Source organism: Hakea prostrata, chromosome 8, assembly GCF_041222555.1.
Source record: "Hakea prostrata isolate BN-2017 chromosome 8, UWA_Hpros_2, whole genome shotgun sequence".
NCBI lineage: Eukaryota > Viridiplantae > Streptophyta > Magnoliopsida > Proteales > Proteaceae > Hakea > Hakea prostrata.
In genome coordinates, this window is record NC_142607.1 from 2,492,882 (window position 1) to 2,760,813 (window position 267,932).

At 37.9% G+C, this 267,932-nt stretch overlaps 19 protein-coding genes, 1 long non-coding RNA gene and 1 other non-coding gene across 34 annotated transcripts; 11 read left to right on the top strand and 10 right to left on the bottom strand.

Annotated features, from left to right (window-relative positions):
* Positions 1 to 10,083: 10,083 nt before the first annotated feature.
* On the top strand, positions 10,084 to 45,983 carry LOC149006233 (phytyl ester synthase 2, chloroplastic-like). Of its 2 annotated transcripts, XM_089165835.1 has the most exons (14): positions 10,084 to 10,808; positions 15,366 to 15,417; positions 15,676 to 15,731; positions 17,189 to 17,347; positions 18,836 to 18,940; positions 19,339 to 19,445; positions 20,300 to 20,421; positions 32,407 to 32,515; positions 33,105 to 33,235; positions 33,708 to 34,074; positions 35,411 to 35,524; positions 38,563 to 38,648; positions 41,615 to 41,724; positions 44,912 to 45,983. In XM_089165835.1, the coding sequence occupies exons 1-14, from the start codon at positions 10,295 to 10,297 to the stop codon at positions 45,100 to 45,102; spliced, it is 2,223 nt and encodes a 740-aa protein (XP_089021961.1). In that variant the 5' UTR covers positions 10,084 to 10,294; the 3' UTR covers positions 45,103 to 45,983. The 2 variants fall into 2 exon arrangements, with proteins under 2 accessions (XP_089021961.1, XP_089021962.1); XM_089165836.1 differs by lacking the exon at positions 44,912 to 45,983 and having other exon boundaries at positions 38,563 to 38,634; positions 41,615 to 41,690.
* A 2,068-nt stretch (positions 45,984 to 48,051) lies between these two features.
* Positions 48,052 to 96,144, top strand: LOC149006234 (phytyl ester synthase 2, chloroplastic-like). 3 transcript variants are annotated; one of them, XM_089165837.1, is made up of 14 exons: positions 48,052 to 48,645; positions 52,160 to 52,211; positions 52,445 to 52,500; positions 53,011 to 53,169; positions 54,358 to 54,462; positions 55,745 to 55,851; positions 56,678 to 56,799; positions 75,880 to 75,988; positions 84,573 to 84,703; positions 85,164 to 85,530; positions 89,383 to 89,496; positions 93,095 to 93,180; positions 94,171 to 94,280; positions 94,886 to 96,143. In XM_089165837.1, exons 1-14 carry the CDS (start codon positions 48,282 to 48,284, stop codon positions 95,074 to 95,076), a joined length of 2,073 nt encoding a protein of 690 aa, XP_089021963.1. In that variant the 5' UTR covers positions 48,052 to 48,281; the 3' UTR covers positions 95,077 to 96,143. The 3 variants fall into 3 exon arrangements, with proteins under 3 accessions (XP_089021963.1, XP_089021964.1, XP_089021965.1); XM_089165839.1 differs by lacking the exon at positions 48,052 to 48,645 and adding an exon at positions 50,044 to 50,999 and having other exon boundaries at positions 94,886 to 96,144; XM_089165838.1 differs by lacking the exon at positions 89,383 to 89,496 and having other exon boundaries at positions 94,886 to 96,144.
* On the top strand, positions 70,560 to 70,667 carry LOC149006235 (small nucleolar RNA R71). Its single transcript, XR_016175380.1, has one exon. It is a non-coding gene; the product is annotated as a small nucleolar RNA R71 (small nucleolar RNA).
* Positions 96,145 to 96,295: 151 nt separating the features above from the next.
* On the top strand, positions 96,296 to 98,393 carry LOC149006236 (leucine-rich repeat protein 1-like). The gene is made up of 7 exons (XM_089165840.1): positions 96,296 to 96,673; positions 96,798 to 96,930; positions 97,031 to 97,102; positions 97,182 to 97,325; positions 97,412 to 97,483; positions 97,636 to 97,707; positions 97,796 to 98,393. The coding sequence occupies exons 1-7, from the start codon at positions 96,583 to 96,585 to the stop codon at positions 97,866 to 97,868; spliced, it is 657 nt and encodes a 218-aa protein (XP_089021966.1). The 5' UTR covers positions 96,296 to 96,582; the 3' UTR covers positions 97,869 to 98,393.
* A 15-nt stretch (positions 98,394 to 98,408) lies between these two features.
* LOC149006237 (meiosis chromosome segregation family protein) lies at positions 98,409 to 112,661 on the bottom strand. Of its 3 annotated transcripts, none has more exons than XM_089165832.1 (7): positions 112,349 to 112,661; positions 111,799 to 112,016; positions 109,907 to 111,675; positions 109,533 to 109,784; positions 107,051 to 107,131; positions 102,768 to 103,490; positions 98,409 to 100,475 (listed from the first exon to the last, which is right to left on the bottom strand). In XM_089165832.1, the coding sequence occupies exons 3-7, from the start codon at positions 111,206 to 111,208 to the stop codon at positions 100,419 to 100,421; spliced, it is 2,415 nt and encodes an 804-aa protein (XP_089021958.1). In that variant the 5' UTR covers positions 111,209 to 111,675; positions 111,799 to 112,016; positions 112,349 to 112,661; the 3' UTR covers positions 98,409 to 100,418. The 3 variants fall into 3 exon arrangements, with proteins under 3 accessions (XP_089021958.1, XP_089021959.1, XP_089021957.1); XM_089165833.1 differs by lacking the exon at positions 111,799 to 112,016 and having other exon boundaries at positions 109,907 to 110,271; positions 110,503 to 111,675; positions 112,349 to 112,660; XM_089165831.1 differs by lacking the exon at positions 111,799 to 112,016.
* Positions 112,662 to 117,965: 5,304 nt separating this feature from the next.
* Positions 117,966 to 121,099, top strand: LOC149006238 (ubiquitin-conjugating enzyme E2 27-like). Its single transcript, XM_089165370.1, has 5 exons — positions 117,966 to 118,045; positions 118,161 to 118,352; positions 118,997 to 119,045; positions 120,548 to 120,878; positions 120,995 to 121,099. Exons 2-5 carry the CDS (start codon positions 118,175 to 118,177, stop codon positions 121,097 to 121,099), a joined length of 663 nt encoding a protein of 220 aa, XP_089021496.1. The 5' UTR covers positions 117,966 to 118,045; positions 118,161 to 118,174.
* LOC149006239 (putative inactive shikimate kinase like 1, chloroplastic) lies at positions 120,937 to 123,301 on the bottom strand. Its single transcript, XM_089165371.1, has 7 exons — positions 123,248 to 123,301; positions 123,053 to 123,125; positions 121,970 to 122,063; positions 121,812 to 121,917; positions 121,376 to 121,484; positions 121,261 to 121,325; positions 120,937 to 121,168 (listed from the first exon to the last, which is right to left on the bottom strand). The coding sequence occupies exons 1-7, from the start codon at positions 123,299 to 123,301 to the stop codon at positions 121,100 to 121,102; spliced, it is 570 nt and encodes a 189-aa protein (XP_089021497.1). The 3' UTR covers positions 120,937 to 121,099.
* A 1,625-nt stretch (positions 123,302 to 124,926) lies between these two features.
* LOC149006240 (ubiquitin-conjugating enzyme E2 27-like) lies at positions 124,927 to 127,477 on the top strand. The gene is made up of 5 exons (XM_089165372.1): positions 124,927 to 125,307; positions 126,047 to 126,095; positions 126,926 to 127,085; positions 127,167 to 127,256; positions 127,373 to 127,477. Exons 1-5 carry the CDS (start codon positions 125,130 to 125,132, stop codon positions 127,475 to 127,477), a joined length of 582 nt encoding a protein of 193 aa, XP_089021498.1. The 5' UTR covers positions 124,927 to 125,129.
* On the bottom strand, positions 126,867 to 135,378 carry LOC149006241 (putative inactive shikimate kinase like 1, chloroplastic). The gene is made up of 10 exons (XM_089164906.1): positions 134,962 to 135,378; positions 132,322 to 132,362; positions 132,109 to 132,163; positions 131,939 to 132,011; positions 131,759 to 131,849; positions 128,426 to 128,508; positions 128,223 to 128,328; positions 127,780 to 127,858; positions 127,636 to 127,700; positions 126,867 to 127,546 (listed from the first exon to the last, which is right to left on the bottom strand). Exons 1-10 carry the CDS (start codon positions 135,206 to 135,208, stop codon positions 127,478 to 127,480), a joined length of 909 nt encoding a protein of 302 aa, XP_089021032.1. The 5' UTR covers positions 135,209 to 135,378; the 3' UTR covers positions 126,867 to 127,477.
* Positions 135,379 to 138,728: 3,350 nt separating this feature from the next.
* On the top strand, positions 138,729 to 141,868 carry LOC149006242 (putative serine/threonine-protein kinase At1g54610). The gene is made up of 4 exons (XM_089165373.1): positions 138,729 to 139,100; positions 139,179 to 139,469; positions 139,927 to 140,244; positions 141,584 to 141,868. The coding sequence occupies exons 1-4, from the start codon at positions 138,729 to 138,731 to the stop codon at positions 141,866 to 141,868; spliced, it is 1,266 nt and encodes a 421-aa protein (XP_089021499.1).
* Positions 141,869 to 144,311: 2,443 nt separating this feature from the next.
* On the bottom strand, positions 144,312 to 178,911 carry LOC149006243 (uncharacterized protein At2g33490-like). Of its 3 annotated transcripts, XR_016175101.1 has the most exons (12): positions 178,489 to 178,911; positions 175,617 to 175,689; positions 173,803 to 173,877; positions 173,232 to 173,293; positions 173,024 to 173,092; positions 167,674 to 167,702; positions 167,382 to 167,586; positions 167,050 to 167,283; positions 161,182 to 161,235; positions 159,901 to 160,921; positions 153,918 to 154,135; positions 144,324 to 145,308 (listed from the first exon to the last, which is right to left on the bottom strand). XR_016175101.1 is itself a non-coding variant. In XM_089166036.1 (11 exons), exons 1-11 carry the CDS (start codon positions 178,600 to 178,602, stop codon positions 145,292 to 145,294), a joined length of 1,953 nt encoding a protein of 650 aa, XP_089022162.1. In that variant the 5' UTR covers positions 178,603 to 178,910; the 3' UTR covers positions 144,331 to 145,291. The 3 variants fall into 3 exon arrangements, 1 of the variants encoding a protein (XP_089022162.1); XR_016175102.1 differs by lacking the exons at positions 175,617 to 175,689; positions 178,489 to 178,911 and adding an exon at positions 174,448 to 175,610 and having other exon boundaries at positions 144,312 to 145,308; XM_089166036.1 differs by lacking the exon at positions 153,918 to 154,135 and having other exon boundaries at positions 144,331 to 145,308; positions 178,489 to 178,910.
* A 6,343-nt stretch (positions 178,912 to 185,254) lies between these two features.
* Positions 185,255 to 194,668, bottom strand: LOC149006244 (pyruvate dehydrogenase E1 component subunit beta, mitochondrial-like). Of its 3 annotated transcripts, none has more exons than XM_089165314.1 (15): positions 194,433 to 194,668; positions 194,077 to 194,153; positions 193,860 to 193,934; positions 192,542 to 192,622; positions 192,386 to 192,412; positions 192,217 to 192,279; positions 191,977 to 192,063; positions 191,203 to 191,328; positions 190,114 to 190,247; positions 189,946 to 190,018; positions 187,748 to 187,813; positions 187,022 to 187,060; positions 186,794 to 186,918; positions 186,587 to 186,701; positions 185,255 to 185,626 (listed from the first exon to the last, which is right to left on the bottom strand). In XM_089165314.1, the coding sequence occupies exons 2-15, from the start codon at positions 194,125 to 194,127 to the stop codon at positions 185,558 to 185,560; spliced, it is 1,131 nt and encodes a 376-aa protein (XP_089021440.1). In that variant the 5' UTR covers positions 194,128 to 194,153; positions 194,433 to 194,668; the 3' UTR covers positions 185,255 to 185,557. The 3 variants fall into 3 exon arrangements, with proteins under 3 accessions (XP_089021440.1, XP_089021439.1, XP_089021438.1); XM_089165313.1 differs by having other exon boundaries at positions 194,417 to 194,668; XM_089165312.1 differs by having other exon boundaries at positions 194,077 to 194,668.
* A 4,484-nt stretch (positions 194,669 to 199,152) lies between these two features.
* On the top strand, positions 199,153 to 213,481 carry LOC149006245 (uncharacterized). 3 transcript variants are annotated; one of them, XR_016175115.1, is made up of 4 exons: positions 199,153 to 199,313; positions 203,224 to 203,344; positions 203,448 to 203,552; positions 212,975 to 213,481. It is a non-coding gene; the product is annotated as an uncharacterized LOC149006245 (long non-coding RNA). The 3 variants fall into 3 exon arrangements; XR_016175114.1 differs by lacking the exon at positions 212,975 to 213,481 and adding an exon at positions 203,700 to 205,424; XR_016175113.1 differs by lacking the exon at positions 212,975 to 213,481 and having other exon boundaries at positions 203,448 to 205,424.
* LOC149006246 (NAC domain-containing protein 83-like) lies at positions 205,521 to 206,775 on the bottom strand. The gene is made up of 3 exons (XM_089166166.1): positions 206,595 to 206,775; positions 206,026 to 206,306; positions 205,521 to 205,918 (listed from the first exon to the last, which is right to left on the bottom strand). The coding sequence occupies exons 1-3, from the start codon at positions 206,773 to 206,775 to the stop codon at positions 205,604 to 205,606; spliced, it is 777 nt and encodes a 258-aa protein (XP_089022292.1). The 3' UTR covers positions 205,521 to 205,603.
* A 2,661-nt stretch (positions 213,482 to 216,142) lies between the features above and the next one.
* LOC149006247 (glycerophosphodiester phosphodiesterase GDPD2-like) lies at positions 216,143 to 220,642 on the bottom strand. Its single transcript, XM_089166199.1, has 8 exons — positions 220,462 to 220,642; positions 220,188 to 220,372; positions 218,251 to 218,310; positions 218,060 to 218,140; positions 217,756 to 217,956; positions 217,558 to 217,653; positions 217,270 to 217,466; positions 216,143 to 217,180 (listed from the first exon to the last, which is right to left on the bottom strand). The coding sequence occupies exons 1-8, from the start codon at positions 220,556 to 220,558 to the stop codon at positions 216,967 to 216,969; spliced, it is 1,131 nt and encodes a 376-aa protein (XP_089022325.1). The 5' UTR covers positions 220,559 to 220,642; the 3' UTR covers positions 216,143 to 216,966.
* Positions 220,643 to 223,259: 2,617 nt separating this feature from the next.
* Positions 223,260 to 228,093, top strand: TIM8 (translocase inner membrane subunit 8). Its single transcript, XM_089166889.1, has 2 exons — positions 223,260 to 223,397; positions 227,399 to 228,093. The coding sequence occupies exons 1-2, from the start codon at positions 223,350 to 223,352 to the stop codon at positions 227,585 to 227,587; spliced, it is 237 nt and encodes a 78-aa protein (XP_089023015.1). The 5' UTR covers positions 223,260 to 223,349; the 3' UTR covers positions 227,588 to 228,093.
* A 267-nt stretch (positions 228,094 to 228,360) lies between these two features.
* Positions 228,361 to 231,431, bottom strand: LOC149006249 (uncharacterized). Of its 2 annotated transcripts, XM_089166965.1 has the most exons (4): positions 231,134 to 231,431; positions 230,718 to 230,965; positions 230,349 to 230,568; positions 228,361 to 230,259 (listed from the first exon to the last, which is right to left on the bottom strand). In XM_089166965.1, exons 2-4 carry the CDS (start codon positions 230,961 to 230,963, stop codon positions 229,472 to 229,474), a joined length of 1,254 nt encoding a protein of 417 aa, XP_089023091.1. In that variant the 5' UTR covers positions 230,964 to 230,965; positions 231,134 to 231,431; the 3' UTR covers positions 228,361 to 229,471. The 2 variants fall into 2 exon arrangements, with proteins under 2 accessions (XP_089023091.1, XP_089023090.1); XM_089166964.1 differs by having other exon boundaries at positions 230,718 to 231,431.
* Positions 231,432 to 232,217: 786 nt separating this feature from the next.
* LOC149006250 (DHHC-type zinc finger family protein) lies at positions 232,218 to 238,850 on the bottom strand. Its single transcript, XM_089165668.1, has 6 exons — positions 238,391 to 238,850; positions 238,167 to 238,283; positions 235,523 to 235,705; positions 234,544 to 234,840; positions 233,684 to 233,917; positions 232,218 to 233,574 (listed from the first exon to the last, which is right to left on the bottom strand). The coding sequence occupies exons 2-6, from the start codon at positions 238,266 to 238,268 to the stop codon at positions 233,047 to 233,049; spliced, it is 1,344 nt and encodes a 447-aa protein (XP_089021794.1). The 5' UTR covers positions 238,269 to 238,283; positions 238,391 to 238,850; the 3' UTR covers positions 232,218 to 233,046.
* A 2,012-nt stretch (positions 238,851 to 240,862) lies between these two features.
* Positions 240,863 to 243,316, bottom strand: DCI1 (delta(3,5),delta(2,4)-dienoyl-CoA isomerase 1). 2 transcript variants are annotated; one of them, XR_016175301.1, is made up of 3 exons: positions 242,630 to 243,316; positions 241,837 to 242,187; positions 240,863 to 241,753 (listed from the first exon to the last, which is right to left on the bottom strand). XR_016175301.1 is itself a non-coding variant. In XM_089167327.1 (2 exons), the coding sequence occupies exons 1-2, from the start codon at positions 243,267 to 243,269 to the stop codon at positions 241,997 to 241,999; spliced, it is 831 nt and encodes a 276-aa protein (XP_089023453.1). In that variant the 5' UTR covers positions 243,270 to 243,316; the 3' UTR covers positions 240,864 to 241,996. The 2 variants fall into 2 exon arrangements, 1 of the variants encoding a protein (XP_089023453.1); XM_089167327.1 differs by having other exon boundaries at positions 240,864 to 242,187.
* A 2,898-nt stretch (positions 243,317 to 246,214) lies between these two features.
* On the top strand, positions 246,215 to 248,097 carry LOC149006252 (bidirectional sugar transporter N3-like). The gene is made up of 6 exons (XM_089165374.1): positions 246,215 to 246,266; positions 246,785 to 246,821; positions 246,918 to 247,128; positions 247,218 to 247,382; positions 247,589 to 247,708; positions 247,807 to 248,097. Exons 1-6 carry the CDS (start codon positions 246,215 to 246,217, stop codon positions 248,095 to 248,097), a joined length of 876 nt encoding a protein of 291 aa, XP_089021500.1.
* A 5,519-nt stretch (positions 248,098 to 253,616) lies between these two features.
* LOC149006253 (eukaryotic translation initiation factor 3 subunit I-like) lies at positions 253,617 to 262,776 on the top strand. The gene is made up of 9 exons (XM_089165855.1): positions 253,617 to 253,755; positions 258,891 to 259,116; positions 259,218 to 259,433; positions 260,003 to 260,130; positions 260,409 to 260,528; positions 260,629 to 260,718; positions 261,226 to 261,312; positions 261,416 to 261,495; positions 262,296 to 262,776. The coding sequence occupies exons 2-9, from the start codon at positions 258,933 to 258,935 to the stop codon at positions 262,369 to 262,371; spliced, it is 981 nt and encodes a 326-aa protein (XP_089021981.1). The 5' UTR covers positions 253,617 to 253,755; positions 258,891 to 258,932; the 3' UTR covers positions 262,372 to 262,776.
* Positions 262,777 to 267,932: the final 5,156 nt, after the last annotated feature.

Below are 267,932 nucleotides of genomic sequence, written 5' to 3' on the forward strand. Positions count from 1 at the left end.
CCCTTAGATGACCTTCACTTACCTTGAACAGTATTACAATATTACAATGTTGCATGGTTGATCGAAAAAATGAGGATATAAGGTTTCCTAATGATCTACAAAGAAAGATGTAGCACTCTCACTTCCATTGCTGTAATATTGGTTTGTAAAGAAAGATCATATGAAGTTGGCTACTACCACAACAAATGAACTTGTCATAACTCATAAGTTAAGATGTTTCTTTTATCTTTGGTGTTCAGTTAGGTGTTCAATCATCTATCGTACCTTCTCGATTGACAAAAAAGAGACATTCTCCCTACCAATGGTAATTGAAGTCTTGGAGAGACATGGATTCTCTTTAATGACAATTGGAGTTCTGGAGTGGAGTTGAAGAGATTGGTACAACTATTGAAGTGCGAATACGTTGTCTTTAGGGTTATTAGGATACTTGGTTATTTAGTTTTCAAGCTCAGTGTATATATAATTCTGATTTAATTAAATTAACACAGGGTTGGGTAGGGCCCAGCCAAGTTGGCCGGAGGGCTAAAATTAACCAAATGCTAATTGGCCTAGAAAAGGATGGATCATTTTGTAACCTAAAGCCGCCCCTCAGGTTGAAAATTTGAGTTTGGCTTGGACCTGACTCAGGGCAGGTTTGGGCTGCTTCTTCCTAATTAACAAGGTTTCATTGACTATCCTTTCCCAGCTTCAATAAATGTAGCTCCCTTTTGTGATCAATTTACCTTCTATATCAATTTCCATGGTAGTAGGGATGTGGATCAATGGTTAATCTAATCTAGTTTTGAACAGGTTCTATTGCACCCCACCTAGTCGATATTGGATCCACCCCGAATACCCATGGATGTAGTCTATAGTCACAAGATCCAGTTTACATTACAACCTATAACATTCCACGCAATAACATTGGTTATAAACCCATCTGAAACCAATAAGCTTAAAGCTTTCTATGAATGCAACAATATGAGTTTTATGAATGAAGCATATGTTTTGATCTAACAGGAGAAAATGAGGGCTTTAACTGATTCTGAATCAATAGATTTGTTCAAAACAAGATAGGTAAATGATATCGAGCAATTCTTGTTTGTTGGAAGTGAATGGTGCCACCCAAAAAGAGGGATTATGAGTTTTGTTTCTTCCACTTGTCCATAGGAGGGCATTATGTTTTGTTTTATGAGATAAATCTAGCATAGTTATAAATGGTTTATTGAATGATGACTGCAATACTTGAATGAAAATGTTGATAATATTTATGAGCTGTTAAACTAGAAATGAAAAACAATACTCAATGTGAATACTAGGTAAATTTAGAGTTCACATGCTTCTTATTTAAATGATGGGGTTGTATTGATGATTGCATAAATTGTGTCAAGTCCCTTCAAACAAGGCTATATGATAATTGAAATGATAGAGGTACACTGAAATGGAAGATGTATAGTGCAAGGTTGAAACTGAACATAAAAAGAGAAAAGAAAGGGGAGGAGGAAATGATAAGAATAAAAAAAAGAAATAAAATGATAATGTGCTTACGAGCACGGATTCTGTAAGTCCCGGTATCTAGTGTATCCAAATGGGAAGGCATGAAAAGAGACTGAAAAGTGAAAAGATAGACTAGACCAATCATAGTCGCCTGTGAAGAATACCTGGCTTTATGCTAAGAGACTGAAAAAGGAATCTCCTAGTGAAAACCTCTAAAACTGAAACTGAGATTGATGCCATTGGTGTGGTTTAAACTGAGGGTGTCCTCTCAATAATGTGGGCTCTGATACCACCTCAATATTGAGGAAAAAATTCCTTACCTCTTGTAGTTTCTAATGTCTTAATTATCTTGACCACTCACACTAGGAGTCTGGGACCTAATTATAACATGGGTAAACCTTTATTAAAATAATGGTACCGATGCGGGGCATTATACTCTGCCATCTAAACAATATAGTAATCCGGTTTTAAGGTTATATAATCATTAAATAGGGTGTTTAGAGGCTAAAAACCCAATTTTGCCCTTTCTATCCTAGACCAACTGCCCAAGTGGAGATCAATCTGGTTACCAACCATCTACTTTTACATAGAAAAGTAGTCTTTCGATCCATTTTGTTTGGAACACTTGTTTAACCTTGTAGACCAAGATAGGGGCTTTTACTTGGACTTGAGAACCTACCAACTCCACCTTCCCAGTCCATCCGAGTTCGAATAAGATCTCCTTCTAAAATCCATCATGGTGTCAGATTCACTATCTCCACCATCCATGCCCGTGGATTCAGATCCCAATCCGATGGTCTCAAATCTGGATGGCCCAAAGCTGTCTCAAACTAGAGCTTCGGGTTCTTGGACCTGCAAGTAGGGCTTTCGTATTAGGTTCCTAGGGGATTTCAAATGTTTGGCTAAAGATAACCAATCCATCTCTATACTTAAAGACTGAATGAAGTCGACAACAATAATACTTCAAGTTGATGGAGTATACACTGCACACACTATATACGAGGTGACACACACTGTTGCACCACGAAATGGCTGACCACTAAGGTAAGTTTAAGCAACCGAACTGAAGTGAGAGATTAGGTCAGAAGACGAGATTAGGCACTATAGAACACGCCTTAAGGAAATGACCTCTGTTTGAGATTAGGTTTAGGGTTTAGGGATGCAACGAGGAAAAATGTTTGGTGCACTTGCTATAGTGTTAAAAGCAATGGAAATGGATTAATTCAACTTTCCCTTTGGTTTCATTGGTACCCTCTTGAGTTTCATAAATCTAAAGTGCATGAACTTGAATTCCTTGGCTGTCAACCTTGTAACATAGAACATTCCTCCACAAGTGTGGCAGCCAATTGTCACAAGTCCGCGAGTGAGAGAGGCGTTGACAAATTCTTTTATTCCAAAAGGGCAAAGCGAGTTGACATTAATCTTTAATTGTTATTCCAATCTAGTTGGAATGAAAAATAAAGTCAAAATTTATTCCAAACGTAGTAGCTAGTAGGATATCCATACTACTAGGGTTCATGGAAAGTTGCAGCTGCTTTATCGCTACCCTCAGGACCAAATTTTTTGTAGGATTGTTACTATCATCACTTGGGTTGTTTAAATTTGTACTTCAATCTCTTTCTGGTTGTCTGCATATATGCAGTAACTTTTGTGACGAAGAAGATTGGTATAAACTGTTGGTTTTTTTTGTCAACGAATTATCCGTTTCAAAACGAAAAGCTTCTCATCTCATCAGTAGGAATTCCTGATGTGATTGTGCATATATGGCCATGCATATTGCATTTGAGTCAACGTCTCATGCATATGCATGTCTGGTCCTGAAATTGTAAGATAAGAACTCTTGATTCCCAACTTGTCGATGCACGGTTCCTTGATCTATCAGAATCAGATAAAAAGATCATTCTGTAACTTCACTTTCAAACAGTATGTCAAACTTCTTCCCTTATCTTTTTGATGATCTTCAAAATTTTCACCGTCTTCCACACAGCCTCAACCCTAGATCAAAGAGGTAAAGATCACGAGACAGCTACACAGTTAATTAGTACGGTAGAGCAAATCCAAGTTGCGTGAAAGAAGCTAGGAAACCCTTCCAACAGATTCTACCTTCTTCGACCGAGTTCTTCCCAGATCAAGCTGCGTACGTTGAGCCTACAAGCAGTCAACACGTTTAAGATGAAGATTCTGTCTTAATCTCGAGAATATATTCGTCCCTCATCCAAGAGTGATGGGTCGGGTCCCCATAAAGGTCAGCCCATATACTTGTGATGACTCAACACATCTGTCTCTTGAAGTACATTAATTTGAATTGAGAAATGCTATAAATAGAGGCTCCATGCACTGTAATTGACATTCCCAATCCAAAGAGTATGTAGTGAAGTACAGAGAAGAAAATCCGGCCAGTTTCGTGATCGAGGAGGAATTGAAGAGAGGTCTTTCATGAAGATAAGAGCTGCGTTTGATAGCCAAGGATGACTTGCCTATGTCCTCCCAAGTGGGTTTCATCAATCTATTCCTTCACATCTGCTCACCATGTGTGGTTCATAGGCGGTCATCCGGGGCTACTCTGACACTGCTCTTATTTCTCATGTTGGACCTTCTTTTCTTCATTCAATATCCCTGAAAACCTCAGGAACCTCTGCTCTGCTGCTCCTATACGATTAGCCTTCTGGGGAAGCAATAAAAGATGACTACTTCATGGAAAACACAGGTATGTAGATTGATCGATGTTCTTAGTATTTTCAGTAACTGACAACAGCATTGTCTGTGCGATCATTAACTATAGGTTGTGTACATCTAGATTAACTCCAACTCATTGATGTTTTTCATGCATGGAAGCAACTATCCATCAATTGCTTTATCTATATATGTTACATTCGAATTCCAGTATTCGTATGAATTAATAAGAATGTATCAAATGCTTAAACGAGTAACCATTTCATCAAAATCTCGAAGGATAGACTTTCTTGATTTTCTTTGTTTATAAGGTGTCACTCATTTTTTCTAATCTTTTGGCATTCCAACATTACAGAGGGAGAACAAGCCAAGTGGAATCTGCTGTGTTACCGTCTGATAATGTTAATCAAACACAGCACCAATGGGTTTGACTTAGTTAACAATGACTAACACCACTTACGTAAGAGGTCCAATTACGACTCCCCTTGATGATAAATGTACCAACCACCACCCCAATATATATAAAATTGCCCGTTCAAATGAGAACTAATGTCTGGGATATTGCCACTCTGTGCACGAATCTATTGTTGGATAAAAGTCTTGAGTTTTCATTGCAATAAAAAGGCTCAACCAGGTGCAATATTTGGGCAAATTTTGCCGGTTCGCACCCTGGCAAAACTGGGCTAACTGGCAAAATTTGCCGATTTTTCGCGGACTTATCAGGTCATTTTTTGCCTCTGTGATACACATGACCGCCGCCGGAGAGATAGAAGGTGGAGGAGGAGATGTTTCCACCACCGCTGTGGAAAAAAAGAGAATTAGGCAGCAGCAGATTCGGTGATTCCGGCAAAGATATGGACAACGAATCTCAGACTCCGTGAGGCCAAGGTGGATTTTAGCCTATATTTTGCCAGTTGGCTGGAAAATCGACGATTTCTTGGGGACTTCTGCATTTTTCTGGCGATATTTGAATATATCGGATTTTGATTAAAAAAAATTTTTGCCTACTGCGGAACCAGCGAATTTCATTCAATGTTTGGTGAAATGTTGTACCATGGGCTCAACTGAAGTATTATTGATCGGGAGACTTTTTTACCTGCCCTCGAACCTTTCAGCTTTTAGTCATAATTCATTCCCATAGGGTTTATGGATAAATGTTGAATCTGATTCTCAAAGTCACTTCTATAGCCCCAAAAAGGCGATTCCCTTCTTTGGTCCTTGCAAGTTCAAATCATATGTATGTTTGTTGTAATTTGTATGAATTGGACAATTTAGTCTCTTTGGTTTCTACATTCTTCATCATAAGGTCAATTCTTCCTAACATGATAGAACCGAGTAGTGGGAACTAATATCCATACAAAGAAGAATCGGGTTAAATCGGCATTAAAAGCGCAAAAAGTGCATTCCAAATCGTCCAAAAGTATATCATAAAAGCTATAAGTGAAGCTCCAGACGCCTATAGCTTAAATCCTTTCTCTTATCTTCCATTCATTAGAATCAAACTGCTCAATCTCTAGGTACGTACTTGTTTTCCGAAAAATAAAATGGTGTCTTGATAAAAAAAAAAAATTGATACCAAAGTAATTCATTCATTCAAAAAGAAGGCCGTGATGGAGCCAAGGAAACAAGAAAACACAAGTCATGAATCCAAGGAGAGGAGTGAGGCCAAATCATCATACACAGTATACGTGGCACTCCGAACAAGAGCATCAGCTACAATGTTGATGCCTCTTGGAATATAAGAAAAGGAACAAGTTAACAGCAAGTTCTCCAGCCTTCGAATATTTGAAATCAATACTTTCAGATCAGATAAGTGTCTTGGTAATTAGTAATGAAGGCCCAGGATTTTGTAAATGATAACTTGTGTCCCAATCTGCTTTGACCCAAAAAACTCCTCCAAAAATCTCTTTCCTCATGGTTTTCACCAAAAGAAGAAAATTATTCATTCTTATTATTTGCAAAATAAAAATAACCGCAAGCACACGGTATCGTGTATCTAACGGGTCGATCTCATGGGGATATACCACTTTATAATTTAACCTCTTAATGGCAATATGAGAGTGCAATTATTCAAAATTCTTAATTAATTAATTAAACTAAATGAGCGGTCCTAATACATATATCTAAAGCGATTGAATTAAGACTAAAAAATAAAACAAACATAACATAACCATTTATCATCTAATAAATAAAAACACATAAATAAAATGTAGGAAAAAAATGCGAAAAATAAATAAATAAATAAAAATGAAGTGATCCGAGTGTCAGCTCTAGATCGAGGAAAATGGAGTATATTTGCATTTTGGTAGAAGCAATAAATCAAGTTGGCATCTTTTTGTTGATCGTGAATGGGTCAGAAGCATTTAGGCATCATAACCATTAAGGATAAGAAATGTAATACTTCCATCAAACTGATTTGCAAATATGAGGGGACTAAACTGGGATTGCTAATAACATTATGTTCCTAAACTGATAACAACTAACACATTATGTTTATGCATGGCAATTCAAAAAATTGATTTCATCAAAGGATGGAATTAACAACAATCTGGAGTAATATGGATGCTTTGGCAGACTATTTGCCATCAACTAAGAAAACATGGCCCATGGACATAGCAAAGATTGAACCCTTTAAAACAAGGAAGAAATAACATGTATGTAGAGAAATTCATTGAGAAACTGCATATATGAACGTCCAAAATCGTCAAACAGGGTGTGAAAACCTAAAGTATGGAAATTGTGATATTGTGATTTTGGGTGTAAGGATTTTGCAAATTTGCAAAGAAATCATCAAATATAAAAAAGAAGAAAAAAAAATATTTACAAATACACTCTAAACATTTGATTTAAACAGTTGGATACATATTTTATGTAAGACAACTATGTTACCACACAAGAAAATCCCCGTGCCGCTTACAATGGAGCTTGAAGGGATACGAGATACTCTCCTCCTTGGAAGATCCATACACATTAGAAGGCTGCAGGTCTCTGCTAGAAATCCATAAAATTGGACTTGACTTTGAGTTTCTAAAGTTTCAGTTTGTAGATAGAACTCTACATGTTTCGGTTGATTTCATAGCCAAAAGGAGCCAAACTTTTAGGCTTACGTGGAGTTTCCGACGTACCCCTTTTGTTTTCAACTCAAGCAAAGTTTGCTTGGGACATATCTTTGAATGCACTCCTGATTTGGGAAGAAAGAAAAAAAAAAGGAAAAAACTCCCCGTGCCTCCGGGACCGCATGTCCTTTTCTAGCCCCCCCTCCTGCCCAAGGACGATGTTCACATGTTGTTCAGATGTTGCCATCTCGCAATTTCTTCAATAATTGGAAATGAAATTGGTCCAGACCAGTTTTAATTTGAGTGTAGATCATCTTTCCTGATGGGACCCGATAGTAATACAACAACAAATTATGTAGGGGCTAAAGATAAAAATATAAATTATTTTTAAAAAATAAATCCCATCATTCAATAACTTTATGGGCCCTCCTGCGATGTCGGGGGACGAACTTTTTTAATTTGACCATTTGTGGAAAGTACGATATCTTTTTAGTTTTTTACCAAGAAAAAAGAAAAATTCCATATCTACCTCCTTTCCCCGCATCATCACCTCAATTTTTCCCGGTCCCACCTCTTTTGACAGCCAACCAATAACCTTTTTTTTTTTTTTTTTAACAAAGTCGAAATTATATTAAGTTATCAAGCCGGAGACTTGAGGCAAGCAAAGAAGGATTTACAATGCAAGCTGGTGGGGATGCACACCGGGACCTATTAAGCTGAAAGACCCTAGAGCTGCTGGCAAGATAGTCCGCTTGGGCATTTAAGGATCTACTAATAAAACTGAACCTAATAACCTATTGTACATATAGTTTTTCAACTCATTTAATTATATGATACCCATTACCCAACCAAAAAAAATTCCTTTAATTATCATTAATTTGAAGATCTTCATTTACCACTCATTTAATTATCATTAAGTTGAAAATTACCTTTCACCCTCTCAATTAATTATCAATAATTTGAAGATCACCCATTCACCACTCATTTAATTATCAATAATTTGAAGATCACCATTCACCACTCATCTAATATCATTAATTAGAAGATGTGTTCAAAACTTCAAATCCGGTCTCGGCTGTCTTTAGCTTTTTTTCCCCAGTAAACTGTTTGTCTTTTTCTCTTCTTTCTATTTTATTTTTCATTTTTTATTTTTTTATTTTATTTTTTTATTTTTATATTTTATTATATATATATGCTGAAAACAGGGCCGTCGTCAGCTTTTAAGTATATAAGAATCGATTAGCTTGAAAAACCCTTCATATGAAAAATCGATGAATTTGGTCCAAGTAATTTTTTTTTTAAATGATAATAGCAGGATTATAAGAACCACAATTTAAAAAAAATAGTTTTTTATTTCCAAAATTGTTATCGTGATGAACACATTTTCAGAAGTTTTCTAAAAATATCAATACAAATTTATGTAAAGAAATCACATATTTTAAATTTATATAACAAGAGAATCAATCAATGAGTTTAATATTCGTTATTATCTAATAATACAGATTTTTTACCCAAAAAAAATAATAATAATACAGATTTACTATCTTATTCAATTCAATTTTTATTTAATTTGATTTATTTTAGAATACAATCAAACTCATGCCTTGGCAGATGATTTATGCTCCTATCATGGTTTATTTACACAAATTTTCTTTAGATTTTTAAGATTTTTAGGTTTCTGACTTTAATTCGAATTTGAACCACATTTTCCAACCATGACCAATGTAAATGTAAATGGAGTCCAATTGACCCTCCTTATTGAATTTGATTCTCAACGAATTTGAGCCTCGGCTGACATTTTTGAATTTCTTGTTCAAGAAAATTCAGCACACACTTAGACCATCTCTTTCTAGAAAATAGACAATTTAGGAGGCTATTTGAGTCGGTTACGTAAAGCAACCAAGGAATCCTAATTGAGATACAACTCTTTACCAAAAAAAAGACATAATTGTGACACAACTCAATGCTTGGACTCATTCTCAATGAGCTATCAACATCAACTACCTATGAATTGGCTAACACCAAACGTATTGGACACCACTAATATTGTTCTTCCACAAAGGTTTAAAATTTTAATTTTTAATATTGAATATTGCGTCCGTCATATGATTTTAAAAGACATGTCGCCTTATATTGAGTGTTCTATCATGTGGGTCAACATAGTTAAGGTAACATAATATGTGACTATTTATTTATAAAGCAAAAAAGAAATGTTTTGATACATATCGTGTATCATTCTGCATCATGGGGTACTTTGAATCTTGCCCCCACCACGCCAATCACCTTAAGTTCGTACCAAGATTTAAACTATCCCACAATACATATCCATATTGCATACAATCACACTCGATATGATATACATAGCAAAAAAATAATAAATAAATAAATAAATAAAAAATAAATCTTATTTCTTTTTAATTGGTGAGGTTAAAACACATAAATTTTTATTTTTTGATATATGAGGTTTATCTTGGACACACCTAGATTGCATCTTTATGGGAGAGTAGTAGGATGGTTAGGAACCTGCCTCTCATTGTGGAGAAGTTTTGGGTTCAAAACCTACCCGCGGCATATGTAATATCCTTATCCCTATATATAAAAAGCGCTTTTGTACCCAAAAAAAATCTTTATGGGATGTTTTATCGTCTACAAGGGTCAAACCTATGACCTCTCTCCACTAAAAAGTATGAATTTTACCACATAAATTAAGGTAAGAAAATACTAGTAGAGATCCATGCAGGATAAGGACACATGGACCATGCTAGTTTTGTACATTTAATGCCTAGGATAATCTTGAATCAAATTTTGAATCTGACGGTCCAATATCTTGAATCAAATTTTGAATCTGACGGTCCAAAATTTTGGGTGGCCGCGCGTGTATTTGGTGAAGCAATTTCAAAGCACACACGAGCTAAGCTGGAAAGCCAATAATCTCCAAGACAGATCGAAAATCGAAAAATTGGGAAAAGAGAGGGCGCGAATCTTGTCTCTGTTTCCCATCCTCGCCGAGAGAGAGAGTTGTGCATAAACTTCGAAGGAAAAGGAGAAAATAGAGAAGCTGGTGCTTGGATCTTTAAATCGATTCATTCATGGCGACCGTCGGAGTAAGTTTAATCCAATTGAGTAGTAGTAGTAGCAGTAGTAATAAGGTACATGCACCTTATCCAGTTTCTCTTCTCCGACCGAAATTGTTATCTTCCGTCGCCGGAAAAGGCAAAGGTATAATAAGCATACGAGCTGAGGCGTCGTCAATTGCGGAGTCATCGTCGGTGGAGAGAGATCCGGAGTCGCATCATATCTCTTCCTCTGGTTCAGTTTCAGAGAACGGAAGGAGCGTATCAGGGAGTTTGAATACGAAGAACAAATCTGAAATTGGAAAATCCGAGACGACGGCTTCGTCAAATTCATATCGAAGGAAGTCGGCTTTCGAAGATAAAGTAGAGAAGGAACGGCGGTTGAGCATAAAGGATTATCTGGAAGGGACGAAGGATCTGATAAGCAAAAAATGGGATGCAAACGGAAAAGCTCCACCTCCTCGTTGGTTTTCGCCTCTGGAATGTGCCTCTCGATTGGACAATTCGCCTCTCCTGCTCTTCTTGCCAGGTATGTATGTATGTTTCATTGATTCTTAACTACCAGTATTACCAACTCCTCTTTGGATTCGATTCAGTTACAGGCATGTTACCCTTCTGGATTTGGTCAAATCTCCATTTCCCAGAAAATGAGAAATCCAAAATTGTCAAAGATTTTAAATCGATAACTAAACTAAACTATCACTGCATTTGTTTCGTCAATAAACTATCAGTCTATTTTACCCCAAAAAAATGAAAAAAAAAGAAGAAGGAAGAAAAATGAAACTACTAGTCTATCAGCTGATGATGGTGACATCTGGTAGTCGACAGGAGGGTGTCAATTCATATAAAATACTATACCGTTTAGATCATAACTTATTTCACAAGAGTGATACTGTAGTAGTATAACATAGGTTTGTTTTTTTTTTGTTTTTTTTTTTTTTGTACAAAGGGACTTATTAAGTCATGGATGGGGATATTAATATGCTTCAGCAAGAGTAGAACCCATGACCTCTAAGAGGTGTTGGTTTCACCATTATAATAACTCTGCGGTGGCGTATAACATAGTATTTATCAGAGAGTATAATATCACATAGTATAATCGATTGATAGATTTTATTTTGGTCATCATCAACCAATCATAGCGACTGACAACCCATAGGCCGGGTAGGGGCAAAAGGATTAATGAATGGTATGGATAAAATGACACAAATGAATCATGATATGCAACAATCGACATTTTTCTATATGAAAGCAAAGATGGAAGAAGATGAGTGAACTTAAGTTGAGGTGTATTATGGTAATTTTAAGTCATATTGGACATCTTGTCATCTTGATCATATTACAATAATAACTACAAGAAGCAGTATTTTCCCAACTAAATAGAGTAGGTTATATAGATTCTTACCCTTCAATCAACTTTGTCCAAGGCCATACAAGATATAATGTCTAAGTTATACATATTTTTTCTTACAACATCACTTAAGGTCATCTTAAGCATTTCCTTACGTCTTCTAATTCCTTTAATATGAATTAAATAATTTATCTGCATAAGGGCTTTGACAAGCCTTCGTTAAATGTGTCATGCCACCTCAAATAACTTTTTCAAAGTTTATCACTTATTGAAGCTATTTTTAGACCAGTTCTAATATGATCACTCCGTATCTTATCCTTTATAGTTTTGCTACTCATCCATCTTAGCTTCCTCATTTCAACTACAATGAGTTTATCTATATGATTATTCATAACAATCCAACACTCTCACTACATATCATAGCTAGTCGTTACAACAGTCCTATAAAATTTTTGTTTGAGTTTTAAAGAAATACATCTGATGCGGATCAATTATACTTCTGGATCCGATTGAGCCTCCTTTCGTATCCGGGACGATGAGTCCTGCAAGAAAGGTTAGATGGTTGTCGGCTTATGTGTCGGGCAGCCGTCTCGATGGCAAAGTCAGATAATGAACAGAGTGAGGTCTCGTGCAAAAGCTACAAGATTATACTCAGAGTGTATTGGATCCTTACCCGAGGGGTATGTCTATGCTTTTATATTTTAAGTGTTACCTTTTATGTATTTGGTAAATTAGCCCGACAAGGGCTGTTGTTTCTCCTAGGATTATGCTTCATTGTCGTTGGTCCCATTCAATCAGCTGCTGAGTTGACCTTCTATATCAAGGATGATTGCTATATATGTGGTGTATGTTACGCTTTTGGTCATGGATGATCGGCATCTTTCTCGATTAACTAGCATGTGGAGCCCCATCCGGGTCAAACCGGTCGGGTAGGAATCTTCCGTATCAACATCAATCACACAAGATTCCAAACACACCTCTCTACATTTTTGTCTATATTATTTTTTATAATTGAGCCAAGATATCTAAAACAATCGCTTTAAAGGATCTCATTCTCATCAAGTTTCATCATCTTATCATCAACTTGATCTATATATATATATATATATATATATATATATATATATATATATATAAAATATTATATTATATATATATATATATATATTAAATTATTAATATTATTTTTTGATGATGATATATATTTTAAATTTTCATTATATGTTTTTTTATAAAAAAAAAAAAAAATTTTAATAAAAAAAAAAAAAAATATATATGTTTTTTTCAATCATTATATATGTAAAGGGTCTTAAAAGATGTAAGGGACCTTTTTGTAAAGTATCCAAAGATAAATATTCTAAAATTAATATTTTTTTCTTCGACTCCAAAATACTAAAACAAGCACACGTAGAGAACTTTCTGTGGGGCAAGAATTGAGCAAAACTTTTTAGAACTTGGCCGGGCTGCAGTTTTATAGTATCACAAGCTAGAATCGGGATCACCTTTCCGTATTTGTGCTCCCCGATGGCTTCCAGTGAGGCTCACAGGAAAATTTTTGAGTTACTCTCACAGCAATCCCATATGGTGTGCTAGACCACAATTTACGAGAGGCTGAGAGGCAACCAACCTTCACAATCTCAATCTTGCAAGCGCTATTAACTGTTGCGGTTGCCCAGTGTCTTCTTCCTTCGATGACTTGTAGGGTTCGACATTGACATATTCGACGATGAACTCATGAAAAATTTTATTTTCTCGGGACTTGTTCGAGTTTCAGGATCAATGGAACTTGTTCGAGTTTGAGGATCTGCCCCCATTGCTCCACCTTGGGGATTATCCGTAGTCCTAATTACGATATGAACACATTTTATCATCCGATTTTCACTGCACTTTTTAAATCTCTTATACCCAGAAACTCGCGTCTGCGTGGACCGAGGTTTCTTGATCTTTCTGGTTACAAAGATCCAGCACCATAAACCTGTGCTTCAGTTTTTCCCAACCTACTGTTTAGTCTTCGGAAGATTTTGTTTTTCCTCTGTATTCATTGTTCGGAAACAGAAGAGGCTCAAATGGGTTATCGGCCGCACCAAAGTTACAGAATGTCTGACACTCATCATTGGTAACAGAGAACTGAATAAAAACACTCGCTTCCCCACCCTCCAGAAAAACAAATGCCACGAGATACACTCAAGTGGCCGCGGGGTGGTTAAGACCAGAGTCTTCTCCCACTGGACCTTCTGGTAATAGCTTATCGTTCGAGGAACTTAGGACCTGCGTTTATGCTTCGAGAAACACCAGAAGCAGCAGTTTTGACTCCAAAAACACTTCTTTTGGTTGTTTGATAAAACTTGCATCTGAAAGCAAAAACAGTATCTACAGGCGGTAAGGTTTCATTTTCATTGGAGATAAAAGATGAAGAACCGAACAATCCTTATAGTTTGGGTTGAAGAAGCAATGAATGGAAAAATTCTATCCCGCGCAACTTTAGGTTCGAAAAACAGGCGCAACAAGAAGTCAATTTATGCACAGAATAGTTTTATCAAAGGGCTTTTGGCCAATTTTTTTTGTTTCTCGAAGCAAGAAGCTCCAAAAGCTGATTTTTGGTCACTTATCAAATGGGTCCTTATTAGTAGCTGTGATGGGTGATGTCTTCCGGATGCACCAACGAGTCACTGGATCTCCCTGCAAGGCGATGTCCACTTTCACTTTGACGGAGTTCTTTGATGGGCCAGCAACTACTAGCAGAATAAGTTGCAGGTGCTTCTGGAAGCACTGTTCTCCTAAGCACCCTTATGGCTTCCACGTTTGGATTTCTGAGGATTGTTTACTATTAGGTTTTGTGAAAGGTTCTTTTTCTTGCTAGCTGACTCATGCTGTTTTGGCCAAATAACGATTTACTTACTTGCCTGTCGGAACTCGGTGCTATTCTTCAACTTGTATCGGGGTATGTGTGTTGTGGTAATGTTGTATACAGGGCTGGATAGAAATCAATTTGGTTTTAGGTTCAGGGTCAAAAGTAAATGTTTTCTACAATTTTATTCGGGTTTTTTTGTTTGTTCCTTAGATCAGTCGCATTTGGTATATTAGCCTTCTCTTTGTTATTCCTGTTTGCAGGTTGCATTTCTTTAATTTCTATTTAGCAGTCGCTTTTGAACTTTTAATCCCACTTTTAAAGAACCTTGACTAGTGTCGAAAATCCGGGGATTAATAGAAGCATGTCAAGTTAGGTTTGTGACTCCTTTGGAGTTTAATTATTTGAAAAGGCTCCAATCTGATGTGAGTCCTGCACTCACATGGTTCTGAGGGCAGTTGGCTTGAGTACTCATTCCTAGCATTTGGTATTTCAGCCTAAAGTGGCTTCCCAGTGGCTTCAAACTTGAACTTGATCTTTGCACTGGTAGTCAGAGCTTTTACATTCATTAAAGCTAACAGCCTCCTATTTATGATAATATGGTATGAGAAATCCCACTTGATAAAGTCACACACATTTACTATTCTTGTTCCTTTTTGCCATTGGGTGCCTTAACTTTTATGCCAATCCACACTTTTAATTCCCTAGATAATTTAATCTTGTGTTTCGGCCCAATTTATGATTCCCTCCTTTCACAACAAAGCCTATATCATACAAGATTATTTTATGCTTGAAACATGATTCTTCGTGAGAATTTTCAGCCTGCTGCCTAATAAAGTGTGAAACTTATTTTTAATATCTGTCATTACTCTTTCCTTGTTTTGCAGGGATAGATGGTCTTGGGCTTGGACTCATCTTACACCACCAAAGACTAGGGAAGTAAGTTTTCTGCTGGTAAATAAATTAAATGAAATTATATTCAGACTTCTTTATGTGACATTCCTTTTTTCAAAACTATCATCACTACGGTGGTACATCTATTACTGTTTGTTAGACTGGAAGGTTCCTTGATCTGAATATCTCCAAAGCAGTGGTGGGGATGGAGTTGATGCAATCCCATGAGTTGCAGCATTGTACTTTTATCAATATTGATATTCTGTAATATATGATAACTTTTCTTTTTTCCTTTGGATGAAGGATTTTTGATATATGGTGCTTGCATATACCCGTGATGAATCGGACACCATTTCAAGGTCTCTCTCTCTCTCTCTCTCTCTCTCACACACACACACACGCACACACACACACATGCACATGCACATGCACAGGCATGCACGCACATGTAGTTCTGCAGGAACGATGAATGAGGAGATTGTATCCTTCAATTGCCATTTACCTTAAAATTTAGAACTCCGTCTCATGTTTTTCCAAAGCTCACTTGAAAAAAAGAAGAAGCTCGATGAATTTACCTATAGACACACACACACACACACACAAAAAAAAAAAAAAAAACTACTTAAGACCTGGTGAAGAGGGACACAAAAAAGGGACCATTGTAGTTACCTTTTTTTTGGATAGTTTTTTTGAGGAGTGGGTGAAAGGGAATTGGATTGAAGATTTTTTTCATTAAGAGCTTCTTACTAGTTACTACTTCATAAAAAACTTATGAAGGGGGTGACTGAGTTATTGAATCTTTTCTTACAGAGGTACTGAAGGGGCATTTGATCGTGTCGTAACCAATCAAAATAAAATCCTAACTAATCTAGCAAGCGAAAGTACGGGGTTGAACAGGGGAACTAAAGGCAAGATTGAATTTAACAAAACAAAAAACAAACATTAAAAGCAAAACAAACAGAAAGGAAGACGGGAAACCCCAAGCTCCCAACCGAATAACCACACTCAAAGAATTAGGGATGGTCTTCCTAGATATGCCCTATCTTTGCAAGACTACGCCTGCGGAAGCTTGGCACGCTTAGTTCGCCGAGTTATAGAACATCTTTGGCCAAACCAAACACAAAAACAGAAGAGATAGAACAACAAAAATGAAAAAACAGGCACACACCCAAAGAAAAGGAACTAGCTACTCATACACAAGTTCATAAGAAAAATAAAGATGAAACAGGGGAGAGAGAGAGAGAAAGAGATGGGTCTTCTTCTTCAGCAAGAGAGAGATGAGAGCGCACGCCGCCCCCGGGTGGCTCTTTAGCTCCGCACACAAGAATTCTCCTACCGTAGATTAGACCTTATCACGGATTTTGGAAAACCAAACCAAAGTGTAGATATTCAATATCGTTCCATAGCATCTTGAATCACCGAAACAAGCCAACGGAGAGTTGCCCAAAATACAAGGCGGCTGTTACCCGTTCAGATTTATACCAATTTTGTTCTTTAGCTCCCTGTTCCAATTGGCAAGATCTCACTTTCAGTTTCTTGGGCAGCAAGTTGATGCCATGATTTAACCCAATATTAATATATTTGCCAACTTTACTCCATATTATCTCTATTCCAAATCCTATTCCGAAAATACACAAAATACTCAATTAGCTCTCTTTAATTAAATAAGTATGGGGAATTAAATCAAATAAATAATGGTAAATGCATGCTTATCAGCATTCTATTTTATTTTTCTCCTTTTAAATAAAATGTTTTGATTGGTAATTAATATATTCCTTCTGTATCTGAATTTCTTCCATCGCTTTTGTGGTACCAGACCTGGTGGAACTCATTAGCACAACAGTTAAGTCAGAGCATTCTCGTTCACCAAATAGACCAATATATCTTGTTGGGGAATCTCTTGGAGCTTGCCTTGCACTAGCTGTTGCAGCCCTTAATGCAGATATTGATCTTGTACTGATATTGTCTAATCCAGGTGAGGATTTGGTTCCCACAACCTGTGTTGGTAGCAGGTCTGAGCACATCGATAATAGTTTCATTACTAAGGTATCTAGATTGACATCCATGTTGAGGCTTGGATACTACTCAGCTATGTTCTAAGATTTATTAAAATAGATATTGTAGCCTTGAATTATTGCACTTGTAGGAGGAGAAATGATATTGATCATCATGTTATAACATGCAAGATTACTTATTTCCGTGGCTTGGTGAACAATTATCTTAATAAACCCCAAGGGGTAGTTGGGTTAGCAAGGGATGATTGCCTAAGGAAGCATGAGGTCCTATATTCGACTTCTCATACCCTTGTGATCACTTACATGTGGTATTTAGTGCTCTTCACTGTTTTTGGTGAAAGCTGAATGGTTTTCATTCAACCCTGGTATGATCCAGTCCATGTGGTTATGGTGTCAGTATGGACCCACACGATTAGTAAGGCCAAAGGCTGGACATCCATCTTAACCAAAAAAGAGAGAGGGGGAAAAAGAAGAAGAAGGGAGGAATGACTATCTTAGTGTATATATATATATATATATATATATATATATATATATATATATATATATATATATGTTTCCAAAGGTGGCCACTTCTTTTGTTCTTCTTTCTGCTTTATCGTCCTGCTTATCCTCTTTGTTTTTGGGAAGAGGGTGGGATTTCAACATTGCCATTGTATGAGTGGTATTTGAGCACAACTCTGTAAGGTTTTTCCCCATATCTCTGGAGAAAGAGGAAATGGAGATCTGGATTTGGGTTTCATTTTATAAGAGAGCATTTCTCTCTAGGATGGCTCTGGTATCTTCAAACCTTACTGTTTAGCTTTCTCATTATTATGTGTGGCCTTTGTGGCCAAAGGTTTTCCAGGATCTGACACTAAGATTATTAAAATTTCTACGGTGGTGGTGTGGAAATCTGTTTTGGAAGTTTTTAGAGGTTCTGTTGAGTTAAGATTGAACTCCACCTGTTGCATTTCCTTTCCACATTTGGGAGCCAGATGGGTTGTTGATGTTTAAAACTGGCAATGATGAGGAATTCTTCTGACATGGTGAAGGATGAAGTGGTAGATCCTTACCACTTCTCCCTTCTTATTGGGCTTCCTCAGGATTATTCTTGTAATAATTTCTGAATCTTCTAGAATTAATTTTTGAAGTAAAATGATTATTCTCAAGTTTTGGTGGTATTAATCTCTGGTTTACTCTTAGTGGAAGGCATGACGTATGTACTGGGTTTAAATCTGTGCTATATTGAAAGCATTGAAAGCATTGAAAGCATTGAAAAGCTTGTTGATTTCCCGAGCCTCAGTATATTTGGGAACTGAAAATCAACACTGAAATTCATATCAATATCTATACTTAATCATACTCCTGTACACTATCAGTGTGATTTTGAAATGAAAGATTTGATTGTATAGATGATAACTTATTTGGTACATTATTTATGGTGGTCAGTTTTGTTCTTTTGGCAGCTACATCATTCAGTCGTTCACAACTGCAAACCCTAAGTGCCTTATTGGAAGTCATGCCTGAACAACTCCCCTTTGGCCTTCCTTACAACACAAGATTACTTGAAGGTCTGTTCCTAGTGCACTGATTTTCCTGTTTCCCTTCCAAGTCGTGTCTGGAATAAGTATTTACTTACAGTATAGTCCATGGTTGTTTGTTATTTGTAATTCCTAGGAGGATCATTTTCGATGAATTCTCTGTGTTTTGCTTTCTGGAGGGCATGTTATCTTAGTTTCCATGTTGGTCATTGTTAATAACTTTTATTCATTATACAAGGAAAAATTAGTAGCAAGCTACATGAGTCAAACTAGTTAGCATACCAATGTTTCAACATTTAACATGGAAACATTTGGACTTTAGCCTACAAATGTTTGGATATACAATGATGATGTTTGGACTAACATATTTGTTGGAAATTCAAGTAGTATACTACTGATTAACACCAGCAACTAATGCTACTTTTTAGGCGATCCCTTGAGGATGGTGATGGCTAGTGTGGGAAAAGGACTTCCTTTTCAGCGAACGGTTGGAGAATTGTCGGAGAGCCTTGGTACATTATTGCATTGGCTTTCTGTAAGTTAACTCTTGGACTTACTAAATACAACAGCAAAGGGCAACATGTGTGGGAACATTTCTTTAAGTTTGTCAATGCTCTTACAGGACTCTTACAACTTCAGTTTTGACAGGGATTTCTACCCCTAGTTTAGTTGAAGTATGCCTTTGAAATGGAATTGAAATATATGATTGAAATATACCACCTAAATGACAAAAGTGATGCTGAAATGTGGTCCATTTGGTGAAAACCCAAAACGTTGAATACCTTTAATTTGCATGCCATTTTCTTTTGAAGTATCAAAACATTATATTTCATCAAAATTTGGTATTTTGACCAAAATTTCAAGGAAGTCTTTCACATAGACAATCTCATTAAGATGGATAATATTCTGAACTTCATAATTATTTTTTTGGCCCCATTTTTGTGTTCGTCAAATTAGGATGGTAATAATTAATAAGTGGTGTAATTATTCATTTCGTAAAACATAACGGGGAGATGAATTATTTGTAGTTGCACTGCAGATTATTGTTAGAAATTCACCATTCTTAAGCATGTATATTTATTATGGGGAAAAGAATGCTACCTGGTCACGTTGACCCCGCATCTAGGCGCAGTTGGGCATGAAATGATTACTCCACTTCCACAAGAACACAGGAATCCCTCTCCCTCTGATGCTTTCTTTCATGCTCCGATTGTCAACTATGCCAGGGCACACGACCAGGTAGCATTCTCTTGCCTATTTATTACTGGAATGATTGTTGGGCTAATTTTATCAATCTCACCTTTTTTTTTTTGGTGAAAGTTATCAATCTCACCTAGCTGCTATTTTTCCACCATACTCTGCACCACAATTACATTATTTTACTTACAGGTGCTTCCTGATATTTTACCTAGAGAAACTATCCTCTGGAAGCTGCGCATGATCAGATCAGCTTCATCCTTTGTCAATTCACGTCTTCATGCTGTTAAAGCTCAAACCTTAATTCTTGCAAGGTCTATACTCTTTTAATATTTCTAATTCTAATGTTGTTTCTTATGACAGAATTAAATCAATCAGATAACATTTGGAACACTACATTATGGGAACTATTTGGTTTGGTTTTGGTAAAATGCCCAATATATCTACTGCTACAATGAATCATGTGAAACCTTTAAATTTGATACTTCAGGGTGAGTTAAATGCCACTTTTTGGCTGAATCTCTACTGAGGATTCATTTGTAAAAAATCTGCTGCAAAAACTTCATAGCCTTAGCAAGAAGCCCAAAACAACAATTAGCCATCAACTATGGTGTTAGTGTCATACTACAAAGGCCTGTCACTGCATAAAAGTAATTGGCCCCATATGTAGGCTTTCTGGAAAACAGAACAACAAAAAAGACAACAAGAGACAGAGAAACAACAGACAAGCAACCACAGGAGAACCAGAGTAACCACAGGAACCAGAGAACCACAGGAGAACCAGAGAACCACAGGAGACCGAGAACCACAGGAGACCAGATTGTAACCAGGTAGGAACCACAAGAAGCGAGCAAGAAGCACGCGAGGCCGAACCGGGCAGAACGGAAAAGAGCCAACCACCTCACCTGAAAAAGCACAGCCAGACTACATAAACCGCGGAAGAAACCACCAAGAACAGAATGAGCCACCAAGCAGTAACAGGACAAGGAGGGAGGACGAGGACAGCGAGAAAGGAGGACACACCGAGGCACCAAGCCAACACAGCACAAGGAGCCCAAACCAAAAAGAAAAACGGCACCACAGACGGACACCCCAGGGTAACAGCGCCCGCAAGGCAACAGCGATGAGCAGGAGGTGGAGCTGCAAACACAAGGGACCACCCAAGCAAGAAAGAAGCCACCCACCACAAGTGAAGGGGCCCAGAACCAAGGCGGGCTAGGTGGGGCACAGAGAGCACCGTGCCAGGACACCAAAACAAACCAGTAGTGGCCCCAACCCACCAGGAAAACCAAGGAGGGATAAAAGAAGATCCGAAAGCGAGACTACAATCAAACAACCCACCAAAGGGAGGGAAATACAGAGCACGCGGAACCCCACAACAAACGGAGAGCGAACGGAAAAGGCCACCCGAGAACAGAGCCTCCCACCAAACAAGGCCAAGCAGGGGAAGCAGCCCACCAACCATCCATAAACGGCGCCCGAGAGCAGGACAAGAGTCCAAGGATGTCCTCCCAGCACCCAAACCAAAACGACAAAAACCGCCGAAGGGTGCCAGTCAACATGGACCACATCGGGGTAAAAGACCAGAGCACCAAAGAAAGGATACCCCACCAAAAGGGCAAAGGCACACCCCCAAAAAGGCAGCCAGATGTCACCAGAACAAAGCACCACACCCACCAAGGGGAGCACAATAATGGAAGATATGAAGAGAACCACGACAGAGCACCCCAAAACCACAGTCACCGAGCAAAGGAACAACCAAACGGCGACCACGGCAAACGGAACAACAGAACAAGCAAACGAAAGAAGAGCCACGAAGAGCAGGAGAGGCAAAGAAAGGGACCAGGAAGAAGAAGCAGAATCAAGCAAGCAAGACCAACAAACAGAAAGAGGACACATGACTAACCCAACAAACCGAAGAGGCCCAGAAGAATGAACGACCCCAGCCAAGGAAAGGCACAAAGAAGCACAAGAAACCCAGACCCCGCCCAACGCCAAAGAACCCACCAAGAGCCCGGAAGAAACACCAGCCACCAACACCACGAGGCACCAAAAGGAGGGAAGCAAGCGAAGGGAGAGGAAGCAGAAAGCAAGGAACAGGGAACGAAGAACCGAAGGGAAGAACGGGGGCAAAGGGAATACAGAAGACGAGCAGATGGACAGAAAGGACAAGCAAGGGGAGCCAAGGGCACACCGGACACGGGAGACACGAAACAGCCCAGGCAAAAATGAAAGGAACACACCGGCGGCAAAAGGGGGACGCACGGAGTAAAAATGCACGCAGGGAACAAAGGAAGAAAACAGGAGGCCACCGGACGAGAAGGAAAGAAAGAGCAAGAAAAGGCCAAGGACCAACGCACCACGGGCAGGGGCGAACAAAGCAGAAGATGGGACAAGCAAAGCAAGGAGACCAACAGCACAAGACCACAGGGGAGCACGGACACGGAGGAGACAAATAGGGAAATGAAGAAAAGAGAAACAAAAGACAGCGGCAAGGAAGAGACAAGGCAGGAAGAAAAAACGGCAGAAGGCACCACAAGGCACACCCAACAAAAGAACAGACCCAAAGAAGGGAAGGGGGAAACCAGCAAAACCCAAAGACCCAACAAAACAAACGAAGAAGAGGGGGACGAGACAAAGACAGAGGAAGACAAACGCCCAAAAGGCGACAAGCAAGAGAGGAACAGCCAACAGCAAGCCAAAGGAAACACGAGAGCCACGGGCACAAACAAAGGGGCCGGGGAGAGGCAAGAAGGAAAAAGGAAGAACAAGCAACACGAGGAAGGCAGGAGAGAAGGGACACGGAAGAACGGGGCAACGGACGGAGGAGCAGAAGCGGAAGGGGCGCAAGGGAAGGAAGGCAAGGCCAGGAAAGGAAAGGGAAGAACAGAAGAAAGGGAGGGGGGACAAGAGACCGGACAACAAACAGCAAGAAGAAAAGAAAGAAAGAGGGGGAAAAGAGGGGAAGGGGGGAGGAACAAGAAGGGCACAAAGGGAGCGCCGCCGGGGAAGGAAAGCCAACCGGGGGGGGAAAAGAAAAAAAAGAAAGGGGGGAGAAGGGCGTGGGGTCGTGGGTTAGTGAAATTTTGGTGTTTTCTATTCGGTGGTTTTTCTTCAGTAGCTGTGTATTATTGTTGTAAAGTGATAAGTCTTGAGTCAAACTTTTTTCGTCAGGGATGTCCATTTCTACAGTGTCAAGAAATGATATGCTCTCATGATTGTGTAATATTCTCTCCAAACCACATGCACTAGCTTATAAGGGACTTAGAAGATCTGTGGCATCCCATTTTACTGCTGAGGCTGAGGACCTTCTATGATGAGATGAGTCCATGCTTATGGAAAGTATGGGTAGATCCAGCTTCACTGCTTCTGCAGTTTTCAGATCCCCTGTTCCAACCTCAGATCTTTAAGTGTCTTTTATTCCATAAGGGTGTATATTGACTTGACTACATCTATCCATGTTAATTTCATCAAATTCATCGGTGGTGTCTCATTGCCTCTGCAGTATTTCAGATCCGCTGTCCCAATGGGGTTAAAAACGTGAACCATTGATAAAGATCTTTAAACATCACTTATTCCCCAAGGTCCAGGGTTACCATGAACACATCTCAGAACATGTCTACCAGAAAGAAATTTCATCAAATTCATTGATGTTGCTGTCCATTAATATCTCAGAGTTTCACCTTCTGATGGATAAATGATCTCACTGCTTTTTCTCCTTTCTGTTGTTATGTAATCATAAAGGGAATCTCTCTCTCTCTTGTGTGGATGCATGAGAGCTTGCAAAAGCGAGTAAGCATGTAGCATCACAATTTTACTGAAATGGAAGTGTTATAGAAGTTATGGATTTTAAAGCTATAACCTCTTCTTCTGATCAGTAAACTAATTATGATTCACTTATAACGACAGGGATGAAAACTGAGCTTGGACCATCATATTCAAAGTGACTTCTTCGTTTTCAAATCTTTTTTTGTTATGATATCCTTTTTTTTTTTGGATGAATAAGTAAATATATTAAAGAAACGAAAGCAAGAGAACAGGGTCTTTAAGAAGAAGACCAAAAAGAAGAACTAAGACCCTAGGAGACAACAATAAGCTTGTTCCTTGGGGTATCATCAACAGGGGATGGGGAATAGCTAACAATCTAGAAGAAATATCAAAATAGATGGCATTCCAAATCCTGTCTATAGAGCGAGATTTGGAGGTCCATTTCCGAAGATTGCGCTCCCACCAAAGGTGGTGGATCAAGGCACAAAACACTAGCTTATCGATCCGATCGCAGATGGAAGAACTTGAAAAGTTTCTCAAAATCCAAGACCAATCTAGCCCAAACCCATAGGAACGCCTCGAACAGGGCCAAATGGAGGTAATGGCTTTTCCCCAGATAGATCTGGAGAAAGGGCAAGAAAATAAAAGGTGCTCAAGGTTCTCCAAAGTCCAAACCGGACCAATAGAGGATATAGTTGGGGTTAACGGGGATGTGGCGGCCAATAAGGAAGGATTGGGTGGGAAGGGTGAGGTTAAGGGCTCTCAGAGGGTTAGGGAGTGACGGGGAATGTGACTTTTAAACCAAACCAATGGGGCCGGGGGGGTTTAGGGCTGTGGGATCTGAGAAGGTTCCAAGCCGATGAGGTGGAGAAGGATTTGGTGGGAAAAGGAGCCAAATGGTGAAGTCTCAAGGGGAGCTAGAGAGAGTAGGGAGAGATTCCCAAACTTTTGTGAGAATGGGAAGGGGGACAGGGATCCATAATCCATTAGAAATGAAGGCTGCCAAGGGGGTGGATTTGGGGATACGAGTGTTATAGACAATGCGGGGGCCAAAGTGGTTAAAGAGAATGCCCATTGGATGCCACAGGTCAAGCCAGAAGGAAGTGGAGGAACCAAAAGAGTTGGAGGTAGAAATAGCCGAGATGGCTCGGGGACGAAGTAGGAGAATTTTCCTCCAAACCCATGAAGGGTTGGTGGGCATAGAAACAGTCCAGAAGGAGTCCAACCGGAGAAGAAAACAGTAGACCCGCCTAACCCAAATAGAGTCATGTTTTGAGGCAATTTTCCAGATGAGTTTGAGAAGGCAGGCTAAGTTAACATCGGTGATCTGGCAGATGCCAAGGCCACCTTCGGAGGTAGGGCGACAGATGGAGGACCAACTGATCGGGTGAATGAAGCGTGAGGCTTCCTGCCCTTTCCAAAGGAAGGCACAAAATAAAGATTTCATCGCATGGATGGTGGACTTGGGAATGGAGAAGATTCCGCACCAATAGAGATAGGAGGACTAGAGCACATAGCAGATGAGAACGACTCGCCCGACAAAGGATGGAAGCTTACTCTTCCAAAGTTGCAATTTCCTACGGATGTTGTCAAGCATTGGAAGGCAATGGTGACGAGTGAACTGATCGGGAATGAGCGGGAGGCCAAGATAGACCACGAGAAAGGAGCCGGACAAGAAACCTAAGAGCTGGAGAAGAGATGCTTGAAGTTGCTCAGGGATACCGAAGAGGAAGATGGTGGATTTGGTGAGATTGACCCGAAGGCCAGAGAGGGATTCAAATTGTGAGAGAGCAGAGAGGATGGAGGATATGGAAAGGTGGTCCGCTTTAGAGAAGATCATGAGATCGTTAGCAAAAACAAGATGGGTAAAATTTATGGATTTGCACTTGGGAATGGGGGAAATGAGGAATTGATCGGTTTTTGATTGAAGGATACGGGAGAGGACTTCCAAGGCTAAAGAGAAAAGGTAGGGAGAAAGGGGACAACCTTGGCGGATGCCAACACGGGAAGGGAAGAAGCCAACCGGGGTTCCATTGGCTATGATGGAGAATCGGGGAGTGGAGATACAGGAATCAATCCAGTGGATGAAAGGGGCCGGGAAACCCATGGAAACGAGGACATCGCTAATGAAATCCAAGCGAATGGAATCGAAGGCTTTATGGAGATCAACCTTAAGGAGCGCAGCCGAGGAGTGGTTTGATCTATCAAAGCCGCGAACGATCTCCACGCAAAGAAGAATGTTATCCGCAATATTGCAGCCCGAGATGAAGGCCGATTGATTCGGGCTAACAAGGGAGGGAGAGCCTTTTTGAGCCTATTCCCAAGGACCTTAGAGATGAATTTGCAGATGAGGTTACATGGGGAGATGGGGGCAGAAATCAGAGAGGGAAGAGGCTCCTTGCTTTTTGGGGATGAGACAGATGAAGGTTTGATTGATGGAGGAGAGTTTGGAGGGGTTGAAGAAGAAGCTGTAGATGGCATGGACTAGATCGCTTTTAATGAAATCCCAAGAGGCAAGGAAGAAGCCCATACTGAAACCATCAGGACCGGGGCCTTGTTGGGGTTGTTGGGAGCGGATGGCAAGAAGGATTTCTTCTGTGGAAGGGATAGTGTTGAGAGAGTAGATGAGAGAAGGATCAATGACTTTATTAATGAGGTTGGTGGGAAGGGGGGTGCGTGGCGGGAGAGAGGGAGGAGACGTTAGGTTGGAGAAGAAGGAGACAATCTCGGCCTTGATACTTGGGATCGGAAATGCAAGTACCATTATTAATGATGAGGGAGGGGATGGAATTGATGTTATTACGGGCCTTAAGAGATCGGTGGAAGTAGGCAGAATTGGTGATGCAGAATTGACAACATATACAAGGAAGAGAAAAGCCCAATGGTCAAGCCCATCAAAGCCTAAAGATATGATCCAAAACAACCCAGGTTGCATGGGCTAGGACAGAGGGGAAATGAGCCCATGGTTTCATGGGCTGGATTACAGTGGGAGAAGACCAGCCCACATATTTGAACTAGCCCAAGTCTAGCTTTGAAAAGTCAATAAAAGGAGCTAGTAGTGGGGGTAGTAGGTGGATGTTTCCATTATTGTTTTGACTAGTGGTGTTGTGTAGTTGAGTTATTAATAGGTAGGTGGTGTAACTAGGGGGATGTTACCATTAGTGTATGTCTCTTTAGAATGCTATATAAAGAGACTATGTAAGAGGTGAAGACACAACATGAATTGAAATCAAATTGCTTGCAGCATTCCTCCTCTGGAGAACCCTTGTGTTTGATCAAGGTAGGAGGTGTGATCCAACGATCCACCTGCGGGGAAGCCGGGTGTTACATGTTACATTGTATTGTCACTTCTCATTATAGTTCGCCCTATTTGAATATTTATTCAGCCCGTTATAATACCATCTAGTTTCAGTCCTCTTTCTCATCTAAACTTGTTTCACCAAGTCCATCAAATTTGAACTTGATTCCTGTGAAAGGTCCTATTGGCTACCGTTTGATCAATCAAATTCATTATCTACATTATTTGGTATCGGAGCCATGACGGGGAGTAAAACCGGATTGGACACCGACCTATGGCACAAATGATGGGGATGTTGCAACAATGAGCAACCAACTCACACAAGTCACAAGCACGAGGAAGAGAGGCGCCCAATGGAGGCTAGAGTTGTTGCCTCACTCATGCTCCACACCCTCCACCCATCAGGAGTTACCTAAATTCAATGAGCATGTTGGTGATTCTCAAAAGGTAAAGCTTGAACACTAGGAGTTCATTCACACTAGCCATAAGACAGGGCTGGATTGGCTCGACGAGAGAAGTTATCCCTCACCTAAAGTGACATTCCCTCCACTTACAAACAGTTACTTTGATTGTCTTAAGGTGGTTCGATGAGTTGCCTAATGAGCACCTCTTATGACAATATTCTGCATGCCACCGATTGGTATCGGGTGTTCTGTTACGAGAGAAGTTACCCCTCGCCTAAGGTGACATTCCCTCCACTTATCCAAGAGTTACCAATTTTCCGAGGTGGTTCCGATGAGTTCCTATTGAGCTACCTCTTATGCGATATTCGAGACCGATTTGGTATTGGGTTCGGTGTTATCAAACCTACCGACCTATCACCCGCCAGCGGAGCCAATGACCAAACGACGGTGGATGAGTCGCTACATAAAGGATTCATTCAAGAGAGCTTAAGTCCTTGTGTTGTACCATCATTACTCACCCAAAGAAGGACGGCTCATGGGACACACTGATGATGGAGACACGAACAAATGTTGAGAGCCCCAACCAAACCACCAACAGACACACGAGGAGGTGGAGACCACAAAACCACGCGGACACGGAACCAGCCCCGCAAATGGAAGAACGCCACGACAGAGAGCACCGGACAGCGGCAGCGAGAAACGACGAGGGGAGCGAAACACACCACGGGAGACGAAGCAAGCGGGAGAGGATGCGAAGAAGCAAACAAGGAAGAGAAAAGCCCAAGGCAAGCCCACAAAGCCAAAGAAGACCAAAACAACAGGGAGGAGGACAGAGGGGAAAAGAGCCAGGAGGGGGAACAGGGGAGAGACCAGCCACAAGAACAAGCCAAGCAGCGAAAAGCAAAAAAGGAGCAGAGGGGGGAGAGGGGAGAAGGACAGGGGGGAGGAGAAAAGGAGGGGGAGCAGGGGGAGTTACCAAGGTAGCCAGAAGCAAAAAGAGACAGAAGAGGGAAGACACAACAGAAGAAACAAAGCCAGCACCTCCCGGAGAACCCGGTGACAAGGAGGAGGGTGACCAACGACCACCGGGGAAGCCGGGGTACAGTACATGTTATGATTTATATAGTCGCCCCTATTAATACATCAGCCCGTTATAAACCATATAGTTCAGCCCTTTCATTAAATTTGTTTCACCTAGTCCATCAAATTTGAACTTGATTCCCTGTGAAAGGTCCTATTTGGCTACTGTTTTGATCAATCAAATTCAGTATCTACATTATTTGGAGTCCTCGAGCTCCAGCCATTTGATTCTGGCTTTCGGACGGAGGAAGCTTTCTTTAGAGGAAAGGAGAGAGGAAAGCTCAGAGGAGAAGGATTTCTCATTCTCAGCCAGGGTGGAGTTGGAAGGGTCATTTTGGAGGAGGGTTTGAGTGATCTGAAGATTTGATCTATAGGAGGAGATCCTGGAAGAGATATTGCCAAAGGAGGAAGAGTTTCAGGATCGAAGGGCTTCCTTAGTGTTGCGAAGCTTGAAGGAAAATGCGATAAGAGGAAGAGAGTGACATTGGACCGGCTTAGACCAAGCTTCTAGAATAGTGGGGAGGAAAGAAGGATCAAAAGTCCACATATCAAAGAATTTGAACGGCTTCGGGCCAGAGGAGTTGGGAGGCGAAAGCTGGACAAAGCAGGGAGAGTGACTAGAGAGGCTGGAATTAGAGAAAGAAGCGTGGGAAGATGGGAAGGAGGAGAACCAAGTAGGATTCGCTAGGAAGTGATCCAGCTTGGAGGCAATTCTGGCCAAACCAGAGTGATGATTATGCCAAGTAAAGGGATGGCCGGACCAATGGAGGTTGGCAATACCCGAGTCATCAATGAGGCATTGAAATCATCCATCGCAGCAAGATCAGGAGAAAAGCCACCATCGACTAGCTCGTGGGAGAATCTAACGATGTTAAAGTCTCCACCAATACCTCAGGGGATATCAGGGGAGGCAGAGGAGATGGCTCTGATATCATCCGGGGGGGGACGATCGGTGGCAAGGTTGAAACCGTAGATGACGGAAAGGAGAAAGGGAGTGGAGAGGTTATCTAGGATACTAAATGCATGAGCTGAGGAGACGACCTAAGAAGGGAGATTTGGAATCTCGAGGGGTCCCAAATAATCCAGATATGACCACTAATAAAGGGAGAAAAGTTTGAGATAAAAGACCAAGAGGGGGCAATAGACTGAGCAATCCGATGGGCATTATCCATTTGGACATGAGTCTCAAGAAGGGCACAAAAGAAAACTTTAGCTGTTTTGATGGTATTTCTAACATCAATTTGTTTTGCAAGGGTGTTGAGCCCCCTGACATTCCAAGTGAAGAAATCAAACATTATAAACAATGGGGTAGGGGGCAACAATTTTGCTATTGGGGATGGGGGAGGGGGAAGGGAAAAGAAGAGGGTTCTCACACAGGGGGGAGTTGAGGGGTGAGGGAGTTTCAAAGATATCAGGGTCAATGGATGAGTTAGAGGTAGAGTATTAAGGCTCTGAAAGGGGTATTGTGGATAAGGGGAGAGTTGAGGATGTAGTGGTTAGATGGGGAATCGGTGTCAAGTGTGGTGGGAAGGGTGGTTTTGAAGATTGGACTATGGGTTGAGGGGGTGTTGGGTGAGGGGCAAAGGATAAAAGCGTTGATATTGGGTTGGGTTTTAGGGATGTTGGTGGTGGGCTTGGAAGTGGGGGAATTGATTTGGGTATGGAGGGCATCAGGCACGGGGTTATGGAGGTCGGATCCTTGGGGAGTGGGCTGGTTTAAGGGGCTAGTGGTAGAGCTGCGGGCTTTGGAGGGAGTTATAAGAGATTTGGTGGGTTTGGAATGTTTAGAAGGCCCAAGAGGGTTGGAAGTGGAAGGCCCATAGGTGATTAGAGGTTTTCCCCCAAGGGAGTTGGGCTTAGGTAAGGGTTTGGGGGTTGGGTTATAAGAAGTGGGATTGGGCTTGGGCTTACGAGGGTGAGATTTGGGTTGAAGGTTAGAGGATAAGATAGAGGGGAGGGGTAAAAGGGTAATAGCAGTGGGAGGGTGATGGGGTAAAATGTGCTCGATGACAATGGGGGTTGCAGAGCATTGGTTTTGAAGTTTCAGGGTTACGGAAGCCATCGCAGAGGCTGTAGATGAGGGAGAGGCAACGAGAGTGGCAGGGAGATTGGATAAAGTTTCAGGTCTTGCCATTTCCATCGATCAATCAGAGACCAGTGAAGCATCAGAAGCTTTGGGAGCAGCAATCACGTTGGAAGAGCTTTTTGATTCGTCAACGGTGGCAAAGGAACCTTTCTGAGTGGCAGAAATCAGGTCTGTGCTGGCAGAGTTGCAGGCGATGGCAGCCTTTGAGACATCTATTGAGTTCTGGGAAGAAGAGCTAATCGCTGGCGAAGAGAGGATTGATTTTCTTCTATTTCTCCGGTAGGTATTTGCAAGGAGCTTCTTTTGGTCTCCAATTCTGCTGGTAGCGGTGGTGGTGGCAGCAAATGGAGTGCTTTTCAGAATAGTGACTCTTTCAAGGAAATCGATTGTTGATTGAGGGGGCTTGTCGACCAGGGCCATCTTCTAGGTTGGAGAGTGGGCGATGTTTGGTAGAGTTGCAGAGAGAGGCTGAGAGTCTTCACTTTGTTTAAGGATGTTAGACCTGGCAGGAGCTTGAGCAAATGATGAACAAGAAGTTTCTTCATGACCGAAGGATGAGCAGAGGTTGCACTAGAGTGGAACCCAGTCATAGGCTATAATCTGATCGTATTTCAAACCATTATTGTCAGCTATTGAGACAGTAGCAGTTATAGGCTTAGAAGCAGGGAAGTCCACACACAAGCGAGCGTAAGAAAGTCTTTCCATTTTGAGTGTTGGCAAGTCAGTGCGAAGGGGGATGCCAAGAGCAGAGCCAATATGACTGAGGCAGTCACAATTCCAGAATTCAAGAGGGAGGCCTGGGAGATTGATCCACAGGGGAATAGAATTGAAGTCGACATTGCGGAGAGGAGAGGATGGTGACTAAGGTTTAGTGAAGATCTGGGACTTGCCCATGGACCAGGGAGAACCATCCAGAGCTCGGGTTTGGCAGTTCGGAGAAGAGAAATTGAACAGGAAGATACCAGACTCCAACAAGTAAATGTCCATGAGTCCGATAGCTTTCCATTGCTTGGCTAGAGATGATTTGATAATGTTGAGGGGAGGGATGGGTCCAAGGAAATGGCCAATGATGGCAGATTTCCATTGGTCAATGCCTGAGGCAGTGGAGGTTGAGGGCAGTGAGCAATAGGGGAAGGGTTGAGTGATGCAGGTGGAATGAAGGTAAGGTTTAGGTTGTTCATAAGGGGAATTTTCTTGGTGAAAAGGGAATTCCAAGGCTTTTGGGTGGGTTTTGATGGTTCAGGAGAGGAGAGAGGAGGAGCAGGGGGCACGGGCGATTGGGAAGACATGATTCTCAGGTTGCCGGCAACATCTGCTATCTAGGCGGAGATCTTATTCCAATTCTCATAAATTTACAAGTTGGTGCCTGTTATGATATCCTTTGTTTCTGCCAGTTACACAACATACCAATGCTGTGGCTAAGAAGAGAAACAATGTAACAGAGTGGCAAGCAGTTTCCTTTGTTATTTCACTATGTTGTGCCTCCACACTTGATTTTCCTTACATAGGATGTGGATTGCATAGAATATTGAGTGTTCATAGTGTTTGTTGCTTTAAATTGGGTTCATCTGAAGACAAATTTTTCAGTCACTTTGTAACTTTGTTTCCATGATATTGTCTGTCTTGTTAAATGATATTTGTTTTTATTGTATTAATGTTTTAGTGGAAGGGATCAGTTGCTACCAAGTCAAGAGGAAGCTGAAAGACTTCGCCATGCACTGCCTAATTGCCAAATCCGTAACTTCAAGGACTCCGGTCACACTCTTTTCATGGTAAATATTGGGTATACAATTATATGTGATGTTCCTCAAATGCAGTAAGCATGCAAAATTTGTGTTCCTGCTTCTCAAGCAATGGGAAAATATTATTATGGTTATCATCTACCACAACTAGTGTGCCCTTTGACAACATATAATATAAAAGAAACCTGGTAATTGGAACACTATCTCTTTTTGGAATATTCGACGGCTACTAGTTGAAAAAAGACACAAAAAAAGATTGATCACTACAATTCCTATTGAAGCCCTAGAAACTGAACCTATTCAGAAGATAAGATAACATCATGATCAAGATGCTTACTGTAAATAATTATTGAATCATAATTCATTTCTAATATTCGTGATTCTTTAATTTCTCTGTGGTTCATGTGAACTTTTATCTACTGTCTCGCAAATTTATCACAAATGTATGCAACCCTAACTCTTGGCATCTGCCAACAAATGTAGAATTTCTACTGAGATTGCTCAAAGTAGAATGACTTCTCTGTTGCCGTTGCAATTTTTGTATTACAGATGTAAGATTCATTTGACTATTCTACTTTCAAACTGTTGATACAAAGATAGTTATGTCTACATGAGACAGGAAGATGGTGTTGATCTGGTTACTATTATTAAAGGTGCTAACTTTTATCGCCGTATGAGACATCTAGACCATGTGCAAGACTATGTGCCACTCACCTCTTCTGAGTTCAAGGAAGTATCTGAATCATACAGGTAAAGGATACTTCAAATAAGTATGAATATTTTTTTTAATATAAACCTCTTGGTGCAACAAAACTAGAAGCACTTAATTCTTTTTGCTGGTATTAATGTGGAGAGAATGTGATGTTACACGGTCAGTCTCTTGATGGCCTGAGCATGTGCATGCATCAGTATCTAATGCTGTTGGTTAAGAATTATTCTAGACCAAAGAGCCAACAGTTTTCTAATCTATTTGTAATATAATAAATAGGAGGCCAATCAAAATGATGCTAATTACCATTTAAATTATTTTTTTGATCCTGATACCCTTTCTTTTCTGAGTGAGCCCCAAGGTCCTCCATCAGTTAACTTACCAAGGTCCTGCTTATGTTGGAATCATAATGAGCCAACATGGAGGATGCCTCTGCATTACATTCCTCGAATTTTGTCATTGTATAATACTTTGACTTTAATCTAGTTACCACATTTTTCTGGTGTAAAATAGGTGGCTTGACATAGCTGCTAGCCCTGTTATGCTCTCAACTTTGGAGAATGGAAAAATAGTAAGGGGCCTTGCAGGAATTCCATCTGAGGGGCCAGTTCTGTTTGTGGGCTATCACATGTTATTGGGATGGGAATTGTCTCCACTTGTATGCAAAATTATGGCTGAAAGAAATATTCATGTTCGAGGGATAGCACATCCATTGATGTGGAGCTTACCTGATGGAATGATGCCAGACATATCCTCATATGACACATATAGAATTATGGGTGCTGTTCCTGTCTCAGCAACAAACTTGTACAAACTTCTGTCTACAAAGTCTCATGTCCTATTATACCCTGGAGGTGTACGTGAAGCTCTTCATCGTAAGGTAATATTTTTTGGTCTTGATTCATTAGTTTCTATGTTAAGAATGACTCTGTGTAACTTCTCTTTTTGTACATAAAGAGCAATTATATGCATTTCTTCCCCTGAATTTGATATATGCTTACAAAATTGTTTTGTCTATTTTCAATCTTTCAATATTCTAGATGCCTCAAATCTGAAAAAGTGCCAACACATTTTTATCTCAATCAGCAGTGTCTTTGTTTTCTCGATTCTGGATGTACTCTTATGCAAACTTTGTCCCCCTTGTTTTTCGGTAACGGTATAGTAGCTAATTACTGGTGGACAGAATGATGATAGAGTGCTTTGGCAACTGTTTAACATCTTATCATGGAATTCATTCATTACATCTAAAATTGTGAAAGAATAACATCTTCTATAGATAACATTTATAATTTTCATTGTATTTGAACTTTCAGTTTATTTTTACATTGTTATGCATTTATAATGCAGAGCCAGACTACCATCAAAGTCCATTTTCTTCAAAGTGAGTAAACATGTTTTTATTGTCTGTGTCTAAGAAAGAACCAGAAGAGACATTCCGTTTGGTGTGAAACAATAAATAAACTGATATGGCGGCTCCAGACCTCTCATTCAATGAGGATCCTGTAGATTGATTATCCACATTTATGGTACCATTGTCCACTAAAGTTTCATAAATCACTCTGCATCCTTTTGTTACAAGGAATTGGTTAGCCGTACATCAAGAAGTAAGGAAATAGTACTCAATGAGAAACAAACAGACCAATCAGTAATTGGAATAATTAATATTCATGATGAAGATGTTGCTGCATTGATCCTCTTACAGGTATAACTCCGAGGATACCTATCACTGAGAAGTTTTTTCTTTTTTCATTGAAATATTGACTATTAATTGATTGGACAATAACTCAAGGATTAAAAAAGGAGGTTGGGTGAAATATTCTCCAGGTGTGAAATCTGATTTATTTGAGGATTAAAGGATCTGCTGGGAATTCCAGATCACATGTTGTTTCTGCTTAAGATTATTATAATTGAATTTTCTTGAATCTTTTTTGAGTAGAAAAGGTGACTTCCCTTTCCACATAGCACTGGGTTGTTGCTTTGAAGCTGAGGCAAAAAATTGATGCCAAGAAACAAGAGATGCAGTTTGAGCAGCCACCTCAGCTTCTGGCATTCCAAACTGACAAGATTATATTTACTAATAGTTTTAATCAGGCAGTCTAGACTGCTGATGTATCTAATGTAAAACACTAGTACTATTTAATTATTTATTCACACTTAAATTCCATTTTGTTTTAACATGAAAATAATTTTTGGTTAGCTGTTCTTCAAATTTCCAGGGTGAAGAGTACAAGTTATTTTGGCCGGAACGCTCAGAATTTGTCAGGATGGCTGCTAGATTTGGGACAAAAATCGTACCCTTCGGTGTCGTTGGGGAAGATGATATCTCTCAAGTAAGAAAAAAAATTTAGTTATTAATGAGTGATCTTACATATAGATTGAGTTGCATTATACATGTGTAAATGTTTACTAAAGCACAGTAGATTCTGATCCAGTATGACACTTGTATTACCATGCTGCTTAACATTTGCACTGCTTATGGGTTTGTTGCCCTTTTTATATCCATTTATTTAAGATGAGATGAGTTGGTCCTAATGATGGTTGCACGATGGCTAGATTTAACATGTTAGAGAATAAGCTGCTTGCTGTGGTTTAATGATGCCTCTTCCCTGTCATTTGAGGTGGCTGGTAGCTTATGTTCTGTCTGTTCACTTTCTTAAGATCAAAGTCACCAGATCTCTTCAAATTGGGGGTGTCAATAAAACCCTATCTGCCTGAAGCAGCCCAGACTCGCCTGGAGCCCAACTCAAGCCCAGCCTGATTTTTCAACCTGAAGGGCGGGTGTAGGTTACAAATTCACTAGCCGTGGAAGGATTGGGTTGGATTCGGGATTTGCCCTTGGGCCAACCTGGCCCAGCTCTACTCGATCCAGTGTTTATTAATTAGATATAAATTGAGTTTGAATAACTAAATTACCGAGTATCCCACTAACCCTAAAGACCTAAACGTATTCCCACTTCAATATTATCATTCTCTTCAACTCCATCACTCCAAAACTTCAACTGCTATTGAAGATAATTGTGAGATCTTAAACCTTCACCTTTTCAATCAACTATGCAAGGTTGTAATGCTGTAATACAGTACAAGTTTTTTTTTTTTTTGGTGAATGTAATACAATACAAGTTAGTAAGGGAGATCTTAGCTAAGATTTCTTTTGATGACTCCACAATAATTTTATAGAAGGTAAGGAGATTTTAGGGGAAAAACCAATGGATTGGAAGGTTAAATCTCATAATCAAACAATTCATTGAGTTGAAAGATGGGAAGTTTAAAAATTGTTTTCAGTAATGATCTCTCATTCTTCTCTAAATGATGTATCAGTTGTTAATTCTCAGGTAAAAAATAATTACTGCTGGAGAGTATTCTTGCTGTTTTATTTTCAGTAAATCACATCATGTAGGTATTGTGTTGAATCAGCAAGGAAAGCATAAAATTATGGTTAGGGTCAGGGTAAATCAGGTCTAACCCTGCTCTACCCAAGTACCCAACCCTATGTGCCTATAAGGGAAATCAGTGCAAGTCAGGCTTTGAAGAACCCTGGCAGGGTAGGGTTTAGGTTGGGGAATCTTAAACCCTGATAGGGTTGGGTAGGGTTTGGGTTTAGGTTTAGGTCCCTAGGGTGGGGTTCGGGTTAGGGCTGGTCCAACCCAACTGGCCCATTGACACCCCTACTTCAAATAGGCATGTGGTGTTTGCTATCCAAGGCTTATTCTCTGGGCTCATCTTTCCTTTTCTAGCCTTAAACCTGCACCAGTTTCTTTTTTTTCCTCCTCCCCCCCCCCCTTCTCTTTTAACGACAGTTAGTTGTCTTCATTAGGCATAAACTGAGTATTCTTCTTGACTAGCCACCTGTTAAGCCTTAATCCATTGCTGAGAAGGAAAAGGTACTAATGCTTGAAGGCATGCTTTTAAGAAGCTTGTTAAAAGTTCTACAATTGGGAGATGCAAAAACTTTTCTGTATAAAGTAATGATTAGAAATGAATTGAAGGCAGAAACATGAAACTAAGTTCATACCCAACTTATATGGGATGTCAAAAAGGAATCTTATGAAGAATCCCAAATATTGGTTCACAGCTTTGCTGATGATATTGATGTCAGTGATATACCCAAATATTCTTCACTTTCTTCAAAATAGAAAACATGGTTATAATTTTTAAGATGAGGAGAAGAAAAAAAGAATATTAGTGAAAACAGGCATGAACCAACACAAATAAACCTTAGTGCAAACTACATTTGGTCAGCTAGCCAAACCTTGTTGAAGACTTTCAGCTCTATCTATGGCTTTCAACACAACATAGCCTTCTCCCTACTAAATAGGTTGAGCTACATGGATCATTACTCTCGAATATGCTCTATTTGAAATTGTACAAGATATGAGACCTAAACCATGAATTGTCTTTACTCCCCACTTAAAGTTAATTTGGGGCTGCCCTTGGCTCTTTTGGTTCCTTCAATTTGAATCACGTTACTCATCCAAGCTGGAGCATCCCAAGGCCACTGTTGTCCATAAGCTGTGCCACCTCTAATCTGATGACTCTCATAGCTTAGTGATAGGTTCTCACACATGGCCCAGTGGAATTCAAGATTAGAAAAATAGAATAGGAAAAATAGCAAACTGGATTACCTAGAGTCCAGCAATCCCCTGTAGCACCCCTGCTACCACACCTGATTACAGTCTTCTTCCTTGTCCCCTATCTAAACTGCCTAACTTCCCCAGGTCTTTGCCATACGCTTGTCCCACTTATATATATATATTTGTCTCCTGAGTTATTCTCTTTATTTAGTCTCCTTACTTGAATTTGCATATGCTGGCCTAACTGCCAGCACCTTTTCTGGCCCCACGAGTGTTAGAATTGGTGTAACCGGAGGCTCATCATCTATCATAATTAGAAAAAAAAACAAAAAAGATTAATAATAGTAACATTCTGAAAGATGGATAATACTACATGTTTACCATTCACTTTTACTATTTTCCTTTTGAACTCAAGAAATGTAAAGGGGAAGAGGTGAAACTTCCATACCCAATCAATTAAATGGGATGTCTCTGACTAATTATGGAGTTCCATTCCAATATTACTCCAAAACTATCTGTATGTGGGGTTATATTATGCTGGAAATTGCATGGTTTTTACTTTATCCTTTAGATATAACCACTTCAATGAACAATATTTCAAGTGCCAACAGAGAGCAGTGAGAAATCTGCATTCAGCATTTATCACTTGCAAGAATTTGTACTTTCTTTTAGTTTTGGCTCTTGTCCTGATTGGATAGAACTGCATAATTTTATTGTCAGGTTCAGATTTGCAGACACAGCATCTTTTTTTTCCAATTGGATATCTAATGAAGCATTCATTTGTCCACTTTTGTCAGATGTTTCTTGATTATGATGATTACATGAGGATTCCGTACTTTAGGGATCAAATACGCAATTTAAATAAAGAGGTAGTGAGATTGAGGTATTATCTCCTCTTCCTCATCCAACTCTTAAGTGGTGTATTTTAGCAAATTCCCATTCTTAAGTGTCTCGTTTTATATTTTCTGTAGTATTATATGGTTTAAAGCTTGGTGCTTTTCATCCAACTCTGTCATTGTTTCATGTTGTTGTTCAATAATGCCTATTCTTATATGTAACCAGTGGGACACTTAAGAATTTGCTTTGTAATTACTTGAGCTGGTCAGAAATTAATGAGCTAATGGGTTGATTGGTAACAAATAATTTAATTGGGGGGTGAAGCTCTACTTATTTTAGTAATATAGATTTTAGGCTATATATTAATTTGTCAATCCCCACAGGAAATACCATATCAAAAGAGTGCATTGGACCAACATTTTTCTCACTGTCCATTTAATTCCACTAACAAAAGCTGCTGCAAATGGGTAGAAGGTTTTAGTAACTTATTTGCTGGATATTCTTGATGACATTAAAGCTTGAATTGTAGTACATTGCGGTAACAGAAGAAATTTTGGCCCGGAGTTGGAGAAAGTTTGTAATTCACTGTAAATAGATGAGAATAGGTCTGTTACCAAAATAATAAGATCAGAGTAGGTATCAACATTCGACGTTCGGCGAAGGGCATAGGGTGACGTTCGACGATCAATGAAGGGCGACTGCGACGAGTTCCTCACCTCCGGTCCTCCTCTCCTTCATTCCCTGCCGGAGTTTCGGTTCAAGCCTCTCTAGTTGAAGCAAGATCTGTGCCCTGGATCTGCGTCGAGATCTGAAGTAAGGCGATCTGATTTGAAGGCGGGGGCAGAGATCTAAAGCATCAAGCGTTTTTCAGATCTGTAGAAACTTAGAAGCTTCAAGCGTCGTTGCTACAGCTGCTGCTGCCAGGCCTGCTCGCCTCCGGTTGGAAGCTCCTTGACTCCTGAATCTCGTCTTGCCAGGGTTCTAAGTAGAAGAAGAAGTTGAAGCCGGCAGTTGACTTCTAGGTTCCGTCCGGCATTCCTGGAGGCGGAGAGATGCTAGCGGTCCTCCTCTATGCGTCTCTCCGCCTCCTTCCCCTCTCTCCCTCTCTCTTCCTCTCTTTCTTCTCTCACTCTTCTTCTTGTTTGGCCTTTCCGGAGGAGGAGCAACTTTCTGCCTCATCCTCCTCTCTCTTCTCTTGCTCTTCTCTTCCCTCACCCCCTCTCCACGTCTCCTCTCTGTCTCTGCTGATTTTTTGTCGAGCTCTCTAATCTGAGCTCCGTGCTCCTCCCTTTTACCTGTTTTGTAGAGGTTTGGTCGAGCTTGATCTCAGATTTGAGATCAGCTCTCTTCCCTCTATTTCTTCTCCTCCCTTTGCTTCTCCTCCTCTCGCTGTTCTCTCCTGAGGTTGGCTGATCTTGTTCTTCCCTTTGATTCTCCACTTCTCCTTCTGTTTCTGCGATCCAATCTCCCTCTCCACCTCCTCTCTTCTCTTCCTCTGGCGGCCTCTGTCCTCTTCTAGAAAAGGAAAAAAAAAAAAAACCTTTAGCGTGTCTGTCCATTTCAGGTTCATCTGTGTTTGTTGAGGGTTCCGGTCTCATTGGCTCCTTAGGCATTGTGGGGTAGTCCTGAGGGGTTTCCTTGCTGTTCTCTCCAAATTGGATCCAATCTCAAATTCGATCTCATATCCGCTCTCTTTCTTCTCCTATCTCCCTTTCTGTTTGAGCTCGGCTTAACTTCGTTGAGGGTTCTTTCCTCTTTGGCCTCTCCAGTGTTGGGGGTACGCTTGAGAGCCTCAGTTGTTGATCTCTCCGTATCAAATTCGACCTCAGATTCAAATTCTTCTTCTCACTTGGTTTCTCCTTCTCTTCGCTTCCTGTTTCAAGGTTCGCTCCGATTTGATGAGGGTTTCTTTGATGGCTTCTTTGGCTTTGGGGGAAAGCTTTGTGAGCTATCTTTTTTGAACTCTCCATTTTGTTTCAAATCTTATTTGCTCTCTTCGTTCTTTTTCTCAATCTTGCGATATTGCATTCCCTTGCGTCCCTTGCCTCTATGGTGCTAGTGCGTTGGTCCTTGTGCTTTGTTACTAGGAAGGCTTCCAATTGTTCCGATGGATTGGGAGACTGCGAAGGTTCAGCTGGGCCCCTTTGATACGCTTCCATAGTTGTTTCTAGTCTAGCTATGGGTCACTTGTGCTGTGTAACAAGTTTGCTATTATTGATGCCTTAAATTGTTGCTTGTCTCATTGTCTTTTAGTTTGCTTCTTTGTTGACCTTGGGTCTCTTATGCTTGTGTATCTAGTTTGCTTTAGTTGCTGCTCTTGTAGTTGCTAGTCTCAATGCCTCTTAGGTTGCTTGTTAGATGAGGCCTTTTTCTAGCTTTGTCCGGGCTTGTTGCTTGTGCTATTGTATTTCCTTCTCTTTGGTAATGAATTATTTAATCATCCAAAAAAAATAAGATCAGAGTAGGTTAGAAGTCAGATTGGGTTTTATTCAGGACCACTAGAAAAACTCTGGAAATTATCTCTGTGGAACTGCAATACAATCACTTAACAAAAACAAGGTTGATTAGAGTTTTATATAACAAAGACCACCTTCAGGAACCGTTTGGGATATATGATAGCTGAAGAACAATGGATGAAACCTTTGTGTAGATCCAGTAGAAACTCAGGTGGAGGTCTAACTTTAGCCCCAAGTTGAAAAATACAATTCATGGCGTGTTAAGTCCAACCAAGCTTGCTAACTTACCAATAAATAAATAAAAAACCAAGTGCTAATAGCGAGGGCCACTGTATAACAGGGTTGGGTTGGATGCCTATTTGTGTGGTTTATAACCCACAATCCTGTCTTGTATAAGCAATCTAAACATTGCAGGAAGTTTATATTTTTCTGCTATATCTGTGGGATGACCAGGATGATTTAGTGGATGTATGTTACATTAAAGATATTATAACTGACCATGCTATTGACCATTCTTTCTTGCTGATTTCGTTGAGATCCTTTTCATCTTTGATAGGACTGATGTTAATGGGGAACTTGGGAACCAAGACCTGCATCTCCCAGGAGTTCTCCCAAAGTTGCCGGGACGTTTCTATTTCTTGTTTGGAAAGCCAATTGAAACAGAAGGTATGCCTATCATACCAGTTTATTCTTACTTCTATATTTTTCTATTTCTTTTTAATGTGTATACTTCAAGGTCAAAATGCCCCCCAAAGACTGCTTGTGTGGAAACCTTTGGCACTGGGTTCGCCTTTTTTATACTTCTTGGTTAAATTGAAATAACGTTTAGATGAATGCCCTTTCTGTTCTAGACATGATGATATCACCAATCCCATGATTCTGACTCATATATTTACTCCTTGGTTAGCTGATCATAATTAAGAAAGGTGTCAATGTTTCATAAAGTAACTCTCTTTGAGCTGCTGTGCAATAAATCCTAAAGATTGTTTCTGTTCTGATCATTTCTTCTGCATACACATCAATGTCAATGCTAGATATCATGGGTTCCATTTGTGGATGATTTTGGTATTACAAATGAGCTTCTTTTTGCAATACACATCAATCATGCTATTAGATATGAGTGGTTCCATATGTCAATGATTTTGATTTCATAAATGAGCTTTGCCATTGCCCTCATTGTTGGATAGTTGATGCAAATGCATAATAATTATTGATGCATATGCATGAATAATTATTCTACTAAATCAACAAATTTGTCCCCCCGGACCTCGGGCCCTCTGTGAGACCATTCCCTCCGGTTAGGAAATCATTGCTGGTGTTTGCTGTCACAAGAGCAACCATGCCCTTGGTTCTGAAGGATTCAACATGGGTGTCTTCTTTGCTTGTTTGGACCTTCTCAAAGATGACCTCATCAAAACCATCAGGAGTTTTTTCTTTAACTCTAGCTAAAAGCCTAAATCTCCTTTTTCAACCAAACTTTCCTGTGCCTTTTTCGTAAGTTGCTGGGGCTTCGGCCCATTCTGTCTTTAGGCCCATCTCCCTCTGCAACCTCCTCTATAAATTCATTGCCAAAATCTTGGCCAATTGTCTCCAAAAGGTGGTTCCTTTGCTTGTCAGCCCTAACCAATCTGCTTTCATTACTGGGCATAGTATTACAGGTAATATCCCCTTTTGATTAGAGATCATTCGAGGCTTTGAAGGAAAGCACTTCTCCTTGACTGCCCCTCTCAAGATCAATATTCATGAGTTTTCAATTCCCTGAGATGGGACATCATCCGTAATATCCTCTCCCACATGAACTTCCTCCCCCCTTCATCCATTGGATTTATTCCTACATCTCCCCCACTCCTTCGTCCTTATTAATGGATCCCTTAGGGGGTTCTTTTGTTCTAAGGTTGGTATCCGCTAAGGCTGCCCTCTCCCCCTTTCTCTTATTCCGCGCCCTTGAGGTCCTTTGCTATAGTCTTTGAGCTAAATGGATCAACTCTTCATCTTCCCCTTCCCAAGTGCAAGCACTTTTGCCTCACCCACCTTGCCTTTGTTGATGATCTTATGATCTTTTCTAAAGGAAACTCCTCATCCATCTCATCTCTTATGTCCTTCCTTCGCCTCTTCGAGCCTCTCTCTGGCCTCCACATCAACCTATTAAAATTGAAGCTCTTTCTTTCGGGAGTCTCTGAAGATACCTCCAATTACCTCCTCCTCATGGGCTTCATCGTGGCTCCTTCTCAAGAAAATATCTTGGCCTCCCTCTCATCCTTACCCGCCTTTGAGGTCACCATTGCACTGAATGCTAGATCTTATCAAAAAGTGCCTCCAATTTTGGAAAGGCAAGCCTCTCTCCTACGTAGACTGTCTCGTCCAAATTCAGTCGCTTCTCCAATCCTCTTACATCTATTAATGCAGCATTTTCACTCTCCTGAAAAACACTGTCACTGCCATTGAATCTCTCTTTTGTTGCTTCCTCTATCCAGATTCCTCCACCTTCTCAGCTAGAAAGTCGTTTGCAAGGTCAAATCTGGAGGAGGCCTCAGTATACATAGAATTAGAGGCGTTGCCGCCCCTCCTCAAACTCATGTGGAAGATTACCTTTAAGGAAAATTCCATGTGGGTGAAATGGGTGTACTTACCTTCTCAAGCGGGAATCCTTCTGGTATACCGTAGTCCCCCATCCCCAAACCTTCCTGGATCTGGAAGAACGTTCAGAGTTTCTGCCCCCTCGGTTGGCCACCCCGTTTGCATTGCTAACGGCTTTACCATCTCCTTCTAGCTTGACCTTGGCATCTATTTGGGATACTTTCTCACGTGATTGGTGCTGGGGGCATCTATTACTTGGGTATCCCCAAGGATGTCCCCCTTTCCCTATTCATCTCTTCTGCTCCTGAAACCCCCCCTCCTTCATCCCTAACCTTAGCGTTTTTGGTCCCATCTCCCTCCGCTTCCCTCTCCCTACCCCAACCATGACAAAATTGTTTGGCTCCCCTCCAAGAATGGTCTCTTCTCCACCTTGTTGGCCTAGAACCATATCATTCCCCCTCTCCTGTGGTCCCCTAGGCCAATTTTGTGATTTTTAAAGAACATATTCCCAGGCAAGCCTTCACCACTTGGAGAGTCCTCTTTAATTGCCTCCCCACCAAATCCCTCCTTGACCTGGCTCCTCATCCCCCTCGCTCGCAGCGCCACTGAGGTTGGGGACCCTTCTCACCTCTTCTTTGCTTGTCCCTTCTACAGACCCCTTTGGCTTCAAGCCCTTGCCTCCATTTAGCCCACATGCAGACGCCCTCAACTGCTCAGTCTTGAAACTCAATGGTGGTCCTCTGCTTTCCAGGACACCTCCATTAAAGACACAGCAGGGAAACTTGTGTTCAGCTCTTATATATCCCACATTTGGCTTGAGTGGAATCTTTGCATATGAACTACCAAATTCAGATCCCTCAACCAAATTTGGAAGGCCATCTATTAAAATGTCTGCTCCAAGCTCTTTTTTCTTCCCCCAGAAACCTCTTGTAGACTCCCCAAGGAACCAGCATATTGTTGTTACCTGGGGCTTAGACTTTATCTCTGCCCTCCCGGAGGTGATGTTCCCCACCTTGCCCCTCCCCTTTTTCTTCTCATTTTGGATAATATAATTTTGTACTCATCCAAAAAACAAATATAGAAAAGCCCCTAGCTTAAAAGTGAATATGTCCAGATGACCCTATCCATCGTTTTTTTCTGCAATTATACTAATGTTATCTTTATTGTTGTTCTCATCATGACTTTCCATGTATCCACCTAAGATCAGTTTTATGGGTAATTTTGCAATTTTATTCTTCAGAATAACTTTGCTTTTCAATTTATTTTGTGTGTGAAGGGAGAAAAATGGAGCTAAGAGACAAGGAGAAAGCTCATCAGCTGTATCTAAAGGTGAAGTCAGAAGTTGAGAATTGCATTGCTTATTTGAAGGAGAAGCGAGAGAAGGATCCATACAGAAATATGCTGCCCAGGTTACTTTACCAAGTCACTAATGGCATTGATTCTGAAGTTCCTACATTTGAAATTTGAGTGTCCTAACTGAAGCTTGAAGGTAGATTGAAGCATCGCGTCTGTGCAACAACCGTTAGCCTTTCTTTGGTGTACAAGTGGCCCCAATGGGAGATCATGAGAATCAGTTTACAGTTTATCCATGTGAAATGTGCGATAGCCTGGGAGAAGTTGCAGGCAGCCACGCAATGCTTCATTATGAATAAACCCTCATTCTGTTTAAAGTATTTATTTAAAAAAATTTATGGCATGTTGAGGAGCTTAAATTGGTGGGTAGCATGCATTGTTTGCTCTTCATTTATCTAAGAGGAGAAGCTCCCTGTAGTTGATCGGAAGGCAAGGATCCATGCAGCCGACCCTATTTAGTTGGAAAGGGCTTGTTCTTATGGTTGTTGTAAAAGCTCCCTGTATGATTGCTATACATACAGTATTTGACTGTACAGTGGCAACTTTGTTGGTGCCCAGATTTTGTTGTATTATGTAACTGGTGAGTTCCATGGCAGATTCTTCTTCCCAGTTGACAAATGTAATGACAAAGTGTAATGACGAGGAGAACTACTGATAATAATGAGCCACATAAAGAACTGCAGAACTGAAAGCTATCATACTTACGTGCATCTTCAAATGCTAATATACGGCTTTGGATGAAAAATAATGTATCATTAACCACTGGGATATTAGAGCAGGTTCCCATTGTCACGGATTGTTGTAATTCAGCTTAAAAACAAAAAACTTAATGAGGATTAACGGGGAACTGCTTACCAGGCTAGAGAGGTATTCCCAATTGTAAGGACAAATGTTAAAAGAAGTTCAATCAATGCTAAGTAGATCCATATATTGAAGAGTACAAAACTAGGGCTGTTTTCTGCATGCAAAAGAAGGGGGAAATATGAAAAAAAGAGTGCAATTCGTACAAACTCACAAGATGTGGACTGTAATCAGTTGAACTGCCTTGATCCAAAACCTGCACCTCTTGTAGGCTATGGCGGTCTCTATATTTTTAAATTTGGGGGCGGGTTGGGTTTTTCCCGTTGGGTTGGCGATGTTGGTGTTTGAAACCTTGTCATCTAGTTATAGGTTCCGGTCCTCCGGAGGATAACCATCTATTAGCAGAGGGTTTTGGTGAAACGTCTAGGGATGCATTTATGACATTTCTGCTTCATATGTTTCTAACAACAATCTCCTTGAACAATGATGAATGCGGACCTGGAAGGTAACAAGTAACAACAAACACTTTCTCTCTCTCTCTCTCTCTCTCTCTCTCTCTCTCTCTCCCTTGTTTCTTTCCCAGTCTCGTTGTTCCAAATTTGTTTGAATGGGATCCGTTTTTATATGAAGTGAGGACGGAGCAGCCGGTGACGCGTTACATGCAAGAGGAGAACATTGAAGAAGAGCCCAGATTAGCGACCCTGACGGAGAGCACAAAGTGCTCCCGGACGCTTCCTGACCACAAAGATCAGTGGGGCCCACGGTGAAAAACACTTTTTGAAGAAGAACCCCGGGAATGGGCCATAGAGCTGGTACCCTACTCTCAATGATTCCCACATGGACTCTACTCACAGTGGGAAGGTTATCTAAAGAAAAAGGGAAAACACAAAGAAAAAAAAGAGGGATGGTGATCAAGACTCCAATATGGCTGGTGTCAATAAATGAACCTCCCGATTATCAAAAAAGAAGAAAGAAATGAATCTTGGTATCGATCCGGGTCATTGGACCTAGGGGTGTAAATGGATAATCGAAATCCGCTTCCGTTTAGGGGTATCCGAATTCGTCCGATTACTAATAGGATGCAGATATGGTATACCATTTTCTTACTGATTATTATCCGTCCGATAAAATTACTTATTTAGATTTATTTTTCTTATTTTTATAAATTTTTTACTTGTAATATATGACTATTTTTTTTATATTTTCTACTAAAATAGCTACCAGAGTTGCTAAATTCTTAAATTTCCCTTACAAATAAAATGGTAAAGATATAAATAGGTAGTTGAAAACTTATATTCAATATGTATTCTGCCCATTTAGAAGAATCTACTTAAGAAATAACTATTCGATTATTATCTCGAATCTGTCCGAAAACCGATAGGATATTATTCAAATCCATCCAAATATAATAATATGTGAATATGGTATTACCACTATCCGATCCGAATCCGGTCCGTTTACACCCCTAATTGGACCGACCGTGGTTAAACCCAGCTAGCTATCATTTTATACTTATCACCTATTAACTCTTCTCCATCACATAATAACAACACTCCATATAAGACCTATTAAGAGTTTCACCCTTGAATTATTTGATGGCATCCTTTGTTTCAATTTTCACCACTTGTAAAATAGATGGTCGAGATCAACGATAGCATGTGCTCCACATTAAATGCACAACCATTCAAATTTACTCAATTGAGTCGTGAACCCCACATTCGTGTGGTGAAGGCGGCTCAAAAAAAGTTCACCATTTTGGCAGGATGTGTGAAGTAAGCAGGTAAGCATTTCCCTTTTTTAAGGAAGAACAAAAGGAAACCGTGACTTTTCCAGTCTCTTTTTTTTTATTTTTGGTAGAACCGTGAGTTTTCCAGGCACGCAAGCTTTCTCTTCGTATGGAATGGAATTCAACTATAAAACCGTACAACATGCTCCATTCCACATTAAAGGTAACTTCAGGTTGATACCTGAATCGAGGCCTAACTTGAGGTTGATACCTGAGTGATTTTGAATCGATTCAGGCCTCGATAGAAAAAAATCTTTAGATTCCATGATTTCTGCATCCCTCGGGTTCTTAAAATATAAAATCCTTGCATCGAGACCTATATGAATCCGCTACTCCCGCTGATGCGGCATGTAATGAGCAGTTTCACAAAAAACAAAAAAAAAAAAAAAACAAAAAACAAAAAAAAAAGAGAAGAAATGAAAACTTTTTTTTAATCATCCTTAAATCTTAATAACTGGATACAGTCATACAGATACCTTCAATGGCAACGCCAAGAAACCGCCCAAAGTTTTTTAACTATAATTATTTATACTATTTAGCCATAAATAAGATACTAAGATAGGACTGGAGGAAAGACTGACCAGCACGAATTCAGACGCGGAAGAGAGGGAGAGTTGTATAGAAAATTTAGAAAGACAGAGCTGAAGTTTGTTTCGTATCTTCATTTCTGTGAGTGAGAGAGAGGTAGTTTTAATTCGAATTATTCATGGCGGCCGTAGGAGTAACTCGAATCCAGGTGAGTATTAGTAATAGTGAACTACATGTGTCTTCCGCGATTTCACTTCGCCGCCCGAAACTGTGGTCGTCCGCTGCCGGAAGGCGCAGAGCGACACCGATACGGGCGGATTCATCGTCACTGGAGAAAGATCTAAATCGTACGAAGCCGTCTTTTTGGGAAGACGAAACAGAGAAGGAACGGAGGTTGAGCATAAAGGATTACCTGGAGGGTACGAAGGATCTGATAAGCAAGAAGTATGATGCAGATGGAACATCACCACCTCCTCGTTGGTTTTCGCCTCTGGAATGCGCTTCTCAGTTGAACAACTCGCCTCTTCTGCTTTTCTTGCCAGGTATGTAGATCGATCGATCGATCGATCGTAACTCAAATCTGCTAATCAATGTTTGTTCACGGTAGTGGTGAGAATCTCCTGCGCTGATAAAATTCATCATTAATTTCATATTTGCATTACCGTTGAAATTATCACTATTAACAGGAACGAATGAATCATCACCAAAACCTTTTCATGGTGAGAGATTCTGGGGAGGAAAGACTCCGCGCAAAAGAGATTCAAACTTAACCCCAATCTTCTCACCTATAAGGTGGAGTAAGGCGTTGGTACCAACTTCCAACTCCACTTATAAGGTTGGTGCCAACTGAGCCCACCCTGAAATTTCAGACCTTTTCAGTCCTGCAACCATCAAGACCGTCGGATGGCAAAGTTATGTTGGAGATCGAAATCTCGACTGTTTCGTTGCTGTTTTAAAGCACTGAATGATCGATACAGGGTTGCAGACTTGAATGTGTGGGACTGAAACTTTTTTGCCCATTTCCTTTCCCCGGTCTAAGTATTAGAAAGAAAAAAGAGATAACAAGCATTTTTCTCATGAAGAAAAAAAAAAAGTCACAGTTTTAACCATATATATATATATAAAGAACCATAGCTCTTGCAAAGGTCCTTTGTGTATGAGGATTTCAAAGTCTTAGTAGTCTCCTGTTTGATTCTACCTTGTACTTGGGTTGCATCAAACTAGAGTTCTCCATTTTCATTCTTTTTGTAGTTAATAAAAATCTTTTTACTCTTTGCCCAAAAAAAGAATTTCGTAAGTCTTGCAATTTTCAACAACTTTATATATAACTATATAAGTTATTCCCAAGTTGCATAAACAAGTCTGATTTACCATAAAATAAAAAAAAAAAAAAAACTGGCCTGTACATCTTTCATTAAAAAAAGAAATGAAGAGCTTTAAGAAACATAGTTTATTTAACTTTAAGAAAAATTATACCATACCTTTAGGAGGAAAGTTCAAGAACACTAAATCAATAAAATATCTTAATTCCCTTTGACCTCCATTTCAATTTTAAATTGATAAAAATAATTATTTTCATAAAATTGAATTTATATTAATATTAAGGACATTTTAGTTGAATAAATTATACTCATGATCGTCAAACTTTTAGAAAATACACTTTGACAGATAAAAAAATATTACATCAAACTTCTTGATGGTTCGTGTGAATTATATATATATTTAAGTTTTATATCTATAAAGAATTTTATTGATCAGGATGATTTGACCCCTTGAAATAAAATTGAATGATAAATAAACAAAAAAATATAAGAAGCTTCTTAGTTGACTTCTGATGTTGAAATTGAAATTCTACTGGAATGACTGAGCCTGAACGCTTTCTAGAGGCATGTTGAAACTTGAAAGCTTCAGGGCAACAGTTTACCCAAAAAAAAAAAAAAAAAAAAAAGCTTCTGGGCAACATAGTGTTGCCTTCCATAGTTCCATCAAACACCCTAGAACAATCCAAATTTGATTTTTAAGATAGGAAAAATGGGCTGATGTAAATCGGCGATCAATTGTTCTACTGGCAGTGATGAATTCTTCTCTATTTCCGGCCGATCGATTCTGATCGAAATTCCTACGGTTGCTCTTGCTCAGAACACGGAAGGGAGGTTCATCGATTAAAAATTTGAAATAGTAATGGCCCTTAACGCCATCGTCTTCCAAGGCTCGTCGCCCCAAGAATCCTCTTCGACGAGCTACCGGAGATTACTACAGTTTACTTTCTTAAATTCGCTTACCCAGAATGCCAGCGTTATTCTAATTTGTGGGTTGGAGCTCGGCAGGGATACACAGTGCGCACAAATTCATCTCGCGCTCGATCTCGTTTCTGCTTCCCGTTGATTTTGACGGAAGATTGGGGTAATGGATATCGCGACGCAGTGAACCCTGAGCCTCTTAGGAGGTTTTATCTTTTATAACAAAACGAATGCTCGACCGGAGAAAAAAATTATCAATGGGGCATCAGTTTTATGATAATAAACGTGAGTTGCAACGCGTTATGGTGTTTTCGCCTTTTCGGGGTAATCTACTTAAGAATTCATCACTGCCAGTAGAACAATTGAAGATATACACTTCTTTTCTCACGCAAAATAAGTGACACCTGAAAATCACCAATTGCTGGTTACTGACCAAGACCTTAAGCTGCTCCTGCTGGACCTTCCTGGGGAGTAGCTTACTTGACATTGTAGCTATGGTGAGTGATGTTAAGTACTGATGTGCCAAGGAGTCACTGGGATTCTCTGCAATCGCAAGGTGATGGATTTCCATCTTAATTTCAACAAAGATATTTGATCGGGCCAGCAATTAGCAGAATAAGCTGCAGGTGGTTCAGTAGGAGCATTGTTCACTTCGGGTGCGTTTGGTTACTTAATTCCACTGATGCTTGCATTGATTCTGATATCAAATTCATGAAACCAGCGTCTATAGGATTTATTGATTGGTTAGGCGCTTCTGTGATTCATCTTAGAAAATGTAGAGCTAATAGGGGAGAATCAGCAGGAATTAACTTGAAATAAAGAAATCAGAATGATTCCATTTTCAAGGCAAATTTGGACGAGTATATGGGATTATGCATTTGGAGGCGCATCCCCTAAACAAATATGCAGATGGTTATAATAGGTGGACTCATGTTTCCACGGATTTGAAACGTGATGCACTTTTAAGGATCCCTATGACTTGGAATTCTGGTGTCTGAGATTTGTTACCTTTATTTTCATAAAAATATTGGTTATTCCTAGCTGATTGAAGCTGTTTTTGTCAAAAGATAATTTGCTTACATGCCTATTGATGCAATTCTTTAACTGCATTTAGCTTGTAGTTGTATTAATATTATATGCAGGCTTAAATAGATATCAATCCGGTTTTCAATTCAGGCTCCCATGAATATTTCGTACAACTTTTCATTTGCGATTTTGTATTTGCTTCCTGGATCAGCACCTTCTACCTATTGGCATTCTTAATTTTGATTGGGCAATATATTTTGAGTTTAAACTTCCACTTTTATAGATCCTTGAGTACCATGGGAAAATCCTGGGATTAAGGGAAGCATATCAAATTAGGTTCCTAAACACATTGGATATTATGGAAAAGGCTGCAACTGGTTCAAGTCACACTTTACACAGGATCTTGAGAACACTTCATATTTTTACCCTGAAGTGGCTACCTAGTGCCTTCTACTTGAGCCTGCATCTTTGCCGTGACAGCTTAAGATTCTGACTTCGTTGAGCAATAGCCCCTAAGTTTATGATAGTAATGCTATACAAAATCTCGGTTGATATAGTCAATGTACATCTTTTTTATTTCTATTTGCCATAGGGTGCCTTACCTTTTACATGAGTCCACACTCAATTCACATAGATTATTCCATCAAATGTTTCATGCTTCTTTATAGTTCCCATCCTTTCACAGGAAAGACTATATCCTGCTAAATTGCTCATGCTTGAGACAGAATTTTTATAACTTCTTTCTGCTGCCTACTTAAAAGGATGATATATCCTGCTCACTGTTTTGCAGGGATAGATGGTGTTGGACTGGGACTCATTCTTCACCACCAAGGGCTAGGGAAGTAAGTATTCTGTAGGTAAATGAAATATAAGAAATATATTCAATTTCTTTAAGTCACATTTCATTGCTACTATGCTGCATATATAATATTGATTAGATTAGAAGATACCTCGATCTGAGTATCTCCAAACAACTGGTGGGGATGGAGGTGATTCCACAATCTGAGTTGAAGTGTTAGACTTATAGCATCATTGTTCTTTCTTTAATGCAAGTAGTTTTCTCCTTTGGATGAAGGGTTTTTGATATATGGTGCTTGCATCTACCTGTGATGAATCGAACACCATTTCAAGGTATTTCTCTCTCTCTCTCTCTCTCTCTCTCTCGCTCGCGCACACACACCCACACACACACACACACACGCGCACTCAACATGCACACCCATGCATATTTAGTTCATTCACAAACTACAGAAACTATGAATGTAGGGATGTTTGAATCCTGTGATTGCAGTTCACCTTAAAACTGAAATTGCATCCCTTGCTTTCTCCAAAGCTCAACTATTCCCAATGAATTTGCTTTTTGAAGCAAAAACAGTTGGACTATTTAGTCATTGCCTTTTTCTTTCCGAGGAGTTGGGGGGGGGGGGTTACAAATTGGATTAAAAAGATCATGTTAGTAGTTACAATTTCATGAAGAACTTATAGAGGGGATGACTGAGTTAGCTATTAAGGAGAGCATTCTCTTGCAGAGATACAAAAGGAGCATCTTAATTTTTTTGTCTTTTAACTAAAATGTTTTCATTGGTAGTCAATATATTATTTTTTTCTTATTGAAATTCTTTACTCTCTTTATGGTGTCAGACCTGGTGCAGTTCATCGAGACAACAGTTAAGTCAGAGTATTCTCGTTCACCAAATCGGCCAATTTATCTTGTTGGAGAATCTCTTGGAGCTTGCCTTGCACTAGCTGTTGCAGCCCTTAATACTGATATTGATCTTATACTGATATTATCCAATCCGGGTGAGTATTTGGTTCTGCAATCTGTGTTAATAGCAGGTCTGAGCACTTCAATAATACTTTCACCACTATGATATTTGGATCCTGTGGATCCCCTCCCCATACGTAACTGTCTCGAACCAATATAGGGTCATCAATTTCATATCCATATTGAAACTTAAATTAACTCAGCTAAGGTGTATAGTAGCTATTATTTATTGCACTTGTAAAAGGAGTACCAATGTGCATCATTGTGTACTAACATGCATGCTTATTAACATCTATTCATCGGTGTATGACCATATTGGTACGTGAGTGTTTTCTATAGGCATTGGGGATATAAAAATTGCCACACCTTAATTTTTTTGCATGTTGTATCTTCTTATTTATAGTCTTTCTTTTGGGAAGGGGGGGGGGGGAAGATTTGGACGTTGCCATTATATGAGGGGTATTTGAGAACAATGGGGTTTATCCTCATATCTCTTTGAGAAATAGAAAAGCGGAGATCTGGATGTGGAACTTATTTTATGAGAGAATGCTTCTTCCTAGATAGGTCCTTTTTGGATCTCCAAACTTTACTGGTTTGCTTTCTTCTTTTGCTGTGACCTTTGTGACCCAAGGTTTTCCAGTTGCTGACATATTATATTACATTTTTGTGGTTATGGTGTTGAAAGCTTTACTGGTTCTGTGGGGTTCAAGATTTAGGTTCATCTGTTATATGTGAAATTAATTCCTTTATTAACTTGGAAGCTAAATGTGTTATGTGATTTTTCTATGGGCTTTAAAGCTGGAAGTGATGATGGATTCTTCAGATTTGTTGGAGCGTGGTGTGGTGGATCTTAGCCACCCTTCTTATTGGGCACTCTCAGGATTATTCTGTTGTTTCCTGAGTTTTCTTGAATTTATTTAAATTAAAACAATTATTCTCAAGTTTAGGTGCATTGTCTATGGTTGATTCCTAGTGGAAGGCTTGACCAGTTTACTGGGTTGAAAACCATGCTAGATTGAAAACATTGACACTGCTGTTCTTTCCCCAAGCATCATTATATTTGTGAACTGGCAATCAATATTGAAATGCATACCAGTAGTTGAACCATACTCCTCTACACTGTCAGCATGATTCTAAATGCAAGATTTGATAGTGCAGAATCTACAGATGATGACTTAGTTGGAACGCTATTCATGGTGATCATTTCTTGTTTATTTTGGCAGCTACGTCATTCCGTCACTCACAGCTGCAAACACTAAGCACCTTAATGGAAGTCATGCCTGAACAACTCCCCTTTAGCCTTCCTAATGACACAAGATTATTTGAAGGTATCTTCCCGGTGCACTAAATTTTCCTGTTTTTTTTCCAAGCTGTGTGTCTGCAATAAGTATTACTTCTAGTAGAGTCATAGAAAAAATTCGAGGGAAACTTAAGTTTTGACTAGGTGAAAATGGGAAACCTAGGTGGGAAACTGGGAAATTTCGAGGAAACTTAGGACATTTTTGTGCAAGTTTCGACAGGTTTTAGGGAGTATTTTAGGGTGAGACTTTGCATTTAAGCTAATTAAAGTATAAAGAACACATTGGCTGTATTTTACTAAAAAAATCAATGTATATATGTCATTCCATGTACATAACATCATTATAGAGTTGTCCGAGAAGTACACTATAAACTTTACTAGTTTACTACTTAAGTACATAACATTCAATATATAATTTCCAACTTCAAAACATCAAATACAAAGTAACTAACAATAAAAGGAAAGTACAACTCAGTGCTAAGAGGAGTGCCTTGGTGGATTCATCTTGTGAGATGAGTAGTACTATGCCTGTAACATCCTCTCCTCCAACCAACGAACATATACATCCCATGACATTTTATGCCTATGGTTGTCAAGGTAATCAACAATTGTAACTTTATAAGTCTGGTCATCAACATGCCTAAGATAACCAGTCTGAGGGAATACGCAATTTGGATAGGAAAGCCCGATGGAGGGGGTATTTGGGGAAACATGAAATAAACAAAAAAATTGAAAATTTGGGAAAGCTACAAAACTTGCAGGATAAACTCCCAGGTTTCCATGAATTTCCTAGGTTTTCACGAAATTTCCTAAGTTTCCACAAATTTTCGTTTCCCACAAAATTTGGGAATTTTTTTCCCTCATGAACCTGTTGGGTTGAACCAGGTTTCAAGGTTTTGACAAGTTTTGATCAAAACTTGGGATTTTTTTTTCGGTCCCCTAGTTTTTCGTTTCGAGGTTACCAAAATGGGAAGTTTTGACCGAATTTTGTTCTATGAGTATAGTTACATGGTTGTTTGTTATTTTTATTCTGTAGGAGGATCATTTTTCAGTGCATTCTCTTAGATTTGATTTCTGGAAGTCATGTTTTCATAGTTTCCTCAGCGATGTAACTTCCATCCGTTACTGAATAAAAAATTGTTTGCAAAGATTCTTGAATCAAGCTACAACAGAATAGCAATTCTTTGTCAAAATATTTGAATGTTGACAGTGGAGGTAGTATTTATAGTATGACTTTATAACATAGGCACTTGTTGCAAATTTGTTTAGTATACTTCTGACTAATATCAGCATGTAATGCTAACTTTTAGGCAATCCCTTGAGGATGCTGATGGCTAGTGTTGGAAAGGAATTTCCTTTTCAACAAACACTTGGAGAATTGTCGGAGGGCCTTGGTACATTCTTACATTGCCTTTCTGTAAGTTAACTCTTAGACTTACTTAATACAACAGCAAATGGGCTCATGTATGAGAAATTTGTTGCAAATCCAATGCTTTTACAGGTTCAAGATTTCATTTTCAAGAGGGACTAAAACAACTGAAAATAAAAAATGATACAAAAATTTAAATTATACCACCAAAATATGGTCCATCTTGGTGAAAAACAAAATATTAAAGACCTTCAATTTGCATGCCATTCATGTCATCAAGTATCAAAGCAGAGATAATTCGTTGATTTTTTGGTTTTTCAACTCAAATTTGGTTGTTTGACTAAAGTTTTGAACTGTGCTCTCAGACAGAAAATTCACAAGGATGGAAAATATCCCGGATATTAAAAAAACTTTTTGGGTCTTGTATTTCTGTTTTCTACTTCAAATTAGGATAGCACTAGGTTGAATGCCTAGCCTTCTTCTAATAAATACTGGGGATGAATTATCTCAACACGTCTTCTTCTGATAGATACCATCGTTTCAAAACAAATTACAGATTATTGTTAAAAATTCACTGTTCTTAAGCACACAGGCATACATATTATTAGGAAAAGAAAGCTACTAGGCACGCTGCCCCTGCACCTAGACACCGGTGTGCGTAGAATGACTCCCCATGCCCACAGAGAGGCAGATACTCCCTTCCTTTGATTCTTGCATGCATACTTCATTGGCCCCTGTGCCAGGGTACACATGACTAGGTAGTAGTCTCTTGTCCATTTATTATTGGAGTGATTGTTGGTGGGCATTGTTAAATCTCATGCAGCTACTGTTTTCCCCCCATTCAGACACAGCAATTACATTATTTTACACACAGGTGGTTCCTGACATTTTGCCCAGAGAGACTCTTCTCTGGAAGCTGCAGATGATCAGATCAGCTTCATCCTTTGCCAATTCGCGTCTCCATGCTGTTAAAGCTCAAACATTAATTCTTTCCAGGTATATGCTTTTTCAACAGTTCTATTCTGATGTTGATTCTTGTGTGAGCAAATTAATTCACTCCAATAATGTAAACCGTACGTTAATGAAAACTGTTTGATTTGGTAAACTCTCCAAGTTACATTCTGCCATAATGATTCGTGTGAAACCTTGACATTTTGTACTTCTGCCTTATGTTTGTTGGTTCCCACTTTTAAACTGAATCTTTACTGAGGATTAATTGATCAAAATTTGTCACTAAAGTTCAATTTCTTTATTTTTCAAAGGAATAACAAAATTGATTTGGCATTTTTCCAATATAAGACTTGTATAAGATGCCATTACTTGTGTAGACAAGACAGACAAATGGTTAGTGTCTCACTAGAAAGCAAGATAGCAAGCGAAAATAGGACAAAGACCTATCACTGCATCAAAACACTTGCCCCTCTAAATGTGGTCTTTCTTAGATCTAGAAGACTAGAACATTTGCTAAGGGATGTGTATTTTTAGATTGCCCAGAAAATGATTAGTCATGATTGCACAGTGCTTTCAATCTCCAAGTCAGATGCACTGGCTTCCAAGGGACGTACAACAGCTGTGAAAAAAATCCCATTTTATTACTGATGCTATGATGCAGGACAAAACATGAAGAAATGGGGATTTTTGTTTGTGCCTGTGCGGGTGTTGTCCACACAGCGCATAGCATATTAACACGTGTTTTTTTATAACCCAACGGGTAAGAATAGGAGCAAAAGAGTAATTATGCCGATCATGTAAATATGTAATTACAAAAATCTACCCCCAATGACAACCGAATTCACAATAATACCCAAGTAATCCTAGCTAATGAATCTTGTTGCTGTCGTCTCCGGTGATCCAATCCCCTTTTCTTTCTCCCTTAACCAAACTCAAGCAAATTTCAGCACCACCAGAACCCAGTGCTGCAACTTGAACAACCCGTCCCAATGCTAACCTAATAGATACAAAGGCACGCTTGGATCCTGGTCTCATGTAGAAGGAACCAGGTGAGAGAATTATTTTTTGACCTATAGACCTATATTTGGCTAATCCTAATGAAATCGCCTCTATCAGCCCCCTTGATTTCCTTTTGCTCATTTGCTTTTTCTTCTTCAAGTTCCCTTGCCTCGCCCACAAAATGGTGGTGCCATCTGTCTCTTTTTTTTTCTTTCTGTTTGTCTGTTTTGGTGTTCTCTTCTTTTCTTTTTTATTATTTTATTATTTTTGTACCAGTGAATTTTGCAATCCGGGTTTGTTGCTAACTTCTGCAGATGTTCCAGCCAGATCTCTTGGATTTCCTTATACTTATGCTGTTGTCACTTACGTACGATATGGTATTTGTACGGTGTATATAATCTCAGCTTTCTGAGTGGTGTGAGTTGAGATTCAGCTCTTATTGAAATTTGATGATCTGTGGCCAAAAAAAAAGAAAAAAACTCTTCTTGAAGAAGCATCTACTATTAGATCGGTTCTTGATCAAGCAGTCAAAGTACAAATTTCACGATATTATTCTTGAATCAATTCTCCCATAAACGAACAGAATGATGGCAGCAGAGTGTGTTGGATCAAAGGGTTTGGTAAACCAAAACGACAGTGCTGGAGAAGATGGAATAGATTGATGGATTGCTGGAGACAAAAGCAGAACAGCGGCTAGGGTTAGGGTTAGGAAAAATCTCGTTTTTTGTGTTTGGGAGAATGTTATCCTTATTTGTGAATTTAATGTCTTTTGGGGTTTCTAAAAAGAGAAAATAGTTTTTAGAAGGATGTAATTATAGTTTAGAAAACTTTTTAATACTTAAAAAAAAAAAAATCTAATTGTATGAACTGTTGGATTAACTAAGTGACACATGTCATAAGTTGCTGCCTGCGTGGACGATATCCGCGCAGGCATGAACAAAAATCCAAGAAACATTAGGAGTTTTAGTTCATGTAGTTTTCTATTTTTTGTTAACTAAGTAAGAGTATTTATGTAATAATCTTTTTTCCACTTTGTTATAAATAGAGGGCTTGGAATCACATTGATCTATTCAAGCCATTCTACCACAATCAACTTTCTCAACATGGCATCAAAGCCAAATTGATTAGGGAAGAAAAAGAAAAAAGCAAGATTTGATCCCTCTCTCACCTCTCGCTGCTGCTGCAACTTGCTGTCACTGCCGTTGCAACTTGGAACCTTCCATTGAGTCACCTCTTGCTGCCGCTGCAACTTGCTCTCACTACCGCTGCAACCTGTATCCTCCATTGTACCTACAAGACACAATACCATTGCCCAAACCTGCAATTACCTGTGCTTCTCCTCTTCTGATCTTCTTCTAATCACCATCGCAGAACCAGAACCAGACCTTTCACCATCTGCAAAAGTGCAAGAAATATCTTCAGCCAGAACTTTTTAGCCATCGATTCACTAGAACCTCATTCTTGATGATGGTATTTTATAATTCTAAAGCAGACCAAAACTAGCTTTCATTGAACCCACATGGACCAAACCAGGCCAGGGGTTTATTTGTGAATTCACATATATCTAGGGATCTCTTTTGTGAATTTGCATATAGACATGTGTCTATTTATAATTTCCCATATATCCAGGGTCTTTTTTGTGAATTCACATACATCCAGGGGCCTATTTGTTATTTCCCATACATTCAGGGGTCTATTTGTGATTTCCCATATATCCATGGGTCTCTTTCATAAATAAAAGAAGGGAGATGTTGTCTTCTATCCTATGAATCCCTAGATGTATTTGGGTGGTTAGGTTATTTAGTTATGCGACATTTTAGTTGTTTAAAAAGGGTGAAGACTGAAGAATTGCAGACAACTTTTTTGACATGGCAACCACTGATGGTACTTCTGCTCCCACTAGTTCTAAACATTACCCCACTTTTTCTCCTCTTTCGGTAAGATTTGATGGAATAAATTTTTTGATCTGGTCTCGATCTGCATACCTGACTATTGCTGGAAGAGGATTTGTTAAGACACATTACGAGCACCACTATCAAACCTACCACCACAGGTGTTTCTCAGGATAAATGGATCTCTAATGACTCCCTTATCATGTCGTTTCTTTTGAATTCCATGCATCCAAATATTGCTTGTGGATACCCATTACTTGGTACTGCAGCTCAAATGTGGAAGGCTACTACAAAAACATATTGACAGTTGTGGAATGATGCATATGTTTATGCTTTGGAAGAAGCTTCATAAAACAACCCAAAGGAATTGATTGTGGCCTAGTGTTATGCTGAATTGTGATCTCTTTAGTAGGAGTTGGATTTTTATGGGGATTATCACTCCACTAATCCAGATGATGTGGCTATTTATAGGAAGCATGTTGATAAGATTCGGGTATATGAATTCTTTTTTTTGGATGAATAAATAAATATATTAAACAAAAGGAAACAAGAGAACAAGGTCTTTAAGCAGAAGACCGAAAAGAGGAACTAAGACCCCAGGAGACAACAATAAGCCTGTTCCTTGGGGTATTGTCAATAGGGGGATGGGGCAAGGCTAACAATCTTGAAGATACATCAAAATAAATGGCATTCCAAATCCTGTCTATAGAGCGGGAATTGGAAGTCCATCTCCGAAGATTGCGCTCGCACCAAAGATGATGAATTAAGGCACTGTACACTAGCTTACCAATCCAGTCGCAAATGGAAGAACCTGAAATGTTTCTCAAAATCCAAGACCAATCTCGAAAAAACCCATATGATCGCCTTGAGTGGGGCCAAATGGAAGCAAGGGCTTTTCACCAGATAGATCTGGAGAAGGGGCAAGAAAAGAAAAGAAAAGAAAAGAAAAGGTGCTCAAGTTTTCCAGACCGTTCCAACAAAGGATGTAGTTGGAGTTAGCGGGGATGTGGTGGACAATAAGGAAGGATTGGGTGGGAAGGGCATGGTTGAGGGCTCTCCAGAGGGTAAGGGAGTGACGGGGGATGAAGCCTTTGAACCAAACCAATGGGGGCCGGGGGGCTTAGGGCTATGGGCTCTGAGAAGTTCTAAGCTAATGAAGTGGAGAAGGTTTTGGAGGTGGAGGGGAGCCAAATGGTGAGGTCTCTAGTGGAACTAGAGGGGGGGGGAGAGATTCCCAAACATGTGTGAGAATGGGGAGAGGGGATTGAGTCCATGACCCATTAGAGATGAATATGGAGTATGATCAAATCAAGGTACAAGTATTGAGTTGTTCTCCCTTTCCCACACTAGAACATTCTTATGCAAGGAAAGTCGTTGATTAACTATGCTTCATGCTCCTATTATGGAGAAATCAGCCCTACTGTCTGTTAGCACCAAATCTGATTCGACTAAGGAAATTGTCAAGTGTGAGCATTGTCACAAATCATATCATACCAAGGCCAACTGTTGGATGCTCTATGGGAAGCCTGCTGACTTTGAATAGAAAAGGGAACAAACAAGGTGAAAACTGAAGGCTAATCTTTCTTAGATTGTTCCCACAACACCCTTTATAGACATTGGTTTTTCACAAGAGAAGTTGGCTACTCTGCGATATATTTTGGAGTCTTTTACTGCTGGTGCTGCCTTTACCACTGCTTCCTCCATTGCCCATACCAACTCCTACCTTGCTACTTCGAGTAAAACTTTTACAGGCTTTCATGTTTCTTTGGTTTTTGCTCCTTGGATCATTGATACAGGAGCCACAGATCATATGACAGGTTCATCCTCTTTTTTCTTACATAATTCTCCTACTTTCGGGAAAGATAAAGTTTGAATTGCTGATGGCTCTTATTCTTCTATTACTAGAAAGGGACCATTCAACATTCTTCATCACTTTCTTTGTCTAAAGTTTTTCATGTTCCTTCTTTCTCTATTAATTTACTCTCTATCAGTAGTCTTACCCATGACTTGAATTGTAGAGTGACATTTTTTCCATCCTACTGTGTCTTCCAGGATCTGGTAACGAGGAAGGAGATTGGACGTGGTAAATTAGACAATGGACTTTATCTACTGAAGCCAATTGGAGGATCTACTTTTGCTCTGGCTACATCTTCTCATCAGGTCCATTCGGTAATGTCAGACCTTTATCAGTGGCATCGTAGGCTTAGTCACCCCCTTTAGGAACTCTTAAGAAAGTTTTTCCTGAGTTAGTTTCGTCTTATAATAAGAACGAATTTTTTGTGAAGCCTGCATTTTTGCGAAGCTACACCTAATTGCCTCGTCATTCTCGCCTCACCTACTTATTTATCTTCTTTTTATAAAAGAAAACCTATTCCTTTTGTATTAATTCATAATAATGTTTGGGGCCCCTATCGATGGGTTTCTATTATTGGCCATAGATACTTTGTTACTTTTATTGATTGTCACTCTCGTTCTACGTGGATTTATATTTTAAAACAAAAAAATGAGGTTTTTCGATGTTTTCGTGATTTTTCATAATATGTTTAAACTCAATTCAATGCCAAAATGAAGATCCTTGTAGTGACAATGGCACAGAGTATATTGATGGTGAATTTTAGAGATAGCTCTTTCACTCGGTATAATACACCAGGACCAGTTGTGTTGATACGACTGCCTATAATAGGGTTGCCGAAAGGAAGAACCGACATCTCTTAGAGATAGCCTGTTCTATTATAATTGCTATGAATGTTCTTGATCAATACTGGAGTGACGCTATACTCACTGTCTCTTACCTTATGAATAGGATGCCCAATAGGATACTTGATTTTAAATGTCCTAATAAGATTTTCAAGGGAGACTCTTCTTTTGTTATTCCCCCAAAGGTTTTTGATTGTGTGTTATGCCAGAATCACAGCCCACTAGAGTAAGTTGGCTCTTCGTAGCCTACACTGCATATCTCTAGGGTATTCTGCTACTCAAAATGGGTACAAATGATATCATCTTCCTTCTAGGAAAACTATTGTGTCTATAGGTGTAATTTTCAATGAATATTGCCCTTACTATACACCTTTCTAGGGGAGAGTCCTATAATAAAGGTTTTCTTTCCAACTTTAGACCTTTTTACCACACATATGGACTCCCACACACCACCACAGCACAACTTAGGAGCTTAAGAAGAGTTTGACCAAGGGGAGACTCCGGCCAGTATACCGGAGGACTTTAATTCTCTCGATTCTCCCCCTCCATTTTCTAAACCATGTGAAGAACCTAGTGAGGGGGAGACTACTCCTGTGCACACTATTGAGGTCTTTCAAAACAAGATTGACCAGAATAAATCGGTGTAGACTTATCAGAAGAAGAATTAAGATCGGCTAAAGCAGGTGAAGAAAGATGACATGTTACCGCTTCAATCTCTTGCTTCAAAATCAAATTCTACTGTTCCCCTTGAGGTATCTTCTTTTGATCTTCCTATTGCTGTTAGAAAAAGAGTTAGATCTTATACTTTGCATCCCATAGCTAAATATGTTTCTTATGACTCTTTGTCTAACTCTTACCGTACTTTTATATCCACTCTATCATCTGTTTTTGTTCTTAAAAGTTGGTAGAAAGCCTATGCTAATAAGAGATGGAAGACAACTATGGTAGAGAAAATGCAAACAATGAGGAACATAATACTTGAGAGTTGGTTTCACTTCCTCCAGGAAAAAAACCTGTGGGTTGTAAATCGGTGTTTGTGGTTAAACAAAATATGGATGGATTGGTCAATAGGTTGAAGGATAGATTGGTTGTTGATCGTGTCGCTAACCAATCAAAAATAAAATCCTATACTAATCTAGCAAGCAAAAAGTACGGGGTCGAACTATGGGGAACTAAAAGGCTAAGTTACTAAAATTGAATTTAACAAAACTAAATTTAAACTAAATCTATTAACTAATGTAAAACGTTAACTGTGAATGTGAAGATCTTTGGGATTTCGAATCCCCAATGATTTTCCCTAATCGATATAACTCTACACTTCAAAGTAAATTAGGGATGGTCTTCCTAGATATGCCCTATCTTCGCAAGACTATCGTCCTTCGCGGAAGCTTGGCACGCTTAGTTCGCTGAGTTATAGAACATCTTTGGCCAAACTCAAACACAATCAACTAGAAGATATAGAACAATCAAATTAATGAAATAAGCATGGTTCATCTACATCCCAAAGAAAAAGAACTAGCTACTTATTATTACAAAGTTCCTAAGAAAAATAAAGATGAAACATAGGGAGAGAGAGAGAGAGAGAGAGAGAGAGAGAGAGAGAGAGAGAGAGAGAGAGAGATGTGGTCTTCTTCTTCAGCAATGAGAGAGATGAGAGCCGCATTCGCCGACCTCCTTTCTTCTCTGTGGCTGGCTTCTTTTTTATGTCTCCCGCACACAATGAATCCCCTCTCTTTACCCGTAGATTTGACCTTTATTCGTTCAGATTTTGGAAAAACTCAAAACTAGAAAGTTGTAGATATTTTCAATATCGTTCCATAGCATCTTGAATCATAAAAATCCAAGCTCATACGAGAGAGATATGCCCAAAATACTGAAGGTAGGTCTGTTTACCCGATTTTCAGATATATTACCAATTTTGTTCCTTTGACCTCCACCTATTTCCAATTTGGCTAAGATCTCACTTTTCATGATTTCTTGGGCAGCAAGATTGAATGCCATGATTTAAAATCCACCAATATCTAATATATTTGCCAACTTTACTCCATATTATCTCTAATATCCAAAATCTCCTTATTCCTGAAAAATACACAAAAAAATACTCAATTAGCTCTCTTTAATTAAATAAGTATGGGGAATTAAATCAAATAAATAATGGTAAATGCATGCTTATCAAATACCCCCACACTTGAGTGTTTGCTAGTCCTCGAGCAAAACAAGACAATAAAAGTAATACAGAAAATAAAGAAAGAAAAACCTAACTCACTTTCGTAGGAATCACGGTTGCACTTAGCATGTGCAACAAGCCTTTAAACCCCTAGGTTACCCTAGTGGACGAGTTGTGTCTCGTGAGTGTTTGCAGAGAATATACACATAAAATTCTTAAGTGCTCTTCTAATTATTCTGGCATTAATAAGAGTAGAAAGATAGATTCCAAGACAAAGACACTCCACTAAAGATTAAAGGGAATATAGGCACCCCCACACTTAAGCTCTTACACCCTCTCTTGAGTCTAGCTCTAGGCAAACAATTCAATCGAGAAGTCTCTTCTTATCTTCAGTCTACCAGTTCACCCTCAGATAAGACTAAACTAGGTACCAAATAATACCAAGAACTCAAGATCTAAGCAATATTGACATTCTTAGACATTTCACCTTTATAAGCACATTAATTCACTTCTTTCTTTAATGGTCACAGTTCTAGTCCGTGCAATGTCTTGCCTCTTAAGCTTTCTAGATGGCCTATGTAACGAGTGTTGGGTCAGCCGCTCTCAAGCCAGATGGCCTTAAGGGACTAGGTGTAGAATACCCCTCGAACTTACTTACTCAAGCCAACTAGGCTACAGGCCAAGACTGGACCAAAGACACCCCAACTGTTTGACGCGAAGCACGATGTTGGTGACACCGAGACCCGGTTACTAAGAAGGAGGTCTAACCTTTAAACTTCATCATATTTTTTTTTTCTTTTTTTCACATTAGACTTCAATTCACTTCACATTTAAATAGTCTAAAATCGGTCTCAACTTGTCACCATAAGCACAAGGCAATACAAGATAGCTAGATGGTCAAAGCTTTTAGACTACCTGGAATTCCTATTTTCCGATTCAACCTCGGTCTCAAAATGTAAAACCCATTACTATTCTCTTAAGAGGGTGTTCATCACATCAGATGAGATTTCTAAAACACTTAAACTCTCATTTTGTATCTAAGCAAGGAATTAAAACATTTATCTTACCAAAGCCAGAAAAAATTGGGCACTTTTTATCTTTGTGACAATGCTCTACCAACTATCAACAAGTCTTACTCGAGTTGACACCCCCCCACACTTAAATTATGCAATGACCTCAGTGCAAGCAAGATATATAAAAAAATGATATAAGCAAATAGAGGAAAGAGTGTACCCGATGTTTGAAATCATGATAGAGCACGCAACAGTAAAACCTAACAACAAACAAAGAAAAGAGAAGAAAAAGAACAAGAAATAACATCTATACAAATGGGTTGCCTCCTATTAAGCGCTAAGTTTAAAGTCTTCAGCCAGACTCAGTGAGAGACTCATGAAGAGTCTTGACGAAAGTCTTCTAGGTCCAACTCCTCAATAAGTTGGCCATCAGCATGGCCATCAGCAAGGCCATCAATATAGGGTTTTAGTCGTTGGCCATTAACCTTAAAGGTTTGTCCATTGAGTGGGTTACGGATCTCTATCGCACCATGGGGAAATACTTGAACAATCACATAAGGACCATCCCATCGAGATCGAAGCTTACCAGGAAATAAGCACAATTTAGAATTAAACAACCACACTCGCTGATCAGGTACAAAGGACTTTCGAGTAATATGTTTATCATGAAAAGCTTTGGCTCGGTCCATATAAATGCGCGAATTATCATAAGCATCATTACGCAATTCTTCTAATTCAGATAATTGAAGACGGCGAGTAGAACTAGCGTCAGACATATCAAAATTAAATGTCTTAATTGCCCAAAATGCCTTATGCTCTAACTCAACAGGAAGATGACAAGCTTTACCGAAGACTAAACGGTATGGTGACATACCAATAGGAGTTTTATAAGCAGTCCGATAAGCCCATAATGCATCCTCTAATCTAACAGACCAATCTTTGCGGTCAGGTCTAACGGTCTTTTCCAAGATGCATTTGATCTCACGATTAGAAACCTCCACTTGACCAGATGTTTGAGGATGGTAAGGAGTGGCAACCTTATGGGTAATGGAGTATTTCTTCAGCAAAGATCCAACCCGCCAATGACGAAAGTGACTACCGCCGTCACTAATAATAGCTCTAGGAAAGCCAAAGCGGCTAAAAATATGGCTCTGGATGAAGGACATCACTACCTTATGATCATTGGTCCTAGTAGCTTTAGCTTCTACCCATTTAGAGACATAGTCAACTGCTACAAGTATGTATTCATGACCAAATGATTTAGGAAAAGGTCCCATAAAATCAATACCCCATACATCAAAAACTTCAACAACAACAATGGGGCTAAGGGGCATCATGTTTCTATGGGAAATATTGCCAACCTGTTGGCATCTAAGGCATGCTCTACAAAAAGAATGGGCATCTTTAAACAATGTAGGCCAAAAAAAACCACTCTGCAGCACCTTTGCTGCGGTCTTATTACCACTAAAGTGTCCCCCACAGGCGAGAGTATGACAAAAGGATAAAATACTTTGAATCTCACTCTCAGGGACACAACGACGAATGACTTGGTCTGAACAATAACGAAAGAGCTCAGGATCTTCCCAATAATAGTACTTAAGTGAGGAGAAGAAGCGGTCTTTAGCAGCCTTATCCCAAGCAGACGGAATCCTCCCCGTAACAAAATAATTAACAATATGAGCATACCAAGGTGTAGATGTAGAAGATATAGCTAATAATTGCTCATCAGGAAATGTCTCACTAATCAACTTAGAGGGGATAGAATCAAGAGGAATCCGAGATAAATGATCTGCTACAACATTCTCTGAGCCTTTCTTATCTTTAATCTCTAGGTCAAACTCTTGAAGGAGTAGAATCCAGCGGATGAGCCTTGGCTTGGCATCAGGCTTAGAGAGAAGGTGCCGAAGAGCTGTATGATCTGAATAGATAATCACCTTTGAGCCCAAAAGATATGAACGAAACTTATCAAGGGCAAAAACCACTGCTAGTAATTCCTTCTCAGTAGTAGTATAATGCATCTGAGCATCTAAGAGGGTCTTACTAGCATAGTAAAGAATGACTGGTTTCCCATCTACCTTTTGACCCAAAATAGCACCAAGAGCAAAATCAGATGCATCACACATAATCTCGAAAGGGAGATGCCAATCAGGTGATTTCAAGATAGGTGCTTTAGATAATAAATCTCGAAGGGTATGGAAAGCATGAAGGCATTTCTCATCAAAGGTAAAAGGGGCATCCTTTGCAAGTAAATTGCATAAGGGTCTAGAAATCAAGCTGAAGTTCTTAATGAAACGCCTATAGAATCCAGCATGGCCTAAGAAAGATCGGACTTGCTTAACAGAAGTGGGAGGGGGTAGTTTGGCAATAACCTCAACCTTGGCCGGATCGACCTCAATACCACGTGCAGACACTATGTGTCCAAGGACAATTCCTTCTTGAACCATAAAATGGCTCTTCTCCCAACTTAAAACAAGGTTGGTCTCCACACATCTTTTAAGAACCTGTGATAACCGGTTGAGACACTCGTCAAAGGAAGATCCAAAGACGGAGAAATCATCCATGAAAACCTCTAAGGATTGGCCAACCATATCAGAAAAGATGGCCATCATGCACCTTTGAAAGGTGGCTGGAGCATTACATAATCCAAAAGGCATGCGTTTAAATGCAAATGTACCAAAGGGGCAAGTGAAGGTTGTTTTCTCTTGGTCAATAGGGCAAATGGGAACTTGGTTGTAACCAGAGTAACCATCAAGAAAACAATAGTGGCTTTGCCCGGCTAGTCTCTCTAGAATCTAATCAATAAATGGCAAGGAGAAGTGATCCTTTTTGGTGACCGTGTTCAACTTTCGGTAATCGATGCAGACACGCCAACCTGTAGTGGTATGAGTTGGGACGAGATCACCATTGTCATTCGGAACCATAGTAATGCCGGATTTCTTAGGGACAACCTGGGTAGGACTGACCCATTCACTATCAGAGATTGGGTAAATAATTCCGGCATCTAACCACTTAATCACCTCATTTTTCACCACCTCTCTCATATTAGGATTCAGACGACGCTGAGGATCCCTATGGGGTTTCGCTCCATCCTCACAATATATCCTATGCATACATATGGAAGGGTCTATGCCCTTAAGATCAGCTAAGGACCAGCCAATGGCTGACTTGAATTCAGAAAGCACTCCTAGAAGGTGGTCTTATTGCCTAGGTGATAGATCAGAAGAAATAATGACAGGCAATGTTTCATTTTCCCCTAAGAATGCATACTTTAGATTGGAAGGGAGAGGTTTAAGTTCCAACTTAGGGGGACATATGAGGGATGAGGGTTGGGGAGATGCAGCTAATGGAGGTAGAGGCTTAAATCTCTTTGGAAATGATGGCTGCTCCAAAGGAGTGGAAGAGTCCAACAATGTGTTGACTTCCTCAATAAGTTGGTCAGATTCTCCAAATGACAAGTAACGTTGTAGGGGATCATCAATAAGCATGTTTGGAGTATAATCCGCCACTTCCTCATCACTAAGGTTATTCGCAAAGCACTCTTCATCTCTATTTGGGCTTAAGGATGCATTGAAGATGTTGACTCTAAGTTTCTTATTTTCAAATGATATATCCATGACACCCGATCTACAATTGATGCAAGCATTCGTAGTGGCTAAAAAGGGGCGTCCAAGAATGACTAGTGGTAACTTATTGGTAGTTGGATTATCCATATCTAGGATCAAAAAATCGATAGGAAAATATAGATCATCAACCTTTACCAAAACGTTTTCAAGTAGCCCACGAGGTCGTTTGATTGAGCGGTCTGCTAACTGTAGTATCACATCAGTGGATTTCAAATCTCCTAGGCCAAACCTATCATAAACTGAACCGGGTAAAATATTCACACTGGCTCCCAAATCAAGCAATGCTTTGCTTATGGATAGATCTCCAATGACACATGAAATTAAAGGTGTACCAGGATCTTTAAGCTTAGGGGGCAGTTGGTTGGAAATTATAGAGCTAACTTGTTCAGTTAGGTGCACAGTTTTAAGAGTCTGAGTTCCCAACTTACGCTTTTGGGTGCATAGATCTTTTAAGAATTTAGCATAAGCTAGGACTTGCTTGATAGCATCCAATAGTGGGAGATTGATATGAACTTGTTGGAATAAATCAATCATTTCTTGCATCTTAGCATTCTTTCTAGGATCTGGAATTGAGGATTCAAGAGCTTTAGGGAAGGGGGCTTTGGGAGTGTAAGATTTAGGAGTAGGACCATCTACAATTGGAATGTGCAACCCCTTACGAGGAAATTGATGGGTAATACTCATAGGTGGTGTCTCTTTATTAGGCTTGTTTGCATCATCACCAGTCTCATGGGTCAAATTAACCTCTTCTCGACTCTCAAGATCGATGGGCAATGGCTTAGGAATGGACAAAGGTGAATAATATTTCTTCCCACTACGTGTCACAACAGACACTGGTTGGACTTGTTCTTTCCCAGACCCAATTTGATGATTAGGGTTACCTATTGGTTGACTAGGTAATTGGCTAGCCTCCCTCCTACTGATGGCATCAGCTAGTTGACCAAGTTGGGTTTCCAATTTGTTAATGGACTGAGAATGGAAATGCAAGAATTGAGTATTTTGCTCTAATCCACTAAGTGTTTTTAGTACCTTATCCTCAAATGATGAATTATGTGAGGGTTGTTGCTCATTCCTACAGGCATTTTGGTGCATATTAAATGGAGGTGGATATGGGGTTTGTTGTCCCAATGACAAGAGATAGTCTAATTTCTTAGATAGCAAGTCAACCTTAGTGTTCATTTCAACAGTAGGATTGATCTCATAGAGACCGCTCCTCGTTGGATGCCCAATGGGTGGAATCTCAGTCCTAGTTGCTGAAGCATGGTAATGGGAATTTTCACTAAGGGTCTCAAAGAATTCCCATGCCTCTTTCTCATTCTTGTGCATGAAAGTCCCACCACAAGAAGAATAAACCATTTGCCTATGTCGGTCTCTAAGGCCATCATAAAAGCATTGAACCAATTGCCATTTAGGAAGAGCATGGTGGGGGGCACTTTCGAAGTAATTCTTTTAGTCTTTCCCATGCCTCATGAAATTGTTCTCCTTCTTGTTGGGAGAAACTTGTTATTGCTCTCCTAATGCTATTGGTACGACCAATGGGGAAGAACTTTTTAAGGAACTCCTGTTGCATTTCTGCCCAAGTGGAAATTTTAACATTATCCAAAAAATGAAGCCAATGCTTAGCTTTATCTTTAAGGGAGAATGGGAAAAGCAATAACATTAAAGCATCAACTGAGAGGTTTTGAATTTTAATCGTGGAGGACACCTCTAAAAACTCATCTAAGTGCTGATAGGGCTCTTCATTGGCAAGTCCGTAAAAAGATGGTAGCATTTGAATCACACTAGATTTGATCTCATATTGAGCCGCCTCTATGTCAGCCAACTTAATACAAGAAACCGGAGTATATATCGTAGGAATGAAATGCTCACTCAAGGGCCTCATTGGAGGCTCATAGTTTGCAATGGTTCTTTTTGCCTTTTAAGGTTGGTCAAAATCTCTTCTAACTCTAAGTCAAGTGGAGTCAACTCAGGGTTTAGGGACCGACGACCATGCATACACACAGAAGAATAAAAAAAAGAATAAGCTAAATAAGTAAAATTAAAAGAAAATAACTATAGCAAAAGGGAGAGTTTAGGACGTACCTGAAGCGCAATCCACGTGATCTTTCGAACAAAAATTACACATGTGGGATCTGAGGGATGGGGATTTTTAAAAATTAACCTAAACAACCCAATCTAATGCAAATATTACAATTGAAAAGTCCTAAATACAATTATATCTAAGAAAGAAAAGATAACAACCTAAACTAATTATCGAATCACTACTCTTGCAGTTACCTACAAAACAAAAGAAAAAGAGATTAGTTAAATAAGCAAAGAAAAATTAAAAATTAAAAATTAAAAATTAAAAACACTAAAATTACTCTAAAAATTATGCCTAATTGACAAAAATCAATCCTAGCAACCGTGCTTTGGTTCCCCGGCAACGGCACCAAAATTTGATCGTGTCGCTAACCAATCAAAAATAAAATCCTATACTAATCTAGCAAGCAGAAAGTACGGGGTCGAACTATGGGGAACTAAAAGGCTAAGTTACTAAAATTGAATTTAACAAAACTAAATTTAAACTAAATCTATTAACTAATGTAAAACGTTAACTGTGAATATGTGAAGATCTTTGGGATTTCGAATCCCCAATGATTTTCCCTAATCGATATAACTCTACACTTCAAAGTAAATTAGGGATGGTCTTCCTAGATATGCCCTATCTTCGCAAGACTATCGTCCTTCGCGGAAGCTTGGCACGCTTAGTTCGCTGAGTTATAGAACATCTTTGGCCAAACTCAAACACAATCAACTAGAAGATATAGAACAATCAAATTAATGAAATAAGCATGGTTCATCTACATCCCAAAGAAAAAGAACTAGCTACTCATTATTACAAAGTTCCTAAGAAAAATAAAGATGAAACATAGGGAGAGAGAGAGAGAGAGAGAGAGAGAGAGAGAGAGAGAGAGAGAGATGTGGTCTTCTTCTTCAGCAATGAGAGAGATGAGAGCCGCATTCGCCGACCTCCTTTCTTCTCTGTGGCTGGCTTCTTTTTTATGTCTCCCGCACACAATGAATCCCCTCTCTTTACCCGTAGATTCGACCTTTATTCGTTCAGATTTTGGAAAAACTCAAAACTAGAAAGTTGTAGATATTTTCAATATTGTTCCATAGCATCTTGAATCATAAAAATCCAAGCTCATACGAGAGAGATATGCCCAAAATACTGAAGGTAGGTCTGTTTACCCGATTTTCAGATATATTACCAATTTTGTTCCTTTGACCTCCACCTATTTCCAATTTGGCCAAGATCTCACTTTTCATGATTTCTTGGGCAGCAAGATTGAATGCCATGATTTAAAATCCACCAATATCTAATATATTTGCCAACTTTACTTTACTCCATATTATCTCTAATATCCAAAATCTCCTTATTCCTGAAAAATACACAAAAAATACTCAATTAGCTCTCTTTAATTAAATAAGTATGGGGAATTAAATCAAATAAATAATGGTAAATGCATGCTTATCAGTTGTAGAGGGGTTTACACAGACCTATGGGTTGATTATCAAGAAACTTTTACCCCTGTTACAAAACTTAACACTGTCAGAGTTCTATTATCTATGGCTATGAACAAAGACTGGAACATGCACCAACTAGATGTGATGAATGCTTTCTTACATGAGGAGTTGGAGGAGGAAGTCTATATGGAGATCCCACATGGTTTTTCTGATGACAATACTGTAGGAAAAATTTGTTGGTTGAAGAGGTCAATGTATGGGTTAAAACAGTCATCTAGATGCTAGTTTGGACACCTCCAGAAGGCAGCGACCTCTATTGGATATAAGCAAACCAATGCTGATCATACACTATTTGTTAAAAAGTCAGGTACCAATATCACACTTCTCATTTTTTATTTGGACGATATTGTCATCACAGGGAATAATGGTGAGGAAATACAAAGATTGAAGAACTTTCTTAGTAAAGAGTTTGAGATTAAAGATGTAGAAAAATTATGATACTTCCTAGGAATTGAGGTGGCTTGATCAAATAAGGGTATATACCTATCCTAGAGGAAATATGTTCTAGATTTATTATCAGAAGTGGGAATGTTCGGGTGTAAAACCATTGATACCCCTATTGAGGCTAGAGCTAAACTTAAGGAGAAAGAGAGAGAACCAATGGACAAAGGAAGATATCAAAGGCTTGTAGGGAAGCTTATTTACTTATCCCACACCAGGCTAGACATTGATTATGCTGTAGGAATAGTAAGCTAGTTTATGCATGATCCCTATTCAACTCATATGAAGGTTGTTACCAGAATACTGCAGTACGTGAAAGGAACTCCTGGAAAAGGAATACTTTTGTCATCCACTGATAATCTAAGGGTAGAAGCTTACACTGATGTAGATTGGGCTAGGTCTCCTGACAGGAAGTCAATTTCAGGTTGTTGTACCTTTGTTGGAGGTAATCTAGTTACTTAGACGAGTAAAAAACATATGTGATAGCTTTACCCAATACAGAAGCTGAATACAGAGCTATGGTTCATGGTGTTTGTGAGCTATTATGGTTAAAAGGTCTACTAAAATTCGAATATAAGTTCCAAACCCTATGATGTTGTATTGTGATAGCAAGGTGGCCATTAGTATTTCCAATAATCATGTGTAACATAATCGAACTAAGCACATTGAAATTGACAGATCTTTTGTCAAAGGAAGGTTGGAACAAGGACTAATTTGCATGCCTGTTGTTATATCTGGAGACCAAGTGGCTGATATTTTCATAAAGGGTTTAAAGAAAGGAGATTTCCTTCCTATTGTAGGCAAGTTGGGCATGATTAACATCTATGCCTCAACTGGAGGGGGAGTGTTGGTTGAGTTGTATTAGGAGTTCAATTCTAGGAGTTTTAGTTCATGTAGTTTTCTTATTTTTGTTACCCAAGTAAGGGTATTTATGTAATAATCTTCTTTCCACTTCGTTATAAATAGAGGGCTTAGGATCACATTGATCTATTCAAGCCATTCTACCACAATCGACTTTCTCAACACAGAGGCCAAAACACTTTATGTGAACAGTGTCACCACTTTGTAATTGACTTAGTCAGAATATTTTGAGTTGGTCTTAAGAACAAAATGCATTGAGGCTTTATGAGTGGGGGGATCTTAAAAGTATAGTTTAATTTATATTTTGGTCATGTATATTCTAATTAGTTCATATATAGGTTTTTTTTATTTTTTTAATGAATAAATAAATATATTAAACGAAGAGGGAACAAGAGAACAAGGTCTTCAAGTAGAAGACCAAAAAGAAGAACTAAGGCCCCAGGAGACAACAATAATCATGTTCCTTGGGTATCATCAACTGGGGGATGGGGGATGACTAACAGTCTAGAAGAAACATCAAAATAAATGGCATTCCAAATAATGTTTGTAGAGCGGGATTTGGAAGTCCATCTTTGAAGATTGCGCTCCACCATAGGTGATGGATAGAGGCACAATATACTAGCTTACCAATTCGGTCGCAAATGGAAAAACCTGAAAAGTTTCTCAAAATCCAAAACCAATCACGAGCAAAACCAAAGGAATGCCTCGAACAGGGCCAAATGGAAGCCATGGTTTTTTCCTGGATAGATCTGGAGAAAGGGCAAGAAAGGAAAAGGTGTTCAAGGTCCTCCTAACCGTTCCAGTTGGGGTTTGCAGGGATATGATGGCCAATGAGGAAGGATTGGGTGGGGAGAGCAAGGTTAAACGCCCTCCAAAGGGTAAGGGAGTGACGAAGGATGTGGCCTTTGAACCAAACCAAGGGGGGCCAGGGGGTTTAGGGTTGTGGGCACGGAGAAGGTTCCAGGCTGAGTAGGTGGAGAAGGTTTTGGTGTTTGGCGGGAGCCAAACAATGAGGTCGCAAGTGGAGCTATAGTCTGGTTTGGTCAGGTACCCTAACCTTCTTTAGTTTTGTGTGTATTTCGTGCTAATGTACTTTAGCTTTAGCTCTGTGTTATTGGTCTCACTGCTTCTGCAGTACCCAAGTCTCCTGTCCCAATGGGGCCCAAAAATGCTGACAAAGCATTCCTTGGGTTTAAAAATCAGTTATTCCCTAAAGCCCTGGGTTGCCTTGATGTCTATCACAATTAAATTTTACCCAATTCATTGATGGGGTCGTCCACTCATGTTTGATGCTCTCACCTCATCCCTATGGATAAACCATCTCAGTACTTGGCTGTATTTCTCCTGTTCTGTAAACCAAAAGGGTCATCTCTAATTTATTTATTTAATGCATAAGGGATTGCAAATGCAAGATCAGTACACATGCTATAATTTACTGAAATGGACGTGATTTAGAAGCTATGCATAAGTTGATGCACTTATAACAACAGGGATGAAAAACTGAGCAAAGATTGGCTTGTTTGGAGTGGTGAATTCTTTTTCATTCGTTTTTCCTTGTATTGAATACCTTTTTTTACTGCCAATTATACAATATACTGATGTGGTAACTATGAAGATAAACAATGATAACATACTGGCATTTGGTTTCCCTATTTAGTTCAATATGTTGTGCCTCCATAATTTATTTTTCTTATAAAGAAATAGAATAAATGTCTAATGAATCTGCATAATGCTTGTTGCTTTAGATTGGGTTCTTGTTTAGGCAGTTCTGTCAGTCACTTCATAATTTTGTTTTGCATGGTAGTGTCTTTGATATTATTTTTCTCAATAAATGACATTTTCTTATTATATTAATGTTTTAGCGGAAAGGATCAGTTGCTACCGAGTCAAGAGGAAGCTGAAAGGCTTCGTAGAACACTGCCTAATTGCCAAATCCGTAACTTCAAAGACTCTGGTCACACACTTTTCATGGTAAACATTGAGCGTTGTATACTTATATCTGATGTTTGTTGAATATGCAAAGCATGCAGAAATTTATCTTCCTACTTCTCAAGCAATGGCTATCACACTAGCATGTTTATACTAATTGTTGGATTCTACTAGGAGTTCAATTAGAGTTGTATAGGAGTTAAATTAGAGTTTATATTCATGTAAAATTCTATTCCTTGTAATAGTGTACTTTCCACTTAATTATAAATAGAGGGCTTGACGCTTGAGATCATTGATCAAAAAGCCATTCTACCAATATTGTGTTTCTCAACATGGCTTCAGAGCCTAAATTCGATTAGGAAAGTGAGAAAAAAAGAGGAGCGTCGAACCTACCTCGAAACCATCGCCCATCACCTTTTCTTTCTAGCAATCCTTCAAACCCATCGAAGACCCGTCGAAACTCATCGCCCTTTCTGGCTGTGTTCTTCAATACCGCAACATATGGTGAGATCGATTCGATAAAACCAAAAAAAAAAAAAGATCGAAGCTTCAGCCATCGTCACGGCTCGGGTAACTCAATCTCCTTTGTTGAAACGGTAGAAGTGGAAGAACAAGAAGAAAGATTGTTACTGCTGCTGCTGCATCATCTTCTCAATCGCACCAATCGTGCGCAACACAAATAATTCTGTACAGAATCGCAGAGCAAGGGTAGCATCACCATCATTGTCTTAGACTCTGCTTCCGTCGCCATCGCCATCGTCTTTCACAGGGTGAAGACAGAAGAACAACAGACAATTTTGTCAACATGACAACTATTGATGGTACTCCTGCTCCCACTGGCTCCGAACATTACCTCACTCTTCATTCTCTTTCCGTGAGATTTGATGGAACAAATTATTTGATCTGGTCTCACTCTGCTTACCTGACTATTGCTGGAAGAGGACTAGTTGGACACATTACGGGCACCACTATCAAATCTGCTACCGCATGTGTTTTACAGGATAAATGGATATCAAATGACTCTCTTATTATGTCATTCCTTTTGAATTCCATGCATCCAAATATTGCCTGGGGTTACCTATTACTTGATACTATAGCCCAAATCTGGAAGGCTACTACTGAAACCTATAGACAGTTGGGGAATGATGCATAGGTTTATGAGTTACGGAAGAAGCTTCATGAGACTACCCAAAAGGAACTGACTGTGGCCCAATATTATGCTGAGTTGCACTCTCTTTGGCAGGAGTTGGATCATTATGTAGGGCTGCAACTGGGCCGGGCTGGGTCGGGCTTTTGCAATCCCAAGCCCAGCCCTATATGGTATAATTTGAGCCCATTCCCGCCCTGGCCCTAGTTCAGGGCCAATGATTATTGTCCCTGGCCCTAAGCCCTACAGGGTCAAGCCAAGCCCATTCCCGCCCTAATTGGCCCTAATTGGGCCGGGTCGGGATGGATTGGCCCTGGCCCTGTCCCTGATTGGCCCAGGCCCTAATTGGACTTGTCCCTAGCTTTAATTGGCCATATCTTTGGTCGTAAATATCAAATGTAAGACAGGTAGTAATTAAAATACATATTAAAGTAATTAAAATTTTAAATTCCAAACTCAATTCTGGAAAATAAAATAGTAAAGATGTCAACAAATAATCCAAAACTTATATTCAATATGTATTTAACTATTTATACCCATTTAGATTTTAGAGAAATAGAGAAATCCAAATTTCTAGGGTTTTTTAATTTGCTATTCGATGGAAATTATGGTTATTATATGTAAGCTCGAAGGGAAAAAGAAAAAGATTTATCTCAATTCTCAATTAATTTTTAACTTCTAAGACAATGGTCAAACTTCATTCCAAATTTCCAATTTGTCTTTCCCCCAAGTTTCTCTCTCTGTCTCTCTGTCTCTCTCTCTCTCTCTCTCTCTCTCTCTCTCTCTCTCTCTCTCTCTCTTTTTATTCTGTTTTTTCCCTTTCTCCAGCAGTAAAGAGTTAAAATTATTCATAAAATAGAATAAGTAGAGAGAAGAATTGTAATTAAATTTAGGAATATTTGAAAGTCAAGATCAATTATAGAGAATGTCACACAAACTCTTTTTGTAAACTTAGAAACATCAGAGATTCAGAATTCAAAAGGAATCTGATAAATGAAAATTTTATCTTCAAAGTCAAGAACTTAAGCCGTAGGTAGGTATGTTTTCATTCACAACTGTTCAATAAATTGATATTTTTATTCAATACAAAAAAATTCATATTCAAAACCTTGTTAACAAGTAAATTCGACGATAATTTAGTATTCGACAAAAAAAAAAAATATATTTTTTTCATAGTTAAAGAAAATGATGTTTTAGTTACAAACATAGTTATATGTTTTTAATAATTTTTTTGAAATATCACAGTAGATTTGTTAGATACTCATGATGAGAAGTTGGGGTATAGATTTGTTAGATATTAATTCTTTATGTAATAGTTTTTATTATTTATAATATATTATCTCGCCTTAGTCAAAAATCAAAATCAATATTTTGTTGAACTAAAAATAACTTTGTTGGAAAAATAAAAATTACCTTAAAAATAATATAAAAAGTGAATTTATAGTCTAATATGATCAAAGTGACTAAATGTCAAAATCAAAACTCATATCAATGTTAGTATGAAGATCAGGGTAAAAATCTAGTACTGTAGTACATAATCATCGTCAAATTAATATTAAGATTAGAGCCAAAATTAGGGTCAGGATCAGGGCCAAAATCAAATAGATGCTTATTACATTGGTAATGAGGTTATAATTTATTTTTATTAATTTTCTACAAAACATGATCATGTTTCTAAAATTTGACACGTGTCAAGTATCCACCCATATGTATTACAATTAATTCCTCTCCATGTGGGTGGAGGGTCTAGAGTCTTTAGACTCAAATCAGGGCTAGGATCAGGGTCAAGATCAGGGCTAATATCAGAGCCAGGATCATGGCCAAGATCAGGGCCAGAATCAGGGCCAAGATCAGGGCCAAGATCAAGGCCAGGATCAAGGCCAAAATCAGGGCTAGGATCAGGGCCTGGGTCAGGGCCAAAATTAGGGCCTGGGTCAGGGCCAAAAATCAGGGACGGGCCGGGATGGGCTGGGCGGGCCAGAGAGTAATCCCAGGCCCGCCCTTGGCCCTAGTTCAGGGCCAGAATATTTTGGCCCTAACTTGCCCTTAGGGCCAAAATCTTTAGCCCAAGCCCTATTCGGGCTCAGGACGGGCTTAGGACGGGTCAGGGCCGCCAGGGCCAAACTTGCACCCCTATCATTATGGGGATTATCATCCCACTAACCCAGATGATGCGACTACTTATAAGAAGCACATTGATAAGATTCGGGTATATGACTTCTTGGCGTGTTTGAATGTGGAGTACAATCAGATTAGAGTGCAAGTCTTAAGTCATTCTCCTTTTCCTACACTAGAACAGTCTTATGCTCTTGTTCATTGTGAGGAAAGTCGTCGATTAGCCATGCTTCATACTCCTATTATGGAGAAATCAGCCATACAATTTATTCGCACTAAATCTGATCCGGCTAAGGAGATTGTCAAGTGTGAGCATTGTTATAAACCATCTCACACCAAGGCAAATTGTTGGAAACTGCATGGGAAGCCTGCTAATTTTGAGCAAAAATGAGCACAAAGAAAGGGTTTTTCTGAGACAGTTTCCACCATTCCCTCTGTAGACATTGGTTTTCAAAAGAGGAGTTAGCTACTTTGTGACGTATTCTGCAGTCTTCTACTGCCGGTATAGCCTCAACCATTGCTTCCTCTACTATTCATACCAACTCGTACCTTACTACTTCAGGTAACACTTTTACAAGCTTTCAAGTTTCTTCAGTTTATACTCCTTGGATCATTGATACAGGAGCCACAGATCATATGACAGGTTTATCCTCTTCTTTCTTACAATATTCTCCAACTTCTGGAAAAGATAAAGTTCGAATTGCTGATGGCTCCTATTATTCCATTGTTGAAAAAGGGACCATTCAGCATTCTCCATCACTTTCTTTGTCTAAAGTTTTACATGTTCCCTCTTTCTCTACTAACTTGCTCTCTATCAGTAGTCTTACACATGACTTGAATTGTAAAGTGACATTTTTCCCATTTTATTGTGTCTTCCAGGATCTAGTCACGGGGAAGGAGATTGGACGTGGTAAACTAGACAATGGACTTTATTTGCTCGAGCCGATTGGAGAATCTGCTTCTGCTTTGACTACATCTTCTAATCCGGTCCATTCGGTAATATCAGACCTTCATCAGTAGCACCGTAGGCTAGGTCACCCCCCTCTAGGAACTCTTAAGAAAATATTTCCTAATTTGGTTTCTTCTTGTAATGAGGATGATTTTTTTGTGAAGCCTGCATTTTTGCGAAGCAGACTCGTTTTACTTATTTACCTTCTCTTCATAATAGAAAAACTATTCCTTTTATGCTAATTCATACTGATGTGTGGGGTCCCTGCCGACATGTGTCTATTACTGGCCATAGGTACTTTGTTACTTTTATTGATTGTCACTCTTGTTCTACATGGATTTATCTTTTAAAACAAAAAAATGAGGTTTTTCGATGTTTTTGTAATTTTCATAAAATGATTAAAACTCAGTTCAATGCCACTGTGAAGATCCTTCGCAATGACAATGGCACATAGTATATCGATGGTGAATTTCAAAGATATCTCTTTGACTTTGGCATAATACATTAGACCAGTTGCGTTGATACGGCTGCCCAAAATGGGGTTGACGAAAGGAAGAATCGGCATCTCTTAGAGATAGCCCGTTCCATTATGATTGCTATGAATGTACTTGACCAATACTGGAGTGATGCTATAATCACTGCTTCTTACCTTATGGATAGGATGCCCAGTAGGATACTTGGTTTTAAATGTCCTAATGAGATTCTTCAGGGAGCCTCTTCTTTTGTTATTCCCCCAAAGGCTTTTGGATGCGTGTATTATGCCGAAATTCACAGCCCACCGAGTAAGCTTGACTCCCTGCGGCCTACGCTGCATATTTTTTGGGTATTCTGCTACTCAGAAAGGGTACAAATGTTATCATCCTCCTTCCAGGAAAACCATTGTATCTATGGATATAATTTTTCATAAATTTTGCCCTTACTATACACCTCTCCAGGGGGAGAGTCCTAGAGGAGAGGTGTTCTTTCCAACTCTAGATCTTCCTATCACACACCAACACAACTTAAGAGTCCCAGAAGAGTTTCCTGACTAGGGGGAGACTTCGGCCAGTATACCTGAGGACTCTAATCCTCCCCCTTCGATTTTTGAACCATGTGAAGAACCTAGCCAAGGGGAGACTCCTGTGAGACACACTATTGAGGTCTTTCAAAACCAGATTGACTAGAATAAGGAGGTACAAACTTATCAAAGGAAGAAATACAACCGGCTAAAGGAGGTGGAGAAAGGTGATACGTTACCACTTCAGTCTCCTGCTCCAGAATCAGATTCTACTATTCCCCTTAAGGTATCTTCTTCTGATCTTCATATTGTTGTTAGAAAAGGGGTCAGATCTTGTACTCAACATCCTATAGCTAAATATGTTTCTTATAACTCTTTGTCTGACTCCTACCGTGCTTTTATATCCTCTTTGTCATCTGTATCTGTTCCTAAAAGTTGGCAGGAAGCCTATGCTGATAAAAGATGGAAGGCAGCTATGGTAGAGGAAATGCAGGCAATGAAGAAAAATGACACTTGGGAGCTGGTTACACTTCCTTCATGAAAAAAACCAATGGGCTGCAAATGGGTATTTGTGGTTAAACAAAATATGGATGGATCAGTCAACAAGTTGAAAGCTAGACTAGTTGTAAAGGGGTTTACCCAGACCTATGGGATTGATTATCAGGAGACCTTTGCTCCTGTTGCGAAACTAAACACTGTCAGAGTTCTGTTGTCTGTAGCTGTGAACAAAGACTAGAACTTGCACCAACTAGACGTAAAGAATGCCTTCTTACATGGGAAGTTAGCAGAAGAGGTCTATATGGAAATCCCACATGGTTTCTCCGATGACAATACTGCAGGGAAAGTTTGTCAGTTGAAGAGGTCAATTTATGGGTTAAAACAGTCTCCTAGATGCTGGTTTTGACGCCTCCTAAAGGCAATGACTTCTATTGGGTACAAGCAAAGCAATGCTGATCATACACTATTTGTCAAGAAGTCAGGTACTAACATCACACTTCTCATTGTCTATGTAGACGATATTGTCATCACAGGGAATGATGGTGAAGAAATTCAAAAGTTGAAGGACTTTCTTAGTAGAGAATTTGAAAGTACATATCTAGGGAAGTTACAGTATTTCTTAGGGATTGAGGTGGCTTGATCAAAGAAAGGTATATTCCTATCCCAAAGAAAGTATGCCCTAGATCTATTATCAGAAGTGGGAATGTTGGGGTGTAAAGCAGTTGATACCCCTATTGAAGCTGGAGCTAAACTTAAAGAAAAAGAGGGAGAATTAGTGGACAAAGGAAGATACCAAAGGCTGGTAGGGAAGCTTATTTACTTGTCCCACACCAGGCTAGACATCGCTTATGTTGTGGGGATAGTGAGCCAATTCATGCATGATCCATATTTAGCTCATATGAAGGCTGTTACCAAAATACTACAGTATTTGAAGGGAACTCCTGGAAAAGGAATACTTCTGTCACTCACTGATAATCTAAAAGTAGAAGCATACACTGATGCAGACTGGGCTGGATCACCAGACAGGAAGTCAATTTCAAGTTACTGTACCTTTGTTGGAGGTAATCTAGTTACTTGGATAAGTAAGAAACATAATGTGGTAGCTTTATCTAGTACCAAAGCTGAATATAGAGCTATGGTTGAAAGGCTTGCTGCAAGATATTGGAGTCCAAGTTCCAAATCCTATGATGTTATATTGTGACAACAAGGCTGCTATTAGTATTGCTAATAATCCGGTGCAACATGATCGAACTAAACACATTGAAATTGACAGGTTTTTTGTCAAAGGAATGTTGGAAAAAAGGCTTATCTGCATGCCTTTTGTAAGATCTGGAGACCAAGTAGCAGATGTTTTCACTAAGGGTTTGAAAGAAAGAGATTTTCTTCCTATTGTAGGCAAGTTGGGCATGACTAATATCTATATCTCAACTTGAGGGGGAGTGTTGGATTCTACTAGGAGTTCAATTAGAGTTTGTATAGGAGTTCAATTAGAATTCATGTAAAATTCTATTCCTAATAATAGTGTACTTTCCACTTAATTATAAATAGAGGGCTTGAGATCATTGATCAAAAAGCCATTCTACCAATATTGTGTTTCTCAACACTAATGTTAGACCTTTATGGGTAGAGTATGCAACCTTCTCCTTTGATTTCCCCAACTTTGGATTTCATTTTATCGAGGGAGGATGGATTCTTAAGTTTCTTGACTCCCATAGCGTTGATATGACGAATAGATTGATCAAGCTGATTAAATTCCTTCCACATATTACCGGTTAGAGGGCTGCCTCTACAAGCCTTCCTTTCATATTGATACCCTGTAGGGTCCGGTGAGGTCAGTCCTTGCTTTTGGCGTATGTACAATGCCCTTAGACTTGAACCTACATTTTCACGTTGTTTGCTCAAGCTTTTATCATTACATCAAGCAATGGTTTCTTGTGCTGGCCCCTTGGCAACAAATAGTATAGAAGAAACTAGGTCGGTGTCTTTTGGAATATTGAACTTCTAATTGTTTTTTTTTGGGGGGGGGGGAAATACGTCAGAAAATCTTAAAAAGAACTTACGTTCAACAGAATATGGTCTACCTGCTTACTGTACTTCATAATTATTGAATCATAATACCGTTTTCTAACTTTTGCGATTCTTAGATAAACTTGTTGAACTCATGCTCTATGGTTCATGTGAACTTTTATTTACTGTGTCTGACAAGTTCATTCCTAGGGTTGTGTGTTTGACCGAAAACTTGTGAGGGTGGATCCACATGTCGTAGTTTGGGTTGAGAGAGAAAGAAAAGGAAATGAGATTTGCACTTCACAGTGTAGGAGGGATTTAGTTGGGAGAGAAGAAATGTAGATGGGGTCAGATTATAGAGAGAGAGAGAGACCCAAAATTAGCTTTTCCATGAATGGTTTCATTTGGTGGGATTTTGAAAGTGAAGGAAGTGGGAAAAAGAGGGGTGGCACCTTACAAGACCAGAATAGATGCAATCAATGAGGTCATCTAGTAGTTTCCCACCCCGTCCGACCAAAAATTACATTGGTTGTAACTTGTGGGAAACAAGTACAAGTGCCAAACCTCTTTTTGCGTTGCCCATTGTTTTCTTATCTAACAAACACAGAGGTTTGTTTTTCCCATCGTTTTCTCATCTGACAAACTCACCCTAATTGAATGAAACTTCAAGTTCAGGGTCTTTCATCTGTGCATGTAGACCATGGACATGGGTAACCTGTCTTACCTTCCACTATAACGATCAACAACCACTGACTCATGGCATCCACCAACAAATGAAGATTTTATTCTGAGATTGCTCAAAATAGATTGACTCTTCTGTGTTGTTTGAATATTTTTATGCCCACGTTTACTTAATATTCTGCTTTTGAACACTTCTTGTTGATACAAAGATATTTTTGTCCACATGAAACAGGAAGATGGTGTTGATCTGGTAACTATTATTAAAGGCACCAACTTTTATCGCCGTACAAGACATCTGGACTACGTCAAAGACTATGTGCCACTGACCCCTTCTGAGTTCAACGAAGCACGCAGATCATATAGGTGAAGGATACTTCAAAGAAAGTTACAAGTATTTGTTTTATATAAATTTCATGGATAAATAAAACCAGAAGCACATAACTCCATTTTTGCCAGTATTCATGGGGAGAGAATCTGACATTATATAGTCAGCCTCCGGATGGCCTGAGCATGAGCATGCATCAGTATCAAGTGCTTTTGGTTAAGAATTATTCTTGGCCAAAGAGACAACAACAAAGTGGATGATGATCCTAATATAAAATGGGGCTGATGAAAATGGTTCTCATCACCATTTATCCTGATAGGTTTTCTTTGCTAGATAGGCCCAAAGTTCTCATTAGGCTTACTGATGCCCTGCTTATGTTGGACACGTAAAGAGCAATGCTGGAGGTGTTTATGCATTAGATTTTCCTTGAATTTTGTCATTTGTATATGTGAAATACCTCAATTTTAACCTAGTTACCATATTTATGGTGTATCTTAGGTGGTTTGACATAGCTACTAGCCCTGTTATGCTCTCAACTTTGGAGAATGGAAAAATAGTTACGGGCCTTGCTGGTATTCCTTGTGAGGGACCAGTTCTGTTCGTGGGCTTACACATGTTAATGGGATTGGAGGTTTCTCCACTTATATGCAAAATTTTGTTGGAAAGAAATATTCATGTTCGAGGAGTAGCACATCCAATGCTGTGGAATTTATCTGATGGAATCCTGCCAGACACATCCGCGTATGATATCATCAGAGTTATGGGTGCAGTTCCTGTATCACCAGCAAACTTGTATAAACTTCTTTCTACAAAATCTCATGTCCTACTATACCCAGGAGGTGTCCGTGAGGCTCTTCATCGGAAGGTAATATTTATTTGTTTTGATTAATCAGCTTCTGCATGAAGAGCAACTATTTGCAACTTTAAGTCTTCGTTTTCTCAAGTCTATGAGAAGTCTTATGCAGAGTTATCCCGTTGTTGAGCCTGAAAGTTGGTCTTCCTGCATCTACAATTGATGAATGCATTTGTGGCTCTTTGCTCTTAACCATCCCCCACCCATCCAAATTTAAAAACTGTGATGTAATTAAGTTTGTGGTAGCAGTATAAGAGTAGCTAATTACTATTGGATGGAATGATGATAAATCCTTCTAGCACACTGTTTAATATCCCATCCTGGATTTTATTTAGTACCTCTAGAATTATGAAAGAATTATCTCTTTTATCTATATTATGAATAGTTTCCGCTGTTGTGAACTTTTACTTTATCTTGTATTTGTATGCATTTATAATGAAAAGTACCCTCAAATCCATCATCTCCAAATTGATTAAATGTCTTTGTATTATCTGCAGTTGAGACAGAACTTAAAGGGATGCCAGTTAGTATGAAGAAACAGATATAACTGACATGGCAGTTCCAGGCCACTAATTTGATTGGGACCCTGTGATTATCTGCCTTAACAGTTCTATTGTCCATGATAGATGTTGAAGTATATACACTTGGGCTATTTACTGTTCACGACACTATTCACACGAACAATAAAAACAGATTTTTTACTGTTCACGGTACTGTTCACGTGAACAGACAAATCTGTGTTACTGTTCACGTGAACACAATATATGTTAGTGATGCTACCGTACTTTCTATTTCTGATGTAGGAGTCTTGCTACATAAGTTTGGGAGGTTTTAGAAAGCAAAGTTTCTATTTTGCTATTTTAGGAGCTAGGAAGTTGCTAAAGCTGTAATTTTTTGTTTCCTTTTTCTAGAGGACAATTAGTTGTCTCTCAATTTGTATTAGATTCATTAGAAGCTATAAATAAAAGGGCTCTGTGATTCTAGACTTTTAAGCAAGAATCACAAGCCTCTTCTACTAGTTCTTCATCTCTCTTCTCTTCTTCTTTTTCTCTCTTTTCTTTGTTCAAGTTCAGCTGCTGTTTTGATTATTTAATGCTTGTTTTTTAACATGGCATCAGAGCAAGTTTAATCAAACCTAGGGACTGCTTTCTCTCTCTTGGCTGCCCAATTTTTTTTGTTCCCTTTTTCTTATCTAGGGTAGCCCGAACCTTTGCTGCAGTAATTGTGAATGGCTATCCTTCTTCTTTTACTTTTGAAGCACCGAGTATCTATGTATTAATACTACAAAAAGGCCCCAAGCTTTTTAGGGATATGTCTACCTATTTGATTCAACTGAGGGTGCAACTACCCTGTTTTTTTTGTGCAAATCTGAAATTCAATCTGCACTATACTGATGTCATGGGATTCCTCTTGATTCTTGCGAAGATATGCCCATAATTCGGATTGCAAGACATAAGTATTGTCTTACATTGTTTGCGCTATAAGTTCTGTTGCAAGTCGTATACTAGTACCCTTGTTTCATTGAATTTCTTTGTTCTGAAAAATTATGCTGCTACCGTCTTGCTTTACTACTGCTTCTGTTGTTTATTTCAGAATCAAGTTTAGCCTTCTTTTTATCTAAAACTTCTACAAAGACCTAGAGGACTACTTTTCCTTCATATCAAGATCTTTTAGAGTTTTAAATATAGCAGAAGGTTGTTGCTATGGTCCGAGATCTGATATTATTTGCTACTGCAACTACTGTTATTGCACTTCTTCTGAGTGGATTGCTGCAGCGACTACTGCAATTTTGAGATTCCAAGCTGGTTCAATATATATATATATATATTTCTAATCTATTTGCTCATGCCTAAGGGTTAGCGGTGGTCCATAATTTTTTTTCCCCCTTGGTGAACAAGACTTTGTCCTGTGAGACGATTTTCTGCTGCTTGATCAGCTTTATTGGTGAATAATACATTGCTCTGTGGCTGCTACTTTTCCTTCTTGGGTTTCTTTTGTGCTCATACTTTTAAGATGCTTGTCACTGGTCATCATTAATTGTCCACGTGTAATGCTACACGTGAGGGGGAGAATGGTACCTTATTCTATATCTACTCAAGATGTGCTGATGGATATTATTAGTGAAGATCTTTGCCCTCAACTTATGGCATTCTACAACAATATCATTACCTATCTTTACCTATATTGCCCTTTTACCTACCTATTTGATCTGTAGTTACCCATACTACCTTACCTGCTTGGTCCGCAGTAACCCATACTGTTTTTTACCTTATATACTTGGTCGCAGTAACCCATACTGTTTTTTTACCTTACCTACTTGGTTCGTAGTAACTTTTATTGTCCTTTACCTTACCTACTTGGTCACAGTAACTCATACTGTCCTTTACCTACCTACTTGGTCCGTAGTATCCCATACTACGTTACCAACTTGGTCCACAGTAATCCATATTGTCTTTTACCTACCCATACTTTACCTGTTACTTGCCTTCTTGTGAAGCATTTATATGGACATTGGAGTTGCAATTTTGAAGATTTAGCGTGGATATTTCTCTCTACTACCGGCATTATGTGGATAATACATTTTTCCTACCTACTACTTGCGTTCTTGTAAAGCATTTATATGAACTTTGGAGTTACGATTTTGAAGATTTAGTGTGGATATTTCTCCCACTACCGGCATTATATGGATAGTGTCTTTGATCCTGCTATACTTATGGACTTTGTTCGTCTTCAACGTCGTCGATTGTTCTCAATATTGGATGGTTCTATTGACATGAAGAATTAAAGTTTTTTTAGGTTGGTGTTGATTATCTCTTGGGTGAAGTTTTCTCAGTGTTTATCGACATCTGCCATTGCTACACGATTCAAGATTGGTGCTACTTTTCAAGTTTATTCTTATTGTGCAAGCTGAAGTTTTCCTTGTGTACACTCCAGCTTGAGGGGGAGTGTTGAAGTATATACACTTGGGCTATTTACTGTTCATGACACTATTCACGTGAACAGTAAAAAAATCTGTTTTTAGTGTTCACGGTACTCGGGTACTGTTCACGTGAACAGTAAAATCTGTGTTACTGTTCACGTGAACACAATATATGCTGGTGATGCTACCGTACTTTCTATTTCTGATGTAGGAGTCTTGCTACATAAGTTTGGGAGTTTTTAGATAGCAAAGTTTCTATTTTTGTGTTAGTTTCTATTTTCAGAACTTTCTATTTTAGGAGCTAGGAAGTTACTAAAGCTGTAATTTTTTGTTTCCTTTTTCTAGAGGACAATTAGTTGTCTCTCAATTTGTATTCGATTCATTAGAAGCTATAAATAAAAGGGCTCTGTGATTCTAGACTTCTAAGCAAGAATCACAAGCCTCTTCTACTAGTTCTTCATCTCTCTTCTCTTCTTCTTTTTCTCTCTTTTCTTTGTTCAAGTTCAGCTGCTGTTTTGATTATTTAATGCTTGTTTTCTAACAATAGATTCATAACACAGTGCAGTAAACCTTCTACTTTGGATAATTATCATTGGATTTTTTCCTAAAATTTTTTGAAGGGGAAAAAAGGGTGACTTCCCTTCCCAATTGGCACCAGGATTTACATTGAAGTTGAGGCCAAAAAAAACAAATGTAATGCCAAGAAAAAATGGAAGCAATTTGAGTTGCCACCTCTGCTTCTGTCTTTTCAAACTGACAGATCTTGCATTTGCATGCAGCCATGCATGTAGCAGACAAAATGCTATTTACTTGTAGCTCTTGCAAGGCAGTCAAGACTTCTATATATCTAATGAAACAATACTTATACTAGTTACAAACAATTAAAATCCCATATCATGTGTTGACACGGAAATGACTTTTAGTTCATAGTTCAAATTTTGCAGGGTGAGGAGTACAAGTTAATTTGGCCAGAGCGCTCAGAATTTGTCAGGATGGCTGCCAGATTTGGGGCAAAAATCATACCCTTCGGTGCCATTGGGGAAGATGATGTCTCTGAAGTAAGAACCAAAAATTTCAGTTAGTTGCAGCATTTTACACATTGATTCTCAGTTCCATTACATATGTGCATTATTTTACCAACGCACAGGAGCCAATGATCTAGAATGACATGTATTTACATGCTTCTTACAAAAAGTGTTTACATGATTCCTAATGAAGAAGAGAAAAGAAGATGGTTCTCATGGCTTATAAGCTGCATTCTTTTTGCATGTCTGTTAAATTTTAAGATGATATTACTTTGTTATAATGATGGTAGCATGATGTCTGGCTACAAGCTGTCAGAGAATAAGCTGCTAGTATTCATAAAGCCCCATCCCTGTTGTACGGGTTCCTGCAAAATTATGATCTATTTGTTATATTCAAGTATTTAGAACTTGTCAAATAAATGAAATGTCTTGTTCACTACCTTAGTCGCACTCTTTTTTAGGCTTGCCTTTTCCTTTAAAGCCTTTGAACTTGCACCAGTTTCCTTTTTCTCAATGCCATGGCCAGTCGTCTTCATTAAACATAAAAGAAGTATCATTGTTGACTAGCCTTCTTTGTCCCACCTCTTAAGGCTAGTCTATTGCTGGGAAGGAAAATTTACTAAAGCTTGTAAACATACTTTTAAGAGGAAGTTTGTCTGAAGTTCTAAAATAGGATGATGGAAGAGATCTTCTGCATGTGGTGATGGTGAGATGTGAATTGAAGCTACAGACAAACAAAGTTCACAGCCCAACATAAATGGAACAACAAAAAGGGAATCTTTTGAAGAAGCCCGTCTATGAGCTTTGCTGACAATAATTTATGTAACAAGAAGGGCCAACCCCGGAAAAGCCTTGCTAGCCAAAACAAGGCCTAGGGATGCTGACCAGAACCCTAAGGTCCAAGGGGAAGCTGAACCTGGTCAGGGGTATTTTGGTCATTTTGGGTCCCGTAATCAAAACCAATCTGACCTAGTTTGATTCAGAGTCCTGTTAGGAGTTTGGATCTACTTTTAGTTTTTAAATTTGAGTCCTTGGTTGTTAAGTTACAAGGACTCTTACTCCATTTAGGAGTGTCAAATTGGGATCCTATTTCAAATTGGATTCCTTCTTAAATTAGGATTTAAGTTCTTATTTGAGTAGGAATTCCTTAAAACAGAGTTCCTATTTGTTTTTGTTTCTAGTTTGAGTCCCAGTGTAATTCCTTCGATGTAAAGGCTATAGATAAACCCTCCCCGTTTAATAAAAACAGTTTTATTCCCTCTTTGGCCCCCGTGCTGTCTATGATTCCCGCATCCCCAAAACCACCCCCTTGTCCACCTTCATTTCCAATGGCTCCTGGGCCGCTGCTCCCCTCCCCTCTTTCACATAGGTTTGGGACTCCCTTCCCACCATTTCTGGCTCCCCTAGTGTCACTACCATTTGGCTTCCATCCCCCACCAAAGCCTTTTCCACCTCCTCAGCTTGGAACCTTCTAAGTACCCATAACCCCAATCCCCCCTGGCCTCCCTTGGTTTAGTTTAAAAAACACATCCCCTGACACTCCCTTACGCTTTGGAGAGCCCTTCACCATGCCCTCCCCACCCAATCCTTCCTTATTGGCCGCCATATCCCTGTTAATCCAAGTTGTGTCCTTTGTTGGAATGGTTCGGAGAACCTTGATCACCTTTTCTTTTCTTGCCCTTTTTCCAGATCTATCTGGGAAAAAATCCTTACCTACATTTGGTCCCGTTCGAGGCGATCTTTTGGCTTTGCTAGTGAGTGGTCTTGGATCTTGAGAAACTTCCCTGGCTCTTCTATTTGTGATCGGGTTGGTAAGCTCGTGTTTAGTGTCGCTGTCCATCATCTTTGGTGGGAGCGTAATCTTCAGAGATGGACTTCCAAATTTTGCTCGAAAGATATGATTTGGAATGCCATCTATTTTGATGTTTCTTCTAGACTTGTTGCTACTCCCCATCCCTTGATTCATGATACCCCAAGGAACAGGCTTATTGTTGTCTCCTAGGGCCTTAACCTTTCTTTCTGGTCTTCTTCCTAAAGACCGTTCTTGTTTGTTCCGTTCTCTTTAATATATTATTTATTCATCAAAAAAAAAAAAAACAGTTTTATGATTAATGAAAATTGAATTGAAGGAGAACTGTGGAGTGTTTAGGGCTTCCAAGGGGGAAGGCCTGTGACACCTTGGAGCTTCAGATTTTCTGCAATTTGTTTAAACAGTCGAACACCCCTACTTCCTACCCTCACACAACCCTAAAATCCTGCACTTCATCTTCTCCATGAAAACCTAATACCCTAAACTTCAAATACCTACTTCTTTCCAACCATTCGTCCAATTCCTGTTCCATCCAGGATATCTCACCCTCTTCCCTCCCTTAAAGCTTGACCATAACCCTTACCCTAGACAATCCTCTAGAAAACCTAGAAACTGTGAAACCCTAATTGCCTAAATCCTAGTTATGGGAATTATACCTAAAAGAAAATTTCTGCCAAAACTGATTTAATTCCCTCTATTCCCAACCCTATTACAGCCTCGCCGAACCCTATTCCCTTCACCTAACAATCTTGAATTACCCCTTGATCTCTAGAAACCCTTGCGGCAGGGTTTTGAAGCCAAAATCCCTTAGCTGCAGGGTGTTTCTAGCCCTAAACAGCTGTTGTCCACCTTTGAATTGCCCTAGAAGACCTAATTGCAGGGTGTTTAAAGCCCTAATTTACTGCTGGTTCAATTGAAGTCTCCTGTAATTTGGCCCTCAATTTGGGGGTTACATCAATTATGATGATAACGAAATATACAAATGTTTTCCATTTTTCTTGAGAAGGGAGAATTATAGTTATTAAGACAAGGAGAAGAAAAGTAATAATGATGAAAAGAGAGATGATTTAAGTCATTGCATAATTCTCTTAATAAGTTTACCAAACCCTGTTCAGATTTTTGATTCTATCAACAGCCATCAACAGCACATACCCTTAACCAACAAAATAGGGTAAGGTTACGTAGAACCTTGTTCTCCAATCAACTTTGTTCTAAATCATTTAATGTATGAGTCCTAAACGATGCATTTCTTTCCTAACCACTTCATGTAAACTTAATTTAAGCCTCTCCCAGCTCTTTTTGTTCCTTAAATTTGAATCGATTCAATCCTCTGAAGTGGAACCCAAGGCCTCCTGAATGTGAACCATGCCACCTCAAACAACTCTTCTGTAGCTTTGCATAACCAGAAAAAAGAAGAAGACTAACAATGGTAAATTTTAGAAAGATGAAAAAAAAAATACAAACCAGATAAGTCATATTCTAGACTTCCAAAGCCAATCAACCAAATGGGATGTTTTTGCCTATATATGGTTTTTCCTAGCAATGATACTCAGTTTTTTATTTTTTTATATATATTTTTTTATTTTTAAATACTACTAATTCTGTGAAGAATATCTCAACTGCAAACAAAAGCACAATGTACAAAACCCACTTTCAACTTTGTATCACGTGCAAGAATCTATGCTTCCTTTATTTTTTGGCATGTTTCCAGTAGTTAGAAATGCTAATTTTATTGTCAGATTCACGTTTGGAGCTTCTATGCGTTGAGTTTATTTCAATTGGATATCTAATGAATCATTCTTCACTGCCTGCCATTCTCAGTTATTTTTTGATTATGATGATCACATGAAGATTCCATTCTTGAAGGCTCAAATAGAAGAAATAAACAAAGATGTTCTGAGGTTGAGGTATTATTTCCTTTTCCCCTTCCAAAGTCTATAACATTGATAGATCTTGGCAGATTCTCATTGTTAGTGTCATCTTTTACATTTTCTGTTGTAGTATCTGGTTTAAAATTTGCCTTTCATTGATATCTCCTCTCAAACGGAGAATTGAATTAGAGAAATAAGCCCTACCCTTTCTAGTAACCTAGAGTATATATAGTTTTTCTTCAATCTCAACATGAAAGCCCAAATTAAAACAGTGCATCAGTCAATATCTGTCCTGTCCATTTAATATTACTGACGAAAGTTTAAGCACAAATACCTAAGCTGATTTAAATAGACAGAACATCTGAATCTCTGTATTTTCTGCATATTTTTGGATGACTGAAGCTTGAAGAGTATACAGTAAATCCAATTTAGAATAATCCCGAGCCAGAAAATCCGGCAAGAGACTAATACATACTAGATGGAGAAAGTCTGTTACTTACATTGGTAGATGGATCAGAGTATGCTAGTCTTTGGATTGAATATTAGTCAGAACCATTTGAATAGCACTCTGCAAATTATCTCTTGGAAACCGCATTAAAAGTTTGTAGAATATACAATCATCTAGCAGAAGGGTGCTTGGAATTTGGAAGCTTACATAACCAAGACTTTTGGATAATCTTTGGGATAAAATGATAGTTGTGAGGACAATTAATGAATTCTTTGAGTAGAGCCAGTGGAATCAGTTGGGGTTCTAATCTTAGGCAAGTTGAAAAGTAGAATTTGTGGCCCATTATGTCCAGTCTGCACTTTTAATAGCCAAGGCCATTGTGTATAGAACAGGATTGGATGCCTATTTATGTGGTCTATGAATCTGCATTCCTGCCTTGATATAGACATTCTAAAAACTGCAAAAGAAGTTTGGTAAATGCATGGTTGACTAAGATATTCTAACTGTCCTTGCTAATGACATTGTCTTAAATGCTATCTTGCTGATTACATTTGAGAACCCTTTTCATCTTCTGATAGGACTGATGTTAATGGTGAAGTTGGAAACCAAGACTTATACTACCCAGGAGTTCTCCCAAAGTTGCCAGGTCGTTTTTATTTCTTGTTTGGGAAGCCAATTGAGACAGAAGGTATGCCTATTGTATCAGTTTATACTCAACATGTATTCATTTCTAGTTTAATGTCTTCATCTTGAATCATGTTTTAATTCTATATATTCGGTTAATTTGAAATATTTTTACACGGATGATATTTACCCATTCCATGATTCTGAAGTAGATTTGCAGTCGAACTCATTGGTTTAACTAGTCATAGTTAAGAAACATTTCAGTATGACTTCACTCAGGAAACTCTTTTCTGGTCAGAGTGCACTAGATTCTCAGTATGGTTTCTATCTGTTTAATTTCTTAGTACACATCAACCTGCTTCTGAATATGTTGGTTCCACTTGTGGATACTCTTGGTTGTGCCTATTGCATTGCATCATGCAACTCACAGAAAGAATAAGTAGTTTAATGGATCAAAGTTAGAACAAACCCCCGGCTGTAAGTTGAATACTATTGGATGATTTTATCCAATTTCTTGTTCTGGTTGGTGCTCTTCTCAATTATACTATTTTGTATTATATAATTGGCATCATCAATTTTTATGCACCCACATAAGATCAGTTTTACAGATAATTTTTGCTAAGTTTATTTTGAAGAGTAACTTTTCTTTTCAAATTATTGTGTCTGAAGGAAGAAAAGTGGAGTTAAGAGACAAGGAGAAAGCCCATGAATTGTATCTAAAGGTGAAGTCAGAAGTTGAGAACTGCCTTGCTTATTTGAAGGAGAAACGTGAAAAAGACCCATACAGAAATATACTGCCCAGGCTATTTTACAAGGCCACTCATGGCTTTGATTGTGAAGTTCCCACATTTGAAATCTGATCGACCCAGTTGAAGCCTGAAGGTAGAGATGAAAGCATTAAGCATAGTAGCTCTGCAGTGACCCGTGGCCTTTGTTTGGTGTACAGGTGGCCTCATTTGGAGTTCCTGAAAATCATTCAATAGATAACTAACGGATGATGTATTATTATTGATGAACTCTCATTTCGTTATTGAAGTATTTATTTCAAATAATTTGTGGCATTAGGACGAGCTTGATTTGATGGGGAGCATGCAACGTGTACCACCATGCTGTATCTCCATTCATCTAAAGGGCTTCTTAGGGTTTTGTAGACCATTGAGGCCATGGGTGGATCATGAAATCATTGGTAGTGTCGTATTACTCTTGTCTCATTGACTAAATCAAAGTGAAGGAGGATTTGACGCGCCAAGTGAGATTATACAATTGATGATCCGTATTAGAAAGCTTTTGTCTTCCTTTTGAAAAGCTTTTAGGAAAAGTTAGAAGGGTCTTCCAAAAAGTGGAGAGGAAAAGGGGCAGATCTCACATCTTTTAAGGTAACCCAGAAAAGGCTTTAAAGCTAATAGACGAGCAAAAGCAGAGATTCGAATTCAAAGCGAGGGAAATGGTCAAAAAATGCCCCCAAAAAGTTGTTTGACCACTTTGAGAAATGCAAGCATCCCTACCACTAATGTTGGGCTTCCAACACCTGAATCAAATTAGTGAGCTCTAATTCAACAAATTGCGTTTTTAATCCCCAAAGAAAACAAATTAGTGAGCTCCACCCTACAATAGAAGGTTGGCTGGAAGGATTTCTGGTCTTTGCTCTCCAAAAAGGGAAAAAGAAAAAAAAAAAATCTTCCAAGGTTTCCTGGTCTTAGCTAATCATCTCGTTCCCTTTCTCCGCCGTGTAGTCAACTTTATGTTAAAGAATCACACCCATGTAGTCTTTTTCAATAAGACACATCCATGCTATACTTACGAGAGGAACTCGTCTCTTCACGGTTGAAATTTCGCAGTTGAGACAAATTCAGAAAAGCTCATTGCACTTACTTTAGATATTGTACAATATTAAAGATTTTGCCCTGTCTATTGTGGTTTATCCATATTCCCTGGTAATCATGGTTAGCTATATTGAAGGGAGAGGGAGGGGAGAGACCTTGCTTGGTAACAACCTTTAAATCAATGGATCAAGAAATCTCTTCATCTTGGGTGAAGAGAGACTTTGCCTTTTTGGAAAAAAGGTTCTTTTAATTGCTTACAGCATTACAGTAGAAAATAGGGATTACAGCAGAGCAGAGCACTACTGTTGTTTATTATAAATAACCTCGACATTGTTTTGGTTTCATGGCACTTACTCGTTTCTTGTTATATCACAGCATTGCATTGCAAAAGAGATGTAAAGAGAGTTCAGAAGAGTCACCTTCCCAAACCATAGACTTCTCCAAGAAACATAAGTAACAATATACCATCCCACCATCTTCCTCAGCAACTAGATTTTGGTCACCTGGAGGATTTCCAGTTATTAGCTGAAGTCGGAAGGTTTGATGGCTGGTCCATTGATGGTTATTAGGATTCTTCTGCTTCTTATGTTTCTGATATCAATGTCCTTAACACTCACTAATGCCAACCTTGAAGGTGATTATCTCTCTCGTTCTCTGAAGCCTTTAAGCTTCTCTTTCTTCATCTTCTTTGTTCTCACTTTAGTTTGGTTAAGCTAACAGATAGTGTGTTCTGTTATGTGGGTGTGTGAATGGAACAGGTGATGCGTTATATGCACTAAGGAGGGCATTGAAGGACCCAAGAAATGTGCTACAGAGCTGGGATCCTACCTTAGTGAATCCCTGCACCTGGTTTCATGTAACTTGCGATTCTCACAACAGGGTTACCCGACTGTAGGTTTTACATCATTGGAGTTCCTTCTTTCCTGTTCTCCTTCCTATTGGCTTGCCATTCACATAGTTATATTTGTTATCATTCACTTGTCATGAACAGGGACTTGGGCAACGCTAACTTGTCTGGTAAACTTGTTCCCGAGTTGGGTAGACTTGAGAAGCTTCAATACCTGTAAGTCTCTTCTTGGGTTCCTCTCCTTCCTTCCCATTGCTTACCCTAATAACACCAAAGTTACTCCATCACTGTGCAGGGAACTCTACAGGAACAACTTAGTGGGTTCAATACCAAAGGAGCTGGGAGGTCTAAAGAGCCTAGTGAGTTTTGACCTTCACCACAATAACCTTGCCGGCTCCATACCTTCCTCTCTCTCCTTCCTCTCCAATCTCAGATTCCTGTAAGTATCTGCTATTAGTTGCCTGTATCGTCTATCTACTGAGCCTCTTTGTAACAGGGTTTCTGTGTTTATGGATATGCATGCAGGCGTCTGAATGGGAACAGGCTGACAGGAAGAATACCAAGACAGCTTACCAGGCTTCGAAACCTGAAGATCCTGTAAGTCGCTTTAATATAAACCCTTCCGACTTGTTAATGGAAGTGCATCGATCTTCAGAGAGTTTTCAGATTTGGCGTTGCCTAGAAACAAAATGAAGATTTCAGAATTTGCAGTGATGCCCCTTTCTTTCTTTTTTCTGATAATGCTGCAGTGATGTCTCAAACAATGATCTGTGTGGTACCATACCAACTTCTGGCTCCTTTTACAAGTTCTCAGAGAAAAGGTAACTCGAGCTCTCCCATGTGTAGATTATTGAGTACCTGAAACCAAATTAGCTTAATGGGTCTTTTGTTTGTCATTGGGTGGTGCAGTTTTGAGAACAACCCAAGACTGAAAGGGCCAGAATTGATGGGATCTGTGAGTTACGAATTAGGCTGCGACTAAGGAAGCAACGGCTTAAGTACCAAAGACGCATGGCAGAAATTCTATAACTGCTTATCAGTCTTGTGTGAGTGACTATATGTACTGGGGAGATCCTGTGTTCAGTTCAATACTTAAAATTGGGACAGCTTTGGCTGCCCACTGCGAATCATGTATGTCAATCTAAGATCTAAGATCTAATGTCTAACCCATGAGTTGATTGAGTTCCAAATCCTTATTCCAGATCCAGAATAGCTAACACGAATGGTCTTTAACATGGCACAGCGCAATTTCAATCTTTTCAACAGATCAAATCAATATCTCTGGCAACTGGGTGGAACAAGGATATGCATGAAATGACAGAAGACAAACTGGAATGGGCATTAGACGATGGACCCAGCAAAATAATAAAGAACATGCAGTTCAAAACACTGTGCAGCATTATTTAGTAGTCCCACCACCACAATTATACTTTGCTTGGTGTGTTTTGTATGCGTTCTCAAAATAGATGCTGGTCCAGACTTGGCTTTGAGAGTTTGGTATGCATTCTTAAAATAGATACTAGCCCTCACTCTACCTCCTTGCTTAGGATGTGTTCTAAACGCAAATCAATTCCAAGAGCACATTCCAAAAACAAGCCTGTTCTTAACAGATTGAGACCTCAATTACCTCAGTACACTAGTGAACTGTGACAATTCTACCCAAGTATGGTATCTAACAGGTCATCCTGCAGTAGCCAATTTGCTAATCTTCACCTCAGGAGTCACAAAGAAGGATAAGTAGATACGTACATTTAGGTCATAAGGAGAACATGTCACAAAACATACTCTTTGTTCTTCTGTTTTGAGAGCTGAGCTTCCCCAAAACTTCCTCTTTAATTTTTCGCTCAGAAGAGCTTTCCATCAGCTATCTTCTGGGAATGAGATCAATTCAGTATTGACTGCCCAATCCTGAACTCCCTTTGATCCAAAGAAAAGTCATACATTTTGATGTAGCAAACATTCAAAAACCCCAATTCTTTTTTTACCTTTTCTACGAAGGATGTGATTTGGTTTTGTGTGTGTGAGAGAGAGAGGGGGGGGGGGGGTTTGGATCGCAGGGGTGCTGCATGCATCAAATTCTTGAAATGCAATAGCATCACTGAACAGTTGGGAGGTCCAAGATGTAAGGGTTAACATGGAATTCATGGGACTGTTCAATTTGCAGCTTGAATTCTGCAACTCCGACTCTATGTATTAGTGACTAGCATTAGTCAGAGTTTGTGCAATTTGCTGATATTCTGACATTGCTGGCTTGTGAAACCTAGACAGAAATCTGGGCGCTAAGATTCCATTGCACCATCGAATTTATGAAAAGGATCCAAATAGACTCAAAATCTTGCCCATAAAAGTCCAGTACTGGCATCGAACCCAGTTGAAAAGGCCAACCCAATTTTGCTGGATATCCAAAATTTAGAACAGTTCTACAGGTACAGTAGGAAGTCAAAGTTGAAGACAGACAGAGGTCCAGTGGATAAATCAACCAGCGGTTACCAATGTGTGGTACATGTGATCAAGGCTGCAGCAGCATAGGACAACCCAAGGTTTAGAAACTAAGAAATCAGGTCCAAGATTGGTGTTCCATCATCTCAAAATTGACCAAGAAACGATCAGAATCAGTCTCATTCACCCAGGCTTCCTAAATAAAGAATCAGTGACATAGATTCTAACTAGTCAGCCGGATTACACCAATTCTAATCTGATACTAATCCGGCCACTTCTACCAACTCTGATCTGATTTTTCATCTTCAGAAGCTGGAACAAATTCGGTTCTAATCCCCAAACATGCATGGACGAGACATTACGGCACAAAACCAACCACCCACCCACCAAGAAGAGAGTATTCTTTTTGGATAAATAATTTACCCACGAATAGGTCAACTGTAAGTTTGAACACCAAGCCAGAGAAGCAATGAAGTAGTTTGATCAACTCCCTTCCTGACTCAAAAAGATTGAGGGATGGGGTAACCAGTAACCCAATAAAACAGCCCAAGGAGCAAGGATATTAAGCAGGGGTGCAAGTAGAAAGGGGGAATAAATGATGTCTCAACGTCACCACTCAATCATTCATCATCGCTATTTCTGATATTATCCAATGTCAAAACCTACCACTAAGAGCTTGAATGGACCTATAGTGTCTGAGACCCTTCTCAGCACAATCCACCGCTGCCGATGCTCGAAAACACCGCTGAACCATGTGGTTCGCATGTCATTCAGGACCCAAGCCTAACCCAGACCAGAGCCCACAAGGCAAGCCCCAATGAATTACACCTAACAAACATTGTTGATCATTCCGTTTTCAATTTTTCTTCACATTTTTCCTCTCTTCTTTTTTTTTTTTTTGGATGGGGGGAGGGGGAGGGGGTGGGTGGTGGAAAGTGAAACTGGGGTAAGGAGAATCAAATTAAAAAATTGAATTGTTACAGTTAAAGAAGGGGTAGCTAACCTGCTGCCACACATTAGTATAATGAGGACTAAGAAGACTATATACAAGGCAATGACCCAGACAATGTAGATTTGAATGTATTCAAAGAAGTCAGTTACTGATGTCGAAGTATTTTGGATCAGCTGGAAAATGGTGCTCCACGTTCAACTGTCATCACAGAGAAAGGCAAAATGAAAAAAAGAAGCTCCATTACAAAAATCCAAACAGGGAAAACATTCACAAGTTAAGCAGAACGCAGCACCATACCAGGAAGAGGACTAATGGCTCATCATACAAAAACATAATGAGAAAATGCACTGTACAAGAGTGTTGGCATAGGCCACATTCCCTTGAGTCTTATCTCTCTCCTCCTCCTCTACTGTCCCCTTGTTTTGAGAAGAGAGGGAGAGACATATGGCAGTGCTAGCATAGGCCACTCGTGGACAGAAGACTTATTCCCAGAAACATAGTATTGCTAAGGTTTACAACCCCAAGAACAGAAGAATTACAATGGGATCCTGAAGCACAAAGAGAACCGAGTTTCCTTTCACTCATGGTGAAAAGTGAATATTTTCATCCACCAGTTATGGTGGTTGGAGTACAATAGAGGGGGGAGATCACAATGTTCGAATTTACTCATGATGAGAAAGAAAAAAAAACCCAAACAACAAAAATCACAAACAGCTAGTCATACCTTGGATCTTCTAAAGGTGGAAAAGGGTTTGGGTCCCACCACTGCGGGGTGTGGAGAGGGTCATAATATATGCAGCCAACCCTGCGCAGAGAGGCTGTTCCAATTTGAACACAATGGAGCAACTTTTAGCTCTGGATTTTCTCCAGTGCTTATATCATCAGCCAGCAACAGAACAAATGTATCATCAAGCCTCCTTTTCACCTTTTTTTATTTTTTATTTTTTTTATTTTTAATTATTTTTACATGTTCATCTCTTACCTAGCCTTTACTGCTTCACTACATTATAAATGAACATTCCTGCTGATATATGGGTAACTCGCAAATGGAAGTAATTCTACATGAGGCGTGAGCTTAGCACCCAAAGAGATCCTCCAGCTGAAGTCTATTCATACCCAACAAACTCAATTCCTAGTTTCTTTGAAGTTTAACCTTACTAGTAACACTTGAATGACACAAACATCACTTCACTGCTTAGGCATCCGTAGAACCATTCCAAGAAACCAAAAATGAGTTCAAGAAAAAAGCCTTCTTAACAACTAGTAGCAATGAAACAAAAAAGACAGACATGAGGGGACAGTTTCAACAATCAAGGAGAACAACCATCAAACACAATAATGCATCTTTAAGTTCCAGAATAGATTATGCATGGAAATAATAACAAAGAGATGCCAAAAACTATCTGGGAGGAGAAAGAAAAAAGTAAACAACACCAGAAAACAAGGAGAAAACCAGAAGCTAGCAAAGTCAACAACCTGCCTGAAAACCATCCACTGACCATTTAACATAAGAATGATCAAGAAAAGAACAACGCCATTCAACAGGCAGAAATTTACTCTCCAACAGAAAAAGTAAGATGGATTTGCAGATAGTTTGTGAACCAACAACAATGTCACTGTCCCATTTGTAAGTGAAGCAAACTTGTTCACTGACTTGAACAATCATATGTACACCAGGTGATTAGATTTGGAAGGCCAGACAAATATAGTGACTATTGCTTCTTCATGTTCCATAAAATTATTTAATCTTTACACTCCTGCCTTTACTCAAAACCCAGTGAATGGACTCAACTCGTTAAACCTTTCTCCAATTATTCGGCATGGACTAAATGGAATCCTTCCTGCTCACCATTCCACTAAGGCTACACCAGTCATAACCTCACAAACACTCATCTTCCCACACCAGTTCAATCCATCATGCTAGACAAGCATTGATTTCTTCTTTCTTTACTTTTATTAAAGTGTGCGGAAGAGCAAGGAAGAAAGGGTTGACCATGCCAAAGAAGAGGGAAGCTCACATAACCCTCCAAGAAACATATCAAGTGTTAGTTATACAGTTAAAATAAAAGCCAAATTTCATGGATCCAAATCAAAAACCAAATTTGTAGAAACAAAAGTAATTTTGGCAGTCATATGCACATAAAAGCCAAGTCTCTATGGTGAATCACATCTTCATTCTAAGTTCCACCATCCCACCCCCCCCCCCAAAAAAAAAAAAAAAAAAGAACTAACTAACCAGAAAGAAAAAGCAAGAACCCCTCTTCCACTCTCCACTTTTCAACACTTGTATGATACAATCATACCAACCCAATTTTTATGCTACCATCTTCATATCTCATTTATAGCCACTTTTCAGACATGTAAACCACAGAAAGAACCATAACCAATTTCAGAAACACACTAAATACCATTTTCATGGATTCCAACATGCGACACTCACCAGAAAATGCATGTTCATACTGTTTATCAGTAATCTGTTAACAAATTTACCTTGCCCTCATCAGCATCTGAATGGCGCTGAGGAAAGACAACCCTCAAATCATTGTATAAGTAGAAGCGCCGCTCCCCTTCAGCATCTAAATGATTTGTTTCCGGAGTAGATAATGGATCAGATTTGCATTTCTGGAGCCTTGTACCCTTTCTTGGAAAAGGGCAGAGGAAACGGAGATGAAGAGCATAACGCAGAACACCACCACCAGAACTGCTTTCATTGACCTTAGGAGAAGTATTTACAGGTTTCCCGTGAGATTCATGGCAGCCATCCATCATGATATCATCTTCACCATCATTGTTCTCACAATCACTGCTGTTAAACCCATTCACATTCTCCGTGATCGTAGCAAGCCCAATGCTATTTGACTGCCCAAGACACTCCATAGGTGCAAATAACAAGGGAGTTATCTCTCGCCCTCCCTTATTCTGTGATATATTGCACAAGTCAAGTTGCTGACCATCACAACTATATAAACAACCTTTAGTTATGGAATTAAAATTTTCTAAAATGTTAGCACTTTGATCTTGAGATCTCATTGTATGTACATCAATAACTCCATCCTGCTTGGCAGAAACCCCTCTACGGTGTATGGGATGGCCTCCCTTCATAGACACAGTTCCCACAGGTACATGTTTCATGTCAAAATCCCTGATCCCACCTTTAACATGGATAGAAGTTGCTCCCGAAGATGCAAGTGTGACCTTTTGACGCAAGAATGTCTGATCCAAGTGAACAATGAGATCAAAATCCATTACCAATTGGACATACATAGAAGTCACTGGAAGAAGGAAAGATGTAGGTACATCAAAGAATAACAACTATATCTGCAAGAGCATGCTTCATCATCATATGTGACAACCACACATTATACATCTTAAAGTTTCATCTTATCTTCTCAGCTCCTTTTGTCTCCACTATAAGCATGGTAAGCATATTGAACCAGGTAGGCTGGAAGTGCCATCATTTTTTATAGATAATGGGATGTTTTCTTAGAACAAAAAGAGAACTCATGTAACCTAAAATCCTACGACAGCAAGGGGAAACCATAGGCCTTGAACATCATAAGACTGGTAAGGTACCTCTCTTTGTTCAGTTTCAACAAGAGCAGCATGCTTGTCCCATACTGAATATGGAATCCAACCTAAACACTTCAGTTTAATGTTCATCTTTATTTTTCTTATTTTTATTTTAGAACTTCCCACTTTTTTGCTGTACTCTTTTGAAACTGCAAATTGACTGGTGAAAATCAGAGAGAACTAGAACCAAGCTACTGTTAGGATCGACATCATGTGGAGTATATATCTGTGCCCTGCTTGTATGCCAAGTTTCAGCCCAAACAAAGTTGGCCAAGTGGCATGAAGAATCATTAAAAATATGACAAAGATGCATGATACTAGAGAAGGGTACATAGACATAAATGTAATGTCATGCCAATACACTGAAGTTTTCAATCATACACTTCAATGTTGAAATCTGACACATGCCAAATAGCTTAGTTTGGATCATTCCCTAGCAACAGTTGGAAATGCCACATCATCCTTCATAGTGGAACAATTAGGAATTCTTTGAGACAAAGTACGGTACCCACCTATAAAATGGATTTTGCCAAAAGAATGTTTCAGCATATGGGTTTGCTTTTCCATATACATGTAGCAGCCCTGCAGAATGACAACACTAAATATATTCTGAAGGAAACGAAAAAGCAAACAACCCACATGCATGAAAAATTGGAATCGTTGTAATCAGATTTTGATCTCTTAAAAGCCCAGAGGTTTGCTGGTGTAACAAAGAGACAACTAGAGGTAGACACTGTGTGTGTCCATGAGGTGATTTGTACTTACCTGCAGTTGTGCTGAACATTATAGAGGAACTTAAAAGGTTAGGAAAGCTAATGGACTGTATCCATGATAATAAAGTTGGGACAACATAGCCATGCCCAGATGCAGATAAATCAGAAAAGTTGGCTTATTTTAATGGAAATTCACCTTCAGCTGGGTGATGCATTAGGCCTTTGATCAACTGGGTTCAGTTGCATTTGGCCATTTCTAAAATATGGGTAGTAGGAATAAACACAAGATTTTTTTTTTTTGGATGAATAATTAATTAAACAAAGACAAAAGCAAATACAAAGGAGGATCCAATGACCAGGATCATAGAGGAGAATGGAATTGGGAGTTGAGACCCCAGGCAACAACAATAAGCCTGTTCCTTGGGGAGTCAACAACCAGGGGGGAGGGATAAGCAGAGATTTTAGAGGAAACATCAAAGTAAATAGCATTCCATATAGTATCTATAGAGCGGGATTTAGAAGTCCAGCGCCGGAGATTTCGCTCCCACCACAAATGATGGACTGAAGCACTAAACACGAGCTTGCCTATTCGGTCACAAATAGAGGTACCTGAAAAATTACTCAACACCCAAGACCAATCCCGAGCAAACACAAAGGATCGACGAGAGCGGGGCCAAATGAAGTTAATGGCTTTTCTCCAAAGAGCACTAGAGAAAGGGCAAGTGAAGAACAAATGCTCGATATCCTCGATACCATTCCAACAAAGAATGCAATTTGGGTTCACAGGGATGTGGCGGGAGGCAAGGAATGACTGGGTTGGGAGGGCTATGTTTAGGGCTCTCCAAAGGGTAAGGGAATGCCTAGGGATATGACCTTTGAACCAAACCAGGGGGGGCCATAGGGGGGAGGGGAGGGGGGAGCGGAATAGGTTCCAAGCAGAAGCAGTGGAGAAATTTTTGGTAGAGGAGGGAAGCCAGATGACTCTGTCGTGAGGGAGGGAATGGATAGGGGGAAGAGAGTTCCAGACTTGCGTGAGACTAATGTGAGGCGAGGGAGCCCAGGAACCACTGGAGATAAAATGAGAGAGGCGGGTAGATTTGGGAATGCGGGTCTCATAGACAATGCGGGGAGTGAAATGATTGAAAAGGATACCCATCGGATGCCACGGGTCAAGCCAGAAGGAAGTAGAGGAACCAGAGGAAATTTGAGTGGTAATGGCAGGGAGAGCATGGGGTCTCAGGAGAAGCAGTTTCCTCCAGGTCCAGGAAGGATTAGGAGGGATATGGGCAGTCCAGAAGGAGTCAGATTTGAGGAGGTAGGAGTGGACCCAATTAACCCAGATGGAGTCATGATTGGTGACAATTTTCCAGATGAGTTTAAGTAAAGCAGCAGAATTGACTTCTTGGATTCGGCGGATTCCAAGGATTCGGCGGATTCCAAGGCCCCCTTCGGATTTGGGCCGACAAATGTTGGACCAACTGATGGGGCGAAGGAATCGCGTTGATTCCTGACCTTTCCAAAGAAAAGCACAGAAGAGAGATTCCATTGCAGATGAGATGGCTTTGGGGATTGGGAAGATACCACTCCAATAAAGGTAGGAAGATTGGAGCACAGACCGAATGAGTTCAACCCTACCAGCAAAGGAGAGGAGCCGGCTTTTCCAGAGTTGGAGACTTTTACGGATATGATCCAACATGGGGGCACAATGATGGCGGGAGAGCCTACTAGGGATAAAAGGGAGACCAAGGTAGACCACAGGGAAGGAGCCGAGCTTGAAACCCGAAAGATTTAGGAGATTAGAACGAAGAGGCTCGGTCACTCCAGAGAGGAAGAGGGTAGACTTATCAAGATTGACCTTAAGGCCAGAGAGGGATTCAAAGAAGGAAAGGGCAGAGATGATGGAGGAGATGGAACTATGGTTAGCTTTGGCAAAAATCATGAGATCATCAGCAAAAGCGAGATGGGTGAGATTGAGGGCTTTGCATTTAGGGATGGGGGAGATCAGGAATTGATCTGTCTTGGCTTGGAGGATACGGGAGAGCACTTCCAGAGCCAAACAGAAGAGAAAGGGAGAGAGGGGACAACCTTGGCGAATACCGACACGGGAAGGAAAGAATCCCGCCGGCGAGCCATTGGTTAGAACGGAGAAGTAAGGAGTAGAGATGCAGACCTCAATCCAATGGATGAAGGAAGGAGGGAAACCCATGGATTATGGATATTCACACAAAATTATTTCTCTGGTGCCAATGTATGTACTTAATATATGGGTTTAATTCAAGGACAAGTAAACTAAAAATAAAAAACAAATAATTAAGAAAAATCTCATAGAAGTATTAAATTTTATGTTGCATTTGAACAATTCAATGTGCTTATTATGACTAATCTTTAAATGATGCTAACTTAAAATTTCACAAGATTCTGTGTAATGTTCAGATCTAATTTGCACATTAAAAATAAAATAAAAGACAAACAATAATCTAATTAACGCACCTTGGTCCCAGCTGGCATGTCACTCAAATCATAATTGCAAAAGAAAGTGTGAAGAGGTGTCTTCTCTGGGTTGCTGAGAACCTGCCATCATCAGTTAATAAAATCCATTTCAGGGGCCATAAGCAAAAGTAGTGTAAACTTTTTTGGTGCAGGCATAATACCAATCATGTACCTAACTTAAGAGGCAGTTAGCCAGATACCATACGATTCCTCCAAAAGGAAACATAACCAATTTTTATATGTAAGGTAAAGGAACAAAATGATTTATTAGCAAATATATCCCAAGCTTTTTCCTTTTATGACTGTAGGGCCCCTGGGGAACGCCACTTGGAGGAGAACGGCTGGTTGGTAGGTTATAAAAGGTGGGGAAGTTGTGAGGAGAGAGTATCAGATGTTTTATGAGTGTTTGGGCATCATTTGGCTGAGGGGCAGCAATGTTGCTGTAGGGGGACCCGCCCCATGGTAACCAGATTATCTTGCATATTTTTTTAATCTAAGTGTTCGTGCTTATTATTCCAATTATTGAATCTTAATAGTTCTTGTATTCGATAAGTCATTGAACAGGGAAGTTTTCTTCAAATCAATGAGGAAAGCTGGAAACACCTCCTGGGGCAGGAGTGGTCCAACCAATCCCACCAGCAAATTGGACTTTAAAAACACCAAGGAGCTAACAGCACTTAGACTTGAAACTCCAAGTAGCAGCAACACTCTCACAGAGAAGAAGGCAACAGGCCAATTTGCAAAACAGAATTTGAATTAAAGGGATCTGATTTCTACTACTCCACAGGTGGGTATAGGTAGAGCTTTAGAGCCAATTACATACTCTTAACTTAAAAACGGAAGCTAACTCTAACTACAACACAAGACCATCTTGAGCTTTATGTGAAGGGGTATGGGAAAATCTTAATTACATACAGAAATTATTAATTACTGTAACTTAAGTTGAACAAAACAAACTAAAAACAAAGAATAAGCTAATTAATTCAACCTAATCTCAGCCTAGAAACCCATATTCTAGGCCAACAAAAAAGGTCTCGCCTAACACAAAATAAATCCAGGGACCAGAGGCCCATTGCATATAAAACCCAAACCTAAACTAAACTATTTTCTGAGAAAATAAACTCATTTGGGGATATGATCTGCATTAGGAATTCTGCCGCATGTTAATAGGACATGTTCAGAGGATCCAACTAATAAGAATTGGGACACACCACTCTTAAGAAAAAAATTAACAATCATAGCTTTTCCTCAAATTTTCAACTTGAATATGAGGGTCTTTTTTTTTTTTTTTTTTTTGGGGGGGGGGGGGGTGTTCAGGTAGCTAGCGGAGAAGATCCTCCAAACTTACAGACACATTTTTAGGCTGCCAAATTTCATAACGACCTCAAAGCAACAATGCTTACCAGCCTAGAATAATTTTGAAGTCATAATTTTGTAGAAATACTACTATGCCTCTCACATGAATTTGGATATTCAGAACCATGCCATATTCAGGAGTATTCAAGAAAGCAATAAAAAAATGTAATGTTTGAAGAATCACAGAAGACGGGGCAAAAGTTGCATAGATTTGTCCCTCCCAGACCTTGCTGTAGTGGAACATACACTGTGACGCTTAACTTCAAAACATCATGAAAGACGATAAGATTTTGAAGGATTAAGAAACGGAAGCTTCATACTCCAGAAGCTGCAGGATGAATTGGTAGAAAAGCATACATGAAGGAAATGTTATATTAACTAAAAAATAAAGTTAAGTTGGGAAAGGAATAAATCTATGTTGTGTCATGCAAGCAACAAAAACTAAGGTGAGGATGTGACGTAATTAGCAAAATAATATAGAAGCATCCAGGCTTCCAGAATTCACACCCACGAACCCAAATATACCCTGTATAACTTAGGCGGGTTGGAAAATGCCAATATGGCAATTCAAATTCCCCCACCCCCCACCCCCAAAAAGAAAAAAGATCCTATCCAATATCTACACATTTCCACATCAACAAAGCCCCACAGACATGTGGGTCATCCCATCTTCCCAACAATTCCCCCCCCCCCGGGGGCAGCTTTCCTTTTCCTCTGAAAGGCAGAGCCACTATGATATTAGTTTAACCAGTTTTTCATTGTTAATTTTGAACCTGAATACAATCCCAGGAATGAGAAGTACAACCTGCCAACCACAATTTAGTCACTATCTATGGGCTTCAATCCCCACCACTAGCCGAAAAGATCTCCACATTGACGAGGAATCAAAGGCCATCAACTTCCAGAGGTGCTTCTGGGTTATGAAAGCATCACATACAACTAACAACAAGCACCCTACCCCCACCCCAAAAAAAAAAAGTAGCTCTGTTAGGTGTTAAAGGTGTAACAACTTGCAACAAGGAGAGTACAAATAAAACCATGATCAGCTTATTATGTCATATAGCATTTAAGTCAGCCTGAATTACTTGTTAATCAAACAACTTTTTAGGGTTAAGGAAGCCAGTACCAGTTGTATGCGCCCTTTTATAGGGATACGCAGGCGGCTCTTGGCAGCTCGAGATTCATCATTGCTAAGGCTCCTCTTCAACTTGGGGCCAGTATACTTATTTGTTGGCAAATTTCCTGCAAGGTCTATTGATGCATAGTATAGTAGACAATTATCTCCATCTACACTAGTTACAGCAAATGGAAGTTTCTGTGAGGATGGTGAAAAGCTTCCCCCAGTAACATTCAAAACAGCTAGAAAACCATCGATTCTCTGCAGAAAAATAAAACATCAGTAATGGAGATACAAGGCAAAATGGAAAATAGAATGTCAAAATGACCATCAGTAAAGTAAAAACAAGGGGATGAGACAAATTTCTCAGTAAGGATGCGAACCTGACAGACTTTGGCAGATGAAAACCGACCAGACAACAGGGACTCTTCAAAAGAACCAACCAAAGACCTCCTAACAGAGAGTCCACTCAAACTTCTAACAAACTTGATGCATTGGGGTGTAGGGGCTGATTCAGAACCTGAATGCCAGGATATCCGTCTGGTACTCTCCAGGGGACATACATCACAGTTACTCTTTACAATATCAAGACCCTGAAATGACTTGCTTGTCATACTAAAAACCTCTTCCTCAGGAGAGAATGAAAACCCTGAGACAGTTCCTTCAAGTGACTTTTCGATGTTCATTGAGGTTAAATCACCTGTGACCTGTTTCCTAGTAGGCCTGCATACTCCTGCAGATTTCATTCCTGCAGAGAATTTTGGACCAAGAGGGGACAAAGTGAGAGGAGGTGAGATAAACTTTTTTGGAGACATGGCTACTGCTCCAGTTGGAGTTCTTATCTTGCTTGGTTCTCCATAGGGATCAAATTCCATTGAAGACAAGCAGTAATTGTGATGGAGGGACTCATTGTTTTCAAGCAAAGGGCCATCAGTGAATAAAAGAGAGTCAGTTCTAATGGTATTATGTAGCATCTTACCCCAATTTTGGCAACTAGATACAGACCGAGCTGGGGTGCTTGGCCAATCAGTATTCCCAACATTAGCTTTCTTGTGGTCTTGTGCCAAGAAGGCTCTGAAGCCACAGCCAGGGATAGGGGGATCAACCTTGCCATCACCTCCTCCACCAATGTCCAGCTGATCACCACTGAATTGATCTGGGCAAAGCATGCCATTCAAGGGGGATAACAACCTCTTCCTGACTACTGACCCTTGTGGCTCAGTTTCATTACTAGTTGTGGCAGTAACCACAGCAGGTAAAGGATAACGATCCGGTGAAATTCCATCAAACCCACTCACAGACATATCAGACCCACTAAATTCAAAACCCACAATCCGTGAAACAGGAATCTGAGTATTGCGTCCAATTTTGCTACTAAACAAACCATTTTTCTCCATAGGACTGATCTTCCAGCCATGAGTACTTGATGCACCATTAATGGAAGACTTACATTTCGAGAGCGCTTCTGGGCTTTTGCTTTTCACAAGGTCCAATGTAGTTTTTCTCTGAAAATCACCAAGAGAAGAGCAGGGAAACTCCCCTGTGATTCGATTCAGTGCTGTCCCTCCATTAATCTCATCCAGATCACAACTGCTAGTAGTCCTAGGAGGACTTTGCCCAAGTGAGGTCAGTGAGGGTGCAACTTCCTCAGCAACTTTGCTATACGGTACTTGAGGCAAACCCATGAATACTGTTTTGCAATAAGCCCAAAACTTTATCTTCCAAATCCAAGTTAAAACTTTCCTCAGTTCACTTCCATGGTATCATATATAGCCTTCGCCAACACAACACTCCCCCACCCCTTGCATTTCAACGAAAAACAGATCAAAATCTGCTCTCGAGTCCTAAACGGTTATAATTGCAAATTGAGTTTCCAAGTCAAATCAATGCCACATTATAAGAACAAGAATAGAAGATTAGTCTTCCCCTACTCCCTGGTGTTCACCATCACACCAATTCCTCAAAATCCCAAATCTACCTCCAATAATTACTACTATCCATCTATCAAAACCATCACGGGCTCAATTATCATTTTATCATACCATCGTAGTAGTAACCCAAATAGACTGGGAAGAACACAACCTCTGGCTCGATACCAGCATGCGAAGAGACACTGTTGCCCCATGCTTGCTCAAGAAACTGAAGCACAAACCTGAAACAATTAAAAAAAGAAAAGAAAAAGAAAAGACGTCTCAGTAGAGAGTTGAACGATATAGCAGCGTATTTCCTCCTTACAAATTCCTTCTCGGCAATTTAATGAGATAAGGCCACTCACATTCTTTCTAGAAAAGAGTTTTTAACCATAAATCGACAAACAGTTGCTGCTCTCCGACTGAAACTTGATGAAGAACGTTGAGAAATTCAGTTGAACAAAAATTACTAGTCTAAACCAATTTTCCGTTTTTTATCTTCTTCTTCCTCTCATAATCTAGTAGGGACCGACGTACGTTTCCTTTCGACCACTAAGGATTGCGAAACGCAATAACAGATAACCTGAACATCCCAACACCATTTTAATTAAAACCCAAATCGGTAACTGATCGGAAATCAAATGAATAACACAACACAAAGGATGGGTCTGCTTCTACAACAGACGATTCACCTAACATATTATATTTCAAAGAAAAAAAAGGGATTTTTTCAATTGCAATCTACCGAAGAACCTCGACCAAACAGAATACCCAAAAGCGATGCAGAACAAGAAAACCCATTTGAATACCGATCGATCAAACGTTCGGAACATATTAATAGCTGTTTAAAACTCATAAGAGAGTGGGTTGGGATTGTGGAAATGGGAAATAAGCTGCGCGTGATGATCGACTCACCAGCAAAGCTAGCGATCTTTCGATCGATAAATCATTCTGAATCGTCCATTCATGTAACATGGAATTGTCAGAGAAGTAAAAGGAAGATTGGAGGGGAAAGGGTGTGTATGATAATAAAAATTATTTCGTTATTGGCCGGAAAAGAAATGTTTTCTTCGTTTTTATCATCCACCTCTTATCCATTCTCACCTCACCCTCTTGTTTAATACTACTTCATATCTCATCCCCATTTCCCAACTCCAAAGACTAGATTATTTGCGTCACCTGTTGCCACCAGAATTTCCTGGTCGTTTGTTTTTTTCTTCTGAAAATCAGTAAATGCACCTCCTTTTTATTGAGGATTATCCTTCCAGTTTGTTTACCAAAAACAAAAAAATTTATCCTTCCAGTTTTCTTTGTTGTTTTTTATATTTTTTTTTTTTTTTTATTCCTTGTATTTCTTCCCCGCTTGGCTGCTATTTCTTCTGAGGTAATGACTATGCAGAGATGTACGTGTGGTGGACCCATTCCCATTGCAACATGTTACAGAAATCTCAGGTTCACTTCTCTTCTCTCCATTTCTGCCCCAGGTTTTGGAGCCTGGGGAGAGCGGTATTTAATGAATGAATTCAATTTGCTCTCTCTCTCTCTCAGAGTCAGAATTTCGTATCCAATTGCACAGGCGTCTGTCTCTGAGATGATGTATCTGAGGCGGACATACGGGGGAAAAGCATAATCTTTCTGATAAAATATCAAAAAGTCATTTTTTAATAAATGATTTGAGGAACAAAAAACCACTGGCTCATAACTTAAAAAAAAATCTAAATACTTCATCTAAGACGAAATTTATGAAAATTACTATTCAAGAGTCACTCAGTTGATAGTGAAAGACTGAAAGCTATTTGTGAGTTATTAAATTAGTTTTATGTTAATTTTAACTTTAAAATTACCATTTTGCCCAAAAGATGAAGTGGATAAAAGTAAATATAATTTTTTTTATTTTACAAAATACAATTATTATTGTAGTTTTTTTTGTGTAAAGAGGAGTTTTTAGGGCCGCCTCGATTACATCCTTAGGGGAGAGCTTTGTCTCTTGTAATAATCGAACTCGTAATCTTTTTACTAAAAAGTATAAATCTTACTATTCTACTAACACTTCTTAATAAAAAAATTATTAATAAATATATATATAATATTTTTAAACTAAAAAAATTTATATATATATATATATAAAATACCTTAATCCCCAATATATAAACCACGCCCTTATTTTACTATCCAAATCCGATTGGAATCTCCACATCTTCCGTCGCACCTATTTAGTGGGTTCCCATATTCCATTTCTTGGAAGTTTCTCACTTTCATAAATTATGAATCCCTTATCTTTTTCTTCTTCTGGTAATCTTTTCTCTTGTGAACTCCCAAAAGCATACCTTATCGGTTTGGATTTGAAGCTTCAAAACGAACCCAATTAGTAAAACTTTTGTCTCTTACTCTTGGTCCTCTTATTAGATCCTAGGCTCAGTTGTTGAGGCTCTATAATGTAAAATCCTTATCGCTTCACGCTGAAAACCAGCGGCAGTGGAGGAGGTTCCCACTCTCCAAACAAAGCGCCTCCATTCCAACCTAACAATTACGCGTAGCAAGGGTTTTTCTATTTGTTTACTACAAAGTACAAACAACCAAACTGTTCAAAATTTCAAATGTTGGCTTGGCAGCAGAGGCAGAGCTGTACCGTTAAAGAAATAAATTTCTGAGCTTTTGTCCCTCCCCACGTTTACTGCTCTAATCCCAAAAGAGAAGAGAGATTGGTGCCGTGCCGCATCACCAAGGATCATTATGACAACGTGTGGCAGGGCTACTGCTGGTTCGTATTAGGCGTGGCGATCACCCATCCGTCAGTGACTCAGGGAGCGTGTTCTCTTCTCTTCTCCTCTCTTCTCTTCCTTGGATCTCAAATCTTAGTGGTGAATCTACTACGACTAGATATAAACGCTTTGGGAAGTAGTAAACCTTAACCAGTCTTTGCTTTGGGAAATCCCAACCTAGACCTCCGTGCTAAGATTTGGGCCTCAAAGAGGGATGACTATTTGTCTTAAATTTGATAAGGGACGGGCCCAATGTAGATTTCTTTTCATGGGTGACTGGGCCCTATTATACATAACTGGGCTTTTATAAACCTTTTGAAAATCCTCATATTTCTCTTCTTATCCCTCTTTCTTTTTTTTTTTTTTTTTTTGGGTAAAGCACAATTCATATTGATAAGCACTAGAAAATCTCATGGAATCCTGATCAAATACGAAGTTCACGAGAGCAGAATTTGGGTTGCATGTCCTACCGGCAATTGACATGTCCTTCCTAGCTAAAGAAGGGGCAAAATAACTCTCTTCCCTAGAAATAAAACAGACATTACAACTTAAGAAATCAACAAGTAAGACATGAACATCATACACTTCTACTCACATCTAACACCAAACTTGTATCATCTTTCTCAATGGTTGTAACGAGTAGAGTTCGGATACATTAGTTCTTTGGAGAAGTTGTTATCACGAGCCCAGATTAGCACCTCTCTTACTGCCATCGCCTCCCCACAACCTACATCATCGAAATTCAAAGGGATTGTTTTAGCGTGGAGAACACCTCCCCTATGATCTCTAGCCACAAATCCAACACCTCCCTTGTCGTTCTCCTTCGAGCAATCACAACATTGAAGAATTCCGTTCTCCTTAAGCTTAATCTCTTCCACAGTCTGCCTTGATTTCTCCAACTCCCTTATCTTGTCCCCTCCATAACATTTAACAATCCATAATTCATTGAATAAATATTGGCTTTTTGAGATAACCTCCTTAGGTGAAGGGCATCTTCCTGTAAATAGAACTTCATTTTGAGCTAACCAGATTACCCAGTATGTGAAACCAAGCTTCGATTAAATTTCTCTGCTTTTAGGTTTCATTGGGGTCTTTAACTTCCCCCATCTCTCAATAACTTCACTCAAGGAGTTGACAATATCTATTCCCACTAGAAAATCCAGGTTACTGCCAAATCAAATTGCTTTTCCAAACGGGCAGTTGAAAAGTATATGATTAGTTGTTTCCACCTCAAAGCCGCCACTCCTACATGAGTAATCCACCTTTAATTGTCTTCTCATCGCCTCACTTGAAGCTTCACTTTCAGCCCCTATTCTCCATAAAAAGTTTCTAATTTTTGGGAGAGTTCTACAAGACCATATGCTCTTCCACCCAAATTATGTGATATCTTCCCATTGATGTCTCCCCAAAGATGATGGTAATCTTGACATCCTTCTATCTCTAACATGTGCTTGAATATGATATGCAGATTTTGTAGTAAATTTTCCATTTTTTTTATCCTCGTTATTCACTAAAAATATGATATATTTCTCTCCTTATTCACTAAATAAAATTGTTTTCATTTATCCCAAAAAAATATTTATGTGAAATATTCTACGAGTAATGCACCAGTGTGATAGACTTTATGTGAACAGAAAGAAAAGAATCAATATCATTTCAAGCCTTCCAAATGTTGATGTATGAGTGTAGAACCACACAAGTAAGCAATGCCATCCAGCTCCAATCCCTATGCCGTCTACCAAAAAGGAAAAAGATCCCAATGCTGGTAGTAAACATCCTTGTATTCATTACATGGAAATATATTTTAGAGTATTCACTACATGCAAATGCATATATCATATAATACTACTTTGTAACAAAGGAAGGAAATGCCTGATTCAACATATTTATTAAACTACTACCAGTCGACCGTCATATTTAAGAGTGTTTGGCAAGAATAATGTTTGTCTGAACCGCATCACTTATCTTTGCTATTGGATTGGAGTTCAGATCTTCTCCACTCAGTCTATCCATTTATTCATACAGTTATACTCATATGAGTGTAGGATCCACACTAATTATTCAGTCTGTACTTGTCAAATAAGGATAGGTTAGATCCCACACTCATGAGTGTAGTTGTATGGGTGGAGGGGCAAGTTGAGTGGAGAGGATCCAAATTAACTAGTTTGTATATTCTACAACTCTATTAGGAAAATAAAAGTTGGTGAAATCTATTTGAATTATGATTTGATAGAAGAGGATTGAACCGAAAAGAAAAATATTTGGGTTGCAAGTGGGAATGGTTGCGTCCATTGGCATATCCGAGTAGGTATCTGTAGCATAACTTACACTCTCCTTTACTCGGAGCCAATGGTAAAGTACAAATATTTGGGTTCTTTCTTTTTCTGCATCATTGTAATTCACCCAATGTTTCTGCTTTGAGAAACATTAAAAACAGTTCTGGTTGTCTTCAAAAGCATAAACATTTTTTAGACATTTGATAGAACTTACTTATAGAAGGAAAATCGATTTCAACACGATTCTATTAGAGTTCTTATGTTTAGAATGTCAAATTCAAAGAATACCCCTCTCTAGACTCTTTCACTTAATTTAGCTTGCACTCTATATTTGCTCCGAGAAACAAATGCAAAAATAAATAATTGTTGCATCAAAGTGTTTCTTAAAAAAGAAAACCTTGTTCCATCTTCGTTTAAGTAAATTTGTATGTCTCACCCAGGGGGGGTGGGGCCCCCGCCGGGCGCTTTATTTTTTTTTTAAAAAACCCCCCCAAACGGGGCCCCAAAAAAAAAAAAAAAATTGTATAAAAGTCTAATAAATCATGCTCATTATCATTTGTTGGTCCTATGAAAGTAACATTTGCTATATTGAGACTTCAATTTTGGAGTTTTGATCCTCATAGAGAAATACCTTTTTTATGCCAAAGATATTATACCAATCAATTATGTGATTTATAAACATGAAACCATGTATATAGGTTTCATTGTTGCCGATGATGTGTATCACCCTAAAGGATAAATTGGACCCGTGATTGGTGGCACAGGCGTTTTGCAAGTTAAGATCTTTTGATCGGCCTAAATGATAAATTGGATCCATAGAGAATTGATCAAGCTTCATTTGACCTGGATTAAACCTATAGACAATGGTTTAGGAGTGGGCCCATCACTGTAGATCGGAGAACGGCCTCCAACGTCCAAGCCAGCCTCAATAGCTGACACACTGAAAAACATAGTTTTAAAATTTAACATTACAAAAAATGGAGAAGGAACATGAGCTTGAAGAAAATGTCACCTGAGTTACGAATAATGGGAATGTTTGTATCCGTAGTGCTTTCTTAAGGACAATTTCTACGGTTCAACTACAGAGTTGTGCATTGACCAAGATTTAGGTTTTGATTGTCCGTCTCGCTTTCAACCACTTGTGAAACAAACGGTCACATTGACCGTTGGCAGCAATGTTGTCTTAGCCTAATTCCTAATTCCTAACATATGTCCTCATCAGCATTAGATATTTATAGAAGCCAAGTCCGCGCTATTCACACACGTGGCTAGCACACGTTTTTGTTTCCTCTTACTCAAGTTGTCAAGCCAATAAGCCATTCCATTCGCGTTTAGGTGACCGGGATTGGGGACTCCTGAAATTTGCTCAGTCGGTCGGCTCAACGGGGGCCTATGTACCACCCAGACCGGAGTTAAACCGGGACCTGATCGATTTGACTTTAGAAAGTAGAAGCTGAGAGGAGGATACCGTTCTGTTTCAAGTTTCAACTGCCACAAAACCACCCGCACAGCAAAAGCAAAGCGAGTGGGAAACTGCGAACAGAGGAAGAGTAAAGCTCAGAGTTTCTATAAATGTAGCTTCTTCTTTGATAGTTTTTTAGGGTTCTGTCTCAAGCTTTCGATTGTCAATTGATCCTTTCCCCAGTACTGAAGCAAAAACTGATTCATTTTCTGTCTTCGTCTTTGAAGAAGAGTTTTCGACAATGGGGCACCTCGCACGCGTACAGAGAGAACTTAGAGAGCTTTGCAAAGACACTGACACAACTAAAGTAACGATAGTGCCTCTTGGTGACGATCTTTCTCACCTCTTGGGAACTATCAATGGCCCTGAATCCACTCCTTATGAAGGCGGAACCTTTGAAATTGATATCACATTGCCTGGTTCGTTCTCAGATATCTTTTCTTTCTTTCAATGTTCGTTTGGGGTAGGTGTGGATGTTTCGATTTGCTTTTACATGTTTCTCCTTCCTTTTGGGATTCATAGGCAGTCAAGAACTGAGAAATTGGTAATTCAAGAATTGGAAATCTCTATTCCTCGTATTTTTCGGAGACTTCTGATGCATAATCACCTAATTGTCTTCGTTAACTGTTTGGTTCCTTTACTCTTCCATTTTTGCGGTGAAATTTGTTTAAAATCGAAGTAATGAACATATGTTGTGGTTTCTTCTTCACTGATCTGATTTACTATCTTGGAATTCGAAGTTCTTGTTAACTTTCTTGAACACTCCCTTTCTTTCTTTCATCCAACACTCCTTCATTTGCCTGTGATTGTGATTTTCTTTTTCTTTTTTGAGGTGGTTTTGTAACTACTGTCTTTATATTTTCTTTTTCTTTGTTTGATTGAGGTATATCATTGGACAGAAGCGAATTTTCATATTGACTGAGTTTGGCTTGCATTTCTTCTAACCTTATCAAATCTTTGCATTGTTTGCTTGAGGATTGTTTCTCATTATATTGTTTGGGTTGGAAGATTAAAGAATGCTTATGGGATTAGTGATTTTGTTGATGTTGGTCTTCTTTGGCAGATGATTACCCTATTGAGCCTCCGAAGATGAGATTTGTGACAAGGGTTTGGTATGAACCACGTACCTTCTTCTTGCATTCACTTTTTCCTTTCCTTCCCGCACTTGGTGCTTCATTCTATGCTTTAGATTCACCTTTTAGATTTTGGGAATAAGATGTTCTTGCATAATCAGGGTCATACATGGGATGATCTTGCAATTGTGTTGTGCATAGCATGCCATGCAACCTGTTTATGAACTTTATTGGAAACTGCTGTTGATTACTTAGATTAGAGATGTTGCAGCACTCCAATATTCAGGCGCCTTCTGCTAGCTAATGAAAGGAAGAGATGGGAATTGGGAATTGAAATTGGTTTAAATAATACTTATGAGTATGTAACATTTTTTTTTTTGGGTAGAATATGTAACGTATTTTAATACTTATGATTGTTTTTTCAGGTAGATAATACTTATGATTTTTTAACATACTTAAAATCTCTTATCATATTTGGTAACATAATTTTTAGACCATCCTAATCCTTATTGCAGAATAAAGTAAACTTACAATAATTAATCTTGGAATTGTTTGGAGTTAGTTACAATCATATTAGATAGTTACAAAGTTTCTATTTTAGGTTTGATTTTGCTCCCCTCCTCTCCCTTTATTTCCGTTTCAACCAGACTTTTTTTTGAGTCCCTTTGTATTCTTTTTATATTGGAGAATAGTGAATCGAGTTAATCCTAGATGAACAGATTTCTACTTTCAACTTTTAAAGATCCTGTAAGGCTAAGAAACCATTGAGGGGGGGGGGGGGGGGGGAATTGCATATGATCTGAAGGCCCTAGAGGTCTGATCCTTTGGTTTTCCTTTTTTTTGGGTAGGATCCTTTGGTTTCCATGTCTGCTAACTTGACCTTTTGTCAGAACCTAAACTAGACGAGTCTCTTGTTGTAAATTCTAGATGCTAGAAATGGTATCATCAGTAACTGTGGAAGGAAACGGCCTTTTTGTCCTTTTCTTAAGCTACATTCTGTCACGTTGGTGGCTTAGTGATGGATTGTTGGATGAGATCTGTGTGTGAGAATGGGTTGATTTAGGTTTAAAACCCTCTAGTTCCCTTGTCTGCTTTTTTTCATTTTACTCGCTTTCCCTCTTGGTGGAACTAAGAAATCAATTGTGGGGATCCCTTTTTTTTTTGTGGAACAATTATAGGAATCTTTATTTTGGTGGAACTAAGAAAACAATCTAAAGCAAGGGAGAATATTGTCGCTGATTTGAGCTGACGAGTGAAGATGAATTTGAGAAGACGGTTGGCAAGGATCTTGTCAGTAATTATTTTTTGTCTGGGGATCCTCTTGTATCTTATTTGGAGCAATATTTTCCTAATATTAGATTTAATGGTTTGTGTGTCTTGCATCTTGTCAAACCACTCCCCCCCCCCACCAATCCCACTAAAAATCAAATAAAAAAATTTAATCCTTCACACAATGAAGCATGAGGTCTGATTTCTTTCCCCTGATATCCTGCTGATATGAAAGATTTTAGCTCAGTAAAGCTTGCATTCAACACTTACAGGCACCCAAACATAAGCAGTCAAAATGGGGCAATTTGCTTGGATATCTTGCAGAAGCGGTGGAGCCCTGCACTCACTTTGCAAACTGCACTAATTTCTTTACAAGCATTACTGGCTTCCCCCGAACCTACTGATCCTCAAGATGCAGTGGTAGCTAAACAGGTTTCCATCTTCTACAACTCATATTTTATTATAGTTACATGTTTTTCTGCATCTAATAGCATTCATGGCCGGACCATACAGTATCTGAAAGACTATGAGACCTTTGCTAGAACAGCTCGCTATTGGACTGAGAATTTTGCAACAAGGTCGTTGATAGGAAATGAAGAGAAGGTAATTACCATACTTTCTCTGTCAAATTAGCAAAATCACTTCGTAGTTTTCCATCAACTTGCCCATACAACAACAGGACTACAATTGCTTGAAAATTCTATTTTTCTCATTTACAGGTACAGAAATTGGTGGAGATGGGCTTCCCTGAAGACTTGGCAAAGGCAACTTTGGAAGAAGTTGGTGGAGATGAAAATATGGCTCTGGAGAAGCTTTGTCCTTAGCTAGAAAGGTCTTGCCGCAGCTTCCATCATCTTTTTCACTCTCATCAGTTTCTCCATCTCCTTTAGCACCTGAAAATTTAATAGAGACAAAAATCATTTCTGACAGTTGTCATTCGTTATTACTGAATCTCACATGTATAGAAAATTTGTTTCATCAGTACCTCAATGGTCATGTCTTCTGTAGTCACGGCATCGATATTGTCATAACCTAACTGGCAACCTACCCCTGTGGAAGATAAATGAGTGAATTGTCCTGTATAATTGAAGAATATTGGCAAATGACAGAATGGAAAGTCAATCCATACTTTTGAAGCGAAACTGTTGCATCCGCTGTGGCAAATCCATTTCTGCACTCCCTGTAGAGTTTAGAAAGCATGTCCAGCACCTGCAATAACATGCATGTTTATTTAAGAAACCCTTGGCCATGTGAAAAATGAGTGTGTTACTGGTAATTAATACGAAAATGATTCTCATAATAAGAATCTAAGCTGCACTGGATATTTGAAGGTGTTCTAAGAATCTGCATTGAACCATATATGAGCCGTACATATTTGCATTATAGGCATATGACACATACTGGTTTATTGTCTGACCAATCTGGGCTGATTCTAACCTGATCATATGAAATCAGGCAGGACTGAATATACATAGGCCAGAAATTGTTAACAGCAAGCAAACGTAAAGAAGAATAAAAGAGGGAGACGAAAGAGACCTCAGAAGAATCTGATGTTGCAGATGCCATTGCAGCTGTGGTCTCTCTTGCAATTATATCAAGAGGAACATCAATCCATATTGATATTCCGTGCCTTAGAAGGACCCTGGAATTGTTCCGCAGACAGCAAATCAGTATAAAATGGCACATATTCATACAAATTATCTGAACTGCAAACCGCACCATCTCCAACACAAACCACCAAACGACCCATTGATGATAACTGCTTCAGAACTTCAGTCTGCAACGTAACTTTGTAAATTAAACCACTGAAAAACAGATGAGCAATGCAACGACACTTGATATATATAAATAATAAAAAAAAAATTCTTAACCATTTTCAATCATAATACCATAGTTGGGAAATCAAGTTTTTTGGTCAACCCAAGTGAGTTTTTTTTTTTTTTTCGGTGGGGTCTCCTTAACTCGATGAATTGATATAATCTCGTAAATATCAGAAAAACCAACTTGACAAAATAAAAAATAAAAAATAAAAAATTAACTATACTACTGAACAAGAGGCAGGAATCAAGGAATTAAGAGTTTCTTATTGTTTTAAGAAATGGATTATTTTATTTTTTTGGAGCTCAATTTCTATTAATTTGGTTTTTATAGTGTTTTAGATGCAATTAAACTCCATCAAGGTGATGAAGACTCGAGTTAAAATACCCAGTCAAAGACCTAGGCCACATGACTATTGACCAAGTTTATAAATTATGATTTGACGTCGTAGTGTGATTGAACCTAGTTTTCCAACTATGCTCTCAACATGTAATCAAGTGTTAAATGTTACTCTATTTCGAAGTGGATTATTTGTTAATCTGGACAGGATTGTCGGGAGTCTCCATCACCTAAAGATCTCATTGTATGTCAATTATCTTACTTTTTGGACCTCCCACAAACTCCAACCACCCCACCCCCTAAAAAAAAAACAATAGAAAAGGCTTTTGCACCAATACAAATCAAAATGAGGATGAAGATCAACTGCAGTGTGCTTTTGTGGCTCTCCTGCTCTTGGTTACTATGATAACACATCAAAGATGTAGCACATGCACTTGAACCATGATCAACCAAATCAAAAATAAAGTATCCAAAAAAGTCATGATAACTCAAACCTGAGTTTTTTTTAATCCTTCCTTAGGATAAATACCATGGCAGACCTTGAAATATGTTGAATTGCCTTTGTAACATCACAGCAACAACACTTCAGGCCTGCTTGTACAAGTGAGCTGTATACCAACCTGGGCCTGGACCCTTGGTGTCCTTCAAAGAGAACATACCCTGTCTCAGATTTCCAGGAATTACCTCCTGGCCCTGTCAAAAGGAAAAAATAAAAATATTCACTACATGCAAACGCATATATCATATAATACTACTTTGTAACAAAGGAAGGAAATGCCTGATTCAACATATTTATTAAACTACTACCTGTCAACCGTCATATTTGCTATTGGATTAGAGTTCAGATCTTCTTCACCCAGTCTATCCATCTATTCATACAATCATACTCACATGAGTGTAGGATCCACAATTATCCAGTCTGTGCTTGTTAGATAAGGAGAGGTTAGATCCAATACTCGTGAGTGTAGCTGTATGGGTGTACGGGCAAGTTGAGTAGAGAGGATCCAAATTAACTGGTTTGTATAACTATTAGGAAAATAAAAGTTGGTGAAATCTATTTGGATTATGATTTGATAGAAGAGGATTGAACCGAAAAGAAAAATATTTGGGTTGCAAGTGGGTATGGTTGCGTCCATTGGCATATATGGGTAGGTATATACAGCATAGCATACACTCTCCTTTACTCGGAGCCAATGGTAAAGTACAAATATTTGGGTTCTTTATTTTTCTACATCATTGTAATTCACCCAATATTTCTGCTTTGAGAAACATTAGAAACAGTTCTAGTTGTCTTTGAAAGCATAAACATTTTTTAGACATTTGATAGAACTTGCTTATAGAAGCAAAAACAATTTCAGCATTATTCTATTAGAGTTCTTATGTTTAGGATGTCAAATTCGAAGAATACCCCTCTCTAGACTCTTTCACTTAACTTAGCTTGCACTCTATTTTTTCTCCGAGAAACAGACACAAAAATTAATAGTTGTTGCATCATAAGTGTTTCTTAAAAAGGAACCTTGCTCTATCGTGGTTTAAGTAAATTTGTAGGTTGTGGGTTTAAATCTAATAAATCATGCTCATTATCATTTGTTGGTCCTATGAAAGTAACATTTGCTATATTGAGACTTTAATTTTGGAGTTTTGATCCTCATAGAGAAACACCTTTTTTTTATGCCAAACATATTATACCAATCAATTATGTGATTTATGGTTAATCATGAAACCATGGATGTAGGTTTCATTGTTACCGATGATGTGTATCACCCTAAAGGATAAATTGGACCTGTAATTGGGGGTATAGGCATTTTGTAGGTAAGTTATTTTGATCGGCCTAAAGGAGGACCATAGAGAATTTACCAGGCTTGATTTGACTTGGATTAAACCTATAAATAGAGATAGACAGTGGTTTAAGAGTGGGCCCATCACTGTAGATCAAAGAATCACCTCCAACGTCCAAGCCAACCTCAATAGCAGACACTGAAAAACATAGTTTTAGAGTTTAACCTTACAAAAAATGGAGAAGGAGCTTGAGCTTGAAGAAAATGTCACCTGGGTTACGCATAAATGGAATGTTTGTATCCGTAGCGCTTTCTTAATGACAATTTCTTCGGTTCAACTATGTGTTGCATATTGACCGAGATTTAGGTTTCGACTTTTCATCTCGCTTTCAACCACTTGCGAGACAGACGGTCAATATTGAAATCTCGACCATTGACTGTAGATGCTGTCTTAGCCTAGTTCCTTACATATGTCCTCGTCAGCACTAGATATTTATAGAAGCCAAGTCCACGTTGGATGAGACCTGATAAAATATAACGACGAGATTTTGACGGCTAGGGATTGGGGACTCCGAGGATATGGTCAGTCGGTCAGTTCAACCGGGGCCTAAGTACCACCCAGACCGGAGTTAAACCGGGACCTGATCGATTTGACTTTAGAAAGTAGAAGCTGAGAGAGGATACCGCTCTGTTTCAAGTTTCAACTGCCACAAAACCACCCGCACAGCAAAGGCAAAGCGAGTGGGAAACTGGGAACAGAGGAAGAGTAAAGCTCAGAGTTTCTATAAATGTAGCTTCTTCTTTGATAGTTTTTTAGGGTTCTGTCTCAAGCTTTCGATTGTCTATTGATCCTTTCCCCAGTACTGAAGCAAAAACTGATTCATTTTCTGGCTTCGTCTTTGAAGAAGAGTTTTCGAGAATGTTTAACTTCGCACGCGTACAGACCGAACTTTATGAGCTTTGCAAATACACGGACACAACTGGAATAAAGATAGTGCCTCATGGTGACGATCTTTCTCACCTCTTGGGAACTATCAATGGCCCTGTATCCACTCCTTATGAAGGCGGAACCTTCGAAATTGATATCACATTGTCTGGTTCGTTCTCAGATTATCTTTTCTTTCTTTCAATGTTCGTTTGGGGTAGGTGTGGGTGTTTCAATTTGCTTTTACATGTTTCTCCTTCCTTTCGGGATTGATAGGCAGTCAAGAACTGAGAAATTGATAATTCAAGAATTGGAAATCTCTGTTCCTCGTATTTTTTGGAGACTTCTAATGCATAATCACCTAATTGTCTTCGTTAACTGTTTGGTTCCTTTACTCTTCCATTTTTGCAGTGAAATTTGTTTAATATCAAAGTAATGAACATATGTTGAGGTTTCTTCTTCTCTGATCTGATTTACTATCTTGGAATTCGGAGTTCTTGTTTACTTTCTTGAACACTCTCTTTCTTTCTTTCTTCCAACACTCCTTCATTTGCCTGTGATTGAGATTTTCATTTTCTTTTTTGAGGTGGTTTTGTAACTTCTGTCTATATATTTTCTTTTTCTTTGTTTGATTGAGGTATATCATTGGACAGAAGCGAATTTTCTTTTTCTTTTTTGAGGTGGTTTTGTAACTTCTGTCTATATATTTTCTTTTTCTTTGTTTGATTGAGGTATATCATTGGACAGAAGCGAATTTTCATATTGACTGAGTTTGGCTTGCATTTCTTCTAACCTTTATTAAATTTTTGCATTGTTTGCTCGAGGATTGTTTCTCATTATATTGTTTGGGTTGGAAGATTAAAGAATGTTATGGGATTAGTGATTTTGTTGATGTTGGTCTTCTTTGGCAGATTATTACCCTTTTCAGCCTCCGAAGATGAAATTTGTGACAAGGGTTTGGTATGAACCACGTGCCTTCTTCTTGCATTCACTTTTTCCTTTTCTTCCCGCACTTGGTGCTTCATCCTATGCTTTATATTCACCTTTTAGATTGTGGGAATAAGATGTTCTTGCATAATCAGGGTCATACATGGGATGATCTTGCAATTGTGTTGTGCATAGCATGCCATGCAACCTGTTTATGAACTTTATTGGCAACTGCTGTTGATTACTTAGATTAGAGATGTTGCAGCACTCCAATCTTCAGGTGGCTTCTGGTAGCTAGCTAATGAAATGAAGAGATGGGAATTGGGAATTGAAATTGGTTTAAATTATACTCATGATTATGTAACATATCCTTTTTTTTTAGGTAGAACATGTAACATATTTTAATACTTATGATATTTTTAAGCTACATGCTGCCACGTTGGTGGCTTATTATGGATTGTTGGATGAGATCAGTGTGTGAGAATGGGTTGATTGAGGTTTAAAACCCTCTAGTTCCCTTGTCTTCTTTTTTTCATTTTACTCGCTTTCCCTCTTGGTGGAACTAAGAAAACAATCTCAAAGCAAGGGAAAATATTATCACTAATTCGAGCTGACGAGTGAAGATGAATATGAGAAGACGCTTGGCAAGGATCTTGTCTATAATAATTTTTTGTCCGGGGATCCTCTTTTTCATCTTATTTGGAGCAATATTTTCCTAATTTATTAGATCTTAATGATTTGTGTGTCAAACCACTCCCTCCCCACCAAACCCACTAAAAAAAATTATCCCTTCACACAATGAAGAATTAGGTCTGATTTCTTTTCCTTGATACCCTGCTGATATGAAAGATTAACACTTACAGGCACCCAAACATATGCAGTAAAAATGGGGAAATTTGCTTGGATATCTTGACGCAGCAGTGGAGCCCTGCACAGACTTTGCAAACTGCACTTCTTTCTATACAAGCATTACTGGCTGTCCCCGATCCTAGTGATTTTATAGATCCAGTGGTAGCTAAACAGGTTTCCATCTTCTACAACTCATACTTTATTACAGTTACATGTTTTTCTGCATCTAATAACATTCATGGCCGGAACATACAGTATCTGAAAGACCATGAGACCTTTGCTGGAACAGCTCGCTATTGGACTGAGAATTATGCAACAAGGTCGTCGATAGGAACTAAAGAGAAGGTAATTACCATACTTTCTCTGTCAAATTAGCAAAATCACTTCGTAGTTTTCCATCAACTTGCCCATACAACAACAGGACTACAATAGCTTGAAAATTCTATTTTTCTCATTTACAGGTACAGAAATTGGTGGAGATGGGCTTCCCTGAAGACTTGGCAAAGGCAACTTTGGAAGAAGTTGGTGGAGATGAAAATATGGCTCTGGAGAAGCTTTGTCCTTAGCTAGAAAGGTCTTGCCGCAGCTTCCATCATCTTTTTCACTCTCATCAGTTTCTCCATCTCCTTTAGCACCTGAAAATTTAATAGAGACAACAATCATTTCTGACAGTTGTCATTCGTTATTACTGAATCTCACATGTATAGGAAATGTATTTCATCACCTCAATGGTCATGTCTTCTGTAGTCACGGCATCAATATTGTCATAACCTAACTGGCAACCTACCCCTGTGGAAGATAAATGAGTGAATTAGCCTGTATAATTGAAGAATATTGGCAAATGACAGAATAGAAAGGCAATCCATACTTTGAAGCGACACTGTTGCATCTGCTGTGGCAAATCCATTTCTGCACTCCCTGTAGAGTTTAGAAAGCATGTCCAGCACCTACAGTAACATGCATGTTTATTTAAGAAACCCTTGGCCATGTGAAAAATGAGTGTGTTACTGGTAATTAATACGAAAATGATTCTCATAATAAAAATCTAAGCTGCACTGGGTATTTGAAGGTATTCTAAGAATCTGCATTGAACCATATATGAGCCGTACATATTTGCATTATAGGCATATGACACATACTGGTTTATTGTCTGACCAATTTGGGCTGATTCTAACCTGATCATATGGTAACCAAAAAAAAAAAAAAAAAAAACCTGATCATATGAAATCAGGCAGGACTGAATATACATGGCCAGAAATTGTTAACAGCAAGAAAACGTAAAGAAGAGTAAAAGAGGGAGACGAAAGAGACCTCAGAAGAATCTGACGTTGCAGATGTCATTGCAGCTGTGGTCTCTCTTGCAATTATATCAAGAGGAACATCAATCCATATTGATATTCCGTGCCTTAGAAGGGCCCTGGAATTGTTCCGCAACAGAAGAAAAAAAGAGGCACTTGAGAGGAAAATAATGAACAGCAAATCAGTATAAAATGGCAAATGGCACATGTTCATACAAATTATCTGAACTGCAAACCGCACCATCTCCAACACAAACCACCAAACGACCCATTGATGATAACTGCTTCAGAACTTCAGTCTGCAACATAACTTTGAAAATGTCTACTCAGAAATAAATTAAACCACTGAAAAACAAATGAGCAACACAACAACACTTGATATTAAAAAAAAAAAACAACCTTAACCACTTTCAACCATAATACTATAGTTGGGAAATCAAGTTTTTTGGTCAACCCAAGTGTTTTTTTTGGGGGGGTCTCCTTACCACGATGAATTGATATAATCTAGTAAATATCAGAAAACCAACTTGACAAAATAAAAAATAAAAAATTAATTATACTACTGAACAAGAGGCAGGAATCAAGGAATTAAGGGTTTCTTATTGTTTTAAGAAATGGATGATTTTATTTTTTTGGAGCTCAATTTCTATTAATTTGGTTTTTATAGTGTTTTAGATGCAAATAAACTCCATCAAGGTGATGAAGACTCGAGTTAAAATACCCAGTCAAAGACCTAGGCCACATGACTATTGACCAGGTTTATAAATTATGATTTGACGTCGTAGTGTGATTGAACCTAGTTTTCCAACTATACTCTCAACATGTAATCAGGTGCTAAATGTTACTCTATTTCGAAGTGGATTATTTGTTAATCTGGACAGGATTGTTGGGAGTCTCCATCACCTAAAGATCTCATTGTGTGTCAATTATCTTACCTTTTGGACCTCCCACAACCTCCAACCACCCCCACCCCAAAAAAAAAAAAAACAATAGGAAAGGCTTTTGCACCAATACAAATCAAAATGAGGATAAAGATCAACTGCAGTGTGCTCTTGTGGCTCTCCTGCTCTTGGTTACTATGATAACACATCAAAGATGTAGCACATGCACTTGTACCATGATCAACCAAATCAAAAATAAACTATCCAAAAAAGTCATGATAACTCAAACCTGAGTTTTTTTAATCCTTCCTTAGGCTAAATCCCATGCCAGACCTTGAAATATGTTGAATTGCCTTTGTAACATCACAGCAACAACACTTCAGGCCTGCTAATACAAGTGAGCTGTATACCAACCTGGGCCTGGACCTTGGTGTCCTTCAAAGAGAACATACCCTGTCTCAGCTTTCCAGGGATTACCTCCTGGCTCTGTCAAAAGCTTGGGAATGCTTGACCATTTTGATTTATTTGAAAACAACCAAGGGGTTGAGTTCAATAAAATCTTTTCTGCCAGCCAAAGCTATACTGTTAATCTTTGAAAAGGAAGGGTTGCAAGGAACAACTCTTTCCTTTCCATTGGTATTAAGATTTAAAGATTGAATGCTTTTTTATGTTGATGTAGCTAATACATAACTTGGGCCAACACAGCATAATTGATGCAGGATCCTGTAATGCACTATTAAAAAACTGCTTAGGCTACCATGAAGTAAATGGCCATATAGATTACTGCTCAAACTAATCGGAGCTAATGGAGTCAACTACATGAAGTTTGCATCTACCTGTATGGTAACTAAGTGATGAGAAGGTTTAGAATTCATTATGGAAAGAGAGGAAGTTAAAGGCATTAACGAATTGAGAAGTCAAATAAACCACCTGATATAGCAGTAAGGGCCTCGGGTTATTCTAGTGAGGCTGTCTAAGGATTGAATCCCACCCTCACCATGGGAAGGCAGACGTATCCCAAAAAAGGAGGAAAAAGAAGAAAAAAGTTCCTTCATGGCAGCGTTGGTAAAGATAAACAACTGCTACTGGCTACGTAGGAAGCACGGGTCTAGAAATTGGAACAGATTTAAGTTTTCATCAATCTCATAGGAACCCACAATATTAGAAGAGTATTAAATTATCTATGTACTTAAAATGTACCTAGTTTGGAAAACACAAACACTCTCATACAAGGGCCAAATCATAAATGCACGGTCAGCGGTGCATGTAAATTCTAAGCTGCCCCCTACCCAAAAAAGAGAGAGGGGGAAAAAATACACCAGTGTCCTATAAATGCCAACTAGAAACAGATCATATTTCACCCAAACGTGACAAAGGCAATAATGCTTTTATGGAGGAGCAGCTAGCCCAGGAGAGAATCAGGAACAAATTTTAAGTTAGTGATGATACAAGGGGAAAAGTCAATATAGAAAAAGTCTGGCCATATGGACCTAATATACGTAGTAAAATGTGGAGGTGGTAATATCACTAGGGCATGGAGAAGGTCAGTATTGGCCTGGTTCAAAGGCTTGATAGAAGAAGTGATGCTATATACAGTGGAAATGGCAAGATAGGATCAATTCAGCAATTGGATAAGGAATTTTTTATGCATTCACCAAAGAGACGACATGTCAAATCCTAGAAATGACACTAAATCAACATAGGATCAATTCGGCAATTGGATAAGGAATTTTTTATGCACTCACCAAAGATACAACATGTCAAATCCTAGAAATTACACTAAATCCTGAAATCATGGATATCAAAGCGTCCGCCTAGGCAGCAAAGCGGTTTTTGAACCGCTTAAATTATTGCCGCTTAACTAACGGGCTGATTTCTTGCCCTTTTTTTGCTTAAGCACTACCGCTTTGCCGCCTTTTGTGCCATATTGCCGCCTAGATGTTATAGTAACCGCTTTTTCTACATTTTGTAATTTGTGCATATAATTTTTTTTTTTAATCATAATTTATTCTACAATGCCGTATATAAATTTAAATATGTGAGCCATTTCGGAATCGAGGCCCAATTTGCAAATGAACTCCGAGACCCAAAGTGTCTGTCGGCAACAGAATGTGAAGCATAAGTCATATTCAACATTGATAATCAATGAATCATTAAATAAACAATGACTTGGAAATCGGAATAATGAGATTTATTAATTTATCATGTCGGCAGTACAAGACACTTATTTGGCGTCATACTATCATAGAGGTAAGTAAGAATGTAAAATTATTACTTTCATTTTCATTTTTCACATTAATTACTGATATAGTACATACAACATAATAATTGTTATGAACCTTATGATGCTTGATGAGATGAAGTTATGTTTTTAATTATTTTTTGGATAATTTTTCATAATTGTGATTCTTAAATATTTTTTTATTTTTATTTTTATGAATGTGATTGTTGAATGTTTTTTAGTACTTTAGTTTATTATAAAAAATATTTGTATTAAAAAGTAGTTATATTAAAAATATTAACTAAACCGCTTTTGTCGCTTTACTGCCGCTTAGTCGCCTAATCGCCAAGGCGGAGCCCCAATCGCTTTGGTCGCTTTGCCGCTTTAATAACCTTGCCTGAAATATATAAGAAACATAAATTGACAGCCTATAAGTGAACATTTCACCTCAGACTCACAGAATCCCTCTGCATCCCTCGCTTGAAGAGAATTAATAGTACCATTTTCACCACCTGCAACTTGCGCAACCAAACTAGCACTGCAAGCAAAGAAACAAAAAAACAGGTAGCAATCTTATCCATGGCTACAGGATAACCTGATATGAAGTGACTACTACAGACTTCTTACCTGTCAAAATAGTAATATCTTAACGCATCTGCTAGAAATTTCCCCACGTTTCTTTTCACCATACTGTTCATACCTGCTTTTCAAAGATGAGTTACAAAAATAGACAAGTCTATCTTAAATTTTCAGACAATTAGTCTTAAGGATTCAATGCCATGATCAGCAATACTTACCAACAAGAAATATTGAGGTTCCTTTCAGTTCAGGGGATATCTCAGTAACTTTTTTCTGCATTAAGAACAGAGGAAGGATAGCAGAAGAGGAACAAGCATAAAAGGGTTTTTTTTTTTTTCCCCTTCTTCTTCCTGCTGTGAGTAACAGCAAGAAGAGCTTAAGATGAACTTATTTATCCATCTTGTTTGAACATGGAAAATATCATATCTCACCTTCAGTATGAGAGATTGGTCTGCATCAGTAACAGCTGTGGCTGCACCAAAGCATAAAAATTGTAAGAAGCTGATGGATTTAGAGAGTTCTCATCTTGCTAGCTCCCTGGGGTATTCAACTACTAAAATCAGTGCCAATACTACAGGTCACAGCAGTAGATCATTATAGAAAATTTAGAGTACTGTTAGGCATCAAGGCATACCTGCAACTTTGCTCAACAGGATAACTGAGTTCGTGTGATCGCTACTTACTCATTCTGGAAGGATATTGCAGATAATCAAGGGAATTACTCTCCCCTGATTCATATCGCTTTGCATCACTCTCTACTGCCAGGGAACACCCCACTTGAAATTTCTATACTTCTATATCATTTTAGTACACTTTATCACTATAAAAATTTAACTTTGCTTCAATCCTAACCAACTGGGGCCTCAATCTTTTATGCAGTGGTTCTTCAAAATTAAGACAAAGCAAACATTAGTTGCCAGATTTGATTTTCATTTTTTGAAGAAACTCTTGTGTTTCATAAGAACTCAAATTCCACTACTTTAAATGGAGGTCTGCTATTCCTTTGATTATAGGAACTAGATCAGATAGATAAATACACCAATTCTGCATTACTAGCCCCTAAGGAAACTCTTATGGTTAAAAAGAGTCTAATTTCCATGATCTTAAGTGGAGGTCTCCATTCTCACTGATTATAGAAATTAGATCAGAAAGATACGGTACACCAATTATGCACTATTAGCCCCACTTTATCTGAAGTAAACCTAGTCATCCAAGCTTGTTTAGCTTCTTGGATCCAAACAGATGCCCCTTGCAACACCTTTTATCATTATCATGTATGTAACAAAACAATTGTAACGCTAGCAGAAGCTACTCAGGGTAATGGGAATTTGCAATAGGTTTTCCCAGGCGTAATATCCAGCTTAGCCAAATGACAATCAGACTGACCCAACACTGCCCAAAACTGACTCAAACAACAATTGGTGATGAGGAAGGGGCAAAAGCCACACTTATATGTATTGGGGCAAGATTTAACATGCAGAAATTCAATTGACAAATTGATAAAAGTTGTAAATGCTGAAGAGCCTTAATTGCAACAAAATGCAAGCGCTAGAAGGCACTGAAATAAGTGATCACCAACAGCTGGTGGTGTGAATCTCACAACTAAAATGATTTTGCAATTATCATTAACACTTAATGAGCCTGAACTGCAAAAGATATACAACACACACAATTACTTCTGTTCACACCACCTAAAGCCAGAAAAGTAGCACACTGGCCCTTCCAGTTTCAAAGCATCTTCTGTTGCAAAAGCTACTAATTTTACTTAACTCTTGCTACATGAAGCAACCAGGGCTCAAATCTCACTAATTTTAAAACAGGGTGTGGTACAATAACAGCGCACCTAAGCACTTAAAAAAAAATAATTACAGATGACAACAGCACAGAAGTTTTAAAGCAATGCCGCTTGTAACTGTCCCTCAGGACCAACAATGGCAGTTAGACCAGGCCTACGAGCAATGGTAGATTGCAACTCTCCTGGGTTGAGGTTGGCAGAGGATGAAGAAAAACATTGCTATGACCAATGCCAAAACCAAACCAATGAGGGTAAAGGCACATTAATGGCGCATCTAAGCACCCAAAAAAAAAAAAATTAAAGATGACAACAGCACAGAAGTTCTATAGCAATGTCGCTTGTTACTCTCCCTCAGGACCAACACTGGCAGTTAGACCAGGCCTACGAGCAATGGTAGATTGCAACTCTCCTGGGTTGAGGTTGGCAGAGGATGAAGAAAAACATTGCTATGACCAGTGCCAAAACCAAACCAATGAGGGTAGAGTTGTCTGAGTCTGAGCAGCAAAGACTTCCCATCTCACCTCCTTCTGGCTACACTTTCCAAATGTCACTCCCCCTTTGTTTTTCTGTCTCCCAGTCGTTTTGAGGTTCACACACTACCAGTGAAGCATCCAGAGGGGAAGAACAAGCGTTTGAAAGGGTTCATAAATCATGGATATATCTTACATGATCAGAACTCTACGCAATACCTGCATTGAGATAATCAAAATGCCTCCTATTATCCAAATTAGAAGAGGGAATGGGCCAACCAGATATGGACACGTAAAGAAGGGATCGTCTCTCCATGTTCACTAGTTCTTCCAGATTCCAGAGTTTCGATTGCTCTATCGTTTCAAACAGCTGGGGTAAGCGAAAAGGAACCAGACAATAGAACAGGCCCCAGCACTTCAGCAGCAGAAGCTAGTAACTTGACCAAACACTTGGCATGCACAGCAACCACATATCGAACTCGAAATAATTATGCAACCGGGTTGCCTTTCAAGCTTAAGAGGGAAGCAACCAAGGTCAAGTGGAGACAAATGACGTACACACAACTTGTTCTACCGACGAGACTCCGTAACCCGCGAGAACAAGTAAATTGATAGTTACGAACTCTGGATTAAACTCTACAAGTGAATATTCTAGCTAGGGTAGATTACGTTTTAAACGCAAGAGAAAGAATAGATTACTCTTGCATTTGTGTTTTACAGGCAAGTGTCTTCCTGCTTTATGATTGAAAGGCAAAAGCATGTAAACCCGAAGGAAGAATGAAATGAATCTTGAAGGATAAACTGACCAGGAATTTGATTATCGTTGAAAGAGCAGCTGGTGCTAGGAAATCTTCGGAGCTGATAACTATTCACGGGCGCTTCGGTCGAAAGCGAGATTTTTCGAAATCGACGGACGTGGTCGTCACTTCCAAAGGATAGACAAGTGGCTGCAGATCCTGATGCTCCCCTTGGATAGAAATGGAGGGTTTGAGGACGAAAGTAAAATTGGAGAGTGCTGCAACTACAACTGGAGTTTGTCAGAGTTATCTCCATCTCTCTGTCAGTTCTCTTCCTTTTCCTTCTCTTGGTGGGTTCGTTTCCTCCCAGCACAGGTCGCAGACAAGCTCAGCCACTCACAGATTTGCAGTAGACACTGGAGATTACTACAGGCCCAGGGAGAGTTTTTACTGATCCAAAATGGCCATCGATTTCTTTCTGGCCAAACATAATCGTTTGTCTCTTCTAGGATTCGCAACACGCGGACTACAGGCTACAACCCGCTCCTCAGTTTCGGTTCGAATTTCAACCAGATTGAATAGGGAGTTGGCCCCGGTTCAATCTCGGGCTACCAGATAAAAACTGTAAACAAGAAGAAAGATGGGAAAGATTTTCGGTCCGTTTAACGGAAAACAATGCACTCCGCTAATGCTTCTCCACCCACAAAATAAGTCATTGCTTGTTTTCTCTTTGCTTAATAAGTTTCTTTCATTCGCTAGGTTAGGGCTTTTCTACGCTGCAACTATTTTCAGCAAAGCATGCTGCTTACTTCATACCGATTTGTGCGCCTTCTTCCTGTAGAGACTTGCAAATCATCAAAGGATGGAGGATACATAGACCTAAGCCCAATTCTTGAGAAAATGCCTCTCTAATGATATAGGGATAAGAATAGAATTAACATTGAGTATAAAGAAAGGTCTACATAGAGCAACCACTAGGGCATGAGACTCTTCCATGACATGTGTCGTATACTTTAATTAATTCATGGGGTAAAATTAATTAACTTATTTTAGGGCTTGTATAATTACATGAATCCAGAGATGTCAAATCTTTGGATTCATGAATTTGAGAATTTATACCCGTTTAGTTGTAAAAATCTTTAGATTCATGAAATCTAAAGATTCATCTTTTTACACTAAAATGGTGAATCTGTAGATTTATGGGTAAAGGATGAAATCTAAAGATTTCAAAAAAGCTATACATTTGCACAATTATAAAAATTTCGTGGATCAAATAGTTTTTTAGGATGAATCCACATATTTCATTCAACAACCAAACATCTAATTTTATAAATTATAATTCCATAGATTTGAAATCTCCAGACTCATGAAATCTCTATATATTTTATAAGTGATGGCGTTATGGTCTTTTTAATTTTAAATTTAAGAGAAAATCACATTTACATCCCCAATACTCAAAAACAATTGGGTTTACACCCCTTATAATTTATTTTATTATATTTAGATTCTCTTATGTTGTGAAATATATCAATTATATGACTAAATCCTTACTCTTAGAATAATAGAGTTAAATAATGAATCTGCATCTATTATATTTTCAAAATTCTTAACATTAACCCTCTTTATTTTGAACCCTTGAAAAAAAAAAAAGGAAATGTAATTTTTCCTACTAGTATATTAAATTTATTTTAATCGTGTCATTTTTTTGGGCAATGTAATTTTTCCTGTTATTGTATTAAATTTATTATAATCATTTTTTTTTTTCAAAAACAAAAATTTTTTAGTGGTAAGAAACCAACACCACCCCTTTATAAAACCGTCATTCCCTAACTTCATTTATTTTGAATTTAAAAACATTGGGTTCGATTAGTTATCCTTATTAAGACATACATAATATCTCCATCCCCATATATACTATAAAAAGTGCCTATATACCAAAAAAAAAAAAAAAAAGTAAATATATATGCTTTATATTTAAATCTAACATATTAAGCACAAGGGGACTTTTGTAATAGAATGAATTTTGAGGAATACCATTGCATGGTTGTTCAATTCGTAATGACTAAAAAGTGTCATTGTCAGGGCAGAGTCAGGACTGAATATTTGGGGCCGAATGATAAGTCTATATCACCCTCTGGTCAAACGAGCACTAATATTTTTTCATCATACGTATTCCGTGGGCGCGTGCGGAACCCTCTGTGGGTCCCATCTCATAACATGGACGTAGAGTCCACAGTAAAAATTTAGGTAAATTAATAAGAAGACAAAAATATAGATAACATAATTATAAATAAATTATAAAAAATCTATTTAAATAAAGCATAGAGGCTAAAATTGTGGGAGAAAAATGTAAAGAATTACGAAAGAAAATTTGGAAAAAAAATTATGGGAGAAATTATAGGAAAAAAAATGTATATTTGAAGTCTATTAACTATATATGGAATAAACAGTCAACTTATCATAAATTTAAGTAAAAAAAATTCAATGATTCTGATTAGTTCTAATAATATTAATGACAAAAAATTTAAACATCCAATTAATAAAACTTCAAATTTAAATTAGATATGATAAAATAGCTGAATTCTAATGAAACGAGATTTAAATTTCCATTAAAAGGAAATAAAGTTTTAAGAGAAAGGTTAAGGATTAAAAAAAATGAATGATTATGATTAGATCTGATAAAATCAATGGCTGAATTCTAACTAGATTTAACTTGCCATTAGTATAATCAAAATTTTAAGAGAAAGAAAGAACAACAAAATACAAAATAATAATAATAAAATTATGTTTTATGAAAAGAATACTAAAAAATCGTGAGTGTGAAAAAAAGATGAATAATTTGAGAAAGAGAGAGTGAATACTTGATAATTGTGGAGAAGATTTAGGAAAACTCCAATGTCTGTTAACCACCCAATATTTTTAGAATTTGAGATGTGTGAAAAAAAAATAGAGAATAAAATAGGAGATTCACGAGAGAATAAATAGAGATAAATTCATGGATTGTGAATTAGTTTTCAATTAAAATTTAACATTTTATTTCTTAAAATTAAGGATATAATGATAACCATTAGATAATAATTAAAAATAACATCTATATCGTGGGATTTCACGTGTAAAATGAGAGAAATAACGATAAAATATGGGGGTCTTTCAAATTTAAAAAGATCCGGGGATCATGGCCCCCGGCCACAACGTGGCTCCGCCATGGTCATTGTACCAAAAAAATTACAGTGTGTAGACGTAACTGTTTGCAAAGATACGGGGTGTGTAAGTTACTCTAAATTTCAGGGTGTTAACTTTGAGAGGTGTTTTTGTAATTTTGAATTTTATAAGGATATAAATGTAATTTATTGTAAAACCAGGGGTCCATATGTAATTTTCTTGCTGTAAATTATAATTTGGAGAGAATTGACTTAGAAATAAAATTTCAAACCTTCAAACGGTCGCCTTCTGGTTCGCGGTTTCCAACTTCTTTCATCTCTCTTCTCTGGTCTCGTTAGATTTTAGAAGTCCAAGTCCACTCCCAGTAACCATTTTTGCGAGAAGGAAGTAAGAAATCGATTCTTCTTCTCCTCTCCTGTAAACATAACCATTTTTGCGAGTAGAAAGTAAGAAATCACTCGTAATTTGTTTACCCGATTCTTCTTCTCCTCTCCTGTAAACATAACCATTTTTGGGAGACGCGATTCTTCTTCTCCTCTCCTGTAAAGCATTACAGTATAGAGAAGCAGAGAATTCTTCTTTTCGAAGAATTAAATGCTAGAGTGAATGAAGTAGTTTCTTGAATTTTTGGAAAGTTAGGGATGAAGTTCTCACTAAAAAAACTTCTCAGTAAAATGCGCAGATGCGGACACAGTGAGAAGATCCACCAAACCAGCAGCGAAAATCCTCATTCAACGCAGCTGGAGAGACCTCAATCCGAGCAGGATCACAATAGTGAGAGGATCGACCAGACCAGCAACGGTGTTCTTCCTCATCCAAGGCATCTGGAGAGGCCTAAATCCGAGCTGAATCACGACAGTGAGAGGATCCACCAGACCAACAACGATGTTCTTCCTCATCCAAGGCATCTGGAGAGGCCTACATCCAGGATACTTCCAGCTTACTGTGCTCCAGAAAACTGGCCAGATTGGCTCATTGCCGCCTTTGGCAATCCAACCGAGTTTTGGAGTTTTCGATGTAGTGATAGTTTCAAGAAGCTCTACAAGGTAGGTATTTTATAATATATCTTGCAATTAGGAATTGTGTATTCATATTAGCGTGGCTAATGCTCTATTGATCTTCAGGTTGGGCAAGGAACTTATAGCAATGTATTCAAAGCTATAGATCGCTTTACAGGGAAGATTGTGGCTCTGAAGAAAGTTCGTCTTAATAGTTTAGAACGAGTAGATAACATCGAATTCATGATCAGGGAGATTCGTATTCTGGCAAAGCTTGATCATGACAACGTCATTAAATTGGAAGGTCTCGCTGCTTCCAGAGCAAGTGACGAAAGTCTTTATTTAATTTTTCAATATATGGAACATGATCTTGATCGCCTCCCAGCTTGCCCGGATGTCAAATTCACGGAGCCACAGGTAGGCAGTATTCCTGTATTTTGGTTCTCTACATGTGTCTCTGTCAGAACTCAGAACGAATTCAATTTGATTACCGATGTTGCTGAAAAAAAATGCTAAGTTCTACTAATTAGGGCAAATAATATTATATTTGGCAGTTTTAGGAGCAGAACATTTCTATTAGTCTCTGATTGCATTAAAATGTTATAATTTTTTATTGATGTTATCTGGATGCTCTTCTTTCTTTGTCACATAGGTAACCCGTTCTAAATTTAGTTGAATTTAAACTTGCTTTCTATGTAAAAGATACATCAGTCAAACTGATGTTTATTGCTGTAATTAAGAAAGCTTTCATATTTCTAGCATGCCCATCTTGGTTTTGTCTGATGCAGTACATTGTGAATCTTAAGTTTATAGTGAGATGATGTTCTTACTTCTAGACATTCGTTTTGTGTCTTTGTTTTGTGTCTTTGGGCAGATCAAATGCTATATGAAGCAATTGTTGTCCGGCCTTGAGTATTGTCACAACCAAGGTGTCTTGCATCGCGATATCAAGTGTGGAAATCTACTTGTTGACGATGAAGGAAATCTTAAAATAGCTGATTTTGGACTGGCTACTTTTTATGATCCGAATCATCAGCGACCAATGACTAATAAAGTAGTTACGATTTGGTATCGACCCCCTGAACTTTTACTAGGAGCAACTCATTATGGTGTTGGTGTTGACCTTTGGAGTGTCGGCTGCATTTTAGGTGAATTACTTATTGGGAGACCATTACTGCAAGGGCTAACAGAGGTATATTTCATAGTTTCATGTTCTTTTCTGTTTTATCTCAAACTCTTGGACTAGTTTTATGTTCTTTTCTGTTTTATCTCAAACTCTTGGACTTCTGAAGCATAACCATAGTTTCTTTCTGGTCTGCATTCTGAATAAAATATCTTAAAACCTACCTATTTTCATAGGCTCATAGTGCTATATTCATTGCACTACATTGATGCATGTTTCTATTGTCCATTTTATGTACAAGATCACGAGTGTAGCAATGTGGGTATACAACCAGATGAGCTACTTTCTAATCGAGCATGCAACAATTGACAAATTAAACTATGTATATTTCTATAGCATGTAGTTGGATGTCCTATTGTTTGGAAGTCTTGATCAACTAGAGGTGTTGCTTTTGGTGGTAGAGTCATAGGATCATTCCAACTCATAAATAAGCAGTTTTTTCATTCCTTTACCACCCATAGGAATGCCCTATATATCCCTTTATATGGTACAAATTGTTTCATGCAAATTTTATTACCATTTATGGTGAGGAACAGACTGAATCTAGATCCTATATACCCATGGATATTGCTGCCCATCCGCCCAGGCTGTTGGATGGACAACATGTGGCTGCTTGGTATCTGCCCAGACCATGTGTCATCCATCCAGCCGCTTGGGCAGATGGAAGGACGACATCCTTCGGCGAAGAGGATAATTATTGGGAACAGACATTGGTTTCAAGTAGATTTAAAATTCAGCATTTAGGAATTATCTGCATAATCATGAAAATGAGAAGTATGACAGTCTTAAAATTTTCGTCATGCCTTAGAGGAATACACTAACCACCGCACTTTGAACGCAACTCTTCACTTTATCCACTCTATTTTAATCCTTTGAGCTCCTCCATTCCAGGTGGAACACATGAAATAATCTACAAGACTGATTAAACTTCCTTTAAACATGCTCGAAAGTAGCATAAGTCAAACACAGTACATACTTGAAGGATTGCACTCTCAAATACACTACAAACCATTGACATAAGACATTGTCTTTCATGATATCTGCTGCCAAATTAGAATCAGATCAAACTGAAATCCGTCTGAAATTCTGGTCCATACATAGTATTAGTCACACAATAAATAGCAAGAAGACCTACACTAAGAGCGAAACTCTCCTCTTCTTTATATACTAAGCAAAATGCACAATCAATTACATTTACAAATCTCCACACTTTTATTTTAGTGCTATATTCTATTTCAAAATGCTACAGTTATATATGATATATGAGTTTCTTGACTCCTTGCTGCACTTCTTGATGTTTATAATTCTAGTTTTGTTTTGCTTCCCTCATGATTGTTTTCATGCTTAGGTGGAACAGTTGCATCAAATTTATAAGTTATGTGGTCCTCCATCAGAGGAATACTGGCAGAAATACAAGTTTCCAAAGAATACTATTATTAATTCAAGACAAACATACAGACGGTGTATAGCTGAAACTTTCGAAAGCTTCCCACCTGCTACCATAGCTTTGATTGAAACGCTTCTTTCGATTGATCCAGATGAACGAGGCACAGCAACTGATGCTCTGAATAGTGATGTGAGTGGTTCAGTTTCCTTGACAAATAAATCCTATTGTGTTCCTCTAAATTCCTAAAATGGATGTTTGGTTTTGTATGAGATTTTCTAGCGGTGAACTGTAGGAGTCAATATCAGTAATGAAACCATTTTTGAACAAGGGCTGACCAAGCAAGCAGTTTTTTCTTCATTGGGATATCCATGATGCTATGTAGTTAATTATTCTACTGTTCGAGTGCAGTTCTTCACCACTGAACCTTATGCTTGTGAACCATCAAGCTTACCAAAGTATCCTTCAACGGAATCATTCAACAAACGGAGGATTGAAGCAGCCGAAAGGTCTACCTTTTTCCTTCTTCATATTATGGTATTAATTTGTGGTGTTGGCCATATGATAACACAAAATTGTTTGTGTTTTTTTCTCCCTCCTATTTAGGCAAAAGATACTGAAGGGGAAGGGGAAATCAAAGGCCATAAAAACGAAAGTCCGAGCTGATGATTGGGGTGGCCAAGCAATTCCATCTACTTCTTCAGCTTTTGACCAAAAGGCCACAGACATTGTGTATTCAGATTGCCCAATAAACCCTGCATATTACCAAAAGGCCACAGACAGTACTAGTGTGTATTCAGATCGCCCAAGAAACCCTGCATATTTTGACCAAAAGGCCACAGACATTGTGTATTCAGATGGCTCAAGAAGCTCTGCATATTTTGACTGGCCATCCAACAGATGGGCAGATGATACCATTTTGGGTGCTAAGAATAAGGGTAAAGCTGAAGCTTCAGATTCAGATTGGTAAGTGACAGAGGGCTTCTCATGGATCCTAAGAATAAGTTGACAGCACAAGTTTCAAGTTTGGAGTAAACTGCTCGGAATTTTGCTTTATATCTAAGGGTTGGGGACTATTATTTGCGGCAGCAGCAGGCGGGTGTGATTTCGCCATGTGATCGATTTTAAACGAATGGTTAGATTTTAACAAGGAAGGTTTATGTGTAAATATTAATTTTTTGGGATAATTATTGTTGCCCTCTTGTACTTTGGTTTTATTACTACTTTATCTCCTATACTTTTTAAAATTACTATTCCAACCTTTAACTTTGTCAACAATCACTAATGCCCCCTACCGTTAAGCTCCGTCAGTTTACTGATGATGTGGTATCTATATATTTTTTTAAAATCCCAAAAATAACCGTACAATTATCTTTTTACTTATTTGCTCTTTTTTCAAGTTATAATACTACCTTTAATAGGAAAAAATTAACTTTGATTTCACTTTTCTTTTTTAAAAAGAAACCACCAAATAAAGGAAATATGTGATTTTTTTCTCTAAAAATAAATCACCAAATAAAGGAAAGATAGAAACTAATTTATTAAGAAATATCAAATTTAATTCAAAGCTGAAAATTGAAAATCACCTAATATATGCTGATCATTATGTATGTTACCAAATTTTTTATCAATTAGATCTTATATGCTAATTTGTTTGAAAAACTTCCATCATGGTAATTATGAAAAATTTAAGTGGAATGTGAAAGTTTCAACAATCATAAGTATGTGGTCTCACCAAATCCAAAACTAATTATAAAATATAAGATTTTAAGGATATAATTGACATGCAATAGTTTTTATAAATGAGGGCAATGCCATATTTTTTACTTCTTAATTTTAAGGGCAAAATAAAAATTTCATATTTGATGTTAATAGCCACTTAACACCTTTAGAAGTGAGGGGGACAATAGTAATTTCACAAAGAAGGGGGTTTGATTAGTAATAAAACCAAAGTATAAGGGGGTAATAGTAATTATCCCTAATTTTTTCTTTTACATTTTAAGGATGAAATTTTTTTAATTTACAAACCAAGTCCCTCATCCACCGATTACCTCATTTTGTCTTCTCACGAGAAACCAAGGCACTCTGGTGACATAATCCCGTCACCGGAACGCCGGAGCTTCAAAGGTGGGTGATGATCGAAAAAAGTTGGAGAAGACGCCATAGTTCTTATCCGCAGAAGCAGCTACAAAAGTATCATCGTCGTCGAAGATGACACAATCTACTCGAATCACATCATTGTCGACCTAAGGAACCAAGCCATGGAATCTACAAGAGACAACACAGCAACAACCCAAGGCTTTGACATCTCCGATCTTGTTGAAAACTATGAGCAAGAGAGAATCTAGCAACCTGTTGAAGTGATCAATCTTTGTTTCCGGTTATGAATCCAACGTCGCCGGTTGTTGGTCTTGTTCTGGCCATATCCGAGATCTGGTGAAGGGAAGACATCAAGGAACGAAACAAGAGAGAACGAATAGAGCTGTCAGAGATGAGAAATTATCGGGTTAGAGAGACAAACATGGAGAGAAGAGCAAATGAGAGAGAGGGCAAGGAGAGAAGCACTTTAACAAAGAGCAAAAGGTGTCATGATCGATTACGTTAGATAAGAAAGATTTTCTTCTTCTTCATCACTCACCTTCGAAGCTCCGGCATTCCGATGACGGGATTATATCACTGGAGTGCCCTGGTTTTTCGTGAGAAGACAAAATGAGAGGGAGATGGTTTTGGGTAATCATTACCAACTGAACAACCCTTTGATGGTAGGAATTTTGTAAAGAATCCTTTGATGGTAGGAATATTGTTTCTTTCTTTATGATTTTGAACTTTTTCTATCCAGTTCCTCTCTGTTTTGCTGTGAAGCTCTTGATGTATTTCATGGGGACATGTGATGCTTTAATCAATTATCTGGTTATTTCAATTATTGGATTGATGTTTGTGAGAGTAGTGTAATCCTCATGAAGAAAACACATCGAACTCCAATGTTAGATGAGGTATACCTATTGTCACTTGGACGAGGCGTTTTGTTTTAAGCGTGTGCCAAATTAGAAGGAGCTGGCGATGAAAGCTTGTAGCTTCACCGTTGTCATTCCTGGCAAATTCTTGTCTTCATGTCATCCATAAAAGCGCTGATTTAACAAACACAACAAACTACCTTTCAACCCAAAAACTGGGAAGAGAAGAACAATATTAGACATGCTACGATACTGGAAGATAGTAGTCTGGAATTACATTAATGTTGCGTCTGTTTTAGTTACTTTCACAACATAAGATCCAATGCCATTGGTGCTCGACAATGCTTACAATTAAGCAACGGCTTTAACAGCCATCAATGCTTGTAAATTCTACAGATAGCTCTTGAAAAACAACTATTCTCATTTCCCAGATTCATTTCTGGTGAACACTAGAAAAAGGAAAATATCTGAAATAACATTTGATGTTCTCTCTTTACAAAATTCTATAAATTGATTGACAGTGGTTTTATTCACGGCATTTCCGCTAAATTCCAATCAATGCCAATTCTGAAAAGCAGCAGAGAATCCAAACAATACACTTACATTTACACAACCTCACCCCATCATGAGACGAGCAGCGATCTTGTACTGGAATAACTAAGGCATGTGAGAACAACCAACCAACCAACCAATCACATAAAGCAGCATACGGTGTATATCAAATCAAATCTTCATCTGCACCCATAAGACCACAAGTCATGATTGTGTAGCTCATGGTCAAGAACTCAAGACAGTGATATCCCAGGAAAGAATGTAGTTGAAAAAAATAAATCAATGCTTATTTCTAGCAAATGGGGCTGCATACAAATCATTCTACACCCCTTGGATAGAACACAGGGACTTCCCTGAATATGGCACATTTATCAGAACTGTGGCCCCCCAGCTGTAGTAGCACCCTGTGAGTCTGTGACCACGATTCTTCAAAGCTGCTGTTCTTCAAACCTAACTTATAAATACTATTTGAAAAACGGAAGTGTTCAAATTGGGAACCGCTGGCTATGATTCCATCAACATGGACAATGCCATTTGTAACAGGAACACCATATTTAAAACAGATTATAGAAGTCTCAAACTCAAAATGCCATGTCAGAAAAAGCAACAGAAATATGAAGTTTAATCACCGGTTCAGCATTTCAGTAGGATATCACAAAAGCAGAACATGAAGGCCACCACAATACTTACAGATATCCTGAAATGCAAATAGAGAGAAAAACAGACAGGAAAGAGAGAGAGACATCCAAGTGAAAGGTTGACCCAGAGAGCCCCAAGGATGGCTCCGAGGAGTTGATCAGCAGTAGAAGTGAGCACAAGCATATCTACAGAATAAAACCATGGAACAATAAAGTTCCAGAACAAAAACTTGGTCTCACCATGTGTTTATTACTGTTTTGACAAGTCTGCAACATATAATTTCGAGGAACTGACTAAACCATAATTGGAATGAGATACCAACTCGAAAATTTCTTCACAGGATACGAGTAAAACTTGCTGATGGAAATGGACTCTCGCAAAAATGGAGCAGATAGACAATATGATAGTTCCACAGATGGAACACTCGCTGATGGAAACGGACTCTCGCAAAAATGGAGCAGATAGACAATTTGATAGTTCCACAGATGTTACACTCGCTGATGGAAACGGACTCTCGCAAAAATGGAGCAGATAGACAATATGATAGTTCCATAGATGGAACACTCAGTTCAATGGTAGAATTAACATCACAGACATCTACAAGTGGATTCTCTTCTGGGTGAGAGAACATGGGGTCTCTAAAGCCTCCATGTACACGCTGGCCAATGGGAGTGCATGGGCAAGAATTGATCTGGGTGGGTTTCCCTCTTTTCTAAGGTGGCAGTACAGTAATTTCCTTGCACACAAGGGGTTCTGCATCTAGGGAGCAGGAGCCATGCTGGCCATACAACCAACCAAGTAGCCAACCAAGTAGCATTCTTTTCCCTTTTCTTTCAAAAGTCTTAGTTTCTGAAGAGAGAACAGATTGTTGTAGCTTCCAGTGTTATTTTCATTAACTGTGCTTAACTGAAATCATGGTGGTTGAATGCCCAATTGCAGCATAGGTCAAAATGAAAATTGCATATAGATTTGAAATTGAAGGCTCAGGGTGCTACTACAGCTGAGCGGTCACCAGCTCTTCCTCATCTAGTCTTCCGCTGTTTCACTGCTGTGGTTTCAGGGTGCTATTGTTAGTTTCTGCTTTTCAATACTATTTTCTTCTATCATTGTCCAAACTTACTCTTCATGGTGTTAGAAAACAAGCATTAAATAATCAAAACAGCAGCTGTACTTGAACAAAGAAAAGAGAGAAGAAGAAGAAGAGGAGAGATGAAGAACTAGTAGAAGAGGCTCGTGATTCTTGCTTAAGAGTCTAGAATCACAGAGCACTTTTATTTATAGCTTCTAATGAATCTAATACAACTTGAGAGACAAGTAATTGTCCTCTAGAAAAATGAAACAAAATATTACAGCTTTAGTAACTTCCTAACTCCTAAAATAGAAAGTTATGAAAATAGAAACTACCACCAAAATAGAAACTATGCTTTTTAGAAACTCCCAAAACTTATGTAGCAAGACTCCTACATTAGAAATAGAAAGTAGAGAAGCATCACTAACATCATACAAACAGATTTTACTGTTCACGTGAACAGTACCGTGAACAGTAAATATCATACTTTACTGTTCACGTGAACAGTACCGTGAACAGTAAATATTTCAAAGTGCATATACTTCAACACTCCCCCTCAAGCTGGAGTGTACACAAAGAAAACTTCAGCTTGCATAATAAGAATAAACTTGAAAGGTAGCACCAATCTTGAATCGTGTAGCAATAGTAGACGTCGATAAACACTAAAAAACTTCACCAAGAAGATAATCAACACCACCTTAAAAAAACTTTAATTCTTCATGTCCAAAGAACCATCCAATAATGAGAACAATCGACGATGTTGAAGACGAACAAAGTCCACAAGTATAGCAGGATCAAAGACATTATCCACATAACGCCGGTAGTAGGGAGCAAATCCATACTAAATCTTCAAAATTGTAACTTCAAAGTCCATATAAATGCTTCATAAGAAGGCAAGTAGTAGGTAGGCAAAAGGCATTATCCACGTAATGCCGGTAGTAGGGAGAAATATCCACGCTTAATCTTTAAAATTGCAACTCCAATGTCCATATAAATGTTTCACAAGAAGGCAAGTAACATGTAAAATATGGGTAGGCAAAAGACAATATTGATTACTATGGACCAAGTAGGTAGGTAAAAGATAGTATAGGTTACTGTGGACCAAATAGGTAAGGTAGCATGGGTTACTACGAACCAAGTAAGTAGGTAAAGGACAACATGAGTTACTGTGGATCAAGTAGGTAAGGTAAAAAACAGTATGGGTTACTGTGGACTAAGTAGGTAAGGTAGTATGGGTTACTACGGACCAAGTAGGTAGGTAAAAGACAATATGAGTTACTGTGGATCAAGTAGGTAAGGTAAAAGACAGTATGGGTTATTGTGGACCAAGTAGGTAAGGTAAAAGACAGTATGAGTTACTGTGGACCAAGTAGGTAAGGTAAAAGACAGTATGAGTTAATGTGGACCAAATAGATAAGGTAAAAGACAGTATAAGTTATTGCGGACCAAGTAAGTAAGGTAAAAGACAGTATGGGTTACTGCGGACCAAGTAGGTAAGGTAAAAGACAGTATAGGTTATTGCGGACCAAGTAGGTAAGGTAAAAGACAGTATGGGTAAAGACATGTAATGATATCGTTGTAAAATGCCGCAAGTTGAGGACAAAGATCTTCACAAATAATATCCATCAGCACATCTTGAGTAGATATAGAATAAGGTACCATTCTCCCCCTCACGTGTAGCATTACACGTGGACAATTAATGATGAGCAGTGTATTATTCACCAATAAAGTTAATCAAGCAGCAGAAAATCATCTCACAGGACAGTCTCATGCACCAAGGGGGAAAAAAATTTTGGACCACCGCTAACCCTTAGGCAGGAGCAAATTAGATCAGGAAAAAAATATTGAACCAGCTTGGAATCTCAAAATTGCAGTAGTCGCTGCAGCAATCCACTCGGAAGAAGTGCAATAACAGTTCCTGCAGGAGCAGATAATATCAGATCTCGAACCATAGCAGCAAACTTCTGCTAGATTTGAAACTCTAACAAATCTCGATATGAAGGAAAAATAGTCCTCTAGGTCTTTGTAGAAGTATTAGATAAAAAGAAGACTAAACTTGATTTTGAAATAAACAACAGAAGAAGTAGTAAAGCAAGAAGGTAGTAGCAGAATTTTTCAAAAGAGAGAAATTCAATGAAACAGGGGTACTAGTATACGACTTGCAACTAAACTTATAGCCCAAACAATGGAAGACAACACTTAGGTCTTGCAATCCGAATTATGGGCATATCTTTGCAAGAATCAAGAGGAATCCCAAGACATCAGTATAGTGCAAATTGAATTTCAGATTTGCACACAAAAAAAAGGTAGTAGCAGCCTCAGTTGAATCAAATAGGTAGATATATACCCAGAAAGCTTAGGGTCTTTTTGTAGTATTAATACATAGATACTTGGTGCTTCAAAAGTTAAAGAAGAAGGACAGCCATGCACAATTACTGCAGTGAAGGTTGGGGCTGCCCTAGATAAGAAAAAAAAAAAAAAAAAAACTGGGCAGCCAAGAGAGAGAAAACGGTCCCTAAGTTGATTAAACTTGCTTTGATACCATGTTAGAAAACAAGCATTAAATAATCAAAACAGCAGCTGTACTTGAACAAAGAAAAGAGAGAAGAAGAAGAAGAGGAGAGATGAAGAACTAGTAGAAGAGGCTCGTGATTCTTGCTTAAGAGTCTAGAATCACAAAGCACTTTTATTTATAGCTTCTAATGAATTTAATACAACTTGAGAGACAAGTAATTGTCCTCTAGAAAAATGAAACAAAATATTACAGCTTTAGTAACTTCCTAACTCCTAAAATAGAAAGTTAAGAAAATAGAAACTACCACCAAAATAGAAACTATGCTTTTTAGAAACTCCAAAAACTTATGTAGCAAGACTCCTACATTAGAAATAGAAAGTAGATTAGCATCACTAACATCATACAAACAGATTTTACTGTTCACGTAAACAGTACCATGAACAGTAAATATCATACTTTACTGTTCACGTGAACAGTACCGTGAACAATAAATATTTCAAAGTGCATATACTTCAACAGTTATCATTCAAAGCACTAAAACATTTCACATTTTATGTTCTCCACAATTTCCTTCTGTTTCTGTAAACCCTATTTACTGCATCGGCACATTGTCTAATTCCAAAAGAACTCCTAGAATGTTAGAACTGTTAAGAGCCTTATCATCTTCTCCCCTTCCTTCCACAATGTTTTGAGCCTTCCCAGAATGAACTGAGTGATACATAAATAATACTTAAGAAGATCGACCTTGATATAAAAAGTTAAAAAAGTATAATAAGAAAATTTGGTAACTTTAGTAACAGTAGGACTGAAAAAAATGTAGTGAAGATCAATTATATGGAAATACAGCAAGTGAAATTTAGGTACAAGTTTCATTACATCTGTTTTTGAAAGGAAAAAGGAAAAAAGAGGGGAAAAATAAAGGAAGATGATGCACTAAGAACCATAGAAAAGTGGATGAGACAGGGCGGTTCATCTAGAGTGTTGAGTTATCGATGATAATTTGAAGCTACAGGAAACTTTTATAAGAATGTCAACAAACAGCAATGACATACGATTGTTAAAACTAACATAGATGAATAAAATGAGGAATGGACAAAATAGAGTGAAAAGTCCAGACATGACAAGTTGAGAGGTGCCTTGAAGTGAAACGTGATAAGATTTAGATTATAAAGCAAAATAATCCAGAGTTAGGCCTAAAATGATTTCAGGAGAAATGAGGCATAGGATGAATTCAGTTGGGATAAGGCTAAGTTGATTTGAGTTCAGTTGAATGCATCCATATGTTAACATTCAGGTCCCTCAAAATCAGTGTTCTGAAAATGCACTTATAAAGTTTACTCATTGATTTATTTCTTTTTTAGGTCTCCATTCAAAATCTCAAGCTCGCCCACGAGGCTGAAATGTTTTATTGGTATTCTTTTCTTCATTTTCTTCATTTATATTTTCACAGCTGGGCCACTAGGAGAGTTGAATTCGTAACCTCTGTTCTTTTCAAGGTGCTGGTCTTTCCCAACTGAATAACCCCCCCCCCCACCCCCTCACCCCCCAAAAAAATAATTTGGTATATTTAAATGTATATTCTGGCCATTTTTGCAATTTCCAGGAACAAAGTAAAAATCCTGATTTCAGCCTATTCCTTACAGGCATTATCATGGTCAGATTTAGTTTCGCTTTTATGGGCTCAAGGAAATACACTTTGATACCTAAAATCCATATAATCTATATTTTGACTCGTTGAATTTATATGCTTTGGTCTCCATTCGAAAACTCAAGTTCACCACAAGGCTGAAATGTTTTATAGGTATTCTTTTCTTCATTTTCTTTATTTAACTTTTGATAGTTGGGCCACAAAGGGAGTTGAAAACTCAAGACCTGGTCTTGCCCAACTGTTGAACCTCCCTCCACCTTTTTTTGTTATACTTTAATGTATATTCTGGCCATTTCTGAAATTTTCAGTAACGAAATGAAAATCCTGTCTCAGCCTATTCTTTACAGGCATTATCATGGTCAAGAAGATCTGGCTTCATTTTTATGGGATCAAGGAAATACCATTGATACCTAATATCACACACACACACACACACACACACACAAAAAGTACACGTTCACGTGATTTTTCCGCTTTCTTAATTCGATTTTTGTGGAACGTTTTTCTGTACTCATCTATTTGGTTTCCCACACTCATCAATTTAGCTTTTCATGTGTAGCAGACTGTCTGAATAATTCCATGCGTGATTTCTTCCTCAAAGATAACCTTACAGCTAAAGCTTTGGGGCATAAATGATTTTGTAACTCCGCTTATGAGTGGTTCCAGTCTCGACCTTCAACTGAATTTTTGTATAAACAAAGTAGGAACATTCGCCAGAAGCTTTAAGTTCGCCCTCATGAGTTTTTCTTAAAGAAGCTTCACTTCTTTTAGTCCTAGATCCAATGTTTTCAATGAGAGCTTTCCCAGTAATATAGATCATTTTCCATTGAGAAGGTCACTTCTTTCAGATCTAGTCTTTCCAATGAAAGCCCTAGTTCTGCTCTGTTGCATATGAGAAACTTTTTTTCTATGTGAAAGGAGGGTCTGATTTAACACATTCAGAAAAATGGATCACAGAGATACTAATACCATGTGGAACGAGATGGCTACGTGTATTAGGAAGGTGGCTAAAAATGTCAGAGGTGAATCAAAAGGAAAGCACCTTCTTACAGGGATACTTGGTGGTGGGATAGTGAGGTTCAAGCAGCCATTAAGAATAAGAAAGGTAACCTTAAAACATGGCAAAGGACTAAGGATGTAGAGGGTCTATTAAGGTATAGGTTGGCTAGAAATGAAGCTACGAAAATAGTAGGACAAGCAAAGAAGAAGTAGGAAGATATATATAAAAAGCTAGGCATAGAGGAAGGGGAAAAATTATTTATAAGATAGCTTCATTTCTGGCTACTCTTGGTCTCCTCCCACCTCTTCCCCTCCGTATCACACTCATGTTTGGTCCAATCTCTCCCCCCCCCCCTGGGGATCTTGTACCATTACCTCGGGGTGGAACCTTCTCCGCTCCCCTTCCCCCCCCCCCCCCCCCCAAAAAAAAATTTTTTTGAGTGGTACCAACTTGTTTGGTTAAAAAGCCACATCCCTCACCATTCCTTTGCTACATGGAGAGCCTTTAACCTCTGCCTTCCCACCTAATCCTTCCTCATCCACCATCCCCTCAAGGTTAACCCTAACTACATCCTTTGCTGAAACAGCCCCGAAGATGTGAACCATCTTTTTTTCTCTTGCCCCTTCTCTCATTCCTTGTGGTCAAAAGCGATCACCTCCATTTGGCCCCAATCCAGACACCCCCTTGGTTTCCCAAGAGACAAGGCCTGGTTTTTAAGGCATTTTATCAGCATATATATTTGTGATTTGGTGGGCAAATTGGTGTTCAATACTCTGATCACTCACATCTGCTGGAAGCGGAACCTTAGGAGATGGACCTCCAAATCCAGATCCATTGACTTGATTTGGAAGGCCATCTGTTTCGAGGTCTCTAGTCGGCTACAATCTCTCCCCCTCCCCCTATTTTGGATACCCCAAGGAACAAAACCATTGTTGTTTCCTAGGGTCTTAGAGTCTTCTTTTTTGCCAACTAGTAGGTTGTAACTCCCCCCCCCCCTTCTTCTCCCTCTATATTTTCCCTCTCCCTCCTCTCTCTCCTTGTGCATCTTTCTTCCCCTTCTTGGGGCTTTGGTTGATGAATTTATTAATTCCTCCATTGCCAAAAAAAGGGGGGGGTTAGAAAGAGGAGAGATCTAGACCATCTTTGATGTATTATATTATAAATGAAGATGGTAAAGTACTAATACATGATAAGGACATCAGAAGATATAAGAAGTCTATTTCTCTTCCCTACTAAACGAACATAATTTAGGTATCCACGATTTGGATGATTACGCCAGTCACCATGGCACCAATTTTCTAACATATATACAAAGAATTTCGATGTCCGAAGTAAAAAAAGCTCAAAGGAGGATGAAAGTAGGCAAGACACAAGGTCCTAATGAAATCCCAATGGAAGTATGGAAGAGCTTAGAAACCTATGGGCTAGCTTAGCTAACAAAGTTTCGAAGTGTTTAATAAGATTATGAGTACAAGGAAAATGCCAGATGAATTAGCAAAAGCATCGTGCTCTAAATTTAAAAAAATAATGGAGGATTTAAAGCTGAATTAACTATAAAGATATAGAAATAATGAGTCATACTATGAAATTATGGGAGAAGGTAACTGAAACCCTTTTGAGACAAGTAACCACTACTATAGAGAACCAACTTGGCTTTATACCAGGATCCATGGTTGTCAAGGCGGTTAGGTGACCAAAGCGATTGGAGCTCTGCCTAGGCGATTAGACAACAAAACGGCGCCTAGGCGGCAATAAGGCGACCAAAGCGGTTAGGTCAAAATTTTCAATACAACTATTTTCTATAATAAGCTAAACAAATATTCAATAGTCACATTCATCCCAAAAAACAAGCATTCAATAATCATAATTATGAAAAATTATTCAAAAAAAAAAACACAAACTTAAGTTCATCTCATCAAACCATGGTTATCAAAGTGTCCGCCTAGGCATTTACTGATTCATTGATTCTTGATGTTGAGTATGGTTTATGCTTCACATTCTGTTTCCTTGAATAGGTTCCATGTCACTTTAGGCCTTGGAGCTCCTTTCCAGATTGGGCGTCAATTAAACGGTTCAAAACAAAGCAATTGAAAAACCGTTTTGCCGCCTAGGTGGACGCTTTGACAACCGTGCCAAGATCTACAATGAAAGCAAGGTGCCTTATTAGGAGACTTATGGAAACATATAGGGAGTGTAAGAAAGATCGTTATATGGTATTTATGGACATAGAAAAGCTTATGATAGAGTCTTAGAGTTTTAATTTGGCAAATACTAGAGAAAAGAGATGTTGCAAGTAAATTTGTGGACATAGTTAAAGATATGTATGATGGTTCAATGACAAGTATATAAATGATGGGGGGACAAGGTAGTGAATTCCTTATTACAGTTGGACTACATCAAAGGATTAGCTTTAAGCCCATATTTATTTGCATTTACAATGGATAATTTAACCAAAGATATTTAAGATGAGGTTCCTTGGTGTATCCCTTTTCCTGATGATATTACTTTGATATATGAGACATAAATAGGGATTAGTACCAATTTGGAATCATGGATAACACACTTGGATTCAAAAGGTTTTAAACCAAGTAGTATGAAGACGGAATATCTAGTATGTAACTTTGGTCATAATTGAACGGATGATGAGATGGTGAAACTTGATGAGAAGGAGATTCCACAAAGCGATTAATTTAGGTACCTTAGCTTAATCACAAAATAATAAAAAGGTGATATAGAAGATGATGTATCTAACGAATTAAAATTAGGTGGATGAAGTAGAAAGGTGCATTTAGGATCTTGCGTGATCAATGTATTCCTTTAAAGCTTAAAGGAAAAATTATACAGGACTATTATACAACTAGCTATGATGTATGGTGCAGAGTATTAGGCTATTAAGAAGCATCATATAGATAAACTCAATGTAGCATAAATAAGATGCTAAGATGGATGAGTCACAAAACTAGGAAGGAGTACATTAAAGCTAGTCTAGGAGTAGCTCTGATAAATGATAAGCTACGAGAAAGTTGACTAATGTGGCATGACCACATTCAATGAAGGCCTTAAAATTCCCCCATTCAGAGAAACGTTTTAATCCAAACTGAAGCAATTGGCAAAACTAGGAAGCAGATCTAAAATAACCTTAACAGAAGTGGTGAGAAAGGATATGCATGGTTTAGGCCTTGTATCTAGCATAGCATCAAACAAAGATGATTGAAAGGCAAAAATAAATGTAGCTGATCCCATTTAGTTGGGTCAAGGCTTGTTGTTGTAGTTAGAAGAATAGATCATGGGTGTAAACATTTCCTTGAAAGGAAGATAAACTTGGCCCAAAAGGATTCTAGGTTAAGGAGGCAACGATTCAAGTAAGAGATAATCGACAAAGAGTCCAAAACAAGTGTCCAAGAGAGAAGGGAATGCTTAGCTTGTAAACGCTACGAGGAAAAATGTGGGAAATTAATCGGGAATCGAGATTCTAGATAGAGAATAGAAGTGTATGCAAAACATTTATTGAAGATTTATATTATAGGATTAATATTTTTATTTTAAAATTTCATTCTTGAACGAAACTCAATGACATGTTAATTAAAAGAAAACTTTCTTCTTAGAAATTTTAGCTAGAAAATAATACAATATTAAGGAGATATATTTTAATTTTAGTTAAGATACTCATTAATAGAAACCAAATAGATTTCTTCCTAACTAGTGGTCTTGGATATGTGCCAAATTCCAAAAACTCATAAAAGGTGCAAGGCTAACTATCCTACGATAAATGGCGGAACTTGAAAGGAGAGTGTTAGAAATCTTTCTAATGAAGTAGTCAAACAAGTGGGATTTTGAGGGAGGCACTAATGCAATGTGGAATGAGACAGCTACGTGTATTGAAAAGGTGGTTAAATATGTCATAGGTGAAAGAAAAGGAAAACTCTATTTCTATAGAGAGAGTTTGTGGTGGGATGGTGAGGTTCAAGCAGCAATTAAGAATAAGAAAGCTAGTTTTAAGGCTTGGCAAAGGACTGAGGATGTCGAAGATCTTCAAAGGTATAGGTTGACTAGAAATGAAGCTAACAAAATTGTGGAAAAAACAAAGGAGGAGAAGTATGAAGACTTATACAATAAGTTGGGTACAAAGGAAGTGGAAAAATCTATTTATAGGATAGCTAAAATAAAGGAGAAGAATCTTGACCACGTTAGATGTATTAAAAGTGAAGATGTTCAAGTTCTAGTACGTGATGAGGACATTAAAAAGAAATGAGAAATATATTTCTCTAGTCTACTACACAAGCATACTTCAGGTATCTGTGATTCAAACGATTACACCATTCACTAAGGCACCAATTTTCTCATATATATTTAGAGAATTTTGATGTACGAAGTAAAAGAAGCTTAAGGAGGATGAAACTAGGAAAGACTCATGGGCCTGATGAAATCTTAATACAAGATTAGAAGAGCTTAGGAACCTACGAGCTCACTTAGTTGACTAAGTTGTTTAATAAAATTATGAACACAAGGAAAATGCTAGATGAATGGAAGAGAAGCACCGTAGTTCCAATATATAAAATCTAGGAGATATTCAAAGCTGGAATAACTATAGAGGCATCAAACAGATGAGTCATACTGAAATTATGAGAGAGAGTAATTGAAATCTATTTGAGACAATTAACCACAATTACAGAGAACTAATTTGGCTTTATGCCAGGAAGATCTACAACAAAAGCAATTTACCTTATTAGGGGACTTATGGAAAAGTATGGTGTAGAAAAGACCTTCATATGGTATTTATTGACAAAAAAAAAGCTTATGATAAAGTTCCTACAACGCTAATTTGGCAAGTCCTATAGAAAAGAAGTGTTGCAAGTAAATAAGCGAACACAATTAAGGATATGTATGATGGTTCAGTGACAAGTGTAACAACAGTGGGGGGGACAAGGTAATGAATTCCCAATTACAATTGGACTACATTAAGGATCAACTTTAAGTTCATTTTTATTTGCACTTATAATAGATGAATTAACCAAATACATTCAAGATGAGGTTCCTTGGTGTATTCTTTTAGTTGATGATATTGTGTTGATAGATGAGGCAAGTAAGTATTAATACCAAGTTAGAATCAAAGGAGAGCAACTTTAGAATCATAAGGCTTTAAACTAAGTACAACGAAGACAGAATATGTAGTTTGTAACTTCAATCATGATCCAACGGACGCGAGGTGGTCAAACTTGATGATGAGGAATTCTCAAAGCGATTATTTTAGGTACATTGGTTCAATCATACATTAAAAAAAAAAAGGTGATATAGAGGATGATGTTTTTGAAAGAATTAAAATAAGGTGGATGAAGTGGAGAGGTGCATTTGGGGCCTTGTGTGATCAACATATTCCTTTAAAGCTCAAAGGAAAATCCTACATTGTTGTCGTTCGACCAGCTATGATGTAAGGTGCAGAGTGTTCAGCTGTTAAAAAAAATCATATAGATAAATTTAGTATAACAAAAATGAGTATGCTAAGATGGATGAGTGGCAAAGCTTGGAAGGATAAGATAAGGAAGATGATCATATTAGAGTTGGTTTTGTAGTTTTTTCGGGATAAGGCGTGGTGATTAGAAGAGAGGCTGCTTCTTTTGAATCTAGAGAGAAATTCTGTTGAATCAAGGTAATTTTTAGATATATTTTAGACCAACGGTTAAACATGGGTGCATTTCTTAGAGTAAAAATGTCATGGAACTAAAGTGATTTTTAATCTTAATTATTTCAAATACGATTTAGGCTTTATGGGGTCTAGTCAAATAAAAGTGGTTAAGATGGGCATTTTAGTCCATAATAATGGCTAAAAGGGTACTCTGGTCAAGTAAGAAAGTTTACTTGCATCGAGGAAAGACAACCTTAATCTCAAGCCAGATTCATTTTTTTGGGGTCAAATAACCATTAATTCTTCTTACAATTTGATCAAAAAAAAAAATAACTATTAACATTCAAATGCTTATATCTTTATTAGACAAACTATACCCATATCATGAATGTTCAAAAAATCCTCATCAAATATAGATAACCCACTCCCCCCCCCCCCCCAAAAAAAAAAAAAAAACTTTTGGTATTCAAACCAAAATGGCCACCCAAATGAAAATTTACAATCAAGAAATGTGAATTTAATTGGAAACCTGACAACTTTACATGCACTTCAAATTTCAGTCAAATCCTAGTTTAACCAAACTCATCAAAAAAGTAAATCAGGTGACGTAAACCCAGGATTAGGGTTAATCCTCCAGGATCTTCAAATAGGGTTGCAGTGACTAACTAGGGTTTGACGGTGAACTTAGGGTTTTTGTTAGGGTTGAAATTAGGGCCAGTGCTGCTGGTTCTGTGGCCGTTAAAGGCTGTTTGATGGTTTTCTGTAGTTCAGAACTGAACTAAGGAGAAAGGGATGGGAATTGGAAAGTCTCAGAATTTTCTGGAAATTTCAAAATTTCTGCAACTTATCAACAAAGAAGATGAAGTGCAGAAAATCCCAAACTCAGAAAAGAGGGGCTGGTTAGGGAAACGAAGGTTAGGACTGGCTGCTACAGGCTACTGTGACTCTAGAGAGGGAAGTCAGGAGGGTTTGGGGTTGGGAATCAGCAAATCCTAAGTGGGTTAGGACTTGCTGTTGCAGGGAAGAAGAGGGGTTGCAGGGAATTCTGGTTTTAGGGAAAAAGGGTCATTTGGGAAGGGAGCTGCAAGGGAGTGTTCCAAGGCCTGGAGCAACTCTAGTGGAAGGGGATTGGAGTCTAAAGGGGCTGGGGAAGTAGATTTAACAGAGGAGGGGTGCTGATATTGCAAGAAGAAGGAAAAGGGAAGGTGGAGGCCACGGTTGGGTTTGGGTAAGGGGTATGGACTTGCACTTGCCTGGGAAGCTTGAATCACAGTACTGTTGAACCTTGAATGTGAAAAAGAAGAATTAAAGTTGCAGAAACAGAAGCAATTTCCAGCTGCAGGTCACCCTCCCAAGGATCCCACAACTTCACCAGTCTATTCTCAAAACTCAATTCATTCAATCAATCCAATCTGAAAATAACTTACACTAGAAAGGCTATTTATAGCCCGAAATAAAGGACTTGGACTCAAATAAGAAAACAACCCAAACTTACTAGACTAGCACTGAAAAATTAGGACTCCTTATTAAGAAATAACTCTTTCCCAATTTAACAACTCAAAGACTCTTAATCAAAGGAAACAACACACGCTTAATCACTAAGACTCCAATTTAGAAAAGAAAATCAAAATTAAAAATCACAAATAATTCTGAACTAACCCTACAAAATAGATTTGATTCTAGGGGAGGAAATGACCATCTTGCCCCTTGGTCAGATTCGGCCCCCCTTTGTTTGGGCACTATTTCGAATAGGCTTGGGCCCCTTCTAGGCTCTTTTGGGGCTGCCTGGGGGCTGGATACAACACCAGGTCTATAATAAACTTTAAAATTTCTTCCTCCCATCAATCAATTCATTTTAGCATAGTATGATACTCGATCCGGCAGACAAAGATGGTCATTTCAAGGGTTTTCAGAGTCCCAAAATGTTTGTACAATTAAAAACCAAGATACGAAGTCTGTCACACTCCCTGCCCCATTTATTCATCCAGACATTTATTGTATCATTTGTATCCACTTGCCATCAGCTACCCCGCCCCACTACAGTAGGTAATGTTGGACACTGTTTGAGTTAGTGAATAATGATTTAAAACAAACTCCTTAAATGTTGAATTTTAGGAAACAGTTTTTTTGGGTCAGAGAGTAGGGTTATTGTATCCTAAAATATTAACCAGAAGGCCTGTCTATAGACCTGCCATCCAATAGCTTCACAAATTAAACAGAGGAAAAATGTCACAGCAGAAATTTCTTCAATGAAAAGTACCATAACGGGTTTTTCACTTACCTTTTACATGGTAACTTTGATTGACTCTTTCAGAAGTAGTTGATGCCGGTTGCATATTTGTTAAGGAAATAGGTGTCAGAGGAGGTGATGCAACTTCTTCGGCCTTCAACAGCCTTGTTCCATGCAGTGCCATTGCTCTTTGGCTGCTTGAGGGTATGGAGAAACTTCGTGTAACAGTCAGAGGTGGAGTTGGAAGTGGAGATGGAGACTTTGACGTCAAATTAGGCGACTTATTTGTGGTTGAATGCTCCTGACTTCTGGCAACCAAGGGGGCAGAGTGACCAACTAAACCTGAAGGTCTTGTTGAATTAGTAGCAGAACAGATTGGAGGCCTAGGAAGCTCATGAAGTTCACTTATTCTAGGTGAAGATACAGGAGGGGGAGAAGCACTTGGTGATACTACTGGAGACGAGGATGGCTGAGGTATTGGGACACGCGAAGCCATTCCAGAAATTAGTAGTGGGTTCTCAGTTTGACTGATGGGACCACTAGCAGAGAAACCAGGCTTGGATGACCAGGATTTAGTAGTTATTGGGCCAGAGAAAGCTTGTCTTTTGACTTTCTTAGTATCAGAAGCAGTGCGTGGATCAAACTGTGGAGGCGAGAGTCCTCCAGCAGGAGGAGGAGGCAGTCTGATGGAGGCACTATTAACATTGCTCTCTTTAAGTACTGATTCTGTTTTTACAATGGAAAGGCCTGACCATGTATCATCTCTAGAGTCTTTCTCATGCTTCTTTGGTTCCAAGGGTGATGAATGCCACAAATTTTGTGTACGTCCCCCCGAAATTGTCTGCCTTGATGGGGGAACAGTATTACTTGATTTGGCAGGTATTGAAATCTTTGCATCAACTGGGGTGGGTAATACGTAAGTGTGAAACTTCCTTGCCGTCAATGGTCTAATTTGTCTTTGTCTTTCACCAGCATCAGATTTCTTCTCAGCATAGATGGGGGCAGATTGACTGCCCGCCCTAGGTTTCCTACCAACGGAATAGATATCACCTTGGCTTTTATCTAGATTCTCCTGTAAACAAGAAAAAAAAGAGGCATAAATCTTGAGTCCAAAGCATTCCCTAATCTAATCCATGAGATCAGACCAAAAATGCCCATGGTGCTTACTTGCTATAAATCTGCTTGGAAGTAATTATAAGTTTAGAGACTGAAAACTTGTGAAAAACAGAACAGTGACAAATGTTTACCTGTTACAGGATTCTATGCTAACAAATATATAAAGATACTCTGGTATCATCAGATCTGTTTTAAAAGAGAACTGGGAGATGTTACCTGCGAAACTTCCATTGTGGACGCTTGTGGAAATGATAAGTCTGCTTGATCCAACTGCATAGCAATTTGACATATTAAATCATGGGTTTCAAAGCAACTTCAAGATGATTATGTTAAACTGAATTCAAAATGAAAACTCTTCATGCATTCGCGAGTTAAAAGTATCAACAAGATGATGCTAATGCAGAAGCCAATAGTGAACAAAGAACCAGGGTATAAATTTTGATCGAAATTGTCAAAATTTCTGCATTTTCTGAAATCGAAATTAAATGCAAAATATTTCGTCGAATTCTTTGTTTTGACCGAAACTCTAAGAAATTTCGGTCGAAATAATACGAAATTTTGGTCGAAATGATACGAAATTTCGTACTGACTCGAAACGACACATTCCTAGTTATAAAACCTCTTTGTTTCAAGCGGAACCTGCATATTTTCGCAGGTTCTGCCAGTTTCGATGAAACTTCTGCCCCTTGAGATTTTGACCCTAAACCAAAATTTTCTCATTTCTCTTGGATTCTAAAGATCTCCATTTTTTATTTTTGTTTTGTTTATGCCTCAGATCAACTTAGATTGCTTTCAAATTAAAGTATGATTAGTCTAGAGAGTTGATCTATGATTATGTGAAGTTAAGATTAATTTTTGCATATTGCTACTATTTTTTTTTTTGCTGTATTTAAAAATAATTTTCTAAAATATGTATATTCCTCAAATACACATGTATATACTCATGTATGAGCTTCAAATTGATGAATGTGAGACACCATCACTTTATCTATACTGTGATGGTGTTGAAACAGATTTTTTGGTGCTAATTTTTAACTTTAATTGTTTGAAAATATTTTAAAATTATTTAAATATAAAAAATAATCAATTTATGTTATATATTTAAAAATAGGGAGATTATTTATAGAAGCATAGATGTAATTTTTGAGTTTATTGTAATGATTTTTAAGAATCTTAGTGTGTACCTCTTGTATCAGGCACTCTCTTTGAAAGATGTCAAACATAGTCTAGCAACAAGGCCACTGATAACCAATAGGAAGAAGAGTGAGTGCAAATACTGCAAGAAACAGATAGGAGGAGATGGGGCCACTAGATTGAAGGTGCAACTAACTGGGGGAAGTAGAGATGTAACAGGATGCTAAAAGGTGCCCTCAGAGATCAAGAAGGCAATGGCCTCATACTTGGCTTGGGGAAAGCAAAAGAGGAAAGAGAAGAGAACACTAAGGGAGGAGTTCGAGGACACATGACTAGATGACCTTCTAGAGTCAGGAGAGCAAGATTTAGATCCAAAGGAGCCAGAAGAGTATGGATGTGAGCCTAACCCAGATTCCGCATAGATGAGGAGGGCAATGATGATGAGTAGGAGCAGGCAAGAATTGATGACATAACAAGGCAGCAGAGGACTATAAGGTTGTGGGTCCTCTAAAGAGCTAGCAAGTGTAGGGGGCATCCGCAGCTCCCAAGTCCCTATGACGAGGAGTTAGAGTGTGAGGGAGGAGATTCCTATCCCATGAGCCCCAACACGAGGTCAAACTTCATCAACACATACTACAGATCTGGATCTTGAGATTCTTTGTAATGTCAAGATCCGACCCTATTTAGGAGGCTAGAGCAAAAGCAAATAAAGTTAAAGCACTTACAGAGGAGTGTGAAGGAGAAAGTGGAGATGGCTTTCTCCAAATGGGCTATGTACTATAGTATTCCCGCACATACAGCCAATGGCCCTACTATAGGGATATGATTGAGAAGATAGGCAGGGCTGGGAGTGGTGTACAGGGGCCCACCCCACTTGAGATATATAATGTGTATTTGCCTAAGCATAAAGAAGACTTAGATGAGTACATTAATGGATTAAAACCCCTATGGGCTCATTATGGAGTGAATGGGATGACTGATGATTGGACTGGCCCCACTAGAAAGTCCATCATCAATTTCATGTTAAATTGTGATGGGAGGACAGTGTTCCTCAAGTCAATAGATGCATCCAGTGAGAAGCAGGATGCAAAATACATTTACAAATTATTGAAGCAAGTGGTGAAGGAGGTTAGACCGTTGAATGGAGAATGTGATCCAAATTGTGATTGATACTGGCTCCACCTACAAGAAAGCAGGGTTGAAGATGATGGAGAACTCCATGTATCAAAACATGCTTCTACCTACTAATTTTAATTTATAAACACATATAACATTACATATACACTTTATGACTTTATATTGATGCCTTGATAATTTAGTAAATCATTACTAATTTGGACATTTTTATCTGGATTCTAGATAGGTATAGGCTCTTTTGGACTCCATGTGTTGCTCACTGCATTGACCTAATGCTAAAAGACATGATGAAGGTCAAGCTTGTGAAGAAGACTATGGAGCAAGTCCAACTAGTTAGCACCCTTCATCTATACCCACACCTACGTACTAAAGATGATGAGGGACAAGTGTTAGGATGACTTAGTGAGGCCAAATATAACCAAATTTGCTACCAATTGGATAGGACTACAAAGCTTTTAGAGTAGGAAGACTAGCCTTAAGAGCATAATTGCATCAGAGCAGTGGTTTAACTAGGAGGGTTCTTCATCCGTAGCAAGAAGGAGAGCACAGTTGACCATACTCAATGATAGTTTTGGAATAATGTGAGGATAGTGGTGAAAACGCTTGAACCTATGGTGCATGTGTTGATGATGGTAGATCAGCAAAAAAGACCTACTTTACCACACATATGGGTTATAGTAGATAAGATGAAGCAGCAAGTTGCTTAGGTTTACCCACAAGGCAACAAGAAAATCCTTGACATCATCCAACTTAGATGGGAGTCTATGTTGCAGAATCTAGTACACAAGGCTGGTGAGGTGTTAAGTCTGGTAATCAATTTAATTTTTATCATATTATCACACTATTGAGTATTGATTATTCCCACCTATTTTTGCTTTTTCTTACACAGCATACCATCTAAATCCTAAGTACCATTACAAAGACATGCTTGGGATGAGAAAAGATTTGATAGATGCCGTCCAAAGTATAGTGGAGAGGTTAGAGCCTCTATTTAAATAGGCAATCATCCTTATGAAGGTGACATTGTGATTTGATATTCACAATTCATAGTTTTATACTAAGTTTTTCAGTATTAACTTAGTTATTATATTTTTCTTTATATATTAGATGAAGACATTTAGGGATGCCACCAGGGGTTTCAATCGTTATGTGGCCATATCGCAACGGGAATCTGGCCCTTGGGTATGAAGCATCTAGGAGACCTTATCTATTTACACTATAATATGAGACTGAGGGAGGATCATATTAGATAGGCAGATGGACAAAGAGGGTAACATGATCAAGTTGGACGACATATTTTAGATGGATAATGATGATAACCCAGTAGTTGACTGAATCAAGGACAGTGGAGAACCCTTGTTGGCTGAGGAGGGAGGTCATCCTAGTTGCAAGATTGCAGAGGAGATGAGGGCTGATGGGCCAAACTTCATGGCCTAGGAGGGGAGTGCACATGTAGCGGCCGCCCGTCCCTTCGTGCATCCACCTCAAGTGAGGATTTGATTGCTCGGTCCAACACCGAGGATGATGCAACTCATGCATCCCCCAACGACAACGATGACAATGATGAGGAGTAATGTAGTACAATATTTGATTGATCAAAACAGTAGCCAAATATGATCTTTCATAGGGAATAATTTCAGATTTAATAGACTTTAGATAAACAGGATTTAAATATGAAGGTAGGTTGAAAATCGGAGTGTTAGTACAAGGATATTAGCTTAACAACATGAACTAAATCGGTCTTCAAAACAGGGGCAAAATTATAAAGAAGACATGGAAGGAACAATATAAGAGAATTGAGAGAAAAATAAGAACAACAAGTACTACACCTGAGCTTCACACCGCAAGGTGGATCGATTGCATCAAACACCAATCTTCCTTGATCAAACATAAGGATTCTTCAAAGTGGAAATAGCTTGATTTCAAAGTTAAGTGTTGAGTTGTGCCCTCATCCTCTTACATAAATCTTTTGATATAGCATTCTAATGAGACATAAACATTAATTGTAACATCCAACCACTAGCTAACACCACCTACCTATTAATAACTCAACTACTACCTAACTCTTGACAAAGGAAAACTCCTTTGACAATGAGTTCTTTTATTTTTAAAGCACGACCCCTTATATTGACTTTTCAAGAGCTAGACTTGGACTTAGGTCTAGACCATGGAGATCAAAATATGTGGGCTAACTTTAACCCATTAAAACAGTCCTAGCCTATGAAAGCCATGGGCTGATTAGGGTGATAGCTTTAGGCCTTTGATGGGTCTAACCCAATTGGCTTCTTCTTTTTTGAATGTCTTTAATTATACATCAAGGAGGGTGTTGGACCTGGTGATTAGGATTTTGCTGATCCTAGGGACAGACCACCACCAAGATTCCCAAGTGAGAGTCAATTTACCCATGCGACACAGGATTCAGACCATAGTGGAGCTGCATTTCCAGGCAAAAATGATTCATTAACATATTCAAGGAGAAGGGGAAGGGGAAAGAAGCACAGAGGACACGCCATCATATGGGTCTTACCATCTAGCTGATATGAAGAGCTTGGTGGGCTCTATGAGATTGATGAGCGTAGATGATTTCAGAGACTCCACCTCTAGAGGATCCAGATGGCATAGGCTTGCAGAGTCCTCATATGATACTGCTACAGAAGTGTTGGTTCTATTGGGTCGACTTATGGACTTTATGGTGTCCCTCCTGGCTATCAGACTCAGAGTCAGTCACCAGTGGAACCTTATTGTCATGGAGCTTATGGTGTCCCTCCCACGCTAACCTATTGAAGTCAACCACTGGGACCTTATTATCATTATGGAGCTTATGGTGTCCCTCCCCACTGGGACCAGGTGGTTCTTCGTTTGTTTAGCAAATCTTCCACTATATACCACAGCCACCACTAGCCCTTCCATCAACAGTTGTGTTAGTTCCTTATTTGGAGATTCCCAACTTCCCACCATCAGCACATCTTAGGCATGTGGATGAGGCCACATACGAGTTGCCGACAACTATATGGAGCATACACAATGGGACATGTATCGTGATTGGTATGGGGTGCCGTGGGAAGGGTAAGACATGTATTAGGCAGACTTGTACTTGATAACATTCTTTGTTTCTTCTCATATATACTATAAATTTAAATGTTAATTTTTCAACGGTTTTTTTGGTAAACTAGTAGTTTCACTGTGTTTATTATGCTTGAAATAGGTAAGAGCCAAGAATCCAGGTCATTTGAGTCCTTATAAGGCTCGAAACTGAAGTTCAAAACTCCAAGAAAAAAAAGTAATGTGTTTTGACCAAAATTTCGCATTTTCCCTGGGTTGAAATTTCAGTTTCGACCGAAATTTGTTCCTTGCAAAAGAACTCCAGTAAACTTATTCCTTGACCATCAAAACAAGAGTTTTTTTAGACTTCAGAATATAGTAACACCAAATTCTGCACTTCAAGAGGGGGGGGGGGGGGACTTGATGAATGCTAGAGATATGATATATTATGACATAACATGACCTATCATGGTTTCCTGGTTGCTTTAGGTCTTTACTTATCAGTGTCCTAGTCTAAGTGAGTTTCTTGTTAAGCTTAAATAAATAAATAAATAAATAAATAAATATATATATATATATATATATATATTTTTTTTTTTTATTATTTTTTTTTTGTGTGTAGATGTAATTCTGGGACATCTACCCAGCTCTTAATAATTTTACCAAGACAATACATATCAGAGAATCATCCTACTTAATTCATATAAAATATAAGAATAAAATTTACTGATCACATTTTTTGAACAGTTTTCAAGACCAAGAGATTCACACCTCCATTGAATTCCTCGATGTTGAAACAGCTTCTTGCCCATGGTCAATTGGGCCATAGTCAAAACTCAATTCCCCATCATCATTGGCATCATTACCATCATCATCTTCGCCATCCTCCCCATCGTCATCCTCAAGGCCACTGAATTGGTAATCAATATGTTGCTGTTCGGTAACCCATTTCACATGTGGCTCAACCTCATCAAGAGACTCAAGCCCCTTCCTAAAGAATCTCATCTGCTTCCAAGCAAGAAAAAAAGGAAAGTTGAATATCATAATCAACTACAAGGAATAGGAGATAACTGGTAACTGAGAATTTATGGAAAAAAGAGAACCTGAGCAGCATGGTGCCGTGCTGCCTGTGTCAGAAGACTTCGTGTCTGTCCTTGCTTCAATGATTTCAAACGAAAAACAAATAAAGTTGCCTCCTCGTCATATTCATCATGAGCTGTTTGTAACTGTTGAGAAAAGCTTTCAGCTTTTGCATTTTTTGACTTTCCTTTTTCTCTTTGTGCTGCCTTCATGTACTCAAATATATTTCTGAAGAATGCCCACAAACAGTAAGAATAACATGATTCCAAGGAAGAGGAAAAGAAGATGATGATGATGACAAGAAAGCATACCAACCTTTTATCATCACATTGTTTCTTCATCTCCTGTGCCAATGAAGAAATATGAATCATAAAATTTCTACTCTTGATTGATGTTACATTTCTTTTCTTTTTATATTATTGCTAAAACTTCTAAAAGCAATTCAACATTAAATTGAAATTCATAAGTTTTCAACCAAATAAGAAAATCAATTGAATCATACTGTAGAAGGTGACATGGAACATGGGGCCAAAAAACAATGAAGCTTGAAACTCCAGCATTTTAAGACATTCAAGAAGAAATTTCATGATATTATCAAGATATAAGATATATCTGAAATTAAAAGTTTGTTAAATTAACAGAAGGAACACCAGCACTGTTTTTTACTCAGGACCCAAAAATGCGATATAATCTCAACAAAACAGAAACACGATACCAGAAGTCCTGTCTAATTTTTCACTTAAAGGATCCAAAATGAAGGTTTATCCCTTTCTGCTATTACTGTAATATGTTTTTGCCATTCCAATTTAACAATTTAACCAATGAAAGACTCAGAATCCAAACACAAATATGTTAAGCTTATTATAGCTAACCAGAACATCTATACAATCTGTTTCCATCATTCCACCATTCCTAAATAATAACTTCATCAACACGGCACACCACTGAAAAGTCTATTTTTTCAGTTTTCCTCTCATTTAACAACTTTGATTTGAACCATGTCTCACTTCTCAATAGTGCTGCAGTAAATTTGTCAATACTCATTGAACACAGCCAGATAATCACAATCAACCAGACTCTATTAATCACTGAGGGGTGTGCCCATTGCATAAGGCTCCTACCAATCTAGGTCTGAGGAGGGTCATAATGCACACAGCCTCAACCTGATTAGAGAAGTTGTTTCGAAACTCAAAACACCTGACCACTTGGTCAAGAGGCAGCAACCTTTACCGCTGTTTAAAGGGCTGATCTCCAAATTACACATTTTTCATTTTTTGTCATTTCATTTGGTCATCCACTGCTACCAATCCCATCTATGCTGAAAACTGTGTTCACATTTTATTCTGACCTTCAATTTGTCCTGCTCATCATCAGATTATCCCAGATAAAGATACTATGCAAAGATTGTCTCTTTACTGTCTCAAATCAGCTCCATAGTCCATACGGTATCCTTGGTCCCCTAGCCATCTCACAAAATTTAAGTGCTATCAAGTTAAGAAGCAGATTGATGGAAACCAGGTCTAGAGTTAGGGGTATTTTAGTAATTTTCCTCGACTTAAGGTTTGCCCAGGAAATCCAGCAAAGGGGAAGGATGTTTCAGGGTACTCTAGAGGTTGCTGTAACTGGAAATCAGATCTGAATTCTTCTGCAAATTGAAGTCCAGATTTGAATTTTGAACTAACAGCCAAAATTAGGGTTTGGGGTGGGTTCAGCCAGTGAGGGTTTTGGATCTGTCTTGCTGGTTTAGTAAGTTCAGAAGTGGGTTTCAAGGTTTTAGAGAGTTTGAGGAGGTCTGGTTCAACTAACTTAGAGTTCAGAAGTTTTAAAAATTCCAAGGTAGAAGATGAATTGCAGAAATTTTCTGAATTAGGGAAATAGGGCTGACTGGGGAAGTAGTCATAGGAGTATGTTCTACGGTTTGGTGTGATCCAAAGGGAGGGAGAAAGGGGCCTAAAGGGGACTGGGAATCAAAAATTAAAAGGGGGAGGGGTTTGTTGTATCGCAGGGAAGAAGGGGGAAAAGGGAGAGGCTAGGGTTTGCCTGAAATTGGAGGGGAAGGGGTGGGGGAGTACTTGCAAATTTGCAATGGACTGATGGAGTTGGAGTAGTCTTCTAGTTCTAGGCAATAGGGGAAGGGACAGGGAAGCTACGGTGGTGATGGGAGGGGCTCTAGGGTTGCACAGAAAAAGGGGAAGGGGTGGGGGGCTGCTGTACTTACGGATGGAGGTTGCTGTGCTTGATTGCTTTGATGACTTGAATGCTTGATTGCAATGGAAGATGGAAGATTAGAATACTCTCAATAGACAACCGCAGGGTCCCCCTCAAAGGAACCCTGCCAACCACTCAATATTCTTTATTCATCAAAACTGAAAAATACATTGCAAAACTAGGCTATTTATAGTCTTAAAACAAAAGACTCAGACTGGGGTTGGGAATCCCTAATAGACAAGGATCCAACTCAAGACCAAAACACTTAAAATGGAATAACTACAAGACCACAACCCTAAGATTCGAATCTTACTAACACACTTTAAGTTAAGTTAAAAGCACATGCTAATTAAGATAACTTAGGATTCAGGCAACAACTTTAAATCAAACTAGAATTCTCTAAACAAAACCAAACTTGACTCAAATTTGGTACTAAAAATAAAATAAAACTCGCACACTAGAGTTGGAAGTGATTCCAGCGCTCAACAAGGGGGGAAATGCCCAAAATACCCCTCAAAGGGAGTTTGGCCAGCTTAGGGTGGCTTTTTCGAGCCATCCTGGGGACCCCACTTGTAGTTTCAGCCAAGGGGTCTTTGTGTTCACATCACAGATGCAAGGAGGCAAGGCCACTCAGACATCGAGGCATTAAGGCACAAAGCATGATAACGCATTAGAACTTGACTGTTGGAGCTGCAGCTTGAGTTTGGAAGGCAAAGCTCCTAGGTAACCAGTCCAACCCCTGTTTGGTCCACTAATGGTTAGAAGTAGTCTATTTATTTCTGTATACCTTTTAATTGCAAAGTAGGATACATAGAAATAAACTAGTAATTCAGAACTCTATTTCAAGTTGGACTAGGAGATAGTTATCATTGTAATTAGAATCCTTTTGATTTGTACTTACTTAAGAATTGTAACCCAATGATGAAGACAGAGAATTGAATATAAAATACTGTGTTTGGCCTACACACACACGTGTGTGTGTGTGTGTGTGATCCCCTCCCTTCCCAACATCTCTAATGCTTACCTCAAAATCGTTACCTTTTCCTAACTGGCATTCAGACTCTAAGGACCATCATCCTTCTCTATCAATTTTTCTACTTTCCTTTCTCTGTTCTTCCTCCTTCCTTCTTCCCTATATTGTTCCCTCTTGATGTGCCCATATGACACCATCAGTACCCCGTTGTCCGTTTAGCAGTAATGTATCCTCCCACAGTAATTCTCACCTTGCTCCTGACTCCTGAGATGAATCTCTTTCCTTTTCCACTGTGACATACCCCCTTCACGGTTCCACCAACTGTGGGGTTGGGTTTTTTTTTTTTTTTTGGGTGGGGGGGGGGGGAGTTCTTCCACAGTTCCACATCCATCCCCTTTCTCTTCATGAAGTTCTATTGCCAACACCAAAAAACTGAGCACTATTCTGACTTAATGGGGTAATCAATGGATCCACATGCACATTGTAAAAAAGATTAAGTACAAGGAGAAAAGCCACGGCCCAGGAAGCCAGGAGATGCCCACCAAACAGGATCTGATACATGGATCATGACCCTCTAGTAGGCTGGCCCAAACTATCAGTAAGGGCATCAGAACTAGTATTTTTATTAGGGATTCTTCCAATATTCCTTCCTGTTCCTTGTCCTTCTGAAGAACCACGACTAAGTTTAAATGCGGCAAGAGTTGAGTTATCCTCGGGTAAAGTATCATTAGGATTCTCCCTTGATATCCAGAGAACCTGTGAAAAGGTCTGCCAAAGTGGAAACTTGATCTGCTCCAGGAATCTGTGACCAAACTGAGTCAATTTCTTTCCAAGGCTCCCAAGAAGCCCCTTACTACAAGTTGTTCCTTTGTTGTTACATTGTTTTTACATAAAAAGAGATGGGTAGGTAATATGGAGTTCGATTCTTCATAGATCTTTTTGAAATCAGCAAAATAATGGGTTAGGGGTTATCTTTACTATCAACCCTACAGTACTCCTATGACAACTTATTCTGGACAAACCATTTTGAGCAGGGTACAACATATTTAAATCTCCCACAAATCTTTCACCATATTCATGTGAGTTACATGATACGCAACATGATCATCCATGGAGTTGAATATCTACATGATAATAGGTTCATCAGAAATCACCGAATTTGCATCTATCTTCCTGGGCTGATTGAGTTAGATGAGATTGCTGCCCGGATTTTTATTAGCAGGCGCCATGAAGGCACGACACATCTCTCCCAGTATGGTTGTCCTAAATGCTTGTATTTGTGTTCTCCAATTCTCCGTTAGGTTGTTTCAAATTCCATCTAATTTACTGCAAGCATTTAATCTCAGGATTCCTGATCTCCAGCAAAATCTCGTCCTTGTTAAGCTTTCTTTTGGATCTCTATTGTTTCGAATTTGCTCTTCTTAAGGTTTCAGCGTAAGTATGATTGAGTTTCATAGAGGTGAGCTAGGGTTCCTCTCCTTCTTCCCTGACTTTTACTGCTTCTCTTCTTTTTATTTTTTTTTTTTTTTTTTTTTTGGGGGGGGGGGGGGGGGGGGGGTCAGTCAGCTATTTGTAAAGTCCTCTTCCTCACAACTCAAAGTTTAAACCCATTAATAATTTTTTTTTCTTACCTACATAGATCAAGGAAGAGATGCCAGCCATGGCATGCTGTGTAGATCATGTTGTTCCCCCCTGGTTACGCTCTTGCTGGAGATAGCTCTCTTCCCGCGTTCGGAATAAAACAAAGCCCAATCCGCATGTCTAAGTTGATTTCTAAGGGAAATAGGTCAATCAAATGCAGAACCTGCATCACCCATTAGCAAGTAAAACCACAGAACAACCCCAGACTCATCCGTAGGGACAAGGGTCCAATTCGGTGCTGAAAGTTGGATACCTATAGTGTAATATATTCACAAGGATGCCAACACACACAGCCCTCAATGTACTTTTACTTGTTCCGAATAATGACATGCTACTCAGAGAAAGATCACCAAACGTTAGAGCATTAGCCTCGCTCAATGCACCAAGTGACACCCATGCAATTTATCCCAATAACTTTCCCCCAATTCACTAAGGTATGTGATGCAAATACAAAGACAGCTCCTCAAAAGATTGAGGAAACTTGAACAAAGCTTATCTATCCTAGGAGATTAGTATATTTAAAATTCATTGCTCAATTAAACACAACACAATTGATGCCAAAACCAAGATTTAAAAATCTTGACACACAAGGCAGCACTAAAAACTTTTGGGCACAAATATACCAAAATTCAAGATCTGAGTATCTCCAGCAGCCAAGAAAGCCTTTACACTGTCTTAAACATGATGTAACATAAAGATAACATTTATCAAAACTCTGGTCAGAGTGTTTTAAATTAGATGACTAGGTTATGAAGACAAAACATCCAGGTAACTAAGTTGCTCTGCCATTAGATAAAAACCATACACTTTCACATACAACAGAAAAAATATTTTCAAACAAACCTCCACTGTTCGAAGTTCATTGAGAAGAGACTCTGATGGGGTCGTAATAGTCTGGAAAATATGAGATCGCTGGGAAGAAAAAGAAACCGAAAGAAAGGCATAAGCCTTCAGAATTAACAAATAAATGCCTTCAGTATAAAATTGAAAATTTCACAGGATGGTAGCACGTTTTTTGAAAATTTTAAATCAAAATTTAAAAAGTACTCACATAGTTATCAACAAGTTTCTGAAGTTCAAACTGCACTTTCCCCAGCATCAATAAAACCCTACCTGCATTAAATCGAAACAATCACAAAAACATAGATTGATTTTTGGATCAGAAGTGCTTGAAATCTTCAGTTTTTTCCTCCTCTATCCCTATTCTGTAGGTACACCGTTTGAAATCAATAGAGAATCCTTTCATTAACTAACCATAGAAGAACATTCACTCCGATGAAATATTGAGAACAGACAAAAAGCATAGCATAGCTTCCAATAATACTTGTTCACTTTTTTTAAATAATTAAATTGAAACAAATAATTCCTTTTTCTTCTTCTTCTTTTTTTTTTTCTTTTTTTTTCTTCTTCTTCTTCTTCTTTTTTTTTTCTTTTTAATTCTTAAGGTAGAATAATTGTTCCAGCCAAGTACCACTTTTGCAACTCTCCATAAGAGTTCTTCAGGAAACACATCAAGAACATGCACCAGCTCCAAGAGGACATTCGTTAGAAAAATATGCTTCTGTTGGGGGTTAAACTGTAATATGGAATGCTTTGCAAGGCAGAGTTACATAAACATTTACCACTGTCTTCGTCATCATTCAATGCAGTTCTCTCAAGCAGACATGCACCCATTTCCCGTAGCGACTCTGAGAACTCTGAAAGTAGGCACAATTAGAGGAAATCTCTTAAGAAACAAAGCTCCATAAAATGATAATGTTGAAACAAAAACTTACACAGGACTAATGATCCATCAACTGCCAAGACCTAGTTCAGATAAAGAATTCGAATCGGTGGGAACTTGAATAAGTCCAGTTCAAGTTCATGTGAACTGAACTGTGTTACTTATCAAATGATTCGAATCATTTTATGTGATCGCCATTTACTTGTCATATCATTTAATGTGATCAGCATCAATCAAGACTTATAATGTTGTATAGTCAGGGACAACATGCCTGAGTTGAAACAGGCCAAGAAACACCAAACGGATCCTAAGGATGTGAATGCAAAATTGTAGGGACATAATCAATCAATGAATGTAGCAGCAGGTAAAAACAGAAAGACACCCGGGGGTGGCAAGAAAAAGATCCTGCACGAACTCATGAACAATATTTATGAATTCATGGTCAGGCACCAAGAAGTCAAACAGCCACATCAACCTCCTAAAGCAAATCACAAGACACAACCCTTATTAAACTAATCCAAGAAGCATACAAATGAATTATTACCTCTTTTGCTTTTCTTCTCTTTTTTTTGGGAGTGTTAAACACAGGTGTCAAAGCCTTTGGCCCAACTATTCCTGTGGACAACCGCACGTACAGGGTCATACCGAGGTTGAATGAGAACCATTCAACTTTCACTAAAAGCAGTTAAGAGCACTAAACACACCCATGAGTGGCCCCAAGGGTATGAGGAGTCGAACTCAGGACCTCATGCTTCCTTAGGCAATCATCTGTTACCAACTCAATCACCCCCTTGGGGTTATATAAATAAATTATTACAATTACGAAGCAAACAAATAACTCTTGCAAGAAATGAAAAGAAGAACAAACACCAAGAACCAATAGAGGGTTAAGAAAAAATATGCCAATAATTAAATACAGCGATCCAAAACCCAATTTAATGCAGTTGGCCAAATGGATCCTAGAAGAGTCAGTTAAATAATAATAAAGTAAAAGTGGTGGGGACAGGGGTAGCCAATTGCCAACCCTAGAACCCCCTATCCAGCCCAAATCCCCTAACCATAGGGTACTACAAACCCTAGATTGCTGCTGATTCACTTGAAGAGGATCCTGAGGGTGGACCTAGATCTAGGCTTGCAATCAACAAGCTATAAACCGTAGTTCCTGGTTCACATCATAATTAAGTGAAGAAAGAGGCACAAGGAACAGATTCATACCTTGGAAGAGGGGTATCACAAGAACAAGAATAGGGAGGTGTATTAGGCATTCTGCAGGATGTGATACTACAATAATCTGAGTCTTATGAGGAGTGCCAGCACACAATTTTTACAAGAAGATGTGTTTACCAACTTTTTCCCTAAAATGAAATACAGCTGATACAAAGTATCAACAGTTGTCTATGACTTTTATTAGTTTTCCCCCAATTATGACCTGTACATATTCAATCCGGGAATTTCTTGATTGGACCTCCTTGGGCCCGTTACCCACAGACACAACATAGATCAGTCATCAGTTGGTCCTTGCCTGCATCCGATTATCTACTAAAGCAAAAATTAGCTCCCTCATTTGTAATACCTTAATTGATCTCTTTTACTCATCCAATGTTCATCCAATTACTCTAATCGTAAAAACAAAAAAAATTACATACAGAATAAATTAGTGGGGGTGGGTGGGATCCTTTGAAAAATGAGAAATTGATCAAAGTAGTGGCATACCATACGCACTGTTTGCTGTGGCAGCGGCGGCAGAAAGCAAACTATCATAACAATTTCTCATATCTTGCATATCCTGCAAACACAAAATGAATCACACAACAGAGGGAAACAGAGAGAACAAACTCCTACCATGGCTATATACATGGACTAATTATGACTGTTAGCAGACAAGGAAAATATAATGAGCATTCAATTGTTAACAAATTGATATAGTGGACATGAAATCATGACACCAAACATAACTAGAAATAATGAACACCTTATGTCTCAAAGCAGGTAGCAAGACACCAAGTCAACCAGACCAGAGTAGGCAACTGTTTAATTTCATTCTCAATAACCTGGAACAACATCAGAACAATCCAAGGCTAAAGCTTCATTACATTAGACACTTCATCAGGAAAGGCAACTAATATCTGATTGATGTGGGACCATTGAAATTATCCCAATTCCCATTTGAACTGGGGAAGGAAAAAAGAGCTGCAGAATTGTTAGACAACTTCAATTCCCACTTAGAAAGTATTAGAGGAAGAGAGGAAATGTCACCGAACCTTTGCTATGCAATTGAACCTCAACAGTAACACCAACCAAAACCAGGAATATTTAAAGAGGCAAATAAAGGCTGTAAACTAGAAATCATAACTAAAATTCAAATTCTAAACATACTCCGACCCTATCTACGATTATTAATATCGAGAAATAGAGATTATAAATAACTCCAACTCCGAAATGACCCAGTTACAGGGAACAACCAACAAATAAACGAAGATATCCTACTTAACCCAGGTCCCAAGACTTAATTTGGCCTGGATTGTCTGCATGTCGATACCCAAATGGGTTTGGGTCCGTCTAAGACAGTGCACCTGTGTCACGAGGCTATTAAAATCCCTTATAAGGGAAGTCTATAAATGGAGGGGCTAGGGACATTGACGAGAGCACCACACTGGCTGATCACAGATTTAGAGTATAACAAAGGAGGATTTCAGCCATCCACTATTCTATGTGGTTTGAAAATGAGTTCCAAGGTTATGATATTGCTACAGCAGAGTCCTGTAGACCCCAATTGCAGTAGTCTTTAGTGCTAGTAATTATGAATTCTATTTATTTTATTTAATCTTTCCTTTTATACTGATATTGTCTCTCCTGTTTTTATGTTGTAACTGCTCGATTTATTACAGTTTCACCTGCTTTTAATGCTTTAACTGCTCAATTTTCCTCCCCCACACCCCACAATTGGCGTTTTCCCTTCTTTAGGGGTGTAGGAAACCTTCACGTACATGAATGCATGTAAGGCATCCAGATGGAATCCACCATAGTGGGTCCCACATGGTGAATGCATTATGTATGACTCATTCATGTAAATAAAGATTCACTGGACTCCCTTTTCTCTTTTGTTATTGTTATAACTTCTGGTGATCACCAGCACCCCAGTTCATATTGTTTTCCCTCTTTTGATTTCCCATTTCACAAGAGTGTAAGAAACTGATGGACAGTCAACAAGCACGGTAAGGCTGCAGTGCTGCACACATTTGAGCCTCCCTAAAACCTGCTAAAAAGCAGAGCCTTGTGCTCTAGGTACGGCCATTTTTTGTTTAATGAATATGAAATACTGGAATTGCTCTTGCAGTATGAGTCTCTCTTTTTCTCTTCTTACTATCGACTTTCTGCTCTTTCTTTTATTCTTTCAAGTCCTGCTTCCCTCCTATTTATGTTCCCTCATCCCTTGTCCATGAGTTATGTGTCCTCTCCCGTTATGTTGTCACATTTTCTCCAGACTCCCCTCGTCCCCTCCCCAATAAAAATGGGTACTCCTATCTTATTCTTTTAAATTTCTGTTATACAAGTTAACAGACACAATTACACTTCATGGAATCTGTTCACTAACAGCAGCCCCTAAAGTTTATGCTATAGTTTCTTCATATCATGAATTTTGGGCAGAGACTCAATTCATGCTCAGCCTTTTCTTTTTCTGCTGTACGGTGAAGTAAAGAGACAAACTACGGAATCTGTTCACTGACTTCAACCCCTAGAATGTAATTGGTATTTATTTCTCATATGTTGATCTTTAATTTCCTTTCACCAATTTGTGCTATAGTTTCTTCATATCATGAATTTTGGCAGAAATTTTCGTCATGCTTAGGCTTGCTATTTTTAGGATTTTGAAAGTTGATACATGCTAGCATTACCTAAGTGCTGGCTGATACCTAACCCCCAAAGCAACTAATTGGAAATTGTTTAGTTTGTAACAATGTTGTACAGGACATCAGTGTAGGAGGATTATCGAGTAATGAAGTGAACTCCCATGACTCGAAACAGATAAAAGGTCCAAACTGAAACCGAAACTGAATAAACACCGTGAAACCCATTCTCACCTTCAACTCCAACCCCACCCCCCAAACCTCTCAAATTAAAAAAAAAAAAAATAAAAATCCAACCCCGACTGACTGAACTAGACAGCACACGAGGAAATTTCTCCGAGAATCGCTTTGAGTGAGGAACAACAAAAAATTTTCTTTTTCGGCCAGTTTCTCCCATAGTGATCAACTCGAGTGGTGTCGGTAGCAGGGGCTAGACCATTAAAAAGTCATCACAAGCTCAGTGGAAAGAGGAAGGTCGAGAATGGCAACTATAGTACTAGACCATCAAATGCGCAGCACCTAAACATAGGATCACCCAAAACCCGCTAGTTACAGATCCTTAGACAGTTATTCCGGAATCCCAGGTTCAAAACTCATACCTATCGAAATCGAACAATATTTCATTGAACCCTAAATTAGGCAAGCAGTTCTTGCACCTATAGTTAGCAAACCAAAACAAGGCATTCCAGATAGAATTAGATAACATACCCAAATTAGAAAATTTTACAGTAAAGTACCTGTTCAGCCTGAGCAAGCTCATCCAACTCGGCTGAAGGTTCTTGATCTCTTTTCTCTTTCCCATCGTTCTTATGAAGTGCGAAAACTTTTAGTTTCTTCAGAGAAGACTTCATTGCTTGACAGCTATCCCAGAAACGAAACCCAAGGTTCCCAGAGAAGAAGAAGAACCAAAGACCGTCACTTGTTCAGACAACACAAAATCTAAAAACGAAGATACAGTCCGAAACTGGGTAGCAAGAAAATCGATCCACGCAATAACTCCATTTGTGAAGAGCAAAAGCACCTTCTCCACCTTCTCTCCTCCCTCCAGTAAGGTCAAAACATAGACAAAGACCGTAGAAGGAGAGATCGAAATTAGCAAATAACGATGAATATTTTTATTTTGTAGGAAAATAAGCACTAAAACTCAGATTTTTCCCCTTCTTTTTTTTTTTTTTTTCTCGGTAGAGTCACTAAAAACTCAGATTGACTGTTCTTAATTGTCAGTTTTCTATAGTTTGCTACCAAGCAAAACAAAAAAAATTCCATAGTTTATTCCCTTCACCCAAACACCCCCTTTCCGTTTGATTTGAAAGAAAAAAAAAATCATTCAAAATTTTATTTAGTAAATTTTTAGTGCCACCCTCACTTTTCCAAGTTATCAGTCAGCCTTCTATTTTTTATTTTTTTGATGATACGAGATAAAATTCATTGACTTGAGGTAATGCCTACAGTGACACTTAAAAGTGGAGAATCCTATAGGCTGCGTTTGTTTGCAAAGGTGGGGTGGAAAAAAAAGGAATAGGAAAAAAAAAACATGTAGGTCCATGTGTAGTGGGGTGAGGAAGAAGGAAAGGAAATGAAAGGATTTTGTAGGAAAATGATAAGGTGGGTCTCACTTTTTACTTTTCTCAACTTTCCCACAAAGTCCCATCAAATATGTGGGATTTTAAAATGACATGGGGTGGAAAAGTTGGGCTGCCACATCAGCAGACAAATTTCCTTGATTCAAGGAAACGTGTCTCCCACTTTCCTACCCCAAGCAACCAAACAATCTACCATTTTGTGATTTAATGGAAAAGTAAAAAATCTACACTGTTTTCAAGAATTTTCCCACCCATTTTTTCTCACCCCACCTTTATTCTATCAAACAAACGCAGCCATATAGTTGTAACTTCCACCAAAATAGATATCAAATTTAGAAGTCATATGTTAGTGTCATTGTCTTTAAGCCTGGTTATATATTATTTTTCTTGGCATAAGATTTATTTGATTTGTATTCCTAACTCCTTTGCTTTGCTCATGTCTGATGTCTTGTAAATGTCTCGCACCATTTCCTTCTTCATTTAACCAGCATCTATTTTTCCTGTGTTTACAAAAATGACATTTCCAATCCAAAAAAGTCCTACACTCCAACCTATCTTGTTTAGAAATTCATATGTAACCCTTGCTACAATGAAGTGGGTAAGAAAAATAGTTTTATATAGTCAAATGTACATGATTTTGTGATTTGTACTTTGTATGGTAAACTCATGGTATATATATAAATTAGTTATCCATTTGTTTACATTATTCAGTACTCTTATAGGGTTATGTTATTTGTTGTTAAAGACTTTTAGAGTTTTTTTCATTCTATATAAAGCAAGAGGTTATTATAAAAACATAAAAATAAAAATAAAAAATTATTTTTTGGGCTATATATCCAAGTTTGAGTTAAAAAAAAAAAAAAAATAAAGAGTTGCATAGTTGAAGGAATAAATTATTAGAAATGAATTCCGTTCGTAGTCCTAGCGGTCCTGCCGCCCAAATCCTCTTTGTCCATTCACAAGAAAGGAAGATGTGCCAAGTTGATTAATTAGAAGCCCCATTTATTGGTAATATCATCAGTCTTTGTTAATTTTTAATTATCCATACCAAAAAAATAAAAAAGAAATTTTTTTTAATTATCAAGTTTCAATATTACCTCACATCCCACCTTTAAAAATACTATCAAATAACCATATTGCCCAAGCTTTATGAGGATTTATAATTGCGAGAGAAAGAAGTCACTGATGATGTCCAACAAGTTAAGCACAAGGCTTTCTTTCTTTTTTTTTCTTCTCAAAAGTTTGACTTTCTTTTTCGCTTTTTATTCAAAAAAATGTTTAACATGAAGTTTAACTTGCTTTTGATTTCCTAACAATAGAGGGTGTCATTGATATATTTTTATTTTACACAAGATTTAATTGATAAATTGAATAACTCTAAGTAGTGCCTGAAAATTTTCCATTTTACTATTATCAAAAAAAAAATGCTAAATCCTATAAATTATTTCAAAACACCATGCAAATTTGTACTTTAAGATTATTGGACCTAGCTCAACTGCTCTATGATAACCTAACTTCAAGCTATTTAGATGTAAAAATTATAGTAAACAACTTCTACTCAAGGAAATAAAATAATAATGTTTTTTACATGCATTTTTTTTTGGAGAGATTTTTACATGTAGGTCCCCTTAGTGTGTTATAAACTAATGTTTAGTTCCCTTAGTGCAATAATGTAGGGTCCCAACTAGATTAACACAGTTAACCGCCGTTAAGTATATTCAAATTTAAAACCTGAGAGGTATTTCCCCCCTAGTTTATTTAATACAATGTGTTATGACTAAAATGTCTTTTAACTATTTTTAATATATATATATATATATATATATATATATATATTTTTATTATATATATATATATATATATATATATATATATATATATATATATATATATATATATATTGTTAATCATATTACATTACATTAAATAACGTAATGGGTATTTTGGTTCTTGAAATTTGAATATTGATAAGAGCAGATAACGGTGTTTTTCTGGTTGGGACCCACAAGTAATCTATTGCATTAAACAGACCTAACATTAGTTTATGGTCCACTAACGAAACCCACACGTAAAAATATGTTTTTTGTTACTTTGCGATGGAAGTTCATAAAACCCCTCAATTGTTAATCTTGAGGGATTGATTGTTGTTTGGTAATAAAAGAAGACAAGTGAAGAGACACCCATCTCTTGAAAATAAGAGTTCAAAGAAAAAACAGAACAAAGGGTTGGATAGAAATTTCATTCAGCATTTTAAATCTATTTATCAACTAGGAGTAAAATGATAATCTCCCCTCAACCGATAATAGCCAAGGGACAATATTAAGTTTTGTAAACCTAAGGTTTGCATAATTTTTTTTCTTCTTCATTGGATTAGGTTTGAAGTATATTAACATGCTTACATGCAATGACAATTTGCAAGCAATCATCACTTAACCGAGGTCCAAAGTGTTGAGCTTGTCTCCTTGGATCCGTCGGACCATTTGTTGCTTTTGAGTAAGGTTCAATGATCTTCGTTCAATCTCGGTATGACCTGGTCCATGGACTTGAAGAGTCAATATGAACCCGTACACATTCGAATCCCCTTAGGTCCATATACCATTTATTCTTTTTACATTAAAATTATCAATTAAAAAAAAATAAAAATGTAGGACTAATCAAACTGAAGTAGAAGTCAACAAAATAGAAACATATTACCATGCAATAATTATTGACATACGTAATAAAAAAAATATAAAAAAAAAACTAAATAATTGTTGACATCAACAGATAAAGACACATTACAAAGTGCATGCAACTTTACTTCAAAAATATATTGCCTTGCGATTTCAAACCTTGACCAAAATATGGTGTTTCATGATTTTCACTCTTCTAACCTTTTTATAATTTAACTCATAATCTCGTAAGCTGCAAGCATGATGTTATTCTATGGTATTTTAATCATACCTAATATTGCAACAATTTTTTTCTTAATAAACCTCTCTCTTTCATACCATTTTAAAAGTTTCAAAGTACGTTTACAAGAAAGAAAGAAAAAAAAAAGTTTTCAAAGCTCCAGCCCATCAATTTCATACTTTAATTATATCTTCGAATTTTATTTATTTATTTATTTTGCTCACAGTAAGACTCCAGCTTCAGGAACAAGCTTTGAAATGGCAATGGTCTTTGATTTAAGACAAGAACTTTCCGGTCAAAAGTTGCATTTTCTTGGAATACAAGCAAACAACAACGTCAGCTAAGCTTTGCTATTTGAACTGCTTCACCTTCATATTGGGAAAGAAATGGGGAAGAGACTTTGCAATTTGACAAGTAAATAACACCTTATATGTCCATTTTCTTTTTTTTTTTTTTTTTTTTAACAAATAAATAATTAGATGACAACATCCATCCATCACAGCCATTGAGTCAAAGATCATCAAAGGAGTGCTTAATTGATGACGCTCAACACATCTTAGTGAAGAGATCATTAAGTTCAACTCTTTCGATTTAGATTATATATAAAAGCTGCCCTGAAGATACAGTCAAAGTGAACTTCAGATCTCAAAAAAATACTCTACTCTACCCAAAGAACTAATATAGTCGACAAACAAGACAATCTCATAATAATTAAAAAAAAAAAAGTGACTAATAGATCGATCTACAAAGAAACAATTGTATCCATTAAATAATTAAATAAGGGGATGAATAATTAACAAATAGTTACCATAAAAAAGGTAGCCCAAAATTCCAGTAACCCAAATCTTCCTACTAAAGTCAAAACAGATTAGACATGGCATAGAGATCCAGTCTCCAGTTCACAGCTAGATAATACAAGAATAATCAACACATGAACATTTGGAAAGAAGAATCTTAGTACCTTTAATCTGAAAAAACGTTATTCCCACTCTGAAAAGAATTCAAAAGTCTACCAAAGAGAAAGAGTCCAAGAAATGTTGGGTAAGGAAATAAGCCGTTGACCTTTCATTGAAAAAGTTCAACAACAAACTTCATGATGATGAGAAAAAAAAAAGAAATTCATAAAACAGTTCTAAGAATAGGAATATTATATATGACCTAATGGCTCCGCCAGCCAGAACAGCAGGAAAAGTAGAACAGAGTGGCCAATCTACAATCTGTTTACAATCAACTCATGTTTTGCAAACTATATTCAAAACAATACCAGACCTAGAATCTGATTCGACCAAACACAGATAATGTATTCTTGATGTTTCATGATCTAGACACTAGATACCAGGTTGAGTGATTCTTATCACTCGACGGGATGTTTGCATCTTCTTAAAGAACCAGCTTTGATTCACTCAAACTTCAGCTATGGGTGAACCAAAAAACACCTTTCAATGACAAGATCTTGGAAGCTACTCGGTATCAATTACATGTCTTTCACATGCTTGATGTTTTCACATTCTTAAAAAACACCTTCTATGATTCTCTTCAACTTTATTTCAGTACATACAAGGGCCGAGCCAAGATCTAACATGAAAAAGGGGGAAGACTAGATCACCTCCTTGTTAGGAGAGAACAATGTGCTCCCCGGACACTTTTCAACCACGTCATAGAGAAGGGGATCCCACCTCTGATCCATTTTATTAGTATACACAGGTAGATCCCACCATGTTATGTGGTTAAGAAGCATTAGGGGAGTACATTGTTCTTCCCTGACGAAGAGGTGATTCAGATTTGGGGGATTTACTTATGTAAACTAACAAAATGGATTAGAAGTGGGATCCCTTTCTCGATTGTGTGGTTGAAAAGGGTTAAAAATGATCACAAATTTGGTCTTTCACATATGTAAAGATGCCCAGAGGGATCTCTCTAGGAAAACTTCAAAAAATCTAGGGCCAAGAGGAGGGGACAAGGGTTGATATTTTTTCACACATGAGAAAAGAACTAGAGATGTCTCTCCAAGCAAATTTCAAAAAATCGCCGGGGGGTGGCGGCTTGGCCCTAGGGTAACTCCTACACATCAGGGTAAAGATCCTTCTGAGCATTGGATAACTATGACACAAATAACAAATCTATCTTTTATCTACATCTAGTAGTAATACAAGGGAAATCGACATTAGATTTGCCAATACATACAAATACGTGTGTTCACATTCATAATATGTTATCACCATGACTAAGTGTACCCAATTCAAAAACCATATGATAGAAGTGTCCAATCTTAAACCCTAGTTCTGACTACCTATTCTAGTCTAGACTTACCAACATACAATGCTTACCAAACTTATCACATGATGATACTGACCAAATTTATATAAACCATCAAATTAAGTCAAAATCTTTTCTGAAACATCACATAAACTTGTCTGCCACAGAATCAAGGTTGTTTTCTTAGGAACAAATTCAGTCAAAGTAAGAACCTGGTTCTTACCAAGAAAAACAAAAAATAAAAAAAGAACCTGGTTATGGAAAACAATCAGCTATGAACTCGATAATAACAATCTAAACAATCCGCTATAAAGGTGATAATAACAATCTTTACAAAATCCCAACACTATTGGTAAAGAAGCATGGAAGCTCTCCATGTAGGGAGTTTCAATGCGTCTATATTAAGGACAATATCGTGTCATCTTCAGGAGGAATGCTAACTATACTACTACTTGAAGCATGGAAACGAGAAACCAGAAAAGAAATTCAATGGAAGATGCATCAAAGGGGTTGGATGTAATAAAAATAGTTCAAAAACAGCAACATAGCCATAGGAGAAAAATCCAACCTATGCCATCAGCATCAAGAATAAACTGGATGCATTTTTCAAAAGGTTCTGCTCCGTCAAAGCATGACAGTACATGTTCAACTGAAGCTGAATACCATATATGATAACTATTAAAGCCCACGTTATATGCCAAAAGAGTATTTCTATCCATTTCATAAGTTCCACGGGAGTTGAAAACCATAGGGTGTTATAGATTGAAAAGAAAACTGACAATTGGACCTCAGTGGATGGTCCTTCAAAAAAATATATACATACAAAACCCAATCCTTGAAGGGTGCCTCAATAATTACAGGACCTAAACTAGCCACACTGCTAAGCTATTCTAGTGTCTTAACTCTCCATAGATAATACTCTCTTTATTGACCACAAACAAAAGGGGGGGGGGAAGAAAAGAAAGGAAAGCTCTCTACCGATGATACGACTTTAAAATAACATGCTAAATGATAACAATTGCTAAAAGGACTGCATTAAATTATGAGAATTTGACATTGCCTGCTAGTACCATGTCTAGGCAGCTGCAGCAATGGGAGCTGATCTGTAGCATGCCCTTTTTGCTGCCCGAACAATGTCTTCAACCTGTACAAACCATCAATGAGACAAAGAAAAGCTAATTAGAACACAATATCTATTTTGGCTACCATCTGGTATGATTTTAATTAAACCACCAAGTAGGGGCAAGATCTGCCAAACAATTTTTGTGCTAAATAGAAACATCATATATGAGTCACTGGAGAAGCTAAACAGAAAGCTCCTAAGGTTTACTACATATATACCCTCACTTTACTTGGGTGAATCTTAGTTAAACCCCATGTGGGCAAAAGAGTGAGGACGGAGCAGCCAGCATTAAAACAGAACTGGATATAAAGATGTCATGGACTACCGGGAAAAGATGCTGCCAAGATTAGGCCATCTCATCCTTAAAACAGCTAAAAGAAGAGAAATTGATGTAAAGGCATCCAATTTATCACCCTAGAAAGATTCTCCTTCCTAAGCAGAAAAGAGAAAAAAGAAACTGTAGAATCACAAGGAGGCTCAAGAACTGCGTCCTTGCCAATGTCAAATGCTACATACGCTCTTCAAGGCACATGCTGCCCATCCAATTGATACTACACAAAACTTGCCCCAGGTAAGAGACAACTCGCCACAGAGAGTATCCATGAGGGAGCAACCTTCTAAAGCAACTCCATACAGGGCTAATATAGGGTGCAATCCGCAAATTGATGCACTGTGACCTCCTGAGGAGGATTTGAACCCACCAGACAATCATAGCCATCCAATTCACAAGCTTCCTAAACGTCTTCTTTTTCTAACCATCTATATGGTGCAGAGATCATGTATGCTCATGGATCAAGAGCTTCCAGACTCGAACCCAATCAATAATTGGAGGACTACAATAAAGAACAAGCTTATACTTCCCCTTTTTTGATAATTCATTCTCCGTGTTACTCATCACGGATTCCCATATTCACCTGACATCCCTCGTAGAAGCAACAATTGTGACTAGTATTAAGTCCAAAATGAACAAAAAGAATCAACCTGTGGAAGGGCCAATCTCTCAAGATTTGCAGCATAAGGCATCGGAACATCAGCACCCGCAATCCTCTCCACTGGAGCATCTAGATAGCCAAAGCTCTCCATAACAACAGATGTACTGTCACGCAAAGAACAATTCATCTGTAAATAGAGGACTTAATATAATAAAAAAATAAGCAGGTCTATAAACATAACTCAAAGAAGGAATACCAGATTTCAGCACCAACACCATGCTGAGGGAACCCTTCTTCAACTGTCACAAGTCTATTGGTTTTCCTGACAGAAGCATTGATTGCTGGTCTATCCAGGGGTCGAATAGAACGCAGATTTATAACCTGTGTTCACAGATCAATCATTGATGTTTTCATGGTCTGTTTTTATTTAAAAAAAAAAAAAAAGAGAGGAGGAATTTCAGTATGCAACCCAACGGAAATTTACCTCAGCACTAATTCCTTCTTTTGCAAGTATTTCAGCTGCCTGTTACAAGGAAACGAGTTGTATTGTCAATAAATGCAAGAGAGAGGAAACCAAGCACGACAGTCCATCAGTTGAGGTATATTAGAACCTTCCCTCAAAGCAAACTGTGTGAAAACATTTAGATAATACTTAAAAGACCAAAAAGTAACATGGTTCAAGATATGGTATATCAATGGCGTGATCACCCTAGGATAATTCAGTTGCTCTAATGCTCAGACATGCTCCAGATATCAGAGAAAATGGGACAGAAATCATTGGATTCCGGCTGTTGACTTGAATTTGTTTGAGTACGGCAGTTACAGAGATTAGGGAAGAGAAACTGAACAATAAACAATGAAAAGAAGAGAGGTAGAAGAGGAGGAGGGTAACCCTGCAGTCAAATTTTCTTAATTGCCGGTACAGCCAAGTATCAACAACAACAAGCCTTATTCCAACTAAATGGGTCGCCTACATGGATCCTAGTATAAAGGGAAAACAACGCCTAATCATAATCCTATCTCACATCTGAAGTCGAAACTTGATTTTGACTTTAAAAAATAAAATAAAGGTGAGACCTCAGACTCTGTTCACTATTAAGGAATCTAAAATGTTCTAGAAAAATCTCTATATATATACTCCCCATGGGTAACTCCATCACACTCAAAAAAGTACAGCTGATATAGGTGAAAAAAAAGAACAGTGGCAAACCTTGAGAGCAAAACCAACCATCTTTGAGAAAGCAGTAATAGTCACGTCCTTTCCTTCTCGTTCAATCTGAAGTTTATTCATAGTACAAAGAGAAGCTAGATAATAATAACATAAATGTGATAACAACAACTAGAACAACAGTAGTAACATTTAAATTGTTTTGTGTGATAATAACAAGAACTACAGTAGAACAATTTAAGTAGTTAAGTTTGTATTTATTCTGTTTATAACTACAGCAGTTATTGTGAGTACTCTCTTCTTCTTTCTTTTTCTTTTTTTTTTTTTTTTTTGGTGGGGGGGGGGGGGTTGGGGTTGTGGGGGGCTGTTCGTGTAGTTGTTATAAAATCCACTAACAGAAAGAATAGAGCATGAGAATATATAAGGAACAAAAAGATCATTTTCACATTAGAGAGCAGAAATTCCATGCAGGCTTAGCTGGTGCTAAAGGTTACAGGAGTTCTAAAACGTAATGGTGATCTTGTCACATGAAGAAGCAACAAGCGGACAATTGCAGCAAGGTTTAATTTTGAGGCTGCGCATTGAGCTATGGCTCAAACTGCTGCTGACTTGAAGTTGAGATCTTCTTCGGGTTACGAAAAACTACTACAAAGAAAGTGACAATCAAGCCGCAATCCATTGCAAGAATTTTTTTTGCCAAGCGACCAAGCACACTGAGGTTGGTTGTCACTAGGGGTGTCAACGGTACGGTTTGGAGCGGTTTCGGGCCGGGCCTAACGGTTTCGGGCTGAAAAACCCCCAGCCCAAACCAGCCCTTTTAAAAGATAACGGTTTCGGTGCGGTTTCGGTTTGGTGCGGTTTGGGTTCGGGTTGACTAACGGTTTGACCTAATGATTTGGATTCGATTTGGCTAATGATTTGAACTAAATTAAAAATCAATATTGAAATTTATTTTTATTTTTTCCTCAACTTCAAATCCTAGTTTCTCACCCACAAAACTACAAAAGATAGAAGATGAAGAATCCAAGTAGATCCAACGATAAGTGATGGCATTAGAAACCCTGATGCCTGATTTCACAAAAGTGAAAATGTGAAAGACTGAAAGTCTGAAACTGAAACAGTGCATTAACGATTAAGATTAAGACTTAATAGTTATCAATTAAGACTTTTAAATTTTAAAATAATAAAACTAAATGAAATTTGAAAATTAAAAAGTTAACGATTAATATTAAGACTTAAGAGTTAAGAGTTATCAATTAAGACTTTTAAATTTTAAAATAATAAAACTAAATAAAATTTGAAAATTAAAAAGTTAACGATTAAGATTAAGATTAAGACTTAAGACTTAAGAGTTATCAATTAAGACTTTTAAATTTTAAAGTAATAAAACTAAATGAAATTTGAAAATTAAAAAGTTAAAACTTAAATCGTTAAATGTGTTAACACTCAACTACTCAAACTCGAGTCTCAACGTCTCAAACACCGAAATTCATGGATCATTAATTACATTTAAACAATACCAAAAAATTTTTAATTACATTTAATATTTTAATTTTATTTATGTAAAAAATTAACGGGCACACGGGCTGGGCCGGGCCAGCCCGAAACCGTTCGGGCTGAGGACCCTCAGCCCAATTATGGCCCATTAAGGATCGGTTCGGGCCGGTTCGGGCTATAACAGGCCGGTTCGGTCCGGTTTTAACGGTTTGGGTTGAAAATTGACACCCCTAGTTGTCACTAACTGATTGATGCAGTTATGAGGAATTGATTGCTACTCTCTTTGTTGCTTTGAGACATCAATGGACTGATATGTGCCCTAAGCCTGTGTTATCCTCCTTTTGGGAAATGGTCCAATCTGGGAGTGACTAATGTATATGCTCCAACTTGATAGGGAGTGTTAAGATTGTACATATTCTGTCTAGCATAATGCAGGTGGTATGTTGGTTATTCAGTTGTTAAGGGCTTACTAGTAAGTGTTTATATCAGGGAATACTTGTACCTGATATTATTTCATTAACATGTAATGTAGTCTTAAGCCCATGGTTGGAGCATTCAGCCCAACTGTGACACTAGTTTTTCCTCCATGCTTGCGGCTCTTATTTCCTCTTATCTCTTTGACTTTTTTTTTATTTTTTTTTATCTACTAAATAATTAGCACTGGTCTGTGTTTAATATTGTTTCAACTTTCAATAGTCATGTCATAAACACACTAACAATAGCAAATGTAAAAGAAAGCATACCTTTGCTTTCCCTATTGGCAGAGTGAAACTTGAATCAAGAACTTCTGCTGAAACAGGGAAAGACTCACCATATCTGCAGTAGAGAATCCATAAAGATAGAATCAAGAACAGCATTAATCAGGTCAAATTTGCAAACTGAAGATGATCACAAAAGTCTAGGCTACTCACAGCAGCTCATTTTCAAGGAAAACAACAGGGTCAGGGTCCCTAATAGCAGCTTTTAGTAGGCCACGAGCGTCTTCTGATGAGTATGGAGCCAACACTTTTAACCCAGGACAAGAGGCATACCATGCTCCATAACACTGCAAATAAACCATTATTCTTTTCAATTGGTAAACCTAGATGCCAACACATGAAAACAGTTATCTTGGATTTTACCTTATTCCTGATTAAAGGAAGAAAATATATATATATCCACAACTTTCATATATCAAGTTCCACAGTATTTCATAAGGATCCATGTTTTCCAGTAGAACAAATCAATTAGATCTCAAACTCTTTTTCTTTATTATTGTCATCATTCAGGTCCTCACATACAGATTAAATACAACCCAGATCAGGATAGATGATCAATAAGTGTGATAGTCTTGTTAATTTGATTTTCCTTCATTCATCCTCCAGGCCAGCAAGTAGGAAAGGAGAAAATGGCAGGTTACAGACTCAGGTCCAAATGTCATTGTTTAATCATTCATAATTGTGCTACTCCAATGAATATGTAAATTCACTCCTCTTTGAAAAGATTGACATTTGTCACATCCAATGTTGCTTGGAGTTTTAAGTTCTAACTTTTGTCTCCCAACTTCCATTGACATAAAAGGAAATTAATGTATATTTCAATCTCTGTTACCCCCTCTTCAATCTCATTAGCAACCCATAGCACAATTGTCTAGGAGATGCCTTCGCATCCATGAGCCCTCGGTCAACTTGGCTACAAAGGTCGATGTGTTGGACACCTGCCTCATCTTATTGTTGTCACTTTGCTTTTTGCAGGTATTCAACAATCCAGAATGCCTGGGAGACATCACCAGAAGCTGGGATGGGCTAAACAAAGAAATTGATGCATTTGCATCAAAATTACTACATTTATTTCATCATCTAGTGGAGGATCTACAAATTTACCACCTTTTGAAGGAAGGAAGTTGATCACTTTGGTCATCTCATTAAATAAAGGTTCTTATTGCATTTTATGAAACTAAAGAGATGTGGACAAACCCAGGAACTAATGAGATATTTTAAAGCACAGGAAATCATCCATACCTGGGAGTGTTGGGCACCAACGCCAGCAGCAGCCCCATTTGGTCCTCTGAAAACAATTGGCACAGATAACTGACCAGCAGACATATAGTTTGTCTTTGCAGCAGAATTAATGATGTGGTCAATGGCCTATGGAAGTCCCAAAAGCGAGTTACATTTTTGAGTATTCAGTAGCATATTACAGCACCACATAATTGGGCATACAAAAGCACATTCAATACCAAGACAGAATGTTACTCTTAAACTTTGGGATGCACATTTGCAATTGTGAAACAACAATGCCTTTTATATTTCCAAACAGAAAAATGCGATCATGTTTAGGAGTAGCATCAATGGGTTACATGATTATAGATAGTGAATGCTAATACCCATGTGCTGGATGCCAAGAAGAGAATGGACCGCAGCAAGACAAAGAATATTGCATGACTTCAAGGCTCGAACGCGACAATTGTATAAGGCCAATAAGGACATCAGTCATAGCAGGGAAGAGAATATTAGCATCCACAGGCTATGTCGACATTTTGTTAAGTAGGTTTACCAATTACATTGATCAGGAAATGCGATGTCCAAACTCTCCAAAAATTATGAAGGGCAGTGGATTCTTTATTGCAGTGACAGTGTATGGTAATTGCTAAACTAACAGACAACACTATAATGCTTTTCACTCAAACAGAGGGCTGTCAAAGAATCCTCGATAGGAAAGATTTAGACGCAATTAATCGATACCACATTGACTGCAACAGTATTCAGAATTAATCACAAGAAAGTAACAGTTACCTGCATAGAGAAATTAAACGTCATAAACTCTACAACTGGCCGAAGACCGTAGAAAGCAGCACCTACTCCAATGCCCGTGAAACCAGCCTACAGAAATGTGATATAGATACAGGGATATGACAGTCAGAACCAAAAGAAAAGACAAGGAAGAATAATAAATCTGAAGTGTCAACTGTCAACAGCCAAAGTTTGAGAAGAAGAGAAACAATGAAGAATTATTCTGCATAATTCAAGAGCAACCTCTGTTATTGGAGTATCAAGAACTCGCTCAGGACCATGCTTGTTCAGCAGACCTTCGGAAACCTGAGAATTCATAGGTTAAAAAGTAAACTTTTAGATGATTATAACGAATAAAATATGTAGACTTTTATTATGAGCTCATAGTTTGATTTACTCAAGCATATCTAACCTTGTATGCACCTTGGTATTCACCAACCTGCAACAGTGAAACAGAAGAGGGAAAAAAGTTAAAATGTAAAACAACATTAAGAAAAAGGGAATAATAATACTAATAACTTTTACCAAAAAATAATACTAATAACTCTATTTGTGTTTCATCACTTACCTCTTCACCCATTAGAATGACCGTAGGATCAGCAGACATTTCCTCGTCAAGTGCAGAGTTTAGAGCTTCTCGAATTTTCATCTATTTATTGTGAAAAGGCAAAGAGGATCAAGGTACAGATGAATCAATGAAAAATCTATAAACTATAATATCAAAAACCTCATGCTGATAAGTATCAATAACTTAATTAGCTCTTAATGGGCCATACACAAAACAAATAATGAATGTCCACTTCCCGCCTCCCCTGTCTACACATAAAGCTACTGCAGTTCAAGTTTTCTGGTTGCTCTTTAGAGGCCTGAAGAACACACACACACACACTCTTTACTCTCTCTCTACATTTATTTTGTTCTGCTTCTTTTTTTTTCTTCTCTTTTGTACCGGGGGGGGGTGCAGGGGTGGGTAAGGTGTGCAATTGAATGGACTCTTACATGAGTATTAAATAGTGTTGACAAAAACCAGGATTTTGGTAAAAAAATTGCCAGAAGCAAACCAAAAATTTTAATGTTAGGAATCTCACTAACTTTGCTGCTTTGGTTTAGCACCTCCAAGAAATACTTGGACCTTTTCTAAGCTCAGAGGTCTCCCTTGAAAAGATATCAAGATCAAGATAAAAATTGATGCACTAAGGAAAAAAAATTTAAATGAGACCAATTAGGCCATTGAAAAATAAAATAAAAAGAAAAATATGAAAAATTAAATCTCTGTCCAGCAAAGTATAAAAGTCGGCAGGGCACCTGCACCTCTAGGGGTAACAAACAAATAATGCTTTTTATTAGCTGAGCAGGAAATGCAGCCAGCAACAACAACAAGAAGAAGTCTTGTCCCAACTAGGTGGGGTTGGCTGCAGAGGTTCTTGCTTACCAATCAGCTCTGAACAGGAATGCAGCCTCATCTCTAAATTTTAATAACTTGAATAAACTAATTAGACCACAAACTACCATGCGTTCAAATACTGGATTTTATAGTTTTATGTTCAGGAAATCTGTTGAGGACTAAGGCCATTGACTTGGGCCAGAATTATTTTACCAGACGATTCGTTCACTTCCATCCAATAGCAGCGGTCTTTGTTAAAGATGTCCTTATAGGCAGACAAGCTGGCTCAGAATTCTGGTTTATAGAAGCATCATCAATTTTTTTTAGGAAGTCCATCAGTAAGCACTAAAAATCCTTTACCGGATTTGTCAATTGGAAGGTAAAATATGTCAACCGTATATAGCATTGTCCACATAGATTTAGCATACATAAAAGATATAAAACAGTAGTGTTTCTCATCGCTAAGAATAGAGGGTAAGACATAAATAGGAGCTATTAGTACCTGTCTTCCTCCTGTTGAGTAGCATCGTGTTGTGGATAAAGCAGGTGGTATCCCATGCAAACACCGATCGAGAATCTGAGAGAGAGAAATTGTATTAATACCAATACCAAATCAGCTAAAATGAAACCTCAGCTCAAACTAGATTAAAATAAATTTCAACCAAAAAAAAAAAACTAGGTTAAAATGAATCACAAGCCACGGAAATGTTAAGTTCTACCGAAGCATGAGAGCCACCGAATCCGATTCTTCGCCTTACAATCCCGAACATACTTCTTGGTTTCGCTCAAGATAGACCTGATCAATGCAATCGCACTTACGCAACGAAACGTAACGAAGCAATTTTCATAAAAAAGCCAAGACTTATCCCTTGTATGGTCGGATGAAATTCAACAGTTAGCAGCTCACGAGAGTTCCAACACGAAGAATTAATAAAGTTTAGAAGAAAGAGGAATTGAAACAGAGAAGAACGAAAGTAAAGAGATTGAAGTAAAACTCAGAGATAAATGAGTCCTAGCTAAGCAGCTAAACGGATTAAACAGGTTGAATTGATTTGGTACCAGCTTGCTGAAGCACCTGTATGATGAATTGATGATGATCTGCTTTGGCCTTGGGAACAATAAGTCGAAATCGATGATGAGCTCTACGGAACCGAGAACGCGAAGACAGATTTAAATGGAAATAGTCGAGATTCGAGATCGACAGTCTTGACTTCCATTGATTTGATTCTGCTTCTTTCACTCGTCCTCGTGTCGCAGATAGGTAAAGCTGAGTTTCCTCTCTCTTAGTTCATCTTTCCTATCACATTATTAATTTAGTTTATCCTTTTCCAAAAAAGAGTCACGTAGAAGCTCTGTTGTAAACTCGGCAACCTTAGGAGGTTCCACGTCACATTTATTACGAAAACATATTATAGAGTCGGCGATTTGGTTTACTGCTTTTTTCTATTAATTCTCATTTTCATTCTCATTCTCATTCTATTTTTTGGATTTCCATACCTACGTGATTTTTTTTCTTTAAATAAAAATAAAAATATATAACTGTTTATTTTCGGAAAGAACAGATTTTTGCAATATAAATTAAAATTTATGAAAATTTTTGTTTCAGAAAATACTTTCAGCAAAAAATTATGTACAAGTTGGGTTTAAGTGAAATGGTTTTAAAAGGAGTATCACTATAAACACTCGGAACTATTTTTCGTGTTTCTTGAAATAGAAACCCTTAGTGAGTTATCAAACGGATTCTAAGTTGATTGATGTAGTTATTAAGCGAAATTGGGTGAGATGAATAATGAAATACTTTTTTACTGTGAATAATATTTATAATAGATAATTAAGGGAGATGGCTGAAAAAACATAAAATTTGGGGGAGAGATTCTTAGGCAAACCTCTTGAAAAAAATTCTTTAATGATATGTTTTTTATTAGTGTAATTCGATAGATAGTACACAAGGGTGGTTTGGAAAGGTAAGTTCAATAGAGAAAAAATACGTTGTTATGGTGAGAAATGATTATGATCTTGGAAGAATATATCATAATTGAGTTGAGATTCTACTTTTACATAGTAATAAGTAATTTATTATGGACAAAAGTTAGCTAATGATTTTTTATTCTTAAATTTTTTATATTTATTTATTTTAAATAGAGACAAACTAAAGAATACAAATTGATACTAAAAAGTCCCTTATAGTGTTAAAAATTTGTGAGAGATGAGTTCAAGATTTTACGCTTCACTAAACTTGCATGGGGATCTACACAAAAGAGTGTCTCTTTGCGGTTCCTTGATTTGTCTTCTTTTGCAAATATTTATGTACTCATCCTTCTACATCGTGAGTTTACATAGTTTAAGAGACTGGTTTAGCATTTTTTCTCTCTTCTCTTTAATTAATTCTATCCAAATCTGCAATCAACAGTGATTTTTAACCAGAGTGCAAATGGAAAGTCAATGGAAAATTCACACAAGAATGCATAAAAAGGAGAAAAATTCCATTTCAGATTGTGTTTCCATAGACAAATTGGTTTGTGTAACCAACCCATTTAATTGGGGTAAGCTTAAGCTAAACTAAGATTGATCAATATGAAGACATCCTGAAAATAACATAACCAATGAACTTTACATTGAGAGTGAAAATGAGGAGAAACTCATTATCGATCTTCTCCAACTATGAACTGATAACCAAAGAATGAAAAAAACACAAAAGCAGAAACTATTTTTTTTAATCCCTTCACAATGACCAATGTCATGCATCAACTTTTCCATGATTAGAAGAGTTGGAGGGGTGATAGCATGATCCAACATTCCACAAGTTCTTTACGCCACCTGGTTTCCCCTTTGGTAAAACATTTTTGAATCTTCTTCCTTTGTTTTCTTTCTTCACTAATTTCTCCATTGATCCCTGCACCAAACACACACAAAGAAATAGACTGTTATGAACAAAAACAAAGTATAATACACCTGCACAGAATTGATATGGAATAAATATAACTTTAAGAAGAACAAATAGATAGCTACCTCGTTTGATGAACATGAACTATTCTCCTTCGTTCTTGATACTTTACTATTTTTCTTCACCTTGGTGCTCCTATCTGCTTGTGTCCATAAAGTATAATATTACAAATAATGTTTCAATAATATCACATGTGGCATGTTGGGTCTGAGATGTTTTGTATTTTGTGGGTTTATATAATTGTAATTGAAACAGGTTTTGAGTCAATTATTATTACTAGTGCGATCAATACTCAATTATTTGAGTATGTTTTGCTTGTATTTTTCTTTGTGATTGTGCATGAGTGAATGTAAGCAGGCGGATAAGGAACTTACCTTGACGGTTGCTAGCATCAAATGAATCTTCACCAGCGGATCTACTAGATGATGAGAGGAAATACTCTCTGAAACTGGGTGATCCGGGCGCGATCTGACGTCCGTCTTCGTAAATATTACCACCTTCTCTACTTAAAGTCGGGGATCCAGGGCCGATCTCGCGGCCCTTCTCGTAGGGATAACCACCTTCTGCTGCTTCTCCATTTCCATCTATTTCATTTTCATCATCGCTACTCGTACTACTATCATCTTCTTTTTTTCTTTCTCCGTGAGCTTCTCGTTGTTTGTTTTTGTCCTTGCCGGGTGAAAGTTTAACCAGTTTAACCGGTTCAACCGGTTTAGGTTTATCGGGTTCCACATTATTCATGTTGTTGTTGTTGTTGTGGTCTTTGGTTTGATTGTGTTGCTCATTGCGTGAGATCTCATCTTCAGGTGATGAACACACGCTCATTCGCATCTCGCTCTCTGGAGCATCCATTGGATGGTGGTGTTCATTGATGTTGTGCTTGTTTTCTGATGTAGCAGTTTGTCCTTTGTCCAATCCTGCAACCTTTTCTTTTTGATCAATTGGTTCTTGAGATGGCATGCTTTTCTGGCTCTCGATGTAAGCAGTTTCGTGAGACCATCTTCTCCTTCATCATTGAGAAGCTGTTTGGTAGAGAAAGTGTCGTCCTTTGAAACGGTACGTGCAGTCCTGCGTTGTCTAATTTCATCGATTCTACGGCGGAATGGGCGAAGACCAGGAGTAGCGTTTTCTTCGTCGTCGGATTCAAGCTTGGAACCCCCACAACCCATGGAGGCAAAAACGAAAAAAATTAAGGTAGGAAACCAGAAACTAGAATAGAGACCAAAGAAGGCAAAGGAAGGAGGTGAAGAGTCGACAATGTAGAATTATCTTCAATGTTTAAAACGACTCGAGGATAATGAAGAATGATGAACAAAGAAACTCCTAATTAACCTGAGTTTGGATTGAGATGACAACGAAGAAAAATCAAATTCCATGGTGTCTTTCTCTGTGTTATCTTCATTTGATTTACAGTTATTAACGGCTATTTTTGGTGTAAGGCTCATTTTCATCGCTGGTTGAAAAGGCTCCTCTCTTTGCCTTCATCTAGAACCTAGATTTTGACTTTTGATAATAAAAATTTATTTTTGACTTTTGACTTTTGACTTGGGCAAGTGATGTTTTTCAAATTTTATTTTAGAAAAGATATTTTTCAGATGATCAAATTTAGGTGAGAGAGAGACGAGGTCGCATTGATCAAATAAAAAGATTTCAATAATAATCGTTTAAAAACAAAATGGATAATCGTTTCATCCGAAAGTTAATACACAAGTAAATCGTATTTTTAGCTTTTTATTTATAGATTTTTACTATTTTTATTTAACCTTACCAAAAAAGATATTTCTAGTTAAAATGATTTATTTTCTAGATTTTTTTATTTGAATTAGTTTAAAATAAATATAAAAAATAATAAATGTAAGATTTCAGAGATTGAGAAGAAAACAAATTTTTTAAATCTACAAATTTTAATCTAAATTAGGATGACGGATAGAAGTTTGTGCTCTTTTACATCTCTCCTCACACATTAAGAGGGTCATTAAAGACTAATTGGACTCGTTTTGATCCATTTTATTAGAACTTAAAAGTAGATCTAACGCCTAATATATGGTGGATAAGTATGAAAAAATGACCGACCCTAATTATAGATAATTCATAATCATTTCAATAATATATCTTGGGAATGAAGTGAAAAAAATAATGAGAAAAATTACCTAATTAGCCATTTTTGGGATTTACTTCACAAAAATAACTATTCAATATTTCGATTCACAAAACCAGCTAAAACTAACTCTACATTTACAAAACTAATCAAAACAATAACTTTTCCTCTCCTTTGACCATTTTGACTTTTAAAACTAACCATATAGGGAACCATAAAAATAAATGAAAAAAATAAAAAAAGGAAAATAATACAAGAACTGAGGGGATTCTTAGGTTGGAAGAAAAAGATATTGGTTGTCAAGGAAGAGAAAAAATAAATTTTTTTACTGAGTTCTGTAAATTCAAAGTTGATTTTAGTTAGTTTGGTTAATTAAAATAGTGATGGTAAACCAATGGGGTTGGTCCAAGTGGTAAGCAGCTTGGTCCGCTTAAGCAAAGTTTCGGTATCGAAACCTTGTGGATGCAAAAAGTCCCCGCTGAGAGACTCACCCACCACAGCCAGGTATGTGAGGTTCGAATACCGGATTAGTCAGGGCAAAGCCTTGAAAACCGGGATTGACAAAAAAATAAAATAAAATATTGATAATTATACTTGTAAAGAATATTGATAGTTATTTTTGTAAAGAAAAGTTTAAAAGTACATAATTATGTAATTTTCCTAAAGTAAGAGGTTCAAATGTTCGATTAGCAAAAGGGTCCAACCCGATAAACATGATCTTGCTCTTTCATTCGCAGCAGCCTCTGTATTTCGCACTCTTAACTCCGCTCTCTATTTTCTCATGTTCCCTTTCTCTCTCTTTCTCCCTCGCACCGCATTCTTGCAACTAGGTTTTCTGCAAGCGAACTCACGCTCCACCGTATCCCCAAGGGGATTATCTTCCATGAGGACCACGACCACCTTCTCATGACCAGGTGAACTCTGCATTGGAAAATCTTGAAACAATTTGCATCTTCGTTAGTTAATGGATAAATTCGCTCTCCCAATATTTTATAGGTTATTGAGTAATGCATGTTTACCACACTCTGTTGAATATCATTTTAAGTGGCTAATTTTCTCACTTGCTTTATGGATGTTAACACGGAATGCTTGTTCACTGTCTTCTGTTGATTCTATTGATTATTTTTAAATTTTCATTTGTTATCTTCCTTTCTATCTTTGGTGCAATAAGAAATGTGTTTCTTACATTTTTTGATCAGTCTGATCATTGATTTCTTAGAAAGTTGCCCGCACGTGAAAGATTTTGTTGAAAGAGCAAAGGTGATCAAAATTTTGTTTTAACTTTTAAGAATGGTTAGATATACTCTTGAGGGATTTTTGGACCATGTGAGGCAGGATAAATGAGGCCCTCCTGAGTTCAGTTGCAGGTGGGGTGTAGGTTGGGCTGCAGAAAATAAATCCATAAATGAAAGAGTTCAAGTTGAAATCTTAGCTTAATTATGTGGATAGAGAACTTAGAATTATTATTGTTTGCTCAATTGCAGCTGGGTGACAAATCTTTATGGAAAGCGTTTGCTGTTGGAAAGTATGCATCCTGGATAAATCAGTGACTCCTCCATGAAAATCAGCTACTACATGACCCAAAAATGTTATTGCGTCAACATATTACTTTTTCTTCAGTCTAAATACAAAAGAGAGAGTTGCTTCATCTTCCTCCATATGCTACTGCTGCTCAGTGTGTATGTTTAGTTAAAACAAACACAAAGGTCCACACAAAAGTCCAGTGTTTAGTATGTTTCGACCATGCACACCCTAATAGGATATGCCATAATGTTTCAGTGGATGAACAACATAACCCACACACATCATCTAGCTAAGACCATTTGCCCAGTCTATCCTTAATTGGTAGACCATTAAGCACAACCCTCCAAAGAAACATCTTATACCAGGTGTGTGGATTAAATTTTTTGAAGAACCTCCACCATAGAAGGTACCTCAAGCCAATAATAGGATCAGCATTATTAATAGATAAAGCATCTAGACTAGTCAAGAATTTACCATGACAAGTGAACTTACCATCGCGGAAGTTCTGTTTTAATTTACTATTAGAATGTTTGTAAGTGTTCCCCAAAGATTTTGTTTTCGACTCACATGTCGTGTTTGATTTGGATCATGAAGACCTAGCTGATAGAGCTGATTAAAGAGTTAAGGGGCCTCATGCTAGATAAAGGCATTGATATAACAGTTATAATCATCTGTATCATAATGAAGAGATAAAAAAGGTAAAAAGACATTGAATAAAGATAATTGTACCTAATTGAAAGCATCCTGTTACTACCCAAAAAAAAAAAGGAAAAAAAAGGGGAAGAGAAGTTAAGGATTAACATTTGCAATAACGACAGCAAGGTTAATCCTTAAAAAAGGAAGCTGATGAAGAGTTTCACTGGCCTAAAACAGTAGCAAGTGTAATAGAGAGAATTGGAAAAGCAAAAGAAGGAAATTAAAAAGAAAAAATTAAACATAGGAAGAGGCAGGAAGTGCCCGTTAAACCCTGAAAAAACTATATGAATAAGTCAATCAGGAATCCAATATAGATAGATAACTTACTGGGGTACTGAAAGTTGATTGTCCATATCAAGATTGGTCTAAGAAAGGACGTTGAATGTAACCATTCAACTTAGAAAATGATAACAGCCCATAACAATAGTTGGTTAATACATCGACACAATCAATAGTCACCCTGTATGATATAGAAAGAAATTTGATCATAACCAACCACCTAGGATGAGATTTCTGCTAAGATCTCATCGAAAGTTCATTACAAAGAATTTTGTACACTTATCCAAAATTTCTTCCTGTATATACAGAGATCAGATTAAACAATACCTGGAATTATGTTGTGTGGGGCTTATGTGGGAATTCAGTTACATAAGTGACCAGTCGTCTAGGTTTAGTTATGCTTAAGTTATTAGGTTCACTTGATGGGACTCTCAAGTAGACGGTCATTTATTAGAGTCCAGTCTTTGGTTATTTAGAACAAATTAAGGAGGTTTTTCCAGACATGGGTATTGCTTATCAACATTTTGTTTGTTTAGGTCCGAGTCAAAGCTGCATTATCCTTGAGTTTAGTTTCCTCAAGATACCATCTGTTAACTATACCTAAAAGAAGACTACTTTCTGTTAGGTTGAAATTTAAGATTTAAGCCAGTAGGCCAAAATTTAGCCCCTAAAAACAATTCGCAAGGAGAATTTGTGTTCTTATAGTCATTTCAATTCTTTTTGTCTGGAATCTAATTTTCGTTTTGATATTTCCAAAATGTTTACATTTTATGAGAGTACACTGAATTTTCTACTGAAGAATTTTTGACTTATGCTTAGAGTTCCATTCTGTGGGTTCCAAGTTTCCAACCTTGTATCTGTCAGATTCCCAAGTTCTTCAATCATTTTTACAATTGCATCTATTACTGAAAACAGTTCTTTAGGTGGGAAAGATTTATTGAAGCCCTCAGATTTTCTTATCGATCCATTCCCTTTGTCCCCTCCCCTCCCTCGCCCCCAACACCCCCCCCAAAAAAAAAAAAAAAAAAAAAAAAAAAGAGAATCCTCACCCACCCAGTTATATTGCTTGAGTTTCTGAATTGTATAAGACAACAATTGGTAAAGGCCTTGATGTTTCTTTCTTAAGTTTTGTTATATTGCTGTTATCAACAAGATCTCTAAAACCATGCTTATGGTTGATTTGTATGAAACACTGAACAGAATCAGTATATTGGCACCTGACCCAACTCATGCCTATGCTTTAAAAATTCTTCAGGAGAAATTAAATTTTCATTTATCAAAACAGAATCCCTGGCTACACAGTTTCTTGTGTCTGATATTTCTGATCAAGTGTTATTATGTGTTATCTGGTTCAGCTTTAATTCGCTTCTTGGAAGACTGAGCTGTTGATTTAATTATCGAGTCCAGTTTGAGAAATCAAGACTTCCATATCACTCTAGATTTAAGGGTTCCATGCTGTTGGGCTCCAGAGCATCGGTGAAAGATGAAAAGTCAATTAATCAATCCCTAGAGTGTGAGGTCATGTGTAGATCCCTTCATGGACTGCTTAACTTCAACATAGATGAGGAATAAAAGGGGTAATTTTATCACTGGGGAAAGAAATTTTGCAGTCTGCTGGAAAATGGTTGAATTGTCATCTTGAATTGAATAGAGTGCAGCCGTATGAAGTCAAATTGTTTTACAAGTCATGAATGATGATTGGCTAAACAGAAACGTGGAGGTTGGGCTAATTAAGGGAGAGCTAGTTTCATTATTCGTCATTTGGAACCTTACTGACTGATTTCATTTTTCATTGTTTGGTATCTTTGCTACTTCCGTATTCAATCAAAGGAAGATAATATTTAACTTTATAATTCAACACCGGGGACCATATACGTAGAGAATTCAATTGCCTACTCTGTTTATATTTTGTAATAATTTTTTATTTTTGGTCTGTGAAGTGTGCATTATGCCTGTTAATCTGTACTTACTGTAGTACATAATGTTACTATGCAAAAATAATCCCACATTAGATACCTCGAAGGATTTCTGGTGCTCTATAGACATGTGAGTTACCTCACAAATAGTTTAAGCTACTGGATTAGGATTTATATATTGCCAGAACACATTCCGACCTTCCCAATGTTGATTATAGCTTAGTTTACTTTATTTATTTATTTTAATCATATCTTGCTGTAGTTCTGCACAATCAGAGTCTGATAGGCTCATGACTGTTGGCAGCCCATGATTAATAGTCTTTGTCTGTGTTATTTTCTATTATTGCGTAGTTTCAGTTCTCTTTGGGGGTGTGATGTGTCAATAAGCTCATCAATCTGACTTCTACAGGCATGAGATGGAGCAGTATTCAACCAAGCAAGACTGCCTTTGCTGTTGACTATATAACAGTTCAAGCAACTCCTTTGTGAAGGTCAACCGAAATACCTGAAGCCAGGCTTCATTGGTTGATGTAAAGCACCCTGAATCTGAAATTGATTGTTTCAGTTCTCAGCTTATTTAGTTTATGGATTGATATATCATCTTGTCTGACAGTTCACAAGTTTTACTTTTAGATCTGATAATGGTTGGGATGGAGAGAGGATTTGGGTATCTACAGCACATCTATCATCCATGACAATTGACCGATTGTGGATCCTTGCCATGCCATATTTCATCAGGTAAAGTGGGCATATGTAAGCAAAATCAGTACCATATATTTTCAGTTGCATTTTGTTAAAGAATAGATATGTCCTTGTTACATGGTTGTAAATCTCTCTTTGTTGATGGTTTAAACTCTCTTTTCTTCTCTTTTGAAATTTACTAAGGACATGAAATGAGATAGGCGCTTGTAACTGGTCAACATACATTCCCTGATTGCAAGGTTGCTCTCTCTCTCTCTGGGATAAGAAACCCAGTTGGAATTTATTTTGTTTATGTGATTTGACCTTCTTAGGGAATCTACAAGAGTCCAATTAAAAGGTTGTTTATAATGTATACCATAGCCAGGGTTATAAGTAGCATCATCTATGGCCTTTTTTTTTACTGCCAAATACTGGTATGATACCGGTCTGGCTCTACTTGATCTGTATCAGTGTTAATTCAAAACCCAATCCCTATTGGTATCAGCTACCAGGGGTACCAATACATATCATATGCCCAATATGATATCAATAACTTGATTCGTGACCATGACCATGACGGCTAACCATGATTGACAAAGGTGAAGTCCTAGCTCCGTGATCAAATTCATTAATAATCAAGGTAACTTTCGTACTCTTCTCTCTCTTACATTATTCTCTTATCTCTTTGAAAATTGATGGTGAAATGTAATTAAAAAGGATGACGTGAAGAACTCCAACAGCCTTGTTTGATTCTTTAACCATTAGCACAAGCAACTTTGGTCGGCAATAATTTTCCTTGATTCCTTCTGTTGTTTATTAAGATTATTATATTTATTGAGTGAAGCACTTAAACCATATACAGGTCACATAGGGATTTAAGTATCTAAATCATTAACTTATATTTGTAATATGCTTTCCACCTTGTTTGTCTAGCACAAGGAGTGGGTCATGACATGTAACTATGTAAGGGGGCGTTCTGGGTTGTGATAGTGATCTTTGAATTTTTATTGGGTCATTAGGAAGTCGGATGACTGTGATGTTTCTGATAATCTTGTTATGAAGTGTTTTTCAAGCTGACCAAAAGGATCCAAGGGAGGTTAAGATTGTTATGATTCTACATAAATAGGTTGATTTAGATTGTTTCCTTGTAAAGATGTTCCAGTTGGAGGCTGAGGTTGCTTCTTTGATTATGTTTAGCCATTTCCATGCTTCTAACTAGAAAAAGAAGAAAGAAAAAAAAAAGCCATTCTTCTTCCAATGTTCTTTCTTCCCATTCATCAAGGGTTTCTTCCCCTTCCAACGGAACCTCTAAGGGGTAGGAACAAGGGTCTTTATGTCAAGTTTAGGAGACTTAAGTTACAGTTCGCTAAGTGGATGTTGCAGATTAAGAGAGACTACAAAGAACATTACTTTTGATTATCAAAGTAAAAGCAGATGCAAGTAGTTTCAGTAGGGGATTGATTGTTTCTTGGAAATCCGATCATGATAGTAAAATTATTCTAGGAATTGGGTTCTTGTGAGGAATTTTACTTTAGGTTTTTTTCGCCACCGTGAAAAGGAGAAGTAAACCCATGTGCAGAGATTCTTGCTTTCCACAAACGAGATATCTATGCCCCTCTTTCTTCCTATTTCCTCCTGCTTTCCTTACTTTTCTTTCATCTTCTGATGCCAGCACTGAAGCACGATTACTTTTATTCTGTCAACTCCCAACATTATATAAAACACTGTTCTGTAGAAAATGGTTTGCCTTTTCAAGGTAAAGCTGTTTGATTCCATGCAGCAATGAGTAACTCTCCCTTTTTCTGTGTAATGGCCTTCAACAAGAGATGCTAGTGGACATTAAGTGGTTCTTTCAGTTCACAGGAGTAGCCAGACAGATATAATGCTGCAACATATGTTCTTAACAGTAACTTTAAACGTTTAGAGGATAATCTTGTTATTTGGTTTGTTGAATCTCTAGTGTGTGTTGCACAATAAGAACTGGAGCATGATGGTCAAGGGAAGCAGATTGAAGTAACATCGGTGTTAAATTTAACTATGATTGTTATTCTCATTGCCGGGTGGGGATTGTGAATCCTCAGTTTTGTTACAGGAACAACTGAAAGTTTTCATGGACCTCTACTACAATAAGATGAAGAAAAACTGTTGCAGCTGCTGCTTTCTTCATGGTCAGACCCACTGGAACATACTTCTGTAACTCCACTTGAACCTGAACACGAGGATGAAGATGAAGAAGGAGCAGGGGCTGACTCGTTCTTGTCCCTAACCATCATGAAATCGATGAAACTAGGCAGAGCCGACCCATTTTTCCTAACTTTGTTCTCCTTCTTTGAGGGTTGTGAGAAAACCCCATCATTCTTAGTACTTCGCTTCTTAAAAAATATGCGACAGAGAACCCAATCTTCCATTTGCGCAGCAGAACTCTGCCCAAAAAAAGGAGAATTGGAATCAATTACAAATGGGTTCTTTGAATTGATTACACAATTGAAAGAAAGAAATTAAAACATTAGGATTCTACTGTAAAACTCACTTGGATAGAGCTTTTGTTTTGTGGGGAAACGCAGGGAACAGTTACACAGCCAGCAAGTCTGTACTCATGCATGATCCAATCCGTTCTAGACCCATGCGGAGGCTTACCTCGGTAGAAAACTAGGGTTTTCTTAATCCCTACAACATGGTTAGAAGCTATGATTTTCCTGTCAATTCCAGTGGCCTTCCAATAACCTGAACCTGTAGCTCTATTGCATCTGTTCCCATTTGGATACTTAGCTTCTATGGTGCTGAAGAAGTACCTCTCTTGCTCCAAATCACCTAAAACACACCGGGGAGAAGGAAGCAAATCCCCCATATTTAATTATTCTTGTCTCAAAGAAAAGAAAAAGGAATTCACAAAGAAACCGGTCAACAAAAGGAATGCCTTTCTGAATCAGCTTTGAGTTTGTAGTAAAAGTTTGTGGTAGTAGTTTACAGACCCAAAAAAGAAAAAGAAAAAGAAAAAGAAAAAAACCCTTCTGGAGCCAAGAGACTGTGTTGAACCTCTCGACCCACAAAAGTTATGTTTCATCATAATCTGAAACTAGGGTTAGCAGATGAACTAACCTGGCAAATCCCATGGGTCATGCTTGCAGACATCGACCTCAGGGATGATTGAAGCGGGCAATGGACAAGAAAAGACCTTGCGCTTCAGATAATGAACGACGAGCTCTTCATCAGTAGGATGAAATCTGAAACCTGGAGGAAGTTTAATTACTCCGTTCTTAACAAAATTAAGCTTCTCCATTTAAAGGCAGAACTGCAGATTCACCCACCCACCCTGGAGAACTGATTTCTCTAAAAACTCAGCTCAGTTTGGGCGGTGGAGTCTCGCGAGACCTTAGCGTCTTTCCATCGTCAGATTCACAGAGAAGGGCAGACAGAATAACGATAAGAACAAGGAGAAAAAAAAGGAGAAGAAGAAGTACAAGAAGAAAAGGGAGTGACAGAGAGACCAAGAAAGATAGGTTGGGTTTGAGAAGAGAACGGTTCTTATAGCAATGGTGCAGGAGGGGATGGAGAATGGAATAGCACAAGTAGACCTACATGGCGTAAATGAGACTCAAAACCTTCCTTTTGACGCATCTTTTAGAGAGAAAATGGGATAGGAATTTTTTTTTTCCTTCCCCTCGCTGTGTTTGTATTGGAGTTGGGGAAGGATGAAGGAACCTAACTCTGTGCGGCTCTGACTCTGCCAATAATGAATAATCCGAAGTGGTTAAAAACACAATTTTTTAAGCTTAAAACGCCTTTTAAAGCAAATTTTGTAAGCTTTAGTCCATGTGTGTTCTCTGACGCTTTCTTCTCTCGTCCCCCTGTCATTTTGTCGGATCGAGCTTCATTTAATCCGCAGGACTTGTTCAGCAAAAACCTCGATCGTTAGATCAAGATCTTGGTCTAAAATTTTGATTTTGACAGTTGAAAAATAAGTGATTGAGATCAAAATCTAGATTGAAATCTTGATCCAATGATCGATATTTTTGGGCTCAGCAATCTGTGCATTAGGTGAAGCAAAATGCCATTTTGCCACCATTGTGTGTTTTATATATGAATGTGAATTGGGTGAAAATTGGCTTATGCTGCTCAACAATTTTAAACACCAAGTCTGACTTCTGCTAATGATTTAGCAATTCGAATTAATTAAAAGTTTGGATCCACTGCACCTTTCTCGTAACTGGTGTGTGCATGTGCAAGTGTCACTTATTTGTTATATTTTAGTTCGTAAAGATTGCATAGAAGGTGTTCGATAAAATTACTGATAGGAAGGTTGTTTTACAGTATTTTATTTTTGTCATAAAAAGTTGTATTTGTAACTCGGTACTTGATATGAAATGATGTATTTATAACAATGTGGGCAGGATTGTCATTGGTTTCAATCATTTTTGACCTCCCATTGATATGTCAAGTAGGTGTGTCATATTCCGTTCTGTAGTATTTGATGTACCATATATCTATACCCAAACCCATGTGTAATCCATGTCTTCTATGTGAATGCATTTTATTTTTAATGTGAAAGAAAAGTCAGCTGTTTGATATTGGTTATTTATTATCCACATAATCACTTAAGTAGTGTTTTAGATTTAAGTGATGGAATCTGAGTTTGAGGTTCACCTTCACTTGATGCTACAGAGTGATGCTGACTCATTATGGTATGGCCATTAGCATAGTGACATTTGGCAGTAGATTTAAAATAATATAGGTATAGCCTATTGGACTAATATTGGCTTCCGTCAATATTAACACACAGTTGATGTAGCATCTACTAGTAAAATTCTGGCTTAATTTCATCTTGCATTTTTTCTTGAAATCTTGTGAACTTAGGGCTATGGATATCGATTTAGGGGTTGGAAACTTTATATCAGTAGTGAGTTCGAATCCTTTAACCGTATGGTGAGGAAAATTTTGAATTCACATGATTAAATTCTTTAACACATGTCCAATTTCAAAGAAAGATTTTTTTTTTAGTGAATTAGCTAAAGTAAAACATAAAATCATTAATCATTAGAAGATATTGCTTTGAGATTAGACATGTATCAAGAATTCAACCATATGGATTGAAATTTTTTCTCTCCATATGAATAGAGACGCATGGTACTTATGTATTTTCTATCTTTCCTAAGGAAATTTATGATCTTATTTTTAACCCAAAAGATGTTACAGAACAGAACAGAGACCCTAATGGATGAGGTCATTCTTGTGTCATGCTTAGAGCTGCTGTAGTCCTCCGCAAGTCCACAATCCATTCATTACTCCAAAAGTACATAACTGCCCCTACTCCCTAGTGCTTTCTACCAACCCTATCCTTCTCCCCCTTTTTGGTAGTGCAGAGCACGTATAGTGAAACCCTTTTTATTTTTCTGTCCAAAAAACTATTTTCAAAAACATTTTAGTTAACATGCTGATATTATTTTGTTTTCACTCTTTTATTCTCCTTTTCATATTAAGAAGTAAGCTTGAAGATATTGAGAGGATTAGGATGTATTTCTTGGGTATTTGACCATATATTATGATATGAGATATATCTATATTGATTTAGTATTTATCATAAATGGACACAAGACACATCTGTAGGAATATGTATATTAATAGGGTAGGTATACCTAAAAAATTTTCATCATGTCTAATGGTGATTAAATTTTATTGACATATAAACTCTATGGTATTGTATTAGTCAAGTCATGTTTCAGACCCGATGAAGTTGGCCAAGTGGCAAATTGAAGATTTCTTTCTAAAATTGATAGCTTTATATTAGAGGGAGGGTGGGGTGAAAATTATTACATATACGATCAGGGAGAGTTGAACTTGTGACAATAAGTTGAAGTAAAAACAATAAGTATCTCTATGTGTCATTTTCAAATAACATATATATGAACTTGGGCGAATCTAGTGGTGGGTCCTGATGAGGATTCGTGAGGAAAGCTTGATGCTTCATTCTTTATCATGTTCTCATATGGATGATAGAATAAGAAGATATGGATGGAGAAAGAGGGAATATCAGAATATGCCAATTGATTTGTCCCCAATATGGAGTATAAATGGTCGTTGATGGAGATGCCCTAATTTATGTGGGGTCCTTCCCATTTTTACAAATGCTTTGAGCCGGTGCTTCTTCATGGAATCTACGCCAATAGAGCATCTATCCACTCTATCTTTTACTTCTCTCTCTCTGTCTCTCTGTCTAAAGTGAAGGGGTAGTTTTGTACTTTCTTATTGCTGTAGTGGCATTATGTGTTGGGTTGGTGCCTTAATTTGAGGGAAATGGGAACCTAAGGTATTTCCAAAATGATGGACATCACGTCAGATTTTGGGTAAGTAACAAAAATGCCACATTCAAATGATGCCCTTTCCAATATTTCTTTGAATGCCTTTGTTGTTATACTAGAAGTTCAACAAGGGGAGAGGTTCCCTATATGCCACATTAATGATTGTCACACTAATAATTGAGCTATAAATAAAATTGACATAAATGATTGATCAATAAAATTATAACCCATTTCCTCTATTTGACCCTGTTCTAGAGAGAATAAATTTTGGGTTTTTTTTTTAACTCTTATGATTGTCCATTTGTGATACTACGATTGGGAAGCTGATTTTAGGTCATTTGACCTCTCATTTACTGTGAAATGGACCTCTTAAGTATGGATATAATTTGGAGAGCCATCAGCTTTAATGTCTGTCTCCTTCTGTATTCAGTTTACCCTCGACCCCTAGTTTTGGATACCCCGAAAAAAAGGTTGCTTCTCGTTGCATACTTGGTTTTTCTTTTTTGCCACCTAACCAATCCATAAGGTCCTCTGCCGGCGGCGAGCTTCAAAATTTGCTTAGCATGGAAGCAAAAAGAAGCTCAAATATTGACATTAGATGAATGATATGAAGCATGAGTTGTTGAGTCAACTTCTCATTCTCATACCCTTGGGGTCATTCACACAGGACGGACAACTAATTCTCTTTACTGTTTTCAGGGAAAAATGCTTTGAAAAAGTACAGATAACATTACTACTCATGCAGTCATGTTCATTCATATGATGTCTGACAAAATATCCAAATTAATTGACTTATGATTTGCAACTGATGTAATGTAATTATATTCGTATCATATTGCGTATTGATAGTGATTGGGTAGATCCACTACTTATACAGTACCATAAACCACACCAAGGAAATTGTTCGAATTTGGATTACAAGCTTTGTCGAGAGCATCAGATTCATGTGAAATAGATTGTTGGGTTAGCCAAAATTTGGAATTAAAGACTCTCAAAACATTGACAAACCTTTATTTAGGTATATATATATAGATATAAATATAGCATCGCATCGCATAGATACACACATATATAAGTCGTCATGATAGCAAAATGGTTTATATTGATATTGACATTGATGGTAACGGGCACCGATACCATAAACACAAATGACACAATTGAAGAAGTTGGATTCCGTAAGGATTAAGGAGGAGAAAGGAATCCATTTCGTGGGAGAAAATTAAAAAAATACCAAGGCGACTTTGCGAGCTATGGCTTTACGCAAGAGAAAGAGAAAGAGAAAGAGAAAGAGAAAGAGAATGGAAAGACAGAGAGAGAGAGAGAGAGAGAGAAAGAGGGAGATTCGCAATGGTCTCATGCCCACTCAAAAGAATGGAAGAAAAGTTGGGTTTCGTAAGCCAAAATTTGGGGTGTGGCTGCTTTGATTCTCTTATGATCGATCTCTCCATATCTTTTGATGTGTTTTTGAGTCAAAGTAGTTTGCGTGTGGGCGATGAACAAGGTTTTGAGGAGAGAGCGAAAGGGAAATGTCAAACACTGCAATTATTGTGTTTGTTTTTTGAGTTAAAAATTGCTTCTCTATGCAGCACGTCATTATCTTTCTCTCTCACTCTCTCTGAATTGATAAACAATCTTATTTATATATATATATATATATATATATATATATATAAAAAAAAATATGAATTGGCGTCTCTCTTAGACTTGGAAAGTCAATTTAAAACACAAGTGGGAAATGGGAATGTCCCATGATAACATTCAAGAAACCAAAAGAAAAGCGGCGAGAAAACTTAGAGATATTGAAAGAAATGGTTGGATTAAGATTTTTTTTTCTTCCTTAATTGTTTTGTACATGTCCATGTCCATGTATTATATATATATGTATGATGTAAGGAATGAAAATACAAGTATGTATATTTAAATGGTTCTGGCGACAAGGATCCACAAGCAACATCAATTGTCTTGTATGAATTAAAAATAATTATCAACTACATGCATGGCATCCACACATTTAGAGTAAGAAAGAGATTAATGAAAAACCCATATGAGAAGGAAAGGCTATCTGTATTTACTTATTTGTTTTTATAATCTTGAGGACCTCCTTCGAACCACTGGATTATCTATGAGGGAAGCAGACGAAAACCATGACTTGTTGTCTCCCACTTCACTTCTTGTGCGGATGGTTGGTTTTGAAGAATTGAATATCCGTATGATGCTTCACTTCTAGAGAATTGAGTTTCAAAAGAAACCCACAAAAGTTAATCTTGCAATTCTAGATGGAAACCTGGAAATAAATGCAGTGGTTGGATTGGGAAAATTTCCCCTTTCATTGATGGGGAAACTTATTTGATATGTTTATTTTATCAGTGAAATTATGTGGATTAAACACAATTTCAATATTTAAGTTCAATCAGAAATTGCTTTGATCTGCATATGATGCACCACCAAAACAGAACAGGTGAACTAGAATTCAACCCATCAACCAGGGAACTTTTTGCTCTTATGTATTGGTTGAAGGTAGATATGGTCTTAGGCTTTTTGTTTAGTGGGAGTTGCTGATCTGGTTTGTTCTGCTTCTATACTAGCTTGTAGAGTTACAACTGTTGTTCAAATCAAAGTCAACAAAGATTTACATTTCATAATTAAAGATGATTGCTCTGATTGAGCTTTGAAGTGCCCAAGTAGAGGATAATTTAATCTAAAATGAAAATGGAACTTCTTTTTTTCCCCCACTTAACTATTGTTTAACTATCATGGGTTCTCTTTTGTTCTCTCGCCTGCTCTCTTAACTATTTTTAAAGATAATTTTGTAATTATTACTAATTATGATTTTCAAAGAAGGAAGTAGTTCGCCAAGGTCAATCTGGGCTTTTGGTTTTTCTTTTTTGCCACGTGGTTTATGCACTTGCACCTTGTTAATAAAGGGTGGTTTCCACCCATGTGGGATTTTCAGACCAATGGTTTGAACCTTATTGTTAGGATTAGAGCAACCAATCACACACAATTGAATAGAAAACAAGGAAGAGGGAGATAGATTTTATTCTGATTCACCTCAATGTGAGGCTACGTCCAACATTAAGTTTTTCATTATATTCTTTTCAATATATATATATTCGCTTAAAAACCCTAAGTCACAGCTATTCATGGGTCCAAGCCCTGGTTTTGGGTTTTTGTTATTTTCAGGCAAAGACGAGTTTGGGAATTGAAGGGCTTTGGATTTGTGAATTCTGTTGGTATTGTTTTTAGCTGTTCAATTTTTCTCCGGATAGTGGGATTGTTTCTGAGATTAGAATGGGATTTTTGGACATTGAGGCGATCTTAGAAGAAAGAAAAGCAATAGTAGATGTGGAATGTGATTCAAGAGCAAAGATGATGTTTTTCAGAAATGGGAATTGGCCAGATAGCTATATTATTTGGTAAAGCGGAATGAATTTTGGGTTGGTGTAGAGAAGTAGATGGCTGTGGTGAAACCGGTTCTGCCAAAACCATAGATCAAGGAGAAGGCAAGACGAGATAGCAGGTGGTAGTGGTAAAGTTGGTGCAGAGGGAGCTAAAGAAGACAGGGCGGAAGAGATGAGAGCCAAGACAGGAGAGATAATAAGTTAGAAAGATGACGGAGCAGATCATGATTAAGGGTTGAAAAAATGCTAAGCCTAAGATTAAAACATGACAAACATCCATTATATAACAATACACTTGATGGAAGTTGAGCGTGTCAGAACTTTTACAAACAAAACTCCTATTTGGTTGGCTTAATGGACCTTGTTGAATTGTTAGTGATGCATGTATGGCTTTAGTTTTGTATTTTCCAAATAACACACAACATGTATAAAACCTGCAAATAGTTAGCTTATTCATTTTGAGTATGATAGAGAAAGACGAAGACCTAGCGTTGTATCTAGTAGTCTCAAGTAGAGCTGATTGGAAAACAAGGATCCATGTAACTGATCCTACTAAATGAAATAGGATTATTATTACTATTGTTGAGAGAATTTCAGGGTCTAATTCAAATTTCACTTCTTAAAATGTCACCACACACAATTTGTCTACTCTTTTGATAGGAACAAATAATTTACGGGGCGAAAGTGAAATTTGATAACACATATAATGCTTTTTTGTGTTTTTGGGAGGATCAAAGCCATCAGATATATTGAATTGATAGGGTATTTTCTTTGATAGAGGTTTAAAAGCAAGATTATTTTCTCAATTTGGAACAACTATTGGGTCAGTCACAGTACTGGAGTAAGTTTATGTTTGCACTAAAGGGTCCACCTTCTTCCATTGCTTTTCTCAAGCTCTAAAGTTCCTATCTTAATTCAAACAAAAGATCAAATCGTAAGGATTAAGGGGTTTTCTTTTTTCAATTTTTCCATCATTTAAGGGAAAGGAAGAAAATTGTGGTGAAAGGGAAAGATAGGAAAATTGACCAAAGAAGTATGATACACGAGGACAATAACACAATGGGAATTTCGTTCAGAAGTGGGCATCAAAGACATCAAACTTGACCAAAGCATCACAGATATTATCACTTAGCTTTCAAATTCAAAGGGCAGAGATGAAATTGTCTTCCTTTACTCCAAAGTTAAGTAGGTCATCAAGGTTATTCTGAGAAATTCTTGTATCCAGAAAGTTTCTGTCTCCTCCATGTGTGCGTTTCCAGTTTTCCCATCAACAAAAATATGGCTAGTAATAGTTCCTGACTTGTATTTTTCATAGGAAACAACAAAGGCAACAGCCACAAAGTTAATTACTCAGTGTTCACACGCCACTCCAGTGTGTTGACAGCTGATGATTTGGACTAGTTAGTGCTTGTTGCAAGGTTATCCTCTAATTGGGCAGAAGCACAAATTTTCTTGTACGACATCGATTACACCAAGGAAGACTAAGGAGAAGCTTCTCTGGTCACGGTTTCAAAAGTTGAATCAATTGGAATCTGTTGGACCAGACTCCTTGCAAATTCTGGAATGGGAATCACAAGAAAAGATGAACCCGATGACTTTAAACCCCACAAACAAACAAACAAAAAGAAGATAGAAAGAACCAGGGGTATTTACCCATTTGAGATCTACCTATGACAGTGAGAGTTAAATAGAAGATGAATTCTACTACTCTTGAAGGGTTAAAAATCTCAAGGGTGAAGAATCATGTGTGATTATTGGATGGTTCTGTTTTCTATACCTTTAGATAGTTTTCAGTTCCTGTGTGGCAAGGATCAACAATGTTGAACAAGTTTCAGTAGGTGCATGCCATGGCACACTGAATGATACATACAACCCCAAACCTACGTCAACTCACAGGAATATAGTTGAGAAGTTGAAGAAGATACTGGCAATATCGTTATATATCTTGCGAAATATACACGTACATGAGTTGAGTCGTACAAAAACATACTTTCCTTGAGGTATTTTAACGCTCCTTTATAGTGTAGTCTGAGTTCATCATGGTGTCTTCACTTCCAAGATAAAACAACTCTCTAGTCCTAATACCATGCACTCCAAAGGGCAAGTATGAGTAAAGAACATCTGAAGGTAATACTCACAAACCCGTCAAAATTCACAAACTTCTGTTAGAAAGGCAAGAGACTGAGATTAATATAAATCGATGCTAAAACAATTAGGGACTAACTCATCTCTTTATATAGAAGACGAAGAGACACATACGAAGAGTTATCCCCAAAGAGTATGTCTCAAACCACATTTTTCCCTTAAGGCTTGTTTGTTAGCCATTCAAACAAGACTTTTCATAGACTACCCGTTGGTTATTTAGGTATCTAATAGAGAATAACATCACCTCTAACCCTTCATTAGAAAAGCACATTAAAATATTTTGAATTTTATAATTTAAAAAAAAAAAAGAAATTCCAACACCGTTTGATCTTCTATTCGCTGAGTTATTGGGCTAATTGCCTAAACTAACATTGCCATATTGGTACGCAGTCATATGTTGCCATTCGGGGAGGCTTGGGCAGATGGGTGGACACTTTCCTTGAGCAGAAATAATATTTATTTAGTTAAAATAGAGTGGAATCATGGAGAAATCCAAAAATTCAATCAAAAAGTCGCCCATTTCATTAGGCTTCACAATAGTGCAGATCATGCAGAGCATATGAAACCCAACTACAACTTGATTCAGCCCTACTGCACCTCATAGTCAGAGGAGTCAAGCCCAAATTTGCTAGAGCATGGGCCTGATCAGCTCTGCTTTACTTTAGCCCACTATGGCCTTGACTTTGGATTTTAGATCACCTAGCTCATGGAAGAGAAATTACGAGAAATTTGTTTGTAGTGGCACAGTCACATTCAACAAATACCTGCAAAAGCCCTTATATACAGAGAAAGTGATTCAATCTGGGCCTCAATTGGAAGAGCTAGGGGCCAACTCAAGACAACCTTAAAAGAAATTAGAAAGGATGCGCATAGCTTAAGGTTAAAAAATGACGTGCATAGCTTATGACATTGCATCTAACATGGTCACAAGAATAGCTGATTGGAAGACAAGGATCCTTGTAACCAACCCCATTTATTTGGGACAATGCTTATTGTTGTTATTGTAGTCCGGGTGGGACAACTAGACACCACATCCAGAAGGGGTTTCACCTCTTAGACCAGCTCGATCAGGTCTTAAAGCTAGACCTCCGATACTCCATGTTGCTTGCTCTCTCTCACAGAGTAGAGGATACATTATACTATGTATGTAATCTGGATTTTCCTCCCCAGGAAATTTTTTTGAATGTGTATCTTAAGAACCTTTAGAATCACTACATACAGGGATTTCAATTCAATTTATATTTTGACAATAAGTATAAAACCTTGAAAGATGAATCTGCAACAAGAAAATTTTGTTGATATATAAAGAGGCTGCTTTTCATTCCCGTATTTCTTTCCAAAGATAGAAGGATAAATGGTGAAACCCAAACTGTCAAAAGCAAAGCAAGACAGTAAGTCCCACAACAGCCACCCCCCAAACACTACTTTCTAAAAGTTAGTAATACAGATTTAATAGCTATTGATGGGGGTGAAAAGATCAAATAACTGTACAATGATTCCCTTCTGAAAAGGTTCATTCTCCTTGCCAAAATACCTTACTGTGGAAAGGGGAAGCAATTATGCAATCCTGTATCATGTTTCGTATCCTCTCTGTGAGGTGTATGTGTCCCAGTATCGGTGGCCATGAGCCTATACTAACGCAGGTATTAACTTTAGTATAAAAGAAAGTTCGTCCTGTGAGAATTTGGGCCTTGCTTGTCTTCGAGTCTGCCCATCGTCTCCCTCATCGTCCTTTCCTGGATTGATGTACTCAGACACTGCTGCTGTAATCTCTGGAACAAAATCCACTATCACTCCATCCACACCCATGAGATATTGCATGTAAACCGCTTCAGGAACATTGCTGAAACAAATCAATAACTCATTAGATGTTGCAAGTTGCAACCCAGGGGAAAATTTAACACAAAGAGTTAGAATTCTAAGAATGCATACTTCAATTGGCCATAAGTTAAGAGTGAAAGATTAGCTTCTCTCATCATGTTAACGGCTGCTGGATTTCTGAAGATGGCTTTAACTTCTGAAACAATCCCTTGTAAGCCACATGCTAAGCATAGGTTTACAGCCTCCTCCAAGGAATTCCTTCTCACATCAGTGTAAATTTCAGTTCCTCCATTTGTCAGGAAGAATACCTGGTTTTCATATTACCAACAGCCATTGGAACTCATTCCTGTTGAACACCAGTAGTTCAATAAATTATGGGAAAAGACCATGAGTCCTTACGGGATAGATGCTCTGCAGCATTTTGATCAACCTTGCTGCGTCGGGTTGGAAGCTTGAGAAGATAATTGGCCTCTCATTGGCATACTCAAACACAACCTGTTCACCCAGTTGAGAGCACATGAGAAGAACACAGGTAAGAATTTTAGATGAGACAAATAAGAGATTGATTAAGCCAAGTAACAGCCAGGGGAAGCATACCCTTAAGACAGCCTGAAGGACATGGATGAGATCTTCATCTCGATAAAGAATGTGGTCATCAAACTTCAGCTCGATGTTGAACCCCAAAGATGGGGTGACCCTCTCAAATGCTTCTTGTAAAGTACAGAAGGCATCATCATCTTCAACATGCCAGTTGATAATGCTGCCGTCCTTAGTTTTTCTAAAAAGTGTTTTCCCAACCTGAATATGCAATAATTTAAAAATTAGATATCAATCTGAGTTCATTTGATATGTTTGCAGAGAACCCAGAAAAGAAGACAGAAGAACAAAGCAAAACAATTACATTTCCAGGCTCTCTTTTGGGTCCATAATCAAGGAATTCAGCCAATGTAAGCTCTGTTAGTCTCCTTTGTGAAGTTTCACCCTGAATCAAATGGAATGAAAAATGCAATTAGTTCACCCAGAGAAGAAAAAAAGATAATACGCAGAAGTAAGAAAACAAAGCAAGGAGGGTTATAGTGTGGATTATCTTACATTTACTTCTGTGAAGATGAAATCATCGTGGAAAATGACTGGACAGTCATCTCTGGTCACCTACAAAAATTATGTAATTTCTGTTTACAAACCAACCTTCTCTAAGGTTCTTCGTCATCCAATAAATTCTATTGAAATCAAAAGACCAGATGAAAGCCATAGAAGAAAATAAATCAGTATGGTGAAATTTGGATTAACAATCGAATTGACGAGACGAATAACAGGCAAAATGAGATGCAATCAATGGATCCCCTTCTATGGTTCTACATTGATATCCAAATTGATGCACACAGTTCAAGTTCATAGGCTGATCCGGACCAATATTGGTCCAAGATTAAAACCAGGTCCAACCAGATGTTAATTTGTCACCAATATGATCTAGGGGTGCAAAATTGGCCCCAGCGACCCTTACCCACCCTAAGCCCACCTTAAGCCCGAATAGGGCTTGAATTTAAGATTTTGGCCTTAGGACGGGTCGGGCCAAAATATTATGATCTTGAACATTCAGAACCAAGGGTGGGCCAAAAATATTATGATCTTTGGCCAGCTCGATCCATGAAAGACCATAACAGATCCGTTATGGTTTGAATTTGATTTTTGAATTCAAGTTTTTAATTTAAGTTTTTAATTTTGAATTCAAATTTGAATATTGTAAACGAATGTTGTACAACAACCATGTTTATTTATAAATACATAAAACTTACCCATCAAGATAAGCAACCTACTTATCAAAAACAGAGTTTTCTTTGCATTCTTTCATGGTATTAGAGCTAAGGTTTTGAGATTTTTTCGACACGTCCTAATTTTTTTGCCATGACCTTAATTTTGACTATGGTCTTAACCCTAATTTTGACCTAATCTTGACTCTAATTTGACTCTGATCATAACCCTAAATTTTTTTTTATCATTTTAATTGTAACACAAACACTTTTTAGTGATTTCTTTTAATTTATATTGATTGAAAATTTGAAACTTTGTATAAAGTTTTCAATTTTCATCACCAAAACAATGAGCGATCTTCATAGCTGAATATGAAATTATGGAGTGTGTATTTATTTATGTTTTAAGCAACACTATGAATTTGAGGAGATCCTATTAGCTGGATAAGATTTGCATGATTGAGTAGTTTCTTTTTCAGAGTTGCTAAACCCCGTTTATTTGTTACAAAAAAAAAAAAAACACTATGAATTTATTGATTATTTTATCATTTTATAGTAGCTTGAATTATTTTATATTTCTATATATTTTATTTTAATTTATCTGTAATATTCTTATTTTTTATTTAAATTTATTTTTGATATTTTAAGGCTAAGATAGGGTGAATAATGCTAGTCAAGGCCAATAAGGACAGGATCGAAACTAACCCATCTCGACCCAGCCCAATCAGGAATAATTAGGATAGGAACAGGCCTCATAGGACTTCAAATTAAAAATAATAATCATTGACCAGTAAATTAGAACCTGAACAGTATTGATTATTCCTAACCGAGTCATGAAAGGTAGAAAACATGAAAGGTAGAAAACGGAAAAGGGCAACTGGCTGATCTAAATAAATTTATATTATAAAATAAGAATAGGCTTGAGATTGCAAAAATGGGGCACAGCTTGCCCTGTTGCAGCCTAATTACGATCGATTTTGAGACGTTTGATTATGGAAATCCCTGGTCTAATCACTTAACGAGCACGTGTCAAATATGGATGAATTGGATTTGAGGAGAGAGAGAGTCTCTCCTGGAAAACCAGGGAAATTTCGCGGAGAATCGCCGCAGTATTGCAATTTCGTACGCGGCAGAATTGCAGATCCGTACGCAGCGGACGTAAGCCGTATCGACAGCCACATCTGCCGCGACGACAAAGCTTGAGGCCTGTAATGAAATGGATTTTCGCCGGAAAAAAAAAATACATGAGAGGACATGAGTTATCGCCGGAAATCTCACCTGAACGTCGAATTCAACAAAATCGACACCGAATTTGGCGGCAGTATTGAAAGAAAGAACTGAGTTTTCTTTGATGGCCTTCATCCTCCGATCCGGCGATTGCAACATGTTCATGCCACTTCCTCTGTGTCCTATGACTTGAAACTTTGGCCATTTTAATGAAGTTCGGCCAGCTACATCGTTTCCTGAACATAACAAACAATCAGATTAAATCACAAACAACAATCTGACAACTAGTCAGTCAGAAAAAGGAGGATCGAGATCAGGTACTAACCACTGGAGATGCGAGGTGAATAGATCGTCGGAGTGGCACGTTCCGGCACCTGATCGAGATTAGGTACGTCGGCGGCGAGAACGGCTTTAAGAGCCATTAAAGGATTGCAGAACCAGAAGAAGGAAGCGAGAATTCAAGAAATAGGACACAATGAGATCTGGATGGACGTAGGAGAGATTTGCAGAAGAGTATTTAAGGGGGCGAGGATTAATAACGGAAAGAAAACGGAATCTAACGGCGGTATATTCTAAAATGTTTGGATTATGCCACTGGATATTCGGATTTCTTTTCTTTCCTGTTCTGCAGTTAATGGGCAATTCGATTGCGTCACTGTCCAAAGCCCCTCCCTCCCTCCCACAGGTGTGGGAAGAAGAAAGAAGGAGAAGATGCGAGAAAGGACGGTTTCCGTTAAATCTGGTGAAAGTGAAAGGAATATCCAACAGGAATATCTCTCTTCGATCCGTGACCGTGACCGTGACTCTCCGTTTTCCGAGTTTTGACAAAACAAGACCACGCGTATTTCTCTGGATCTCATTTTCTCGTGAGATTGTATATCTTTTTCCTATTTTTTTTATTGGATATGCGCTACACGCAAGACCTCACCAGGCATAGTTTTTATTTGGATTTGCCAGCTCAGCAGCGTGGGCTGACGGCGGCCAATGCTAAAATAAGTAAATAAAGTTATCTCGATGGCTTAGATAGCCAACCCCGTCCGCGTAAACTGCGGATAAGGAGAATAGATATTAAATAGTAGTTCGGGTAGACTTGAATGTTGCACATTAAATCACAATATTTGTATTTTTATCTCGACTATCTTTGTAGTAGATGATTAAAAGTGAGATATACAGTTGAGATCAAAATCTCGATCGTTGGCAATACAATGCACTAAAGTTGAACCTCGAATGGTCAACTTTCATTCAGAAGAGAACAAGACTTGAATGCTGTATATTAATCGTTCGTAGCATCTGCATTTTGATCTCAATTGTTTGTGTCGCAGATGATTAAAAGTGGGACGGACAGTTGAGATTGAAATCTCAACCAATACAATACACTAAAGTTGAACCCCGGATCGTCAACTTTCATTCGGAAGAGAACAATGTGCTCTCTAGATGTGTTAAATCATATAGTAGGGAGTGGGCCCACTTGGGATCTAGTGAGATTGTTATCCCTATTTTTTTTTTTTTTAAATAAATTTATATTTGAACTCTGCCACTATTTTGGAGATTTTGCTAAGGTGTTGTATAATGAAAGGTCTAGATCAATATCTCAAACGATTTTGACCATCCATTTCACAAAATTATGCCGCAACATTGAAATCAATTTCAAGTAAGAGAGTACATTGTTCTCCTTTAAAAGATGATCAAACCTCAATAAACAAATACATTGGTCAATAAAGTAAAAGATAAATATGGGGTCAAAATTTCAAATTATCTTGAATTTAGGGACGAAACCTCACCTTATATTTGAATTATACATAAAACTATCTCCTCGAAAGTATAGTCAATGAGATAAATCCATACTTATAAACTATATTATATTAATTCTAGTAGTTTTCGAATCAAATAATTATATGATATTAAATAAATCTTTGTATGGTCTTAATCTAGGTTAACTTGGCTTTAGTCTGAGCATTACGAGACTGAAATAAAATACTAATAATAAAAGAATTTTGCTTTTTTTCTTTTCCATTTTTGAGTGGAAACTATATTAAAGGGCGGAGATTACACCAAAGAAGCATCGAACCTGCAACTTTTTAAAGCAAACTGGAAGTTCTTTTTGGTAAGAAAGATTTGAAAGTGTAATTATTTTTTTGGAAGAAAGGAAGTTTGATCGATTGCAGTTGGCTGGTAGTGGGTAAGGGATTTTGCTTTCCGCATCGATGATGATTATTTGAATCGCAAGGAAACCAAGCAACTGGGTGGTGGTGAACCTTCTTGAATTCATTTATTTTTCAGGTAGAAAACTTTTTGAATTAATTATGGATGGGAATCATCGACAACTGAAATAAGGGAAGGTACTCGAATCAATTTGGCCGACAACTACAGCTCATATATATATAATACCAGATGCTTTATGTCACATTGTAGTGGCAAGGGTTTCTCAAAGAAACTCGGAATAATGTAAAATATTTAAAAAAAATCATTTTTAAAAAAAAAAAAAAAATAAAAAAAATAAAAAAAAAAAAAAAATAAATAAATGGAGAACTTTTGTATATAGCATGGAGCCGTGTGATATGCAATGGTAGAGAGGTGTGAGAATAAATGATATTCTTTGAGTGTCTCCTTCATTTGGCACATCGAGAATTTTTAAGTGATTGGTGGGCTAGCTTACGCACACCACGATTTACTTCCTCAGGGGGAGCTTTATATTAATGCCGCCGACTGGGTGCAAACCCAAGACCTCCCCTAGGGAAGTTGGGTCTTTAACTGCTTTAACATACCACCTTTGACATATGTGATCATTGATCAATGTTATATAAAGACAGTAAGACCAAAGAGATCTCAAACCTCTATCTCTCCAAATCTCCTCACCCTTCCTTGCTGGCCCATGGGCCTTGGTAATAAGAACAAGAAAAGATTACAGGGCCTCCGCTGGGCCTTGAACATTCAAATTTGGGCCAACCCCGTACACCGTGATGGCGTAGCGAATGCAGTCTAATGCGATTGATTCTAATCCGACGGTCATAAAGGAGGACCTTTTTCGTCACCCACGTAGACGGGCGATGATGGATCGTGGATGGATACTAGATACCCTCTCATTCCCTCCCTCAAAGTATTTAAGCAGATTCTCTTATAATTTTCAGCGGCCAAGCCGTCGTGAAGTGATTCAAGGGTTTTAGGGTTTCAGTTTGCTCAGCTGATTTCCTACCAGAAGCAAAATCAATCCTAATGGATCATTCAAATTTAAACTCACAAGAGCTGGAGAAATTTCTTGATGTAAGATCTCTGTAATTTCGTTCTCCTGCTCCCGAATTTTTGTGCAATGCTCTGTTATTTCGCTTTCCGTGACGAGTTTATGGTTGTTTCAATTGTCTTTTTCCCGTAGGAGATATATAAAAATCGAAGTGAAACCACGCATTTTATTTCGCTGGATTTGTTTGTTTGGTTGTTGAATATAGTTCCTTTAGTAACCAATTCCAAGCTGAGTCTCGTTCTTGTGTTTAACAATGGGAAATCAATTCTGGTTTTCGTGAGTAATTGTTGATCCAGATTTGATTGCTATTCATGGATAACTGCAGGTGCCTGGATTTTACTTTGCTTTGTTCTTGTTGCGTGCATTCTTGATGTAGCAATAGAAAGATAGAGGAAACACACACCCAATTTTTACCCTTGCAGGTTTTTATAGAAAAAAGATTGAGATTCCGAACGTGTTTGTTAGTGTTATTAGTAGTGAACTCTGAAAATTGTGGAGGTTTCCCTCTAAATTTGCCTATGCCGAAAGGTAAACTTAGCTCTGGAGATTGAATTAGTGCCTGTCAGGCCTATGTGGTCTCCAAATCAGTGTCTGTAGTTCTTCAGCCATCATAGAGTAGCTGAAAGCTTTGATTTGCTTTTAGTTCAATCTGTTTGATGGTGATCAGATATTGCCATTCTTGGATCTAGTGGTGGATGCTGATCTGTGTATGACGTATTTAGTGGCTTTCTTGCACAGTTTTCAGTGGGTAGTGGTGCAAGTGAATCCAACTAAAATGCTTTATATACTCGTTGTTGGTTGATTAATATGCTCATTGAAGCATTGAGCCTTCTTGTGAAGGTTAAGTCAAACTAATACTCATCAGTTCCTTGTGCCATCTTGCTTACTGATATCATCAGAGAGGCTTTTTTTACTGCTCTTATTGAGCATATCATTCCCTTGTTCTCTAGGTTGGACAATAAGTTGCTGAAGTGCAATTTCAGAAGGAAGAGAACAGGTTCTAATTGACTGAATAATAATATGCTTGTTATTTTCTTTTCGTGCTGAATGTTTGCTTCATACTCCAATTTTATAGCTTTCCAATATTCTTGATCCTTCATGCCTAAAATGCTCGCCATGCATAATATCTCGTTAACTTTTGACACCACCATATTTGGTCTTCATTCTACTAATCTTTAAAATGTTCGGTTCCAAGATTGATCTCCATATTCCAGTTAGTGTTTATTCTAGCATTTGGCTCATAAGCAATGTCATCAGCAAAATCATGCACCAAGGGCCCGCACTTTGTATGTTTTTGGTTAATTCATCCATGATAAGCACAAACAGATTAGGGCTTAAATGTGATCCTTAATGTAATCTTACTGTAAATGGGAGTATACTACTTTGACCCTCTAAAGTTCCTACTTTAGTCCACACACTATCATACAAATCAATAATTTTGCTTACATACTCACTTGAAACATTTATAATACTTGGAACATGCTAGAGTAAATCCCTAAGAATTATGTCATATGCTTTATCTAGGTTGATAAAGACTATATGGAGATCTCTTTTTCTGTTGTTGAATCTTTCCATGAGTCTTCGAATTGGATTTATAATCTTTGTTGTCGATCTTCCTGCCACAAAACCAAATTGGTTTCCAAAGGAGTGGTCTCTTTTCTCTCATGTGTTAAAAATTAAAAATAGGTGGGGTGGGGTGGGGGTTCTGTTAATCTTAGTATGACTCATTTGTTGTATGCCTTAGTTGTTGCAACTTTGTGTGTCGCCTTCATTTTTGTGAATTGAGACCACAAAGCTTTTGTTGTCTATGAAAGTCTATCAAATAACTTACATCTTGATCTCACCCTATCAACTTAGTACTTTTCTTCCCCTCCTTTTAGTCTTTTTGGTTTATTGCATTGTTGCTTTTGGTGCAGAATTGATCTTAAACTAGTAAAGCCTGAAAGGATGACCTAAATAAATGGAATCATCACCAAACCTAATCAACTGATTTACCAAAGTAGTCTTCTGATCGGAATCACTACTGGAAATGCTCACCATATTATAAATGTATGGGATCACCACTGCACCAAGCCAAAACTTACTGTTCTTTATGCCAACTTCTTTACTCTAAGCAATAAAAATAGGAAACCTCTAGTATGGTTGGAGGGATCCCCTACAACTTATGTTTCTTCAAGATAGAGACTATGGCTTGATTAAAACATATCTGTCCAATTCTATTAAATTAGAGATATTAATGCAACCTAGAGGGGTGGGGTGAATATGTTGCAACTAGTGGATTAACCTTTCAGTTTAATTGCAAATTCAATATTAATTATGAATTAAATGAAAGTAAAAATTGCAATCAATCACAATTCAAGGATTTTATAGTTGTTTGACTATAATACGTCTGCTCCTTTCTTGGCCTTAAGAAAGAATTCCACTAGTGATTCTTTTTTGATATGGTGGGTAGAGAATCAAACCCTTATAGTTTTTGTTCAATAGGGCAAGAGCACATTTTAAACCATCTTTGTTTCAATAGGACAAGAGCACCCTTTACACAGTTTTTGTTTACACTAAGGCAAAAGCACTTAGAATTGAATTGACAAGTTACAAAAGATTACAAAAGATGAAATGATATAACCTAATGAGAGGTGTGACACTCCCTTATGTGAGAGTGATGCAATGGATACGTATGTTCAAATGGAAATGATATGCACCGCAATTATGACCCAAAAGCTTTTAATCACCATTGCTTAGCTTCCACTAGATTGCTTTAGTTCCTTGGTATGAACTTCAAGGACTGGGTAAGGGTGAGAAGCAATAAAGCAAGTATTCTTTGACAAATTTGAGAGCTTGAGAGTAGTTGGGAGCAACTAATCAATTGATCAGGTTGAGCTCTCAAATGGGGGTGGTTGGGCTTACAAAGATTGCATTTTATTATTTGGCTCAACTCCTCAACGGCTAAAACTAACACTCAAATTTTAGCCCATATGACGCACCTTCGGGTTAGGCAGTGTGCTGTCACTTAAAAGAAATAGCCGTTGAGTGACTTAAACCTAGATGGTTCGCCATCTGAGTTAGACGGACTAGAGCCATTGTAATTGTATATGATTCATATATGATCACAAGGCGCTCCATCTGCTTAGACAGTGCGCCGTCTAAAGCCTAATGGAATTTTTAGGGAATTTTATCTCCAGTCAACCCTATGTCCACACAGACTGTCCTAACATGTCTTAGGTCAATCTAATGACACGTTGTACAAGATTTTGATGCAAATGAGTGCAATTTCATTTATATTTGAAGGAGGTGTCCTAGGCCCTAGTTTGCTAAGTCTTCTTGCTGAGCTTGAGTTGATTTTCATTGATTTTCTTGAGTCTTTTTGTATTTCATTCTTTATGCTCATCTTGACTTAGGCTTGATGTCCATCTTGGCTTGGACTTGGACATCCGGTGTTGGGTTGGATTTGATCCGCTTGCTCTCATATTGAACTAGAAATACACAATTCAATATAGCTATTAGTATTTTGTGTTTGTTATCATCAAAGTTAATGGATGCTGACGTGTCAATGCTGGCATTGCATTTTCCAACAAGAGACTTAGAACTTGTAAAGTAAAACCACGACCCTTCATAGGTGGAATAATGTCATTAGACTATTACCCGCTCTAGTGTCTTGTAGGTTTTCCAGGATATCCTCTATATCATCTTTTTTTTATTTGGATTGCATTTCTACATACTATATAATACATGTTTGTTGGATGGAACCCCACGTAGTGGCCTGGGGCATCCTTTTTCGAACATAAGATATTTAGATTCGGATTTTCCAACGTAGGGATTGCTTGAGGTCAAATATTTTGCCTTGTTAGATGTAGATGACAATTACGGAAAGTATTGAGCTTTGAAAGCAATCCAAGGGATCATCAGATGGTTAAAAATGGTTTTTGGATGCTGCACGTTTGTTATATTGGTGTTGGAACAGGAGCCAAGCCTGTTGTGTCACTAGAATTATATCTAATCTGAACTGTTTTGACATTCTGGTGTACAGCAAGAAAAGCAGAAAGCTATGATAAATGAAGTTGTCTCAAAGCTTACGAGTGTTTGTTGGGACAAGTGCATCACCGGAACTCCGAGCAGCAAGTTTAGTTCGAGTGAGGTAGCCTGCCTTTCCAACTGTGCAAAGCGGTACGCAGACATGACTCGCATCATTGTTAGCCGCTTTCAGTCCATGGGCTGATTTTTTCGAAAGTTCATTGAGCCATTAGCAATCGAGATATCTATCTGGTCATTTTTCTGGCTTTACTTGTGTTATTGGTTGATTATCAGTAGAAAAACGCCTCTGTAACATTGAAATTGTATTTACTTTTGAGAGGCATTCCAAGTTTCGGATTATGAGCCGTCGTTGGCTCCGGTTTAATTTGACAATATTTGGTTGATATTTTATTTTTGGGGGTGTAGATCATGTGTTTTTTGGTGCCATGGGCTTGGGGACACAACACTTCAGGTTTGAATCGTGGTTTCCTGTGGCCTAAACCAATTTGGAGTGGTGGACTATTTTTTCTGCATTCGCCTACTTATGTTACGAGATGTTTCTTTGTTAAAATTATTCAAATCGGATCAGATGTAGCGTATCAGTCTAAATATTGAATTGATAATGTGCATGGAATTGGTCTAGCACAAACCGACCTTTAACAAAATGGGGTTTGGGGTTGTATTATTTTTGCAAATTTATATAATTAGAGTTTGGTTGTATTTGTAATTGGAGCAAGTTTTTCGATCAGTGGAGTAGAATTTTTTTTTTTGTTTGTGCAGTAGTCGAACCATAGTAGGGTTTTATCCGAGTAAATAGTTTCTTTGTAAAAAGTATAGCTCAAATTCTGTTGATTCTTTTCAGATGTTTAGCGTATCAGTCTAAAATATTGAATTGATAATGTGCATGGAATTGGTCTAGCACAAACCAACCTTTAACAAAATCGGGTTTGGGGTCGTATTATTTTTTGCGATTTTATATAATTAGAGTTTGGTTGTATTTGTAATTGGAACAAATTTTGGATCAGTATAGGAGTAGAATTGTAATCCATAAGAATTAGGGTTTTGATTTCCCAGTAAATAGTCTATATGCCATAACTTAAAGAAAAAAACACAATAGCTAAATTCTTTGTTGAATTTCTTTTTCTGTCTAGTAAACAATCTTTTTTGTGGTTGTGTGTTTTGCTTGTGCTTTTTCCACAGTTGTGATCTGTCCTCAACATCTTATGCAAGTGTATGAATGTTACACTTTTTTGCAAGAGAAACGGAACCCATATTGTAAATGTTTTTGTTTTTAGATTCTACTTGTCATGAATCAGGTGGAAATATGTGAAAACAGATATTGCATGTCAAAATTCAATAGTTTACCATCTCCACATAACACTAATAGGGTTGCTCGGAAGACTCTGCTTCAATCAGACTTCAACAAAAAAAAAACCATTACAATAAGTCCATAACCATCCGATTCATCCCCAACTTGCAAATGAGGGATTGAAGTCGAGAAAAATCTAGGGTTTTGATTTGTAAGATAAAAAAACGAAAAAATCATAATTATAAAAATTCAGCCTAGAAAGCATGATAAGCAAATCAACGGAAGTATAGTGCTTGCTCCTTCTGTCGTCTATCTCCTCACGTCTTTCTCCTTATTAAAGAAACATTAATGGAGAAGACAGGACCATTAAATTTCTGACCGCAAATTAACGCTCGCGTTTATTTGTGTATTTGTTTGGTGTAGAGCCCTGCATTCAATGCACTCACTACCCATCTGTACCCCACTTCGCTCCAATTTTTTTCATCTTTTACTCTAGATTTCAATTAATGCTCTCCCCTTTTCAGTCTCTTCATTCATCACCAACATCAACATCAGTGTTTATCAGTACTTCAGTAGTTTTTTGGGTTTTTCTAATTATCTCTCTGCTTACGGAAAACTCCTAACGGTAATCTCTGAACAAGACCCATCAAAGAATATTATGGATTCACCGCCACAGGGAAAGTTAGACCATAAGGGGTTTATAGAAAGATGCATCAGCCAAAAACTCTCACAATATGCTAATCAGTTGTAGAAATAGGGTGATTATCTTGTCTTTGACGTTCATAACCATAACCTGTTGAGATCTAGGCTCGCTGATGATGAAAGCTCTCCTCTAACTGTTTTTGTGGACACGGAGGCCAAGGATTGGTTAGATTGACTTCCTTCTTTCTTCTGTGGTGTTGAAGTATTCGATGATGAAGGACTTGCAGGCGGGGCTGCGTACGCTGGGATCACTGTACGAATATGCACTGCCGGAGCCATTCCTTGTAGTTTTGCCTGTCCATAAAATTTTCTGGTGTTCAGGATGGTTGGATTTCCCGTCGGAGCTGCTCCAATTGGCCCTAAGTTGGTGGTTCTTGTCTGGCTTCTCTGACCAGAGTAATGGGAAAATGGGAAAGTGCCATTGCAATTCCGATTAAACCAATCTTTTTCATCCTTTGGGTGGTTCTCATCTGGGTTTGCTCTCCTCTCCTGAATGTTAATCTGGGATCCGCTTCTAACCTGTACTGGAACTGTGCTGCTTGATGAGTGAAGTGATGGCTTGTTTTCTCTGGCAGCATTAGTTGGTGGTAAGATCTTTGAGAAGCAGTTCTGGTTCTGGTTCTGCGATCGGATCGGATAGATTGATGAGAAATCAGAGAGTAGATCCATCAATCTCCATTGTTGATGCTGGCAGGAAAAACCGGAGCCAGTGTTGTTGTCTCCATTACCGAATGTCACCTTTCTTCTTGCTTGGTTTCTCTCCCTCTGTTTCATCGCCATGTCTTCATCTTTGGGCCGGTTCTGCTCATGTTCTTCACTGCTTTCTCTCTCTTTCTTTGTCTGAGATGAAGAACCTAAGTTTGGCACTGACAGAACAGACATAATCATCTCAGAATGCATGGGAGAGACATTATATTCAAATTCATGGAAGAGAACTGAGACCCAAAAAACTTACTTCGCTTCAAAGCAGACCAGGCAGCCATGGCAGCATTCTTCTCTGCTTGCTTCTTAGTTTTCCCGGGTTCTCCTGTAAAATTTTTGCCAGCAAGCTCGACTGTGCAAGTGAAGACAGGCAAGTGGCCAGGCCCTGATCTCATGGTGGTGTAAACTGGGAGGTTCAGACCAGCTCTATGAGCAGTTTCTTGGAGGAGGTTCTTGTACACTCCTGTCTCATCCTGTAGGACATTAGAGGAGGATACAAAAAATGAGAGCAAAAAAAACAAATCCACATAAGGTTTTCCTCTTCATCTCTTCAACCTTCAAGAAAGCAAGATAAATTTTGATCTCTCATGGTTTTTCCCCCCCCTTTCCTCCTTTTACTTACAAGAACTCTTGCAGCTAGAGACCTTGAAGGACCTCTTGTCGATAGAGTGTTGAGTGCTACCTCGGCTGCTGCATGTTCTGCTTGTCTGAGTGTGTTGCAATAGCTGGAAGCTTCAAAGATCTCACCATTGAAGTTCACGGACGCCTTGAAACGAGGTGCATGATCAGGTCCTTCCCTGATACATGCATAAGAAGGGAGGTTGAAGCAGCTTCTCTGTGCTAGTTCTTGTAGCTGGTTCTTATACATATCTGCCATTAACGATACCCATTAAAGCAGCACATAAGACTTGAACCAGAGACACCATCCAAACCAAGGGAAAAATTGAAAGATAACAACCAAGGTAGCAAAGCCAGATGACCCAATCACCTTAAAATGGCCAAAGCGATTGCAGGAATGTAAAACAAGAGAAAACCTACCTGTTAAACTCTCAAAAGGATAAAATGAAGCAGCCACCAACCAGAATTTGAGAAGCAATGAGGAACCCAACAACCCACTTTAGTCTTACATGTGTAGACTTTCTTGATCGTCTCTCAGAGAACAAGTAATTGATATAAGATCCTCAGTTTAAACTGGACAGGAAAAGAAAAAGAAGAAGCTTTGTTCTGTTTGAGTTAATAAATAAATACAGGGTTGAGACTTGAGAGAGGTGAAAATATTTAGTCTCAACTCAAGTACTAAGGTTGGGTGGTCTCCCGTCTCTGTAACAGTAAATGTTTCTGCACTTCCTTTAAAGAGAATTGGACATCCAAAGTTGGGTGTTAAGGTAAAGCCAGCCATTCCCATCAGCTCTTGGCCATTAATTATCTTGTTTCTTTATTTAAATGTTTTGCCGGAGACGTTGGGTTGAGCCGTTGAGGCCCTCAATTAACTTGGACGGGGCATTTATTGCTTCTGGTTCTTCTCAGGCTGGTATGTTGACCCTATCTCAAAACAATTAATGCGTAGAAATTATAAACTAGTCTTTTAAACTTATTGAATTTTTTCAGTTTTAATTTGTAATAAATTGCTCTTTATAGTTCAGTGATAAGTTTAAAGTAGCACATGTCTGTCCCTGTTCTGCAAGTGATGATCTTATCTCTTCCTTACATCTCGACTATAAGGTGACATTCTTTTCATCTTTTTGGAAGCTGAATCTGTAAAAGTGGGAAATCCAGAGTCCAGACAATAACATACACTGCATGGTTTTAAATTCCTGCACTGTACCGCAACTGAGCCCAGTTTCTGGTCCCTGCATGTAGAAATCTGTTACTAAAAAGTGAATCCCAGTTATGATGGTCACACCATTCAATACTTAATTGATTTGGGTTTAAATTTGCAGAACAGTTACAAAAGGGGGGGAACAAAAAAATGCTGACCGCTTGGCCAGGAGGTCTTCTTCTTTGGATTGTAAACACCTTAGTCTTGCTTTTTTGGATTATAAGTTCTGTTATATTTCTAGGTTAGGTAACAATTTGGTTGACCGCTTGGCTAGGAGGTCTTCGTTTATTTTGGGTAGGAAGAGTTGGCCAATTTCCACACCGTGGATTATTGGATCTATTTTGAATTCCTCGTGTTCTTCCCGTTCTGTTGAATGAAAGTTTGTTTACAAAAATATATATATGCTGACCAGTTATGTGATTAGCATAAAGTCAGTATTAGGATCTTATCAGATTCGAAGGAAATTACTCGGATGACACATTTGTTTGAATTATGCTAGTGATTTGAGGATATATTTGAGTCCAAATCAACCATACCCTGAAAAAGCTTCAGGTAACAGAAGTTAATAAGGCTATTTAGAGGCAAGATTGGCTACTGGTTATTCGATCTGAATGTGTCCATTTGAGCATTTACATCACTAATCACATACACTAGAAAATCCAAAATCAACACAGGCACACACAGGTAAAAGAAAAGGTGAGATTCTCAACCGTAGCACAACCAAGACTAGGATTGAAGAAAACTAAACAACTCGTAATGGCACACGAATCCTTCTAAGAGCTACAATTTAGTTCCTGTTACACCATCTACCGACCCCCTTACGAAGCAAGTTTTCCTCCCAAAAGATAACCCAGTAATAACATGAAAACTTGAAGAAGCAAGTGCGAAACTCAGAGATTGATCCCCATGGTCACCTTTTCAACATTTCTATCGAAGCAACTAGTTTGATGCAGGACTAGCAAGTTCCAGGTTGTTTATTGCCACCACGCCCGACACTACCAGCCTGGATCAATTTACTGATTCTGGTGCCCAAGAAGAAAGCATGAAAAATCTTAAAAAACCACTCCACACCCACTACAAGTCCTCTTTGTTCCACCCATTTCATGCATACCTATCCAGAGCCTGCGTCCCTCTAAGAATGCTGGTTCCCGGTTGTCTGACTAGCACTGTTGTCACCACCAAAACGGTTTGACTCACCTGCTCCAGCTGCCAAAGCAAGAACTTCAGGTGAAATTTCCCAGCTCCCACTTTTCCTTCCCCAGCTAGAGCGCCTGGGATGTATTGCACGCCCCTCTGTATTCTCTTCAGGAACACCCTGATTTAAATCTGGGGATGCATCATGAAAACCCCCATCCTTGTTGATCTCTCCATCATCGTGGCGGAGCTGCCCTCCAAACTCACCAATCCCAGCCCCAGATTCTCTCCACACTGGCTTCCTACCCATTTCTATGTCTCCAACAGCTTTACCCATGTTTGGACTCATAAATCCCCCACCAACAGTGCGTGGAGGCAATGCTGGCTCCTGTGGAACTTTAGCCCTGAAATTGTTTTTAGATGGAGGAATGCTGGCACAGAATGTTTCCTTAAAGTTCTCTATCACTCCCTTGTTATATGGGTTGGCTCGTCGATCATATCGGTATCTGAAATTCTCATAAGTGGTCTGCCACATCACAGTAACCATCCTTAAGCAAATGGACTATGGAAGTTGCCCAAAAAATTAAAGATAAAAACTGTTAAACAACATGATGTTGATCAGAACAGTCACTCACCTGGTTTGTACTAATGAGATACAAATGAAACACGCTGAGGCCACCAACAAACCATACAGCTATGAAGGTGTATATTATCAGCACAATGGATGCAGGGCTTTTTGTCATTGCTTTCCAGATTGAGATGTCATCAGAATCCATGATCACCTTTATGTATACCCAGCAGAATCCAAATACATATATGCAAAGAAGAGTTGTTGAGAAGACAAACATGAAGAAGAACCTGTAATTCCTCTGCAAATGCAATATCGTACAGTGAAGATTCATGGATACTGGCCACAAACAACCCAAAAGATAAAGTTATGGGAAAAAAGGTAATCTGGGTCGGGGAGAATAATAACTAGCGAAGCATCAAAGTCCACACCAATCATTCTCCAAATTTCCCTCTTAAGACTGTTTAGTGCAATTTCATCTATAATGCCACCCCTACCAACTTGCTTTTACAGAACTTTCTCAAGCCATTATTTTGTCTCATCAAATACTGCATGCAAGGTTTTCATCAAATCTAACACGATAATTCTTAGAGAGTGTACCAAGCTAAAGAATACCCAGGTACATGTCCAACAAATGGCCATGATCCATTTAAAGCACCATAATAGCCTTGCTAACTATGATGAAATAGTTTGCAGTAGTAAAGAAAAAGAATCCATGGTCATCCTTACCAACTGTAAGCAAAGAAGATGGTGATGGTCATCTCCCTCTCTTTTCTCTTTTTTTTTTTTTTTTTTTTTTTTTTTTTTGGGGGGGGGGGGTGAGGTGGCGGTGGTGAAGAAGAAGATGATAACCATCAATAACATTAGTGTCCATAACAGTAAAATTCAGAAAATTTTTAATAAAATGCAAGGGGTGCCATCACTTACCAGTCCAATACACTGTCCCACCCAGGGGCAATGGTGGTCAAATCGTTCAACACAGTTATTGCAGATTGAACAGTGTGAACAGCGAGGAGGCCTATAAAGCATGCAAGTGTCGCAATACTTTATCTTAACAGTTACACCATTAACAACGACATCCTTCATGCGAGGCAAACGCAACTGTGGAGTCTGCCCCCCTCCAGCTTCAGCATTCCCATCATAGCCTTCTGGTTCTGGAGGGTGTGCATTACGAGGTATAATACCAGGATCACGTCCAGAGGTTAACAGAAGAAGAACAAAAATCTGAGGAATCAAACACATCAATCAGTCGACATTTCAAGTCTTAATAAAATGGTCTTCCACCCACCCACCACCACTCAAAAGAAAAAACACTCCCTTGAGAAGAAATTTTATTTTTTATCATTGATCTAACAGGGGAAAATATAAATAAACATAAAAAGGTACATTTTCCAGTTAATCCATGGGCTTTCCCAAAAGGACTGATTCAACTATTAATTTCAACCATATAAAATAAAATTAATAATCTTATGGAGATCACTTTGGTTTTTCTTGTACATTCTTTTTTCAGTTAGACAGTTAATTTTATTATATCTAATTTGGCATGAAATGGTGATACTTAATACAGCAAGATGCAGGCAAACAATTGCTAAACTGGAGGAGGGAAAATAAGGAAAAGAAAACAATTGGTCCATTCATTCCTAATAATAAGGTGAGAAAGCCACCTGAGGGTATTGATCTAAAATTAATATGAGCATCCAGAAATATCAAATTACAGTTCAGATCAAAGGCATGAAACCATGGAAGATAATGTTTTATGAAGAATTAAAGTGGAGAGGTGCATTTAAAGTGCTGTGTGATCATTGCATCTGTTTGATACTAAAATGAGAAGTTCCATATGATTGGTGTTCACCTATTTTACATAGGGAGGAGGTTGGGCAGTTAATAGATTCAAAACAATACTCACATATAGTGTGAATGCGACAGCAACAACCATTATCGATATTCCCAAGTGGTGAGAAAAATGATCCATCAGCTTTCTGGCAACGAAGAAACAGAAAACTATAACAGGAGCAGCAATAAGGAATATGGTAAGAACCAACGATCTAACATCTGGACCAAATATAAACCTTCCTTGAAGAAAGAATATCTGCATAAAAAAGATAGAATGGCTTGGTAAAATATCCCAAGTGAAAATGTAATTGAGACCTCTGGTTGAAAAAATCCAAGCTTCTGAGTATTTAAAACAACGCAGGAACTAGAAATACACTGGAAAAAGAAATCCAAATATCCACAAACATGAAGGAGGTCACACATATGCCAATGAGAACAAACAAATAAAAACCCAGTGGGAGGTCAGCACACAGAGCTGGACTCAGAAATGAACAAAAGTAACTGAATCTTATTGAATTTCCAGGGTGATGCAAGAACTAGACCAGAAACAACATTTGATTGATAGAAAAAGCTTGTCTATTAAATGTTCAGCACTGGTGAACAAAAATAACCCCCTCTAGAATGAACACAATTGGCACAACAAAACACAACCCTGAACAGTCAAATCTAGGACCCAGCCACTCTGCCAACAGGTTCTATATCCAGGGAAAAGTCAGTAGGGCACCACAAGGTACAAAGGAGTATACCAGGGCGTGATATACACACACTAACAACCCTCCCCCCAAAAAAAAAATAATAATAATAAATAAATAAAATTATGCAGCTACACTAGATGAAGCGTTTCGGCTATTGATTGATTAGTTTATCAATCACACACACACAAACACAAGCAATAAGCTATGAAATCCCAGGAGAAAAGGCTAAAGAACCTTTCCAAGGTCATAGTCAGGCTTTTTGACCTGCCAGTAAAAGCTTTGATGGTGCACTTCGGTCCCTTGCTGGCATCTTTTGGCAAGGAGCTAAGTCAGTCCCAGTCATCAACACAATCTTTATGGAAACAGAAGGTATTTATAGAATATGCACTCAGAAAAACTAAAATAAAGGTGATCTTCTAGAAATGATAGAAATTCTAAATAAACTAATAATTTCCTGAATATGATGAATACATACCAATATATGCATAGGTAGATCATGACAACATCCAATATGGCAGTCCATCCACAATGTTTTAAGGAGAAGAATGAATATTAAACAGTGACATTTTGCCATAAATCTTTTGCATGGCACAAGTTTTACTCTATACCCATTTCAACAAAGCATTGACCCAACAAATGAAGCTAGCCATGACTATACAAAATAACAATTCAATCTACAAAGGCTCCAAGTAGAAGCAAAAACCCTCATACCAATGCAATACATGATTATGACCCATATATAATCATGCCTAACTGCATCTCCTATGTCAAAGAATTAATAGAATGCCTAACCAAAGTAACTGATATTTATTAAAAACATGGTCGGTAGACTCCTGTAACTGGTTTGCAGTCCCATACATGGCTCTCAAATCCATAATTTAGGGCTGAAGAACCTCACAATCACAGCCTACTCCCACAACCAACAACCCCAAAAGAAAGGTGACCACAGACACAGAGACCTCTGAGATTGATGATAACTCTGGCTAAGATACAAAATTTGTCATTAGGTTGGTCCTGTACCACCATGCAGTTATCTTATTGGATCGAGCTACTTTCTCAATCTTGGATTTTGGTGATTCAAAGAATTGATCTGACTAATAGATTAATTTTCTTAGTGCTTGTGTTCTTGACTTTATCACCTGAAATTCCACTTCCCCCTTCCCAATTAGAATGGTGGGAATGCATACCACTGATGCAAGAAATTTAGTATCAGGATTGGATCAGGCTGGATCTGCTGGAACCAATTCAGCCGATACTGGCTGAGAAGAGCAGTCTTTTCTCAAAGATTGGCCAGTATACTGAGACTTAGATCTTCGCCTTAATACCAAACACCCCCCCCTCCCTAGATTGGCCAGTATGTCAAGACCTAAATCCTTGCCCTAATACTGAATCAATGAGTTTTTCCCTTCTCATTGATAAGTTTTTTTTCCCACATAACTCACCATTAAACACAATTCTATAACCTGAATTCCCAATCCTACATCTTTAGAACACAGATCTCTGGAAGCACGGCATTAGGCAAGGGCTTTTGTTTGAGAGCCAACTAATACGTCTAGTACCCAAGGCCTTACAAAGAATACCGAGTACCCATTGCTTATTGTTGCACCTAGAAAGGATTCAGTACGTTTTAGAGTCATCAGAAAACCATACCTATTGTATTTTCAGATGATAAACTACATCTATCTGCCTCTAACCCTAATTAATCCTGTACAGCAGACACACTAAGTATACAAAATCTCAGTTTGCATACTTTTCGGTCCACAAGAAACCAAAAACTGAATGAGGAAGTGAAAGGATTGACAATGAGTTCAATGGCGTCTATTTCAAAGTTGAAAAGGAAGAAAAGTAACGAAACTATAACTTTTGGGTTCCAGAGCAAACAAGAAGAAATAAAAGATGGAACTAGGTTTACCACCGTAAAAACTAGATCTGTCGGTTTTGTGATTGCAGAGAGACGATAAACCCCAAATCTCGAATTCAATTGGAAATAAACTCGGAAGCCCAACAGGTTAGGGCACTTACATTGCTGCCTTTCCAGGCCTGGTAAGTCCTGAGGTTCTTGGAGCCATCACCTCCGGCGGCGGTGCTCGGATCGGAAACCTGAGGCGGAGGAACCACGTACATTTCTCGCTCCAGATCCTTCAATAATACTATTAACAATAAAGAGGAAGGAGCGAACGAAGAACAGCAAAATTAAACAACAGAATCAAAGAAAGGCGTCCCTCTCTATCAGGGTTTCGCCTTACCTCCGATAGTGTGGTAACCTATGATCCTCTCAAGCTTTAGATTATCTCCGACAACGGAAAACAGTAGCCGGAGACCATGGCAAATGTCGTCCTCATATGATGTGGCCAAGTAATCCGTCGAGTGCGGACGGAAATTCAACAATGGCAACCCTTTGTTTGAATTTATTGCCCTTTTTCGTTTTCTTTTGAAGTAAGAGAGATGCTCAGGGCACGTCGTTGCTCATGAGACAAGAAATCAAACTGTTGATTATCCGATCCACCATTTAAAGATTGAGAATTGCAGATTATACGATGACTTACGGAAGAAAAAGGATCTAGCTTTCCCTCTCACACGCGCTCACACACTCTCTGCGTCTTGCAAACAGCAAAAGGGCTGAAAAGATAGGTTTTTTTTTTGTGTTTTTCGTTTTCTCACAACTGAAGCTGTGTGTAAGGGGGAAGAGAAAGTTGGAAAGAGGACGAAGAAGAAGGGGTGCTGAGAGTGACGTGGCATTTATCTATTGGATATCTTAATGCGTAAACTGGAAAAATGATCACGTGCGATTCGTTATGCTGTGTTTGGTATCTCTTTTATCAATAAAAATAGTTTATTTATATTCCAATAGATAATTCTAGGTTAAATTGGTTCGCTTCCATTGCGGATTTATTTATTTTTTGGTCGAATCCATTGCGGACTTTAAAAGGAGCTTCTTTTACCACAAAAGTGAGCTTCTTAGCAAAAAGAAAAAATTCTTCGTGGAATTATTCTTTTGTTTTGTTTTTTTTTTTTTTGGGGCTAAAGAAACCTCTTTGTATAGGCAAGCTTGTAACTCCTGCATATCTTCCTCCTCAAACAAGAGGTGTGTGAGGCCTGTAAACTTTTTTTTCTTCTTCTTCATTTGCTTGAGTGTTCCTTTGATCTGAAGCTCCTCTTTATTGTGTGTACGAATTGATTTAAGATTGTTTTGGATTCACGTGGAATTTAGAAGCTAAAAGATGAAGGTTAGGGAACCTAAATTGTTAAAACTGGAGCTAGTGAAGACAAACTTGCTTTCTTTTCCATTGAAAATTCATAAAAAATTTAATGATGTCGGATTGAATTGTTTTTAATCTACTTGAACAACATATGGGATGTTATCATCAGTCTTTGATCACTAACATCATCCATTTTAAGCTTTTAAACAAGTAGTTAAGCATTAGAGATAGTCACATTGATAGCATACCTAAAATCACAGTCATTTGATTCTCTTACCAAAGCGGTTCAAGAAAATATAGCATAAAATGGTTCTATTTTATCACTGTTCAAGAAAAACTTAATTCTAAATGGATGGAGATGACTCCCTCTGGCCCAGATGCAAAATATGAAAATGTATATATCAAACAAACCTAAAAAGAAAAATGAAAAAACAAAATACTCATTGACTGCATGCATGCAGTATTTGCTCTGCAAATAAAAATCCAAGAAAATCCCCCCCCCTCTATAATTAACGATGTGTATATAATTAAGGATGTAAATTTAATCCTAGGGATCCCATCTTAAAATTGAAAACAGATAATCTAGAGATCAACAATACGAATCTGAAGTTTGTAAAAGTCAAATAAAAGATAGAAAAAGAAGCATAAAAATAAACATATGAATTTATTGATGCATCCACCGACTTTCTATATGCTTGTCTAAGATTAATGCTTTAATTATATTGGTGTACTTTTTAATATAATTTGATACCTTCATTTTGTGCTCTATCCCTACAAAGTCTTATTTTACATCTTCCTCTTCGGTGTACTTAATTTATTTAATATCGAAGAGTTTGATTTCTTCTTCAAAGATGAGTAGACGAAGCAGTAGGAAATTTTCGTCCTCTGACCACCTTGTTGTACCCAAAAAAGAATAATAATAATAATAAATTTCCAAGCCTTATGCCAAACTAAGCTGGATAGTCCAACCTCTCCAACATGTACTCTTTGCATTTCCTAAACCTACCTCTTGACCAACTAAACTAGGGAGTTAAAAAGATAAGAATTTTCAAACCCTATATGTGCATTACCAAGGAGAAGCAGCCAGCTGGTAAGGAAAGAATCATTAAAAAGCAAAAAAGCTAGTAAGGGAGAAAAGATTGCAGATACAACTGTGTGCATGCCTGTAGGTAGTGCGAGTTGGTGAGTGAGGCCACCATTAATAATTTCCTATTCCGATAAAGCACAACAGGAACCAACAACTTCTGGGTGGTGTAGGAGAAAAGGTTAGATAGATCCAACAGAGAGGCCGCGACATGAGATTATCTTTTCTTCCATCCACTCCATAAGCTGGCTGGTAAAGCCCCACTGTCCACTCCCCACTTTTTCCAAAGTCATTTTCTTTTTCTTAGGAAGGCCCACTCCCTACTTCCTGACTTTCGTTAAAGAGTAAGAAAACAGCAAAAACGTTAGTATGTAGATGATAATCAACACTTCTTAATGAAGAGGTCATGAGTTCAATGCTCCCATAATATATGTAATAGTCCCCACCCCAATAAAAAATCATGATTTAAGATATATGATTAATTTGATACTACACAATTTTGAAGATGATCAAAATTATATTGATGAAGAAGTGATACAGAATAAGGATTTCACCGTACATCTTATCTTTGCGGCATAAAAAATAAGGAATCTAAAACAAAAAAAGAGTTCCTTTCATGATAACACAAAGGAACTTAGCCATTATTTTGTGCTCAAATCAAGAAGGCCATTCGAACTAGTTAATCCACCACTTAGTTGGATTGCCTAGGAATATACATAGAGCAAAATCAAAGAACTTGGATCCAATGTACCTAGTGTTTTAAGGGACACATGAAAAGGGGGTTCAGCTTTGCCATTTGGAATTTTAACCAACTGTAGATTATCCAACTCAACCTGAACATTGTCATTAAGACTCATAACAAACAGCAAAAGCCTCAGACAGTCCTATCATCATCGCTTAAGCTTCACCTCCCAAGACCAATACAACTTGTAAGAGAACTGATTTAGCCAAGTGGGATACCTTGTTGGAAAACTGATGATTATGCCAGCTCCTCCTTTCTTATTCTCCTCTCTCCAAGCTTTCATCTCTGCTTATCCTCACAAAAGGATCAACTGGTGCTTTCCCAAGTTTTTTTCTTCTTTTTTTTTCCCCCATGCCTTTTCCCCCTTGTTCTGAGACTTGTACTCTTAGCTTCATTCTTCTACCTTCCATCCAGAATTCCTCATGGACACCCTCAGCTTCTTGATGATTTCCTCCATTTTCTTCTCCCCTTTACTCTTATCATTTCTAGCTTTTCATAGTCCCCCTTACAAAAGTGAAGAGTCTTTTAATAAATCCTTGCTGTCCAACTTGTCAAACCCTCTCTACCTTTCGAATCAGTGCCACTGTTCACATTCAGCTGCAGAATATTTCAAGTCTGAAAAACAACTGGGTCTATTGAAAACAGAAAGAACGTTGAGTGCATAACCTGAAGAATGACCCCTTCTCTTGACATGCGTTTGTGTGTGATAAAAGTATGCCGCTCACTTTATTACAATATCAAAAACGGGGAAATATAAATAATTTCCTGCAAATTCAAGGTTGAATATAACAGCATGGTTTAATTAAGAAAAAAGAGAACTTTAAACTCAAAGCTTGGCAAAGACGGGTTTTCTCCTTTGAATTTGAGCTGAGATTGCTTCTGATAAATCATTTGATTGCAGCACCACAGAGTTCCATGTGGCAACATAATCCAATCCTTGTTCCAACGTCAGGTCACGGCTTCTCAATAATACTGCCTTGGTTCCATTCACAGCAAGAGGTGACTTCGCTGCAATTCCTGCCCCACATGCCAAGTTTATCAACAATCATGTTCTACATTTTTGTAACTATAAATATATTTCTCATGATTAAAAATATAGATAATTCCAAAAAAAAAAAAAAACCCTTTTTTTTTTTGTTTTCTTTTGAAACAGGAAATTTTTATATAAAGGAGATGGGAAACATGTCTGTAACGGTTTAACCTAAGATCTCTTCTGGGTCTTACAGGGACCGACCTGCAGTGGTGAAGCATATGAGTCTTGCTTACATTAGAGCTGAAAGCAAGCATTTCTACCGCTTGATTAGGTTAATTGAATTATTATTAGTTCTTAGAGGTGAAATCTGATTTCTTAATTAGACTAAAGCGCCACTAGCCTTAAAGTCTACTAATCTTTTTGTTGAATGATAAAGCATTCGTTCATAACCGAACATTTAAGAAAAAGTGAAAAGGTCAGGTTTACCCTCGGCAATCTCCATTAAGCCTTTATCCATGTCGCCTTTAGAGCCAAAAACCCTAGAAACCAGACCAAAATTCTTCGCCTCCGATCCTGAAAACCTCCGACCAGTGAGTGCTAATTCCATAGCGTTTCCAAATCCAACGATCGCAGGCAGCCTCTGAAGAGTTCCAAGGTCAGCAACGATCGCCAGATCGACCTCCTTCACAGAAAAGAACGAATCTTCCGTACAGTACCTGATATCGCAGGCTGTCACTAGATCGATTCCACCTCCGATGCAAGCGCCATGGATTCCAGCGAGAACAGGTTTCCGGCAATTTTCTACAGCTGTGATTGCCGCCTGTAATCCCTTAACCGATTGGCGGATGCGTTCGCCGGATCTGCCACGGTCTTCGTCGGATGTGGTGTTTGCGAAAGAATTCTTTAGAGTTGAAAGATCGATGCCTGAACAGAAATGATCACCGCGTCCTGAAAGGATGATGACTCTCACGTTAGGGTTTTGGTCAAGCGAAGATAGAGCTCTGGGGAATTCGGAGAAGAAATCACTCGACAGAGCGTTTCGAACAGTCGGACGATTGATACATAGATTGAACACCTGCGAATTTGATTTTGCTTCGACGATTTCCAAGCTTTTGTATTTCTCCATTTACCTTCACGATACGTTTTTCAGGCAAGACAAGACGGAGGAAGAAGGAAAAGGGGGAAAGTTTTCGTGGTGCGGAGCGGGTATATATAGTCGTGGAGTTTAATTTTCTCCGCTTGATTCGTATAGGATATTGTTATTTTATCACATGTATCGTATACTGTTGGGGGTACGTACATAAACTCAATTTCAATACGTAACCTGTAACCGATGCGTATTCCATATTATATTATTGAGCAAATTGCATTGGCATCCCAAAATGGACGCCTAAAAGCACTCACTATTTTTTTACTTTTAAAAAAAGTGAAGACCCCAAAATTATATTTTCATTGAATATATTTGTCCAATTTATCACTGAAAATAGTTAAATCAAATGTTTATTTTGTTTCAATTTCAAAAATATTCCCTGGCGGCCTACAACCACAACTTATGTGGGGCATACAAACAAAAAATAAGAAAATATTATAAAAATAAACTCCATCATCCTAACGCTATGAACCTCCTATAATTCATGGTCAACAGTTGTCGGGGGAAACGAAAGATAGTTTTTATTGCACGTATGATATGATAAAATTTTGCTCCTAATCTCAAGGAGAATCATAGTCTTAATTTCATAGTATGAACCATTGATTTTGTCAACTGAATCAATCTTTAACTTGGACCATATTTTAAATCTGAAGATACTACACTTTCTTTTCGACAAAATTTGAAGATACTGCACTTATGGTATCAAAATGAGTAAGAATAAATCTTTTAGGATAATTGAGGGATAAAATTATGGATCCACAAATATGGGTGCCAACCATCATGCACTAAAATTATTTTCTAAATAATTATTGAAAAAAATCTATTTTTTTAATTTCATTCCTACAAAAGATTGATCCAAGATGCATCATCAAATCAATGGTATGAACTCAATTGATTATCAGCTCTTCCATATGAATCTTTAACAAAAAACGGAACAATTTTGTTAAAACCTATGAATTTGGGTGCTGCTAATGCGATCATCACATTAATGGAAAAATTAACAAGTTTAATGGAACGTGAGATAAAATAGTTGTTAATTTACCAAACTCGATTACACTTGTTAGTCACCATAAGACGAACACAAATACATGAGGGCATTAGTATAAATATGAGTTTTTACCATCACGTTTCCTATCAGGATTAGATGAAAATTTCATAAAGCCTTCCAAATGCAATATATTATTTTTTAAATTAATTGAGTACTTATTTTGTAATGGGAATTTTTCATTTTTTTGGATTTAACTGTTTGTAATGGGATTTTAACTTGATTAAAATTACATAGAGCTAGGCATCAATATGCATTGATTTTTTTTTTAATCTCAGGATTCCAAAGGATTGGATGAAGATTTTGTAGGGACCAATATTTACAAGTTTCAACACTAGATTTGGAAAATTTTTTTTTTTTTTAGTTAATTAGATTTATACTAATTAAATTTTATAAATGGGATTTTAAAAGATTACTAGTCCTTATCCACATTGATGAAAAATCCAAAAATAAATGGACCCCTTGAATTAGGTGGTAGGAAGGAGGAGCTCCCACTAAACTGCCTTTCAAGAGGATCGACACTCAACACCAATGCATATATGAGTGATGATCATCTCTTGGATAAGTTTCTTTTAGTCATGGAAATCCTCATTTGAGGTGTGCGTGTGTGATCTTTTCCTTCTTTTATTATATCCATGTAGCATTATTGGCCTCTTATATTGCTTGCTTGATTAATCTGAATACTTGCTTCCATGGTTTATCTCCTCCATCTTCCAACCTACTCCACTGTATTCGTCTCCACGTATATGTTTATTCATCTTGCTTGAAAAAGATAGATTTGCTCTTTATTAGTGTTCTCTTTTCTTTCAAAAATATCAGCTCAAGAGCCCATCTTGACCTTCTCTCTAACAGCTGTGTCTCCCTTGATTTGTCAGGAAATTTAATAATGAAAGATGATGATGGAAATGGAAAATAATTCGTTCAGTTTATGATGATAATCCTTGGGGAGCTCAGCTAATGTAACGCACCTATATTGTGGAGAAGAAAGATAATTTATGGTTTCAAATCTGTATAAATATAGCCAAATGGGTTTTGAGGAGGTTCCAATCAGATGGTTTCACTTTACAAATCGATACAAAGGTAGGTGGATTCAGTGGAGGATTTGATCCATTAATGTCCCCTAATATCCCCCAATATCCATTAGATGATATATATATTAGTAGTGATTTCCAGTTATGTTTTGGATCAGAAAGACTATATAGAATAAAAGCAAACCATGGTGCAATCTTGGTTTGATTAATTGGCTTTATCTGAACCATATGATTTATAAAAGCAAACGCTTCGGGCTTTTGAACCAGAAAATTGGGTGTCCCATGAATTGCCAATAATGTAAGCTTTCGTGCATTAATGGATCACGAGAATGTTACATGCCTAATGAAATCAATTTTGGTGTATGAACATTATATGACATTATTTAGTATGAGATCAATTTTGCTTGGTTTAATTTGTTTCATCAGCTTTAAAACTTTTGACGTAACAAAACACGGATCAAACAACCACAAAAAAAAAATGTAAGTTTCAATGTATTGCACAGGCTTCATCACTGTATCCATCTATCATGGTCAGCAGCTCAATTATGGCTGCCTAACCTGGGAAAGAAGAATTGTTTGTGATAAATTAGATATTATCAGATGTCCAATAATTAGAATTCTCTCTTCCTGCTACGTCACTGTCCACGCAAAGTCACGGTGGCCCTGCCACTGAAGAACCCTAGCTAGCCAGCTTCCTTATTTAAAGCTTCGATCATCAACAAGGCTTCTCATGAACATGCCCAATAACTCAGAAATACTTCCTTCACCACACCACACATCTTCCTTAGACAAGGAAACAGAGAAGCCAAAGCCAACCCAAAACACACAAAGAGAGGAAGAGAGAGATGGGCATGTTTGCCATTCATCACCCCTGGGTGTTTACTTTTGGTCTCTTAGGTATCCAAACACAACTTAATTACTCTCCGTTCTTCTATATTTACAAGTTGTTTTTGAGTCTTGATCAACTGCATTTAGATGTAGTAGCTAGCACAAATGATCCTCACCTAGCATTAATTTGCAATTCTACATATGGTCTTCTGTGGTGAAATGTACATGAAAAATGCCATGCATGCACTTCAATGCCACACCGAAAACCCCTCCTGTCTTGTTGGAAAACTGGAGCAGGACCCAGGAAAAGTTCACTTTTTTTCTTCTGGTTTATATGTTTGATTTTCTTCTGCAATAATAAATCTTACATATCTATATATATTAGGATGAGGAAGTTTTCCTACACCACCATCATTGAAGCAGAAAAAAAAATTCATTATCTCCTCAATAATATCCCTCTATTTCCTAGTACTCATCATTCTAAACATTTGTCTTCTTTTAATCACTCTGAAGACAAAATAGGATGACTGATATATGTGACCTTGTTTTCTTCTAATCTTCCTCGATCGGATGGCTGATTGCACCAGGCAACATTATATCCTTCATGGTGTACCTTGCCCCATTGTAAGTGTATTTCTTTCACAACCTCTCTCTCTGTCTCTGTCTCTTTCTCTTTCTCTGGGCTTCATCAATTAATGGTTGAGTTTGATGGTTATGTAGGCCGACATTTTACAGAATATGCAAGAAGAAAACAACAGATGGGTTTGAGTCAGTGCCATACATAGTAGCAATGTTCAGTGCAATGCTATGGATGTACTATGCATTCCTCAAGTCAGATGCTTACCTTCTCATCACCATCAACTCCATTGGATGTGTCATCGAGACTATCTACATTACCCTCTTCCTGGCTTATGCACCCAAGACAGCCAGGGTACTTAGCCATATATACACTTAAGTAATACTTTCTAACCATATCTACATATGTTTATTCTCATAAATTTTGATTCTGATTCTTGGCAGATTAAGACGGTAAAGATGATTCTGATTTTGAATCTAGGAGTGTACAGTTTGATACTGCTTCTCACTCTCTTGTTAGTGAAAGGACCAGTACTCCGTACCCAGACTGTTGGATGGGTTTGTGTTGTAGTTTCGGTCAGCGTTTTCGCAGCTCCTTTGAGTGTAATGGTGAGAATTAGCTACAATATGGATTATACTTTGCTAGGTTGTGACCTGAATTCTCATAGCCAACGTTGAAAATAGACTCACACCAACATATTTTGGTGGACGACTCGATGACCAAATTCTGGGATTAACCATAATCAATGCTTTAATTAACCGAAGTTTTGTTTCGGGTTGTCTAATTATTTAGTGGTTTGTTATTTATTTGGCAGAGGATGGTTCTAAGGACCAAGAGCGTGGAGTTCCTGCCATTCCCTCTATCTCTTTCCCTCACTATAAATGCAGTAATATGGTTCACTTATGGTATTCTACTCAAGGACATATGCATTGCGGTAAGTACGATTTTTTTTCTTTTCTGATCATGAAATAGTTATAATAGAGTAATTAAATAGGTGTGGTAATTGTATTTCCTGGTTTCACAAAATGTTAGCTGCCAAACACATTGGGCTTCCTATTTGGGGTTGTTCAAATGGTGGTGTACATAATTTATAAGGACAATCACAAAGGAAAAGGAGACCTAGAAGGGAAGATGGCCGAAGAGCAGCAAACAGTCCATGTTCTCAACCTCAACCATAGCATAATTGAGATTTCAGATTTGCCAGAGAGTTGTAATAGAAATGAAAGTGATCTGGAGGAGGCCCAGAAACACGTTCAGAAAACCATGGAAACCTCAACCCCAACCGGAGAAGACAACGTCCAAATTTGTGCATGTCAAGCTTGATCAACACATTTGCTCCGTTTCAATTCACTCCAATGGCCAAGTGTGTCTCTCTCTATTTACATATCCAGGCTTCATCTTTCGTTTCTGTGCTACTCCCTTTATTTTGTACTTTTGAATTTATCTATGGTTTAAATAGCAGTACTAGTACTGCATGCTATGGAAATAAACTGGATGGAGGAGTTGCATTTTTTGCCTTAATGAGCCTATGCATCCTGGAGTTAATATCTAATTTAGTTTCAGGTCCAAACTTTATCAGGTCGATCATTCATTAACATCATTAATTGCTTCCAATATTGTAGAATGAGTTTTTTTTTCTCTGTTAAATGACTTAATTTCCAAATCCAAGTTGGCTTAGGTTTTTCAAAACCCTAACCCTTGGCCCCTAAATGTTCCTAACATAATAGAAATCAGAAATCATGACCCTTTGAATCCTTGTGGGTCCTTAGCCCAAAACCTGAACCCTAACAGTTGGGTCCTAACCCTAGTCAGATTACGAATCCTAACTCATTATCACTTTGATATTTTTATATGTAGATAAGGCTCACTTCTACACGCTGTGTAATAAGCAACTTAGATATTAGTGTTGAAAGTGGACTCTCTCCTAAATGTGTAATGAAAAAATATCACAAATATGTCAAGATTAGAAAAATTAATCTACTCGACCAAGCTCTTCTTCTTCGACCCACCAATCCACCATGAAGGAAAATTAAAAAAATGCATGGAGCAGTGAATCAGGTGATAAGGAGGAGCTCCTACTAAGTGGGCCTTCGAAGATGACAAACAACTCAGTGGGAGCCAGAAGACACACATGATCTTCTCTTGGTTCCAAAGTGTGCATATATGTGGTGACGTTTTCCTTCTTTTAATTAATGGTATACGTTGCATTATTGGTCTCTAATTATAACGCCACCTTGATTAATCTCAACGCCTAATTGCTTGCATGGTGTATATATCTCCATTTTTAATCCACATCTTTCTCGTCTCCATATTGGCCATATATTGTCTCCTAGCCGTCTCTTCATGGATTTGTTTTGAAATAATGTAACAACAAATGGAGATGATGGGATTTGGAAATGGATTACAAATTCGTTCAGTTTATGATGATAATCCTTGGTGAGCTCAGCTGATGTAACGTAACTAGGGCTCCTTCTCCTCCACATCAATCACTTATTACCTGGTGGAGACGAGAAGGTTGATATTTGATAATATGGTTTCGAATCTCTGTATTTATTGTAGCCAGCCGAATGGGTTTCGAGAAGATTCCAGTCTGATTGTTAAAGGAGAGATTGATGGCTCAAAATTACATCATGCAGAGATGATATATACTACATGATTCCTGTTTGAGTCAATGTGTGTCTCTGTGTTGAGCGTAATAAATGGTGTTAATTAGGTAGTTAATGGTGTCTCTATTTCCACCTTGAGTGCAACCTGTTAAGAATTTCGACCAAACAAAAAGGTCTAAATAATAATGCAGGAGAGGATGTAGTTGATAAAGGTGAGGCTGTGGGAGATAATACAGGAGCTAACGAAAGAAAGGATTGGAGATAATGCAGAGTTGATGTGCAGTGGTGGAGAGAAAGGATTGGAGATAATGTAGTAGGTGATGAAGAGAAAGAATTCGACTCATCATCTACATGAATACATGATGATGAGGTTTTTGGTGATGGTGATGGCGATGGATTAGAGAAGCAGCTCGAGATGATACAAGTGGGCAGAAGGCAAGCCTTAAACGTGGATTTTTATGGTCCCTAACTATATTTGTTGAATTTTTCTGAAATTTGCCAATAAGATTTTAACAAATGGTTATGGTTATACAAACTATAATGGCGAGTGAGTCATTGCCGATTGAGGGGGCTCACAATCCTCATGATAAAGGCAAGTCATAAACTCTGATTCGCAGAAGGAGGAGGTTAATTGATTTATCATGGACTCTAATAATTCACAGGAAAAAATAGATGATGAAGTGAGCTCCAGAGTATTAAAATTTGAAATTGCAAAAATTTTTGAAAATAATAAAGTGGTAGATACGTACACTGCCAAAAGAAGGGGCCTACAAAAGACAAATTGCACAAGAGGGAGATTCTCAAAAATTCAGTCTATGGAGAGAACTTGGAGTTTACTACGCAATCTCTTACCGTTAATTTTTTTTTTTAAATTTCAAACTTAGAATAACCAAAATACCCCTAAAGTTTAACGACTAGAATAGCCTCTGTACATAACCTATTTTCAGTTTATACCAACGACCCTAACATGCAAGGAACTCCATATCTCTCTCTAAGTCTCAACTCTGGAAATTGCGGTGGGGACCATGAGTATGGTGCTTTGCCTTGTTCCACTTACATTCTCTACCTCCTTTAAGGGGTTGTATGGCAAATTTTTTGTGCCAATTTTCTATGCAAATTTTCCTAACTCTGGAATTTTCAGTTTTTATGCTTCTATGTTGAATTGGGCAAATTTGGCACAAAATCGGTATTGAGATATTGTGTGTTTTGGCACAAATGGGTATGTTTCTGTAGCAAAATGGCACAAAATCTTGTAGAGAGAGGGCTTTGCTTGTACAAAGAGAGGGCTTCGGCTTCGGCTTCGGCTTCGGTTGTAGATAAAGGTGAGAGTGGAGGCTACAGAGTGCAAAGAGGTGATTCTTCGTTTGCTTAGGGCTTGAGAGAGATGAGAGAGACAAGAGAGTCGAGAAAGTCAAGAGGAGAGTCAAGAGAGATGCAAAGGAGTTGGTTTAGGGCTTTTGAAAATTAGATGGACAAATGACATCAATACCCCGATTCAATGTTAGCTACCCTCTTGTGCCCCGTGTTTTCTACAGAAGTGCTTCTGTGCCCAAGAAGCTCCAAATTAGGCACATAAATTGTGTGCCAAACACCTGATTAATCACACTTTTGCTGAACCAACACATTATTTTTTGACCAGTTTACCATACATGATTTCAACGACTTCTATTCCAAACTAAGCAAATGGCACAAAATTAGTTTGCCAAAATCATTACTATAAAACCCTTTAATCTCTCTTATTTCTATCATTCTTGCTTTCACAAATTCAAAATGAAAACCAGAAGTAGAAGAAGAAGAAGAAGAAGCTAAAGTCATTCTCTCCCACACACTCACTCTGAGCAGTAGAGGTCTTGATGGCCAGTTCCGTAAAGGAAGAAGGACAGTACATGCCTGGATTGGATTATCACAGCAAGTTTCGATCTCAATAACTCAACTCCTAAGCTCGACGGGAATCTATTGCATGGATTCTCAAGGTATTCTAATGACGTGCAAAGGCAACCAACAATGCCACCGATTCTGCAATCTTCTTTCTTTCTTCCTTCCTCATTTTTCCAGCAACGAGCTTAGTTCTGCGGATAAAATGATTACGAGAAGTGAGGCTTGTAGTTGCAGAGACGTGACTTGTGAGTTACATATCATAGTAGCTAGCCTGTCTATCACAGCAAACATGTCGATCGTTCTGCGATGTTAGCAAACATCAAGATGGTGAAAATGAAAACAATGGAATTAAGATCTTTCGTTGTAGGTGTTATTAATGAGATCACGTTGGTTGTGTGCAGGTGCATGCAGTCTAGCGTTTCAAACCAAACAATGGCTTCATTGATCGTTTCCTCTCTTCCAGATGTTTGCCGGCAGATTCTTTCACTACTACCCTCATTGGGTAATGGGTATTAGTATTATTGTTGTAAGAATGAAAATAGGATATATATGGTAATTAAATACAGGGGTATTTTTGTCATTTCAGGTTTCAAATTGAAAAGAACTTAACTATAAGAGACTGTGTTAATTACTATGGGATCCAGAAATAATTTATTATTCTAAGAGGTCCCAATGTTGGTTTATGCTCTACTAAAAGTGTTCACGTGTAAAAAGCTCTTTAATTTAACTAAATCAACACGATGTCTGGTAGGGTGAAACCTAGTTGGCCCATTGGATAAACCCGAAATGCTATCCTACCCTGATAGGGCTGATTATGTTGTAGTCCAAACCCATCTTTTAGGTTGAAAAGTTGAGGATAGGTACGTTGGGACTGATAGATTTTTATCAGAATTTATTTTTTCATGTTGCCCACTTAAATTGGATCGAAAATCTTGTTTGTTCACTTAAGTGGTGAAAATTACATGCTGCTCACATTGGCGTTTTTTGAAAAGTACAAGTATACCCACTATTACTTTTATGTTAACTTTGAAATTAAAATGACCATTTTGCCCCTCAATCTTGTTGATGGACAATACCAAACTACCCTTCTGTTGAAAATTACTAAAATGCCCTCCCCTTTCATGTCCCTCCCATGGTCCCTCTCTTCAACCCCCCCTCCTCCTCCGACCCCGACGATCAAAAAAGCGAAGGGATAGTTACCAGTTACTTGCTAGGAAAGAGTCCTTGACTTTAACCATCAATGGTGCTCTCCTCTTCTGCCTGCTCACCATAAGTGTTGCTTCATGTTCTCTCCTTGCAACAACTTTCAAGTAAGCCGAATCTTGCAAACTCATGTACTTGATTTCCTTTAATTCTTTATGATTTTTCTTAATTTTTTTCCTTTGTGTCTTGACAGGTTCGTGTTTCATTGAACCAATTTTTTTCTCTTCTTATGGGTCATGATTATTGATCCACCTTGCCGTTGTTATAACTTGGTATGGCAAGCTATGGTTGATTTCTGTAATCTTTTCCCCTCAGTATTTTTGTTTCACTGTGATTATGAATGCATTTTCTCTCTTACTATTTGTTTCTGCCAAACCCTATAAGTTTTGCAATATGTTTTCAACATGGATTAGAAAAAACAACTATTGAGAATGATTCAAGTGCTTACTTAGACATAACTTCTTGCAAGATGGCTTCTTCCTCTCCCTAATCATTTCCAAGTACTTGCTCTTTTTGTTCATTTTGAGCTTGACTTCGAACAATTGATATTGATGTTACCGTTGATTCTGAACTGAGAATCTTCCTCTTGATTCTCATAGAGAAAGAGAAATCAGAATGGGTGAACACATGGACATTTTTTTTGAATTTAAGAAAATTAATTGAGTTTTTGTAAAATAAAAACCTTATACTTTACCTCCATCCCTTGGGCAAAATAGTCATTTTAAATTCAAAGTTAACAGACAAGTAACTGTGGTAACTTGTAATTTCTCAAAATGATAAATAATAGTGTGGGCAGGATGTAATTTCCATCACTTAAGTGGGCTGACAAGAGTTTTGAGTCTTTTGACCCAACTTAAGTGGCCAGCATGAAAAAAACTCATTTTATTAAGACTCTTAATTATTTTTAAAATCCGAGCGCGAAACCCACTTTCCTTTTGTGGGTCCTTTTAAAAATGGGCTGCGTGTAACAGTTGCTTTCTCTAAGTTTGTAGAACCAATGGGCTTCGGATGGATATCTTACTACGTCATAAATCCATCCTTGAAGCCCATAACGGAATGCTCTTACAAGTTACAACTGAACTGGGCCCACAGCCCATATTATTTGCCTTTGATAACGAACTGTCGAATTAGGGTTTTGGGTGTTTGGTTATAGAATCATTACCCAAAAAAAGAAAAAAAGAAAAAAAAATAAGCAAAGACAAGAAAAGAATAGGGGGTTTTCGCTGAGCTTGGGAGTTGGAGGCTACCATTTGCTATCGGCCGCGAATTCTCACACTGTTGCAGCCTCTCTCAGGTAAAGGCTCCGACGCTTCTGCCTCTTCCTTGAATACGTTGGTTTGTAGTTTCCGTCTTTGATTGAATGCTGCATGATCTAATAGATGAAGACAGATTCGAAAACTGGATTTTCTAGGTTTGATGTTTTTGTCTCGTTAATCTAGTGATTTTAGTCTATTCGGTCTTTAGCGCAGTTTTTAGGTTTTCCCTTTTGACTCTGTAGTTTTGTTTGGACGTGCGCGAGATCTTTTAATGTGTCTTATCTTTTTTTTTTGGTTGTGAGTTATTAAGTTTCGGTTATTTATACGTGACTGGATGTTGTGATAATCTGATATAGTTCTCCGGTGACGGATGAGAATGTTGATTTTATGCAATCTGAAGTTTTTGAATGTTCCAGTGACCATATCAACTCTGAACCAAACCGAAACTTAGCACGATAGAAGTAATGAAGCTCATGTGTTTTTGAACTCAATCAAACGGTATAGAGAACGGTTTGTTTACGGGATTTTAGTTGATGCAATTTAGATTGGCTGGGTGGGTGTTTGTAAGTAATATCAGACTGATTGAAGGAACTAGATATTAAGACAAGAAAGGCAGACGGAAGGCTTTCATGGTGGGAGAGTAAGAGTTAAAAGGGGAATGTCAGAAAAAAAGGGAAAAAGAAAAAATATGTTTAGGAGAAAGAATGTTGGTCAAACTAGTTAGGTAGCTTGTCCATAAAAAAAATCCAAATTTTTTATCAATGTACGACCAAATGTTCTCATTGCAATAAACCTCATGGTAGTTTAAGAATGCTCTCACTTGCTAAAAGACAAAATTGAAGAATTGAGTATCAAGATTATATTAGGAGCAGCACCCAATAGCTGTTAGATGGATTAAATAGTTATGCGTGGGTCTTCTTAGCGAGATCTACACTATTGTTGGGTCCCCTTAGTGCAATAAATTACTTTTAGGTCCCAAACCAACCAACACTGTTAGTTTAGAAACCTAAAATTAGGGCAGGTAGGGCTATACTGGACTGGACCCAGTTCAATTCGAGATCTCTACTTGGCTCATTTGACCTCAGAATTTGGGACATGAAATTCAAACCGTAACTTGACCGCACTTTATTTTCTTAAGAAAAATTTATGCTTGGATCCTCTTAGTGAGACCTAAACTATTGTGGTTTCCGACGATGGTTCTGGCAAGGTGAATGAAGAAGGTGAGTTCTAGTTAGGGCTTGAATTTCATGTTTGGGGATGGGGATACCGAGGTCAGATGGGCCAACTTGAGACCTCAAAGTGAACTGGGTCCAGTCCGGTACGCCTCAGGCCTCCCTAAGTTTAGGTTTCTAAACCAATAGTGTTAGTTGGTTTGGGACCTTAAAGTAATTTATTGCACTAAAGGGACCCAACAATAGTTTAGGTCTCACTAAGAGGACCCATACATTAATTTTTCTTACAAAAATATAGTAAGGTCAAGTTAAGGTTTGAATTTCATGTCTGGGATACTGAGGTGGGCCAAGTTGAGACCTTGAACTGAACTAGATCCGGTCCGGTACAGCCCAGCTTGCCCTAATTTTAGGTTTCCATCCTTGTATTTTTCTCTTCCTGTTACAAAGTTTAGGTTTTCTGTTCTTCACGTCTAGTCTTGTTGCGCCGAAGGGTTAGTGGTCGAACGCACGACCAAATCGGGCGAAGCACATCTTCTAATCAATCTCATCTGCGGCTCAACAACACAATGTGCCTCTCTACATTTACTTAATCTACCAAGGTAGAACCTAGCCACTTCACTTCCTTTGGCTGTTCTCTTCTCTCGAAGTCGGTGTGGGTTATTCGTTGAAGAGGGAAATCGGTTACATGAAGGTTGTGATTTTATTGTCCCCTACTTCTTTTAGGTCTACTGTAGGAAAGTGGGTTGTGGGTTGTGTGTCGTCCATGGCGTTCTTACTGGTTTTCATGTTTTGGTTTGTAAGATTAGATGATTGTGACAAGTAGTTAATTATTGTTAGATTATAGCCTTTTTTTCATGTTCCAATTATATAGTTCCTTTTCATGTTTGAAGCTTTGATTTTTCTTTTAAGTTTTCTTTATATTTTTAGGGGAACCCTAGCAAGGTAAAAATGTAGTTATTGGCCTGTCTTTTCTTTTATTTTCTTAATTTTGTAGAGGAATGATTTGAAGTGGCATGCATAGAATCGTGTCTATACCACTTCTTAGGCCCCTCTACAACTTTCTTGCATATGTACAAAGCATACGGTAGTTTACATGCAGAGAAAGCCAAAATCAAGAAAAAATGTTCTCCAGTAGCCTTCTATGGTTGTGGCCAAAACCATCTGGTTTTGTTATGGTCCTGATAAACCATGCCCAAGTTTTACGACATTTGATTTGGTCGGGCTATATGGGAGCCACCCTCTGTTGGAGTCTACATTTCAAGAAGATTCTTTTTCTTTCTTTTTTCGAAATTTGAATCATCTGGCGAAAAGATATGAGTATATATATATATATATATATATATATATATATATATATATATATATATACATACATAAAATATTTTTAAACTTTCCAGCAAGAAGTCGGGTGGCAAGTATCTTCCGGCGAGCAAGGGGTAGGGAGAAGATGGGGAAGATTCCTTCACTCAATGAATGAGTTAAATGGGGGTAAGGACATTTAGTGAGTTAAATTAGGGACAATAAAGTCATTTTTACTGTAGACACTTGGGTAATTTGCATTTAAATTAGTTTAATGGAGGAGGGTAAGGGCATTTAAGTCATTTTACCTATTACTTAACAAAAAATCCTAACTGTGGGTAACTTGTAATTTTGACAGTGGATGCCATGTAATTTAGAGCATAATAGTGGGTGGTCACTAGTTTCACCCCGATAATAGTGGGTGCCTTTTTTTTTTCTCCTTTCTGACATTCCTCTTTTAACTCTTACTTTCCTACAAAAAAACCCTTCCTTCTGCCTTTCTTGTCTTTACATTGTCTTTAACCCTCATGTGCAGCATTTCAGTGGTCAATATGATTCTTCCTGATGGTAGCTTCCCCCTCCCACATTTCTGTTGCTGAATCCTAAAGATGCAACATTGAAAATTATGGATGACCAAAAACATTTTACATTCAGCACTCAAGATGTTCTGTGTTGGCTTAGAAATCTACTTAAGGTGACAATTCTGCTAGAAGAAAACAATTAGTTTACATAAACCGTGTGAATCAAAGCTTACATCCTCTTAGCAGATATTGGTTTTTCAGGACTAAGAAAAGCCTTCTGCCTGGTGGCCACTTCAAAAGTTAATTTCCCCCAATGTCATATACACTTCTACACTTGCATAAAAAAACATTTACTTTATATTTTGATTAGGTGGATATATGATTCTTGGCATTTGATTCAATAGCAAAATGACAGAAATCAAGCTAAAAGCTAGTAATGTGAAAACAATCAGGTCTTTGTTACTTCAGTACAAAAGAAGGGGGGGGGGAATTAAAGATCTACATTGCTCAAAGTTTAATAGAGAAATCAGAATTGATGACATGTGAGTCTAGGATAGAGTAAAATGAATGGAACTCTCTCCTTTCATAATAGTTTTATGAGATTCAGGTTCCTTTAGATTCTGATAGAGTCAGAAAAACTATCTGGCTCTGTTTAGCAAATTGATTGGGTACAGATTTGTTCGGTTATGAACCAGAATTGAAAACATATTTGTTTCATTACTTTGAAGTTATATTGTTTCTGCACTTCTGAAACGTGTGCTATATGGTTCTTTTATGGTGTTGGTTGCATGGAAGAAAATTCGATCGAAATGGTCGAAATTTCGACCGAAATGCCTGCAAAAATCCAAATCGAAACGAAATGTAGTAGTAGGCACGAAATGTATCCATATCGTTTCGTATCGACCGAAATTTCGACCATTTCGACCGAAATTTCGACCATTTCGACCAAAATTTCGACATATCAGCATTCCAACTTGTTTTTCCTTAGCTTTTGTTGATTTCTATCCCATTTTCACCTAATTTTCACTACTCCTTTGCCTTCAAACACCACTTTTGCTCATTTTTTGCCTCCAAACACCTCCTACGCCACAACAACTACAAAGGAAACTCCAGCAACAATAGAATATGAAGCATGAGCCACACCCAACAGTTCCAAACTTCCCCTTTTTTTTTTTTGTTTTGTTCATGCCTTAAATGATCTTGTATTGCCTTGAAATTAATATATGTTTAGCCTAGGACTATGATCTATAATTGTGTTTTGTTAAACTTATCTTTTTATTATTTGCTACTATTTTTCATTTTTTTATTTTAATAATTATTTTCTAAAATTATGTATTTTTATTTTATGTATATATGATATATAGGCTTTAGCTTAATATATTTGAGACACCATCACTTGATCTAATCGGTCATTTTATTTTGTTGACTTGTTGTATATGTAACCATTCTACCAAACAATTCATGTATGTTGTTGATTCTATGCATGTATGCAATACAGTCGGAACCAGTCATTTGTTAGTATACTTGAATGATAAATTTTCAATAGTTTTGTTTTTTACAAAATACTAGTTCCATTGTGTTTATTATGCTTGAAATAGGTAGTATACAAGAATCCAAATCATTTTGAGTCCATATGAGGCCCGAAATTGAAGTTCCAATTTTCAGAAAAAGTATCTAGTTTCGATCGAAATTTCGACCGAAACGTCGAAATTTCGGCCTTTTGCAAGGTCGAAATTCCTGTTTCGGTCGAATTTTCTTCCTTGGTTGGTTGTATCTTTATAGTTTGAATGTCTTCTTTTATGTTGTTTAAATCTGGAACATGCATTGGGTATCCAATTACAGGAAATGTGTCATCGAAGTTGAACTACTCTTGTTGATTTTTGGTGCTGGATTTCTTAGCGTAGAATGGGTTTTGGAATTTGGAATGTGATGTGGATAGTAATATTGTTCGTCTTAGGATGTATGGATTTTACATGCATTGCTGGCATCCAGTAATTTTTTTCTTGTAATAGTTGTGTCAATATATATATTTACCTTATTGTAGTAGAGAGTCTAAATTGGACGTGTGTCCAAATTGATATGGGGAAATAAATCTCTCTCCAATGCTGTCTCTATTTTAAGAATTTCACTGCCATAAAAGAAACTTTTTCTCACATTACTGGATGTTTTCTGTTTGTGTAGGGTCCAACTGAACCACTCGACTTCTATTTGACATCGTGAAAGATGAGACCAATATTAATGAAAGGCCATGAAAGGCCTTTAACATTCCTAAAGTACAACAGAGAAGGTGATCTTCTCTTCTCGTGTGCTAAAGATCACACACCCACAGTCTGGTTTGCTGATAATGGGGAGCGGCTGGGGACTTACAGAGGCCATAATGGGGCTGTTTGGTGTTGTGATGTATCAAGTAAGTCTTCTTCTTTCTTTCTTTCCCTGTTCCATTTCTGAATGTGTCCGGTGTTTTCTGTTTGCTGATACCAACAAATATAAAATTTGTATGATATTTAGGGGACTCGATGCGCCTGATCACTGGAAGTGCAGATCAAACGGTAAAATTGTGGAATGTTCAGACAGGGGTGCAGCTTTACACATTCAATTTTGATTCACCAGCAAGAGCAGTAGATTTCTCGGTTGGTGATGAGCTTGCTGTAATCACCACCGACCCATTTATGGAACTGCCTTCGTCCATTACTGTCAAACGCATTGCCAGAGATCCTGAAGAGCGTGCGTTCCTTTTTCTTACCCCTTTCCTGATTTTGTTAGTGTGTTATGATAAACTTCTTACTTGTCATATATCAACTTACCTTTTTCATTTTATAGATTTTGTCTAAACTCAATCTGAATCTGTAATTGTGTATATTTGGTATGTCACCTAGTCGTTTGTTTTAGTTTCGGATTTCTGGTTAGTTCCATCAGCCTCCTGAACAAGATATATATATTTTGTCTACTAGTGATTTGTGCAAACATTTTAGTCCTACTGCCCTGCCCTTTTTGTTGCTTGTTCTTCTGAAATTAGTAAGGGAGGTTGTGTTAATTTTAATGCATTTTTAGGACATAATGCTTGTATTATGTTATAAACACTTGAAGCTATTGCGTTCTGGATTTGGTTTAACTTCAAAGTTGTCCATTGCTTATCCTGAACCAAAAAACCTGTAAAACGAGAGCCCTTAAGTGATATATTTTTGCTTTACTGTAGACTCTTCTAGACTACGGAGTATCAAGTGTTATCTCTCTTCACTAATTTTTCAGACATTAAACTGAATAATTTTTTTTGTCATCATTGATATTTGCAGAAACTGGTGAATCTGTGCTTACAATCAGGGGACCTCAAGGGAGAATCAATAGAGCTGTCTGGGGACCCTTGAACCGGTCTATAATAAGTGCTGGGGAAGATGCAGTCGTCCGTATATGGGATTCTGAGGTAAGTAGCTCAATTACATACATAATTGTGTTGATTAGATCCTTGTTGACATTGATATTAATTGATTTGAGCACTTAAAAAATTAATACAATGGAACTGCAGCTGTGTTGATGCTAGCACCTCACCTGGATCATTCCTTTCCTTATCCGAAACTTGTTCTGCTTCTAATTTTTCTTTTCATCCCAAAGCTATATCAGTTGACTTCTTTTATGATGTCTGATATTATCTATAATGATTGGTTTTAATTCTTACATTTTAATGCTTTCACTTATCTGCAGACTGGGAAATTGCTTAAAGAATCAGATAAAGAAACTGGTCATCAGAAGACAGTTTCATCGATGGTAAAATCTGTAGATGGTTCACATTTCCTGACTGGCTCTCTAGATAAATCTGCAAAGGTCTGTCCCAGCTTTTCATGACTTAAATTATTTTCTTTGATTTTATGCTTATGTTTTCTCAACCCCTTCGTTTGCTTGTTTTGTTCTGCTAACATCTTAGCTCTGGGACTCAAGAACGTTAACCCTTATCAAGACATATGTGACAGAGCGTCCAGTCAATGCTGTTGCCCTCTCTCCTATTCTTGATCATGTGAGTTATTTATTTTATTTTTTTTATTTACTGTTTCTTTGATTGCAGTGCTTTTCTTGTCTTGTCAATGGTGAAACTAGTTGATCAGTATACCAATGTCTCGCTATCTTGCTTTCAGTTCTGTGTTACATGTTATGCTTTGCATGATTAATTTTAGGGTGTACTTGTAAAATTAATGTTCTTTTGCATTATTTATGTTATTAAATGATCAAATCTGCAGTCTTCAATTCATTATTCTGCACATCAACCACACCAGATATGCTGGGATTTTAGTAACCTGATGTGGGCTCTTATCTACAGTCTTCAATTCATTATTCTGCACATCATCCACACCAGATATGCTGGGATTTTAGTAACCTGATGTGGGCTCTTATCCATCATTGTAGTTGATGCAACCTAATGTTATGCAACCAAAAAAAATATATATATGTATAATTGAGTATATGCTTCTGTTCTGCAGTAATAGAAGTAATATGATTTACACCTTTTTTTTTTAACTTTTGCCAGATTGTGATGGGAGGTGGTCAAGATGCATCACATGTTACAACAACCGATCGTCGTGCTGGAAAATTTGAGGCAAAATTCTTTCACAAGGTAAATTTCTTTAACACTTGTCTCTGTGGAAATGCTGCAATAGTTCAATTAGAAACCTAGTACAGTCAGTGATTGATTGGTACTTCAAATTGATATTGTACAGATTCTGCAAGAGGAAATTGGGGGTGTAAAAGGGCACTTTGGACCTATAAATGCTTTGGCATTCAACCCTGATGGAAGAAGGTTACTCCTGAACTTGCCAATAAGCAAAACTTCGTAATTTTTAATTTCGTATATTCTAGTTTTCTTTCAAATATTCGTGCTGATATATATTTTTGTTCTATTAAAATCTTTCGGGGGTCCTAAATACATTGCATATCTTGTGGCTGCTCTTTTATGTACAACAGCCTTTGGTTTTCTGTGTTCCTTTCCTTTTTTTCTGGCTGGGGTCGGTTGGTGTTTTGGGTTTTTTTTTTTTTCCTTCCTTGGTGGGGGTGGGGGGTTGGGGTTAGGTTACCAGTGACTTGGATAGGGATGTGCTTGGAAGACAATTGCAGAATAAGAAGAGTATTATGAAAAGATCAGTTGTCCTTGACTTACTGTTTTAGGTGTATGATTGTACATACATAGAAGAATTAAATTGATAAAAGAATTAAATATATAAAATAAAATTCGAGGATCAAACCAGTAGTTATCGTGCAATATTAGACCTAGAAGGGTTTGCAAAAGCGAAATTCTCTGCTGCTGCAATACAAATGCTCTCTTTGGCATGGCAAAATTTAATTATATGTAGCCCGTAATGTGAAGTACTAACATTGCAACTACCTGTAATTGTCCAGTCTGCTATTGTAATTGATTACTCTTATATAGACTATAACTACATTTACCAAAAAAAAAAAGTAGACTATAACTACAGAAATAAACTAGCCAAAGCGAACTTGGTATTTATGATTTGTACATGTATCATCTCTCAAGTACTAAAACAGAAATCCCATTACAGAAGCAGAAGTACATCGCATAATGTTCTCTTTCCTGTTGTGCAGTTTCACAAGTGGTGGTGAAGATGGATATGTGAGGTTGCATCACTTTGACGCGGATTACTTCAATATCAAGATGTAGCTTTCTTGTGGCCTACTTCTTTGCGCCCCCCGGCTTTGTCTTCTTTATTTTAGTAGGGTTGGGGGTTTTGGGGTGCTGGGCTGTTGTGTGCCTCCGTGTGGGGATTTTCTTTAATTGGATTATGTAATCGAAGTCTTCTGCATTTTTGTTAGATGAGATAAAAAAAAAAAATTGACAAAATTTCAGGGACACTTCAAAATGAATAACAAAAATTATGGACATTTCAAAAATATATAGCATTGGTGAGTATTTATTTAATAAATTATACAATTCTGATTGTGAAAATCGTTTCTCGTGCCCCGGAGGGAAGCATTGATTTCATCAAATTAGTCGCCTTCTCAAGTAAGTTGTCTTTCACTAATCCGAATTCTGGCTCCGTCTACGCTGCTGCAACCTCCACTACACTCTGTTCCTTTTTTTAATAATCTTTTTCCTCTCTGTAATTCGTTACTTTTGACCTTTTTTTCCATTCATAGCAGAGAAAGGGATCAATTTTTTTTGTCTATTTGCAGAGAATTAGAGAAGAGCTGTGAAGAAGAGGAAAAAGGACAGAGAAGATTAAAATTTTCTTTTCCAACTACTGGATCTCGACTGGATGGTATTAAAGCTAGTATGAATAAAATTCCCATCACAACTTAAAATTTATATTAAAAAATAAAAATAAAAGCAAGGGGTTGAGGATGATATTGTAAAGTCGCACATCATTAAGGGTGATTTAGGTTTCATAGAATTATTTAACCATGACTTAATGAAACGTACCATTGTGTAAATTTTAAGAGACATTTTTTAGTGTCTCTGTCAACATGTTATATTTTTCAAGTGTTTGTGATTTTTGCTATATATTTTGGGGAGTCCTTAGATTTTTTTTTTTCCCCTTCTTTTTTTTGGATAAAAAGCAAATTTATTCACACAATATCAAGAGAGAAACATCCCAAGATGATAAGGAAGCATCAAAAGGCAAATCAACATTAAGAGATCAGTTGTCTAATGGAATAAAATGAGGTGGACAAAAAAGGGTGGGGGAATTGTATTCTTTCTCATGAATAGTTTGTTTGGTTTATTAGGGAGAATGAGAAGACAAGATTCCATGAAGGGTTTGTTTGTTGATATGGTATTTAATTTTTTTCATCTAATGTCTAAAAAATGTTTCATCACTTTGGTTAGGACTTTGTGAAAACATGAAGTTTTTGGGGGTCTGTTTACTTCTTTCACTTCTCCTTTTTTGTCTTTCAACTTCATTTCACATGAGTTTTACACTTTTAACAATCCCTTTAAAAGAAAATGCTTATTTTAAGATGGCAAAAATGGGTGGATAAAAATGGGATCGAAGAAGTGTATTATTGTTTCTTTTGATGAGTTGAGTTTATTGGTTTACTGGGATGGAAGAATGAGTTGATAAGCTTCTTTGAAGTAAGGAGCATGGAAATATTAATATATATATATATATATATATATATATATATATATATATATATATATATATATATATATATATATATATATATATATATATATATATATATATATATAAAATATATATATATCTTCCGAAAGTAAGTAGATTAAGGGCATCTTTCCCCTCGCACCAAATTTCCCATATCTAGTACCTGGAAATTTTTATGTGATCTAAACCTTTTTTTTTTTTTTTTTTTTTTGGGGGGGGGGGAGTAAATGTGTGATCTAAACCCTAACCAATGCAAAAAACCATAGCTTTTAAAAAACTGTTAGTTTCAATTGTCCCTTGTTTATTAGTCTGAAGGAGTCTTTCCAAATATAGCAATAGATCCATCTTGTCTTTTTGAATTCTGGATGAAGAATCCCTATACACATTGAAATAGGATAGTTAATTAGGAATAGCAACACACATATATATACAATGTTCAATTTGTCTAGGTATCATATAAGGTTGATCTACTGTCTCCTTTCCTCATGAACTTTCACACATACATTGTTCAATTTGCCTAGTTATTCTATAAGGTTGATCGACAGTCTCCTTTCCTCATGAATCACTTACCCACTTTTCTATTTTATTTTATTATCATTGTTACTTTTGTTCGTGTTAAAGACTAGTCACAAGGACTAGGGCCCATATGCACTGGGGATGGAAAGGACTGGGAAGGGGGAAGAAGGTGTAGAAGAATAGAGGTTTGAACCCAAAACCTCTACCCATGAGACACGGAGGTTTGAACGTTACCCTTAGTTCAGTTTCCAATAAACTCTATCGATAGCAGTTGATTAGAATATTAGAATTTCAATTGTAACCGACTTAATTAGTAGATTCTAGATATTTACTAATGAAAACTAATAAGGTGGAGAATTTACCCACAGATTTTAATCTCTAGCTCTGAGGTGGGACTTTGAGTAGAGAATTTTGTTGGAGTCATCTTCATGCTGTCCCAGACATACATGTGAACATTTGAATCTCATAGGAAAGTGGTTGCAAACAAAAGAAAAAGTGACTATGATGTCTAAGCATATATGCTTTCAGAAAATTTCAAAGATAATAATTCACAATCCAGCAGGTACTGTTTACTGTTTATTGCTAAATTATTGACATTTAATAGGGTGTGTACCAATTAAAATTTTTGTAGGCTTGTTTTTTTCTTTAAAATAAAAATGGTTGTTGCAACTTCTAAGTTCTATCTAGGTTGGTTATCTGTCACTTGAACCTTTTCCATTTCTGTCTTCAAATCTCAACTTAAAATTGACTAGTTGATATTCTTCCAAGCTGTTAATCTTATATATTTATAAGGGGTGCCGTTGCCATTTCGCATGTCATATAGAATACAAACAACTTAACTCTAACAGGGAATGTGGTCACTAATGTCATACGCGTGGTACATATACAAGAAACATATCATGCATGCAATGACTCTACTACCAGTCGTATTTATTGCACTAAGAAGATCCAACATTAGTTAAACTCATCAATTTGGATTTTAATTTTTTGTGGATTCAGATGGCAAAGCTGATTCTGATGTTGAATTTAGGAGTTTATAGTTTGATACTGCTTCTTACTCTCTTGTTACTGGAAGGACTAGTGTCCTGCGCCCGAACTGTTGGAGGGGTTCGTGTTGTTGTTTTAGGGTACAAACCTTTAAGAGTTATGGTGAGATAAGATATAAATTATACTTTGTTATGCTGTGATCCAAATTCTTGTACTTGACCTTGAAGATGAGCGCAAATCAATATAATTAGTGGGCAACCTAATTGATCTTATTATGGGAATAACCAGAATTTATCCCTTAATTAACTAAAAGTTTTGTTTCGAATTGTCTAATTTTTTAGTGGTCTGTCAGTGGCAGAGGACGGTTATAGGATCCTTAAAGTGTAGAGTTCATGCCAGTCCCTATCATTTTCTCTCACTATAAGTGCAGTAATATGGTTCACTTATGGTTTGCTACTCAAGGACTTGAACATTGCACTAAGTACGAGTTTTTTATTTTTTTTCCACTTGTTATATTTTGTTTCCTTAGTTAATTGATTCTAATGAACTAAACAAGTGTGGTACTTGTGTTTCCTAGTAACACAAAATGTTAGCTGCCGAACACATTGGGCTTCTCATTTGTGGTTGTCCAAATGGTGATGCATGTACAAAGGAAAAGGAGACCTAGAAGGGTAGATGCATGGCCGAGGAGCCGCACATAATCTTTGTTCTCAATCTCAACCATAGCATAATGTAGATTTCAGATTTGGCAGTGTACGTTGTAATAGAAATGAAAGTGATCTGGAGGAGGACCAGAAACAAGTTCAGAAAACCATGAACGTCTAAATTTGCTCATGTCAAGCTTGATCAACACATTTGCGCTGTTTCAATTCACTCCAATGGCCAAGTGTGTCTCTATATATATCCAGGCTTCATCCTTCCTTTCTGTACTACTCCCCCTATTTTGTACTTTTGTGTTTATATATGTGTTAAATAGCAGTAACTACTACTGAGATGGAAATAAACTCGATGATGGAGTTAATATCTAATTTATTTTCAGGTCCAAACTTTATCAGGTCGATCATTCAAAACCCTAACCCTAGACTACTAAATGTTCCTATCATGACCCTTTAAACCCTTGTGGGTCTTAAACCCTTAGTCCTAAACCTTAACCCTAAGAGGCTGGGTGCTGACCCTAATCATGACCTTGAACCACTTTGATATCTTATATATGTGGGCACGGTAATATGCTCTATATTTCAATTATCTTAAAACCGGGTTCTCTCTTAAATATGTGGTGCAAGAAATTTCACAAATACATAGTTGAAGATTAGACTTGAAAGAGCTATATATCTACTCGACCAAACTTTTCTTAAACCCACCAATCCATCATCAAGGAAAATCCAAAAATGCAAGGAACCCTGAATAAGGTGATAAGAAGGAGCTCCCACTAAGCAGCCTTATAAGAGGGCAATCAACTCAATGGCTGCCAGAACACACATGCATGATCGTATCTTGGTTTCAAGTGTGCATATGTGGTGGCGTTTGCTTCTTTTAATGGTATATGTTGCATTATTGGTCTCTAATTATATCGCTACCTTGATTAGTCTCAACGCTTGCTTTGCTGGGTTTATCTCCATTTTTAAATCCCCACCTCCTTGTCTTCTCCATATTGGCCATATGTTGTCTCCTAGTTGTCTTTCCATGGATTTGTTTTGAAATTTAACAACAAGTGGAGATGATGGAATTTGGAAAAATGGTTTATATATTCGTTCAGTTTATGATGATAATCCTTGGTGAGCTCAGCTGCCCTAACATACGTAGGGCTCGTCCTGCACATCGATCACTTACGTGGTGTTTCGTACGTATCTCTGTATTTATTGTCGCTAGCTGAATGGGTTTCTCGAGAAGATTCGAGTCTGATTGTTACAGTAGAGATTGTTTATTATTATTATTGATGGTTAACAATTACATCATGCACAGATGATACTACATAGGATTTCTGTTTGAGTCAATGGTGTCACTATTTCCAATGTAATATATAACCCTAATGGTGCAGACACATGATTCCTGTTTGAGTAAATGGTGTCTGTGTTGAGCGTAACATATAGCCTTAAAAGTAGTTAGTGGTGTCTCTGTATCGAACGTAATATAGATTCTTAGGTGGGGTGGATCTTAAGAAGAAGAGAGAATGTAGGAGAGGATGTAGTTGATAAAGGTGAGACTGTTGTTGAAGATAACAAGGAAGGTAATGAGAGAAACGATTGGAGACAATAGAGAGGTGATGTGCGATGGTGGAGAGAATAAAGATTTAGAGATAATGTTGGAGGTGTTACAGAGAACGAACTGGTGATGGTAATGGTGATTGATTAGAAAGCAGAGATAATACAAGTGGGCAAAAAGGCAGAAGCCAAGTGTTTAACGCGGAATTTTATGATCCGTAACTATTTTTCCTGAGATTTTCTGAAATTTTGACAAATGATTCTAGAAATATCTAGTGGTTCTTACGATAACTTAGATTAGAAAAGATTTCCTCTCTCCTCAATTTTTTTGGGGTCAAAATTCTAGTGATTTGTTAATGGGTCAGATCTATTCTGATCATGGGTTTAGGTAGAACCGATCCATACATACAAAA

Bases quoted from the DNA above. Each gene is read 5' to 3' on its own strand.
- TIM8 (XM_089166889.1), top strand. From the start codon at position 223,350: ATGGATCATTCAAATTTAAACTCACAAGAGCTGGAGAAATTTCTTGAT. The intron at 223,398-227,398 runs GTAAGATCTCTG...TCTGGTGTACAG, and splicing joins AGCTGGAGAAATTTCTTGAT to CAAGAAAAGCAGAAAGCTAT.
- LOC149006252 (XM_089165374.1), top strand. From the start codon at position 246,215: ATGGGCATGTTTGCCATTCATCACCCCTGGGTGTTTACTTTTGGTCTC. The intron at 246,822-246,917 runs GTAAGTGTATTT...ATGGTTATGTAG, and splicing joins ATGGTGTACCTTGCCCCATT to GCCGACATTTTACAGAATAT. The intron at 247,129-247,217 runs GTACTTAGCCAT...GATTCTTGGCAG, and splicing joins ATGCACCCAAGACAGCCAGG to ATTAAGACGGTAAAGATGAT.
- LOC149006237 (XM_089165831.1), bottom strand. From the start codon at position 111,208: ATGGGTTTGCCTCAAGTACCGTATAGCAAAGTTGCTGAGGAAGTTGCA. The intron at 109,785-109,906 runs GTTCGCATCCTT...ATTTTTCTGCAG, and splicing joins CATCTGCCAAAGTCTGTCAG to AGAATCGATGGTTTTCTAGC. The intron at 103,491-107,050 runs GTGCGTTAATTA...CACTTGGATCAG, and splicing joins ACATGCCAGCTGGGACCAAG to ACATTCTTGCGTCAAAAGGT.
- LOC149006250 (XM_089165668.1), bottom strand. From the start codon at position 238,268: ATGTACGTGGTTCCTCCGCCTCAGGTTTCCGATCCGAGCACCGCCGCC. The intron at 233,918-234,543 runs GTAAGTGATGGC...TTGCATTTGCAG, and splicing joins TGGGACAGTGTATTGGACTG to AGGAATTACAGGTTCTTCTT. The intron at 233,575-233,683 runs GTGAGTGACTGT...GTGATGTGGCAG, and splicing joins ATCTCATTAGTACAAACCAG to ACCACTTATGAGAATTTCAG.
- LOC149006247 (XM_089166199.1), bottom strand. From the start codon at position 220,558: ATGGCTCTTAAAGCCGTTCTCGCCGCCGACGTACCTAATCTCGATCAG. The intron at 218,141-218,250 runs GTAAGATAATCC...CATTTGATTCAG, and splicing joins TCATCTTCACAGAAGTAAAT to GGTGAAACTTCACAAAGGAG. The intron at 217,957-218,059 runs GTAATTGTTTTG...TTGCATATTCAG, and splicing joins CCAAAAGAGAGCCTGGAAAT to GTTGGGAAAACACTTTTTAG.
- LOC149006246 (XM_089166166.1), bottom strand. From the start codon at position 206,775: ATGGAGAAGCTTAATTTTGTTAAGAACGGAGTAATTAAACTTCCTCCA. The intron at 206,307-206,594 runs GTTAGTTCATCT...GGTGTGTTTTAG, and splicing joins TGACCCATGGGATTTGCCAG to GTGATTTGGAGCAAGAGAGG. The intron at 205,919-206,025 runs GTGAGTTTTACA...TTTTTTGGGCAG, and splicing joins AAAACAAAAGCTCTATCCAA to AGTTCTGCTGCGCAAATGGA.
- LOC149006240 (XM_089165372.1), top strand. From the start codon at position 125,130: ATGTTTAACTTCGCACGCGTACAGACCGAACTTTATGAGCTTTGCAAA. The intron at 125,308-126,046 runs GTTCGTTCTCAG...CTTCTTTGGCAG, and splicing joins AATTGATATCACATTGTCTG to ATTATTACCCTTTTCAGCCT. The intron at 126,096-126,925 runs GTATGAACCACG...TAACACTTACAG, and splicing joins AAATTTGTGACAAGGGTTTG to GCACCCAAACATATGCAGTA.
- LOC149006236 (XM_089165840.1), top strand. From the start codon at position 96,583: ATGGCTGGTCCATTGATGGTTATTAGGATTCTTCTGCTTCTTATGTTT. The intron at 97,326-97,411 runs GTAAGTATCTGC...ATATGCATGCAG, and splicing joins CTCTCCAATCTCAGATTCCT to GCGTCTGAATGGGAACAGGC. The intron at 97,708-97,795 runs GTAACTCGAGCT...TGGGTGGTGCAG, and splicing joins TACAAGTTCTCAGAGAAAAG to TTTTGAGAACAACCCAAGAC.
- LOC149006233 (XM_089165835.1), top strand. From the start codon at position 10,295: ATGGCGACCGTCGGAGTAAGTTTAATCCAATTGAGTAGTAGTAGTAGC. The intron at 10,809-15,365 runs GTATGTATGTAT...CTTGTTTTGCAG, and splicing joins TCTCCTGCTCTTCTTGCCAG to GGATAGATGGTCTTGGGCTT. The intron at 15,418-15,675 runs GTAAGTTTTCTG...CTTTGGATGAAG, and splicing joins CACCACCAAAGACTAGGGAA to GATTTTTGATATATGGTGCT.
- LOC149006239 (XM_089165371.1), bottom strand. From the start codon at position 123,301: ATGGATAGACTGGGTGAAGAAGATCTGAACTCTAATCCAATAGCAAAT. The intron at 123,126-123,247 runs GTTGACAGGTAG...TCCTTTTGACAG, and splicing joins ATCCAATAGCAAATATGACG to GGCCAGGAGGTAATTCCTGG. The intron at 121,918-121,969 runs GTATGAATATGT...GAACAATTCCAG, and splicing joins GTTTGCAGTTCAGATAATTT to GGTCCTTCTAAGGCACGGAA.
- LOC149006243 (XM_089166036.1), bottom strand. From the start codon at position 178,602: ATGAAGTCTTCTCTGAAGAAACTAAAAGTTTTCGCACTTCATAAGAAC. The intron at 167,703-173,023 runs GTTTGTTTGAAA...TCATTGGCACAG, and splicing joins ATGAACTTCGAACAGTGGAG to GAGATGAAGAAACAATGTGA. The intron at 167,284-167,381 runs GTTCTCTTTTTT...GCTTGGAAGCAG, and splicing joins CACGGCACCATGCTGCTCAG to ATGAGATTCTTTAGGAAGGG.
- LOC149006238 (XM_089165370.1), top strand. From the start codon at position 118,175: ATGGGGCACCTCGCACGCGTACAGAGAGAACTTAGAGAGCTTTGCAAA. The intron at 118,353-118,996 runs GTTCGTTCTCAG...CTTCTTTGGCAG, and splicing joins AATTGATATCACATTGCCTG to ATGATTACCCTATTGAGCCT. The intron at 120,879-120,994 runs GTAATTACCATA...TCTCATTTACAG, and splicing joins TGATAGGAAATGAAGAGAAG to GTACAGAAATTGGTGGAGAT.
- LOC149006253 (XM_089165855.1), top strand. From the start codon at position 258,933: ATGAGACCAATATTAATGAAAGGCCATGAAAGGCCTTTAACATTCCTA. The intron at 261,313-261,415 runs GTAAATTTCTTT...GATATTGTACAG, and splicing joins AGGCAAAATTCTTTCACAAG to ATTCTGCAAGAGGAAATTGG. The intron at 261,496-262,295 runs GTTACTCCTGAA...CCTGTTGTGCAG, and splicing joins TTCAACCCTGATGGAAGAAG to TTTCACAAGTGGTGGTGAAG.
- DCI1 (XM_089167327.1), bottom strand. From the start codon at position 243,269: ATGGAGAAATACAAAAGCTTGGAAATCGTCGAAGCAAAATCAAATTCG. The intron at 242,188-242,629 runs GTAAACCTGACC...CATGTGGGGCAG, and splicing joins CTTAATGGAGATTGCCGAGG to GAATTGCAGCGAAGTCACCT.
- LOC149006244 (XM_089165314.1), bottom strand. From the start codon at position 194,127: ATGTTCGGGATTGTAAGGCGAAGAATCGGATTCGGTGGCTCTCATGCT. The intron at 186,919-187,021 runs GTAAATTTCCGT...CTGTGAACACAG, and splicing joins AAGAAGGAATTAGTGCTGAG to GTTATAAATCTGCGTTCTAT. The intron at 185,627-186,586 runs GTTGATTCTTTT...TGGTTTGTACAG, and splicing joins AGAGATTGGCCCTTCCACAG to GTTGAAGACATTGTTCGGGC.
- LOC149006234 (XM_089165837.1), top strand. From the start codon at position 48,282: ATGGCGGCCGTAGGAGTAACTCGAATCCAGGTGAGTATTAGTAATAGT. The intron at 52,212-52,444 runs GTAAGTATTCTG...CTTTGGATGAAG, and splicing joins CACCACCAAGGGCTAGGGAA to GGTTTTTGATATATGGTGCT. The intron at 55,852-56,677 runs GTAAGTTAACTC...TTTTACACACAG, and splicing joins CATTCTTACATTGCCTTTCT to GTGGTTCCTGACATTTTGCC.
- LOC149006242 (XM_089165373.1), top strand. From the start codon at position 138,729: ATGCGCAGATGCGGACACAGTGAGAAGATCCACCAAACCAGCAGCGAA. The intron at 139,470-139,926 runs GTAGGCAGTATT...GTCTTTGGGCAG, and splicing joins TCAAATTCACGGAGCCACAG to ATCAAATGCTATATGAAGCA. The intron at 140,245-141,583 runs GTATATTTCATA...TTTCATGCTTAG, and splicing joins TACTGCAAGGGCTAACAGAG to GTGGAACAGTTGCATCAAAT.
- LOC149006249 (XM_089166964.1), bottom strand. From the start codon at position 230,972: ATGGCAGATATGTATAAGAACCAGCTACAAGAACTAGCACAGAGAAGC. The intron at 230,569-230,717 runs GTAAGTAAAAGG...AATGTCCTACAG, and splicing joins CTCTAGCTGCAAGAGTTCTT to GATGAGACAGGAGTGTACAA. The intron at 230,260-230,348 runs GTAAGTTTTTTG...CTGTTCTGTCAG, and splicing joins CTGGTCTGCTTTGAAGCGAA to TGCCAAACTTAGGTTCTTCA.
- LOC149006241 (XM_089164906.1), bottom strand. From the start codon at position 135,208: ATGGAGATAACTCTGACAAACTCCAGTTGTAGTTGCAGCACTCTCCAA. The intron at 128,509-131,758 runs GTGAAATGTTCA...GTTATGTTGCAG, and splicing joins AGGGATTCTGTGAGTCTGAG to ACTGAAGTTCTGAAGCAGTT. The intron at 128,329-128,425 runs GTATGAACATGT...GAACAATTCCAG, and splicing joins GTTTGCAGTTCAGATAATTT to GGCCCTTCTAAGGCACGGAA.